Genomic DNA, 288,358 nt, shown 5'->3' on the forward strand with positions numbered 1-288,358 from the left:
ACCCTTAGAAATCGAGGCTGATGTGGCGATGACTCTAAGGACGTATATTCGTAATACTACTATCCCAACTATAACGAGGAAGGTAGCTTCACAAAGAACTATAATAATAATATATTGTTATAATGTTATCACGTACCTGTGATAGAAATCGTCTTTCCTGGTGCCATCACCCAGTTATTAGGTCGACAGTTCAATATTTGTTACTAAGAAAAAAGAAACGGAGCACATCGTTATTCTATCCTCTTGCCGTTTGCGGGAATGTACGGGACACCTTCTTCATTTAAAAATCCTAACAGCCGACAGCACATCATACTCGTCCTTTCTTGCCTGCCGATTTATTCATCTATCTATACCTTCTCATCGTTCCCATTGTTTCTTTCTTTTAAACATTGCTGAACTCTCGGTTTTTCTGTAGTTGATCTATGTGCAATTATATTACATGTTTCACACCTTTATTTTCATGGATATTTCTTTCAGCGATCATCCTCTTTTCATTCACAAATGCGCTAAGTGTAGCAATTCATCGGATGGTGCTAATAATTTTTATTCAGTTCTTAATGTATATCATTTGCAGCCCCTAATCTCATACCTACTCCCACGCATTCATCCATTCTCTGAGAGACGTAAGTAAAGCGAACGCAACATCATCACGCAAATCGAAATTGGTTAAGATAACATCTAATTCTGCATCAAAATATACATTGTGCAAGCCAACACACTCTGCATGGTGAATGGTACCCTGTACCACTACTAGTCAGTGCGCCTTCTCATGTGTGTCCTCGGAGTCTTTCGCGGCGACATGTCTGTACGAGGTGTATTCAAGTTCTAAGGCCTCCGATTTTTTTTCTCCGGACTGGAAAGAGATAGAAACATCCTCATTGTTTTAAAATGAGGCCGCGTTCATTGTGAATACGTCCAGAGATGGCAGCACCGTACGGCAAATGGAATTTTACCGCCAGCTGCGAGAATGAGAACTGTTTTAAATACTTAAAATGGCGACGTTATCCTTACTTGAACAGCGTGCAATCATTCGTTTTCTGAATTTATGTGGTGTGAAACCAATTGAAATTCAGCGACAGTTGAAGGAGACATGTGGTGGTGGAGTTATGGATGTGTTGAAAGTGCGTTCGTGGGTGCGACAGTTTAATGAAGGCAGAACATCGTGTGACAACAAACCGAAACAACCTCGGGCTCGCACAAGCCGGTCTGACGACATGATCGAGAAAGTGGAGAGAATTGTTTTGGGGGATCGCCGAATCACTGTTGAAGAGATCGCCTCCAGAGTTGGCATTTCTGTGGGTTTTGTGCACATAATCCTGCATGACGACCTGAAAATGCGAAAAGTGTCATCCAGGTGGGTGCCACGAATGCTGACGGACGACCACATGGCTGCCCGTGTAGCATGTTGCCAAGTAATGTTGACGTGCAACGACAGCATGAATGGGACTTTCTTTTCGTCGGTTGTGACAATGGATGAGGCGTGGATGCCATTTTTCAATCCAGAAACAATGCGCCAGTCAGATCAATGGAAGCACACAGATTCACCGCCACCAAAAAAATTTCGGGTAACCGCCAGTGCTGAAAAAATGATGGTGTCCATGTTCTGGGACAGCGAGGGCGTAATCCTTACCCATTGCGTTCCAAAGGGCACTACGGTAACAGGTGCATCCTACGAAAATGGTTTGAAGAACAAATTCCTTCCTGCACTGCAACAAAAACTTCCGGGAAGGGCTGCGCGTGTGCTGTTTCACCAAAACAACGCACCCGCACATCGAGCTAACGTTACGCAACAGTTTCTTCGTGATAACAACTTTGAAGTGATTCCTCATGCTCCCTACTCACCTGACCTGGCTCCTAGTGAGGTTTGGTTTTTTCCAACAATGAAAGACACTCTCCGTGACCGCACATTCACCAGCCGTGCTGCTATTGCCTCAGCGATTTTCCAGTGGTCAAAACAGACTCCTAAAGAAGCCTTCGCCGCTGCCATGGAATCATGGCGTGAGCGTTGTGAAAAATGTGTGCGCCTGCAGGGCGATTACGTCGAGAAGTAACGCCAGTTTCATCGATTTCGGGTGAGTAGTTAATTAGAAAAAAATATCGGAGGCCTTAGAACTTGAATGCACCTCGTATCTACATCTACATCTACATTTATACTCCGCAAGCCACCCAACGGTGTGTGGCGGAGGGCTCTTTACGTGCCACTGTCATTTCCTCCCTTTCCTGTTCCAGTCTCGTATGGTTCGCGGGAAGAACGACTGTCTGAGTGCCTCCGTGCGCGCTCTAATCTCTCTGATTTTACATTCGTGATCTCCTCGGGAGGTATAAGTAGGGGGAAGCAATATATTCGATACCTCATCCAGAAACGCACCCTCTCGAAACCTGGCGAGCAAGCTACACCGCGATGCAGAGCGCCTCTCTTGCAGAGTCTGCCACCTGAGTTTGCTAAACATCTCCGTAACGCTACCACACTTACCAAATAACCCTGTGACGAAACGCGCCGCACTTCTTTGGATCTTCTCTATCTCCTCCGACAACCCGATCTGGTACGGATCCCACACTGATGAGCAATACTCAAGTATAGGTCGAACGAGTGTTTTGTAAGCCACCTCCTTTGTTGATGGACTACATTTTCTAGGGACTCTCCCAATGAATCTCAACCTGGTACCCGCCTTACCAACAATTAATTTTATATGATCATTCCACTTCAAATGGTTCCGCACGCATACTCCCAGATATTTTACAGAAGTAACTGCTACCAGTGTTTGTTCCGCTATCATATAATCATACAATAAAGGATCCCTCTTTCTATGTATTCGCAATACATTACAATTGTCTATGTTGAGGGTCAGCTGCCACTCCCTGCACCAAGTGCCTATCCGCTGCAGATCCTCCTGCATTTCGCTGCAATTTTCTAATGCTGCAACTTCTCTGTATACAACGGCATCATTCTCGAAAAGCCGCATGGAACTTCCGACACTATCTACTAGGTCATTTATGTATATTGTGAAAAGCAGTGGTCCCATAACACTCCACTGTGGCACACCAGAGGTTACTTTAACGTCTGTAGACGTCTCTCCATTGAGAACAACATGCTGTGTTCTGTTTGCTAAGAACTCTTCAATCTAGCCACACAGCTGGTCTGATATTCCGTAGGCTCTTACTTCGTTTATCAGGCGACAGTGCGGAACTGTATCGAACGCCTTCCGGAAGTCAAGAAAAATAGCATCTACCTGGGAGCCTGTATCTAATATTTTCTGGGTCTCATGAACAAATAAAGAGAGTTGGGTCTCACACGATCGCTGTTTCCGGAATCCATGTTGATTCCTACAGAGTAGATTCTGGGTTTCCAAAAACGACATGATACTCGAGCAAAAAACATGTTCTAAAATTCTACAACAGATCGACGTCAGAGATATAGTCTATAGTTTTGCGCATCTGCTCGACGACCCTTCTTGAAGACTGGGACTACCTATGCTCTTTTCCAATCATTTGGAACCTTCCGTTCCTCTAGAGACTTGCGGTACACGGCTGTTAGAAGGGGGGCAAGTTCTTTCGCGTACTCTGTGTAGAATCGACTTGGTATCCCGTGAGGTCCAGTGGACTTTCCTCTGTTGAGTGATTCCAGTTGCTTTTCTATTCCTTGGACACTTATTTCGATGTCAGCCATTTTTTCGTTTGTGCGAGGATTTAGAGAAGGAACTGCAGTGCGGTCTTCCTTTGTGAAACAGCTTTGGAAAAAGTAGTATAAGGGGCGATCGGGCAGCTCATAGCAGCTCCGGCCCGCCGCTGGACCGACTGACGTCAGGTGGCGTAAGGGGCCGGCACCACACTTGAAACTGCCGCTCCCTCCTCCCTACAAGCGTAAAGCAGTCGTCGTTGCTTCCTTTCGACATCCAAAGCCCGCTCCCACGCCATGCCGAGTGTGTGCTCCTGGTTTCTGTTAAAATTGTTGCTGTCGATTCTAACGACAGCCGCTTCTTTCGTAACGGAATCGCTGTACGTTAGTGCAAGAGCCAAGATTATTGTGTGTTCAAACTGTATCCCGTTTTCCAGGCAATGCTCAGCTATGGCCGACATGTAAAGTTTCATTTCTTAATATGTCGCTTGTGCTCGGTACAGCGCTCTGCAACTTTGATTGTGGGTGGAGCAGAGAATAACTCTTGATAGGGACGGGGAATATGATGTAGGTGGTGACCTGGTGCTACACAAACTTATGCACTAATGTATATTTCGTGCAACTGTTTCAGCGTCATGATCGGTCTCATCTTAATGTGGCTGTTCGGCGCGTTAACATGGGTCTGGAGAAGGCACTGGTGGCAGAGGGCATGGGTCACATTGCAGGGGTTCCAGTTGAGACTATCAATAGACCTGGTTTCACTAGGCATGGCCTACACCTCACTAGGTGTGGGAAGAGGAGTCTGGCAAAGCTTATAGGTGACAGAGTAGTGGTGGGTCCACTCATGGGAAAATTCCTGTAGTAGTTGGTGTTAGAACTGCACCTTTTTCTTTAGACTGAACTCAGCTGAGAGGTATACCTGCTTAAGGGAAGTCCCTGTAGCTAAGGAATCACCTTCAGAGGAGGTCAGGTATCCAAGTATGGAAGGAATTAGCGTTTTTCTTTTTCAAAATATGAGAGGTATTAGAGATAAAGTTAGTGAATTACTTATAGATGTTGACTCTGACATTATTGATATGGGAGAAACACTTGAATAATTTGACAATTCAGAGGCTTCCTTTACCAAGACACAGATTATCTGGCAGTTTTCCAAGGAATTCCTTGCAGAATGGGGGAGTAGCCACGTACGTAAGAAAGGTCCATAGAAGTATCGCGGCACTGCACTGAAGAGAAATTTGAATGTTGTGCAGGGGCAGTTGAATTTAGTGAAACTTAACTTCTAATTGTTGTTGTTTAAAGGGCCCCTAACTCTTATTTCAGAGCCTTTCTGCTCAAGCTAGAGAGGGTTCTTGGTTCACTTTATAGGAACTACCAGAAATTATTTATATTTGTTGACATCAATATTAATTTTGTATATGATTGTGCAAAAGAAAAGGATTGTTGTAGATCTCTTAAAATCATATGCTCTCAAACAGACTGTGTTTTCTCCAACTAGGGTACAGAGGAACAGGAGTACAACCGTAGACAATATTTTTATTCATTCATTATTACTAGATGGGCATTCTGTTAGTGAAAGGGTGAATGGCCTTTCAGATCTTGATGTGCAAATTTTAACATTAAAAGGTTTTTTTGTAATCAAACAAATGCCACATACAATTATAAGCTATGTAGGAAAGCAAATCCATCGACTATAGGGAGTTTTTTAAAATCTCGTTAAGGAACAAGAGCGGCAGGATGTTTATAGTGCCGTTAAGATAGATGACAAGTATAATGCTTTCCTTAACACATTTATCATGCTCTTTGAGAGTTGCTTTCCATTAGAATGTTCTAAAAGGGGACCTAGCAGTAAAAGGCTGCCTCGATGCTGACTAGTGGGATAATGATCTCATGTTGTACAAAGCGGGAATTATATCAAAATGTTATAAGTAGTCGCAATCAAACTGCAGTAGCCCATTACAAACAGAATAGTAAGGTACTTAAAATGTTATTAGGAAGACAAAGCGTATGTGGTATTTAAATCGAATGCTTAATTCACAGGATAAATTTAAAACCATTTGGTCAGTGGTGAACGAAGTGTCTGGTTACCAGGTAAGGTCGACGATACAAAGTCAGTTCGTAGTAAAAATAACTCTGTTACTGGTAAGTCAGATATAAGAAGAGTATTTAACAATCATTTGCTGAGCATTGCTGGTGAGTTAAATAAAAACATAATTTCAGGAGGGAATCATATAACTCTCTTGGAAAATATCTTTCCGAGACGGATGTCTCAAATACTCCTCCGTGATACTGACAAGGGGGAGACTGAGTTAATAATTAAATCACTAAAGATTAAAAACTCTCATGGATATGACAGAGTGCCCAGCAGAATATTAAAGTATTTGCTGCACAAGTTAGCCCTGTACTTCGCCATATTTGTAATTTTCCTTTAAGAATGGTCAGATTCCTGAACGATTAAAGTATTCAGTAGTAAAGCCGCTGTATAGAAAGGAAGCAAGGGATAATGTACAAAATTTTAGACCTATTTCTATGCCATCAGTGCTTGCTACAGTTATTGAAAAGGCTGTATATGTAAGGATAATTGATCATTTTATATCATATAATTTGCTATCAAATGTACAGTTCGGCTTTCGAAGTCGTCTAAAAACTGAAAATGCTACATTATCTTTTCTCAGTGAGTTACTGTATGGATTAAACAAAAGGTTTCGAACGCTAGGCATATTTTTTGATTTAACTAAGGCGTTTGATAGTGTTGATAACAAAATACTGTCCCAGAAGTTTGACGATAACGGAATGTGGGGAGTAGCTCACAATTAGTTCTCCTCTTACTTTAACAACAGACAGAAAAAGGTCATTAGTTTCAGTGTTGAGAGTGGCTGTTATGTGGGCTCTGAGTGGGGTACGGTCAAATGGGAGGGGCTCCAGGGATCAGCGTTGGAGCCACTCGTCTTCCTTATTTATAAAAATGGTATGCTCTCTAGTATTACGGGTAATTCTAAATATTTCTGTTTGCTGATGACATTAGCTTGATAGTAAAGGATGTTGTATTGCAAAACTGGCTCTGTTTCATATAGTGCAGTTCATGACATAAGTTCATGGCTTGTAGAATATAAACTAACGCTAAATCACAGTAAGACTTAGTTTTTATAGTTTCTAACACATAATTCAGCACAACACTACGTTTTAATTTCACAGAATGAGCGTCTGATTAGTGAAACTGAACAGTTCAAAGTTCTAGGTGTTCAGATAGATAGTAAACTGTCACGGAAAGCCCTCGTTCATTATCTTGTTCAAAGATTTAACGCTGCCATTTTTACTATTAGAACGGTATGTGAAGTAAGAGATCGTTCGACACGAAAATTACTTTGCTTATTTTCATTCGTTTATGTCGTATGGTATTGTGTTTTGGAGTAACTCTTACCATTTTAAAGGACATTTTTGGCTCAGAAATGGGTAGTTCAGGTATGAAGTGGTGTAAGTTCGCGAACCTCTTGTAAACCCCTGTTTACTCGTCTGGGTATTTTGACAATGCCCTCTCGATATATACGTTCTTTTCTGTCGTTTCTTGTAAACAGTATCAGCTTATTCCAAGAATTAGCAACTTTCATTCAGTTAATACTCGGCAGAAATCCAATCTGCATTTGAATCGCACTTCTTAACTCTTGTGCCGAAAGGTGTACAGTATACCGCTGCATCCATTTTCAGTAAGCTACCACAAGAATCCTAAAATCTTCGTTAAATCGAAGCTAAAGAGTTTCCTAATGGATCACTCCTTCTATTTTTTTGAGGAGTTCATTGAAAAATTAAGCTCACTCTTATGTTATATTGTTGATTGCGTTTACCTAAACTTCTGGCGTGACTTTTTTGTGCTCACAAACATTTTATTTTATCTGTTATTACTTTAATGTTGTAATTTCACGCACTTACACGTTCCACGACCTTGGAGATTTGCTCCTGAATTTGGTCCTACGATACTAGACGTGTAAAAAAGTAAGTAAAAACTGTGCGAATTGTCTGGCTTATATAGATGCTCCCGGACTCGCAAGGGATACCATACATACCGGGCACACGGAGCTATGTCGTCTTTAACAGTGCGCGCAGCATATCTCGTATCTTGTGAGGGAGGGAGGGGGGTGGGGGGGGGCTGCAACACTTGTTTCAGTCTATGTCTCTGCAGCACACGTCCTAACTTGCTGCTCGCTGCCCCACAGTACCGGCGGGAAAGCAGCCGGTTTGGGGTCTTCAGTCAGCAATGTCTCTCTTGCTATAACCATTCTATCTGAACACGTGTCTCAAGCGCTGCAATTCAGACTGTAGGTGTTCGTCATCGGAAATAACATTTGCTCGGTGTATTAACGTGTCCAGGCCCGCTTTCTTGTGTACAAGATGGTGAAAACTATCAATGTTCAAGTATCTACGAGTGTGCATTGGTTTCCTCCACACTGAATGACCAAGCTCGCCTCCTGCCTTCTGTTCAACTAAATCATTCAAGTACGGTAGTCTGACACTTTTCTCCATCTCGATGGTAAATTTAATGTTGGGATGGACACCGTTCATGTGATCAACAAACTACTGCAGTGTATCTTCACCGTCGCCGAGCGGTTCTAGGCGCTTCAGTCTGGAACCGCACGACCGCTGCGGTCGGAGGTTCGAATACTGCTTCGGGCATTGATGTGTGTGATGTCCTTATGTTAGTTAGGTTTAAGTAGCTCTAAGTTCTAGGGGACTGATGACCTCAGAAGTTAAGTCCCATAGTGCTCAGAGCCATTTGAACCATTTGTACTTTTACCTTGAAACCATTTCAGGAAAATGTCATTTGCGTACCTTAGGAAACTGGAGAGATACAACGCTGCCGAGTTCAGAGCCTGCTCTTGAAAGTGCTGCTGGAAGAAATTGGCGACTGCCGGAGACAGATGTGAGCCTATCGCTGTGCCATCTGTCATTTCATAATGTTCGTAGCGGTACAGGTAGCATGTTGTTGTTGGAGGATGACGGACCAATTTGATGGTTCCAGGTGGAAACCATTGGGTCAAAACATCCACGGAGCGTGTCTTGTACTGGCACTCTCACAAAAAGTGACACTCGTACCGCCAGACCTCCCAAGCTGTATGGATTGCCAAAGATATGTAAGGAAATGTCGTTCTTAGGCCCACTATTAGTGTAATCACCTCGACCACCAACAAATTGGCGAAGCATCTTGCAGGACTGTTAGCGCCAAAACTAGGACATTGTGGACACGATACTGCAAACTCGCTGACATTTGTTGACACACTCAAGAAAAAAAAAAGGCTCAAATGTCTCTGAGCACTATGGGACATCTGAGGCCACCAGTCCCCTAGAACTACTTAAACCTATCTAACCTAAGTACATCACACACATCCATGCCCGAGGCAGGATTCGAACCTGCTACCGTAGCGGTCGCGCTGTTCCAGACTGAAGCGCCTAGAACCGCTCGGCCACTCTGGCCGGCTGACACATACTCAAGAAAAGTGAACGTAAGCCGAACCAGCGTAATAGTTAGCCTGGACGTTGTATTGTGCTATATGCGGCATATGATCAGCTCCGCGGACTTTCTAGTATTACGCCGTGGTGCAACGTATTATGTCAGTCAGTTTACCTGACTTCATTTAGTTCCATCTTCATAATTATGTTTGTTGCTTCCTCTTCTGCTGTACTTTATCAGCTAATTTCTGATCTATGTTGTTAAGGTTTTATTTCTTTTATTCATGTGTAAGTTCATAGGATACAACAGTAATCATCTAATTTGATGAAGCTGACAGCAACTTTAGGAGCCTGGGTTTAGTCGGTGCAATGGCAATTCTTTGAGGAGTTTAGTCTAACGTCAAAAGTATTCTCATAGGTGGGTCAAAGTTAGAGCACGATTCCATTACACTTCGTAACAAAAGGCGCTAGTGTGTGTGACGTTGTGACAAAGAGGGTGTGTGTGTTCGGGCGTACCGTCTGTATGTCTGTCTGACTGTTAAGACCCCTTTCCTTCCCACAAAGGTACGTGTATCAAGTTGAAATTTATGTCACATATTAAGTTCTACGGACTGTTGGTGGTGTGAAAAATATAAGTTTCTAAGTCAATGCAGTCAAAACATACCGCCATTTAAGTCACACGTGGCGATATTCGCAAACTTACTCATCAAAGCTATAAATGTACTACATACATATTGGTTCTGCTGATCTAGAGAACGCTGACACGATAGCTCACCGTGTTCGGACAATGAGCTACCCACTCTGCGCAATCAAAAAACTGAGTGAAGTTCTCAGTGATATAATCTGAAAAATGTCATGCGGCATACACAGAGAACCACCAGAAACGGTGAAGAAACTGAGCGCTCGTGGGATCCAATCTTGACCAGACGACGTCAAAACTTGCCTTCACCTCTCAGCAACGTGAGGAGTTTCCAGAAAAAATAAAAAACACGTGCTTATGATTCCACGTTCAACTGAAGGTCCCTTTTCCAGGTTGGATAACTGGAGCAGGTTCGGGACACCAAGTCCTAAAGTGGCGTCCAATAGACAGACTTGCACCAGGGCATTGAAATACACGACACTATTATGTAAACAATTATGTATACAGATAATCCTGTATTCATAATTAAGTTTATATAGAACCCTCAGCCTGCAAGTCCTTCTAGCACTAGCCTCTTCTTTCTACTAGGTACCAGTTTTTAAGTAGAAATTCTCCACGGACTAAAAGCTGTTCAGGAGAAATAATTTTTTATTTGATTTTAAAACGTACTTGGCTACCTGAAAGACGTTTTATGTTTCGTGTAAATGATCAAAGCATTTTGTTTCTGTATATTGAACTTCTTCCCGAGCCACGGGCAACGTTAACAATGGGTAATAAGGGTCATTTTTTTCTCTAGTGTTGTAGATATGCACAAATTGTGATAGATTATTTACGACGAATTTTATTAGCGAAGCTCGGAGAACAAGCAACGTTCCGGTGGGCTCAAGCTTCTCCCTATTCTTGTTTAATATAATTATTCTGATTAGATTTACACGACGCTTTAAATTCAAACGTACAGCTTCTTCTAAATGCTCATAAACTAGACACCTATCCCGAGGCAGAAGGGTTGGGTTTGGTTGATTTGGAGAAGGAGACCAACCTGCGAAGTCATCGGTCTCGGGAAGGAAGTCGGCTGTGCCCTTTCAAAGGAATCATCCAAGCATTTGCCTGTAGCGGTTTAGGGAAATCACGCAAAACCTAAATCGGGAAAGCCGGACGCGGGATTGAACCGTCGTCCTCCCGAATGCGAGTCCAGTGTGCTAACAACTGCGCCAAAGGGTCTCGATAAAATGGAGCGTTTTGTGGATATATTATGGTCGTACTTGGAGACAAATGGACTGAGAATACCATTGCACATAGTGAGCAGTCATATTTACGAAGTATGCAAATATTTCTCGTGTAGATAGCGGTCAGTTACTTTCTTCTTGTCACTGAACACCGGTTCCGATGCAGTTTGTAAGGGCACTAATATTCACAAAAAATATGCTATGTATGCTTGTGGGAGATAACGATATAGAGGACTGGATGATCTATATTCGATATACCGCACTTGCAACACTGCCTCATTTTCATTTTTCGTACCTTTTCCATCTGATTCAACAGAAAGACGAAGTGAGTCATTGCTTGAGGAAACGTGAGATGTCCGACGTCCATTATGTTTATGCCTATGTCCCATGTGTAAAGTTTACTTACTTGACTGGCTATAAAAGGGCCCTCCAGAACGCCTGCTGGCTAGGCGTTAGCAACTGGATACCAAAATACAAATTCAACGGTCTGGCTTAACTGATTAATTAAAAATATTTAAAAATAGAAGTCCTATCACACATACATGTTAGTTGCTAAAATAGCTTATTTTCCAACTTTTTCAAACTGAAATTATAGCTTTGAAGGTTTCGTGACGCAGTTTAATGAGGAAAAATTACCTGCTACGAGTGTATGCAGACGTGTGATCATGGAGAGTACTCTTTCACGTAATGGTTTAGGGACTGGAGTGGTGGTCTGAAACTGCCTAGTTGTTTATCGTTTCAACTAACGTATTCACAAGAAAGGAAACGACAGCGAAATTCATAAGAATGTTTACCCATACTATGTAACTATGCAACTGAGTGTGGCAGTAACGAAATAGCTGGCCTTACTGCATGTAGGCTGCGCTGTAATTGACATATTTTTCTTCTTGAGAAAGTAAGGAAAGATATGGTGCCTTATGCCAGAAAAACTGTCCAATCACTAAAATAAATTTCCGCATAGTGATCCTTAACAGAAAGATTTCTCCTCTCTCTCTCTCTCTCTCTCTCTCTCTCTCTCTCTGTGTGTGTGTGTGTGTGTGTGTGTGTGTGTGTGTGTGTGTGTGTGTGTGTGTGTATGGTGTCCCCTCCCTTTCCCTCTTATTCCGCCCACCCAAAAATGATAAAAATATCAAACTGTTTTCGTTGAAATTATACTTTTTTTAAATTTCTCTCCCTTTCTCTCTCACACACGTACATCCTTCTGTTTATTTTCCTTCTTTATTATTACAATTTCCTTAAAATACAATTTTAAATCCTCTATTTCGTTATCCATTCATCGTTCTCAAAATGAGCATGCCATATATCCTTTTCTCTTTCCGTCAACATAAATGGAATTACGATATACTTTACTACTTTGCCCATTTTTTTATCTTGTGTTTTTCACTTCAGCCTCCTCGCTAATCGTTGCTATCTCCCACCCTTTTTTCTTCCTATCCCACTATCTGTCAATCCCTCTCTCTTTTTCTCTCTATGTTTTCCTCTTTCCCTCTCTCCGTCTTGCTCTGTGTCTTACACGCACACTGACACGCACACGCAAAGTTACTCACTTACTCACTCTTATAAAAATTCGAACACACACACACACACATGCACAGTCTTAGCACGAGAAAGAATCACGGCACTTTGTCAGTTTTTCAAGATACATTTGTGATCCGTGGGGATTAGACAACTTACGTTTTGGGGAAAGTCAGACTTTAAAGACGCCAAACTATGTGCCTGTGTGCGAGCGTCGAAGTTCAACAGCAGTTTCCGACTTTTGCAGGTAAGTGTTGTCATTTAGTGTAAAGTCATGAGACTCTACAGCGGCAGATTCCAGTGGTGATGGCTGATTGATAAAATTGTGTAACTCGAAGCAGAGTGTGTGTACGTGTACAAGAAACTATTGTTATTAATAGACCACAATCTTATCGTGTTAATAACTAGGAGCTGTGTTTTGCGAGAGAACTTTGTTTTCGACTGTGAAGTTGCCAGTCTCCATATCTTTCTGTCGTTCCGTTGCGTTATATTTGTATTTATGAGACCACCACCTTTTCAGTCGAATAATAGTATCAGAAGACAGATTGATGTTCCTAGGGTCTATCTCGAAGGCACTATTTCAGCATTACAATAGTGTCCAAGCTTTTTGAAAGGTTTTGGATATGCTGAAGAATTTATGAGTAGAAACCAGACGATTTCGTTTATTTACCATTAAGCGTTTCCACCACATGTCTTCCTCATAAGATTTAGCTAAAATAGAGAACAATATTCACATTACATTACATCCAGGAACATAATTTAAACTCCATCCACACGTTGAGGAGTTCATGGGGGAATGATAGTTTGAAACTCCTTTTTATTGCCTCTACAACAAGGTTTCAGCCTACTACAAAAAATTAAATTTCCTGTCCACTTAAAAAAATTGCTCAGTGCCAATCAGTAATCAGTCAATTATGCCTGCACAAAAAATTTAAAATTTTGTTGGCTGAAGTTGGTGTTAACATATGAAGTCCAGACAGTTGGCATCACATGTGTGAAGAGCACATGTGCTCATGAAGTTCGAGTGTCTATGGAACCAGATACGAATATTGCTTCCTTGTCTTATACATACACGATTGGTCCTTGGTGTCATTGATGCGACAGGCCTGACGATGAAGTGATTGGAACGTCTAATCTCTTTATCTAATAAAACAACATCAAATAATGGCTTTTGGTATAGTGTTTCTACGTTTCATCGACCGGCCACTATCCTTCACTCCGGAGCCCACGATGGACTCGCATTTGCAGAACGGTAAGTCTATATTGATAGGCGTAGTCCACTTAGAGGTGCAGCTACGACCTTGCAGAAAACATCAGGTGGTAAATTATGTGATGTTTTTGCGGGAAGACTATTAGACACAGAGAGAAAACAACTAAGACACTGAACTGGGTACATATTATCCGCTCTTATAACCAAACACCCTGTCATGTTAAATTGAGTAAATATAATTTTTTCAGTAAATCTATTGACAAAGAATAATAATAACAGTCGTCAATTGGTCTCCTAGGTTTGACTTATACTCGTGGAGAACTGATACAATTTAAAGCGAGTTTGATCCGTAAATTTATAAAAACATTTCTGGAGAAAAGGTACTCACATTGAGATACACTTACGATCTCTGTATGCTACGTCTTGTATGTCCGATGTTATTAGTAGACATTAAAGCAGAAATTATGACCACTGTCCAGTTAGTAGTGTAAACGGACAGACGAGCGAGCAGCAGCAGGGAGTAGACGGCAACGAAATGGGGGCACCAGTCCATGGCAAGAAAGGCGAAACTGTTGGGACAGATGACCTGAATTACAATCACCATTCACAGGAGGGGTGACAAAATGCCGCAGAGCCAGACGACAACGCAGCGTCTCAGTGGGATTTGCGACCAGGGGTCACGTGTCTACACAGACCGCGCTGTGTGACACTGACGAAGTCGAACCTTTCATGCTACACCATGAAAGCGGAATCAAGCGACATGTCCTTACTTACCTGTCCTTGCAGCGCCACGTCTCGTCAGACTCTCCAGGAACCATGGTGGAATGGAAACTTCCGGTAAACGCTCTCTCCGTACCACAAATAACAGCATACTGAGTAGCAGCATTTCGATGGAACCATACGTAGCTTCAAAAGCCACCATATTTGGGAGGACCAACAGGCCAGGAATTAATGTGACTGACGATAATATGGAGTAGAACTCGAATGCAAAAAGAACAGAGAGTGTCATTCCATACGTGAACACCTCTCGGCAACAATGCATCCCGTACCAGCTTACGCCATCTAAATGAAGGGGTGGCAGTGCAACACACGCAGATAGCGATATCCCAGCCCATATACTACTGCAGCCGATGAATAACAGTGTACCTTTGCCCACATGTACTTAATCACATGCCTATTTCTCCAAACTCTGGCAAAAAACAGTGAGTATGAAATTTTGTGTGCATTTCAGCTGTAAAAATCACATTTAGTGTGTGAAGCAAACTTGAATTTGTTACCGTTAGGGAAACTTTTATTACGATAAATTCTAATTCTGATTTATTTCGGCAAGACATTCGTTCTCTCTTTATGTTTATCGTCCTGTTTGTTTAATGTGCTACGTATTTGTATGTTCCCCGACACTGCGATCGTGAACTATATAAAAGAACATGTACAGGCATCACATTTTGACTGAATCAGTCGATTTTTTATTGTCTATACGCTGAGTACATCGCAAACAGATACACTCAAATCACACATGTAAATTACTGGACACTGTGGTCTATACGGAATTTTGCTACATTTTTTTTCCTCACTTTAGATCTGATTAATAGGAAGTTATTGCTGACTGTTTATTTTTGTTTATTGTAAATGTTTTGTTTGTTTTCATGTAAAATAAATATTATGTTTTCTCTTCTGTACAGAGAATGTATTATATAATGTCACGATCATGTACTCATATGCATCCATGCATTTATAAATTCACTGGCAATTTTAAATGCTCCAAACCTCATTTCTCGATAGATACTAAGCTTTTCACATTTTTCCGCTTCTCATGAACAGAAAAATCAGAGAACTGGGAACAGCGTGTGCTCTGATAAAAATGCACATGCATGTGTTGATATATCATCGATTTTATTTTTTTGCTTTCAAGTAAACTAGTTATGAAGGGAGCCACTATGATTTCTGGGTTGAGTGGTTAGCAAATAATTGCATGTAAATATGTTCTCTTACCTTAATTAAGATATGAATGTCTCTTTCGGTTTGCCTAGGTGAACTGAATTTCGATTTTGTTCTCTTTCACTTTTGAAGGTATTTCACATTAATTAATAATTCTGTATGTTACATACAACGTCAACCACCTTCTTCAGAATGATCTGTTGTAAGTTAGAGTGGGATAGTGGTGCCCAATGATATGAATATGTTACGATGTAGTTTATTTTACGTTTCGTACTCTAAAAGTTGGCAAGTTGCACCTTTCCACCCTATTACAATTTTTCAGCTCTTTGTAAAGTGAGCGATTCCGCTAACCAAGGTAATTACCAACTAAAAACAAAAAAAAGTCTTGTCGATGACATACTAGGTTTTACAAAATGTATCATTGACCACACTTTTTTTTAAGTACAAGCGAGAGGCGATGACAAATATCAAAGCAGTACGCTTCATCTCTTTTCATTCCGTGGTACGCTCTTTGAAAATTAGAGACAGTTCATATGCAATTAAATCCAATCGAAACCAGGGTGATTGCGGAAATGTCTGTTTGTTTCCAATTGCAACACAATATTGGCGACTGCGTAGGTGATTTCTTTCATCTCTGCACTTTTAGATATATAGGTGTGGGTTAAGATGATTTCGGTGTGCTGCGTCAGCCTCAGGGAAGAGAGGGAATTCGAACTGAAGAACTGTCCTAAGCCCCCACTGTCTTAGAAGCTAGGGAAAGTGCCCTATATCAGGTGCTGGGTCTCAGGTTTGATGAACGACCGCTGGGCCACCAGAAGCCCCTGCTAAAAGTTTACTGTTGCGGTCGTCCGCAAAATGTTTCTCTGCTGGAAGGAAGATTCTTAAACAGCACGGGTAATTTTTCGAATCGTTCAAATGGTTCAAATGGCTCTGAGCACTATGGGACTTAACATCGGAGGTCATCGGTCCTCTAGAACTTAGAACTACTTAAACCAAACTAACCTAATGACATCACACACATCCATGCCCGAGGCAGGATTCGAATGTGCGACCGTAGCGGTCACGCAGTTCCAGACTGAAGCGCCTAGAACCGCTCGACCGAATCGTTCTTAAGAAGAATTTTCTAGGGGGAATAAACGCTTTTTGCGAGCCCGCTTACTGGAGAGTCATTGTCCATGACGTGCCCTTTGCCTAAAGTTTTATTGGTACGCACATACACAAAAATTTCCCTGTTGGAAGGAGGATTTTTTAAGTAGTGCAGACAGTTTTTGAGCCATTCCTACGAGGTAGTTTCAAGGGGAGATACGAATCTCGAAAGTTTTCTACAAGACACAGGAAGTCTCTGGAAATAATGGTTATTCAGTTCGAACACTAGTTATGCGCCTAGCCAAAAACGTTTACTTCTTTTTACGTCCCTACGCCAGAAAAAAGTGCACCAAAGGCACCTAAAGTAAGATAACCAAACTGTCTGAAGAGTAGTGACGTAAAACTTTTTAGACAGGGCTTTCCGCAAGTGGAACATCACTGCACTTGACTGGGATGGCCGCATATTCCCTGCATTGGTGGAGTATAGTGGCGTCAGCTTAATTTTTTCATTGGTGGGATGCTAAAAGTAACTTACTTCTCTGGCGGGCATCTGCTGCTTGAGATGTAGGAAACGTTCGCAGAACAGACGTGCTCTTCACTCTTTCAGCCTAGTCACTCAGAGATTTGCCCTTAGCAGAGTGGTAAAGAACTTGGAAGAGCAGTTGAACGGAATTGTTCATGTCTTGAAAGGAGGATATAAGATCAATATCAAAAAAGCAATACAACCATAATGGGATGTAGACGAATTAAATCAGGTAATACAGAGGTAATTAGATTAGGAGTCGCGGCACTAAAAGTAGTAGATAAATTTTGCTATTTGGGTAGCAAAACAACTGATGATGGCCGAAGCTGAGAGGATATAAAATGTAGACTTGGAACAGCAAGGACATTGTTTCTGAAGAAGAGAAATTTGTTAACATAGAATATAGATATAAGTGTTAGAAATTTTTTTCTGAAGATATTTGTTTCGAGAGTAGCCATGGATGGAGGTGAAACGTGGACGATGAACAGTCTGGACAAGTAGAGTAATAGAAGCTTTCGAAATGTGGTGCTATAGAAGAAGTTGGAGATTAAATGAGTAGATCATGTCGCTAATGAGGAGGACAAGAAATTTGTGACACAACTTGACCAAAAAAGGGACCAGTTGGTAGAACACATTCAGAGACATCAAGGCATCACTAATTTAGTACTGAGTGGAAGGGTGGGGGCTAAAATCGTAGAGGGAGACTCATAGTCGGATAAAGTAAACAGATTCAGAAGGATATAGGTTGTAACAGTTATTCGAAGATGAAGAGGGTCACACAGGATAGCATAACATGGGGAACTGCATCAAACTAGTCTTCCGACTGAAGATCAAAACAACCTCTACAGCTCCGTCTAGTCCCATCAGAATTATTTCCTAGTGTCTTAACGCCATGTGCTATCACTTCTTCTAGTCAGTGTTTTCCATGTATTCCTTTCGTCGCCTATTTTCCAGAGAACCTTCTCATTCCTTACCATATCCGTCCACGTAATTTTCAGCATTCTTCTGTAGCACCATATCTCAAATGCAATGATTCTCTCCTTTTCCGGTTTTCCCGCAGTCCGTGTTTCTCTGTCATCCAGTGCTGTGCCCCAAACGTACATTAGCAGAAATATCTTCCCCAAATTAACGCCTATGTTTGACACTAATAGTCTCCTCTTGTCCGGCAGTACCCTCTTTGCCTTTGCTTGTCTGCTTTTTATGTCCTCCCTGCTTCGGCCGTCATGGGTTATTTTGTTTCCAAGGTAGCAGAATTCCTTAATCTCATCTACTTTGATCACCAGTTCTGATGTTAAGATTCTCATTATTCTCTTTTCTGCTACGTCTCATTACTTTCCTCTTTCTTTGATTTACTCTCAGTCCTTATTCTGTACTGATTAGACTGCTCATTCCACTCAACATATCGTATAATTCTTCTTCAGGTTCACTGATGACAGCAACGTCGTCAGAGAATCTTATCACTGGTATTCTTTCACTCTGAATTTTAATCCCAATCTTGAACTTTTCTTTTAATTCAGTCATTATTTCTTCGATATGTAGATTGATTAGTACGGGTGTAATACTACACCCCAGTCTTACACCCTTTTGAATTCGAGCATTTCGTTCTTGGACTTAGAGTCTTATTATTCCCTCTTGGTTCTTATGCATACTGTATATCACCCGTCTTTCCTCACAGCATACCGCTATTTTTCTCAGTATTTTGAACATCTTTCAGTATTTTATTGTCGAACGCTTTTTGTATGGTGACAGGTATTATGAATATGTCTTGATTTTCCTTCCGTCATCAAGCCTCTCTGGTACTTTCACATTTTTCTAAATTCAAATTGATCGTCATTTACCATATCCTCAATTTCTTTTCCATTATTCTATATCATATTCTTGTCAGTAACTTGGATTCATGAGCAGTTAAGATGATTGTGCTGTAGTTGTTGCACTTACCTGCCCTTGCTATCTTCTAAATTGTGTGGATGATATTTTTCCGAAAGTCTGACGGAATGTCGCCTGTCGCATAGAGTCTTGAACATCATCATGAATATTTGTTTGGTTGCCATTTCCCCCAATGACTTTAGAAATTTTGATGGAATGCTATGTATACATTCAGCCTTGTTTGATCTTAAGACATTTAGAGCTCTTTTACAGCCTGTTCTAATACTGGATCCCCTATCTCTTCTACATCGACTCCTGTTTCTTTTTCTAAAGCATCATACAACTCTTTCCCCTGATATAGGCCTTCAATGCACTCTTTCCACCTATACGCTCTCTCCTCTGCATTTAACAGTGGAATTCCCATTGCTCTCTTAATGTTACAGTCCTTCTTTTAATTTCACTGAAGGTTGTTTTCACTTTTCTATGTGCTGAGTGAGTCCTTCCGACAATCATATTCATTTCGGTTTCTCCACATTTTTCTTGCTTTCAGTTCGCCTTATCTTCCGCGCATTTCTATTTTTTCCATTCCAGAGTGATTTGTATTTTAGTATCCCTGAATTTCCCTCAACATTTCTGTGCCTGCTTCTTTCGTCGATCAGTTGAAATATTTATTGTGTTACCCATGGTTTCTTCGCAGCTACCTTCTTTATATCTATGTTTTTCTTTCCATCTTGTGCTCTTTTTAGAGACATCCATTCCTCTTCAACTGGACTGCCTACCGAGCTATTCATTATCGCAGTATCTATAGATTTAGAGAACTTCGAGTCTCTTTATTCCTTGATACTTCCTTAACCCATTGCTTTGCGCACTGATTCCTCCTGACGAGTTTCTTACACTTCTGCCAACTCTTCGTCATTACCAAACTGTTACCCGAGTTTACATTTGTTCCTCAGTACGTTTTAGAATCCAATATCTGATTTAAGGATCTCTGTCTGACTATGATGTAATCCACCTCTAATCTTCCCGTGTTTCCAGGCCTCTTCCGAGTATACCTCCTCCTCTTCCGATTCTTGAAAAGAGTATTCGCTATTACTTTTTATATCAGAACTCAATTATTCTCCTCTCTCACTCCTACTACTAACCCCATATTCTTCTACAGCTCTTCCGTCTTCTCCTTCCCCTACAACCACATTCCAGTCCCCTAAGATTGCGTTTATCATGTCCCTTTACATATTGAGTTAGTCATTCAATTATCTTCATATACTTTCTCTGTCTCTTCATCCTCTGTATGTGATGTCGGCATGTATACCTAAACTACTGTTGTTGGTTTTGGTTTTCTGTCCATTTTAATGAGAACAACTGTTAATTAACTCACTGTCTGTCCTATCTTCCTATTCATAAATACTCTTATTCTAGTTATAACAGTTTCTGCTGCTTTTGATTTTACCCTACACTCGTCTGACCAGAAGTCTTTATCTTCTTTCCATTTCAATTCACTGACACCCATTATATGTAGACTGGAACTTTGAATTTCCTTTTTGAGATTTTCTAGTCTCCCTACAAGGTCCAAACTGCTGACATTCCACTCTCCATTTCGTAGTATGTTTCCTTTCGTTAGTTATTCGATCTTTTCCTCACGTCTCCCCTCCCGAAGATCCAAATGGGGATCTAACCCGGAATTCCACAGCGAAGGAGCCTACATTGTATGCTTAAAGCCCTCTACGGGGAGAATATGTCAGCATCGTTCGACGATTTCAGGAATACACAAGAAGAAAGCAGAACAAATGTTTAGACTCTACTTCCTGTTACGGTGCGGGGACACAACGCCGGTTTCGAAATTTTTGAAGGTGAAGGGGATGTTTCGCTCGCCGCGCCTGGCCGTATTTAAAACCGCATGTAATCATCAGTGTTACCAGAAAGGATTCACCAGACGTGGCGAAGATTGACGGAAATCAACAGTAACCTATTAAAACTCACGTATTTGTTAGTAATAATATGCTGTGTTGTGACTAGAATAAGATTGACCATTTAACGTTCAGGACTATGGAAAACAGCGCAGAGATATCAGTCAATAGACAGAAGAAGAATTTCGCTAGTTTGCGGAAGAACATGTCACTGGCTTCAATCGAGGATAATTCTCCTACTATTATTAACCTGTCTGTAACAGGTCTGACAGAAGCTGAAACTTCTGCAATAGCCAGAGGAGGCAAGTTTGCTGTGACGCCCCTAAAAGTACCCATAGAGGAAATTATAGCAAATAATGAGGTGGGGATCTGTCAGCTTGTACAACAGTCCACTTATGTAATTAGGATGGAACAGCTGGTTTTTTTACGTACATGTAAGCACCTATCAGTAATTTGTCCCAAACACAAAGGAAGGCGCTGAGGGACATCAACGCAGATAATAATATTATTCTTCGTACCGCAGACAAAGGCAATGCCACGGGCTTGATTAAGAGTCAGGTTTATTATGAAAAGATCTAATACTTTGGATCCCACCGATTATTAAAAGAAAAACTTCAGAAGGATCAGCCTACGAAGATTTTGAAAGTCACCAATCGACTGGTGAAAGAGCCTTCTTTCTCTTACTGCGATAAGACGCTGCTCTGCAAAACAGAAACGTACTCACCTGGGCTCTGTGGGTCATCCAAGGTGAAAACACTACAGCATCCTTTGAGGACCATTGTGAGTGCTAAAATGTCATCCACTTGCCATTTAGCTAGACACTTTGACTCACTGTTGCAACGTTATGTTGGTGGAACTGACAGTCCTATTGAAAACTCGTGTCATTTCACTGACACGTTAAAAGAAAAGCACATGGCTACAGGTAATATTCTTCGTAGTTTTGATGTATCTTTATTTACCATGATTCCCGGCGAATGTAGTTACCTCACGAATAACGTATATTTTTACAGCAGTTAACAGAGGAGTTATTCAGACACTGCCTCACGATAACCTGTTTTCCATACAATAGTGGTAGTTGGGAGCTCCAATGTTAGGCGCGTAATGGGGCCCCTTAGGGATATGGCGGCTAAGGAGGGGAAGAAATCCAGTGTGCACTCCGTGTGCATTCCGGGAGGAGTCATTCCTGATGTGGAAAGGGTCCTTCCGGATGCCATGAAGAGCACAGGGTGCAGCCAGCTGCAGGTGGTGGCACATGTCGGCACTAATGACGTGTGTCGCTTTGGACCTGAGGAAATTCTCTCTGGATTCCAGCGGCTATCTGATTTGGTGAAGGCTGCCGGTCTTGCTTACGAGATGAAGGCAGAGCTCACCATCTGCAGCATCGTTGACAGAACCGACTGCGGACCTTTGGTGCAGAGCCGGGTGGAGGGTCTGAATCAGAGGCTCAGACGGTTTTGCGACCGTATTGGCTGTAGATTCCTTGACTTGCGCCATAGGGTGGTGGGGTTTCGGGTTCCGCTGAATAGGTCAGGAGTTCACTACACTCAGCTGGCGGCTACACGGGTAGCGGAGGCTGTGTGGCGTGGACTGGGCGGTTTTTTAGGTTAGAAGGCCTCGGGAAAGTGCGGGATGGGCTGCAATGTCAAAGGGTGCTTGGCAATTACAGGACGTGCTTGGATCAAGGAACAGTCGGAATTATAATTGTAAACTGTTGTAGTTGCGCTGGAAAAGTCCCTGAGCTTCAAGCGCTAATAGAAAGCACAGAAGCGGATATCGTTATAGGTACAGAAAGCTGGCTAAAGCCTGAAATAAGTTCTGCAGAAATTTTTACGAAGTCTCAGACGGTGTTCAGGAAAGATAGATTAGGCAGAATTGGTGGTGGAGTGTTGGTGTCTGTCAGTAGTGGTTTATCTTGTAGTGAAGTCGAAGTAGATACTCTGTGCGAATTGGTGTGGGTGGAGGTTATACTTAACAGCCGAACTAAGTTAATAATTGGCTCCTTCTACCGACCCCCAGACTCCGATGATACAGTTGCGGAACAGTTCAGAGAAAGTTTGAGTCTCGTAACAAATAAATACCCCACTCATACGGTTATAGTTGGTGGGGACTTCAACCTACCCTCGGTATGTTGGCAAAAATACTTGTTCAAAACCGGTGGTAGGCACAAAACGTCTTCCGAGATTGTCCTAAATGCATTCTCCGAAAATTATTTAGAGCAGTTAGTCCACGAACCCACGCGAATTGTAAATGGTTGCGAAAACACACTTGACCTCTTGGCCACAAACAATCCAGAGCTGATAGAGAGCATCATGACTGATACAGGGATTAGTGATCACAAGGTCATTGTAGCTAGGCTCAATACCATTTCTTCCAAATCCATCAGAAACAAACGCAAAAAAATTTTATTTAAAAAAGCGGATAAAGTACCACTAGAAGCCTTCCTAAAAGACAATTTCCATTCCTTCCGAACTGACTATGCGAATGTAGACGAGATGTGGCTCAAATTCAAAGATATAGTAGCAACAGCAATTGAGATATTCATACCTCATAAATTGGTAAGAGATGGAACGGATCCCCCGTGGTACACAAAAAAGGTCCGAACGCTGTTGCAGAGGCAACGGAAAAAACATGCGAAGTTCAGAAGAACGCGAAATCCTGAAGATGGGCTAAAATTTACAGACGTGCGAAATTTGGCACGTACTTCGATGCGAGATGCCTTTAATAGGTTCCACAACGAAACATTGTCTCGAAATTTGGTAGAAAATCCGAAGAAATTCTGGTCGTATGTAAAATACACAAGCGGCAAGACGCAGTCAATACCTTCGCTGCGCAGTGCCGATGGTACTGTTATCGACGACTGCGCCGCTAAAGCGGAGTTATTGAACGCAGTTTTCCGAAATTCCTTCACCAGGGAAGACGAATGGAATATTCCAGAATTTGAAACACGAACATCTGCTAGCATGAGTTTCTTAGAAGTAGATACCTTAGGGGTTGCGAAGCAACTCAAATCGCTTGATATGGGCAAGTCTTCAGGTCCAGATTGTATACCGATTAGGTTCCTTTCAGATTACGCTGATACTATAGCTCCCTACTTAGCACTCATATACAACCGCTCGCTCACCGATAGATCTGTACCTACAGATTGGAAAATTGCGCAGGTCGCACCAGTGTTCAAGAAGGGTAGTAGGAGTAATCCATTTAACTACAGACCTATATCATTGACGTCGGTTTGCAGTAGGGTTTTGGAGCATATACTGTATTCAAACATTATGAATCACCTCGAAGGGAACGATCTATTGACACGTAATCAGCATGGCTTCAGAAAACATCGCTCTTGTGCAACGCAGCTAGCTCTTTATTCGCACGAAGTAATGGCCGCTATCGACAGGGGATCTCAAGTTGATTCCGTATTTCTAGATTTCCGGAAAGCTTTTGACACCGTTCCTCACAAGCGACTTCTAATCAAGCTGCGGAGCTATGGGGTATCGTCTCAGTTGTGCGACTGGATTCGTGATTTCCTGTCAGGAAGGTCGCAGTTCGTAGTAATAGACGGCAAATCATCGAGTAAAACTGAAGTGATATCAGGTGTTCCCCAGGGAAGCGTCCTGGGACCTCTACTGTTCCTGATCTATATAAATGACCTGGGTGACAATCTGAGCAGTTCTCTTAGACTGTTCGCAGATGATGCTGTAATTTACCGTCTAGTAAGGTCATCAAGACCAGTATCAGCTGCAAAGCGATTTAGAAAAGATTGCTGTATGGTGTGTCAGGTGGCAGTTGACGCTAAATAACGAAAAGTGTGAGATGATCCACATGAGTTCCAAAAGAAATCCGTTGGAATTCGATTACTCGATAAATAGTACAATTCTCAAGGCTGTCAATTCAACTAAGTACCTGGGTGTTAAAATTACAAACAACTTCAGTTGGAAGGACCACATAGATAATATTGTCGGGAAGGCGAGCCAAAGGTTGCGTTTCATTGGCAGGACACTTAGAAGATGCAACAAGTCCACTAAAGAGACAGCTTACACTACACTCGTTCGTCCTCTGTTAGAATATTGCTGCGCGGTGTGGGATCCTTACCAGGTGGGATTGACGGAGGACATCGAGAGGGTGCAAAGAAGGGCAGCTCGTTTTGTATTATCGCGTTATAGGGGAGAGAGTGTGGCAGATATGATACACGAGTTGGGATGGAAGTCATTACAGCATAGACGTTTTTCGTCGCGGCGAGACCTTTTTACGAAATTTCAGTCACCAACTTTCTCTTCCGAATGCGAAAATATTTTGTTGAGCCCAACCTACATAGGTAGGAATGATCATCAAAATAAAATAAGAGAAATCAGAGCTCGAACAGAAAGGTTTAGGTGTTCGTTTTTCCCGCTCGCTGTTCGGGAGTGGAATAGTAGAGAGATAGTATGATTGTGGTTCGATGAACCCTCTGCCAAGCACTTAAATGTGAATTGCAGAGTAGTCATGTAGATGTAGATGTAGATGTATGAACAGATTAACAGGGTGCTTGTGGGTAGTCCTCTTAGTTCGGTTGTGACCAGTTTGTTTCTGGAGACCTTTGAACAACAGGCGTTGCGGACTGCTACTATAAGTCCTGCCATGTGATACCATTTTGTCGATGACATTTTCGTAGTATGAACACACGGTGCAGAAGAGTTGGATGCTTTCCTGATACTTATCAACAACATAATTTGGAAAATCCAGTTTACTATGGAACGGAGAATAATGACCAACAGAATTTTTTTGATGAGTGTCTTTTCAAACTAGGGGACGGGACAGTGACACATAGGGAATATAAAAAGACACACATACTGGTCATTTCCTTCATAAAGATTCTAACCACCACCCCAGAAAAAAATGAGGTGTGATTAAAACATTGGTAGATGAAGGGTACAAAATTTGTGAACTGAGTTATTTACAAGACGACGTCGAACATCTACGGTCGACATTGAGGCAAACAGATCAGTAGGGCACTTTACCCTGTGGAGAGAATCAGGATTAATGAGGAACAACAGCCGACCAAAGGGAAAGTTTCCTTTCGTTCATTAGTAAGATTACAAATCTCTTTGTATGGCGTGGGAACTGAGACACACTAGTGAGATAATGTTTAAGATCGGCAAAAGATAAACATGGTTTGGCTACACAGTGAGTATATAACATTCGTTATAGTTGTGGATTGGTTTATACTGGTACCACGAAAAGACGTGTTATCACCCGTTTGGTTGAACACAGGAGCACTGCCACCTGAGACACAAGGATAAAAGGGGCAAAGCGGAACATGATTACCAAGAGGATGATCATGAAGTAACATTCTGTTAGACGTCCGTCATATCGGAAACATCGCATTATCATTCGCGCATTTATAGAGTGGCTGTTGAGATTTGTAAACACCGTAATAATTTTAACAGAAAAGAACGAAGCGTTAAATCAGATAAAATCTGGATGTCAGCGTTTCACCATAAGAATGACGATCGATTACTTTCAATTGAGAATATTAGCATTACCTGAGATAGTTCTGTAGTCACTGTCATATGATGGACTGTGGTGCCCTCTACGCTGTCTATATATTCGGAGTTCTCTCGAGTTCTGATTGCAGTACGCCGCTTTACCACTGACGGTGTCTCCAGCAGTCGGAGATGAAAAGCTAGGAGAAAGCTTTATACATTGACTACGGCGTTTTAGCCCAGAAGTTCCAAATGAAGTCAGTACTGACCGTGAAATCCTATACTGTATGAAAATATATCTGGTTTTTCCTGTTTCTTCCCACTTCGAGTCTTCGTTAAGGTTAATTCATTGTTCATCGTCTCTGTAATTAAGCAGCATTGCAACTAATTCTAAACAAGAGAATGTGTTGTTATTGGGATATGTGAAAAACTATTATTTTGTTCGTAAGGTTAAGAGCCATAATATTTAATACTGCTACTTGGAAGTTTTCATTTCTTTTTTCTGTGATAGTTATAAAAGGAAGGTGATAAGTCCATTATACTGAAAATAATTAAAACGTAAAGTATATGAAAATAGAGGGCTACATAGGTTGTGGAAAGAATAAAACGAAATTGTCACACTTTCTGAAATTTCATGGGAATATTATTCTGTTGCTACTGCTTTTTCTCACCTGGATGGAAAAAATATGAGCACGTTTTCGCAACCAGATCTTGACCTTTTTGTGGAATGTTGAAAGATAAACAAAAATAGTATCTATTCAGAAAGATGTATTTTATTTATGGTAACTGAAAGGAACTGTAATAAAATTCACTTTTTGTAACTGACTGGGTAATGTCTGGAACTCCATCATTTCCTCCATTTGTACTAATAGAATTAACGAGTTCGCTGAACCCCACGGAGAGTAGCAACCCTTTGGAATAACGCATTACTTCCACAATTCCCCACCGAGGGCACTGGCTACCGGGTGATTTGGTTTGTCTGTCAGCACGGTTTTAACGCATAGGCCGAACACACACCGCGTGCTTGTAAAATGTAGAACGCTAGAAGGTTGCATTACGCTTCGATGACTCATCTAGTACTGATAGATACCCAGTCGAAATATCGTGGAGTGTAGATAATTACGATCAACTCAAGCCCGAAATATCTTTGAACATTCAATTCACCTTGGAACATTTTAAAATTCTCACTGGTAGTATTTGTCGTGAACACATAGTGCGTGGTGGGGCGATCACAATGTTGTACAAATAATTCAAAATCCAAGATCGCTAAAAATCCGATGATGGCACCTTTATTGTGTTGAAACCGGTTATCCAGTAAACAGTATTTAAGCGATCTTGGCTTTTGAATTATTTCTACGATAGTATTTGTGTTTGTCCCCCATATAACTTACAAAAACCTTATCTAAACCGCAACGGCTAAGCTATGAAGCCTCCTACACAACCAAGCACAGAAGTGTATTTCTTATACTATGGTAAACAATATAACTGTCTTTTATCACTTCCTTTTTGCACAGTGGTCTGAATATTGAGAAATTAGAAAGTAAATCACATGCTATATTAAATTTTACGATTCTTCTTGATGTTTTCAGACTATGCCTCACATATGTTAACCGAAGTAAGGAAGAAAAATAATCAACAGGTAATATAACATTAGTGCCAGTCACAAACAAAAAGCTACCATTTTTAAAGAATTATTTATTGTTAACGCAATAAACTAACAAAGCAATAATTTTTAGACAATTCACTAAAATATTTAGAAATATAGATCATCACTGTAGTGATGACAAAATATTTACAGCCCGATAGTCTGACAATAGTAATATCACAAAACTTATTTTTAGTTGGTAGAGTCTCTGCTGTAATGTCACAGTCAGAAATTCTCTCTGTATAATAGGTGATCAGTGTACACGGTACAGATCAATTTGAAACATATACAAATAAGAAATTGTACATTCTTTACACTTACACTAATATCACAATTGAGCCTTACGAAATAGAGGTAAACTTTCGCATGTGTATTCTTAACACAGCAAGTGGATTCACATCACAGCCAGCTCGTCTACTCCTGAGTATTGGAGAACTTCCGACAGACAGAGAGATATTGAAACAGCAAACTCATCCACAATTCTGCCATTCTCAAACTGCATTAATATTGGTCCGACCATGAGCATGGTATACCCCACATACGTTTTCTGTAAAGCTTTTCAACTGGAGTGAAGTAACGTGGCATAAATTTGCTTATGAATTTCGTCATGGGCAGTTACAAAGCTCTTCCGTTTATTTTTCAGCAACGTCAGTTGTTCTTAACCACTGTTTTACTGTGACCAGTCCAAATTAAGGAACGTGCTTGGAAATACGGCATTGTTAGTCCAGCATCTACTGGATTCGACACATTTTCAGTCTTCCCTATACATGTCAGTGGAATACTTTACTATATCAAGTTGAACTTTTTTTATGTCAGAGAAAGTCAGTGCACCGCAGCACGTGGACTGTGGATGATTTGTACACACATAGATCCTCCCAGTGTCTTTTCAAGGTCTTCCGCAGCCCAAATAGCGAAATATAAGTGTTTTAAATAGTCCGTGATCTTTAAGCTGAATTTCTCTTTTCTTATTGGCTTTGAATTCCAACCATTCACCTCTTCGTTTGTCGTTTTTAGGACCCCACTTGGCCGACGGCGTGAACGACAGTCGGAATGCCTGCAACAAGATAATTTTTTTTTTACAATTAGCTCAATGAAAAATCATAATGACAGCATAGCCAACATTTCCGTACTTCATACCTCTGACAGACCACACTTTTACATATTCTAGGTGTTAGGTTAGCGTTTATTAGAGAAATGGTAATCCGAAACGTAAATAGCACGAAAATAAAATTTTATCCAACATAAGCTACAGAAAACAATATTTCATTATGGAAGTAAATCTTTTCGAGAGAGAAACAGATTTCGAACACTTTCTGTTCTAGAGTATAACAGACTGAGGAGTTGACACAGTAGACAATAATCCGCCTATTTATAATAAAGAATTGGAAGTACTAATTATAAGCTAATTAGGTACAAAAATAGTATAAAACAAAGACTACCCGAAGAAGCCTTGAAGGCCCAACGTTACCGAGCGACCGACGTGTCATTCTCAGACCTTAGGTGTCACCAGATGAGGATACAGAGTGGCCTGTGGTCAGCACACCGCTCTCCGGCCGTTGTGAGTTTTCGTGACCGGTATCACTACTGCTCAGTTATGTGTTCAAAGATCTGGAGGCCAGACCCCATGCAGTATTATGCCTCTCCAGACTGTAACACCCTGAGCATCAGTACCAACATGTTCGAAAGCGTCCGTGGGTGCACTGCGCGTTCTCATTCCTCATCACATGCAGGTACGTCCAGCATTGTTGAACAGGGTCGTTTTGGTTGTACGGGTGTCGGGAGGGCATATGTTGCATGGTTCGAGATCTTTTAACACATTACAATCACATATCAGTGTAACTGTCACAGGGATTCCATCCACGTGTGCGTTTTTCAGGAGACTTCTTTTTTAAGAATGATAACGTCGGGGGTCAGTCACAGTTCTTTGAATAATCTGATTATTCAAAGAACTGCGACTGACGCCCGAACAACAGGGAACTGGCATGCACAGAGACTAGAAAATTTTGCACTGATAATGGCTGGGCATTAGCCGAAATCTAGGTATGCGAAATAGAACGTGCAAAAATAAAGACGATTGATTGCTGCACTTTATAATTTTTAAAACGTACTTTTTTCTCCTCACCTTGCTGTTTACCAAAGGTAAAAAGAGATGTCATGTGGAAACTCGTAACAACAAATGCAGATATTAATTACTATGACAGTATAGCATTTGGTCCTACTCAAAGAGAGGGGTTACATATTTGGAGTTACAGTTAGGTGTGGGCTAAGAAATAGAGTTGAAGCGTCAAAAATACGTACCAAACATAGCAGAAAATACACAGCCCGACAAAAGAAAATGAAGAACCCAGAAAGGGAGGAGAAAACGAAATTAAATCCTCGCAGGTTGAGAGGATCCACGTTGTTATTGCATTGATTACAAAACCGAGCCACATTTGCAAAGAACTTGGCAGTATGACCCCGTTTATCAATATGAGTTGCAACCCCGTGGCCTGGGTTCATGCAAAGACTCCATTGGAAAGGTTGTCATAAAGCTCTTGTCTTCTCTTCTGAGGCAAGTTGACCCACATCTGTAGTACCTGGTCTTTGATATCCTGGATACCGGAAATGGGATGGATTTGACGTCTGGGATGGTCTCGTACCTGCTCTGTCAGCGAAAGATCTTGGAATCTTGATGGCCACGGGAGTACCTCAACATCACGCAGCAGCTTCACAGAGCAACACGATGCTTGCAGATGAGCATTGTCATGTTGAAAAATGACACCAGGATACCATTGCGTAAGAAGTAACATAAGGAGGTGCAGGTACTGTTGTGCCGTCAAGTTCCCTCAGACACTTCAAGCCGTTATCTGAAGTCACACCTGATGGCTCCCAACGCTATGACGCCAGGAGTAACAGCTTTGACCCTCCCCAAAATTTTGGACGAATGAGACCTCTTCCCAGATCACTGCCATACTCGGAAAAGATTGTCATCGATGTAGTGTAGAACCGGGATTCAACGCTGAACACAGTGCGATTGCCAGCCGCGGTGGTCTCGCGGTTCTAGGCGCGCAGTCCGGAACCGTGCGACTGCTACGGTCGCAGGTTCGAATCCTGCCTCGGGCATGGATGTGTGTGATGTCCTTAGGTTAGTTAGGTATAAGTAGTTTTAAGTTCTAGGGGACTGATGACCTCAGAAGTTAAGTCCCATAGTGCTCAGAGCCATTTGAACAGTGCGATTCTATTCATCAGCAATCCATGTTTCCCGGCCACGGCCCCATTCCAAACGCCGCCGCTTGTGTTGTAGTGTTAACGGGAGCGGACCTTAATTCGGTACTCTGGCTGCTTCTAGTCTCCGGCCAATTTTACAGGAAGTATATTACTCGTTCTTAGATGGAGGGTCAGATCTGAATGGGCTGCAGTGTGCTTGGTGCAAAATGCGGAATTTCTCTCTTATAGTGGTCAAACGTTGTCGACCGGAACAATAGGCCACTGGCACTTGTGAATGTTCCACAAATCTGGATGTAGTATGATTCGAATGGTCGACCAACGGAGACCCACAGTAATGCCCCTCCCAGAATCTGTCAGATGTTGAAAATGCTGTCTGACAGGAATACGTTGGATCTATGCTTTCTTCACAGTGATTACGTAGGTCTGACATTGTTCTCACCTGTATCTACCCTACAACAACATGAAACACGAACAGGATTAACGGCGGCCTTTCTACAGTGAAGCGCCAAAGAAACTATTACAGGAATGCGTATTCAATTACAGAGACTTGTAAACAGGGAGAATACGGCGCTGCGGTCAGCAACGCCTATATAAGGCAATAAGCGGTGAGAGGCGTGTGCAGTTGGAGTGATACGGGACCCCTAATACGTGTAGATACGACTGTGACAGGTAACACGTACGTAAGCATCCTGTCTGGCCACTTGCATCCGTTCATGTCCATTGTGCATTCCGACGGACTTGGGCTATTCCAGCACGGCAATACGATGCCCCACACATCCATAACTGCTACATAGTGGTTCCAGGAACACTCATCTGACTTTAAACACTTCCGATGGCTACCAAACTCGACAGACTTGAACATTATTGAGTACATCTGGGATGCTTTGCAACATGCTGTTCAGAAGAGATTCCACCCCTCTGCACTCTCCCGATTTATGGAGAGCCCTGCAAGATTCATGAAGTCAGTTCCCTCCAGCACTACTTCAGACATTATTCGTGTCCATGCCACGTCGTCTTGAATGCACTTCTGCATCCTCTCGGAGGCCCTACCAGTATTATGGAGGTGTAGAAGTTTCTTTGGCTTTTCAGTGTATCTGTCACAGAGAACTGAATCTCCGTTTATTTACATAACTGCCAACAGTGTGTACGTGTACGAACTAAAATGAACACCCGATCGTGTCTACTCTGGGTGCTCCACTTTTTGTGTCAGGCAATGTAGTTCAAGAAGAGCTTTTAATTGAGGATATGATCTTTTAATTGCAAATAAAGTAAAAATGAGTTACAATGGCTGTGACTAACAACTGATTGATGAAGTAAACTATTAGGCTAGTTTCCAGATTCGAAACTAGATTTTAGTAGCACCAGCTGGCAGAGTATGTAACACTTAATATGTGCGCTCCAATATAATGGCACCCGCTGATCTATAATCTTGCTACAAGCGACACCGTTTGCATAAACTTTAATGCTGGCTGGAGAAGAAAAGGGCTGTAAGAGAAGTCTAAGGAAGATAACTGGCTTTCCGGTCAATAGTGGCGGTGAAAATTTCTTCCGCCATAGTTTGGACTAGATGTGCACGTGTCGAGCGCCTTACTAAGATAACGCGCCTCGTAGCTGAGGTCGTTTTTGTGTACAGTGATGGGCGAATCAGAAGTATCCGATTCAAACTTAGATAGTATTTTGGGAAAAGCGGAAGAGAAATGCATAAAATTCGTGTTCGCCACGTTCTCGCCAACGTTCTGGGCTAGGGACATACTCAACAAAATTACCAACATGAAACAGTTACAGAAGTACACCGGCTATCTTCTCATTTTTTAAAATTATTTTATGTAGCATTTCTGCCTGTATTCAAAATACGACGAGATGTAGATAACATTTTGGTTCTGCAGAATTGTATTGAGTATTACGCTGATCCCAGCGCAAGTCAATTTACTTTATTGTTGTGGTGAAATTAGTTGATATCGTTACTGAACCAAGTCTCGTGCAATCATAAACGCATATGCAAGGGTTTCTGTACACTTCTGCTGACATAAGCAGATAATGTTCAAAGATTTAAACTATTTGTTATGAAAGGTGTAAACGTAGATAATATAACGACTTATCTATTTAGCGTATGGTGGATACTAAGATAGAAAATTTGCCCTTACTCTCGGCCTAAATCTCAACATCTGATGCCACCAAAGACAATAAATACCAGTCGAATAAACTTGCATTGTGTCATTTATATAACCCTTACAGTGCGATTACACCACTGTGAACTGAATAATTTCATTCAGTGTGGAAGTATGCAATATAAATTAAAGAAACAATGTAATGAATATAAAGATTTACCTCTTTCCAAGTGCGACCAGATCGGTTCTTCGCAAGAATATATATTATCCACAACGGACACTGCAGAACAGAAAATCCAAATACAGTCCAGGCCGCCACTGCACAAAAAAAAGAAGCAATTTAGTTTGTCTGGAAAGCGTTACAACATGAACTTAAGGTTTAACTTAAGTAGTAGAGGAAATCGTGTGCGAAGAAGTAAAACTGAAGGAATCAATCTCATATTAATTGCACATTCTAGTGTATTTAAAGATTTTAGGAAGTAGCCAGAAATCTATATAATTTCACATGGTGGCTCTGCTTAAGTTTTGCTATCTTCTAACAAGATATGCCGTGTAGATATCAGCTGCTACAATACCTAGCTCTGAGTGGGGCCAGCAGTGATTAAGACAATGGATGGACTCGCCTTTGGCAGGACAGAGGTTCAGATCCCAGTCTGACCATCTAGATTTACGCCTTCCATGGTTTCCCAAGTAATTTAAGATATGTACCTGGGTGACTGGTTTGAAAAGGAAACGGATGATTTTCTTCGCCATTCCCCATCTTTCCCTAACCCTGGCATGTGCACCGTCTCACCTGACCTTGCAGTCTGAAGGACTTTAAACCTATGTTTTACTTCTTTTTTTTTTTTTTTTTTGTACCCTGTGAGAAGAGGTTTGCGAAACATCTGAAAGAATCACTTTGTACGACCGTACATAAACCATAACACCAAAATGTTCGGTAAGTGAGCCTTACACAAACGTGTATAGGTTCGTGAGTACGCAGTACAAACTGCTCAGCATTGGTTGCTGAATTTATTAAAGAAATCAATTTCATGTATCAGTTTGCGTGCATTGTGAATATTTTGTTAACAGTATAGTCTAAACTGCCATTAAATTTTTCTTGCACTTATTGCCCCGTTTTGACTATTGGCATCATCAGATATCAAAAAGCTTAGAATCTGCAGAAATATAGTCAATGTCACTCTTGAAACCTACGCCATATCGCCTCGAGGAGGCTAGGAATTGTTTTTAATACCGACTCTGAATCTCGCTCTGTAACGTAGAAGCTGTTTGATTTCTTATGGTGGCAGTAGCCGAAACGGCTAAAGCTACACAATTCTTAGGGTGATAACAGTCATTTCAGACAAGGTGCTTTACGTCAAGCAGTGTGTTTTTATACCAGTGATGAAGGGAACATGCAAGAAACGCGTATTCAGTGTTCAGAATTCTTCAGTTGTTTGAGTATACTAAGACAGTGCACGGCCCGTTTAGTTGGAGGACGCCTGCGTCTGTCTTGACATGATTCTTCCTGGGCGATCGATCAGTTACTGTGGCCCGAGAAGTTGGTGCCACACACTCTTCACATAAGAAAATTACATATTTTTCTTCGGTGCTGGCCGTAGGAATCGTAGATCCTGTACTGGAAAAATATTTCCAATCATTGTTACAATCTATCCCGAAATGTCCAATACATATCCTTCAACTGAATATCTGCTAAATGTACTGACAACAAGGCTGTGGACTACGAGGAAGATTTATGCACCTTCTTAATCTTTGTTAAACGTACTTAAATATACAACTTTTTGAGGCTGGTTTCATCTCTCTGTCGTGATTGGGACAAATATAAACAAAGTTTATGACCAGATTAAAGATTTATGAACGATCCGTTTTATCAGAATATCTACATATTATGACAGTGAAGAGGAGAAATCATAATCATTTTGCTTATCGACATGTGCTCAATTTCGATGGAGATGGGAACGATATTTATGGGCAAGGACACAGCAAATTTGTCATGCACATACTGTTGTGCAAAACACGCCTTTATCGGAATCTTTTCTTACCAGTCACTCCACAGTTACATACTGTTACACATGCGTTTTATAGTTTCCGTGTGGCACATATGTTATTTAATAATCTCAAACACTGGGAATTTTAACTAATTTGTATCCTCATCTTTTTGGTCATCCTGTACTTACTCGCAAACTTTAACTTTGATAATCATACATACATTTTAATTCCTTTCTTTCATTTTTATCTTGTAGTTTGTGTCACTAAAAGTACTTATTTATTATTTTGTGTGTTATTAACGATCTCCTAACTGGTTTTAGAGTACGATTTTAGCTACCTGTATGTATCATTGATATTTCATTCCAAAAATCCGAGATCTAGTGCCATACGACCACATATTCAATCGTAGTTTAAACAACATATTCTTCTCCTTTTTTCCACGTAGTGTATTTTTTTACGTATTATACATAATTTCCTGAGATATTTTTACCTTCTACACAGCAATTACCATCGGTCCGCTTCGATCTTTGTGATTAAAACTGCATTAGTCCACAGTTATTTTAATAAGAACACAAATATTCATTTTAATGCTAATCACTTACCGTATGACGCGTCGTCGTAGTATTTTCCAGAATACGTCAGTGGAGCAGATGTAACGAGAGAGTATATCAAAACCAATATCAGCACGACAGGCGTAATGAAACCCCAACAGATCCTCCAGTACATTCCCACTCTGTGTCCCAGCATGAATTCTACATCCTGGCAGAAGTTATCCATTCCTGGAAAAGTACATCATATTTTAGTCTACTTAGTAAACACTGAAAAAATCAAAAGCTGGAGATAAGTTTTCATTGCAAACTGGGCACAACCAACTGACGGTTTCTAAGGAGTCGGTATCTACTATATCGGGTATCTATGCTAAGAACAGAGTAATAGACTTGGGTACTCCTTTGTGCTATTGCATCATGATGAAACAATGTACTACTGTACAATTTCTGAAGGAATCAGGTCTTAAACGGATGGAAATTGACTTGCTCGTGATGACGTAGCAAGAGCCACGAATCAGCGGTATATAGGGGTCTAAATGGTTAATACTAAGAGCGAAAGGGTGGCTCTTATGGTATTTTGATTTTAAAACGCATACAGTGTGTCTCAGCGGGAATGGTCAATATTCAGGGATGACAGGAACGCTTATTTGATGGAAAAGCTCCATATGGACATCTGCCGTATTCCGAAATGTTTCCGAGATAGAACACATTTAACGCACATTTGTTTTTGGGTTAGTGGAGTGCAAGTAAGTGTCTTGCCCACCAAGCCTGTTTGATGGTTTATTCTACCCCAACATACCCCGTTGCTTTTTCCTTCAAACTAGACCGTCGTGCCTCTGGTTAAGTGCGCAGTTGTCGATGGTGTGTTGTGAGAGAAGTAGTGGCAGGGATTGAGAGTGTATCAGAGATAAGCATCCGTTAACTGTGTTTATACACGCACTTGCTAAAATGCCACACATCAACACTAATGAATAATATGCAGATATGGCGTACGTTTCCAGCTTCTTCGGTGGCAGTACCCATACTGCTGTCGAAGAATACTGTCGGCTCTTTCCGGTAAGTAGAATTCTTAACGTGAACGTGTTAAACGTACATATTGTTCAATTGATACTTTGTAAAGTGCATGGTGTAACGTTAACTAACTGCTGCACATGATTAAACCTGACAATGTAGGAATAATATAGAAAATAAATACCTGAAAGTTGGTTTGAACACTGCAGTGATACTCAGGTCATGACATTGCTAAGGCGATACGGCTTGGCCGTCTTCCAACCTTTCAAGGGACATAACCACTCAGTTATCCGAGTACCCGGAGGGGGGGGGGGGGGGGAGGGCAAAATTCGACATGGCACAAGGTATCTTTCATACCGAAAAACAATTGACCCAGATAAAGAAAGCGCGGTACCTGTAAGAAAAGAGTCATACCATGCAATATCACTCACTCGTCGTTACTAACGGATGCAGTGATTAGAGAAGACCGTGTTTTCCTTTATTTATGACGTCATCGGTTCACGGAGGTCTAAGAACTGTGGGTTTCCGTTTTTGTTGTTGTGACTTCAGTCTCAAGACTAGTTTGATGCAATTCTATATGCTAGTCTATATTCAGAAAGCCTTTTTATCTCTGCGTAAATATCGCAACATGCGACTATTTGAGCCTTGATCTCGCTCTACAATTGTTACCCCCTCCACCCTCATAAATACGCTTCTTTCTGTTACTAGATTAACGGTTCCTTCACGTCTCAAGTTGTGTGTCATCATCCAATCCCTTCTTTTGGTATATTTATGCCGTAAAATTATCTTTTCCCAATTAGATTCACTACCTCCTCACTTGTTACTCGATTTACCCATCTACTCATCAGCAATATTTTTCAGTACAGGATCTCTTCTTGTCTGAGTTGCCTATCGTCCACGTTTCTCTTCCATACAAGCCTCCGCTCCTGACAAATACCTTCAGAAAAGACTTCCCAACGATTAAATCTAAATCAAATGTTTACAAATTCTTCATTTACAGAAATAAATCTCTTGTTATTGCCGGTTCATATTTTATATCTCCCCTACTTCGACCACTGCAATTTATTTCACTGCCCAATTAGCAACATTCATCAACTACTTTTAGTGTCTCGTTTCCTGCACTAGTTCCTTCAGCGTCGCCTGATTTACTTCGACTACTTTCCATTACTCTTCTTTTACTTTTATTGATAATCTTATAATGTCCTTTCAAAGCGCTATCCATTCCTTTCAACTGTTCTCCCGGGCCCTTACCCGATTTTCATTGTTTTCGGAGATGTTTATTGTGAAACAACCAACCACACCTAGGTTCCAGCCACAGTTACATACCCATATGAAAGTGCCTCTGCAGTACGATATAATTTATTTTCTTTTGTTCCTTTTCTCCCCCTTTGTTCTCTTCTTTCCTTTATTTGTATTTTCTTCACACATTCGAGAGATTTATTTTGGTACAGATTTAGTAAGTCTGTTTCTATATATTACGTGGTAGCTATTTGTGAAATTGTTATTTTCCACATTTCTGATGTTCTGTGTTTGCACATTTGTTAAAATAATACTTAATTCACTTTTATTTACACGAAAATGATGATATAACATTGCGGTTTCATGTGAAATAGTAAAACATCGTACTCCGTGTAGTGCCGGGGAAGATGAGTTGAGCTTGAGGATTTTATCGAGAGATCGACAGATGAAAGCCACCGAAGGAATCCACGGAGCGAGCAGGAAAGGACCGTCGTGTCGCGCTGTGTTCGTGGCCGCTGTTATGAATCTGTTATATCGGTGTTGTGCGCATGTCTTCGGTACTTACCGCAGACAGGTAAGCTAATAACTGAACGTGCTTCTCATCGTGTGCTCGCCACTGACATTTCAAACAGTAATCTTGGAAATACGATGTGCAAATCGTCACGTCGCGTGATTAGTGGACGTACGGTATCCAGTGTGAACAGCATAAACTGATTAGTGCCTACCGTGGATTGACAAATTAAAATAGAAATATATTAATTTACTTTCATATTGTAGACCGTGGTACATGAAGTGCTTCGAGTCGTAGCCGTACGATAAACTACAAAATTCGAATTGTAAGCAGAAGTGGTTAACAAACGCAGTGACGTCGGGACACACCACGTGTTAGTTGAGGCAAGTACGTCTGATATAATTTACCAGATGCAGATACACTACTCGAAAGGAATCTATAATCGCACGTTCCTGCTGCATCCACGAACAAGCGTTCCTTAGCGTGCTTACAGAGTGAGTCACTAACTATTGTCACCAATAATAACTCCGAAAGCATGACAGTAGCTGAAAAGTTTGTGAGCAAATGTTACATGAGACAACGGGGCCCAAAATGTGACGTTGGTTTTTTGTTGCTAAGTGGTGTCGTTTCAGAGATATGAAGGCCAACTTTGTTTTTTTTTAATGGGATGCTATAGTTTGGTTCTTATTTTCTGACAGCGGCTATCGAGACGAATCCAGTGAAGTGTAATAGTAAGGTCTTTGAACGTCAACGTAGGTCACAAAGGTGGCATAAACGTCCATTTACATGAGGTGTTCGAAGTGATGACCGTTGGTACCAATGTAGTGTTGCAAACTTCTTATAATGGATTGAATGGTATTCCTTACTACATCGGCACTAATCGAAGCACATGCTCCGACAATCCTCTCTCGCATATCTTCAGGTGTAGTTGGAACGACTTTATAAACAATGTCTTTTATGAATCCCAACAAGAAAAAATCCTGAGATGTCAAGACTGGCGAACGAGCCGGCCACGACACATCTCCTCCGCGTCCAAACCAACAATTTGGGAATTGTGTCTGCAACTTATTTCTAGCCGTCAGCGAAAAATGTGCCAGACACCCATCGTGTTGATACCACATTCTGTTCCTTGTTCCTAAAGGTATTTCTTCCAATAACAGACCTAATGTTTCTTGCAGGAATGTGGTGTACTTCCTACAATTACCATTTTCTTCGATGAAATAGGGGCCTACAATTCTGTCCTCCAGAAACCCACACCATACATTCACCGACCACGGTTCTTGGTGTGCAACATGCCGAATCCAATATGGATTTCAGTTGTCCAACAATGCATGGTATGCAAATTAACATTTCCATGGTTCATGAATGTAGCCTCGTCAGTAAATAAGATCAAATTAATAAATGTGTCATCCCTCTGAATCTGAAGTTGAGCCCATCGGCAGAATTCAATGAGACGCATACAATCCGAACCAGTTAATTCTTGGTGGAGACTGATGTGGTATGGAAGATATTTATGGCGATGCAGAACACGAACAACACTACTCCTTACGATTTGACGGCAACCAACACAAGCAACTCGAACCACAGTGGCAAGAGTAGCAATTTCCGTTTCCTCGTTAGTAACTTTCCTTTGCCGGATATGTTTCCGATGCGTTAAAGATACAGTTGTCCTCTATTTATCATACATATATTTAAATGTACGACGTTGATGAGTACGTTGAGGATATCTTTCAGCGTATAAGTCTCTAGCTCTTACTGAATTTCATTGGCATTCTCCGTAAATTATTATCGTATTGACTTCTTCTTCGAAGGAATACATCATTCACATTCTCTTGATTCGACGATACTGCTCTTACTAATCCTATTAGTGTTGTATTCGAAACCGTCGAAATGGCACGTTAGGTGGATACACCGTATTCGGTGAATATTTACTATTTGCGCGATATTAAAGAGCGAATTGTCTGAGCATTTGCTTCGATAAGTGCCGATGTGATAAGGAATAACACTCAGTCCATGATAAGAGGAATGCAGCACTGCATTGATATGAATGGTCAACGCTTCGAACACCTTCTGTAAATTGACGTTCATGCCACCTTTTTGACCTTTGTTGACCTTCAAAGACCTTATTGTTACACATCATTGGGTTCATATTGACAGCCGCTATCAGAAAATAAGTACCAAACTATAGTATTCCATTTTTAAAAAAAAAAAGATCTCTGAAGCGACCCCACCTAGCAACAAAAAACCATCGTCATATTTTAGTCCTTGTTGTCCCATGCAACATTTTCCCACAAACGTTTCAGCTACTATCATACTTCCGGAGTTATTCTAGCTGGCAGTAATTAGTGACGCACCTTGTATACTAGTGCATCATGTACCAGCAGCTTGGACGAAGACACGCCAACAACATCAGTCAAGTGATGATTGACTTTGTAAACGTTATGAAGCACATCTCTCGTGAACTAATGTTGCGAATACTAATGTAAGAAAATTATCACTTGTGTTGCAGCTGTTTTGCATATTATCAATATTTCTGCACTTTCTCGAAATCACAACCCAGAACTTTTTGAGTAACATTTTCAGTAGCTTTCAAGCCTAAAAATAAAAATTATTTCATTCGTTAAATAACTTTCTAATCAGTGTTTTGACTTTAAGGGCCCTCAACGGCAAGGTTATCAGCGCCCATTAACTTTCTACACCAGAGAGTGCATTTGTGGCAAATACGCATTGCCTTCATTCTTGCAACATTACCGAGTAATTGGTAGTAACGCAAAATACTTTCAGTCTGTATTTTTCTTCCGCTTTCATTGTATTCATATGACTATTGACTGTGTTTCTGTGTGTTATTCCCACACTTGCATGTTGCGCAGTTTTTGTCGTTAAATTACTTGTTATTTATTGGAGTATGTTGGAGAGATGTTCGCGTTTTGTAGTGTCCTTTATTAAGCTCGTCAGCTGCAGCCAGTTACAAAATAGTGAGCTCCCATCGGTGAAGTATTTAGATGGGGGGGAAATCTCTGATTCTGACAGATGTGCGTTGCTATGCAAATAGTTCAAATGACACAAATGACCTTAACATCTGAGGTCATCAGTCCCCTAGAACTTAGAACTACTTAAACCTAATTAACCTAAGGACATCACACACATCCATTCCCGAGGCAGGATTCGAACCTGCGACCGTAGCGATCGCGCGGTTCCAGACTGAAGCGTCTAGAACATTTCGGCCGTTCCTGTGCATCTGGTGATATACCACAAGTCTTCATGCTGTGGTATTCCAAGCCAGTGTAAGGCCTTGTTTACTTGTTTGGCAAAGATTAATAATCTGTTCAATCTGTGTGAGCGTAATATTCAATTAATCCCGGAAAAAGCCAAAATTTTCTTGGTAATAGCTACTTCAGAATTTACGTACTTTATATTATGGGGACTTTTCATGACAGACGTATCAGCGTTCCGTCACTTTTATTAAACGAACACGATCACTTCTAGTAGGGTTTATATTACAGGGCTTTTCTGCTTCGTCTCATTCGTGGCTACAGTTTCAAGACTAAAAAAGGAAATTACGTTTAATGTTACGTAAATCAACTGCAATTGTATTTGTAGAACAGTCAAGTAATTATCAAATACTTATGTTAGTAACAGTTTGGATTGCACAATTGGTTGTACTTGCGATTTTTATATATTTATGACTAGTTGAAAGCAGCATTGTGGTTACATTTCGTGATACGTAGGCTTATTAATATTACGATGTAGTCTTTCCCGAAGTCTTTGGTTCAAAATTCATGGAAGCTATGTGGACTGTGGCTAGAATATGTAACTTATATTCATGTAACTAATATAAAAAATGAAATGATGTAGTATTTACCGTATATCCACGCCACAGCTGCCATTTCAATCGAAGCCAGCACAAAGCATGTCAGAGTTACATTGTAATAGTCGACGAGATTTAATATCCACTGACCAGCCTAAAAGAGGGAAAAAATTTAGATAAGTGCAAAGGACATATGCATGTTTGCTAGACGGAAAAGGGCTAAATCATACGATACTAAATTAGTTAGAAGCAGTAGATAGAGTTAATTACCTTTTCGATTGATCGGTGCTCTTAGTTTACACTGTTGCAAATGAAATTTATTCCGATTAAGGAATATTTAAATTAAATGGCGCTACTTACAAGGGAATCTCCCCATCGCACCCCCCACAGATTTAGTTATAAGTTGGCACAGTCGATAGGCCTTGAAAAACTGAACACAGATCAATCGAGAAAACTGGAAGAAGTTGTGTGGAACTATGAAAGAAGTAAGCAAAATATACATCTACGTGACTACTCTGCAATTCACATTTAAGTGCTTGGCAGAGGGTTCATCGAACCACAATCATACTATCTCTCTACTATTCCACTCCCGAACAGCGAGCGGGAAAAACGAATACCTAAACCTTTCTGTTCGAGCTCTGATTTCTCGTATTTTATTTTGATGGTAATTCCTACCTATGTAGGTTGGGCCCAACAAAATATTTTCGCATTCGGAAGAAAAAGTTGGTGACTGAAATTTCGTAAAAAGGTCTCGCCGCGACGAAAAACGTCTATGCTGTAATGACTTCCATCCCAACTGAGTAGTCCATGGGTAAGATATGCAACGTCAAGGTTATTATTTCTTCAGGAGCACCGTGGTCTCGTGGTTAGCGTGAGCAACTGCGGAAAGAGAGGTCCTTGGTTCAAGTGTACCCTCGAGTGAAAAGTTTCATTTTTTATTTTCAGGTTATGTGACAAACTCTTATGTTTTCATAACTTTTTGGGAGTCCTTATCACATCCACAAGAGAACCTAAATCGGGTAAGGTAGAAGAATCTTTTTACCCATTCGCCAAGTGTACAAGTGAGGCGGGTCGACAACATATTCTTGTCATTTGACGCACATGCCGTCACCAGTGTCGTATAGAATATATCAGACGTGTTTTCCTGTGGAGCAATGACCTTGCGATCAAATGTTTTCGGTTCCCATTGGAGAGGCACGTCCTTTCGTCTACTAATCGCACGGTTTTGCGGTGCGGTCGCAAAACACAGACACTAAACTTATTACAGTGAACAGAGACGTCAATGTACGAACGGACAGATCATAACTTTGCGAAATTACACATTTCACTCGAGGAAAGACTTGAACCAAGGACCTCTCCTTCCACAGGTGCTCACGCTAACCACGGGACCGTGGCGCTCCTGAGGTCACACTACCCTCGATGTTGCGTATCTTGCGCCTGGACCACTCAGCTTGTATATTTTGCTTATTTTTTTCCATAGTTCCACACAACTTCTTCCAGTTTTCTCGAATGATCTGTGTTCAGATTTTCAAGGCCCATCCACTGTGCCAACTTATGACTAAATCTGAGGGGGGGGGGGGTGCGATGGGGAGGTTTCCTTGTCAGTAATTAACGACTAAAATTCATCAGTGATATTACCATGTTCTCAGCAGTACTATCGAACAGCTGATATCTTACAATTCAGTGTGAGCTATAATAGGCTCCTGCGCAAGGCTATCTGGGAAAAGTATGGCTTCTCTCACCGGTGTGATGTAGACCAGTCCTGTGAGGAACCCGCCTACGCACGTCAAGGCAGCGACCATCCACTGCTTGATGCTGGGGAAGTCATCGCGGATGATAGTATTGACGGCGCTGTCCAGCGCCACGGCGCTTCCGACGCCCAGCACGAAGAGCATGAAGAAGAAGAGCACCGCGAACAACTGAAAATAGGAGGGAAACAGGTCCTGATGCGCTGGTCACCTCATCATATGTTCCTCAACATATATCATTTTTTCCTCTCACCTGCGGTACAAATTCGAACTTCGCGATGGCATCAGGGTACGAGATAAAAGCTAGTCCAGTCCCACTATTAACTACTGCAGAAATGTCGTCTATTCCCATTTCATAGGCGAGGTTTCCAAGGATGGAGAATATGGTGCAGCCTGCTAAGATACTTGTAAATGTGTCCAACGTAGTCACAATCAGCGCGTCTCTAAAAAAAAGGAAAAAATGAGAAACTTCAGAATGGCAACAATAAGTAGCAACAATATTAGAAGTTAACCAGCTTTCGACGCGTGTCAGTGGTTTATATCCTGTGCAGTACTCCGTCAGTAATCACTCAACAGAGGAAAGTCCATTGGACTTGACGGGATACCAATTCGATTCCACACAGAGTACGCGAAAGGCTTGCCCCCCTTCTAACAGCCGTGTACCCCAAGTCTCTAGAGGAACGGAAATAATTGGAAAATAGCACAGGTTCAAATGTTCAAACGTGTGTGAAATCTTGTGGGACTCAACTGCTAAGTTCATCAGTCCCTAAGCTTACACATTACTTAACCTAAATTATCCTAAAGACAAACACACACACCCATGCCCGAGGGAGGACTCGAACCTCCGCCAGGACAAAATAGCACAGGTAGTTCCAGTTTTCAGGATGGGTCGTCGGGCAGATGCGCAAAACTATGGACCTATATCTCTGACATCGATCTGTTGTAGAATTTTACAATATGTTTTTTGCTGGCGTAAAATGTCATTTCTAGAAACCGAGAATCTACTCTGTAGGAATCAACACGGATTCCGGAAACAGCGATCGTGTGAGACCCAACTCGCTTTATTTGTTCATGAGACCCAGAAAATATTAGATACAGGCTCCCAGGTAGATGCCATTTTCCTTGACTTCCGGAAGGCGTTCGATACAGTTCCGCACTGTCGTCTGATAAACAAAGTAAGAGCCTACGGAATATTAGACCAGCCGTGTGGCTGGATTGAAGAGTTTTTAGCAAACAGAACACAGCATGTTGTTCTCAATGAAGAGACGTCTACAGACGTTAAAGTAACCTCCGGCGTGCCACAGGGAAGTGTTATGGTACCATTGCTTTTCACAATGTATATAAATGACCTAGAAGATAGTGTCGGAAGTGTCATGGAGCTTTTCGCGGATGATGCTGTAGTATACAGAGAAGTTGCAGCATTAGAAAATTTCAGCGAAATGCAGGAAGATATGCAGCGGATAGGCACTTGGAGCAGGGAGCGGCAACTGACACTTAACATAGACAAATGTAATGTATTGCGAATACATAGAAAGAAGGGTCCTTTATTGTATGATTATATGATAGCGGAACAAACACTGGTAGCAGTTACTTCTGTAAAATATCTGGGAGTATGCGTGCGGAAAGATTTGAAGTGGAATGATCATTTAAATTAATTGTTGGTAAGGCGGGTGCCAGGTTGAAATTCATTGGGAGGGTCCTCAGAAAATGTAGTCCATCAATAAATGAGGTGGCTTACAAAACATACGTTCGACCTATACTTGAGTATACCTCATCAGTGTGGGATCCGTACCAGGTCGCGTTGACAGAGGAGATAGAGAAGATCCAAAGAAGAGCGGCGCGTTTCGTCACAGGGTTATTTGGTAAGTGTGGTAGCGTTACGGAGATGTTTAGCAAACTCAGGTGACTGACTCTGCAAGAGAGGCGCTCTGCATCGCGGTGTAGCTTGCTGTCCAGGTTTCGAGAGGGTGCGTTTCTGGATGAGGTATCGAATACATTGCTTCCCTCTACTTATACCTACCGAAGAGATCACGAGTGTAAAATTAAAGAGATTCGAGAGCGCACGGAGGCTTTCCTGGCAGTCGTTCTTCCCGCGAACCATACGCGACTGGAACAGGAAAGGGAGGCAATGACAGTGGTACGTAAATTGCCCTTCGCCACACACCGTTGCGTGGCTTGCGGAGTATAAATTTAGATGTAGATGTAGATAGGCCTACATCACATTCATATACTTCGAATGTGCGAGATGTTTGCTCCACCAGAGCAAATAACGTATAATAAATATAGTTGCTAAAACTAGTGAGTGCTTTAGTATGATAGAAAAATTTTACTGTGAGGTATAGAGTCCACCTAGGATACGGTGGCCGAAGCGGCAGTGAGCAATTCTCGGCTAAGCCCGTGGCTAGTTCATTCGTTTGTTCGGAAGGGGAGGCTGACAATGTTCTCCCCATTCGGCCAGTCGGTGCTGACAAAATCCAGGCCCAAGCCCTGCGATCTTTCTCAAACGATCTTATAGAAACTATTGGGTAAAAACATTTCATTTTTGCCTTACGTATAGCTTTATATATAAGCTTCATGATGACGTACCAATCGTTTCGTTCATGGTCTTAGATATTGTGATATTTGCATGGAAGTAAGGCACTGCGCGAAATTAGAGAAAGTTTGCAATGAAAAAGAAAGGGGTCGCTATGAATTAGAGTTTGGTGCATATTACATAATATGTTGCTGGGTATCAAATTTACCCAACATATGGAATTTTTCTTTAGACTTGGGTGAAGATCCCTATATGTCACTAATCTCGAGAAACTTAATCTGATATAGTTCATTCATTTGCGACCGCACGTGCCAGCGCTAAAGCCACAGTGAAGTATCCACAACATTTCTCATATTTCATAAACGGTTTGCGATATCGACATGAGAGTTTGACAATGATAGCACACAAAGAGGAGAGTCTCGCCACTCATGACGCTCCCACAGAATTTAGAAAGTCAGGCGAAAATAAATCGCTGCTTTTTCGCATTTTCAGCGGAATTCCTTTTACATAGTAACTAAAGCAGAGGTGGCAGTAGATCCGCTTGAATGTCCACCACGCAAGTGTGGGTGTGGAGGGGCTCCACTTAATATAGCGGTCCACTTAATATTTACAACACAATATGAGCGCAGGCTGCAGTTTACAACCGCACTTCCCCTCCAACGCTTGCTGTTTCTCCTGGAGCGCTTGCCAACAACCAACACCACTACTGCCCTCTCCACGCGTGCCCTACCGATTGTGCAGCTATCCGTCAAGTTGCTCCGCGTGCACTCTACTAGAGCACCAAGTTCAGTTTGAGAAAGATTTTATAATCAGTGGCTACCTCATGTTTCGCATGGGACGTAACGTTACGATTTTCTGACATTGTCAAGCAGAATAAAAGAACCCTCAGCCAAATCCTTTTTAGTTGTGAGAATCTGCACTGTGCAGGACACCACTGACTGTTCAACATATTTTTTGCTAATTCTGAGAAATGATTCAATAGCAACAAAAATAATTCATCGTGGAAAGACTTTCTTTTTGCATCCTCCAAATCTGGAGGAACAAGTACCAGGTGATCAAAAAGTCAGTATAAATTTGAAAATTTAATAATCCACGGAATAATGTAAATAGTGAGGTAAAAATTGACATACATGCTTGGAATGACATGGGGTTTTCTTAGAACAAAAGAAGAAACACGCCATATTGCTAGACGCGTGAAAAATCTCTTGCGCGCGTCGTTTGGTGATGAACGTGTGCTCAGCTGTGACGTTCGTCATGCTTGGCCTCCCAGGATCTCAGTCCGTGCGATTATTGGCTTTGGGCTTACCTGAAGTCGCAAGTGTATCGTGATCGACCGACATCTCTAGGGATGCTGAAAGACAACATCCGACGCCAATGCCTCACCATAACTCCGGACATGCTTTACAGTGCTGTTCACAACATTATTCCTCGACTACAGCTATTGTTGAGGAATTATGGTGGAAATATTGAGCATTTCCTGTAAAGAACATCATCTTTGCTTTGTCTTACTTTGTTATGCTAATTATTGCTATTCTGTTCATATGACGCGCCATCTGTCGGACATTTTTTGAACGTTCGTATTTTTTTGGTTCTAATAAAACCCCATCTCATTCCAAGCATGTGTGTCAATTTGTACCTCTGTATCTACATTATTCCGTGATTTATTCAGCTTTCAAATTTATACTGACTTTTTGATTAGCAGGTGGATGAAAATCTTGATAAAAACAGCTATAACTCTACGTGGCAGTCATTCTCTACTCGACACTGCTTTTTGAAGCAAATACAGTGCCACTTCCCTTTTGCTCCCCAAGATGAGGCAAACAATTCCTTTTCTGATGAAGTTTTGAAGAACGTTTTTGAATATTTTTTCCTTGTAAATGAGACTAGCTGTCTATAATGAAATAGTTCTAGATCTCTGCACCGGATGTAAAACTTAAGCTGTTGGAGAAAACAGACATCAGTTTCATTAATATTATGTACGACACATCAATACGAGATTAGATTGTTCCAAACAGATAAATTATGAAATATGAGAATAACGTAGTACAGCTCTCAAAGTATGTAATTTTCTAAGATGTAGAACAGCAGATGCGTTACTAGAAACAGAAATCACTATGCGCACTTCCGATTATCTACCGCAGAACATACACAACATAAATCGTTGTTAGTTTGCTCACTGTGGGTGCCTTTAGGGCCTTTTACAACAGAGGTCGGGGCCCATTTTCTCTCCTAATGGATACGTGAACACAATGAATTTCTTTGAAGATACAGTTTCATGAAAACTCACTAATTTGCATTCATCTCAAACAGATTTTGAATTTATGCCCCCATTCTCCCACTGGTTAACAGGATGTTCCTTTCTTCTATTTACTACTCAATTGAAAATATGCTCACCTTCAGTAGTTACGTTGTTTTATTTCACCTCCTTATTTTGTCTTGACCATTGCAATAACATTTTAAATATAAACGTTGAAGTGCGACTGCTACGGTCGCAGGTTCGAATCCTGCCTCGGGCATGGATGTGCGTGATGTCCTAAGGTTAGTTAGGTTTAAGTAGTTCTAAGTTCTAGGGGACTAATGAACACAGCAGTTGAGTCCCATAGTGCTCAGAGCCATTTGAACCATGAACGTTGAATGCTGGTTATCAAAAAATCGTTCTGTCCTCCTCAGCTAGCTGCATACAGTGTTTATGGGTTTCCAGCCAAAAGATTATATTGTTTCTCGTAAATTCCCTATAAATATTTCATAATACAACAACGTTATCTCCTACCTGAATAAAAGGATTAACCTCTATATTGAGTTCTCTCAGGCCTGTATGAACTTGCATATCACATAACCCATACCCTCTCTACTTGAGAATAGATGGTGCTAAATGTCAATGGTTTTCGAAATTCCTTGGCTATGAAAGACATTCGTCCATTTTTGTGTATTATGATTTCAAAAATGATTCTAGAAGACTATCTACTGACCTTAAATGTGTTGGAGAAACGTAATATTTTTTCGCTACAAATTATAGTTATAATAGAGTCATACGATTGTAGTCTTTGTAATGAACGAATTACTAATTACCGTGGTTTTGTAGCATTTAAAAAACACAAATACTGCTAATATAAAACGTACAATGAGGTATGGTCATTATGAAAGTGAAGACCCGTTTTTCATCGTTTGGATGTGAGCACACTCTACGTCAGAGTTCATTACAACGTTAAATTGTGGCAATTTGTGTGGAATATGATATACCGTTACAAAGATTTCAGCTGTTGTGTTTGATGCAATTTAAAAATACGTTTATAGCTTCATACCTGTGAACATTGTGATTGAAGTCGTTGTATGATGAGTACATAATAAGTGGCCCGAAACAGACGGTAAGTGAGAAGAACGATTGTGTAATGGCAGCATACCAAACCTGCAAAACAAAGTACTGAAGTTTGTAAGTCAATCACAATTATTTGAAGGTAAGGTTTGGGTTGTGCGACAAAACTCAAGAGCATTTAGATAAAGTTTGTAAGCAAAGATTAATCGTAGAACTGTCTGTGAGACAAAAACAAATGAAACATCTCTTACGTATAACGATACAAATCGTCAAACTGGTGGGTGTGCAAGGGTTGTACCTGTTTACCTCACACACTGCCGAGGAAAGCTCATATTGCATGACAACCTGTACAGTGATACCGAAACAGAGAGCTACACATTCAGCACAGTAATAAAAGAACTCCTCAACCAAAGTTTACTTTTGAGGAAACCGAAAAATCAAAAAAATTGTGTTCTTTAATTTCCCTGTCAAAAACTATTTATGTTCAGTAGTTGCAAATTTTGCACCCGTTAATAATTGGAGAAAGAGAGGAGGAGACGGAAAACTTTTTTCTTGTTAAGACTTAATTCAAAACAGAAGTTCAACAAATGTTGATAGATGTCGCAAGAACTGATACCGTTCCAAATACATCTTAGGTGCAATAGTGTCTTTCGAGTTTCTTGGGGGAAGGAAATTAAATAGAAAAGCTTCCATTTTCAATATTTTGTCAATTTGAGTCCCTATCTGCTGTTCGCAAGTCCTTGAGAACTTACGAACAATGGATTAAGGATTTAGTTTCACTAAGAGGACGAGTATAGCACAAAAATTCGTTTCTTGATTTTTAAAAAGCTGTCTTAAGGAGAAAAAAAACTTTATTCAGTTTAGAGCTTTCTTTTTTATGTTTAGTGGGAAAGGTATCACCATTAACAAGCAGTATATGTCCATGCATTGCGATTCTTCTTTCTGTCCCAACTTAGTGTCAGACAAACGTAATCAGTGAGAGCAGAATTTTCTAACACTGATAGGTAGAAGATATGGAATAGAAAATCTCTTTTCAGTTTAAAGTCTGAAAATACATAACGCTAAAGGTACTCACTGATAAAATTCTCTTGGGCTTCTACCAGCTTTCGACCGAGTGAGGACTGTTGTGTGATTGCTCCTCCCGTCTTTATGCTGATGCCAAGTCCAGCGCCCGTTAAAGGTAAAAAGACTACAGCACCCACTTCAACTTTGCAATAGCTGTGTCCCAAGTTGTTCTAAACTGCACAGCGACGTCTTTATTCAACATATTTAAAAAAAAATTGTCTCTGTTGCTTCTTTTATAACGCTATTGCTGAAACCATTCATCCTTTTAAAAATAGATGTTTCGTCGAACGCAAATCGATGTCCATTTTCCAGGGCATGTTCCGCTTCCTCTGATTTCTCGGGGTACCGTAGGCGGGATCACTTTAATTTTTCTGCATAGCGCAGTCAAATAGTGCGCTGTGTGTCTGACATAAAACTGTCTACACCTACACTGCATTTTGTATATTCCTGGCGTTCTGAGGCCTACGTCATCTGTCACCGGCCTCAGAAGTTGTAGAATTTTTGCAGAAGACCTAAGGACAGAACTGATTTAACACCTCTTCAGAAGCTGGCTAATCTTTCCTGTTACTGAGCCACAGAGGGCAAAAACGGAAGCTTTTAAGTGTTCTCCTTGAGGGTTTCCTGCTTACGAGTCTTCAATTATATGGGTTGCGAGGTTTTCTCCTTCGGCAGATTTTCAGCGTCTAAAACTGTTACCGCTTGATATACCAAGGTCCTCAGAAAAGAACGTTTCTGTGTTGGTTGGTGATACTTAGTGTCGCACTGATATCCGTTCGTTTGGGTATGTTGTCGGTAAGCACTAGGGCTGAGATACTCACTTGCTTTCGGACGGACAAGAAAGTCACGTAATCGCAAGGCACAGGCCGTCTCAACTTCCACCGTGAACCAGATGTGGTCTACGAAGTTGTTGATGCGGTCCGAGAACTCTTCCAGTTTTCCACGTCCAAGAGGCCAGACATTGCAGCGCTAATAGCAACTAAGCTTTGCAGGAGCAAAGTATCCAGGGTGATGCCCTTATAGTGCACCACAAATAGACTGGCTGTAATGCAAGTTAATAGGTTTCCCAACGCGACGCCGTCCACGCACTTAAATATTTTCTAACATACAAAATATAGTGTGATGTCAGAGCGCCCTTAAAAAATTCACAACAATTACGTCAAAGCACGGTTATAGCAGATGCTTCTAACCACTTTTAGCGGGACCAAACGTCGAAGAATTGTATCAGTGTATAATGCCGTGAAACCATGCATTCATATGAAAATACTTATTGTTCGTGCAAGGACTTAGACATATAAGGTACGCTACTTATTCAGTTGCACTTCCCGAATTTAAGCGATGATAAAATTTCCTCGGTTTGAAATACATATTCAAAGTTAAAGAGGCATTACTTTCTATTTTTAGTCAAAATAACGTTTCCCTCGTCTTGCACATCCTATAAATTTTCTCGAAACCGGTAGAAATACATTCTCTATTGTATCACTGTCTTATTTATGTTCATCAGATCTAGTTATGTTCCTCGTGGAATCCATAAAAAGTAATCGCCTCTATGATTTTAGTAACGACTTTGGCAAGGGATAAAAGTAGTAAAATGACACTTACCTCAATCGTTAAGAGCCGATCCCACTGCGGCGTGATGAAGAACAGTATACCGTCCCCAGCCCCAGGGAGAGTAGCGCCCCTTATGAGGATCACGATCATGATGACGTAAGGAAACAGCGCCAAGAAGTAGGATGCCTTTCCTGAGCTCTTCACGCCTTTCCAAACCACAAAGAAGATGGTAATCCACGTCACTGCCAGACCTATAGTGAGGCGCCAGTCGGGAACTCCAATGCCTTCAGCAATATCGGCAACCTCATTCAGCACGTATTTCCTGGATGAAAAAAAGTAATATTATATATCAGAACGTAACAAGAGTATTATCCGAAGATATTCAGAACCTAGCTCTCAATTACGTACAGAAAATTTACGGATGAAATAGGGGGAAAATCTTGATACTGGGGTCGCAGGCGAGCAAGAAACTTTGTAAACCCTTTGGCAAAATAAAAGATGGATGTTACTGTCTCAGAAAAGTAAATTAATATCCGAAGGAATATAGTATAAACAATGAACAAATGCTAGGCAGTGCAAAATGAGGAGAGAAAATTATACAGTGAAGAGGGATCCAAAATAACATAAGAGACAAGGAGGAGCAGAAAAAGAAATACTGAATGAATCCTAATGTTGACTTAGCTTATTAAACTTCACCTGGGCCGTAACGGCGAGGAAGACTAAACCCAGTCACTTATAAATGTAGCAGCTACGCATTTCACAGTATGTTTCAATAATATTACCTTCAGTTCCTATTTTTCAAAGTTGAACTGACCACTTGAATTTTCATGTAATTCACTTTTCATGGAAAAACAAGTAACTTTTTACGAACTCGTTGTGAAATACATGTTATTGCTGAATTCCTAAGAGAATGGTGGGTTGCGGTCATACGGACTGTTATGTTTTTAAAATCATTTATCCACTGTGTCAGTGGCTCCCACGATAATGTACTCTCGGAAGATTCGTTCATAAACCACAGGTCTCGAACGGGTTCTTCGCAACATTCATTTTACGACATGGCGGATAGATACATTAATGCATTCACAGAATAATTTAATCTGTAGCTCGGTCTGAACAGCCCTCGGAAGACCCAAAGGTACCGACCGACTGCCGTGTCATCCGCCGATAGGCATCACTGGATGCGAAAATGGTGGGACATGCGGTTAGCACCCCCCTCTTTCCCCGACATTGTCAGTTTTAGTGATCAAAGACGCTACTTCTCCGCCCAGTAGCTCCTTAGTTGGCCTCGCAAGGACTGAGTGAATGTACCTCCCTTGCCAACAGCACTTGGCAGCCCCAGACGGTCACCTATCCAACTGCTAAACATGCCCGACATTGTTTAACTTCGGTGACCGGATGATAACCATTGTTACTGCTGAGGGAAGGCCGTTGGCCTAGTTTTACCTATAGGAACATGCTAAATGTTGGAAAGAAGTATGGCAAAACTAAGAACGATTACATTACAGTTACAATATAGCACTGGTCGCCTGCGAAGCCGAGATAGCTATTGCAGTTGAGCTGGTAGAAAGACCAAAGACGTGAATAAACATATCCGACGTTAATATTCATTGCATATCTAGTAAAGAATACGTCTAAAGATGAATGTAAACCAAAAAGAAAAACGAAGTGGCCAGAAACATTCCGAAAAGCTTGTGTGAGAGTTGCAGAGTAGGATGCGTTAAGGAATGATTGTTAAGAAAAAAAGTTCGATGCGCTGCCCTTTTTCTGATTTAATTAGAATGGAAGTTACCAAGTCAGGTCGTTGTGCGTGTATATTCTGGTATTTGCGCGCCTTAGAATGCGCTAATGCACAGACATCTGCGGGGCCGTGAGTTACCACTTGTTCAAATGTTCATCACCAGTTAAAATGTGCCTTTTTCGGAAGTGATAAATTTAAGCTAGGTAAGCAAACGCTACATTTATTTGGTTTGAGTAAACCAAACGAAGAATGCATTTGACGACACTGACTGTGGCAGGCTGCTTGAATTTGCGCGCTCGCCGACCTGACTGGGTACCTTTAGTCTTAATGAAATCGTATCAGTGCAAAGAAGCGAATTTTTTCTTAACAATTATTTTTCAGCACAACCTACCCTGCAACTATCTTACAAGCTTTTCAGCCTGTTTCTGACAACCCCTGTATATGTTTGGTAATGCCACAAAATTTATACATGACTTAACTGGTTTTCTGAAGTAGGCATTTCAGTTTAATTAGTTATCATGACTTACAGTAAGATCATAGATAAATAAAATAAAAGTAAGAAAACTAAACTCATGTTTTACATGGTACGTACAGGAAGAACAGCTCGGACGAACTCTGCAGGTTCGTGTTGTTAGCTGTAAAGTTACCTCCACTGCCAGTGGAGTCAACGCAGTACCCTTCCCATTCAGGGAGGCATTTTGCCCAGGGAAGTTCAGAACTAAATGACAATACAAAGTACAAGGATGTGATAGCCATCAACGAACAGTAGTAAGTTAGCGTAGCAATAGTTGCCAACGCTTGTCCGTACCCGATACCTGCAACAGAGAAAAAGGAAGGATGTTAGTAGCAATGTCAAGCCAGCACAAAGACCTACTCGAGTTACATTTCTCACTTGCAAAAGCAGTGTAAACAATTTTACTTCACTGGTGCATAATTGTTTAGAGTGGTGTTACAAGAGTGATAATAAGTGAACACTTAGCAAATTGTACTTATTTCTTGTTGATGTTCTGACCTTATCCAAATAATCTTCATATATTCAGTACAAGAAGCAATGATATATGTAATTATGGAGAAACGGGAACTTGTAGAGGGCCTCGACGAAAGGCCCTCACGAAAATCACAGTCAGAAGTTTTAAGAGGTCGAAGTTTGTGGGACTTTAAATGTGATAGAGAGGTGTGTGTTGTTCTGAAGAGACTCCAGACACCCTGTCCAAAACACTGCTACAAAAGTATCTTAATGTTCAAAGAGAATGAGAATTCGAAACTCGTGGATTTCTAGCAGCTCTCACTGTAGACCCAGCTTCAGAGGAGGCAGTGAAAATGAAAGATGACTGAAGTCAGAATTTGGCATGGGGCGAATAATGTTTCAAGGGTGTACCAAGAGTCTCAAATCCCGAGTTCCTCACTAAACCAGCGGTTGCGGACTCGTGCGAATTCCAGCAGAGGAATGGCAGGCAGTGTATCACGTCAAGGTGGCCTACAGTATCATTCGAAGAGAGAACATCAATCACATCCGATGGACGACACTTCGCACGCCAAGAAATGAAGATCGTGTGCAACAATGGAGGAGGTCACGTTTCCCGAGTCTGACGCCGTCCCGCAGGTGCTCCAGCGCTCCTGATGCGGGGTCATGGACTGCGGTTGGTGGATTGCCCTCCATCAAGTGCATATAAAACAATAATAACCTTACAAAAATTATGACCATTATCTTACGAACTTCATTACGGATTTCCTTACCATTACCGCTATACTCTTTTCATTATTTTTAAAGTTTGTTTGTAACTGGTTACAAACTAGTTACTCTCAGTTTCCTGATTTCCATCCCCTCTATCTTTCCATCTTTCCTTATTTCTGCATCACTTCCTTTTCATTTTTGTCTTTTTTTCTTTTTACTTAGTTTAGTAGTGTAGTGTGGTGTTAAGTTTTGGAGCTGTACAGATAACAATTTATAGAACACGTGTGCCGTGTACGGCACGGGGGCCTAGGTTCGCGGTACTTCCCTATCCACGGTTTTTGTAACTCCTGTGAGGAAGAGGTGGCTTTTCTCGTGGACGCGCGTGATTTAGAAAAGTAAGAAAATGGGTGTAGTATGTTGATAAAGAGTGTGGGTGCCGACGGATAGAGACAGGAGGAACCGTACCCTTGTGGAAAGCAGGGCGCCGCGATAGAGCGAGGCTCTTTATCTAGTCACGGCTAGGACGCTGGGAGAACGGTTAGGTCCTTGCACGGAGTACATGATGACTCGATGTAGACCTGTCAACTTTAACCTTCCCCACCTATCCAACACCACATCAGGGCTTCTCTCTCCTTTTTCTTCTCCATTCACCCCTTCCCTTTTCCTCTTGCGTAACTATCCTCCCCACACGCCATTACGTACCCTCATCCTCTGTTCTTCCCACTATCTGTTTTCCCTCTATCCGCTTCACCTCCTAACTACCATCTCCATAGTTTACCCACCCAACGGGCTCCCATCTGTTTATCCACACCCTGCAGCCTCTGTGGAACATATTCTCTCCTTCCATAATACTTCATACTTCTCACCCAGTGCAGGTCCTTCAGATGTTAAGTGAAAGTGCAATGATACAGTGCTTTCTTCGTAGATGAATATCACTTCATCACATATGTATTTTAAAATTTTGGATATTTCGTCGTTTTAGCTGTCCGTGATTAACTTTTTTAATTTAAAAGAAAATCAGTCCTCATGTGTTTTCTATGAACTCTATTCAACCTTTAAAAATGCTCTTGGCTGGAGAGAAGTGTATTGTACCGCTGACGGCCCACCCACCGCCTGTCCATATGGGGCTTGGGGGTATGAAATAACAATAAATATAAAAAAAATTAAGAAGACAATGGTGCATATAAAATGTCTCAGAAGGCCAGATATGCGAAATGTATATGCAGCCGTTGTGTTGATGGGAAGGTCTGCAACAGGTACTGTCACTCAGCAGTGTTATATTTCCATCATTTGGCTGGAATGTCACTGCATGATGCGTCGATATCATACTGCCGAACCTCGTGGTTAAGAATTGTTTCTGCTGACTGTGCAGCCTTTTACTTAGAGACTAAGATGGCTGCTTAACTACGTGTTGTCCCAAAGGAAATTGAGAAATGGGGGTTATAACTGTTTACAGAAATATGTGATGCTCACTTGTGTTAGGCTTTTATTAATAATGCTGTAATATGGCCCTTGTCGTGGCCGTTGTGTCATCTGAATGGTGTTGAATTATGGTCGAGATATTTTGCTTCTAGAAGTTATTGTGACAGCTGGTGTTGTCTGGTATTTCTTTGGACTCAGGTAGTATTCTTTGTAATCTTAAAGATTTTATCCTCTGCTTTGTTACGCATACTTATGCCTCGTGAATCAGTGTAGATAAAGGCAGTTAATTATTAGTTCACGTAAGGAAAATGCAATTGAAATATCAAAGGGGAGAGCAGTATCTAAAAGTTGGCACAAAGAGCTGAATTTTAGATGATAAACTGTGAATTTCATTATCATCATCGGTATGGCAGGAAAATAGTCTTCAGAATTTTTCTTAAGAAAGTAATTTCATTTTGAAGCGTCTTACGATTGCTCTTTTCAAATAAGAGGAATGAAGGATAAGTTAAGATGGCTCCCTGCTGGATAACTGTAACGAGACCAAATATTTGGGCAGTCCTGCTCTTCATAAATGTTAAAAGCTATTACTGTTGTTCCTACCCAATCAACTGATCTGCCTTTTGCGAATTGGGGCCAAGTGATCTGTAACACAAAGACACCATTTCATAAATGTTCTTTGGAAATACTGTCCGCAGTTGCTTCGTAAGTGCAGGTCATATGTAAAAACTGTAACTAATGAAGGAATAATCACTCATTGCGGACCTAGAATCAAAAAGGGTGTGAGACAGGGATGTAGTCCTTCGCCCTACTGTTCATTCTATGCATCAAAGAAATCAGGAGGGAAAGAGAAGAAATGTTCGAGAGTGAACTTAAAATTCAAAGTGAAAGGATGTTAATGATACGATTCGCTGATGACATTGCTATCCTCAGAGATAGTGAAGTAGAGTTACAGCATCTGCTGGATGGAATCAGTACGGAATATGGATTCAAATGAAATAGAAGAAAAACGAAAATAATGAGAAGTAGCAGAAATGAGAACAGCGAGAAGCTTAACATATGTATTGGTGATCACGAAGTAGATGAAGTTAAGAAATTAGGCTACCAAGGCAGCAACATAACCCATGACGGACAGAGCAAGGAGGACATGAAAAGCAGACTAGCGCTGCAAAGAGGGCATTCCTGGCCAAGAGAAGTCTACTAATATCAAATACAATTTTGGGAAGAAATTTATGAGAATGCACATCTAAGCACGGCGTTGTATGGTAGCGAAACATGGACTGTGGGCAAAACGTAACACAACAGAGTCAAAGCATTTGAGATGTGGTGTTGAAGAAGAATGTTGAATATTAGGTGGACTGATCAGGTACGGAACGAGGAGGGTCTTCACACAATCGATGAGGGAAGGAATATATGGAAAAAACTGACAAGAAGAAGGATGACAGGACGTCAGTTACGACATCACTAGTAACTTGCATAGTACACTCCTGGAAATGGAAAAAAGAACACATAGACACCGGTGTGTCAGACCCACCATACTTGCTCCGGACACTGCGAGAGGGCTGTACAAGCAATGATCACACGCACGGCACAGCGGACACACCAGGAACCGCGGTGTTGGCCGTCGAATGGCGCTAGCTGCGCAGCATTTGTGCACCGCCGCCGTCAGTGTCAGCCAGTTTGCCGTGGCATAAGGAGATCCATCGCAGTCTTTAACACTAGTAGCATGCCGCGACAGCGTGGACGTGAACCGTATGTGCAGTTGACCGACTTTGAGCGAGGGCGTATAGTGAGCATGCGGGAGGCTGGGTGGATGTACCGCCGAATTGCTCAACACGTGGGGCGTGAGGTCTCCACAGTACATCGATGTTGTCGCCAGTGGTCGGCGGAAGGTGCACGTGCCAGTCGACCTGGGACCGGACCGCAGCGACGCACGGATGCACGCCAAGACCGTAGGATCGTACGCAGTGCCGTAGGGGACCGCACCGCCACTTCCCAGCAAATTAGGGACACTGTTGCTCCTGAGGTATCGGCGAGGACCATTCGCAACCGTCTCCATGAAGCTGGGCTACGGTCCCGCACACCGTTAGGCCGTCTTCCACTCTCGCCCCAACATCGTGCAGCCCGCCTCCAGTGGTGTCGCGACAGGCATGAATGGAGGGACGAATGGAGATGTGTCGTCTTCAGCGATGAGAGACGCTTCTGCCTTGGTGTCAATGATGGTCGTATGCGTGTTTGGCGCCGTGCAGGTGAGCGCCACAATCAGGACTGCATACGACCGAAGCACACAGGGCCAACACCCGGCATCATGGTGTGGGGAGCGATCTCCTACACTGGCCGTACTCCTCTGGTGATCGTCGAGGGGACACTGAATAGTGCACGGTACATCCAAACCGTCATCGAACCCATCGTTCTACCATTCCTAGACCGGCAAGGGAACTTGCTGTTCCAACAGGACAACGCAAGTTCGCATGTATCCCGTGCCACCCAACGTGCTCTAGAAGGTGTAAGTCAACTACCCTGGCCAGCAAGATCTCCAGATCTGTCCCCCATTGAGCATGTTTGGGACTGGATGAAGCGTCGTCTCACGTGGTCTGCACGTCCAGCACGAACGCTGGTCCAACTGAGGCGCCAGGTGGAAATGGCATGGCAAGCCGCTCCACAGGACTACATCCAGCATCTCTACGATCATCTCCATGGGAGAATAGCAGCCTGCATTGCTGCGAAAGGTGGATATACACTGTACAAGTGCTGACATTGTGAATGCTCTGTTGCCTGTGTCTATGTGCCTGTGGTTCTGTCAGTGTGATCATGTGATGTATCTGACCCCAGGAATAAAGTTTCCCCTTCCTGGGACAATGAATTCACGGTGTTCTTATTTCAATTTCCAGGAGTGTACTAGAGGAACATCTAGAGGTTAAAAACTGTATAAAAAGACAGAGATTTGAGCTGCTGTTGTTGTTGTTGTGGTCTACAGTCCTGAGACTAGTTTGATGCAGCTCTCCATTCTACTCTATCCAGTGCAAGTTTCTTCATCTCCTAGTACCTTCTGCATCCTCCATCCTTCTGAATCTGCTTAGTGTATTCCTCTCTTGGTCTCCCTCTACAAGTTTTACCCTCTACGCTACCCTCCAGTGCTAAATTTGTGATCCCTTGATGCTTCAGAACATGTCCTACCTACCGGTCCCTTCTTCTTGTCTTGTGCCACAAACTTCTCTTCTCCGAAATCATGTTCAATACTTCCTCATTAGTTATGTGATCTACTCATCTAATCTTCAGCATTCTTCTGTAGCACCACATTTCGAAAGCTTCTATTCAGTTCTTGTCCAAACTATTCACCGTCCATCTTTCACTACCATACATGGCTACACTCCATACAAATACTTTCAGAAACGATTTCCTGACACTTAAATCTATACTCGATGTTAACAAATTTCTCTTCTTCAGAAACGCTTTCTTTGCCATTGCCACTCTACATTTTATATCGTCTCTACTTTTTGTCCCCAAATAGCAAAACTCCTTTACTACTTTAAGTGTCTCATTTCCTAATCTAGTTCCCTCAGCATCACCCTATTTAATTCGACTACATTCCATTATCGTCGTTTTGCTTTTGTTGATGTTCATCTTATATCCTCATTTCAAGACACTGTCGATTCCGTTCAACTGCTCTTCCAAATCCTTTGCTGTCTCTGACAGAATTACAATGTCATCGCCGAACTTTAAAGTTTTCATTTCTTCTCCATGGATTTTGATACCTACTCAGAATTTTTTTGTTTCCTTTACTGCTTGCTCAATATACAGAATGAATAACATCGGGGAGAGGCTACAAACCTGTCTCACTCCCTTCCCAACCATTGCTTCCCTTTCACGCCCTCGACTCTTATAACTGCCATCTGGTTTCTGTACAAATTGTAAATAGCCTTTCGCTCCCTGTATTTTACCCCTGACACCTTTAGAATTTGAAAGAGAGTTTTCCAGTTAACATTGTCAAAAGCTTTCTCTAAGTCTACAAATGCTAGAAACATAGGTTTTGTCTTTCCTTAATCTTCCTTCTAAGATAAGTCGTCAGGTCATTATTGCCTCACGGGTTTCAACATTTCTACGAAATCCAAACTGATCTTCCCCGAGGTCGGCTTCTACCAGCTGAGATTGGTACACGCCCAGAAAATTAATTGAGGACGGAAGTTGCGACGGTTCAATCCCGTCTCCGGCCATCCTGATTTATGTTTTCCGTGATTTCCCTAAATCGTTTCAGGCAAATGCCGGAATGGTACCTTTGAAAAGGGCAGGGCCGATTTCCTTCCCAATCCTTCCCTAACCCGAGATTGCGCTCCGTCTCTAATGACCTCGTTGTCGACGGGACGTTAAACACTAACCACCACCACCACCACTGAAGTTGTAAGTGCTAGGATATGAATTCGCGGTGGCCGCATCAAACCAATCAGAAGATTTGGACAGCGCCGCTTGACTCACCCTTAAGGGCGGGCACCATGTACCAGACCTTGATGGGCCCGTAGCTGGTGAACTGGCCGAGCGCCATCTCCATGTAGTAGAGCGGTTTGCCGATGACGAAGAGTACGATGATGTAGGGGATGAGGAAGGCGCCGCCGCCGTTCTCGTAGGCGGTGAACGGGAAGCGCCACACGTTGCCCAGGCCGACGGACATGGCGATGCACGACATGAGAAACTCCAGTTGGTTCCCCCACTGCGCGCGCTGCGGCGCGCCGGCCGCTTCGGCTTCAGCTGCCACCTGCAGTACAACGACATTGTAGTCCACTTCCACTTCAAAGGTTGCGTCACCACGGCGCTGATTCACAGCCTAATATCAACTAACAAAATTGCCTAGTAACTTTTGTCCAGACTCCGTTCAGCGCCTACCCTACCACAAGCTTACCAGGAGTTACCTAAAAATCAAATTAGAAAACCTTCAATTTTTTTCAAAGTTATCTCCTTTTACATTAATACGTTTTATCCAGCAATGTGCCATTCACGTTATTCCATCCCTGCAGTGTTCCTATGACAGTGTACTTTCATCTACAGCTGCAGTCACTTCCTGGTTGGACGAAAAACGCTGACCAGCAAGAAAGACTGAGTTTTAGGAAGAGGCAGAAGTCTGAGGGAGCCAACTTTGGACAATAGCGTGCATTCTTCGATTTTCCCACTGTCGAGAGACTTTTGTCAGCAGTTGGATTGTCTAGATAAAAAAATATCGTGTGACTAGGGCCCCCCGTCGGGTAAACCGTTCGCTGGTTGCAAGTCTTCCGATTTGACGTCACTTCGGCGACTTGCGCGTCGATGGGGATGAAATGATGATGATTAGGACATCACACCACCCAGTCCCTGAGCAGAGAATCGAACCCGGGCCCTTAGGATTGACATTCTGTCGCGTTGACCACTCAGCCACCGCGGGACACTATCTTGATGATAGGTGATTTTTCCTTCTGCAAACCAGCTAACTTTTCTCAAATTTTTGACGTTTGGATCCGCTAGAATATTAGAATAATATTCCTCCTCTTTTTGAAGACAATCAATTAACAGAATACCCTTCGCATCCGAAACCTCCAACGCAACAATCTTTCCCACTGATGACATCGTCTTCGCCTTCTTTGGAGCTGAAGAATCGCTTTCTGTTCACGGTTTCGATTGTTTGCTTTGTTTATGCGGGGAAATCAATGTATGGTCCGTGGTCACACGCGGACGTTTAAGCGCTTTTGGTTTTACGAAAACGCTCGGAACGCTGTTAGGAAACTGTCTAGTGAGTTCGTTTGTGATCGGTCGTGAGCAGGCTCGGCGCCCATCTTTCACAAATCTCTATCATGTGCAGCTTTTCGCGCAAAATGAAAAAGAAACACGATCTTTTGACATCCTTACAGTTTTGGGAACTTCACGCATTTTCGTATGCAGGTCTCCAGGATCATATCGTGCACTTAATGGCCGATTTCTTGTGTTGCTACACTTTTCAGCTGTCCCTCACTGCGATCATTTATGATACTTTCACGGCCTAGTTTAAATTCGGCAGCCCGTTTCCTCACTATGTAAACCGGAAAAGTCAATACACACTTTTAAAATTCTGAATGAATTTCAGTTGACGTCAAATATTCTTTTACTAAATACTTCGTCAATACACAATTTCAGCTCACCGGCATCTGGTGGCCGAGCGGTTCTAGGCGCTTCAGTCTGGAACCGCGCGACCGCTACGGTCGCAGGTTCGAATCCTGCCTCAGGCATGGATGTGTGTGATGTCTTTAGGTTATTTAGGTTTAAGTAGTTCTAAGTTCTAGGGGACTGATGACCTCTGATGTTAAGTCCCATAGTACTCAGAGCCATTTGAACTATTTTTGAACAATTTCAGCTCCTCTATTTTCGATAATTCACGCACTGTGCTTGTTTGGACATTTCCCGTCCGAATTGACTTTCAGTTTCACACGGAGTCTCTTGAAAGTACCAACTTCTGGAAACAAAAATCCTGCACGTAGTTTTGTGGTTGATGGCGAGGTCGAGAACGTATATCACTCTCGTAGGCACTTCTAACAACACATTAACCAGTCTCTTTCCACTTTGCTGTGATCTGTCTTGGTCATATGTCCATCCTACTTCCACTGTCAAGAACTGCGTCTAGGTGCCTCTTACTTTGTTTTTCTTTGTACGCATACGATGAAGATAAAATTTAATATTAACGCATAACACAACTGATGAAGCCAGTCGAGAAAAATCTGTCAACAACCCGAGACCTGACTCCATAAAACGGCAACTAATGAACGACGAGTGCACGGAAGCGTGCGATGTATTTACCTTTTCTCTTTTCCTCTCTCACTGTCTTCTCTTTAATTAAAGCTTTTTTCTTCACCCCGTTGTGTTACACAAGTTATGTATAAGAGAAATAGGGCTGATAACTATGTTTAGAGCCCAAATCCCACATCAGCAACTATCAGTGGCTCGTCTCCACTCTTCTTTTATTTTCAGCTTGTAAACAAAGTATAAATATTTTCAAGTTTGCAAGCCAGTAATATGCCATATTGTTATTGTAATATTGCGTTCATTTTCGACTACGATACTCAAAAACTAAATTGCTGCAATTATTGTAATTGTGAATGGCCGGTTATCACGAGTGTCCAAGGGAATTTAGAACCATAATTATTGGTCCTGCTGATCCACTCCATGACGCGAAACTTCTTGTAGCAAAGTGCCTCCGGAGAGAAACTTCTGCTCTACACATTCCTCCCTACGAATCACATTTCGGCCTTTCCTTAACCAAGAATAAGGTTATGATTTCGAACTTTTCAAATTTTATATCGTGCTGGATTGTCTCATCGAGGAATTGAAAGCATGTTACTGATTTACTGCTGACGTTATGCTGAAACAGTAGAGAGGAATTTAGTCTGCAGTATCTTTAGAGAATTCTTTTACCCGGCGCTCGAAGCACTAACCATCGGAAATGTTTACTGAGTAATGCAGCATTTCTCGCATTAAATATTTACTAGAGAATTGACAATATCTTAGGCAGTTGCTTATGCTATCTACTAAATTATTTGCAAACAAAAGCGATCGTTCTATACTATGGTTAGGGAAGATTGTTTATGATTATATAGGTGTAACATGTACAAAAACTACCAATTAATAAAACAAAGATATCCTCCTTCCTTTTCACTCTTGTACAAATCCGTACACTCCCGAACACTATACTGCGTAAAGACTTTGTTACTGAAGATGAAACACCAAGCTTGAAAATCATCGCTTGATTTAGAAGTAAATTTCAGAATTGTCTCTGACCAGCAGCGTTTTAATAACATGTCATAGTTATATTATCATACGATCCTCTTATGAAATAAGAAGTAGTTGACTTCATCATAATCAGTTTCAATAAACCTGATAACTTTTCTAAAATTACGGTGATAAAGAAGTGAAAACTGGGGAAGTAATGGGATGGCAAAATATCGTCTCACATGCTTTCATTTACGGAGGACTGAAATATCAGTGACCTTTTTGTACAGTGATACTGATTATTCGATGTAGCAAGTGACAAACAATACTTTCGGTGCTCATCAGCCGTCTGAATATTGAAAATAAAATTATTAATTAACTCCTGACAACATTAATCCAAAAGGGATTCGTGCAAATAATGGCAGGATTATACGTGTATCTATGTGGCCCTTCGGAGAATTAGTTTATCTCAACGGAATTCCTCCTTTTCATTGGGAAGGATTGATTAATGTTAGAACTGAAGGCAAAAAATGGGAAATTTTGTTTATATGGTTCTATTCATAAATTATATCTCACTATAAATTCTATATGTAACTCTCACCTCAGAAAAAGTGTCATGTCTCTATTGTTTTTCTTGTAGGTTAAAGTAATCCTATGACGAACTCTTATTTTCATGACCATTATCGAGCATCAAGTTAAACAATATAGTTGTGTGAGTTGCTCTATTGCTCATGTTTGAACTGTCTCCAAAGAGCCCCCTGTATCACTTCCACAAAACAATATACGTAAGCAATATGTACAACATACCTCATTATGATTTCAATATGTTACGAATTTGCTTCTCTTACTCACCCGGTTGCTGACACTCACGTCAGGAAAGATAATCACGTTCTCTGCAAATTTTCATCGAAATCAAAGTGCCGTACTGAGAAACTCTTATCTTCGTAGCACCAGCATTGGTCATCAAGATAAACTACACAGCTATAGTACTTTATCCATCCTCAGCAATGCAATCGTATGTAATGAAATAGTAAGCAACCTGTTGCATTAGCTGATTACCTCCTATTCTGGCATGATGTCTGCATTTGCTGTTCCGCTTCTTTATACTAATTTTGTACAGACACTATGCACCACATGACCAGAAAATTTTGCTGTATGCATCTTATTGTTGACACTTGCAAACTATGCCATAGGTAAAACCTTCTGAAGAAGGGTACTAAGTGCCCGAACCGATAAAGAAATTAAATTTATTGTATGGAACTGGTTGCTTATTATTTCGTTACACAATATAGTTATGAAATTTGTTGTATTGCTCCTATTAACACCATATTCATAGAGAAATCGGTATCACTCCCCGAAAATAATAAATGTAAGCATTTTGTTACCATAAATCTACTGGGAAAAACCAAGAAGATACAGTGGTACAATATGGCCCTCACACGTAACCACATAGTGATTTGAGTTCCTCTTACCTTTGCATCTTTTCCATTTGATAAGCTTGCGGACAATTTGGGACTCTCGTTAACGGGATCTGTGGCGTCGATGACGTACGCCTTGTTTAATGTTCCAAGTTCCTGTAAAATTAAAAATAAACATTTAGTAAAAAAATGTAGCGTGAATGCATGGACGGCACTAATAGTATGGACAGGATGAAGTTCTATTTAGAATAAATTCGTATCCAGAGAGCACTGCACACCGAAAGGTGTAAAATCACAACAATTCGAAAAGCTGCGACAGTTACCAGGTAATGCATTACACTAAAATTGTACTCTTGTAAAGGAAATCTTGATACAAAGTAAAGTATACTTACGTCATAGAATCAGAGGATTTTTATAGCATTCGAAAACAACAGCCAACCACTTGCAGAATTAAAAGTTTACCAACCGTTTACCATGGTTTCGACAAGCATATAGTTATCTCCAGAAGGGAAGGGACCATTGAATAAATTATTAAAACATAGGTGCAAATGTCAACCTGAAAAGGAACCATAGTCGGTAAACAACAAATTACAGTTTTTTTTCTTTTTGGAAGAGCATGCTTATTAGTAGAATCACAATGACAAAAACCGATGTTAGAGGCAAAATGGTCTTGTCTAGTACAGCATGCATATCAACCACAAATATCAAGAGCTAAAACGCTTAACTGAAGGTAGTAGCTCAATGGTGTTGAGCTCTGTCGTAAAACTTTTAAAATAAAACACAAGTGCCATTGGATCCAACTGACATTTACTATGGCTTCGTGCGACAAAGCCCTACAGCATCGAGCTACTACCATCACTTAAGCATTTTAATTGTTGATATTTGTGACTGACATGCACACTGTAGTAGACAAAAGCCTTTTGGTTCCAACATCAGTTTTTGTCGATAAGTGGTGTTGCGAGTGAGTATACTCTTCTAAAAAAGAAAATTATAATTTATTGTTTACCGATTACGTTTCCTTTCCTGGTTAACATTTGAAACTATGTTGTAATAATTTGTTCAATAGGTCCATTCACTTCCGAGGAATACAAATTAATACTTATCCAAACCATGATAAAGAATTAACTCTGCAACAGTCGTATGTGAACAAGCAAGTAAAGCAGAAATATTAGAAACGTTAAAAAGAAACTAGACGTTCGTTTTGACTTGTTATAACAGCATAATCGAACATGCAATAAAACAAAATCGTGCTGTTTCATTGGCAAATGCTATGGAATATGATGTGTCATTCTTTTCATGTGGGGAATACATTTTCACAATAACTTGAATTTACAACATGAATTCCTAATTTATTAATGTGGGTCAAGTGGACTGGAAATAAAAAGAAAATTCATATTTCAAAAACGTTGACTAGGGAGTAGAAAGGGAACGAGCGAGCGCCAAGGATCTTGACTTTGTATTTCATTTCATAGCGGTATATGTAACGCCATACACCGTCAGTTGGCTTGCGGAGTATGGATGTAGATGTAGATTTAGAACCAGAGACATACGAGGGCAGGTTGGCAAAGCTTATAGGTAACAGCATAGGTAGGGGTGGTGAGATCACTCATGGGAAAATTCCTGTACAAGTGGGTGTTAGAGCTGCACCTTTTTTAGGTTGAAGTCAGCTGATAGGTATTCTTGCTTAAGGGAATTCTCTCTAACAAAGAAAGCACTTTCGACAAAGCTTAAGTATCCGAGTAATGAGGGAATTAGTATATTTCATCAAAATATACAAGGTATTAGAGATAAAGTTAGTGAACTGCTTATAGATGTTGAGTCTGAAATTATTGGTATATCTGAACACTTCTTAAATAAGGGGATAATTCAGAGGCTTCCTTTACCAGGATACAGGTTGGCTGACAGCTTTTCTAGGAGCTCTTTGCGGTGTGGGGGAGTAGTCATGTATGTGAAAAACGGTATCCCATTCGAGTCAACTGATGTTTCAAAGCACTGCACTGAAAAGTTATTTGAATGTTGCGCAGGTGTGGTTAAATTTAGTGGAGTTAAACTTCTAACTACTGTTATTTATAGATCCCCAGACTCAGATTTCACAACATTTTTGCTAAAGTTAGAGGAGGTACTTGGTTCACTTTATAGAAAATACAAAAAGTTAGTTATATATGGTGACTTCAATAATAATTGTATAAGTGATTGTGCAAGGAAAAGGATGCTGGTAGACCTCCTTAATTCATTTAATCTTATACAAACCGTACTGTTTCCAACGACAGTGCAAGGGAATAGTAGAACAACCATAAACAACATTACTAGAAGGGCATTCTGTTAGCAAAAAAGTGAATGGCCTTTCAGATCATGATGCACAAGTGTTAACTCTAAAAGATTTTTGTGCTGCAATACATGTTAAATATAGTTATCAACTTTTTTTTAGGAAAGCTGATCCAGTTGCTGTAGAGACCTTTGTAAACCTTAACAGGGAATAAGAGTGGCAAAATGTTTATAGTGCTGAAGCAGTAGACGATAAATATAATGCTTTTCTCAAGACTTTTCTCGTGCTCTTTGAAAGTTGCTTTCCATTATAACGTTCAAAACAGGGTACTAGCACAAACAGGCAGCCTGGGTGCCTGACTAGAGGGATAAGAATATCCTGTACAACAAAGTGGCAAATATATCAAAATGTTAGAAACAGTCAAAATCTAAATGCAGCAGCCCATTACAAACAGTATTGTAAGGTGCTTAAAAAAGTTAGTAGGAAGGCAAAACGTATGTAGTATGAAGATAGAATAGCTAAGTCTCAGGATAAAATTAAAACCATATGGTCAGTCGTAAAGGAAGTGGCTGGTCTGCAGAGACAGGTCGAGGATATAGAATCATTGTGTGGTGGGAATATCCGTGTTACGGGTAAGTCGCAGATATGTACGTATTTAATAATCACTTTCTGAATGTAGCAGGTGAACTAAATAGAAACCTAGTCTCAACAGGGAATCATATAGCTCTCGTAGAAAAAAGTGTTCCGAGACTGTTACCTGAAATGCTCCTGCATGATACTGACAAGAGGGAGATTGAGTTAATAATTAAATCACTAAAGACCAAGAACTCTCATGGATATGGCGGGGTATCTAGCAGAATACTAAAGTATTGTTCTATGTATGTAAGCCCAGTATTTAGCCATATCTGTAACTTTTCCTTTAGGAATGGTCGATTTCCTGGCCTATTAAAGTACTCGGTAGTGAAGCCACTTTATAAAAAGGGAGACAGGGATAATATTTGTAAGTAGGCTGTTTAGGTTTTTTTATTGGTAACGCCACGTAGCGCTCTGTAGGAAAATCACTGGCTGTGCTGTGTGCAGTCTGTGGATGCTTTGCATTGTTGTCTGCCATTGTAGTGTCGGCGCAGCGGCAGCTGGATGCTAACAGCGCGTAGCGTTGCGCAGTTGGAGGTGAGCCGCCAGCAGTGGTGGACGTGGGGAGAGAGATGGCGGAGTTTTGAAATTTGTAAGAATTGGTGTCATGAACTGATATATATATTATGACTATAAAGGTAAATACATTGTTTGTTCTCTATGAAAATCTTTCATTTGCTAACTGTGCCTATCAGTAGTTAGTGACTTCCGTAGTTTGAATCTTTTAGTTAGCTGGCAGTAGTGGCGCTCGCTGTATTGCAGTAGTTCGAGTAACGAAGATTTTTGTGAGGTAAGTGATTTGTGAAACATATAGGTTAATGTTAGTCAGGGCCATACTCTTGTAGGGATTATTGAAAGTCAGATTGCGTTGAGCTAAAAACTATTGTGTGTCAGTTTAAGCACAGTCGTGTATAAATTTTACGAAGGGGACGTTTCATATGGCGACCCTGCCCCTATATAAGGGAATGAGTTGCGATGGATTTGAAGAAATGCACTGAGAGGTTATATGAGAAAAGTATAGAAAGCAGGTATAGGTAGGATTTTCTTGGAAATAAATGATGAGGTAAGATACTGGAAAATAAATGATGAAGTAAGAAATATGTGAACATAGATACAGAAAGCATGCTTGGATAGGATTTTTTTGGTGGAAACAAATGTTGAAATAAGACGAAAGATCTAAGGAATGAAGTTTTGGGTTGGACTGCAGTACCAAATGTTACACTGCAAACAAATCCTGCCCTTTCCTCTTGTGTTAACCCACTATGTGTTTGTGTACTCTTGGGTATTTGTGTTCTTCCTGTGTTTATGTGTTTATCTGATGAGAGTTACATAGTAGAATTTTTATGATAGTGTGTTATTTACTTTGTAAAGATGTTTAGACATTATTTATCTGTTCTGTTTTATTGCTCATGTGTGAATTTGATGTTTCAAAAGTTATTCTGATCTTTTATGTATGTACTTATGTCATAATTTTTGTAACACTGATGTATTTGCTATTTCGATTCTTTTGTAAGGCCTGTACTACTACAAATGTTATCTGTATTGTTTTGTTCTTTAATGATATATTTTGTACCTTTGTTATTGTATTCTTATGTTCTAAAATTGTAATTGACACCAGTTCATCAAATTAAGTAACTTCTAAATTACATTTCACTGCACACGTTTCTGTTGGTCATAGTATATGGACAATATGTGAGAAGTAGGGACTGATAGTGTTTGCACGTGTGTTAATAATTCAGCAAGGGACTGGATAACAGCATTGCTGGTTCTAAGGACATTTCAAACAAATTCTTTGTGATTGGACAGTGGTGGTTTATGGACTTGCTATATTCTTCGCAAGGCTCTTTGAGGGTGATTGTGCAGCTGCACATTCGCAACAGATGGCTGCTGGCCACCTCTACAAGGACTACAGTGGGTCTACACCTTTGATGACCCACCAATACCATTATTTCTACAAGGACTACAGTGGGTCTACACCTTTGATGACCCACCAATACCATTATTTCTACAAGGACTACAGTGGGTCTACACCTTTGATGACCCTCCAATACCATTATTTCTACAAGGACTGCAGTGGGTCTGCACCTCTGGTGTCCCACCAATAATAATCTCTACCAGGACTACAGTGGGTCTGCTCTGTGATGACCTACCTACCGATAGTCTTCAACGTCGACTGACTCTGCTGTGGTCCATTACCTGTCTGCATGTCAAGAGTCAGCACTGTCTTTCCGTTGGAAGGACAACACTACTTCTTTAAGACTGCTTAGAAATCCACTACTTTCAAGTGCATTTTCTTTTACTACTCAGACTTTGAGAAAAACACTGCAATTTTACTTTCATGAATGATCAGGACTGTCTTTATGGACTGTGAGAAAATTTTAGCTTTTGACCAACATCCTATCGATAACTGTGTGCATTTCATTTCTTTGTTATTGTAATTATGAAAAAAAAATTTCAAGTCTGTATTGGCCACTGCTCAAAACAATTTGTAAATTTTTTTGTGGGGAGCATGGGGGTTATGTAAGTAGGCTGTTTAGGTTTTTTTATTGGTAACGCCACGTAGCGCTCTGTAGGAAAATCTCTGGCTGTGCTGTGTGCAGTCTGTGGCTGGTTTGCATTGTTGTCTGCCATTGTAGTGTCGGCGCAGCGGCAGCTGGATGCTAACAGCGCGTAGCGTTGCGCAGTTGGAGGTGAGCCGCCAGCAGTGGTGGACGTGGGGAGAGAGATGGCGGAGTTTTGAAATTTGTAAGAATTGGTGTCATGAACTGATATATATATTATGACTATAAAGGTAAATACATTGTTTGTTCTCTATGAAAATCTTTCATTTGCTAACTGTGCCTATCAGTAGTTAGTGACTTCCGTAGTTTGAATCTTTTAGTTAGCTGGCAGTAGTGGCGCTCGCTGTATTGCAGTAGTTCGAGTAACGAAGATTTTTGTGAGGTAAGTGATTTGTGAAACATATAGGTTAATGTTAGTCAGGGCCATACTCTTGTAGGGATTATTGAAAGTCAGATTGCGTTGAGCTAAAAACTATTGTGTGTCAGTTTAAGCACAGTCGTGTATAAATTTTACAAAAGGGACGTTTCATATTGACAATTATAGACCTATTTCTATGCCATCGGTGTTTGCTAAAGTTATCGAGAAGGTTGTATACACAAGGTTACTGGAGCATTGAAATTCACATAATTTGCTGTCAAATGTACAGTTTGGATTTAGAAATGATTTAACAACTGAAAATGCTATATTCTCTTTCTCTGTGAGGTTTTGGACGGATTAGATAAAAGGTTGCGAACGCTAGGTGTTTTCTTTGATTTAACGAAGGTTTTTGACTGTGTTGACCACAAAATATTACTGCAGAATTTGGACCATTATGGAGTGAGGGGAGTGGCTTACAATTGGTTCGCCTCTTACTTTAAGAACAGAAAGCAGAAGGTAATTCTCCGCAATATTAAGAGTGGTAACGATGTTCAGTCCCAATGGGGCACTGTTAAGTGAAGGATCTTGTGTGTAATATTCAAACATTATCAAATAATGTAGTTCATGAAATAAGTTGCTTGTGGAAAATAATTTGATGCTAAATCACAGTAAGACTCAGTTTTGAGAGTTTCTAACTCACAATTCAACAAGAACTGATATTTTGATCAGACAGAATAGGCATATTATAAGCAAGACGGAACAGTTCAAGTTCCGTGGTGTTTGAATAGATAGTAAGCTGTTGTGGAAAGCTTATGTTAGGATGTTGTTCAGGAACTAAATGCTGCTTTATTTACCATTAGAACAGTATCTGAAATAAGTGACAGTTCAACACGAAAAGTAGTCCACTTCGCACATTTTCATACGCTTATGTCATATGGTATTATTTCTTGGCGTAATTCTTCTGATTGAAAAAGGGCATTTTGGCTCAAAAACGGGCTGTTCGAGTTATATGTGGTGTAAGTTCGAGAACCTCTTGTCGACCCCTATTCAATAGTCTGGGAATTCTGACATTGCCCTCACAGTATATATTTTCTTTAATGTCGTTTGTTGTTAGCAATATTAGCTTATTCCCAAATGTTAGCAGCTTTCTCTCAGTTAATACTAGGCAGAAATCAAATCTGCATGTGGAATACACTTCCTGACTCTTGTGCAGAAAGGAGTGCACTATTCTGCTGCATTCATTTTCTATAAGCTACCACAAGAACTCAAAAATCTTATCAGTAGCCCAAACGCTTTTAAGTCTAAACTGAAGAGTTTCCTCATCACTCACTCCTATTCTGTCGAGGAGGTCCTGGAAGAGCTGAAAAATTAAGCAAATTGCAGTGTTACATTGTTCATTTTCTTTATTTAAACTTACGAATTGTCGCCTGAATACGTTTCTTGTATTTCATTTTATCTGTTTCTACTATCGTGTTATAATTTCATGTATTGACTAGTTCCATGACGATGGAGACTTCTCCTTAATTTGGTCCCACAGAACAATAAAGAAAAGAAATTAAAAATAAGGGTCAAGAATAAACAACAGTAGCGAATTAAATCTTTTAAGTACAATAATTACTCTGTTTCCTCTGCTGTTACCAGGTGTTTGTCAAAGCGAAAATTGTTGAAACGCAACAACATGTACTGCTATGGTCGTCTATCACTTCGTAGCAATACCACTTTACTTTGCGTGACACTTGTAAATGTTCCTGAGCTCTGTGCGTTATTCTTACCATTGTCAGTGCCCCACAGAAAGTGCAAATGCAGGTTCTACTACATTATTTTCTAACTTTTCGTGTAGCAGGGAGAGAAAAGAACACTGTTCCGCGCTCTTGAGAAGCACGAAGAGAAGTGATTGGGCTGTAACCAGTGCACGTTAGCCTAAACATGTTCAACCTACACAGATCACTCGATTCTGGGCAGCTCTTGTGAGGTGAAACATGTTTTTTCGTGTTATAAGAAATACAATGTAACAAATAAGAATATTTACATTCCCCGTTATAACATATGACTAGATATCCTGGCATATTTTCCCCACATTTAATACTGCTAAACTGAAAAAATGTCCATCAATCGTCCCCTTTTTTGGTAGATCACTGTCGCATTGCCCCATGTACGAGATTCAAGAAACCTATCATCCACGATTGTGCTGGACCAACAAAGAAGTGTCACGAAGTATTAAAACAGTAAGAATCTATATTTATGTGTTTGTAACAATTTACGAGGGGTGATTCATCTTCAGATATATACTTCACTAACACTGAACAGATGTACCTTTTACAGAAATAAAGATTACAATGTGAATGCGGAATGACCTGCATCCATATTATTATAAACATGGATGCATTTATGTTTGTGTCTGTATGTTACACATCTTGTGCTAAGCCACTGGAGCGATTTCAACCAAATTTGGTAAACATTTTCCTTACTGTCAGCAACAACTGCAGTGGCGGTAAGAACCACCAACCTATCACAATTCAGGAGATGGTGCCATAAAAGTGAGGAGTGAGAAACAGATACATTGTACATGACGTTTAAATTTATTACTTCTTTTCTACTAATTGTTTCCGCAACACATTTAGCAGGCAATGTCCACATACGTCGCTGAATGTATCCACTTTAATTATCATTGTATGACATATATGAGGAGGTACGCGTCAAGAATAATGAGATGCGTGAAAAACTTTCGTGTCATGCATGACATTTCAATTTGTTGCTTCTTTGCTACTAACTCCATTAGCAACATATATCGCTGCCAGTATCCACAATGCTGCTGAATGTACCTAGACAAATATATCATTGTGCGACACATAGTTCAAGAGGTATCGCGTCATAAACATTGAGCTACGTCAACAACGTTGCATTATACATGAAGTTTCAATACATTTATCCTTTACTACTAAGACAGTCCTACAGTCGACTCTGCTTAAGTAAATCCATAATTTTTGGCAGTGCTATTGACAGCTTTCAACTGCGAAGCACAAACGGCAGTACGCTAAAGCGATAGCCGTATATAAAGCTATGAAGATGCGTTGCCATACAGACGTTTACAAAATCGTCTCGTAGACACGTGAAACAACTGCTGCCACCGTACAGAAACAGTACGGTATCATGTTTCTTAGATTGCATACTGTACTTCCACATCTGTGCATTATGCATATTTATTTGTACAATTACTTCAATATTTCAGTGGACATGAATTTTTTTTCGATAATCCGCTACATAGTTCATTTTTTGTTTTAGTTTCTAATAGAAAACTGGAAAAAATCAATACCCAGGCGATTCATGGCGTGTCAAGGCAACGACGTTTCTGTTCACGTTGGTCAGGATCCCATAACCGACATCCAAATATGGAATCGGCGGCTTCAGGAGAGCCATACTCGATACATGCAGCACCTCAGCAGCCGCACGCAACTAGCGCCATAGTGGAGAAACACATTGTTTACTCGGCGTGTAGGTCCTTACAGCCACTTCCTTGAGAAAATACCCTTGTAAACGATCAAACATTTTTGACAAAATTGCTCTTATTTAGCTGCGGATTTGCCAAGCAAACGCGTACACATTCAAACAACGTTTGTCAGCTTAACCTCCCCTTGAAGCAGACGCTGTTAGTGTTCGTGTGCATTTTGACAGTAGTTAGAACGGCCACAAATGCAGACAAAGCAATCCTAGCATTAACTTTGTTACTGTGCTTGAAGAAGAAGAAGAAGAAGAAGAAGAAGAAAACACGACAGTGGTCGAGGAAATAGCTTAAAATGACAGATTTACCCAAGTAAATTTGCTGAAGGAAATATTACTCTCAGAACCTGGAGATTACAACTTTCTGCGAATGGGCAATAAAACGTTTTAAAACTTGTTAAGGCCCTCGTAAAAGAGCAAATCTGCCCGTCATGTTCGCTCTTATCTAGCCACGGATGTGTCAAACAAGCCCGTACACGTACCAAGAAAGCTCGTCAATTTAACCTTTCTTTTGAAGCAGGTGCTATTCGTGTATGCTGTATTTAGGCAATAGTGGGAATAGCTAAAAATGCAGATAAAGCGTTTCTAACGTTGCCATTGGCGTTGTGTTGAAAGAAAAAGAAGACAAGATATTGATCCAGAAAACGGCTTAAAATGAGCAATATACAACTGAAAACCCGTTAATGGAAATGTTACACACAGAACCTGATGATAGCGTGACTTTCTTCGGATGGACAGTGAAACGTTTAATAACTTGTTCAGCTTACTTCGCTCTCACATAGAAAAAGGAGACAAAAGTACACCAAAACTTATACTCGTCCACTTGGTCCTCTAATGACAGCGCGTTAAAATACCACTACATGGCAACACATAGTCGTATCATCCGTGGATAAACCGGAGAACTTCGATCGTTTTTTATTTCATTCCAGTCTCCTTGTATCTTACTGTATACGTAAAATATTGATTTTGTTCATAACCTCTCTATGCGTAATATATGGCTGGGAAAGATGTTATACCTGTATCATTTCAGTAACTGTCAACGCTATTTTTGTATACTTGATAGTAGTTTTCGTAGTAGTAGAAAATCCCGATACAGTGAGATAAATTGTCGTAAAATACTTTTTCGCTAAACATACGTGGCGACAGTCCGATAAAAGCAATGTCCGCCATCTTGTCTAACTTTCCGTCGTTCAAAATTGCTCGCAGACACGTCAGAGATGATCTAAGCTTGGCAAATACGTCAAACAGCTCCGTACACGGTCAAATATTTGCCAAGCATAGTTCCGTTTGATAAAATGTTTGAACTTTATGGGGGCCTTAAGGAAACCTGCTTGTTGCGACGACATCTGGACAACTATGGACAGTCAGCTTGGTGAGCATTGCTGCGGCTTCGCTTGACACAGCAGCAGAGAGAGACTTGCCGAAAGTTTTGGGCCCAACAACAACTGTTTTCGACACTGTAATGGCTCCACGCCACCCTTCCAGACGAGATCCGTTCCTGCGTACAACACTACGTGTGCGTAGGCTCTCAGGAGAACGAACGTTGCAAGATTGCACTCACCATCGCCATACAGGCCCAGCATCTGGCAACACGATCATCTCTGGTTCGCATAGCCGATAATTTGGACAGTAGTCGTTACATTTCTCAACTGTTAATGCAGGTAGCCATCTTCGAAACCTCCATGACGTTATCTTTCATTAACGTATCGCGAGCCCGAAGATTTCACCTCTAGTCCTGGCCTACACTGAGCAGCCAGAACATTTTGACCACTGGCTACCGGAGGCTGTTTGCTGTCTGATACTGTTGCGGGAACCTGACGCGCAAGGGATGTGCACTGTCCGACAAAAAAACGTGAAGCCCCTACAAAGGAAGGAGGGAATGAAGAGAGGCTATGCGACGTTAATTCACTGACAACAAAATCGAAACAAATTTACAAAGAACTGGGCAATATGAGACCAAATATCTGTGTGACGTTGCACCCCGTCCTCTCTGGATACGTGCACTGATTTGGTTCAGCACGATCACAAAGTCGTTGTAGCCTCCCCTGAGGCAAGCTGGCCCACAACTCTTGTCTTGATATGGTGGATACTGCCTTTGGGATGGAGTTAACGTCCAAGCTGGTCCACGTGTGCTCTATCGGAGAAAGATCTGAGGATCTTACGGCAATGGAAATACCTCAGCATAACGCAGACAGCCCATAACTACCATATCTGGACGAGCATTCTCCTGTAGAAAAAAGGCACCACCGTACTGTCGCGTAATAGGTAACAGATGAAGGCGCAGAATGTCCGTCACGTGACGTTTGTCGTCAGAGTTCCCTCCGTCACCACCAGCCGTGACCTGAAGTTATGACACATACCACGACACCAGAAGCAGCACCACTGTGCCTCTCCACACTTTGAAAGAATATGACCTGTCCCCAAGTCACCGCCGTACTAGGCGACGATGGTCGTCCAGGGTAGTGCTGCATCACGATTCATCGCTGAAGACATTGTGAATCCATTCGTCAGCATTTGATGCTTCCCGCTCAAGCACCACTCCAAATGCAGCGGTTTTTGTTATGGTGTCAACGGCAGCGTGGTCATGGGAAGATAATTCACTAGTTGGCTACTGATAGTCTCCGACCAGTGGTGCGAGATGACACAGAACGTTGCTGGGAGCCCTTTACTTGTTCTCAGATGGTAGACGCAGATGTGAAGGTGTTACGATATGCATGGTGCACTATATGGTACCTTGTGGTGGTCACACGTAGTTCACCGAAAGCTTGACGACGAGTAACCCTGCCCTCATGTTCTCATGCAGTCCAATGTTGCGCTACTGTCACATCCGAGTGCCCCACAAACCTGGATATTGTACGATTAAAGCAGCCAGCCAAGTGGAGACAAACAAAGAGGCACCTTTAAACTATCAGTTTCTGATCACACTGTCTTACACCCCCTAAAAGTGATCACTCAGTATTAAGTTTTGTGTACGCCCGCTATACACCTTACTAGTTCTGGCAACAACACTAATTCACTCTGCTGGCCGTTCTGCTTGTAACAGAGAATTCCAACTCTAATCACTTACATACCCGCCGGCGGTGTGTACATGTACGAAATTGCAATGGCATCGGATCATGTCTGTGTGCTTCAACTTGTTCATCAGGCAGAGTATATGAGCGTAACAGAGACGAATGGAGAATCATTCTGTCAATTACAATGCCACTAATAGGGAAATACACCGACATAAACGGCTTTGGCAAAGAGCATATTGTTATGGTGCATCGCCTGGGGACATGCATAATGGAAATAGCGAAGCATGCACGGGTGTTAGCGTGACATTGTAGAGAGCATCTATGGAATGCGGTTGAGTGACTGTGAAACTATGAGAATGTGATATAATGTTAGACCTGCTGCTGATCTGACGACAGAACACAATGCTGATGGAGGCAGAAGGGCTTGCAGGCACACCGTTCAATGCACATTGTTAAACGTGGGGCTAGGCTGCAGGGGACCTGTTCCTATGCTGACCGCAGCAAGAGTGTCAGTGACGACTGCGGTTAGTAGGGGATCATAGAGACTGGACAGTGGATCAGTTGGGTTGCCTATGTGGATAATCATGTTTCTACTTACATTAAGCCGATGGTCGTGGGTGTCTCATCCCGTCATCCAGGCCAACGGCTTCTCGAAACATGCACGGCGCCACTAACGTAACCTGGCGGGGACGGAGGTATGATATGGAGGACGTTCATCAGAGCTTCCGTCTGATTCATGGCAGACCTGAAGGCACCGTGTCAGCCATGGACTACGTAAACTTTGTTGACGATCACCTGCAACACTTTATGCTTGATGTCTACCTCGATGGCGATGCCATCTTTCAGCAAGACAACTGTCTGCGACACAAGACTAGGACCATGCTACAACTATTTGAGGAGCTTGGCAGTTAACTGATGTTGATGTCTTGGCTACCAAACTTGACTGATGTGAACCCAACGTGCAAGTAACACATCTGGGACGCTGCCAGAAGCCAGTCGCGTGACCAAATCCGCCAGCCAGTAAGTCACGGAAACTACGCGATCTACGCGGAGGTATCTGGTGCCACATACCCCGAAAACCTATCGAGGACTTTTAGAATCCATGCCATGTACAGCGGGTGCTGTATTGGGTTCCAGAGGTGTCCCACACGTTACTAACTAGTTGGTACTACTATTTTTGATATAGTCAGTGTAAATGGATACACACGCCCGTTTGATTGTTGATCATGCCACCACGTCCTCCAGATCTCTCACCCACCGAAGATATCTGGCCGTCCACTGCGGGGTTAACCTCCGTCGTGGAGATGAAACGGCATGGAGCGACGCACTCGTATCTGTCATTCAAGGTCAACTCGACTTGACGCCCAGCCGGGGTAGAACCGTTGCTGCTACCGGAAGTGACAGGTCTGCGTAATAATTTTCCGTCCTGTATACTTCGAAATCATCTATAAATTCAGTTATGGATTCTGCCTAGTATATTTCAGGCACGAATTAAGTATTTTCGCTGCTTGTGTGCCTCCTGATACTGAAATTGAGTGGCCAGTATCATCATCATCATTTAAGACTGATTATGCCTTTCAGCGTTAGTATATAAAAATAGCTGTGAATAATATTTTTCTTGCTCACACCAAGCAGATACGCAGGCAGAGAAAAATTCTTCATTATGTTTGATAATAAAGATATAAATAAGGAGTTTGGTTCAAAGAATTGGAAATACTGCACAGCCAACATTTCGTATTCATATTCTTTACCTGCCCGGGTGGCCCAGCGGTTCTAGTCGCTACAGTCTGGAACCACGCTACCGCTACGGTCGCAGGTTCGAATCTTGCCTCGGGCATGGATGTGTGTGATATCCTTAGGTTAGTTAGGTTTAAGTAGTTCTAAGTTCTAGGGGACTGATAACCTCAGAAGTTAAGTCCCATAGTGCTCAGAACCATTTGAATCATATTCTTTGTTTTCACCAACACTCGACCCAAACGGTCACCTTTCAATCCAACTTATAGCTCGAGCTACGCTTCACCACCACCTACAATCCAAAAAGTAATATACACCGTGTCCCAAAATAATGTATACACTCTTTGAAACAGAATATCTCTTTAATTAAAGGAGACAGAAAGACAATTTTTATGGGTACTAATTTAGAAGGCGGTGAAAAACATAACAATATTTTGTTTCATGATTGTCAGCAAACATGGCGTTATCGTTTGAGCAACGGAAATGGGTGCTAAAGTGTTACTGAAAAACATAGAATGTGAGTGTGGTACGCCGACGTAGGAGAGTTGAATTTGGAACACCACCACCGACAAGAGTAACAATTACAAGAATCAGAGATAAATTTGAAGTTGAAGGAAAGGTGCGCGATATGATGAAGGGAGATAGCGGAAGAAAGAGAAGTTCAACAGACAATGAGAGTGTTGACGCAGTAATCCAGGCATACATACGATCCCGTAAGAAATCTGTTAGGCAACGCTCTCGTGAGAGTGGGATCTGCAGAAGCAGTGTTCGTAGGATTTTGCGGTCTCAGAATTTTAAGCCTTACATTCCAAGACTTCTGCATTCTCTTAATGAGGATAATCTTTATAGGCTAAGCGAGTATTGTGAGTGGTTCATTAACAGAATGAAGAAGAGCAACATTTCCAAGATCGAATTCTTTGGTCAGATGAAGCGACGTTTAAACTTGATGGAACAATTAACCGCCATAATTGCGTGTACTAGGCCAGGGAGAATCCATACGTAACTGAACCAAGGCCTGTCAATCTAACAGGAGTAACAGTCTGGTGCGGTCTGTCTTCTAGAGAGTTAATCGGGCCGTAGTTCTTTGACAACACTGTCACGGGTGACTCGTCCTTGGAAATGTTGGAAATGATAACTCTTGGTCTTAGCGTTGTGTTTGGAAATGAAGATTATTAGTTTCAACAGGATGGGGCGCCACCTCACTTTCACCTGGATGTGAGGGCTTTTCTCAATTGTACGTTCTCTGCCAGATGGATAATACGAGGAGGGAGTGTGGAGTTTCCCGCTCGATCTCCGTATTTAACTCCTCTAGACTCTAGTTCTGCGGGGTCCTCACTAGAACACAATTTTCGCTGCAAGACCACACACACTGGATGATCTTAGAGAGCAAATTGAGCAAGCCTGTGATGCTATTCCGTTGGAAACAATAAAGTTGATACGTCTCTCAGTCATAAGTCGTTGTCGACTGTGTATTGCGATGGACGGACACCAGTTTGAACATTCACCACCTTAAGTCGGACCATGAGGCACCTAGCACCACTAAAATTGTATTTCTAGCCCCTTTCATTAAAAAGATGTTCAAAGAGTATAAGCATTACTTTGGGACACCCTGTACATAGAAAATAAATTTTGCCAGTGTTCTGTTCTATCTCTGTTGACGGAGTATGACGTCACATAACACAATATTACGTCACGGGTCAAAGCTGTCTTCTGGTAACGGTAGTATTCAATCCCAAAAAAAGAGGTGAATGGATGAACTTGTGTGTCATACGGCTCTATCCTTCTGGTGCAAAAAAAGACGATGAGGAATATTTTTATTTATTGCATCAAAAGTTTTATTCTTTGTATCACTCTCCTGAGTCTTCACTAAAGAAGGCTCGGAAGATTGATACAAAAAATAAGACTTCTGCAAAAAATAATTATTCCCCATCGTAATGCCTGTATCTGTTGATGGCGGTATGTGTGTAATTAAGTTGCAAAAACGTGTTGATCTCATATTAGCCTGTGCTCAGTAATCGTCTAATTGATAAGAGATTTGCAATATCTTTAAAGACTCAAAAGTTATATTAGACGATAAAGTTGCGCACCTCAACCTGTATAACAAGAGCTCGAAAGTTCTATTGCGGCTGATTCCTGCTAGCACATTTCGTAGTAGGTTCTATCACCACAATGATTTCTGCACCAGTTAGCACTTTAGTTTCATGTTACAAATAAATCTGTAGCAGCTATTGGCCAGATCTGTTTGTTTCGTTTCTGCTTAGTATTGGCCATTCTGAAGACCGAATCGATGTAGTACTCTCTGCTTTTTTAAATCGTATCTCTGCAAAATAATTGTATGCATGTTATACATTGTGCTGCCGCAGATGTTAATATTTTATGATACATGTAAATCACTACCTGAGTTGCTTTCACAATATGCTTTAATTTCCACCACTGGTGACCGTCGTTGAACCTATTCAGGTTAGATGTGACAGGAGATGAAATACTTATTATCGGCAACCATCAGTGTCATCATCTGATGGAGAGAACTGCAATAATTATAATGGAGTCTTCTGAGCCAAGAGTTACTATAACTGGGTTTTCGGTGCTAATTATGACCAGTGAACAACTCAACAATTACCTTTTGCAGACTGCAGTAACACAGTAACGTCACGATGAGGTGACGTTTTCTACAAATTTCGTAATTCCCGTCTTTTGCCCACATAGCACAGAAAAGGAATGACGCATGTAATTCACCACTTTTTGAAATCTCTACCCGAATAGGTGTGAGTAGCGTTTTTGAATTACGTTCGCCGGCAGTACAACATTTCGAGCAATAGATGCTGTTTTCAGTATATATAAAGAATCTTTAACCTTCGAGGGTCTGAATGGAACATTATTAACGCCTTTCAAAATTTTGTGGTGCACGATAAATTCAAGCAATGTCTAAACAGTTGAAACGGGCCGCAGACAATAATAATGGTAGAAAAGCTTACGGATACTGAACCTGGAACACATTACTGAGAAAACTGATTACAGTGTTGAATAAAGTGACAAGGAAGACTTCAGATTGAATGGTTCCAGGGATGTATGACCTCAGCCTTACGTTGACGGTGACAATTGCCGTTGAAAGAGAAGAGCCGACTCCAACAAACAAGGCAATAAGGCTGACTAGCCGAATGCGTTAAGAGTGTCATTGAGCGTGACAAGTAACGAGAAAAAGGAACTTGGTGTATATTAAGAAGGCACAAACAAATACAAAGATGAAGTAACTAAAACCTTTGGGAAAGCGTGAACTGTGGCGAATCACTAGAAAATTTTGAGTAGTAAATACAGTACAAGGGAAATCAGAACTTGCCGAAGAGGGTACTTCGTCGGCTTCCTGATGAATGGTGAATCCATTCGATTAGTCAAATATATAACTGAAGGATTGAATTAGCTCACTCCATGAATATTAACTTCATTGATTCTACAAAAAGAGTATTAATGCTTACAAATGTGAAGGAAGTGGAAGATAAAAAGCACCAAACAGCCTTTGTGAAAACTAAAGCTAAGATCGTGTAAATATTTCTTTATTTACACACAACCGGTTTCGACAGAATTTGCTGCCATTCTTTTCTGTTGGACGTCACACGAAGATATCATTTTGATAATATGTGGCACATAAAATAAATATTTATCATAAATGCTTTATTTCCGACGAACCTTTATATTATGAGCCGCATTTATCTACATGACAGCTTGACGTGAGGTCCAACTCAAAATGAACACATTTTACAACATAAATTTTTGAAGACCTGAGGATGACAGCAAAGTTTGTGGGAACCGATTGTTTGTAAATAAAGAAATATTTATCCGAATGTGGCTTTAGAAAGTTTTCACCAAGTAAAAGAGATCACTCCTCCTAATTTCTCAGCACTAGAAACTTCAACAACAAAAAATCGCTTTCAGGATTTCTTCAGAGACCTGGTAGAATCAACAGTAGTAATCTTCCTTACGTTTTATTGACAGATTTATCTGCAACATTTAAAAACCTAACTAGCTGTGGAGTAAACAAACTACCCTCAAATACGCCCAAGTGTACGGTGACCACAGACGGAAAGGTTTTGTGCGAAGTGTGGCTAGAGCAGAGTTGGCCACCTTACCTGGTCTTTGGCTTGAGACATGGTGGAAGGCAGGCAACTTACGAAGCCTAATCCGCGGATGAAAGCCTTTTATGCGGCGCCTTATCGTGGCGTCCATGCGGCAGGTGACTGCGTCTCAAAGTACGAGCCGACTGACGCCCGCGGCGGTAGGTGCAAAGCTGGCTGGGGGACGGCTGCCTTGTGCTATCAGTCCTGACAGCTATAAGCCCAATGCAGCATGTCACTTGGTGCGGGGCCTGATGGGAGCGACTGTAAGGAGTTCTACCTGTTCCTTCACTCCAAGCGGTCCCGCGCAACAATTGATACATCAGATCAAGAATCAGACACCTCCGGAGACATGACGATAATACCGCGTAATGCTCTTGGTTCGGCGTTTTTGTTCGCTCAGGAACTGGTGGGATACTCTTGTATTCACCGACAACAGCGATTACTGTCGGGTTTCTTGACAAGCTCGTATTATTTGTCTCTGCTTACTGTTGGTTAGGATACTTTAGACCACTATTCTTACGGCGTGTTACGTAACTGCGAGTGGTACACCATTCCTTGTAGACACATTGGGCAGCCTGCGTTCATACGTAAACAAATGGGGCAACTTCATTCACTGTATGATCATGGGAATGTCCAATCCCATCTGCCACTCCGTTGCATCCCCACGTCAATCTACCTTCCTGTGTTGATTCCGTACAGTACATACACTGGTACTTACACACCACTTCATACACGAACGTCTGGTACCTGTTCTTCACCAAACACAGAGCTTCCGATGGTCAGTGTGTGCATGTTTTTTTAGTGCGAGAATCAAATTTTGTCCGATGAGCTTAAGTGAGCGTACGACTGGTGTCAGCTTCCTATCTGTTTGACGAAATCGTTATTTACTTTCATACTGAGTTGTTCTCACTGGTGTTTGGTATGTGATCAAGTGAGGAAGAATAGTCACAGTGGACACTTCTCCGCGACAAGTGGACTTCACATCCCCGTTCGGATATTTGGATTAGAGTTTTTCCATACTGTACTGGATTTCATTTCTGTTGTGTAAATAATTGTTGTTCAGAACTGCCTGAATATTTCCACTATCTTTGTAACATCAACAGTGGCTACTTCTATTTAGATCTTTAAAACACAAACACTTTTAAGTAATAATTATTCTAAAGAACCTAGGCCTAAAACAGTTTTTTTTACTTTGTTGTCATTCCTTTAAAAATTTTCTTTCTGCAGACCCTTCCTTTCATTACTGTATTGCGGTAGCTTGTCAAGCGCAAGTAAATAATGTTACTGTGAGTTTGGTTGACGAGGTAGCAGCTCATTATATCTATAAAACGTAATTTTGTTCCGTGAAATGTTTCGTGAGTATATTTTGCTATCCCTTACATTTTTGAAGTAACCGTTCTCGTCTGTTATGGAAATCGCACACAAACACGATACGTGCTACTGCGGAAACCCATTCGCAAGCTACACTTCTTCACTTTGCATAGTGTAGTCGTTTGTAGTTTTCCGTCTGTTGATGCTTTCTCTGTATACAAGTCTTCTTCTAGTTTAAGTATATAGTTTACCGTTGCTGGATTATAGAATTATCAGATCTTTTCCTATTTTAGTTGAGTTACGGTTGTGGACTGTAGACAGCAAATATGTTACTGAGATACAACTTTTTAGAGCTTTGAGACGTTCTGAACATCTTGTTTTAAACTTCCTGCTTATTTTTCCGTCGTATACTGACTGATAAGAGTAGCAAGAACGCCGATGAGCCAAAACGCCGCCCCATAACGACCCAGATGGGTTCCATAGGATTTACGTCAGGCGAATTTGGTCGCCGAGACATCAACGTGAGTTCACTATAATGCTCCTCAAACCACTGTAAAACGGTTCTGGCTCCGAGATGTTTACAGCTATACTGGTAAGGGATGACATCACCTTCGGGGAAGACATCATGCATGAGGGGATGGAGGTGGTTCGCAGCTGTCAGTGTGTCTTCGATTACTACCACTAATGGTAGTTTCACTACCGTGCCTCTTTCCGTAGATGCTTTAGACATTAGCACGTGAACAGTCGAGCAGATTCTCCGTTTTCGAGATACTCTTTTACAGGCTCTGTGTGATAATAATCTGCCCTTTGTCAAAGTGTCTTATCTCACTGCGCACTGAATTTCCCCATTTTAAGCCCGTATCTTCGCAAGGGTGATCCCCAGTCCGTGTCTTCTACGCTTATACACTTATGTTACCGCGTCACGTGCCCGTAACGTCACCGGGCGGCATCCAGTGTCGCTGTGGGTGGCTGACATAATGTTTAGCCAAATCAGCCTAAGTTCGTATGGTCTTGCTCTGTTGAATTTCTCTGTGGACGTTTACTGTTTCTTTATACTGTTCCCCATTCTGTGAGCTACTTTACTACAGTAGGTAAGCATGTGTCATTTTATTTCTCGTGCCGATTCTTGTTCTGCTGTGTCTTGTATGTAGTGTTGCCGGTGCTGCCGGGCAGAGTCTTTAATGCATTTGGCTTGTTCATCCCCTGTACGTTCACATACTTTTTTATCGACTTTCTCTGTCATATAGGTATCATAACCATTATCCCTTGTTACTTGTTTTATTGTGTTCAACTTCTGTGTGTAATTATGTTCGTTTATTGGTGTTCTGTGTAATATGTGGAGCTTGATACGGAAGCTTGCTTCTTTGTCTGTCGATGGATGATTTGACTGATCGTGAATGGTGGTGGTTCTGCTCGTGGTTATGGCTTGCATCGTGAGACCTACAAAATTTGATGCTGTCTCTTTCTTTTTCAAATGTGAAATGAATTTTTGGGTTTAAAATCCTTCATTTTCTGATGCTATTTTATGGATGTATATGGTTCATCAGTCAGGTAAATCATGCCTTCGCTATAATGGTAACAATAAATAACTTGATTTTTAGGGTTCTCTACCTTAGTCGATAAAAACGACACCCTTATGAGATCACTTCGTTGTCCGTCTCTGTCTGTCTGACCGTTAAGACTCCTGTCTCTCAGGAATTTATGTCATATAATTAGGTCAGTGATCCCTAGGCGGAGTAAAATATTTAAAATTCTAAGCTATTGTTATCAAACGATACGGCCAAATATGTCTGCTGTTTAGACACACGCAAACTCGTTTATCAAAACATGAAGAGCCTATATGCATTTAGGCCGTGGTGGTGTAGCGGTGCCGGCACGGCAGCTGAGCGTGTTCGGTCAATGGGCTGACCGACCTCTGTAATAAAAAAGCTTAGTAAAATATTCGACGATGTACTTGAAAGGGTGTTATGTGACGCACGCCCAGAGAAAATGATGAGAGCAGTTACGAACAAAATAAAGAAAAAAATAAAAACGTGACGGTAAAACGCGTGCCTGGAAACCGAGAGCTCGCGGGATCGATTGTCGATCGTACAACCGTTTCGTCAGTTTTTATCTTAATATAGTCTGTTCGTTTTAACCCAGCTTATACATCTCAACGATGTGAGGAGTCGCCAGAAACAGCATGTGTTTCAGATGCCTCGTAAGGCTGTAGGTCCTCTTTCCTCGGTTGTGTAACTGTGGTAGGTTCAAATAGCCGAAGTGGCGTCCAACAGAAAGACTTGCACCAGCCTCTTGACCACGCCAAATTAACATTATCCATACGCGTAATTAAGTTTCTACAGAATCCTCAGAGCGTGAGCCCCACTCCTACCTGTCCGGTTTTTTTTTAAATTTATTTATTACGTGTTTGAAGATCTTGTTTTCTAGATTTTTCATGAATACAGTGGCTAAGAGACCAACAATTGTGAACACATTGTCAGTCCGTCGTGTTGGGGATAAAATCCATTGTTGAACACAATTTTGGTTATAGGCTTGAGTGCGATTGCGTCAATGCAGGTGTCTAGGATGTTGCCTTGTTGTTTGAGTCCTTGTTTGATGAACTGCAGGACCAAGAACGAAGTGCTCAGATCGAAATGGGTATAAGACAAGGATTCAGTCCATCGTCCCTATTGCTCAATCTGCACATCGAAGAAGCAATGGTCTCCACCATTGGAAAAGGTTCAAGAGAAGGATTAAAATGCGGGGTGAAATGAAACGATCGTATGCCACTGACGGCTGGGAATCCCCTCGTGGGAAAGTTCGGCTGCGGAGTTGCAATTCTTTCCAGTTGATGCCTCTTTGGGCGACTTGCTTGTCGATGATGATGAAATGATAATGAGAACAACATAACATCCAGTCTCCAAGCAGAGAAAGACTCCGACCCAACCGGGAATCGAACCTGGGCCCCCTGCAAGGCAGTAACATGTGCTTACCACTCAGCTGAGGGAACGGACTCAGGGTGAAATGATATGAATGATATGATTCGTGGATGACATTGCTATCTTCAGTGAATGTAAAGAAGAATTACAGGACCGATGGAACGGAATGAACTGTCTAATGTGTGTAGAATTTGAAATGGGACTAAACCGGGAAAAGGAAAATGTAATAGAAGTAGAAGAAATGAGATTAGCGAGAAACTTGACATCAAAATTGGTCATCACGAAGTAGATGAAGTTACGGAATTCTGTTGCCTCGTGACATACGAAGGAAGGAGGACATAAAAGCAGACTAGAAGAGGCACAGAGGGCATTCCTGGCGAAGAGAAGTATTCTGATATCAAACTTAGGCTCTAATTTGTGGAAGAAACTGCTAAGAATATACGTCCGGAGCACTGCATTGCATCGTAGAGAATCTCGGACCGTAGGAAAACCAGATCAGAAGGAAGAGATTCAGACGTGGTGCTACCGGAGAGTGTTGAAAAACAGGTGGACTGATAAGACAAGAAATGAGCAACTTCTCTGTAGAATCGACGAAGAAAGGTCTGTAAAGAAAGCAGTGAGGAGAAGAAGGGACAGGAGGGTAGGATACACCAGAACATAACCCCATGACACTAGAGGGAACTGTAGTGATTGGCTGGCTGATTCTGGGGAGGGTACCAAACAGCGAGGTCATCGGTCCCATCGGATTAGTGAATGATGTGGAAGAAAGTCGGCCGTACTGTTTCAAAGGAACCATCCTGGCATTTTCATGAAGCGATTTAAGGAAACCACGGATACCTACAGTAAATCAGAATCGCCGGACGCGGGTTTGAACCGTTCTCCTCCTGAATGCGGAACTGTAGTGGATAAAAACTAGAAGACAGAGACTGGAATACATACAAAAATAACTCAGGACCTTGGGTGCCAGAGCTCCTCTGAGATGAAGAGGTTGACAGAGGTGAGGAATCCGTGCTGGGCAACATCTATCTAGTCAAGACTGATGACAAAAAAATATTAATTCTCCTGATGCATGGTGGTATTTCTTTCATGTACGGAATGCAAGTACACCTTGATGTATCATCAAATGATACAAGGCTTACTATGTCTAGAACGTCTGCGTGTTTGATCATGTTTGTTAATTCGTTGGAGTTTTCTAGGTACCTGCTGTTGTTCAAAAGTGTGTTTGTGTGTGTGTGTGTGTGTGTGTGTGTGTGTGTGTGTGTGTGTGTTAATGTGTGTCCTTGTTATGATATGTGATAGGGTGGAGCATTTCTAACGTTAATGAATAGTGTTACCGGAATATTTAGTCTGTGCGCACTCTGTAAGGGATTTATAGAAAGTGCCTTTGGATTTTTCAGTCTTATTCTTTTTATGTTGCCTTTTGTGAATGCATTTTTAATGTTTTTCCTTGTTTGTTGAGCGTTTCTTTCATATCTTGCAGTTGGGTCACTGGTCATATTGGTGATACTGTTATCCTTCAAAAAATCTCCTTATCATTCAAATGGTTCAAATGGCTCTGAGCACTATGGGACTTCTGAGGTCATCAGTCCCCTAGAACTTATAACTACTTAAACCTAACTAACCTAAGGACATCACACATATCCATGCCCGAGGCAGGATTCGAACCTGCGCCTAGAACCGCTAGACCACAGCGGCCGGCCCTTATCATTCATCACCGCCATTATGCTGCCTTGGTATGATGGAATTGTATTGTTTTGGCTTCTGTTGCAGCTGTTAGACGTGATTTCCTCAGATGGTCTGCTATTGTAGCTTATTGTGGATTTTCTGTTATTTCTGCACTTGCTAATTCTCTTGTAAATTTTCGTTAAAATTTGATGTGCTAAGTATTTCTTGTTTCTTTTTGAGGTCTTCTATTGTTTTCTGTTATATGTGTGTTAATGTTTTGCTTTAGATAGTTAGTTAGGTTAATGATTCTGTCATGGAAATTATACGGTTGACTCTTATAACTGTTTGCAATGTGTATTGTTATGCTGTTTATGATTCTGTCGAGTTTCTTGTTTCTATCTTCTGTATGCTTGCATTACTTCCTTTATGTCATGTTTCATCTTTCTGCTATTCCCTCAATTTCGTTTTATTGGCCATTTCTAAATCTGTTATATTAAGTATTGTTGAGCAACCAATTCACGTTCCACAGTAACGCATGAGCCATTGATTAATAAGAATATTGTTCTCTCCCCTTTTTTTGTAAAAGTAAGAGAATCCAAATCGATGGAACTGCAAGGAAAGTCATTTTAGCAGGCATCAACAGACATGATCGTGTCTTTAATAGCTTTCTTCTAACTTGCATGTTTTGATTTCTTGATGTCTCATCGCAGTTTAAATCTAGTTTTCTACCTCTGACTGGATGGAAGCAATATGTTGTGTCGCTTTTGAGCCTTTTCCTGAATGCGATTACAAAAGATGCAATTATAGAAGACTGGAGAGATGTGTTGATAATTTTCGCCTTGGCGTGCGATATACGCGTAGTCACCTTAAGCTGTTGGATTTTCAGTTTTTCCTGGAAGACGCGCAGTTTCCTGCTCCGTAGTGAGTGTTTACAAGAGCAATTATCACAGGCTTAACGTACTGTGCGTGTAGTTCCTCTGGCATGTGGAGCCAATACGCAATTTCTGCATGTTGCCTGTCCTTTACATCCAGCTGCAAGATGTTACGAGTGATGTCTCTAGATAGACCTCGTGAGGTTTCCAGACTACGTCCTATTCGTCATCATCATCATCATCATCGTCGACGTCGTCGTCACATTCTACTTCTTCTTCTTCTTCACGGCAGGTTCAGTTAAAATAGGAAGCTGAAGGTCATCCATCTTTTCTGGTTTCCAGCCTCTCAGTCGTTTTATAGAACAAAGCTTTTATAAATCCGGAGCATCAAAACCAGATAAGCATGCCACCGACTCTTTTTAGTATTTACATAGAATACCTCATAAGAAATTGGAAGAAGTAAGTTCATGGAGGCATACATCTGAAAAGTAATTACCATCTAAATGTTATGCTGCATGCAGATGATGTATTACAAAAGGTAGATGTAGACTTATACCACTGTGTATAAAAGGGTTGGGAAGAAAAAATTATCATCTAAAAATGTCTGAAACTAAAAAAAAAGTTGTGGCCACTCAGGAAAATTCCCAGATGATTAAAATTGTTATCGAATGCAAGGTATTTGAGCAACTCTTTAGTTTCAGTTATTTAAGTAGTGACGTAGGTCTGATCGCAGAGAAATACATAGACAAGAAAACCAACAAATTTCAACGTATATGTGAAACTACAAACAAATATAATTTTTGTACAGGCACTGTGAACCACATAACCACAGCAATATGCTACATGCGTCTTATTTTCGAAATTCACAGTTATAATCTTCTTAGGAAGGCAACTAGGTGCTGGAAACCTGATAAGGAAATTTTTTTCTGCAGCTGGTTGCCGATTGTTTCAATAAATACGAATACAATTGCTGAAGATGGATTAAAGACACAACTTCCTTCCTATTCGTTCTTACTTAGTTAAGGCATTTTACGGGCAGCTTGTTGCAACTTGGCATTTAGTCGAGCTCTCTGATACTTATGCTAAGATTCCTTTTAAAATGGCTGGGTGTTGTGTGATGTCCTTAGGTTAGTTAGGTTTAAGTAGTTCTAAGTCCTAGGGGACTGATTACCAGCGCTGTTAAGTCCCATAGTGCTCAGAGCAATTTTTTGAACCTTTTAAAACATGAGGGAGATTTACTTTTCTGTGCTTGTATGTTGTATTCATAACACTGTTCTTTCACGCCGTAAGTCAGCTTCTGTCACTAACTGAAGTTGCCTCTTAGAGTACTGGTATTTTTCTTATATATTATTTATTGGATATTGGAATTCCAGTGCCTTCTTCTTCATTTGCAAGCCTTCACTGATATTTTTAAAATTTTCATCAGTGTTTTAAATTTTTTAACTATTAATATTTTTGGATTAACTTCTTTGAAAGTTTTTGCTCTAATTTCTGCCACCCACCCATGCCCCCTTTGATATAGAGGGTGTGAAATTTGGAACATAGGTCTACAATCTGTTTCAGAAACAACGGCTCAAACGTGGCTGGAAATCGAGACGAACTGAACTTTAATGCAGATACGGGTACGTCATTCCATGCTGCTTCAACTCTGGGACAGTATTCATAGTGTCTGGCCAGTGAGAGAGCAGAGTGGCTCCGCCTGGCACCGTTTTCTCTACCGTCGTATTAAAATATCTGACCTGAGAAGCTTCTGCTCCCTGGACTGTAAGAGACACCAGACAACCTCTAGTTCAGTAGGGAATTCGATTGTTGAGATAAATAACTTGATTAATGAAGGGAACAGGGAGAGATTACAGACCAGTAACAGACAGACAGCTGTACGTTAATCAGTTGATAAAATTCAGATATACAGTGTGGTCCATTGATAGTGAGCGGGCCAAATATCTCACGAAATAAGGATCAAACGAAAAAACTACAAAGAACGAAACTCGTCTAGCTTGAAGGGGGAAACCAGATGGCGCTATGCTTGTCCCGCTAGATGGCGCTGCCATAGGTCAAACGGTTATAAAATGCGTTTTTTAAAATAGGAACCCCCATTTTTATTACATATTCGTGTATAACGTAAAGAAATATGAATGTTTTAGTTGGACCGCTTTTTTCGTTTTGTGATAGATGGCGCTGTAATAGTCAAAAACGTATAAGTACGTGGTGTCATGTAACATCCCGCCAGTGCGGACGGTATTTGCTTCGTGATACATTAACCGTGTTAAAATGGACCGTTTACCCATTGCGGAAAACGTCGATATCGTGTTGGTGTATGGCTATTGTGATCAAAATGCCCAACTCGCTTGTGCTATGTATGCTGCTCGGTATCCTGGACGACATCATCCAAGTGCCCGGACCGTTCGCCGGATAGTTACGTTATTTAAGGAAACAGGAAGTGTTCAGTTACATGAGAAACGTCAACCACGATATGCAACAAATGGTTATGCCCAAGTAGGTGTTTTTGCTGTTGTCTCAAAAACGTCGTTGTTGAGAATGCTACATCAACATCGATTGCACGCGTACCTTATTTCTATGCACCAGGAATTGCATGGCGAAGACTTTGAACGTCGTGTACAGTTCTGCCGCTGGGCTCAAGAGAAATTACGGGACGATGACAGATTTTTTTGCACGCGTTCTATTTAGCGACGAAGCGTCATTCGCCAACGTCGGTAACGTAAACCGGCATAATATGCACTACTGGGCAACGGAAAATCCACGATGGCTGCGACAAGTGGAACATCAGCGACCTCAGCTGGTTAATGTATGGTCCGGCATTATGGGAGGAAGGATAATTGTCCCTCATTTTATCGATGGAAATCAAAATGGTGCAATGTATGCTGATTTCCTACGTAATGTTCTACCGATGCTACTACAAGATGTTTCACTGAATGACAGAATGTACTTCCAACATGAGGATGTCCGGCACATAGCTCGCGTGCTTTTGCAGCGCTATTGAATAGCTTATTTCATGACAGGTGGCTTGGCTGTCGAAGCACCATACCATGGCCCGCACGTTCACCGGATCTGACGTCCCCGGATTTCTTTCTATTTGCTATCGTGATCCACTGACAACGGCTGACAACATGCGTCAGTGCATTGTCAATGCATGTGCGAACATTACGGAAGGCGAAGTACTCGCAATTGAGAGGAATGTCGTTACATGTATTGCCATATGCATTGAGGTTGACGGATATCATTTTGAGCATTCATTGCATTAATGTGGTAATTACAGGTAATCATGGGTTCTCAGAAATGACAAGTTCACAAAGGTACATGTATTACATTGGAATAACCGAAATAAAATGTTCAAACGTACCTACGTTCTGTATTTTAATTTAAAAAAACCTACCTGTTACCAACTGCTCGTCTAAAATTGTGAGGCATATGTTTGTGACTATTACAGCGCCATCTATCACAAGGCGAAAATGCGGTCCAACTAAAACATTCATATTTCTTTACGTACAACACGAATATGTAATAAAATGGGGGTTCCTATTTTTTTTTAAACAGAGTTTATATCCCTTTGACTTATGGCAGCGCCATCTAGAGGGCCAACCATAGCACCATCTGGTTTCCCCTTTCAAACTAGACAAGTTTCGTTCTTTGTAGTTTTTTCGTTTGACGCTTATTTTGTGAGATATTTGGCCCGGTCACGATCAATGGACCACCCTGTATATGAGACCATTCTCGTTTCAAAAAGTGGGAAGCTTCCAGCCCAAAAATTTGGACTGTAAGGTGACACACAGTCCTGCTACGAGTAAAGCCAAGCGTACATGTAAAGACATAGAAAAAAATGAGAAATAATGATAACTTTTCCAGTCACTAGATACAGTATGATCGCAAAACCGAAGATGAATCTCAGAAATTGAGATCATGATCGAAAGTAATGAGCGAGGAGTAATTTATCATGCAGACGGGCGCAGCGCGAAAAGGTTACCTCTACGACATAGATGGTGCTGTAATGCTGATTTTTCGCCATGCAATTTGCCTATTTGCACCTTAAGTAAAGATGGTTTTGTTACGAGTATCCTGTCGCGAACCTCTTGAAAAAGCTGTATGTCGCAGTGCACGGTTACATCCAGTGTGGTGGAAACCAACACATGTATCGTAGAAAAGGCGACAACTGCCGCATTTCTGCTAGACAGGGAGTGTTCCATGCAAGAATGCAACGAACTGGTGCGAGAGAGTTTCTCTCACTAGTTTTGCTTTCTCGGATGCCGCCCTTCTGTGTGTTTCCTAAGTTACAGAAAGGTTCCTGTAGCTAACTTGATTGGGGGTGGCATTGCAGAGGGTTACTATGGCAGTTCGCCCTGCGCAGCAAGCATGTTAGTGGCCCTGTGGTCGCTCCAGAAGTCAGCGTTTCTGCGCAACTCAGTTGCTTTAGATAGAATTTGAAAGTAACAGCCCCTGGAACTTCGGCAGATTTTCGCCATCTTGTGTATATTATGAATTAAATGATAGGTGATCATGAAAATTCCGCCGGCCGCGGTGGCCGTGCGGTTCTGGCGCAGCAGTCCGGAACCGCGAGGCTGCTACGGTCGCAGGTTCGAATCCTGCCTCGGGCATGGGTGTATGTGTGATGTCCTTAGGTTAGTTAGGTTTAAGTAGTTCTAAGTTCTAGGGGACTTATGACCTAAGATGTTGAGTCCCATCGTGCTCAGAGCCATTTGAACCAACCATGAAAATTCCTCTGCCCCCATCGTTCGATAGTCCACTGCTTAGGTAAGCTATCGGCGATTTCAATTGCCAGGGAAAAGTTAGTTTTATTGTATAAATAATCAGATTAAGTTGATTGGCTTTTTAATTAATTGATTTGGTAGCCCCCTACTATTGAAGTCGTAGTTGCATAAGCAGTCGAAACTGTGATTGAAAACGTGATAATAATTTTATGTAACTCTCTCTCCTTGTAAAGGGACTGGGCTGCTATAAACGTCTCCGAAAAGTGTCGGAGCTACAACATGCTCGACAGAGTAACAGTCGCAAACCATCTGCATCGAGGTAGGTCAGAACAGCAGGGGCAAAATACGGTCGTCTGTTATCTGGATGAAAGATAACGTCAAAGCGACTGTCATCACTGGCCTAAGCACTTGAGGAATGTAACATCTGCTCTCCAAATTACCGGCTATGGGAATCATAGCTGGAGGTGTTTCGTACCCAGTGGCACCCCATGCAATCAAGATGGGTGAGGGACCTGTAAAACGATTACAAACACGTTCTCGCAACGTTCATTCTCTTCGTTGCCTCCACACAGGGGTACGGCCATCGCCACACTGTACACAGAATCAGGATTCATCTGAAAGATAACGAGGAGCTACTCGTGGGCCCAAAGTTTTTGTGTAAATAGCAAAGCCTACATCACAATTTTATAAATTTTTTATTCACTTAATATAACTAGTTATTGGTAGCAGCGAGATACTTGCTGAAGAGATGTGTCTTTACCTAAAGAGTGCCTGGTTTGGTGCGGTGTTCATGTGTGCTACGGCTCGTGGTGCGTACGTGGACGGGACAGAGGTCGCGCTGGGTAGCCGCGTGGTCTCAGACGCCTTGCCACTGTCTGAGCGGCTCCCTCCGTCGGAGGTTCGAGTCCTCCCTCGCGCATGTGTGTGTGAGTGAGTGTGTGTGTGTGTGTGTGTGTGTGTGTGTGTGCTGTCCTAGCATAAGTTAGTTTAAGTTAGAGTGAATAGTGTGTAAGCTTAGGGACAGATGACAGCAGCTTGGTCCCATAAGATATTACCACACATTTCGAGTTACAGAACAGACGCCGCTAGATGCGTAAACGCTTTCGACGTAACCAACGCAGCACCAATCTCCTCTGGCATCCGCCATCAAGTAAAAACTCCGAGAAGCACTACTCTCTACGAAGTCAGTAAATCTACAACAACGCAACTAAACGACTATTAAAACGATAATCAGTCATTATATTCTGACATGATGCTTTATTGATTTATTTGTTGCACTGTTTTCTTCATTATGAGAGTTTGGAATCTTTTCTGGGAGTAAGTGTTTACTAATCTGAAAAACATTGACGACACAACACCTCATCCCAAGCACAAGACTTTTTTTAACATTTTGAAATAAGTTTATCTTATTTTCTATACTACAATATATGTGCCTGGGACAAAAAGTTCGTTTCAGTATGCACGTGGTTTTGCATTTAACGTTTTCAGCGACGCAGGCGCCTCTTTGCGACATTTTCACGTCAGATAACCATTCACTACTGCAGTGCTGGTGATGAAATATTTGTCAGCGTACAGTACACGTCACTTCGTGCCCGCCCGGTTAGCCGAGCGGTCTACGCACGGCTATTCGGAGCGGGAAGGAGCGCCTGGTCCCAGGCACGAATCCGCCCGGCGGATTTGTGTCGAGGTCCGGTGAGCCGGCCAGTCTGTGGATGGTTTTTAAGCGATTTTCCATGTGCCTCGGCGAATGCGGCCTGGTTCCCCTTATTCCGCCTCAGCTACACTATGTCGGCGATTCTGCGCAAACAAGTTCTCCACGTACGCGGACACCACCATTACTCTACCACGCAAATATAGTGATTACACTCGTCTGGTGTGAGACGTTCCCTGGGGAGAGGGGTGAAGGGAGGGGGGGGGGGGGGGTCCACCGAGGGCCGAACAGTAACCCTGGGTTCGGTGTGGGGCGGAGGAGGGGTGAAATGGACTGCGGTAGTCGTCTTGGGGTTGTGGACCACTGTGGCTCCGGCGGGGACGGAGCCTCTCCATCGTTTCTAGGTCCCCGGTTAACGTAACACGTCACGTTTGTTTTCGGACACTTTCACGATTGTTGCAATTTTAATGACCAGTGATGTAGTCTATGTACACCTACGTAGCTGAGTGGGCAGTGCGGCGGTCTGCCATTTGGTGGAGCTGGTTTCGATTCCCGGTAATGACAGTTTTTTTACCTTGGTGGAAGGATTAGCACTCAGCCCCTTCTCGACCGAATAGCAGCGGCTGGAAATCACGGAAATTGCGGGCGTGATAGCGGAGTGCTGACCCTACGCTGCTCCTGAACCCATCCAATGACGCTACTGGTGGAGGATGACACGGCGATCCACCGGACCGTTGGCCCCGCCATGGTCTGTGGATGAAGTTGACCTTTACGATATAATATATAATATTGGACGGAGGACCACCTCTTCTGAAATAGCTTGCGATATCCTACGTGAACGCACAACTCAATACTGAACCACCTGTATCTCCAACTAATGTGGAGCAGTTTATTGATACCTGTGTGAAGGTAGTCAACGAGACCGAAGCTGATATCTCGCTATAATGAAGTGCACATTTTTGCAAGCGACTGAGATATCGAAAAGGCATAGGTGAGGAATCTGCTCTGGCCGAATGGGGCAATGTTAACTGCGAACAGATCCTCCAAGGACTCAATGTCAGCCAAAATGAATGCATAAATAAAATAATTAACTACTTGAAAGAGACTGTAATTGTGCGCCTTTATAGAATTTTATACTTAACCCGTTAGCGCCCATTGTCCTCGATTGAGGTCGGTTAGTTGTTCGTTTCTTATTACTATGTACGCTACTTCAAACAGCAAATTCTATGTTTTTCGGTCTTTCCAGATTTCTGAAAGTTATGCATGGGAGTGTAAAAATGAAATATCTTTTCAGTTGTACCCGACAAAATTCGTGCATTTGTTGGGTTGTTGATCTTTACTACTTATCATAAATTGTCCAGTGAAAGAGATTATTGGTCAATGTATGACGATCTCGGTGCCCAAATAGTGAGAGATGCAATGAGTCATGACAGTTATTTGGAAACAAATTCTGTATTAGCCTGCATTTCAATGATAACAGAAAGCTCAATCTAAAAAAATTAACAAACCTTTCAAAATAAATCCATTAACACAGTTATGATACAAAATTATCAAAGATGGGGAGTCTTTCAGGGAAATCTAGCAGTCGATGAAATGATTGTGCGATACTAATGACATCATTCTATAAAGTAGTTTATGAGCTCAATCCCATCAGCTTTGGACATAATCTACAACCTTATGTGGTAGTGACGACTACTGATAAAAATTCCTACCATATTGTGCGAAGGACCAGAAGGGTCACAATGAGAATCTGTTACTAGGTTCCAAAGTAATATTGAAAATGTTGTCCATTATTGATTAGCCAAACAGTTACAAAGCACTTAAAAGCACTAATTTACTACTCATGAACTGCTCGCCCGACTGTAAGAGCTAGGTTTCCGTGCAAGTGGAACCATAAGAGAAAAGAGAACAAGAAAGCGTCCCGTAACACCAGATAATGTAATGAAAAAGAAAAGAAGTTGATAGTTTAAGTTCAAATTTGATAGAGACAAAAAAAAATTTTGGCACGAAATGGAAAGATACCAAGTGTGTTGCACTAGCAACTAATTTTGACACAGTGCTGCCTACCATCAAAGTCCAACGTTGGAATTCCAGAAAGGAAAGCTCCCCAACTACATGCGCTGGACACATTCAAGAATTTCATTGGAGGCGGCGATCTTCACCATTGTCTAATAGAGAAATGTACAATTGCTGTAGGTGGTAAAAAGCGGTACTTGTGCCATTTTACAATTATGGTAGATACGACTGCTGCAAATGCATATCTGGCTTTCAAGAGATGCGACGAAGCAACTCCAGTTTCAGTGGAAGAATTCACATGACGGATTGCCAGAACATACGTGAAGAAAGGTCTTGAAATGAAGTCAACTAAAGAAAGACAACCAAAACTCGACTCATCTCCCATGACTAATGTACCATACATAAGGTATGACTAGAAACTGCACGTCATTTAGAAATGTGAGAAACAAGGAGGTGCCAGTTTGAGAAAGTGTAGAAATATTGTGAGAAGTGTAACTCTACGCTCTGTATGGCACGCTTTCCCAAATATCACATTAAGCCTGAAGCAAAATTAGATTTTGGGAAGTTTTTGGTTTAAAACATTTTTAAAAGTGAGTTATTGAAAAATAAATAACAATTATTAAATAACAATTGTTATGAGTTTTTATTATCAATTTCCTTATCATTGACATTTCCCTAGTAAGCACTGTGAGGATAAAGCGACTGCCAAGCGTTCAGTGTAGTCAAATGAAGATAGCCCGAATTTTTGTTTGATTTTTTTTTTTGTGTTACAACAGTGCGTATCAGCAGAGTTACGAGATTAATCTGACTTTCCCAAAAATTACAGGTACCACAGTTGACGTCCAACTGCCAAAGGGCTAATTGGCCATGTTCAGACTGTAGTATAGTAACAAAGATAAAATATTTATTCCGTAGCGCAGTCGTGTTCCCAGCAGATAACTATACATCAGAAAATGAAAATACTGAACCACATCACTGCATAGGAAACGTACAAGATGACGTGACTTATATTTCCTGACCCCTAACTAAACGAGCGATAGATATTAATACAATCAAAAGTAAGCAAGCCTTTGTTCCTTGTATAGTACTGACAGAAAAAAATTAACTGGGCCTCCTGCGTCTTCTCTCAAAACATTGAAAGAGTTTCTTTCCGACGAATGCAATGAACTTTGATCGGACGTCATTATGAATTTGTAGGATTTATACGCTTCTGTCTTCAAAAGAATACAGGCTGCTTAAAACGCTAAAGCTGGTCACTAAGTTCATTATATGAGCGCTCGTAGTATGTTATTCAGACAAGATTAATTGCCGTCCCTAGACGTAGGCAGATACTACTGAGCAAGACTTTTATGTTTTGGATTTTCATGTGGATGCATGCCATGGTATTAGTAGACAACTTTCTCTTTCGTGCATTTCCCAGAAGCTGGCCCCGCTGTTACGATAGATCCGCACGAAGCGCTCTGTGATAAACGTTATCTCACGTTACAGAGACTAATAATGCAATATTATGGTCCATAAATTTTATATGAGCACTAAAGCAGCAATAAAACACCGGAATATTCTCGATTAGTGTACTGTTCCAGCCCTATCATCGCTCGTCATAAGACAAAAACTAGATATCGGATGAAAACATAAAAGAAACATACAGAAATATGTTGAATTTCCTCTTGTAACTTTTAAGATTGGTGACTAGTAGCAGGTAGCAGCGCAGTTTATCATTTTTATCAACCATAATGAAAAAACAGATGTAGTCGCTTATAGGCGAATGATGATCTTTAATGCAAATCAGAAATTAAGATCTGATGGTTGACTCTGAAAGAAAAGTCGTTTCTAGATGACCGAATAAAGTGAAAGAAGAAACAATTAGCTGATGCTAATTGAAAAGGAACAGTCAAGCCAGTATTGCTAATTTACAAGCCTGTTAATACTGTGTCAATTGGTATAGTAGATTCAATTTGAGCAAAAAATTTACGTTTGTTTCAGCCTTCCTAGTGCAGAGCAACACTTCAGAAACAATAGAGGGCAGATTTTTAGGGTATTCGTAGGATCAGACAACAGTTTGGAAATTTTGATGTAAACTGCACAGTGTTATGAGAAAGAGTATACGGAACGGTACATGGGGCGTGGGAACAGAAGAAAACATTACAGATCTTTTAGGGCCGCTGACTCAATACAGAAACACGAAACCGAGGTCAACGACCTTCTCAACCTCTGCTGCCGCAGTGCTGCGTGCTCTGATGAAGTGAGATATTAAAAGGGAACAGCGCTGCTGTAACTGTGACCTGTGGCGCAGGAAAGCGATACTTTGCAGACTTTACTGTTCGTACTGCTGACAGCGTGCAATTTATTTAGATTAAACACTAAGCTGCTGCATTTTCATTTGTAAATGCGTTAGTATCTGTAGTTCATAAACAAACACTCCCAGAATTCATGAGATTTATTATTGATGTTAAAGACTTAAAAGAATTCTCATTGTCACTAGATTTCCCACGGGACTTTAGCTAAGCCTTTAAAGTAAAAAGAACCACTATAAACTGCCCCCGTTCCCCATTCATAAGCTAAATTTCTGTATTCTGGGGTAAGTTAGTTGGAGGCGTTGTTGTCCAGCCTCCTTCCTATCTGGGAATGGTTCAGCGAATGATATAACAGGAGAAAATACAGGTTAACGCAGAACATAGAGATACCATAGGTTTGCACATTTCTATATAGAGATATATGCATCTGTTACGACAGTTTCTTTTATTTGTATTAACTTTTTGGCGGAAAGCGAACGTAAAAGAAAGAATTATAGAAATCAGCCGTATGGTGGATGAGAGCAGCAGTACCGATTGTTTTTAAACGAGACTAAATGGAAGCGTGCAGTGCAAGAGAAGAGTGCCTTGGGAGAAAATTGCAACTGGCTGAGGCAAGAGGCAAATGTCATCATATTCCACGGCGATACAATGAACAAAACAGAAGAAGTTGTATGGCGTTGTTGGCTGGGACACACCGAGCAGTAGATGCAGCTGTCTAATCCGGTAGTTTCCTTCATCGCAGAGTTTGCAATTGCATCTCAAGTGTGCCTGTTGTGTGAGGATGACAAGAATGGATGAGGGTATGACATGGTGTCTGTTGATTTGTTGTGTAAGGATGAAATGTGACCATCAACAGTCTTACAGGCTCTCACACCATGCGGAGAGGTTTGAAACTCGATCCAGGACATTAATGCAAAATCTGGTTATTAGAAACTTTACGTCTTGACCCCTCCTCGTAACAACGGACAAATACAGGGTGTTTCAAGTACGTACGATACAAGCGCATGCCCGCAGTTAGCATTGGACGTGCACAGGCTGGTTCTTTCGGCACTGCCGCAATACACAATACGGTGTAAACAAAACGCATTGCGACTGGGTTAATTTTATCTTCATACACAGCACGCGTTCTCTACATGATGCCTCACTGTCGCAAAGCGTTCAGGAATACTGTTAAACCCTCGTCGAATTTCAGCTGCCGAAATGCTTGGTGTCACAATCCGAATCCTACCTCCTAACTGGTAAAGTTGTTTTACATTGCTGTATTGTAGGAATCAAATGGACTTAGATTTGGGGAAGGAGGAAGCCAGTGCACTGTCGGTTCATCAATAGCTCCTCGGAATACTGATCTATGTACGTAGGTGGCGTGTGTGCTTGCAGCGTCCTGCATAAAACAACCGTGGGTCCCCTCGCTGTTGGTAAAAGGCTGCAACAAATGGTACATATAAATACGAGAAATTATAGTTTCGAAGATTGGTCGAATAAGTAGAGTTGCGCTAATTGAAACCGCACTCCATAGTTTTCCACATCATGCAGACTCTCTTGATGTAACTGATATGGACTGGACCGTTGTGCAGGCTGACGTACTACGATAAATCTATATCTACATCTATAATCCGCAATCCAACTTATGGTGTGAGGCGGAGAGTACTTTGTGTACCATTGCCGAACCCCGTTTCCTGTTCCAGTCGCGAATAGTTTGTCGGGAAGCCTCCGTGTGAGCTCGAATCTCTGCAATCTTATTTTCGTGGCCCCTTCACGAAATACACGTAGGATCGTACGCTCTCGGAACTTGAATAATAACTTACATCATGATGCACAACGCCTCTACTGCAGCGTCTACCACTGAAATTGATAGATCATCTCTGTGACGTTGTCGTGCCTACTAAACGTGAACCTGTAACGAAACGCGCCGCTCTTCTTTGGATTTTCTCTCATCCCTCTGTCAGTGATATCTGGTACGGATCCCAGGCTGACGAGCAATATTCAAGCATTGGTGGCACAAGTGATAGGTAAGCCACTTTCTTTGTTGATGGACTACATTTCCTCAGGATTCTTCACGTGAATCTCTGTCTGGCATGTGCCTTACTCGTAATTAATTTTATGTGGTCGTTCCATTTCAAATCGCTTCTCACGCATAATCATAGGTATTTTATGGAAGGTCTATAATATATATCCTGAAAAGTAATAGTCCTATGACACTCCCCTATGGCAGACCCGAAGTTATTTTTACGTCTGCAGAAGAATGACGTGTTCTGTTTATTAGAAACTCTTCAATCCAATCACATAGTTGTATTTTGTTCGCTAGGAGAGACTGCTGAACTATATCGAATGCCTTCCGAATGTCAAAGAACACGCGTCTACTTGAGCGTGTATATCTACTGCTTTATGGGTCTCGTGAGAGCTGGGTTTCACAAAATCGTTGTTTTCGGAACGCTTGTTGGTTCCTACAGAGGATACTTTCGGCCTCCAGAAATATCATAATACGGGAGCATAAAATATGTTCCAAAATTCAGCAACTGACCGACGTCAGAGTTAAAGGTCTTCTGCGTCTGTTCGGAGACCTGTCTTGAAAACGGGATCGACCTTTGCTTTCTTTCCGATCATCAAGATCATTACGCTCCACCACAGACCTACAGTACCCTGGTACTAGAAAAGGGGCAAGTTCTTTGGCTCTGAGCACTATGGGACTTAACAGCTATGGTCATCAGTCCCCTAGAACTTAGAACTACTTAAACCTAACTAACCTAAGGACAACACACAACACCCAGTCATCACGAGGCAGAGAAAATCCCTGACCCAGCCGGGCAAGTTCTTTCGCATACTCTATGTAGAATCTTATTGGTATCCCGTCGGGTCCAGTGGCCTTCCCTTTGTTGTGCGGTTTCAATTGCTTTTCTATTCCGTGGTCACTTATTTCGATATCAGCCATTTTGTTGTTTGTGTGTTTTAAAAGAAGCACTACAGTGCCCTCTTTCTCTGTGAAACAGTTCGAAAAAAGACGGTTAGTATTTTGGCCTTTTCTGAGTCATTCTTCGATTCACTGTCCTTATGGTCCCAGAGGGTGTGCATAGTTGGCTTCGATCCTTTTACTGATTTAACATAAACCAAAACTTCTTACGATTTTCTGTCAAGTCGGTTGACAGTGTTTTACTTTCGAATTCGCTGAACGCTTCAGCATAGCTGTCCTTACGCTAATTTTGGCTAGGCATGTACCTATCTAAATCATATCGTCCAGTGCACTTGAACTTTCTCTATTCATATGCAACGTTGTTAGTGCTGAAGATGAAATTTTCGTGTTGACCTCTCAGGTAATCTGACATTTGTTTTTTGTCACTCTTACTTAGCAGAAAGACCTTCCTGCCTTTCTTTGCATTAATCTTCAAAGCCATATTCATTGATGCTGTAACGGCCTGCTGAGCACTGATTTAATGTTCTACACGAACTGAGTCGAAAAGTTAGGGTCTGTTTGTCACTAGCAGGTATAAGATGTTATCTACAAGATTCGGTTCTCTGATTAACTGCTCAACAGTTTCACATGATTCGTTGTCCCTGCCACCCGTCTTAAACACTTTAGTCTTCCAGCCTATAGATAAGTTAAAATCTCTGCTTAAAGTTGTAAGATGCCAGGAAATTTACGCGTAATACTCTTCACGTTTGCCCTCAACTGATGCGCCACTGCTGCTGCTGCTGCTGCTGCTGCTGAGGCAGGGGATCCATCAAAGCATCTGGTGATCACGTTTAATCCACTTTTAACTCTCCTGCTCACCAAAATTGTTTCGTATTCAGAATCTTTAATTATCTCATTAGACGCCTCTAGCTTCAGCGTTCACCCTTTCTTTTTTATACACATTGTATTCGAAATTTAGGATCGGATTTCTGTCTAGAACTCTGTTGTTATTGGAACCGTTTATAAGGAAGATTAGTTCCGGGACCTTTCTATAGATTCTCTTGCAGTTAACTAATATTGTATTAATAATTTCTTTCTCCGATCTTCTGTGATGAACGTCACTCTGTCTGGACTCAGAAGGGATCTTATCGGACCTGTGGAGAGATTTCTCTATCCTGAAAAACCTACATGTGCACGCCTCGCGGGGCCAGGAAGCTGTCATGCAGTCATGAGGAAAAAGAAGCATTTTAAGATCAGACTCTCCATCAAGCATGGACTACAATAGAGAGTTGCAGTACTGATGTCGACCAACTACATTTCAACTCATCAGTACTTTCAAAAGTTTCAGTTTATCTTTGTGTGCTCTGTGAGATTTTACTCAACTATTTTCTCGGAGTTCCTTCTAAGGCAGCGCCTAATTTGTCCAGCTTATTCTCAGTTGAAACACTTGATTTTCTAAACTTCTTTTTGTCCCTGTCTTGCGAAATATCTTTTCTAACATATGTATCATCGAGTCATTGGGAACACGTGCACTGAAATTTGTGTATTAGAGCAAGGTGTTGGGGAATAGAGGTTGGTATTGTATAGAAAATTGCAGACTCTGCTACCCTCTGTAGAGCGTGTATGTAATTGTAACCGAAACTATGATGGCGCTGTGAACAAATACGTTTGCTGAACGTTACTGTGATGAATTCCTTTAAATACTAGTGAGTAGCAACACAAGCCACCATATATGACTATTTTACATTTCAACCCAAGAAACACTCATTGATCTTCGTGTATACTACAGGGAGCAGAAACTACACCACAACACAAAGTAAAAAACGATGTATGTCCGGTCGCACATAGTAAATTAATACGCCATCTATCGCTTGTAATCGGACTCATATACACTCCTGGAAATGGAAAAAAGAACACATTGACACCGGTGTGTCAGACCCACCATACTTGCTCCGGACACTGCGAGAGGGCTGTACAAGCAATGATCACACGCACGGCACAGCGGACACAGCAGGAACCGCGGTGTTGGCCAGCATGCCGCGACAGCGTGGACGTGAACCGTATGTGCAGTTGACGGATTTTGAGCGAGGGCGTATAGTGGGCATGCGGGATGCCGGGTGGACGTAACGCCGAATTGGTCAACACGTGCGGCGTGAGGTCTCCACAGTACATCGATGTTGTCGCCAGTGGTCGGCGGAAGGTGCACGTGCCCGTCGACCTGGGACCGGACCGCAGCGACGCACGGACGCACGCCAAGACCGTAGGATCCTACGCAGTGCCGTAGGGGACCGCACCGCCACTTCCCAGCAAATTAGGGACACTGTTGCTCCTGGGGTATCGGCGAGGACCATTCGCAACCGTCTCCATGAAGCTGGGCTACGGTCCCGCACACCGTTAGGCCGTCTTCCGCTCATGCCCCAACATCGTGCAGCCCGCCTCCAGTGGTGTCGCGACAGGCGTGAATGGAGGGACGAATGGAGACGTGTCGTCTTCAACGATGAGAGTCGCTTCTGCCTTGGTGCCAATGATGGTCGTACGCGTGTTTGGCGCCGTGCAGGTGAGCGCCACAATCAGGACTGCATACGACCGAGGCACACAGGGCCAACACCCGGCTTCATGGTGTGGGGAGCGATCTCCTACACTGGCCGAACACCTCTGGTGATCGTCGAGGGGACACTGCAGAGTCATCGAACCCATCGTTCTACCATTCCTAGGACGGCAAGGGAACTTGCTGTACCAACAGGACAATGCACTTCCGCATGTATCCCGTGCCACCCAACGTGCTCTAGAAGGTGTAAGTCAACTACCCTGGCCAGCAAGATCTCCGGATCTGTCCCCCATTGAGCATGTTTAGGACTGGACGAAGCGTCGTCTCACGCGGTCTGCACGTCCAGCACGAACGCTGGTCCAACTGAGGCGCCAGGTGGAAATGGCATGGCAAGCCGTTCCATAGGACTACATCCAGCATCTCTACGATCGTCTCCATGGGAGATTAGCAGCCTGCATTGCTGCGAAAGGTGGATATACACTGTACTAGTGCCGACATTGTGCATGCTCTGTTACCTGTGTCTATGTGCCTGTGGTTCTGTCAGTGTGATCATGTGATGTATCTGACTCCAGGAATGTTTCAATAAAGTTTCCCCTTCCTGGGACAATGAATTCACGGTGTTCTTATTTCAATTTCCAGGAGTGTAGTAAGCCATTTAGTTCAGTACGGAACGTTGTACAGCGCAGCTGCGTACTGAGGCAGCGGAGGAGTTTTCTCGTGTGGACAGCGTTGCGGCTGTCCACAATACTCCATGGAAGAGACCGGCATTTCCGTTTCTACGCAGAAAGGCAATATCCGGGTGAGTGAAACAATGTGTGAGACATGTCCTGTAACCAGTGTCAAATATAAGGGACCTGAAATGAGAGTCTGAACAGCAGAAAATATTCGACGAGTTGATGCAGCTATCCAAGGAAACCAACAGCGATGTGTCTGTCGCAATTTCACAACACTATAAATCCCTTACACTTCTTTGCAGAGGGATTTAAAGTTTGTTTACAAGTTGCAAATCACGCAGCTGCTGAAATTCCCTCCAGCTATTTGGGATGATTAAAATATCAGAGGTCAACGATGAGTTCTAGATGAACGCTGAGACGCCTCTTATACACTGAAGCACCAAAAAATTAGTCTAGACATGCGTATTCAAATACAGAGATATGTAAACAGGAGAAAGACGGCACTGCGGTCGGCAACGCTTACGTAATACAAGTATCTGGCGCTGTTGTTAGATCAGTTACTGTTGCTAGAATGGCAGGTTAAATGAGTTTGAACGTGGTGTTATAGTCGGCGCACGAGCGATGGGACACAGCATCTCCGAGGTAGCAATGAAGTGGGGATTTCACCGAACGACCACATCACGAGTGTACAGTGAATATCGGGAATCCGGTAAGGCATTAAATCTCTCTGACGTCGCTACGGCCGGAGAACGTTCCTGCAAGAACGGGACCAACTGCGACTGGAGAAAATCGTTGAACGTGACAGAACTGCAACCCTTCCGCAAATTACTGCAGATTTCAGTGCTAGGCCATCAACAAGTGTCAGTGTGCGAAGCATTCAACGGAACCTCATCGATATGGGCTTTCGGAGCCGTAGGCCCACTTGTGTACCCTTGATGATGGCACGACACAAAGTTTTACGCCTAGGCCTTGGCCCGTCAACACCGACGTTGTACTGTTGATTACTGGAAACATGTTACCTCGTCGGACGAGTCGCGTTTCAAATTGTATCGAGCGGATGGACGTGTACAGGTATAGGGACAACCTCATGAATCCATGGACCCTGCATGTCGGCAGGGGACTGTTCAAGCTCGTGGAGATTCTGTAACAATGAGGGTCGTGTGCAGTTGGAGTGATATGGGACCCCTGATACGTCTAGATACAACTGTGACAGGTGACACGTACGTAACATCTTGTCTGATCACCTGCACCGTCCATGTCTATTGTGCATTTCGGCGGACTTGTGCCATTCCATCAGGACAATGTAACACCCCACAAGTCCAGAATTGCCCAGAGTGACTCCAGGAACACTCTTCTGTGTTTAAACACTTCCGCTGGCCACCAAACTCCACAGCCACGAACATTTTTGAGCATATTTTGGATGCCTGGCAACGTTATGTTGAGAAGAGATCTCCGTCCCCTTATACTCTTACGGCTTTATGGACAGCCCTGCATGATTCGTGGTGTCACTTCCCTCCAGCACTACTTCAACCTGTAGTCGAGTCTATGCCACGTCATGTTGCGGAACTTCTGCGTGTTCGTAGTGGTCCCACACGATATTACGCATGTGTACCAATGTTTTTGGTTCGTCACTGTACATCTTCTTGCACTTACCTGTAGCAAATGAGCATTGACTAATTTCAGATACAGCTGGTGATGTAGATGACGTAATATTAGGAAGGAGCACCAATGTCGGGGAAAAAAGACGCTCCACAGCTGCAGCTTCAGGTTGATATTTTTCTCACTAGTATTAAAGACAGGTTGCTGCCATATTATTAACCTGATAATAAAATTACCGCTATGTGCTGCTGTGTGTATGCATAGTTTAACCATAGTTCCTGTATTTATACGTACACCGATTAATTTCTGATGCGCTGTGTGTGTGTGTGTGTGTGTGTGTGTGTGTGTGTGTGTGTGTGTGTGTTTGTGGATATGAGTGTGTGTGTGTTTGTTGCAATGACAATAGACTTCTTCCCATTTCTGCACTTAGCGTTCTTCTGACCATCTGAGGAGAAGTAAACCAGACCTGTTAAGTACTATTACGAACAAATCATTCAGCCGATAAAGAGCAGTCTTTCAACGTCTGACCATATTATACCCGTTTTATCAGCGATGGTATTTGTGTAGGAAATATAGTTTATATACCTCTTATCATCCTTAATTCGATTTGTGTAATCTAACTGACTCCTTGTGTCCTCGTTAACGTATTAGCTGGTCACATACGTTAGTGTGCTTAGAAGATACACAACACCTTTCTCATTTATCTACGTTTAAATCCATTTTCCAGAAACTGCACCTCAAAATCTTATACTGAGTGTTCAAAAAGTCTCTCCGCAGTGCCGTATGATTGTTAGCCGCGCTTGCCGTACGATTGTTCGCCTGCCTGGATTTTTCAACGAAACAATAAACGCACAACGACACTGCAGTGATATTCTGTACCCATTCATAGGATAACTTGAGTTAAATGAAATACCGAAGGGTTATTTTCAACAAGACGGTGCAACCGCGCATACAACTCGCGTTTCAATGTTTTTGGTGTTCGCATAATTTCACAGGGACTTTGGCATCCACAATCGCCTGACCTAACCACCTGACTTTTTTCTTATGGGGTGCAGCGAAAGCAACTGTCCCACTTGTCGCCTTAGACACTCGGGCTAACTGGCACGATCCCTGGACCGATCCACACTGCCACACTCTCCAAATCCCCTAATGCTCACACGGTATGTTATTCCCGCAATAGGAAGAGTCGATGTTGTTATCGTCGTTTTCAGCCGTCGAAGCATGTAATATACATTTTAGTTTGTTATGCCTAGGCTTACAATGACTGATTGGTTGTATACCCAATGACCTTGAGACGTACATGCATATCAGAAGGACACTGTATAATAACAAACAGACGTTGTAAAACACAGATATTGTATACTAAAATATGTAATATTATACAAGTCATTAACATATCGCCATGGTAGCTGAAGGTGTATCTTTGTCTGTTTATGTCTGCACATAATTCCAGTCACAAGAAGGGTTACACATTTCATCTGAATGAAAGCTATTTAAATTAGTAAACAATGATGACGACTGCCTCGACATTCAAAATACGCGAATTATTCTTGCTGGATGCAGCCTTGGTTTTAGAATATTGTGTACGGCTAAAATGGATTCTTGCTCGGTGTCAGTAAGAAGACTATTTAGTTCAAGGTAGGAAAACACAAGCGAACGTCCAGTACGTTTTAGAAACCTGATACACATACATGTCTCTGATATATTGTGGTTTTCTTGTGGTGCATCACTGGAAATAATTTCGAGACGTGCTATAAATTAAGCTTACCATGGCGCCAAATTCATGTAAAGAAATTACACAGCTGGACAGACATGTTTCTGAGCTCGTGGGCTTTCTGCTGTCAATGAGTTCACGTAATTTTTTGAAAAGCTCATACTAATATCAATGTTCACAATCTCACAATAGATAAATTTGTTGAGAAAATGAGATTTCATATTATTTTTATCGTTTAGTACTTTCATTCCAGTTTCAACAGGCATTTGATTACAAATTGTTACAGCACTGAAAAACGCATTACATTTCCTAGTGAACATACGGTTTTAAAACTCAATATTTAAATGGTAATTTTCTTGTTGTGTTCCATGTAAATATTTACAACTGTTGTGATTGTTCATGCAATGAAGAATTTAAACTGTCTATATCTTTAACAATACTTTCTGGAGATTACAAAGTGTGGCATCAATAATTTACAAAGGAAAGAACACTGATAGCGTATCTTATGCTATCTACCTGCAACGAATACCTGCAAGATATGAGTTGTACGTGACCTTGCGGGAAGGATTTCAGCAGTTCACTAGAACGTCAAAGACAAAGACCGACACGTGTGGACTTTGTGTAATGTGTCAGAAACGTGAGTGGAGAGCTTAAGATTCAATGAGCCGAACATTATCTCTTCATTTGTCAAAATCTTCTTCCCAAGGTTAGCAGGATAAACATACAATCCGACTCGGAAATTTTTGGTGTTAATTGTTACTGGCAATGAAAGAGCACAATGCTACACCCTATATGAGGCCTCTGTTTTGACATAACGTGTGTGTACTAATGCGTAAGCTTGTAGTTTTTATCAGTGTGAAAGGGCGTTCTGTAAACTATGTACAGATATAATACATTCATACTTGTCTTGTGTGAACGATGATTTTGTTAAAGGGGACGACCGACTGAGAGAAACGATCAATTAGAAGATAAAGAGTAGAAAAGGTCATACGGGAATATGGCCAGAAATGTTATCTCAGGTAGATATTCGTGCTTGGTGGTGGAGAAAAAAGATGACAGTTAAGATTTCAGCGAGTGAAAGCACAGATAAGGACACACTAGGCAAGTGATAACGATCTGTGTCTACTAGCGTTTCAGCTGCACAAGCAAGATGGCGGTGAGCTGGAGCACCATGAGGTAGTAGCCACATCACCCTTTATACCGCCAATTTGGTCCACAGCTCATAGTCTAGTGATTAACGCCACTACCTCAGATCAAAGGGTCCAGGGTTCGATTCCATTTTCTTCGTGCAGTGACTGGATGTTTGTGTGGTTCTAATCATTCTCCTGCCATCTTCATCTCAAAGATCCACACGTTCCGAAAGTAGCATCAAATACAAGGATACAGCGAGTCAACACCAGACAGCTTCACCTGGCCAATAATACCATATGAGCATTTCCATATCTTATCATCAAAGGATAGTCTTCCAGCAGAGTAGGAAGGGTGGCCGGAAGGCAATATGCATTCTGGAACAAATATGCACATTGGTCGTTCTTTGGGTTGTGACAGGTGGAGGCAAGAATCCCCATAGCAATAGTCCTCATGATGTCAAATGAACCTCCCCCCCCCCCCCCACCTTTATCGATCATGTGACAAGCTACACCCCGCTTTCGAATAACGTCTTAAACCAAGATGGCAGTAACCCATGTTCCTCCACTCCAGACATATAGTAGTAATTTAACAAAACAATCACTTCCACTGCAGTAATTTACTGCCAACTAAAATAAAACGGTTCAAGAAGAATATAGCCACCAACTTCAAAGATATGCATCATGTCCTTATTGAAAAAATGTGGGGCCATGTTATAAAAATTACGTAAGATTCACTCGAATTGTGCATTAAATTATGTAAAGAGTTCACCTAGCAGCACTTGTGCATTTACCAGAGTCAGAAAGGCTAATCATGACGTCCAGTAAGGAAGCTGATACTTGTTCCAGCAAGCTACAACTTGCCCAAGAAACAAAAATAGTCAGCAAGTGAGACTTTGTATTCTACTGGTCATGAAGACTAAACAATCAACCACAGTGCAGTATCTTAATGACCTTTAAGAGAAAAACCACCACAATACCATGGATTCTACCGTCTTGGGTTGTGACGTTGTGTGGTAAATGTCAATAACCTGTATGTGATATAATGAGGATGCCATACTGAGGAATCGTGGGTATGACTCATAGGCTCCTAGCCTATGCACATGGTCTCATGAATAAAAGTATTTTAGTTGTTGGAAAAATCTATTCACTTGTTGGCGTCAGGTATTCTAAATTTGCAGACTATTCCCTTTTTCTTCTTGGTAGTGGTGGCAGCTTGCCGGAACAAATCTCAACTAGCTCAATTGACCTCTGCGTATGATCGTTGACATAACCTGCAGCGATATCATATTTCGACATGTCAAGATAAATGCACATGCTATGTGATGGCAGTCCACATGTCAACTGACAATCATTGCTACACCCAGTAGTATCTGTGATTACACTGAAAAAGTAATGCACTGGGGAAAAGCTACACCAGAAGACAGCTACACTGTAAAACTGTTACTTTGGAAAACGGTTACGCTAGAAAATATTTACACGGGAGGGCAATTTCGTACAGTTTAACTGTAACGTAAATCAGTTTGATAAAATTTTGGTGGTACTGAACGATGTGACTTGTTGGGACTAGTTAGAACTATTCAGAACTTTCTGTCAGGCTATAGTGCATGCACAGTCAGTTCCTGGTGTTCGAAGACTAGTGGAGATGCAAGAGCTGACACCCGCTGTCAGGTGATCACATACACTGCCATCATGTTTTATGGAAATGTTAGTCTACATGACTGAGGTAATGGCAGTCACCGTGTCAGTTGACCCTTATTAAACCCAGCAGTATGCTACGTGCATTAGGGGTAATGGTAGTCAACATGATTGGGGTAATGGTAGACACACATGTGGTCAGTATGCTTTTTTGTGAAAATGTCATGTAGTTACCCCTGTATAACAGCATAGTTTAGTATTATCAGCAGAAGATGACAAACGTATTATATTGTAATACAAAGTTAATACCCCAACATGAGGTAACTGTCATGATGAGTACAGCAGTCCTCGATTTTTATCTAGCTGTTGTGAGTGCCAACGCATGGTAATAACATTGTTTACTTTCGTACGCCTGGTCGACAAATGCAATTTATCATTTAAGTTAGATCATCAGTACATCACAAATGAATTTCGCAATTTATTGAATGAAGTTTTATATATTTTAATGAATTTCTGCAAAGAGCAGATTATGCTCGTCATTTAGTCTAAAATTTATTCCAGTAGTCCTAATAAGCGAAACAAAAGTCTTTTTAGAAGCAATACCAACTATTTAGATGTGGAAATATTTAATGTAAAGGTCTGTTGTACTTGCAAAATATTGTACAACAATCAAACTGTAAGCGTTCATAAGCACTGCTCTTCCTAGTAGTTTTATTAGGTCTGCCAATATATAAGGCACATCAATTTTTATTTTTTTTATTTTACAACACAGTTGAGTTATTGTGGCAGTGGTTTATGCGTTTTGTATCTAATATATATTCATTTAGAAGATAATTTCTATTTGGTGCAGAATTATTGTTATTGTTCATGTTGAGAGATCCATAGCTGTACTTGTGTACTACAGTAAACAATCTGTCTGCCTGTGTGTGTGTGTGTGTGTGTGTGTGTGTGTGTGTGTGTGTGTGTGTTAGTGTGTGTGTGTGTGTGATTGCAGACACATGCATTACTGATGTATTGTACTTGTAGAAAACTGCTACCTATTCCTTTTGTTTAATTCATTACGAAATTCATGTGAAACTTTCGTAGCTTTTGACATTATTCACAACTTAGGTAAAGGTAGTGTCTTTTTTATGTAGAATTACCACATGAATCTGAACATGGTGACTACATACTGCTTGACCTGTTTCATTTCAATGACTGGAAAATTACTGCACTGTGAGTGGTTGTTTCAAGGTGAAATACAACATTGTGATTGGAGGAGAGAGGGCATGTTTCACCACCATCTTGATTTATGGTGTTATAGACTAGGTGAACGTAGCTTCATACGTAGTAGGTAACTGATAGGCAAGGCTTCTGAGTCACAGGTAGGTACGCATGGTGTTTCTAGGTTCCTCCTGAGGCAGTCTGGGGAATGGTCAGAATGCCAGTTACCTTCCCACACAGTCACCTGCAGGAAATGCAGATATGCCTCATCTGTGAAATGACTGGTCCCACGGGGTGATCGCCAATTATCGCCACCCACACAGAGAATATAAACTGATGCTGATTGTTTTCTGCCATCATATGATGGAGATTCTCGACAGGCCACAGCTGAGTGCTGTGAAGGTTGTTGATACCGCTCCTCATAGAGCTTGCCTCGTCTATGAATACAATGGATGACAGACATTCCAGCACCGTGGTGGCCTGTGCGACACACCATAGAAAAAACTGCTAGCACAGAGGCCACTCCGTAGGTAATAAGGTGTGCACCCAAATAGTGGCAATTCTTGTGGAGAATGTTCCATTATTGTTCACACAGTTGTCTAGCTTATCCCAAATTGGCGGTCCATCTGTCTGGTGCTGATATGGAGGTCGTTGTGAAAGATCTTTTATCCGCACCATCAAGTGGGTGTGTCTCCCTTGGAATGAGTTTCTGGCCACACGTCCACTCGACTTTTTTCTCTTTGCCCTGTCAGGCTAGTTTCCTGCAATTTATCCCCATTTAGCAAACTCCTCCTCTATACATTTCACTTGAACCATTTCAAATTCACATCCGCTACAAGCCAACAAATCAGCGGGGTGGCTCTCCAGTCAATAGTGTACGAAGTGGATTGTATGCAGAGGACCTGTACTCTGGATGGTTCGTTGCCCGGATTTGGCGCCTGTAGATTTTTTTTCTGTGGGAGAAGTTGAAAGGCGCTGTCTACAAGGACACAACAACTACAGCTGATGACATCCAATGACGTATTACCGCAACCTGCTCGGAAATCTCCACTGAAATGCTAGCACGTGTGCGGCAGTCTTTCTATTAGCAGACTGGAAGCCTGTATTACCACTGACGTTGAAAAAAAAAGGAGCCAAACTGCATTAGTCCCTAGACTTAAGGTAACTTATGCTAAGAAGAACACACACACATACACACCCATGCCCGAGGGAGGACTCGAACCTCCGTCGGGAGGGATCGCGCAATCCGAGACATGGAGCCTCTAACCGCGCGGCGCCGGTGGTCATTTTGAACACAACCTATGATCTTATGATGATCATCTGTTTCGTTACTGGTCAGAATTCACGTAACTAATGTATGCACTTTCTTTATTCATTATTTTGTGCTACCACAGGCATTGCACAAGAACTAAATACATTCTTCCTACATCCTCCACACTCCACGAGGTTGTCGGCTTTTTCTGCATTGATAAATCGCATCGTCCACTTACGACCTAGTGCTTGGATTGTTACACACTAACTGACTACCAAGTTGCAATGCACTCAAGAAACACACAAGCTACTACCCAGAGTGAATGGCACAAACAAGAGTCTGTGGAAACTTTTCAAAATGCGGTATCTCGTACACGATTCACACTAGAATACTGCAATAAACACCACTGACATTCTAATATACCCTATGTTTAGTTTTATATAATAACATGAAAATTATTGCTGTAACAGGACATGATCCAGCCATATCGAAAATCGTACTAGGTTACAACGTTTTTGAGCAAATATAGAATTTTGAGTATCTTGATGGTGACGTAAGTCTTTTTATAGCCACAAGGAAATTGAGCAAGAAGCTACAAAATGTGAAGCTTTATGTAGATCCATTCAAAGAGCTTTAAAATAGTAAAGAGAGGAAAATGAAACTATATAAAATAATGGCATTACCCCTCATTGCTTTATGGCAGCAAAGCATGAGTTGATTCCTCAAAAGTAGCTGAGTAAAATATAATCGGCAGATATGAGATTTTTTAAGGGGTGTTAAACGATGAATTAGGATGAACACGATAGGAAATGAAGATACTAGGAAAGAATTAAATACAGAATCCACACACAATAAAATATAAACAAAGAATTGGAAAATACCTGATTTGTGAAGGCAGCATTGGATTGATTACGTGCCAAGGAAAAGAAGATGATCCAAGACAAGCTGGAGACAACTGCAAAGCCGAACAGGCAAGAATGCCTAATCCATGAAGTGAAGAAAAAGAAGAAGAATAGAGTAAAAATTATAGAACTCCCTGCAATTTGTGTGGCAAATGTGAATGTGATTTAGTCAGACAGGGCTATAACTAATTGAACTTGAAAGGAGTTGTTGTTGTTGTTGTTGTTGTTGTGGTCTTCAGTCCTGAGACTGGTTTGATGCAGCTCTCCATGCTACTCTATCCTGTGCAAGCTTCTTCATCTCCCAGTACCTACTACAACCTACATCCTTCTGAATCTGCTTAGTGTATTAATCTCTTGGTCTCCCTCTACGATTGTTACCCTCCAATACTAAATTGGTGATCCCTTGATGCCTCAGAACATGTCCTACCAACTGGTCCCTTCTTATTGTCAAGTTGTGCCACAAACTCCTCTTCTCCCCATTTCTACTCAATACCACCTCATTAGTTATGTGATCTACCCATCTAATCTTCAGCATTCTTCTGTAGCACCACATTTCGAAAGCCTCTATTCTCTTCCTGTCCAAACTATTTATCGTCCATGTTTCACTTCCATACATGGCTACACTCCATACAATTACTTTCAGAAATGACTTCCTGACACTTAAATCAATACTCGATGTTAACAAATTTCTCTTCTTCACAAACGCTTTACTTGCCATTGTCAGTCTACATTTTATATCCTCTCTACTTCGACCATCATCAGTTATTTTGCTCCCCAAATAGTAAAAGTCCTTTACTACTTTAAGTGTCTCATTTCCTAATCTAATTCCCTCAGCATCACCCGACTTAATTCGACTACATTCCATTATCCTCGTTTTGCTTTTGTTGATGTTCATCTTATATCCTCCTTTCAAGACACTATCCATTCCGTTCAACTGCTCTTCCAAGTCCTTTGCTGTCTCTGACAGAATTACAATGTCATCGGCGAACCTCAAAGTTTTTATTTCTTCTCCATGGATTTTAATACCTACTTCAAATTTTTCTTTTGTTTCCTTCACTGCTTGCTCAATATACAGATTGAATAACATCGGGGAGAGGCTACAACGCTGTCTCACACCCTTCCCAACCACTCCTTCCCTTTCATTTCCCTCGACTCTTACAACTGCCATCTGGTTTCTGTACAAATTGTAAATAGCCTTTCGCTCCCTGTATTTTACCCCTGCCACCTTTAGAATTTGAAAAAGAGTATTCCAGTCAACATTGTCAAAAGCTTTCTCTAAGTCTACAGATGCTAGAAACGTAGGTTTGCCTTTCCTTAATCTAACTTCTAAGATAAGTCGTAGGGTCAGTATTGCCTCACGTGTTTCAGTATTTCTACGGAATCCAAATTGATCTTCCCCGAGGTCGGCTTCTACCAGTTTTTCCATTGGTCTGTAAAGAATTCGCGATAGTATTTTGGAGCCGTGACTTATCAAATTGATAGTTCGGTAGTTTTCACATCTGTCAACACCTGCTTTCTTTAGGATTGGAATTATTATATTCTCCTTGAAGTCTGAGGGTATTTCGCCTGTTTCATAAATCTTGCTCACCACATGGTAGAGTTTTGTTAAGACTGGCTCTCCCAAGGCCGTCAGTAGTTCCAATGGAATTTTGTCTACTCCGGGGGCCTTGTCTCGACTCAGGTCTTTCAGTGCTCTCTCAAACTCTTCACGCAATATCATATCTCCCATTTCATCTTCATCTACATCCTCTTCCATTTCCATAATATTGTCCTCAAGTACATCGCCCTTGTATAGACCCTCTATATACTCCTTCCACCTTTCTGCTTTCCCTTCTTTGCTTAGAACTCGGTTTCCACCTGAGCTCTTTATGTTCATACAAGTGGTTCTCTTATCTTCAAGGGTTTCTTTAATTTTCCTGCAGGCAGTATCTATCTTACCCCTAGTGAGATAAGCCTCTACATCCTTACATTTGTTCTCTAGCCATCCCTGCTTATCCATTTTGCACTTCCTGTCGACCTCATTTTTGAGACTATTGTATTCCTTTTTGCCTGCTTTATTTACTGCATTTTTATATTTTCTCCTTTCATCAATTAAATTCAATATTTCTTCTGTTACCCAAGGATTTCTACTAGCCCTCGTCTTTTTACCTACTTGATCCTCTGCTGCTTTCACTACTTCATCCCTCAAAGCTACCCATTCTTCTCCTACTGTATTTCTTTCCCCCATTCCTGTCAATTGTTCCCTTATGCTCTCCCTGAAACTCTGTACAACCTCTGGTTCTTTCAGTTTATCCAGGTCCCATCTCCTTAATTTCCTACTTTTTTGCAGTTTCTTCAGTTTTAATCTACAGGTCATGGCCAATAGATTGTGATCAGAGTCCACATCTGCCCCTGGAAATGTCTTAGAATTTAAAACCTGGTTCCCAAATCTCTGTCTTACCATTATATTATGTATCTGATACCTTTTTGTATCTCCAGGGTTCTTCCATGTATACAATCTTCCTTCATGATTCTTAAACCAAGTGTTAGCTATGATTAAGTTGTGCTCTGTGCAAAATTCTACTATGCGGCTTCCTCTTTCATATCTTAGCTCCAATCCATATTCACCTACTATGTTTCCTTCTCTCCCTTTTCCTACACTCGAATTCCAGTTACCCATGACTATTAAATTTTCGTCTCCCTTCACTATCTGAATAATTTCTTTTATTTAATTATACATTTCTTCAATTTCTTCGTCATCTGTAGACCTATTTGGCATATAAACTTGTACTACTGTAGTAGGCGTGGGCTTCGTATCTATCTTGGCCACAATAATGCGTTCACTATGCTGTTTGTAGTAGCTTATCCGCATTCCTATTTTCCTATTCATTATTAAACCTACTCCTGCATTACCCCTATTTGATTTTGTGTTTATAACCCTGTAGTCACCTGACCAGAAGTCTTGTTCCTCCTGCCACCGAACTTCTCTAATTCCCACTATATCTAACTTTAACCTATCCATTTCCCTTTTTAAATTTTCTAACCTACTTTCCCGATTAAGGGATCTGACATTCCACATCCGATCCATAGAACGCCAGTTTTCTTTCTCCTGATAACGACATCCTTTTGAGTAGTCCCTGCCCGGAGATTCGAATGGGGACTATTTTACCTCCGGAATATTTTACCCAAGAGGACGCCATCATCATTTAATTATACAGTAAAGCTGCATGCCCTCGGGGAAAATTACGGCCGTAGTTTCCCCTTGCTTTCAGCCGTTCGCAGTACCAGCACAGCCGTGTTGGTTGTTGTTACAAGGCCAGATCAGTCAATCATCCAGACTGTTGCCCCTGCAACTACTGAAAAGGCTGCTGCCCCTCTTCAGGTACCACACGTTTGTCTGGCCTCTCAACAGATACCCCTCCGTTGTGGTTGCACCTACGGTACGGCTGTCTGTATCGCTGAGGCACGCAAGCCTCCCCACCAACGGCAAGGTCCATGGTTCATGGAGGGGGGTGAAAGGAGTTAGCAAATCAAAAAGAAATGTTCCGTCTTTACTGAACACGCTTCGATGAATGCCATTCTTATGATATTACATGTGATGTCTTCCATAGAGCAAATAAAGGCAGAAACTAATGGTACTTGAAATTCTGGATATCAATAAAAACTGTTCACAGAATCCTGACCTAATCCTTAATGATCAAATACAGCTCCATTGTGCACTCTTATTAAAGTAGCATCAGTCAGTTAAAACATTTCTCGCCATAAGATAATATGCTTCGTGCAAATAGTACAGCTGTTCCACATTCCCACAGTCTTCCTTTGCTCCCTTCTGTCCCTCCCCCCCTTCCCCGCCTGTACCTTTTCTTGTATATGTAGCCTCTTTTGACCATTGAACATAGTAGCCGGTGTCAGTACGCACTTGTTTACTGTTTTGGCCTGTTTACTCTCATGTTTTTAATCATGTAATGTAATATAAGGCTTATTTGTTCACAACTTCTTTGGGTATTTCGTCATTTTTGTCTTTGCTGTGTAGAAATATAGTCTTCAAAGGTCACATATCTTTGGAAAAACAATCTTTGTAGAGCAATAAATTCTTGCTGACGTGTGGACTATCTGTTTAGTATTAAGGATGGCCTAGTAAGCCGAAAGTCGGTTCACAACGAACTATAAAACAAATACTGTGTATTTCGGTTTGTAATATGCCTATGGACTGCCAAGTCTAACGAAATATTCCGTGAAAAAATTAATTACTATGCAGTATTATATTTATTGTGTCTCACTGTTTGGAGGTACAAAACGCGTGGGTGTTTTCAGCTCGTTACTAAATGCAAATAAGTAGGACGCCGAGTTGATAGGAGGCAAAGTGTTAGTGAGGAGGATTATTATTCAAGAAACACATAGTACAATGAAATTACTTATCTTCAGTAGCCTGAAGAACTGCAGCTGCTGCTATGGACTGACAATCTCGTAACAGGGAATACCATGAAGTAATACAACATATTCTCAGGAACTAAGCCTGATTTGTCCTCCTCAGAGAAACAATGCAAATATTACAGAAACTGGCTGAGGGCCGATTATGAAAGTGCGTCTGCTTAGGTTGAAATCTAGCTAAGAAGTGAACGAGGCACACTCCAGCAACGTCGAGCGGCACATCCCGCTAGAGTGCGCTGTGTTCGGCAGACGACGGGTTGCCAATCTTGTGTTGGCGCGGCGCTGTAGTAGTATCTGTGGCAATGATACTACAATATTCATAATTATGTTATCAGTTGCCTCGGTGTAATACTTGATCCTCACCGGTTGTGATGCGTGGTAGATAGTTATTAAACTGCTAATTCTCAATAATCGTTAATTAATTTTACTCACCATTACATCGAATGCCGTGATAAACAAACTCTTCATTTAATTGTGTTTGTTTCACAGCTCTATTAATTTTTTCTGGTCTTTTCCTGTTAGAGATACAAAATAACTGTCATTGCTAGCAAATTACGATATGAGTTTACAGTCGGTCTCCTTAAGAAACGAACTTGAATGATTGAAGGTTGAGAGTTTGGTATCAAAATCTGTTTTATGATCCTTCATCATTTTAATGGCAATGTGCTGTGTCATACTTCCAAATCTCCTTTGCTGACGTTTGTTATCTCCACAGAATGCTGTAGCTTGCTCCAAATGATTCGACGCTACTAGCTGATTTAAAATAGAATTTGCCTTCACTATTGATAATGGCAGTCACACAGAGGTGGAGAACTTTCATATGTCATTTGGATTATTTGATACGTATTACAGTTATTCATTACCAGGTGAAGTGGCACAATTGTGGGCACTGCATTCATGTTTGGGAGGAAACGCATTTATACGTCCATTTGTAAATCTCATGCGAATGCTGGTATGGATAATTTATTCTACTCCTCTCTAAATTCTTGGCCAGTTTGAGCTAGTGCTCTCACTCTACCTAGTTACCTCCTCGTCAACGAAATGCTAAACACTGACCCACTGACCTTCCTTCCATGTAGTTCGTAGTTTTAGAAATAGTGCGTTGTTAATAAGTCCAACCTAGATTGCTGTCCATTTGGCGACTCTGACGTGAAAATCCTTAGTATGCGATTTCTGTTAAGTCTTCTGGTTGGTTATCAGTATCTAGAGAACCTGAGTTCAGTTAATTAATGAACCTCCTTTCACTTTAGTTTTGCAGTCTGGATGTGAGTGCAAATAACGACGTATAACACTCCTTTTGAGTTTTATTTTTGATTTTCGCTTACGAATGTGTGGCACGTTTGCGTGTGCTGAATAATAAACCTATCCATGCCACGAATCACACTCCAGTGAATATTTTGTGGAATTTGGAGAAATGAAACATATTAAGAGATTTGTGATTAAATATGTCTGTTATAGTGAAAATGAATTTTCTCAGAACTTAAAAATTAAATATAAATAGCGTTATCATTTTATTACCCTGTGTCATTTACAAAAAGGGGAAGATTTAATATTACCAGAATCAGAAAGAATAGGTTGATATATATAGTGTTTCCTGTGAGCATAAACAGCAGTTTGTTTGGAGCTGAAACACGAAGAACATCTTGACTCACCAAGTCAGCGGAACGGTGTCCAAGATCTGAGCCCTTCGTTGGGACCCTCATTCTGGTCTTAGTCTTCTTTCGAGATGTGTGTGCTTCACCAACCTGGAATAGTGAATCTATCAGCGGCATGTCATGGTGCTAAATAATGTACGAGAATTACGAGTTACATTAAACAGCTATTTCCTCTAAAGACAGCGCGGTTATAAAACGGACATTCTATTGCATTTATGTAAACCGTATTTTTCAGGCTCTGATGTAATCCTTAATTTCCTACGTAAGTCAATTTCCCACCTTTTTACACATTCCTCATCCACTATATTTACTGATGAGCATCGCGGTCTGCTATTGTTTCCTAATGGGTTGCTGTAGTACTTCCCGTGTAATTACCCAATTAAAGTGCTCAGCATCTGTCAGCTTCAGTTTCCAAATATCCTCAAGGCAGCAGAACAAAAAAGGACGATCGTGGAACACTGCTGGATGTCTTACGAAGGACAGAAACCGATGTTGCCCTACTCTAGTCCAGTGCACGAGCATGACGACAGCGCAACGCACAAGCAGGGCACCTTGGTTCCACCCACTTACAAAAATATCTCAGTTTAGCGGGGCTCTTAGAGAGGAAAGAATAAGGGTCCATGTTTACGTAACATAGTTTCGTATATTAAGTTACAAAATTACTGAAGTATTTCATCTTTCATTTCAGGGTAAGAGATCTGCGAGGGGCGTTTAATAACTAAGACAAGAAAAGTCACGACCCGTCCTCACACCTTTACTTCTACCAGTGTCTCGTCTCCTACTTTTCAAACTTTACAGAAGCTCTCCTGCGAAACTTGCAGAACTAGCACTCCTGAAAGACAGGATATTGCGGAGACGTGGCTTAGCCACAGCATGGAGGATGTTTCCAGAATGAGATTTTCACTCTGCAGTGGAATGTGCGGTGATATGAAACTTCCTGCCAGATTAAAACTGTGTGCCGGACCGAGACTCGAACTCGGGACCTTTGCCGTTTGCGGGCAAGTGCTGCAGAGTGAAAGTCACATTCTGGAAACATTCCCCAGGCTGTGGCTAAGCCATGTCTCCGCAATATCCTTTTTTTCAAGAGTGCTAGTTTTGCAAGGTTCGCAGGAGAGCTTCTGTAAAGTTTATAAAGTAGGATACGAGGTACTGGCAGAAGTAAAGCTGTGAGGACGGAGCGTGAGTCGTGTTTGGGCAGCCCAGATGGTAGAGCACATGCCTGCGAAAGGCAAAGGTCCCGAGTTCGAGTATCGGTCCGGCACACAGCTTTAATCTGCCAGGAAGTTTCATATCAGTGCACACTCCGCTGCAGAGTGAAAATCTCATTCAAGTGACACAACACTTTTTTTTTCTAATAGGAGGTTGGTTTTATTTACGATACACAATATTATTCCACAGTCCTCTGGCTAAAAACCATATTTTTCTACATAATCCCCGTGCAATGTGACGGCCTTAAACAATCTTAGTGGGAGGGCCTTTACGCCCATATGGTATCACTCTACTGGCCGACGTCGGAGCCACCGTCTTGCTGCATAAGTAACCTCCCCATTATTCACGTACTGCTCCCGCGTAGTGTATTCTTCATTGAGCCAAACTGATGGAAGTCGGAAGATGCTCCGGCTGGGCTGTAGAGTGGGTAAGGAAGAACAGTCTAGTGAAATTTTGTGAGCTCCTCTCGGATGCGTCAACTTGTGTAAGGCCTTACGTTGCCTTGCAGGAGGAGAAGTTCGTTTGCTTTTACGCGACGTCGAACACGCTGAAGTCGTTTCTTTACTTTCATGAGGTTAGCACAACACACTTAAGAGTTGATCGTAGCACAACGATGGAGAACGTCCAACCGGATAGCTCCAACAGAGTCCTAGGAGACCGTCAGCGCGATTTTACCGGCTGAGGGTGCAGCTTTAGACTTTTTCTTCGTACAAGAGGTGTTGTGGCACCAATCCATGGATTGCCGTTTTGTTTCCGGTTCGAAGAGATGAACCCATGTGTCATCCCCTACGACAATGTACGACAAAAGACTGTCACGATCGGCCTCGTAACTTTCAACCAAACCTGCACAGATGCTCCTCTGTTGCTCTTTATGGGCTTCTGTTATGCGGTGAGGATGCCAGCAGGCACACCCGTTTGATTACTGCAACTGATGGACAAGTGTGCCGGCACCACCAGCAGAGACGTCCAGTTGTGCTGCGAGGTTTTTGATGGTGATCCGTCAATTACCTGGAGTGAGAGTGGCCGCACGTTCCAGGAGTCACACGCGTGCGTGGCCGGACAGATTTGCGTGACTTCGTTATGTGGAGGCGACAGAGACCTCGCCCAGCGGCTCTGAGTGCTTTTGGTTACTGCCAGGCCTCCATCGACATTCTTAAAGCGCCTGTGAGTATCTGCGGTTCTCCGGTTTTCCGCCAAAAGAAACTCTACGCTTGGAACAAACCTCACTTACAGAGGCTTCTTTGAAAACTACTTAATAACGCAACCAGTTACCGGAACTTCGTGATCTATAGGGTCTGATGCGGGAATACACTATGACGACCAACAAAAAATCTCATACGTTTCCAACTGAAATTGGTTCAAATGGCTCTAAGTACTATGGGACTTAACATCTGAGGTCATCAGTCCGCTAGACTTAGAACTACTTAAACCTAAGGACATCACACACATCCATGCCCGAGACAGGATTCGAACCTGCGACCGTAGCAGCAGTGCGGTTCCGGACTGAAACGCCTAGAACCACTCGGTCACAGCGGCCGGTCAACTGAAATTGGCCGAGAGAAAAAATGTGTTGTGTTACTTAGTGAACGCTCCTCGTACTTCAAATGTTAGTGACATATGGCTGAGTGGTGGACGAATTCTTTATAGAAGACAGGACTTCGAATGGTATCTGGAAACATCTAAGTTCATAAGACATATTTGAAAAGCTGCATCCCTCACAGCGGGCACAGGAGTTGAAAGTTTAGTTGGTTAAAAGCTCACAGGTCTCTCAACCCCTTTCAGCAGACTGCTGCTGAACCCACTGGCGGATATGTTTATGCGCAAAACACGCAGAGGCGCTGCACTGGCAGGCTGGCATTTGTCACGCTGTGTGCGCCGGCCATCCGGCGTAGATGGCTGTCATTGTCGGTGATGACCAGTCCTCAAGGGCTTATTTTTCACTGTCATCCGTTATGACCGTGGTCAGTGTTCCGTGCACTACTCTGTAGCTGCCTCCGCAAATCAAATCACGATGACAGAATGTTCCAGATTTCGCATTCCATCCGTCCTGAACATCTGGCCATCATCAATGGTCTGTTCCAGGATCGTTAGTTGTTCACAGCTCAACTGTTTTGAGCTACCCTCCTAATGTCTTTATTGGGTCGAAGAAGAGAACCATTGGGCCACTGTACATACACAGGGTGATTCCGTGATGATACTACAAACTTTCAGGGATGATGGAGAAGAGTGAACGTATCGATTTTAAGTAAGGGACCCTTGTCGAAAGTTATACGCGAAAATCGGTCTGATAACTCTGACAATTAAATGCATGTATCGGTACTGTTACTGCTAAGATTGTAGGGTAGGCAATACCGACAAGGGCCTAGGTGAAGAGGTTGCGGTACTAACTCTAGCAATCCATTGCTGGTGGCTTACTGTGTACTGACGTGATTAATCCTCGCGTACAATATCTGAACTGTAGTAGATGTCCTTACAACTTGCACAGTTAACGTCCATCAGTCCTAAATAAATGGAACAGTACCCAGCTATGGAACTTGCAAACATGATTTTCGTGTGTTGGCAAGCAGATGGAAGCATCGGAGAAGCGGAAAGTTTCTACGAGTACAGGCGCAAATATCCGCGTGGAAGGCGTTCGGCTCACACCACTTTCGGAAGATTGTTCCAACAATTAAGCGGAGCGGGCAATTGGTACCACAGTACAACGACAGAGGAAGACGACCAACTACAGTGACTGCCTACTAGTGCTTGACCGTGCGAATGAGGCGCCTGCAATCAGAATTCGATCAGTGGTACTTGAAATGAATGTTTAGGAGAGTAGGAGAGTACTGTATGGAAGGTTACTGGAAATGCAGCTACACTCCTGTTGTCCTCAGAAAGGGAGGGGCTGACTCCTGTTGACTATGGAGCTCATGCTGTTTTCGGCAACTGGTTCTTGCTCCGTCTTAAAGTCGCTCCTCAGTTTCGGGCGCACATATGATGGATGAAGCGTGTTTCATCGGAGACTGAATGCTAAGCAGTGGCAATTGTCACGTTTGGGCCAATGAGAACCCCACGCTACTGTTGTGAAAAGCCATCAACAAGTGCTATCATTCTACGTGTGGACAGGTATAGACAGTAATTGTGTACTAGTCCCATTTGTGCTCCCTCCCAGCTTAAAGACACCAGTGCAGAAAGCGTTAATGTGAGACGTACTACTGAGGTTCCTGGAACGTACCTCACTTGTTATTCGTCAGCGGATGCGTTTCCAACACGATCGAGCCCCACCTCACTTTGAACTATGGGTTCGAGAACAGCTGGCTGCGAAATCTCCTGAAAAGTGGATAGGCAGAGAAGGTTCTATTTCGTGGCCAGCGCGTTCACCTAATTCCACCCCTCTTGACTTCTTCATGTGGAGCCATGTGAAAACTCTTGTGTACAAGACGCCAGTCGAGACTGAGGAGGATCTCCTGGGAAGAGTTCTCGCTGCCTGCCACACTGTTTAAATGATTCTTGGGATATTAAAATGGGCAAGACAGAACTTCGTGCGACGGTACAATGCCTATAGTGACGCTGGGTGATACCTTTTTGTAAAATTGTGAAGCTTGTGCATGTGAATGGATTTCATTATTAATGTACCATAGACTTGAAATTCTTCACTCACTAACATCAAACTGCGTGCGCCTTTACTCTTCCGTCGATAGGGGAAATGATCTGAGTGTATTGGGGAATATTCAGTGGGAATTCTGTACGTCATGATCAGGGTTCGGAAGATGGAACCTTTAATTCGATCAGTGCAAGAGGCTAAGGCGGAACTTTATAGATTTTCGCTTATACCTTTCTATTCGGAGTAGGGTTCCTTAGTTCAGATTGATACATTTACCCTTCTCCATCACCCCTGAAATTTTGTAACATCCTCACGGAATCATCCTGTAGAGATGTATGAGGGCTTGCTTATTACCTTGTGGGAATAATTGCTTGGAACTCTGGATAAACGAGATTCGATCGAGTGAGAGATCAGCTGATTTCGTGGTCAGTCTGATGGTAAAACTGAAGACAATAACTAGAAAAAAGAAATATTTAATTCGGTCGCAAAAACTGCCAAATGGGAGATATCGATATTAGCACGCGTGTTATTAAGAACAACCATAACAAATAAAAGCGAACAAGGTAACAGGTGTTGACGGAATTCCAATTACGTTTTACACTGAATACGCTGCCAAATTATCCTACTTCCTACGTCATATTTATCGAGAACCTCTTGACCAGCGAATAGTACTATCTGTCAGGAGAAGCATGCGAATCACTCCTGTTCACAATACGGTAAAAGAACGGATGCACAGGATCACAGGGCAATAATACTAACGTACGTATGTTGCTGGATCTTGGAGCATTTGCTAAACTTAAAAATTATAACGTTCCTGAAGAAAGTAAGTTTCTTTCCAAGTTCCAGCACATATTCAGGGAAACCCAGTTGTATAAAATACAGCTCCCTTTATCAATTCACGATATCTTGCAAAGGGAGATTCCACTTTACTGCATTTCCGGAAGGCTTTCAAGGCCGTACCACATAATCTACAAGAAAGCTAGATATGATCACAAAGGATACATCTGCAGATACCCGATTAATGTTTAACTAATGCAAACTCCGCAGCCGAAGGCGAGTGTTCAAGAGAAACGAATGCATTATGGGATGTGGTCCTAGAAAACGTAAATGAGCCTCAGATGTTCTCAAAAAAGTTCTCACAAAAGATTTAAGAGCTTCAACAGCACTGTCAGACTGTTCGCTGAAGATTTTCTAGTTCACATCCTTAGATGGTTCCACATCCAGAATAATATCGAAAAGTTCTTGTGAAAACCCTTTGAGTATTTTAGGGAACTGTTATTCGATGAAGAATGAGCGACCATTCTCCTACTACCATCGCTTATCTCGCATACGGATCAATAGAACAAGATAAGAGAGATAAGGGTGCGTACAGAGGCAAACAGGCAGTCATGTTTCCATCCCTCGTTATGAGCATGAAACAGAACGAACAGAACAGAAAATAGCTGATATGGTACCTTGAAATGTACAGCGGCTTGCGTCTCGTCTACAGGGGTTGAACAAAAATACGGAAACACTGCGAAAAATGTGTACTTCTACATAAAAGCAGAAGCGCTGTTGTATTTCACCAAGAACGACACTTGTATGATGTCCTCAATAAATAGCAAGTATCAGTCGTGGTTGGAACAGTGTCCTCCGACGTTGTGAGTGCATTACGTCGAAGCTAAGTGAATCGGAACGTAGTAGAATTCTTGGTTCTCATATGGTACATACTTCCACAACGAATGCAACCGAAGTGTTTTGAGTTTCAAGAGACACCTTGTAGGACGTGGTCCTAGAAAGTGTAAAGGAACCTATGATGTTCTCAATTTACGTAAAAAGTTTAACAGCACCAACAGCAGTATCAGACTGTTCGCTGATTTATATCGCATACTGGGAAAACATCCACTAAGTCAGAACGTGGACAATGTTGTGCACTGATGCATCGTGACAGACTGTCACTAAAGAGGACTGAAGAGGACGACACCTTCAGAGCACGCTGAAGAACTGGATGTTGCACTCACGAACACTGTCAGCACTAAAACAACAGGAAGGCAACTCCATAAGCAGGGAGTTGCAGGGTAATGGAATTGCAAAGCCACTGATCAGTGATGCCGAAGCTATAAAGCCTGGACTACGGAGCAATGAAAGAACGAGTGTTGTTTCACACTGTTTTCAACTTCTGGACGAGTTTAAGTGCCAAGAGAAAAATATGGAGGGATTTATGTGATCATTTGGACAGCCAAACCGTGTATTCCATTACCCCCATGGTTACTCTGCGAGATCGTATTACTGCCAAGTAATATGTAACCATTTTGACTGGTTAGGCCCATCCCATGATACAACATTTGTTCCCCAATTTAGACGCTATGTTCCAAGACGACAGGGACCTGATAAACAGCTTACGTAATCCAGGACTCGTTTTGTGATCATGAAGTTGAGTTGTCGCATCTCTCCTGGACACCAGTCAGCAGATCTCATAATTATTGAGCCGTTGTGGTCTGCTTTGGAGAGAAGGGTGTGTGATAATTGCCCACCTTCTTTATCGTTACCTGATTGCCACTGTTTTACAGGAGGAGTGGTATAAGATTTCCTTGCAAACCATACAGGACCCATATTTGTAAACTCTTTGACGACTAGAAGCTGTTTTGAATTTCACGGTTTTTGTGCAACCGTATTTGGTACAGTAAGGTATTGTATTTCTCGTGTTTCTATATTTTTGTTCACCCACTGTGAATAGATATAGATAGAAATTGAAACGTGACTGTAGTGGATTAATGGATAGTGGAGTAATGGATATTGGCTGGGGTATGGGTGGTGCGAGGTACTGTTGTGTGTGAAGTGGATGTGACTGGTCATGTGTGTCTTCATGCACTCATGTGCATTAGTCTGCGGTAATCGAGACTGTTTCTTTTTTTATAGCATTCACACATTTTTGCTGTCAGAGAATCAACAGCCTTGCCACGGTAGCTACACCGGCTCCTATCAAATCACCGAAGTTAAACAACGTCAGGCGTGGTTAGCCCTTCGATAGGTTACCTTCCGGGCCACCATGGATTATGACCTGCCGCGGTACACTCATCCTCATGATAACAACTGAGTAGGTATTTGGCCGAGTAACAGCGGCTCCAAGTCACGAAAACTGGCAACATCCAGGTGAGGAGTTAGATGATTCTATATCCCTCCGTATCCGCGTCCTATCACGTAAGTCCCTAAGGATGACACGGCGGTCGGTCGGTCCGTTTGGTTTTCTTAGGGCTGTTCGAATGGAACAAAAAGTCATTAGTCCTTTCCCAGTCTTCTATCAGTAAGTGTTGACATAGTGGACAACATACTGTTTTTGCTTTGTGTATAACTAAAGTCCAATTTTTCCTTTGCTACTAATACTGTATTTCGTAGATAAAGAACATATCTTTATAGTAATTCTTGGCCGTTTCATCCCCTGTTGATAACTATAGGTTCTTGAATTCTTTTACTCTCCTCTAGCAAGTATAAATTTCCTCGAACGTCACCTAACAGTGATTTGCTCAGTTTACAGTCCTTCTTGTCTCCCCGTCGGTTACAAGATTATTCACACATTTTATTCTTGGAATTTTGGTAGACAACATTTACGAAGTGTGTGATAAAACTAATGTGGCGTACACCAGCGGAGTCGTTACTCCTGGTCTTGGTATCAGTGCTGAATGGCTTCAACTGGTAGAGCCTTTAACATGTAACTTGTCAGTCACATTCTTTTGAATGTTCCCCAGAGTCCCAAAATGACGTGCTGTTAAGATATTTTCCAATTTCAGGAAATGCGAAAAGTCGCAAGGACTCAGATTAGGTGAACAGATGGGCTGTGGAACAGCAGGAAAGCCTTTTGAGAGCAAAAATTCCGTGACGGAAGTGGCCGAGTGATATGGTTCCCTGTCATGATGTAGCATCCATTTGTTTGCAATATCATGTCCCACTCTGTTAAGCCTTCCAGAGTCTTTCTAGGTCATATTTGTTAAACTCTTGGTTGACAGTTTGTCCTGGAGAAACCATTTCTCTGCGCACGACCCTTCTACTGTCAAAAAGCAATCAGCATTGTTTTCATCTATGGTTTGCTCATTCGAACTTTCTCCGGTCAAAGGGATGTCGCCGAGTGCCACTCTTGTCTCAGAATGGTATTCAAAAATTCAGAATTCGCTACCTGTGATCACACGGCTGACCAATACGTGGTCATTGGCAAATTCTCTCAATAAGATCAACGCATACGTTCCCTCGATTGTCCTTCTGGTCAGTTGAGAAGTGTTTCGGCCCCATTTTGGAACAATCTTTTCGCAGGTGCAAATCCTTGGTCAAAATCTGATGTATGGTGAAAGAGTTTAACAGATCACTGCTCATCCTTATTATTAAACGTCGATCCGATCCCACAAAAACGAGCACGTTCGACGTTTTGCAAACACACGCCTTATCCATGTGGCGTTCACGCGGCTGCGGTGTGCGGGACAGTTTGCATACCTAAGCGGAAGTTGCCGAAGATTACCGATGTTACTTCCGTTAATGACAGGCGAGCGAGCACTTGTACACTGCCACGAGGATGGCACAACCACGTGAGCGCTTGTTCACGGCCACGTATGTCACACGCTTGGATTCACTTGCACATACGCTGCGAATTGCAATGTGTGCATGCGCGATGCACTTCATTTGCCACCAGAATTGGATGAAAGATAAATACAGATAAAAATTATAATTCGTTATTTGTGAATAATGTATATTACTCGAAACAGTATTCACATACATGAATAAAACATTTTTTCATCTCTGAATAAAAAATGTTACGAATACCTTAGGGGTTGCGAAGCAACTCAAATCGCTTGATACGGGCAAGTCATCAGGTCCAGATTGTATACCGATTAGGTTCCTTTCAGATTACGCTGATACTATAGCTCCCTACTTAGCACTCATATACAACCGCTCGCTCACCGATAGATCTGTACCTACAGATTGGAAAATTGCGCAGGTCACACCAGTGTTTAAGAAGGGTAGTAGGAATAATCAATTTAACTACAGACCTATATCATTGACGTCGGTTTGCAGTAGGGTTTTGGAGCATATACTGTATTCAAACATTATGAATCACCTCGAAGGGAACGATCTATTGACACGTAATCAGCATGGCTTCAGAAAACATCGCTCTTGTGCAACGCAGCTAGCTCTTTATTCGCACGAAGTAATGGCCGCTATCGACAGGGGATCTCAAGTTGATTCCGTATTTCTAGATTTCCGGAAAGCTTTTGACACCGTTCCTCACAAGCGACTTCTAATCAAGCTGCCGAGCTATGGGGTATCGTCTCAGTTGTGCGACTGGATTCGTGATTTCCTGTCAGGAAGGTCGCAGTTCGTAGTAATAGACGGCAAATCATCGAGTAAAACTGAAGTGATATCAGGTGTTCCCCAGGAAAGCGTCCTGGGACCTCTACTGTTCCTGATCTATATAAATGACCTGGGTGACAATCTGAGCAGTTCTCTTAGACTGTTCGCAGATGATGCTGTAATTTACCGTCTAGTAAGGTCATCCGAAGACCAGTATAGTTGCAAAGCGATTTAGAAAAGATTGCTGTATGGTGTGTCAGGTGGCAGTTGACGCTAAATAACGAAAAGTGTGAGATGATCCACATGAGTTCCAAAAGAAATCCGTTGGAATTCGATTACTCGATAAATAGTACAGTTCTCAAGGCTGTCAATTCAACTAAGTACCTGGGTGTTAAAATTACGAACAACTTTAGTTGGAAGGACCACATAGATAATATTGTGGGGAAGGCGAGCCAAAGGTTGCGTTTCATTGGCAGGACACTCAGAAGATGCAACAAGTCCACTAAAGAGACAGCTTACACTACACTCGTTCGTCCTCTGTTAGAATATTGCTGCGCGGTGTGGGATCCTTACCAGGTGGGATTGACGGAGGACATCGAAAGGGTGCAAAAAAGGGCAGCTCGTTTTGTATTATCACGTAATAGGGGAGAGAGTGTGGCAGATATGATACACGAGTTGGGATGGAAGTCATTACAGCATAGACGTTTTTCGTCTCGGCGAGACCTTTTTACGAAATTTCAGTCACCAACTTTCTCTTCCGAATGCGAAAATATTTTGTTGTGCCCAACCTACATAGGTAGGAATGATCATCAAAATAAAATAAGAAAAATCAGAGCTCGAACAGAAAGGTTTAGGTGTTCGTTTTCCCCGCGCGCTGTTCGGGAGTGGAATAGTAGAGAGATAGTATGATTGTGGTTCGATGAACCCTCTGCAAACACTTAAATGTGAATTGCAGAGTAGTCATGTAGATGTAGATGTAGATAATAGATATATGAGGAATAGAATGACACTTATTGTTCCAAATTTTTGTCATTTTTTAAACGTATCCATGTTTTTTTTTGCTGTTAAATTAGTCATCAGAACAATTCTTCTTGCAATGGCAGCTGATGGCTTCAAGAAATCATTCAAAAAATGTCATTTGACATTATTTCACTTTCGAAGGAAGTTAGGGTTTTGAATATCTGCATATTACTACACAGAGTTTGTGCGTTTTCGTCAGGTTCTACAGCAGAGTTGCGCAGCACGTGCCGATATTCCGTTTATCTGCACAGTTTAGTTTTCCACGGTCTTCAGTATGGACAGGGACTGCGATTGTTGTGTGCGGATGCGAGCCGAGTTGGTGACACTTTTCAACGGACGCCCAGCACGTCAGAGTCCTTCGATCGGTCCTCACCGGTGGCCAACCCAGTTACTGCTTGCACTGAGGCTGACCCTTCACCTGAGGTTGAGTGGGAGGTCGCCCAGGGGCGAAGCAGGCGGCGAAAGACTTCCCAGGGGGCAGCACGTAAGGCCTCCCCGGTTTGCCTGACAAACAGGTTCCAGGTGCTGTCTATGGCTGACACTGTCGCTGAGCCAGATGCTGTCGCCTGTCCTGTTTCAGAGGAAACCACTCAGCCTACAAGATCTGGGAAGTCACAGAGGGTGGGATTATTGGTAATTGGAAGCTCCAACGTTAGGCGCGTTATGGGGGCCCTTAGGGACAAGAAGGGTAAGAAATCCAATGTGCACACAGTATGCATACCGGGTGGAGACATTACAGATGTGGAAAGGGTCCTCCCAGATGCCATGAAGAGCACAGCGTGCAGCCAACTACAGGTGGTGGCTCACGTCGGTATCAATTATGTGTGTCACTTTCGATCAGAAGAGATTCTCTCTGGTTTCGAGCGGCTAAGTCGCAAAGGTTACCAGTCTTGCTTTCAAGATGAAAGCAGAGCTGACCATTTGCAGCATAGTCGACAGGACCCATTGTGGACCTCTGGTACAGAGCCGAGTGGAAGGTCTGAATCAGAGGCTCAGACGGTTGAGCGATCGTGTAGGCAGCAGATTCCTCGACTTGCGCAAAGGGTGGTTGGGTTTCGGGCTCCGCTGAATAGTCAGGTATCCACTATACGCAGGAGGAGGCTACGCGGGTAGCAGGGGCTATGTGGCGTGGACTGGGCTTTTTTTAGGTTAGAGGGTTTCGGGAAAACACAAGAAAGGATGCACGCTGAACACAGGAAAAACATAGATACAGGAACCATTGGTATAACAGTTGTAAATTGTGGTAGCTGTGTTGGGGAACTACCAGAGTTCCAAGCGCTAATAGAAAGCACTGATGCTCAAATCGTTGTAGGCACTGAAAGCTGGCTAAAGTTGGAAATAAGCTCAGCTGAAATTTTTGTGAAGAACCTAATGGTGTTCCGAAAGGATAGGCTAAACACGGTTGGCGGTGGCATGTTTGTTGCTGTCAGAAGTAGTTTAACTTATCGCGAAATTGATGTAGATACTTCCTGTGAGTTAGGATGGATGAGGTCATTGTTGGCAACCGGAAAAAAATAATAATTGGATTCTTTTACCGACCTCCCATTTCAGATGATACAGTTTCTGAAAGGTTCAAAGAAAACTTGAGTTTGTTTTCAAACACGTACCCGACTCATACGACAATAGTTTGTGGTGACTTTAATTTACCCTCAATATGCTGGCAAAAATACATGTTTAATTCCGGAGGTACGCATAAAATATCATCTGAAATTGTGCTAAACGCATTCTCTGAAAATTATTTCCAGCAGTTAGTTCATGAGCCCACCCGAATAGTAAACGGTTGTGAAAACACACTTGATCTGTTAGCAACAAATAATCCTGAGTTAATAACGAGCATCAAAACCAATTCATGGATTAGTTAACACAGGGCTGTCGTACCAAGATTGAATATTTTAATCCCCAAATCCTCGAAAAATAAGCCAAAAATATACACATTAAAAATTGTTCAAATGGCTCTGAGCACTTTGGGACTTAACATTTGAGGTCATCAGTTCCCTATAACTTAGAACTACTTAAACCTAACTAACCTAAGGACATCACATACATCCATGCCCCAGACAGGATTCGAACCTGCGATCGTAGCGGTCGCGCGGTTCCAGAGTGAAGCGTCTAGAACCGCTTGGCCACGCCGGCCGGCTATTCCAAAAAGCACATAAAAATTCACTTGACGCCTTCCTGAGAGACAATCTCCATGCATTCCAAATTAATAAGTGTAGACCAGATGTGGCTTAAATTCAAAGAAATAGTATCGGCAGATACTGAGAGATTTATACCAAATAAATTAACAAACGACGGAGCTGATCTTCCTTGGTACACAAAACGAGTTAGAACGCTGTTGCAGAAGCAACGAAACAAACATGCTAAATTTGAACAGACGCAAAATCCTGACGATGTTTTACAGAAGCTCGAAATTTAGCACGGAATTCTATGCGAGATGCCTATAACAGTTTCCACAACTGGCAGAAAATCCAAAGAGATTCTGGTCGTATGTGAAGTATGTTAGCGGCAAGAAACAATCAATGCCTGCCCGATAGCAATGTAGATACTATTGAAGACAGTGCTGCCAAAGAAAAGTTACTAAACACAGCCTTCCGAAATACGTTCACAAAAGAAGACGAAGTAAATATTCCAGAATGCGAATCGAGAACAGCTGCGTAGCGTAGAAGTAAATATCCTCGGAGTACTGAAGCAACTTAAATTACTTAATGAAAGCAAGTCTTCTGGTCCAGATTGTATACCAGTTAGGTTCCATTCGGAGTATGCTGATGCATTAGCTCCATACTTAACAATCATATACAACCGTTCGCTCGACGAAAGATCCGTACCCAAAGACTGAAAAGTTGCACAGGTCACACCAATATTCAAGAAAGGTAGTAGGAGCAATCCACTAAATTACAGGCCCATATCGTTAACGTCGATATGCAGCACGATTTTAGAACATATACTGTGTTCGTGCATAAAGAATTACCTCGAAGAAAACGGTCTATTGGCACACAGTCAACATGGGTTTAGAAAACATCGTTCTTGTGAAACACAACTAGCTCTTTATTCACATGAACTGCTGAGTGTTATTGACAAGGAATTTCAGATCGATTCCGCATTTCTGGATTTCCGGGAGGCTTTTGACACTGTACCATACAAGCGGCTCATATTGAAATTGCGTGCTTATGGAATATCGTCTCAGTTATATGACTGGATCTGCGATTTCTTGTCAGAGAGGTCACAGTTCGTGGTAATTGACGGAAAGTCATCGAGTAAAACAGAAGTGATTTCTGGCGCTCCCCAAGATAATGTTATAGGCCATTTGCTGTTCCTTATCTATATAAACGATTTGGGAGACAATCTGAGCAGCCGTCTTCAGTTGTTTGCAGATGACGCTGACGTTTATCGGCTAATAAAGTCATCAGAAGATCAAAACAAACGGCAAAACGTTTTAGAAAAGATATCTGATTGGTGCGAAAATTGGCAGTTAACCTAAAATAATGAAAAGTGTGAGGTCATCCATATGAGTTCTAAAAGGAACTCGTTAAACTTCAGTTACACGAAAAATCAGTCTAATCTAAAAGCCGTAAAGTGAACTAAATACCTACGAACAACTTAAATTGGAAGAAATATACAGAAAATGTTATTGGGAAGGCTAGCCAAAGACTGCGTTTTATTGGCAGGACAGTTAGAAAATGTAATAACCTACTAAGGAGACTACCTACACTACGCTTGCCCGTCCTCTTTTAGAATACTGCTGCGCGGTGTGGGATCCTTACCAGATAGGGTTGACGAAGCACATCTAAAAATTTCAAAGAAAGGCAGCACGTTTTGTATTACCGCGAAATATGGGAGAGAGTGTCACAGAAATGATACAGGATTTGGGATGGACATCATTAAACGAAAGGCGTTTTTCGTTGCGACGGAATCTTCTCACAAAATTCCAATCACCAACTTTCTCCTCCGAATGCGAAAATATGTTGTTGACACCGACTACATAGGGAGGAACGATCACCAAGATAAAATAAGGGAAATCAGAGCTCGCACGGAAAGATATAGGTGTTCATTCTTTCAGCGCGCTATACGAGATTGGAATAATAGAGAATTGTGATGGTGGTTCGATGAACCCTCTGCCAGGCACTTAAATGTGATTTGCAGAGTATCCATGTAGATGTAGATAGTAAAGACAGTATGTTCTACATTTGAAAAGAGGTTGTTGATGCATTATATCGGCTGAAGTACTCTTTATTTCATGTTAATGATATATGACAATCAAATTACAATTTCTTCAGCAGACACTGATAAAGCATCAATTCCACCGTAGTTTTTGGAAAGCAATTTTTTGTTATTCCATGTTAGCTTCACTTCTCACATGACATTCAAAATGAAATTTTCTTTTCTCATCCTAATATCATTTTAAAATCTTGACACGATTTGTACGACATTTCTTTGGCAATTATATGTCTGTAGTTTGTTGTTAGGCCATGGAAAGCAGTACAGGCATTGTTTTTAAGTCGTCAGACAGTGCTGAAATGATTGCAGTAGGTGTATAGAGGTAAAAACATGTTCCAACCGTCTCGATAAAAAAAGCTGCTAGTGTGCTGCAATATCATTAACTCTTTTATGCTCCCAAATGCCGTATCTCTTCAGAAGCTTTTTGAATGTCAGTGCTCTATGTAACTGCATAGACACTTATCGGATCGAATAACTATTCCTCACATTTAGGGAAATCTTACTGTTAGATAATCCCAAAACAGGTTGGAATGACTCTGGGCGTCCAGCAGCACACCACAAATGTTTTAGGAGTTCTTTGGATTTAAAGTCTGTTAATGTTAGTCGTAGCAGCTGACTTCTGATCATTTTGTAACATTACGAACACGAGCGAGATGAGTAATTACATCAACAACATATCGATATCTGACAAAGTTGGTGACCTAGATGCAATGGAGGAAAGTGCTGCAGACAAAGAATTTATGTTGGCTGCATTATCATCTTTGGGTACTTACATAGAGTACTTCCACATGTTAGCAGGAGAGGGGAGAAGTAATGGCAAGCATAGAGTTAGTTGAACTGGGCCACGCCGGTAGCGTAACTGCTAAGTATTTTTGTGTTACTTTTTACATTGTAAAGCAAGTAAAGCTACGCTCAAACCAATGTTTGGTTTGAACACTGTTACAAAAAGTTCAAATGTTTGCAAATTCCTAAGGGACCAAACTGCTGTGGTCATCGGTCCCTAGACTTACGAACTACTTCAACTTATGCTAAGAACAATACATACACCAATGCCCAAGGAATGCCTCCGGTGGGAGGGGCCGCGCAATCCGTGACATGGCGCCTCAAACCGCGAGGCCACTCCGCGCGGCAACACTGTTACATTTTTTTACGTTGCGCAATATCCTTGAACAGCCGGCGGCGGTGGTCTAGCGGTTCAGGCGCTCAGTCCGGAACCGCGGGACTGCTACGGTCGTAGGTTCGAATCCTGCCTCGGGCATAGATGTGTGTGATGTCCTTAGGTTAGTTAGGTTTAAGTAGTTCTAAGTTCTAGGGGTCTGATGACCACAGATGTTAAGTCCCATAGTGCTCAGAGCCATTTGAACCAATATCCTTGAACACTGTAGCGCTTTACCAGGCATAGTGGAGTGCCCTTGACTTTCTCCTACCTACAAAGCAAATTTGACAGCTAGTTTTAAGGGGACATGCAGTTAGACATGTATCTCAAAGCCCAATGCAGGTTGACTTGGCATTTTTCTCATTCATAGAAATGAAAGAAGCTATAAGCAACAGAAAAAATAGAAGGACCAAAGGGGATTCAACCCAAAACCTTGAGCTTTGTAATGTGGGCCTTAACTCATTGCGGCATCCAGAAATATTCATGTACGGTACATCAATGAGTTATTTATCAAACAGAAACTGCTCTGAGCAAACGGAAGGAACGCTAATCATAGAATTCGGTAGAATAAGTAAACAAAGAAAATACAGTGGCGTTCTCCGTTATTCGTTAGTTAAATATAAGTTATTTATAAACACATTTTTTAATCACATGCTTATTTCAATAATCATGCAGACAGAAACTTAATGGAATAATTATCCAATTAAAAATTTATTCGAATTATTGTGCAGATATAAATTTATTCGAATAACGTCCATCTCTAGTTACTACCATGCCTTCCACTTGCTCCCTCTTTTTTTTTTCATTGAAGTTAATGTTATCAACTGCGACGAGTATTATTAGTTCATCTGGACGATTTACACACAAGAACAAACAGTGTAGCTGGATTGTAGCTTTTTGTCAATTATAAACAGGCCCCTCACCATAAATAATGGTTCTTTTATTCTGTCCCAAATATGTCTAAATGTCAGCAGTCTAAATACGAGCATTATTTCATCAGTTATTCTTTAAAGCAAAATTTATATTTCGACGAAGAAGTGACGATCTTCAATAATTTCAGTATTCGATTATCACTTAAATTTTCTTTGTACATGATCCTACACGATCGCTGTGGTAATACTTGGTGAATCTCGGATATAAAACACAGATTTTCTCCAGAGAAATCGTGGAAAACGCAGCTAAAAGGATTTCTAATTCTAAATACATCCCAATACTTGCTGAGCCCAATAGTGATGATAGGTTGTGACGAAGTTGTATGGAGTTCACGTTTCCTTAGAAGCACGGGAGGGCCATGCAGGTAGTACACCCCACTCAGTGGATGCACGTTGCTGGTGCAGAGTGCAGAAAGTAGTCTTCCTGTTTACACAATGCGTGGAAAGCGACTGCTGCTCACGAGGTTCCACCTTGCGGATACAGTGCTCTAAAATGACCCATTTACCTGTTACCCCTTACCTATTATCCGTCAACCATTTACTATTTTCTATTACCTGTTGCTGTTTACCATTTTCTATTTACAACCACATTTCACCTGTTGCCTGGCTACATTGGAAACTGGCCTCCAGCAGCTGGCAGTTCCAGTAGCTCACAACACTCCGCCCCCTCCTCCCCCACCCCTCCATCCACAGTGGCTAACACCCCACAATAGGTGCTAGGAAAATGTACAAAGTTCCTAGAACATAAGTGATGGAGAAAATTTCCGGAAAATAAGCTGTTCAAAGTTTCCACTGTGTGACAGCATCATTTATGGCTCTGTGCACTATGGGGCTAAACATCTGAGGTCATCAGTCCCCTAGAACTTAGAACTACTTAAACCTAACTAACCTAAGGATATCACATACATCCATGCCCGAGGCAGGGTTCGAACCTGCGACCGTAGCGGTCGCGCGGTTCCAGACTGAGGCGCCTAGAACCGCTTGGCCACACCGGCCGGCAGCATAATTTATCATAGTACCGCAAAATGAAGTTAATACTGCCGTAGGAATCACTATAGCATATGACTGATTTTGCACGAGGACAGCTGATAGCATAGCCACACTTGTTTCTTAGCTACAGCAATGTGTACTACTACTTACTATAATGTTTGTTATTATCAGGACAAGATAGGAAACGCTCTGTGCTCAAAGATAAAGTTAATGTCCTACTACTTAAGGAGCTATAACGCACCGATATCATCTTTGCAAGTGCAGAATAGCTTTCTTTACAATCATAAAGCCAAACCTTCGAAACTAATATAAAGTCTGTACCGACATGTTTGACAAAAAGATTTGTTCTGAAAACTAATTTAAAAGCAACAACATGCACATACATTTAATAAATGAGAAAAAAAATTGGAGCAATAAATGCCACTGCATTTCAAATTTATCTGTTATTCGCGATACTTTAGATTCACATATGACTAAAAATGTTTTTGTTCACGTGTGTGAATTATGCTTCGAATAATATACGATATTCACGAATAAAGAGTAACTATTTTTATTTGACTCTTCATTAGAATGAATTTCGTCCAATTCTGGTGGCAAACTAATGGCATCGTGTATGAACACGCTACAGATTCACAGCCTATGAGCAAGTGAACGCAGGCATGTGACGTCCGAGCGGCCGTGACCAAGAGCTCACGTGACTCCGCCACCCTCGTGACTGTTTACGAGTGCTCACTCGGCTGTCATCAGCAGAAGCTGCTTCGGTAACCTTCGGCAACTTACGCCAAAGCATGCAAAGTGTAATCACGCTCTTTCTCTCTCTCTCTCTCTCTCTCTCTCTCACGCCGTAGCCTCGAGAACACCACACAAACAGGCACGTGCTTGGAATGTTCTAGTCTATTGGTAAACAGGTAATGTGTAACCGGGTAACCTGTTTATCAGTTTATCCGTTTACCTGTTTACCTTTTTAACTACTACATTGAAGAATGGTCCATCAGTAACTGACACCCTCAGTTGTAACCTCTCCCCCAAGTAGCTGACACACCTAGTAGCTGACACCCCATAGCAAGTGCTAGTAAATTGTACAAAGTTCTCAGTATAACTGTGATGGATAAAATTCTGGAAAATAGTTTCCACAGTGTGTGGCAGTAAGATTTATCATTACGATTGGAAGATGATAAAGCTTTTGTACAGCAAGATAAAATTAATATCGCCACATGGAGTAACAATAACTTAGAAAGTCTAGTGATCTTCATTTGTTACTTACGCGAATGTGTGTTACTTTTGTGCAGTATCCTTTTCGATCGAATGTGACGTGGCTTCGACTGTGTGACAGCAAGAGATAAACTTTTCGAACTGCGAGATGAAGCCTATACACTAGCATGGGGCACTGTAATGTTTGATTGATCCTGATATCGGATTTAGAGACAAGTTTTTGACGAATTAAGACATCGGAACAACATTGTCTACTTTGATAATTCCCTCTGAAAAGGCTATGAGTTAGATCAGCAGGGGTCTATAGGGTGTGTTTTGTATTTGTGATATTTTATATCAAGCCGAAAGTCAGATGCACTGGATATGAAAAAAGAAGACTTGTTGGAACAAGCAAAACGCTCTGGCAGCGATTTTAGTCTTGCCATTGCCTACTAGTCTGCCGTGGGAAACTTCGCAAGCGTTATAGAACAATTAATATGTGGAAATAATTAATTTTAGGTTCCATCATGCCTTACTCCATCTATGCTACATAAAACGAACCATGCCCATACACGTAATTTTTTGGATAAGTTCTTTTAATATACTGCAAAAAAAATTCTTTCAGGTACTTTTCAACATGGTCAACATGTTTTCAGTGTGACTGGCTGTTCATTTAGTGGACTATAAAGTAATTTTTCCAACACTCTTGCTGCTGTGGTAACATCTGTTCCCGCGAAATCACCGAAGTTAAGCACTGTTGGACATCACTAGCACTTGGATGGGCCTGCCAAGCTCTGTTAGCAAACGGAGTGCATTCTGCGCTTGTGATGCCAATAGAGGAACTACTTGATTAAGAAGTAAACAAACACAAGCTAGCACGCTCCACAGCCGGAAGTACGTCACGTCCTCTCCGGGCGGCCGCCGAAGCCAAACTGTACAACTGAGCTACCCAAGCACGACGCACGACACGTCCTGACAACTTTTAGTCTCTGGGGACGGCAGTGGCAGCACAATGCCTTATACTCAGGGCTAGGAGAGCAGGAGAGGTACCGGCTCTGCCGACAAAAGTACTTCTATGAAAACTATCCAGCTCCCAGGGGACCTTCACCCTGCCTAATGAGATTTACTGACTGCCTCCTGCCTATAAAGAGGGCCCACAGAAGACACCGGAAGAACCCCTACTCAGTGTGAAAAAACGCAAACGTTTCCTCCTAGAAAATCTGACCAGTACGCTCTAAAAAAATTAATCACGAAATGGTGACAAATTCTACTAATATCGCGTAGTGATATGTGTCAGTACTTTCACTCGATATACTACTGACTTATTTCAAGGAAGCGTAGCGCCTAATCAAAATCACCACATACTCAGGAATCCTACTTATATGAATCGCAACTTGCATTTTTCACACATGATATCTCTAAAATCGTGGACGCAGGCCTACACCTGTATATTACACCTAAATTTCCGAAAATACCACCCACAGCTAAGAAGGAGGAGTCTACATACAGCAAACATGTGTACATAAATGAATGCAATACTACAATTAAGCTATCATCTTTTTAGAACGAGGGTAGCATAATGACTCAAAGAACGTTATTTCTGTAGGACGAGGACACAATGACTCAAAGAACATTAACCACTAATTATGGCACTGTTTCATCAGATATCCTATTCCCTATAGTATATATCACGATGTGAGAGTAATAAACTAAACGTAATGTTGTATGAGGGAATCTGGTGGTACAAAAATGGAAGAAAAACCTGGACACATTTCTCTGCCTAAGGAAAAAAAGAAGAAGAAACGTCATTTAAAGCTAAAATACAAATGTAGCATTCAAAGTTTACATGAATCACAAAATATGTGACGTTCTCGACTCTCATGAAGCCACAGAAAGAGCGTCTGGTAGATGTGAAATAAAACTATTGTCAAGTAATGGATAGACTACTCTTCTTTATTAACGAACTTGCCGCAGCAAGACATAGGCAGAAGCTAAAAGGTTACAATATTTTATTGTTGTCTATAAATGTTCTATAACGAGATAAGCATCTTTATGTTATCTTGACTGTTTTCAAGTTGTGGTTCAAATGGCTCTGAGCACTATGGGACTTAATATCTATGGTCATGAGTCCCCTAGAACTTAGAACTACTTAAACCTAACTAACCTAAGGACATCACACAACACCCAGTCATCACGAGGCAGAGAAAATCCCTAACCCCGCCGGGAATCGAACCCGGGAACGCGGGCGTGGGAAGCGAAAACGCTACCGCACGACCACGAGCTGCGGACTTTCAAGTTGTGACTTGATGGTAAAAATGTAGATAAGATACATACGGGACGATATAAATCGTAAGTAATGTGGCTTTACGTCTTCATTTTTTAACAGTAATCTTCGGAATGAGGGCTGACAGCAATCTGAAGGTCTGCTTGCTGTCATTGATAACAAACGATAAAGCACTTCTGGAGCACAGTATTGTATGGTAGTGAAACATAACTGTTTGAAAACCGGAACAGAAGAAAATCGAAGCATTTGAGATGTGGTACTACAAAAGAATGGTGAAAATTAGGTGCCTGAGATGGTAAGGAGTCAGGAGGTTCACCACAGAATCGGCGAAGAAAGCAGTATGCCGAAAACATCGACAACAAAAATGGATACGCTAGTAGGACATCTTTTAGGACATCGCGGTAGAACTTCAGAGGTACTAGACAGAGCCGTACAAGTTAAAAAACTAGAAAAAGACAGATAACGGAATACAACTAGCATGTAATTACGGATGTAGGTTGCAAAATCCTACTATGGTTGGTACAGGAAGGAATTCGTAGCGGGCCGTTTCAAACCAGGCAGAGGACTGATGACTCAAAAAAGAGATGACAAAAAAGAGAAAGAAAAAGTGCCGGACTAGAGAATAGAAGAGTTACTTATTTCAGGCATGATTTGGTCCCAGTATTAATCATCACATTATCATCAAATTATGTGTCCAGGTCTTGCTTCCTTTTTTTTTCACTATAAGTGATCGCATTGTGTCTTACGATTTCCTCGTAAAAATATTTTGTCTAGTTGACCAAGATACAGTTAAGCGAGTCAACAATTTTCAACGTATAAACTGTCTGATTGTGGAAAAGTTCCAGCCTAATTTACTATGAACATATTACAAAACAAATGGCTTCTTAGGTTACTTGCATCACGAATGTATCACACAGCCATCCGTTAAATGTTACTGAAAAGACAAACAGAAAACTCCGTGGCAAATTAAAACTATCTGACCGACTCGAACGTGATTGAGCGGTCCTGTAGTCTGATAGAAATATCTCATATAACTGGAGGCCTGTTTACTCACAATGTTAAATAAACGTGGGCATTTATAAAATTAGCCCATATTCCTTACTCTGAAAAAAAATTAATGCAAGGTAAATTCTCAAATGCGTACAGTGTAGGGCCAATGTCTCAAAATTTAGCCGTGAAGAAACATGACACGTCACAAACAACACAAGAAAACTTTTTTATTGTTATATCCGATTATATTTTAGTAACAAGTGTGATTCTTCGGTACATTACTTAAAGAAACACAACGTGATGCCCTCCACAACAATGAATATTTTTGTTGGATTGTTCACCTCAGCGTGGCAATGAAAAAGACACGACGACTGTAAAACGCTTCGGAAAGCATTAAAAATACCCTCTGGAGTAGAGAACTTGTTTCAAGCGTTGAACTGAATACTGTTGAAGGTATTAGTCCACAACTCGAACCTTGTGATGTCGAGCGTACTATGGAATCCTTATTGCACTTGCCGTAATGAAGTACTGAGCATAAAGTTTATATTCTCTATAGACCAATGCCGTCACATACCCATGTGGGGAGATATGGAAAGCATTGCGGTCGTCTAAGGCATCACAGCGAACTTCCAGAGAAATTCCTTTCCTGTCTGTCTGGTAGGCGATAAAGGGTTCCTGCTTTTCACCAAATGGAAACAGGTAAGCGAGTCCTTTTCAAGCCTCAACTGCATATTTGATATCTGCGGAGTGCTGGTGTTGTTCTTCCGATAATTTGAGTCACATAGAATGTAACCAATAGACCTGCGTATATAATTCTAGGTCAAAACTCGCATGACGACAGTTACATTAGTAGATTGCTTCGCTTTCTTTATTAGAAGAGTAGTGCAGTCTTTTGAGCGTAGTCCCAGTCTGTAAATACGGCTTACACGCAACGTTCGTACAGTCAATTCAGTTTTAGAGATTTCGTACTATGGACCGGCAGGAAGATGCCCTTCCGAAGAACTTCCCAGCAAACTGGACACGAAGTGTTTGCATCGGTTCAAGAAGTTGCTCGTCATCCTGGTTAAGAAGTAAAGAGACAAGCAAACTGAAGACGGATTCCCGCTTCAGACAAGCTGCTTTCGAAATTCGTACTTAGGCCACTACACAAATGAAAACCGCAGTCATTTAATATGGACAGATATATAGACGTCTCAGGATGGAATTATACAGGGTTGTCCATTAATAGTGACCGGGCCAAATATCTCACGAAATAAGCATCAAACAAAAAAACTATAAAGAACGAAACTCGTCTAGCTTGAAGGAGGAAACCAGATGGCGCTATGGTTGGCCCGCTAGATGGCGCTGCTATAGGTCAAACGGATATCAACTGCGTTTTTTTTTAAAATTAGGAACCCCCATTTTTATTACATATTCGTGTAGTACGTAAAAAAATATGAATGTTTTAGTTGAACCACTTTTTTCGCTTTGTGATAGATGGCGCTGTAATAGTCACAAACGTATAATTACGTGGTATTACGTAACATTCCGCCAGTGCGGAAGGTATTTGCTTCGTCATACATTACCCCTATTAAAATGGACCGTTTACCAATTGCGGAAAACGTCGATATCGTCTTGATGTATGGCTATTATGATCAAAATGCCCAACGGGCGTGTGCTATGTATGCTGCTCGGTATCCTGGACGACATCATCCAAGTGTCCGGACCGTTCGCCGGATAGTTAACGTTATTTAAGGAAACAGGAAGTGTTCAGCCACATGTGAAACGTCAACCACGACCTGCAAAAAAATGAAGATGCTCAAGTAGGCGTTTTAGCTGGTGTTGCGGCTAATCCGCACATCAGTAGCAGACAAATTGCGCGAGAATCGGGAATCTCAAAAATGTCGATGTTGAGAATGCTACATCAACATGAATTGCACCCGTACCATATTTCTATGCACCGGGAATTGCATGGCGACGACTTTGAACATCGTCTACAGTTCTGCCACTGGGCAAAGGAGAAATCAGCGACCTCGACGGGTTAATGTATGGTGCGGCATTATGGGAGGAAGGGTGATTGGCCCTATTTTATCGATGGCAATCTAAATGGTGGAATGTGTGCTGATTTCCTACGTAATGTTCTACCGATGTTACTACAAGATGTTTCACTGCATAACAGAATACTGATGTACTTCCAACATGAAATATGATGGATGTCCGGCACATAGCTCGCGTGCTGTTGAAGCGGTATTGAATAGCATATTTCATAACAGATGGATTGGTCGTCGAAGCACCATACCATGGCCCGCACGTTCACCGGATCTGACGTTCCCGGATTTCTTTCTGTGGAGAAAGTTGAAGGATATTTGCTATCGTGATCCACCGACAACGGCTGACAACATGCGTCAGTGCATTGTCAATGCATGTGTGAACATTACGGAAGGCGAAGTACTCGCTGTTGAGAGGAATGTCGTTACATGTATTGCCATATGCATTGAGGTTGACGGATATCTTTGAGCATTTATTGCATTAATGTGGTATTTACAGGGAATCACGCTGTAACAGCATGCGTTCTCAGAAATGATAAGTTCACAGAGGTACATGCATCACATTGGAACAACCGAAATAAGATGTTCAAACGTACCTACGTTCTGTATTTTAATTTTAAAAACCTACCTGTTACCAACTTTTCGTCTAAAATTGTGAGCCATTTGTTTGGAACCATTACAGCGCCATCTATCACCAAAGCGAAAAAAGGGGTTCAACTTAAACATTCACATTTCTTTACGTAGTACACGAATATGTAATAAAAATGGGTGTTCCCATTTTAAAAAAACGCAGTTGATATCCGTTTGACTTATGGCAGCGGCATCTATCGGGCCAACCATAGCGCCATCTGGTTTCCCGCTTCAAGTTATACAAGCTTCGTTCTTTGCAGTTGTTTCGTTTGACGCTTATTTCGTGAGTTATTTGGCCCGGTCACGATCAATGGAGCACCCTGTATAGGTATCTCCTTAATCGATAACGTAATAAAATATGAACATCGCAATGAAGACAGCTGATTGGAATACAGCTTATTTCTTTTATTATTGTTGCGAAAGTGGGGGTACTAGTGTTAACGTACCGTCGACAATGAGGTCATTAGATGCCGAGCACAAGCTCAGATTAAGGAAGGATGGAGAAGGGAAGCCGCCGTGCCCTTTCGGGGGAACCTCCCTGATATTTGTTAAGCGATTTAGGGAAACACTGTGAAATTGTCTTGATTTCTCTTGAGTCTTCCTTCGGTTACAACGCGTAATTTCAAAATTGCCTCTCTGACGCGAGGCTTTTCCTAAATCCTGCCCCTCCAAACATCGTCTAGCAAATCCTCAGCTTTCATCTCCATTCTCTACTGTATTATTGGATGGTGTCCCAGGAGGAATGGTCAGTATTCAGGGATATGACAGTAACGATCATTAAAATCCACGTCTTAATAGCTATTAGCATTTCTTCATCTTCGATAGTGTGAAACGAAATTTCTTCTATGGCAGGCACTTTGCTTTCCATATTTTGAGACGAAGTAGTATGAACCACAACAAGAAAAAAATGTCCACAAACCATGAGCTCGAAAGTGCATCCCCTAAGAGCTATGGGCACTTGTTCATCTTTTCTACTGTAAATCACACGTGTTCTACTGATCCTCATATTGTCGCAACTTCAAAAAACTTTGATGTTAAATCTGCATACCCTACGTCCTCCACAACTGCATCCTTTATTTTCCTACCATTTCAGCAGACACTTCTTCGCCTTGTAGCGGCTAGAGGCTGTCCTTGTTCTCTACCCATTCATCTGGCCTCTCTTCTGCCTTCAACACTTGAATTTGTTCCGAAATTTTAATGCTGACGTATTTAATTTTAAATTCTCCGAAATTTATTATAGCTTATTAGTACTCTAAATCTATCCAAAGACCTTTTCTTTTTAGACTACTTCACACTATTACTGCAGTCATTTCACATTGGTTTACTTGCATTTCCTTCTTAAGTGATATATTGTTGTACACTTTTCCTGTCCTAAACTTTTTTGTTTTAATTTTCCTCTTTCGTCGGTCAACTGTTGTATTTTGTGTTACACACGCTTTAATCACAGTTACTTTTTTTATACCTTGATTTGTTCAATGTCGGTGGTTACCATTTTTAAAAATCCCTTTACCCTACTGTGCTACTTATTATTTTGTATCTTATGGTGGTGGTGGTGGTGGTGGTGGTGGTTAGTGTTTAACATCCCGTTGACAACGAGGTCATGAGAGACGGAGCGCAAGCTCGGGTTAGAGAAGGATTGGGAAGGAAATCGGCCGTGCCCTTTCAAAGGAACCATCCCAGCATTTGCCTGAAGTGATTTAGGGAAATCACGAAAAACCTAAATCAGGATGGCCGGAGACGGGATTGAACCGTCGTCCTCCCGAATGCGAGTCCAGTGTGCTAACCACTGCGCCATCTCGCTCGGTTTGTATCTTATGGCCGAGACACAGTAGAACCCATATCACTCAAAAATACTTTGCTATTCCACTTCTCTGTTTGTTGCTTCTTAGTGGATATTCTCTTAAATTTCAGCCTACTCATTATTAAATTGTGATTTGCATCTAATCCGCGCTGGTAAACGCTTCAATATCAAATTTGATTTCTGTGTCTCTGTCTCATCATTACGTAATCCAGCAGTCTCCTGTGTATTCTGGGTCTTTACAAGAATAGCCCCTCCTCTTGTGGTTTTTGAACAGTGTATTTGCTGAAACTTCCTGACAGATTAAAACTGTGTGCCGTATCGAGACTCGAACTCGGGATCTTTGCCTTTCGCTCGCAAGTGCTCTACCATCTGAGCTACCCAAGCACGACTGACGACCCGTCCTCACAGCTTCAGTTCTGCCAGTACCTCGTCTTATACCTTCCAAACTTCACAGTGCATTTACTATTAATTGATGCGCCCAGCCACGAATTATTGTTCTGCGCCAGCCTCTTCAGCACAGTGTAGCACTTACATCCAACGTCCTCATTTCTTTGCTGGATGTATTCTATTGTAGCGTAGACCAGTTTAGCTGAAACAGTAATAAATGTTATACTTAAATGTCACGTGACATTGTCGGCAGGGATGAACCTTAACGGCTCAGCAGCTAATATGCGAAAGTTTCATTTGTTGCTACATGTACCAGCTACTCCGTTGTCAATACGCCTGTCAATACGAAATGTTTTACACAGAAAATTTGTTGTCAAATTTCAGGAATCTAAACTCCAGCAATACGTCTACGTACCTAGAGAGTTATGTAGCAGAGAGTGATCGGGAAGGTAGGGTATTTCACAATTTAATAACTGCGCTCCCCCCCTCCCCTGTAATTATAATTGCTCGAATGTGCCATCAGTAAACATCTCTCTCTCAAGAAATGTTTATGCATATACATCACAAGCTATCCAAGAAGAGACAAAGTTTTCACATTTAGTCGGAATGTGAACAACGTTTGAACTCCTCATATGCAAAACCACTGCCCATGAAAGAAAGAAATCTCATAACTAGAAGAAAGGACGGTGTTAGTGCAAGCTTTAGTGCAAGGACTTCCAGGAATAATTTATCTGCCATGTGAGGACGAGCATGTAGAGAGGGAAAGCGAGTATATGTAGATAACAAGATTGACGACGTAGGAGTACGCAGCGTTCGAAACGCAAGATTATGGAAAAAGACAAAGTAGAGGAAATCTCAGATGAATTTATTCTACTGAAAAATTAATAATAGTAAATGAAAGTAAAACGCGGTACACAGTTTAACAGGTCAGGAAAATGATTTTTGACAAGAGATGCTACTGAAACAGTTGTAACGGTTCAGCTAAATCCGTTTTCTTTGTAATTATGTAATAGGCGTATTTAAACTGTTTTAGCATGTAATTATCTGAACTGTTTCTTATTTAAATTGTTTTGTTAATTAAATTGCATTGTGTATTATTGAGAAAGAGCGGGAAACCGCGCATAGATACATTTTGAGAAAGAGCGGGAAACAGCGCGCAGTAATACATCTGTAATGGTAGCAGGGATTGTCTGCACCAAAAACCATTGTTGGCGGCGAGACCGCACTTTTGTAGCATTGAGCGTTGGAAGCGAGCAGTTGCGAGTAAGATGTGAGACGAGGCAGTCGTAGCTAGCGAGACATGAGAGGAGGTCGCTGTAAGCGAGGTATGAATTAACACTTTGAAAGAAGCGGTGTGCTCGCCAGCCACTCGCTATATGTAGCGCAATGCTAGTTTTTAAGAATTTTTGTAAAGAACTATGCCCCTTGTAATTGTTTGTCAAGATCGTTCTCAGAATATAGTTATGTAATTTTGATGGAAAATTAGGTATGTAGCGCAACGCTACTTTTTAAGAATTTTTGTAAAGAACTATACCCCTTGTAATTGTTTGTCAAGATCGTTCTCAGAATATAGTTAACTTCTACCAGATTAAATGCATTAAGAATTTTCTATCCCAAAATCATTCACGTAAATGCTTTACGGAATTTATTGTTATCTTAAAAGAAAAGTCTAAACTGAGCTTCAGCTTTTATCAAATCTAAATTAACTTCAACTTAAAGAATTCCAGTCACAAAGTATTATGAAATTCCACCAGCAGCTTATAATTATGTTAAAGAGAAGTAAGTATATTCATTCCACAGTTTGCTGTAGCAGTCAGATGGCGATCCAGTATAAATAATTAAAGGTAAGAATCAGTTTTAATAATTTCAGGTAACGACTGAGGGCCACGGCGACAACACATTTTATGTTTCGTCGTAATAATCAGCAGGTAGTCTTGACAGAGCAGCAGTTAAAAGATTTTAAGAGACGCAGCGTTCAGTCAGCAAGCAAACGTACATCCAATATTAGACGGGAAGGTTTCATCTTTATTCCACAATTCAATATTAATTTTAAATGTATGGCGGCATAACGGGTTACAAATGTTTGGTAAATGATGGGAAAAGAGCAGTAAGTGGGAAGAAAATCTTTACTAATCACTAACAGAGAAACCCGGGGTTCCCCAGGTATTTATTTATGGCCACACACCGTCTGGCCTTGTGCTTAATATTTATGAACCATGTGTTATACAATGATATAGTTTTGTAGATACATTCGGTGATATATGTGTATAGCGTCTGCAAAAAGTTTTGCGAATCGAGCTATAGCAACGAAGTAATAAGTTTAGGCAGACATATCTACTGAACTGTGTGTCGTACAATGACGTAAATTGTAGGTACATTCAGCGAAATATGTGGATACGGTCTGCAAAAGTTGTTGCAAACATAGAGAGCAGCAGCGAACTAATAAATTTAAATATCATGCATACTACGACAGTTTTAGACACATCTCATTGTTTATGACGTCATATCTCCTGAACTATGTGTTGTACAATGACATAATTTTGCAGTTACGTCGGTGTTATATGTGCAACTGTCTGCAAAATTTGTTACGAATACTGTTAGTAGTAAAGAAGTAGTAAATTATAACGTCATGCCTCATGAGATACTTTTTCTGTTCTGTTTTATAAGTGTACCAAGTTTGAATGAAATCGGTCCATTGGTTTAGGAGAAGATGTGAAGTATTCATACACACATGATCCTTTTGCTGTACTCTCCTACATTTGCACCAGATTTGACTGAAATCGGTCCGCTGGTTTAGGAAAAGATCTGAAATATTCATACACACATACAGACATAGGCATACATCAAATCTTTATGGATTTTATGAAAATCTTTTTATATTCTCATCATTTAAGAGTCTCCAAGCCGCCATCCAGCTTCTAGCTCAGGGAAAAGAAGTTCCCGGATGAGGTATGCGAAAGCGGTGGAGACGCGAAACATTGGGTCCATCAGCATGGAGACTACGACTCACTGTTATACGGTCAAAACATGAAGACTGGTAAAAAAATTCTTCCGTCAGTGGTTTTTTTTTCTTTTTGTCTTTCTGGAGTGATCGGATTATCACTGCAACAGATTTCGTCTGTTTGTCTAATCTACCAATAGTCAGTCAGGAATTTACTCATACAAGATCTGCTGCCCATAAGTTTTGGCAAAAGAATGTAGTTGACTTTTCTTTCAGATATTTCTTTCTTTTACCAAGTTACTGTATCGCAAATTTGCTTGTCTTAATTCGAATCAGTTTATCCCATACAGTTTTTTAATTCCAGTCAGTGAAGCTGCGATACTCGTTTATGAGTGAAGCCCGGAGCGGCTGAACTTGATTGTCGCAGTGAATTGAACCTTCCATTATTAAGTCAAATCCATATTTTAGGGCTCCAGTGAAGATTTTCGTACTCAAATACTACTATTTTTCAGGGAATTTTTATATCAGCCCATTAGTACTACCAGTTCACCTAGGATAAGCTTTTAATTTTTACGATACGTTCGGGAACTGAAGATTTAAGTATTTTCGCATAAACTGTTTCATTATAATAAACGAACCATAGCAACATCCCAAAGTACTTTTCTGCGTAGATAATAATTATGTTTCTGTTGACTGTGATACTAAAACGTCATAGTTTCTTTGCGAAGCGATGTATTTTTTCCAACAGTATTTGAAAGTTCCAAAAAACAGTTGTGAAATGCGGTAAAGCTTAATTAGACTTACTATGTAAGTATTCGAAAAATTTGTATGGAAATGCGTGAAATGGTGGTACGGAAGTGTAATGGAGCGCCATTCCCGCGGCCAGATAAGTACCACATTACTGGCCTCTGACAGACGTAACTAACAATGTAAGCCATTTTGTTACCTTTGGTGTTTCACACATTTGTAGCCGTCCTTCGCGCTCCAGTTGTCTGACGTTTGAGTGATAACGAAAACTGCAAGACGTCAACAAAAGATAAAAGCGCACATTCCGCAGTTTACACGTGAACAGTCCCCGGAATACTAGACAGAGGCAACCAGCGAACAGCCGCGAAAGGACGGGAATCAGCCGCGCTAGAGCCACAAAGGCGACCCTTCCCTTCGCAGTACGCGATTCACTCAATGTGGGTGTTCCTGGTGGTGGGAGGATGCAAATGTAAGAGTTCATGCCCCAATAAGGGGGTTTAGTACGTAAAAGCCACGCGAGGGAACACATCTCAGCGGCCTTTGTAACTCTTCAGTGTCCCTCACGTCTTCGGGTGTGCTTTCTACAAGGTGGCATGTAGCACTGTGGTGTCTGTGTCGTCTAGGTTGCTGATTTTTTTAAATTTCCTATTTACGTCGCTAAGTGTTATTTGACAAATTTTATTCTAATTAAGGTTATAAGCACAAATACGATGGAAAGGCAAGTAAAAATATACACCTCATGAACTTCAATAATATGGTTCGTTTAGTAAACCTGACTGCTTGAAACAAACACGAACATAAATCTTTAAAGTACATAAGAGCAATGTTAAGAATTACTTATACTAAAGTACCTGTAGAAAACCAACCTGCATATTTCGACTGAAGTTTGGGTTTGCTAATACTGAATCGTCATGTGTGAGGAAGGAACAGACGACGCAACTTTCAATTTGCAGCGAATAATGCACGGATTAGAAGCTTCTCGACAAATCAAAAGATTGAATTGTGAGTTAATGAGCATTTAAGTATATGGCCGAAAGATACAGCCTTCCAGGAAATATCCTGTCGCCTAGGGCCGTGTGCCACAAAGAGCGCAGATTCGCCACGAGATGGGGAAATTCACAGGCGTCTGTTGTGCTGAATGAGGCCAGGCTGATCAGGCCTAGGGGCTGTAGGGTGCAAGTGAGACAGACGAGAACCTAGGAGCTGTTTGTGCCTAGGGAGGCGTAGCAGTGTCAAATATGGCGGACCTAAGATCAGCCTTAAAGCGAAACATTTATGAAAACTATTTAATTCCGTAGTAATTCAGGGAACGAAGCCACAGTAATTTTAATCTACCATCTTTCTTAAATTTTCATGGTGATCGCAATAAAACTTGAATACTGATCATCATTATAATAGTTTAGCAATTACTGGTAAAGTGAAGTTAACAAGTTTTGTAACAAAGACCTGAATGTTAAAATCTGAACGCTTTGGTCGCTCTTAATGATCGACATTACATATAAAAGCGCATCATTAAAATGACAAATGTGGCAAATATCAACTCTGTAACTTTATTTGCTTAAAGGATATAGTAAATTTAAATTATCTGTATTTTCAGTTAAGCACCAGATCATCATTTCCTCCGGACAAAACACATTACATGATGACAACATGACACCTTATTTAATAATTAAGTAATAGAATATTTGCTGTAAAGTTTAGTGCATAGTAGTTATTTTTGTTCTTTATTTATTTATCAGAAAGCACATTCACAGTTAAGAAGGAAATTGTATTGGTTTTATACAAAAGAACTTAGCGTTTATTATGTAATGGATATTATCGTTACTTTTTTTAGAACGTGTAAGTGGTCACGCTTTGACTATTTAAATATGATAAAATGTAAAATGATGTAGAATAAGTTGTAGCCAATCAGATGGACCGCTTCAGGGAAGGTAACTGCACTAGTTAGTCGAGCGAGGATGTTCGGCGCGCGGGAAACGCGGTCGGGGACGGGTAGAGTGACAGTTCTGGCCTACACACCATAGGGACAGTTCTGGCCTACACACCATAGGGACAGTTCTGGCTTACACACCATAGGGACAGTTCTGGCCTACACACCATAGGGACAGTTCTGGCCTACACACCATAGGGACAGTTCTGGCCTACACACCATAGGGACAGTTCTGGCCTACACACCATAGGGACAGTTCTGGCCTACACACCACAGGGACAGTTCTGGCCTACACACCATAGGAACAGTTCTGGCCTACGCACCATAGGGACAGTTCTGGATTACACACCATAGGGACAGTTCTGGCCTACACACCATAGGGACAGTTCTGGCCTACACACCACAGGGACAGTTCTGGCCTACACACCATAGGGACAGTTCTGGCCTACACACCATAGGGACAGTTCGAATTGAGACACGAATGTGGACAGTCGGTCTTTAGGTAGCGTGGAAGTGTGAACTCTAACTTTCCACGTAGATAACGAGGTGGAGTATTGGACACGTATTTTGCAATGAGATTGTGAATGACCGAACTGCATTAAATTGATATGCGCTCGAGTGTAAGAGTGATTCTAAATACGACCACTTTCCCTATTAGTTTGCTTTCTGAATAAACATATTCTAAACAAATCGCAAGTGTGTGGCTTACGTCCTCTATGGGTTGTTTATTTAGCTCCCGATATTATTATTACTGTTATTATATATTATATTAACTTTTTATGTTTCACACAATTTCTAATACTTGCCATCAGCCAGACAATTTACCCAAAGACATTTCGACGAAGAGGAACCGTATGTGACCCCGAACATCTTTGGGACGTTAGCTCGGAATATTTATTACTATAAGTTCAGATGTGACTCTAGCAGGTATTTTTCTTATTTTATTGGCTTTCAGTACGAATCCATAAAGCCAGAAAAAATAATTTTATGCACCTGTGTAGTGTAAACATCATTGCTGAACATTATTGCTGACAGTTATTGCCCACTAGTGGGACATATTGCACACGCAATCTGACAGGAAGACTGAGTGAAGTAATGCTACTGCACGATAACACCCGTCCGTATTCTGTTAGATTGACCGAAAATACTGTACAGTAGTTGGGTGGCATGTCATCACGCACCCGCCTTACTCACCCGCTCTTGCGCCCTCAGATATTCACTTTTTCCACTCTCTATTCAACAACACTAAAGGAATTTTCTTTCCGGATGAAAATGCTCTCCCAAAAATGGCTCGATAAGTTTTTCTTAAAACTACGTGAATTCTGCAGTCGCAAAAATCGAAAATTTACCCCAGCAATAGCAGGCTATTGCAAATAGTGAAGCGGAACACATTATCGATGACTAAAGTCTCTGTTACGTGTGTGTGTCCTGTTTATTAAACTTATGGAAAAACGCTACGTCCACAGGATTTAAGATTCAGTGCATAATTTCCATATGGTCATCATAACTGATTTTATAAGTTAGTAGCTCTGGTCATCCGAAAAATAACAAATATTAGCATTCATTACACAACCAGTATAACAGCTATCGTACGTATCTTGACCTGTGTGTGCTATATTACGTCAGATCACACCAAGCCATTGGAACTCAAAGTTACTCTCCAAATTAATGCAAGAAATATTATTATTATTATTATTGTATATGGTATGATGTGTACCAACTTACACTCGGCAAATTAAATTTTAAATAAACCGGAGAACAAAACAGTTTACATTTATGCCCCATGAAATTATACCCCACGAAATTACTCCACTTATCTTCAATAAGATCTAGGCATCCGATAAAAAGATATAACAATATTCAAACAGTAACAGTTACAAAATATTTATGAACATCCAGCGTGAGGCAAGAAAAATGGCTGAGCAGCTTATTTTTATTTAAAACTTATTCCTAATTCTGTCGACGTTACAGTGCGAAATATTCTTTATTTGTGGTGACTAGTTCCGGACATCACGTCCATTAACAAACCACCCCCTGTCGTAAGTACTGAAACGTAATACAACCAGTACCTTTGCAAACGCCACAATCGGCAATCATGGGTAACATTTACAAAACCATGTACAGTGTATTATCAGTGCTTCTTGCCGAACTGTAAGTTGTCGTGTTACTGTCATGCCTGAAACTGGTCTCCGAAAATAAAGGGTACTTCTCACTGCAGTTTCTAGAGTTTTATAAATAACCGTTTTATATTACTAAACAGTTCTTAAAATACAACCATTAGTAAATACACTAAGGATCAAAGCTAAAGTTATGTAGATTAATGATTTATTAGCCTTGACGTCTAGTTCATTAATATCAGCTACACATGGTGACAAGATGTTGGTATACCAAGCCCTAATGTCCTAATGTCTAGTAACTACAAGAAAAACTGGCAATGTCAAACCAAAGGCGCCGACTGTAAGGTGTGTATCATTAACTTGCTTCTGACCGAATTGCAAAATTCGCTGAGTACGTTCATATGGAGTTTCTGAAGTCACGAACTGGGGAAGACAGCGCTCGAGCACAAATTATCTAAATCAGGCACTGTAAGTCTCAAAAAATACGTACCGATAAATTTAATGTTCCTTGCAATGCCGTGACTCCATAGCGAAACAACTACGCTCCTGGAAGTTTAGCTGTGTCGATACAATCCATCTCGGTGTTGTAGTTAATTCCACTTCAGTCAACACTGGAAAGCAGTGCCAAGTCTGATAGGAATGGTCTCATTTCCTGTGTGGTGGCCGGCAGCTGAATACAGAAGAGGCAACTTGGACTGTACGGGGCACGTCTTGCTAGATGCACTGACATTACGCGATCTAGGAATAGTTAACGGATCCTCCACCCAGGATATGATGTCGGAACGTGAACCTGCTCTGTTTCTCTTGTCTATATGCAATTTTTGGCTTGCTGTAAAGTACTACAGTGGCCAACTGCACTGGGTTACTGGCGCTGGCATGTAATAAGGCGAGAGGAAAGTGTGCTTTGTAGACTATGGCCATTGTCGTAAGCTGACGTTAAGAGGATCGTGTAATTTTGGGATGCCTGTCGGATGGCCCTCACTGCTGATTAATTCAAGGAAGGTCAGTTGCTGCAAAGATTCATTTTCGTTGGGCCCTTTTATTTAAACTGAGGCTCTGTCACACCTTACGTGGGGTCGTTTTACAGTGACTGGTTTATTCGTTAACTTGATATGTAAACTATATGAGAGCGCTATGTACTGTTATTATTCTTTGATTTGATTCTTATTAAATAATTATTCAAAGGCTTGCGGAATCAGGAATTTATAAACTAATTCTCCAACCTCATGGTTAAATTCTACTATTTTAGTTTCGATTTATTTGTTACACATTAATTTTGTCTTACAGTAAGTTATTTTACCGTCTAGCTAATTGCTCTATAAAGTTCTTCTTTTAGCTGTTGGCGCGAAGAAATTTTAACCAATAAGAGTTGTTATAGGTTCTACCTATATGTTGTCTAGTTGGCATGAAAGATAACATCGAACTCTAAATGTAGACAATTGTAGCAAAGTTGTGGACTTTGGCTTCACAAATGTACAAGGTGTGTCAAAAAATGTATACACACTTTGAACTGTCATAGACAATTTATTTCCCGTTCTACAAGGTTAAATATCTGTGAGAAAGTAATGTTATGTTTCTTCAACAGGTGGGAGCAATGGCAAGGAAGTAACTGCAACATGGCGGACGTGCGTTTGAGATTTGAAGCTCGGAAGCAGATAATTAAGTGGTACTGGAAGTTTGAGAATGTAGCTGCGGTTCGAAGACAGTGGAGAAGTGAGTATGGTACATAATCACCTTCAAGGTTAACAATTACATGTCTACGAGACAAATTCGAAATTCATGGAACAGTGTGTGATATAAAGGTCGATCAGGGCGCCCTCGTACAGCTACAAGTGATGATTTCACGACTACGGTCTTGGAACTGTTTCAGCGTTCGCCTCGAAAATCTTCAAGGCAAACGGCACGTGAGAGTAATGTAAGTGCTAGTAATGTGCTACGCATTCTGAACAAAGGCAAGTTTCGTGTTTACATTCCAAGGCTGGTGCAACGGCTAAGTGATGACGATCCAGATCGAAGGTTAGAATTTTGTGAATGGGTTCAGGAGATGGTGAGGCGTGAACCGAGATTTATGGGTAGCATAATTTGGTCGGATGGAGCCCAATTCAAACTCAATGGAACTATCAATAGGCACAATTGTGTGTACTGGGCTGATGATAATCCTCACATTACAGTTGAAAAGGCTGTGAATTTGCCTGGTGTAAATGTGTGGTGTGGTTTGTATGCAAGGGGACTCATTGGGCCTTTCCGCTTTGAAGGTACTGTTACTGGAGAAACGTACCTAACAGTGCTTGCTGACTCCATATTCCCTGCTATTCGTGCATTATACGGTAATGATGAGTTTTATTTCCAACAAGATGGCCCCCCGCCGTACTATCATAGGGATGTACGAGCATACCTGGATCACAATGTTCCAGGCCAGTGGATAGGACGCAGGGGACCAATCGAGTTTCCTGCACGCTCTCCAGACCTCCCGCCGCTGGATTTCTTCTTATAGGGCACAGCAAAAGATGAGGTGTACAAACGTAAACCACGTAACCTGGACACACTTTGGAATGAGATTCAGGCGGTGTGCGCAGAAATCTCATTGGACTCTTTGGTACGATGTACGGAATCAGTGGTGACTCGTACTCAGAAATGTATTGATGCTGAAGGCCACCAGTTTGAACATTAATCACATTTGCTAAGTACATTTATTTTTCCAATTGGACTTTAAGCTTTCCATTTTCAGAAATTTAACATTGCAGAACGGGAAATATATTTTCTATGACGCTTCAAAGGGTGTATACGTGTTTTTGACGCACCCTGTATATATGAACTCTGGTTTATCATCCGAGCCGTGGCGTCCTCCTGTCGCAACGTTTCGACAAGTTTCCACCCGTCACCTCCCGGCAAAGTGTCGGTTTCCTGTCCAGTTCGTTCCTTTATAGCCGATGGACCGCTGCCAAGTCCTGTGGCGAGAGCCCAACGGGTGGGCTATCGCGTGCTTCCGGAGAATATGCCGAGGCGTCTGCGCGCGTGAACCGCTCCGGCGGAACTGGGGGAGGGGGGTCTAGACGTATAGTCATGCTTTTACCTATCTATCCCGGCAGCTGCCTCCGCCGCTTTCACATTAAGACTGTTCACGGCTCAGTTTTGCTAACGTCACTGTCCCTTGTGGAGCTCAGTTGCAAATCGCTCTCCCGGTCGACAGGGTCATCACACACTCATTTTCATATATTCACTTCCATTGTCTCTTCGATGAGAGCATCCTAGAATGCGTTGAAGCGACGCAGCACCGTTGTCTGTTCAAAGGGAACACACGTCCTTCTTTAATGCTGTTCTCTGCCGCTTCCGATTTGTCGGTTAGTCTGAGACGAACGCTCTTCAGATCTTCTGAACATCGCTGCCAGTTGCATCCCTGCGTTTGACCGACGTACTGTTAGCCACACTCGCAAGAGCCTGATAATCTGAGAAGGTTTCATCAATACACGAGCAGTGGTTCACAACTGGACTCAAACGTGTCATTCAAGTACCTGGGAATAACAGTGTGTTGACACATGAAGATGAATGATCATTCATGTTCAGTTATAAGTCCAGTAAGTGTTAGACTTCGATTCCTTGATAACATGTTTAAAAGAGAGCCTCCAGTGGTCATAGGCTCTTCCCATTCGCAGAAAGAATTCAAAAATGTGAACAGAGAAGCAATGGAACCGATATGTAATATTTCGTTGAAATCTCCGTGGGAAATTCTGTGAACTACATTTAACAACAGAAGCAGTATCCTATAATCCGCTAAATAATGTTGGCAGCAGAGAAAAATGCATCCAAAAGGAATATGGTCGTTAGTAGTGTGACGTGCTGTAAATATAATAGTGTGTGCTATTCTAAAAAAAACACTTTCGTAATTGACATTACATCAACATTGTAACCAAGACTGGATTGAATAGTTTCAACCGACTCAAAAGTAGATTTCATCACACTTCTTCAAAGCACGGTTATTTCACTGTCTGTCCGTAGTTGTAAAAATGATTTATTAATACTGCTACTATGTAAGCAACATCTTATACAGGATACAATTGTCATTTTATTCTGTTAAAAACAACGCCAATGGTAGGATTGTCTCGTTCGTTCCTTGCTTACTATGTGGCTGTGGTCTCCGTATGCAAGTGTCACTAAAACCTTTTCACTTTGTCACTGACGCCGTACATTAAAGATAAAAGCAACTGGGACACCTTACACAATGAATCATATCAAGGCTGAAATTGAAGTTTACTGGTAAAGGTGACAATACTTGGACGACCAAGAACACAGATCATGAGCAGTCGCAGGGAGGAAGGGAGAGACGAGAAGGGCTTTTTCCACTCCATCTGTCTTTATAAAAGGAAACTATAAATTTAAGAAAGTTAACTTGTCTTTCATAACGTATACTGCATATTATGCAGGGTGACCAAGCAGGAATAGGCAATATTCAGCGATATGAAAGGATTGGTTGTTCGACGCAAAAGATTCTAGTAAACATGGGCTAGGTGCTACAGTCTGAAGCCGCGCGACCGCTACGGTCGCAGGTTCGAATCCTGCCTCGGGCATGGATATGTGTGATGTCCTTAGGTTAGTTAGGTTTACGTAGTTCTAAGTTCTAGGGGACTGATGACCTGAGAAGTCCCTTAGTGCTCAGAGCCATTTGAACCATTTGAAACCTGGACTATAAAAGATGTACCTTGCTAAGACGAGCACTTCATCTTTAATGCTGTATAGCGAATCTCTTCTACTGCAAGCTCTTTGCTATCCGTATTTCGAGATGAGATATTATGGATTAAAAAAAGAAAATATTGCCATGTTAACGTGGGCTCCAAAACGCATATCTTAAGGTAGATGTGATGGATTTTGGTCCAAAAAATCGATTTTTCAAAAATATTATTTCCTTCATCTACACAGTTTAATCAATGTTGTGTGTGAATTTCATCATGAAAACAGCTTTATAAATGCCTTAAAATTGTTAAACTGATTAACTCTGCATTGGCTGCCACTCCCACCTTTTCCGACTTTTTGGAAAATGCTTACTTCAGCGGAATTTTTGTCAGTGTGATATCTTTGGCTGACATCAATATCTCTGGCTGACATCTCTGCCGCAAAACTTTCTTGGGTGTGGTTTGTTTACATTTTCACAATGGTAACACATGTCAGTAGGTGGAATGCTGAATTCGCAAACCTTTACGTGGAACTCGAGATTTATGCATAATGGGTGGTGAAAAACTGTTTAGGAAAGGAGGTTTTCATGTAAATCGGTTTACCAATAAAAAGCAGGAATTAGCTCGAAATGAAGAACATAAGCTCTCAGCTTCAGTACTGAAACTTGGGACAGGAGAATTGTGCAGGTGCGTGAATGGTGTTGATATGGATTGCACTGGATTCAGACTAATTGATTTAGATCTTCTCTGCCAGGTTATAAAGTTTTCATGTTGATGTGTTAGCTGTAAAAATTCGGAATACATGATTGTTGTTGAAGAAAGAAGAGTGGGGATAGCTTGTGACATTAAATTAATTTTCAATTCGTGTGGTTATGAATTTTCATTTTCCTCCTAAAAAAAAAAAAAAAAAAAAAAAAAAACTGACACTGGTACCTATGAAAGCAGTTTTGGGTTAGCATATGCTCTGAGATGCTTTGGACGGGGCAGGAAAGGAGGTAATTTATTGTGTGGTTTTCTGAACATTCCTCCACTTTGTGCAAGGTTTGAAAAAATAAATAACAAAATGTCTGATGCTGTATGCGATAGTGCCAAAGTTTCTATGAAGAAAGCAGTGGAGGAATTGGTGGAAATAAACCAAAAAGAAATAGACCCTGGGGTGGATATTCATCACAATGAATGTCATGCAAATGTTACTGAACTGTGAGAGTCTGTAGATGGGACCTGAATGAAAAGGCATTACGCATCTCTGTACGGGGTTGCATATGTTATTGGTATTGATTCAGGTAAAGTTCTAGAAGTAGAAATTATATCTAAATACTGCCTCCAGTTTGCAACAAGGAAAATGTCCAACAATGAAGACAGTGAGAACTTGTGGCAAGAAAAGCATTCAGTAACATGCTCTAAAAATTATAGTGGCTCAAGTGGGGGCATGGAGGCTGATGCAGTTGTGAGGATGTTCTCCAGATCTGAGGACCAGTATGGTGTTAGATATACTAAATACCATGGTGATGGGGATTCCTCTTCCTTAAAAGCTGTAACAGATAAAAATCCACACACTACAACAATAGAAAAGTGGGAATGTGTTGGCCACATCTACAAGAGGCTTGGTGGTAGGCATCGTCACTTGCTGAAAGACAAGAAAGGTGAAGTACTTGAGGATGGAAAACGGCTAGGAGGAAAACGCAGCCTTACTCTGAAACAAATTGATTTTCTTCAGCTATTTTATGAGAGAGCTATCAGGAAAAACACACATAATTTAAAGGCAATGGAGCGTGCTGTGTGGGCAATTTTTTTCTACAAACTATCGACTGACCAAACAACAATGCACAATCTGCGTCCGAAAAACGAGTAGTGTAAGTTTAATAACAGAAATAAGACGTATTCACATAAACACTCATTACCAGAAACTGTTATGAATGCCATTAAGCCCACATTCAGGTTTCTTGCAAACCCTGATTTACTGAGGAAGTGTCTTCACGGAAAGACACAAAATTCAAATGAAAGCCTCAATAATTCAAATTGGATTATATGCTTATAAAGGACATTATGTGGACCTTCAGTACTCGAAATAGGTGTGTATGATGCCGTTTTAAGCTACAATAACGGAAAAAATAGCAGAATTGAAATGCTGAAGAGAGTTGGTGTAGATCCTGGTGGGTTTACAAAAAATGGTTCAAATGGCTCTGAGCAATATGGGACCTAACATCTGAGGTCATCAGACGCCTAGAACGTAGAACTACTTAAACCTAACTAACCTAAGGACATCACACACATCCATCCAAGAGGCAGGATTCGAACCTGCGATCGTAATGGTCGCGCGGTTCCAGACTGAAGCGCCTAGAACCACTCGGCCACACCGGCAGGCGGCTTGTTTACAAAAAACGCATTATACATCATCGACGAGAGCAAGGTCAAGAGAGCTAACAGATCAGTGTCTTACCTGCAAATACAGGCCAGGCAGATTCGAAGAGGAGAGAAGAGAAACCTGGAGGATGAGGAGTATCACTATGGGGTATTTTAAACTTGAGGTAAGCTTATAACATGTAGAAGTATGAGACGAAAATCTTTGAACCTCATTTGCTCTGTTTTGTATTTCTTACTTTATTAAATCCTTTTCTCAAAAAATATATGCGCTTATGCTATAAAATTTTCAGGAACTGTTCACAACTTGTTGCTCTCTCCCTGGAACTAAAGAAAGTACGATATCCTGCACTTACATTCTGATTTTTGGATAACTATGTGTAGAAAAAAATTAGAATGTCTTTTAATGGTACAATTTGTACCATAAATTAATCACTGTAGTCAATGGTCTTATAACCGTCTAAGGACACTACAATAAAATTTTGAGACTAATTGCATGATTAGAATTTGAGTTATGGATTTTTATAAAAAGACAATAAAAAATTAAAATTTCTGGCAAGATACTAATCCTGGGTATTTTGTTACATTTTTCCGTCGACACACAGCTCTTTTGCTTCAAACGTGCAAAATTTTACATTTGTACTTCAATTAATATGGCTGTAATGATTTTCTAAATAAATGTTTACATTTTCCGTTACATCTCCCCTTAAGAGCAATGAGCAATTGTTCATCAGAAGAAGTGTTTGAAAGTGGCGAAGATGAAAAAATGCTTATAGGTCTTAAGATGTGCATTGCAGAGCCGCATGCTTACTATAGTTTTTTGCTTCGAATAATCATTGCTGTCATATTTCTGAATAGTGGTTATTCCTCCTGAGACATTCTATATGCATATAAAATTAGAGTTTATATAAATAATTTAGCCTAATCATGACTAGTGATCTTGCACAGTTATTCGCTTACATTTATACAATTTGGTTATGTAATACATTTCTGTTTTATTTTTGTAATGAAGTAAGACATATGTTCTGTTTCTTTCACGATGTGACGTAATTGCTTCCGGCGAGATGGGCCATGCCTGAAACCAAGAAATCAAACAAACATAAAAAGAAAGTTTTTCCCCCGCTCCCCGCCTCCTTTCGTGAGCATCCTTGATAGCTACCTATTTAACGCAAACGTAGATCATCGCAGTGAAAATGAGGCTGATAAAAGCTTACACACGGGCATTATCCGTGAGTGAAGTAGGAAGAAAGCATATTACACGGTAACATAAGAATTCTTTCCCAGTTAGTTTACAGTTATTTGGAAATTACCGACGAAAATGTTGAAGGCACTTCTGAAGACCTAGCACAGTTTTTGTGTTTGGACATTAAACCAGTGAAGAAAATAATCCTATTTATCCCGACTTAATTGTGGTATAAAAGAAATCAATAATCACTGATTTTTTCCACTTATTAGGACTGACCTAAGCCTTTCTCTTCTAACGAGAAACACATACACGCAGACTGCCTGAAGCTTAAGCTTGTTTAAATAGCATATTCACAGCTCCGCACCTCTGGAAAAGCGTGTTAAGTAGTCAGGCACGTACATACAGTGACAGCTTTCTACAGAGTCAAGTTTCTGATGAGAAAGCTACGAATAAAATTTACGGTTGTGCACTTTACAGCGAGATGCGTTCGGTATGTACTGCAACAGATTAGACGCACACAACGAAGGACACGCCGAACTTCACAGCTTGGCTTGACTCGTGGAAGATTGTCACCAAAACTCTGAGTAATTAAAGACGAAAGGCAAAGACGTCAATATTCTGGGTAAATTTAGTCATAAAATTTACATTTATGCTCCCCAGTGACACATTATGTACACAAACCAAAACCCAAACATATCGCCTATTAACGCTTAACATTTGAAGAGACAATAATTTAGCACTTTAACAATATTAGTTCTTGATTATAATTGCTTAGTTACATGTTGTTTTGATCGTTTTGTTTCTTTTCTCCTTTTTTAAGATAGGAACCGAAATCTTTGTGTAATATATGTACTAGAAAACCACTGTACATATGACTGCGATTTTGTACGCACTTCCTGTTCCATACCATTCATGAATGGTGTGGGGGAGGAAAAACCATGGCCCGTATTCTTCTGAACGAGTGTAAATAACCGTAGTTTTCAAATGTTTTCCTGCTCAGATCTATTATTAACCAATCTGACGGTAGTGTAGTGAGGATAGATCTGGTGATCCTGGTGTCGATGAAGGAACATACGGTGATCGATCCATCGATTACGGCAGTCTCATTGCTGTGCTTCAACACAGATGGCCCAGAAAGTATAGCGATTGCGTCCTATTGCACATACATATGAAGCGCCCTTGTGGCCAAAGAAACATTCCACAGGTTTTCTCACAACGGTAACTCGTACTGTGTTGCATTAAAAATATTTTCATCAATGACTGGATCTGTGAATCGGTTATCGCTAATTTGTTCCACATATTAACTAAAAAATTTAAAGCGAAGTTACTGCCCACAATAATGGTGAGATTTCCCCCAAACCTTCTGAAAATATTGCCACTGTTGTTGATTTTGCCACAAATAAATTCCGAATGGCAGACAATCTATCTTTTGTGGATGCATTACAAAGTTAGCATTCGCTGTGACGAGGAAGCACACGTATTAGCGAAACAAGCTGCATCCACAGGAATAATTCTTGATTTTAAATTTCCGAATACAGATTACTTACGCGATGTCGAAATCCAAGAAAACATTAGTGGCAAGAGATGTGGAACGTGTCCCAGCAAAAGAAACATGGATACCACGCGGCATTACAACCTACATCTACATCTACATCTACATCTACATGGTTACTCTACAACTCACACTTAAGTGTCTGGCACAGGGTTCATGGAACCATTTTCATACTACTTCTCTACCGTTCCACTCCCGAATGGCGCACGGAAAGAATGAACACCGAAATCTTTCCGTACGAGCACTGATTTCTCTTATTTTATTATGATGATCATTTCTCCCTACGTAGGTGGGTGTCAACAAAATATTTTCGCATTCGGAAGGGAAAGTTGGTGATCGAAATTTCGTAAATAGATCTCGGCGCTAAGAAAACCGTCTATGTTTCAGTGACCGCCACCCCAACTCGCGTATTATATCAGTAACACTCTCACCCCTATTACGCAATAACACGAAACGAGCTGCCCTTCTTTGCACTTTTTCGATGTTCAAATGTTTCAGATGGCTCTGAGCACTATGGGACTTAACATCTGAGGTCATCAGTTCCCTAGACCTAGAACAACTTAAACCTAACTGACCTAAGGCTTGATTCGAAACTGCAACCGTAACAGCAGCGCGGTTCCGGACTGAAGCGCTTAGAACCGCACGGCCACAACGGCCGGCTTTTCGATGTCCTCCATCAATCCTACCTGGTAAGGCTCCCACACCCAGCAGCAACATTCCAGCAGAGGACTGACAGATGTAATGTAGGCTGTCTCTTTAATGGGTTTGTCGCACCTTCTAAGTGTTATGCCAACAAAGCGCAGTCTTTGTTTCGCCTTTCCCACAATATTATCTATGTGGTCTTTCCAATTTAAGTTGCTCGTAATAGTAATTTCTAGGTATTTAGTCGAATTGGCAGCCCTTAGATTTGTGCAATTTATCGTATGCCCAAAATTTATCGGATATCTTTTAGTACCCATGTGGACCTCGCACTTTTCTTTGTTTAGCGCCAATTGCCACTTCTGTCGTTTACTCTGAGTCATTTGGACCTATCAACCATTTCCACTATCATTAGATTCCACTTCAGCTATACCTCTTTCCCTAAAAGTATATGCAGAATTAACATTTACGGTTCTCTTGTGTGTCTGTGTTGTTATGTGTCAGAAGCTTCTGCAAACCACATCTAGTTTTCGTATCCCAAACTTAAGAGTGAAAGGTGTGAATACTTGAAGTCGTTGATGAATATCTACAACTACGTCTACTTTTACATCTACATACATCTTACGCAAACCACCTTATGGAACACGGCGGAGGGTACCTTCTACCACTACTGGTCAGTTCCTTTCCGGAAAAGGAGAAAATCTTGTCTATATGCTCTCGTATCTCGAAAACGGTTGACAATACAGTATATGGTTGCACATCTTCTCTTTAGGAAGGTCCGTACTATTTAAGCCCTTAAGTTTGTACATTTTCTCCTCAAATCCGTGAGCTTTGTCTGCTGAATATTGTGGTAGAGAGATATAACAAAATAATAGTTCTGTTGTTATTCTTAAGCTTTAAGACAGTATAAGAAAATCGCATACCCTTCTTGCAAGATTACTATGCAGGTGATCTATCGTTTCTATCCAGTCACAGGTACATCTGAGTAGCCGGCCGCGGTGGTCTAGCGGTTCAGGCGCTCAGTCCGGAACCGCGGGACTGCTACGGTCGCAGGTTCGAATCCTGCCTCGGGCATGGATGTGTGTGATGTCCTTAGGTTAGTTAGGTTTAAGTAGTTCTAAGTTCTAGGGGACTGATGACCACAGATGTTAAGTCCCATAGTGCTCAGAGCCATTTGAACCATCTGAGTAATGTAAATGACTCTGGTGAGAGCTTGCCTGTAATGAATAGATGTGGACGGAAAGAAATGAAAAACGTATAATCTGGTGCTGGTGGTTTGCTCATGTCTGCAGTACGAAACATTAAATTATGTGGCTACTACAACACTTACAAAGTCTGGTGCATATGGGATATAACTCGGATGAAGTGCGAAACGCTGTAGTTGTCATTTGCTGTTAACATTTCTCAGAGACCCTTTTTCGGGTCATCCAGATTTCGGCTTTACGTGGGTTCCATAATCGCTTAAACGATGTGTTCTTACAGAACGACCATCTTGCGCCTTGTTTAGTCTTTGGCTTTGCTAAGCGGTCAAGAAGATTCTTCTTTTCAGTATTGCACTAATCTCACCTAATGAAGAGCCATGATCACTGAAATATGATGGCAATTAACATCATACTTAGTCGTCATTCAGTGGTGTAATATCAGTATGAGTTGGGTTCAAAGACGATATAATTATCAGTTCGCGGGAAATGTCTTTGCGATATCGTGACATTTTGGCTCATACATAACATGCTGCTCGCCATTGGTGCACTTGCGGATCCAGTGTACAGCAGAGGGACATACACAGCGGCGATAGAGCATTAGTCGACTATTGTATTGTTGCAACTGGGACTGTGGGCGCTTCGGTCGACTTATCGTGAGTTTTTATCGTGATATTGCATAACGTTACGCTGAACCACTTGATATTATATGCACGTGTGTCTTGAAGTCATTCACAATGCGATGCGTTTTCCTTAGTTACCACTGTAGTTGTGTATTGTAATGCCACGGAGTGTTTCCGACTACGGCCACGGCAAGGTAAATGCAATAATATCGTGGCTCGGTAGTAGTGGTGGGCTACGTAGTGCAACCACAACGCGACATCACAGCCCTCTTACCCAAATGGCCGTAACGGATCGTACAGTTTCGTCCAAAGCGTCGCCTCGATGATGGAGTGCGACAACTGGTGTGACCCTCTAAGCGTCAATATTTTTACGCCGACACCTGATAGTTTCTCTGATAATGTGCACACCACTGCGTCGGATTAAACTGTATAGATGTTCCAAATGGTGTAAATAGGTATTAGCACAAGAATGCCGTCGTTGTATGGGAGAGCTGAAACCAGAAGGTCAATGATAGTCTGATACTTGTTGCACGCTACCGTAGGCGCTGCAATCAGACAGCTTTCTTCGAAGATGAGCATACTGGACAAAGGACAGTCTTGATTTGAGGTGCCATTGAAAACAACAAGCGATCTGAGCTCTTACTGAGAACGCTCTGAACAGAAAACGCTGCAATACGAATGCTTTCAAACCGAAGATGCTGTCCTCCTTTCAGGCGACTCAGCAAGCTATATCTACATAGTCTGTCTATATATGACGAGAAAAGTACAAAACTGGTAGATGGGGGTAGGGCAGGGGAAGCACTAGAACTGGAAATTAGCCTTCCACGTCGCCCTACACACATGGCTTTAATGCGGCTCGTCGGCAACATGTATGTCATCATCCACGACTATCATTCTTGATCAAACTAAACTCCGTCCGAACAGGCCTTCAAGGCCCCTATGGTACCTAATTAATGATATTTGGCAGCCAAGATCGCGTGCTGTAATTTCCTCAATGTCCAGTTTCGACAGAGTCTAGCTGTCATCTTCGGATCCACGAAAAACGTTACAACGACGATCCACACAATCGTACAACCAGTATACACGTGGGAAATAATAAAAAAACTAGATATCGTAATATCGTTTATACAGATGATGGAAATAATGTTACTGTGCATGAATTGCACAAACATAACGAGACCCACAATGGCTTGCAAATACATAAAACAAAGTAAATAAAAAATCTATAGCGTCAACACTGTGCCCCGGAGTGGAGGCGAGTTCGTCAGTTGAAACGTTAGAGCTAAGGGAAGACAGCGGGAGCGCAGCGGAAGTGTCGATGGGCGGCTACGTGCTCTGTCAACATGAGCCAGTACATCGATTATTAATGTTCTTTGAAATCCAACGTTTTAATCGCTACATCCAGTGACATAGGAGCGGTTATTATATACAGAAAACTCATCTATCGGTCTGTGAGAAAACAGCCGCAAACATTTAAATAATGTCTCAACACAGGGCAAAAACTGTCGGTTCAAACCTGAAACACCAAAACAAATCAAATCGTTCTGAGCACTATGGGACTTAACAACTATGGTCATCAGTCCCCTAGAACTTATAATTACTTAAACCTAGCTAACCTAAGGACGGCACACAACACCCAGCCATCACGAGGCAGAGAAAATCCCTAACCCCGCCGGGAATCGAACCCGGGAACCCGGGCATGGGAAGCGAGAACGCTACCGCACGACCACGAGATGCGGGCTAAACCCCAACACACTTAGATCGTAGAGTACTGCATTTATAATTTGTTTATGAATGCAGAAAAATTATCTCGTTAATCATGATAATACATACAGACGTAGTCCCTACATTTACATTCATATAAATATACCGACGCCTAGTCATGCATACGTTCTAAGTGTAATGTCAGCAACAGTTGGCTAAGAAGACACCTACAACGTACTGAAGTACGCTTTGCATAAAGGTATGTACATTTTTTATATTCAAATATTCTTGGAAAAATAACATGAAGAATACATTAAAACATTATAATATGGTCCAGAAGTGACAGCTGCTAGTGTGAATCACATATGGATACGATATACAGATATGAAACGGCTGTTACAGGCTATGACGTAATTATAGTCTGTTTCTAGTAGGTGCTTACTTCTTATCACACAGAATTCTCATACTCATGGACCGTGTATCAGCTTCGCACTCCGAGTGACCGCCGTGTCATCCTCTTCTAATGGCGTTATTCGGATGGTGTCGGCTAAGCACAAGGCTCTCCCGAACGTTTTCAACTTCAGACGCCTTGCGGCCTCTACCAATCTCTCAAGCTGCTCCTCAGCTGGCATCACAAGGCTGGGTGCACTCAGTTCCAGCATTCCTCCCAAGGAAAAGTCCCTGACAGTAGCCAGAACTGACCCGGGTGCCCTTCATTTAAGTCAGACACTGCTACTGCTCAGCTACGGAGGCTGACCTCAGAGACGATATGAACTTGTATAATTCCAATTATTTTGTGTAGGCGGTCTTGAACAGCTTTTATAAAAGTTAGGAACTTCATCATGCATTATACAGCTGTACTTAATTTTATTATGACAATCGATTTTGTTCACTGTCTGACCATCATCGAATCATAACACATTTTACATCGAGCATGGATGCGTTATGTGTCACTTGATTATACAAAGGATATACCTACTGAAGGTTTATTTAACTGTGCACATCACAATTCCAATAACTGATAGAATTCTTCAAGTGCTCTGTTTTAGTGTATCTCGTGGTATTACAGCCATGTATTTTTGTCCCAACATAAGCTATCAACACAATGGATAATGCTGCAACTGCCCAAAGACCTTATATTACAGACTCCTCATATTTCAAGGGTTTTTGCTATCGATACATTCTGAGCAACAACAAGTGCAGGACTTCATATTGCTCTGTAATTTCCATAAAGCATCTTAGGAGATCGACTGGAATTATTATTTTGCTAGATTTTGAGAATTATCCAACTGAGTTGTTATAACACCTTTGTAAGTACATTTAAAACACACAAGGGTGAATGCATTTAAATAACAGAAATAACTCGTACAAATACTATGTAGTTATAAATAGCCTTTGAGCTTGTAGACAGATAACAATGTACTTATATAAGTTGAACAACCACCCCAAGTGGAGAAATAGTCTATTATTTACATTACTAGAGTGGCCTATGTAATCATAGTTTCTCGTACCACTCATTATATTTAGCTATTGAAACCAATGCAATGAAATTGTGGGTTGCTAAAAATCGCACACACACACACACACACACACACACACACACACACACACACACACACACACACACAACATGTCAAACAATTAAAATCCAATAACAGCATAACTATAACATGAGACCATCTGCAGCTATATCAGCCTAGATCTTAATCTTCTTGGATGGATGTTTACCTGACTAAAACTTAACCTTCTTGAATGGTTGGAAAATATGATAACCCTCATATACCTAAGGCTTTGACTATAATCTATAGATTTTATAAATTAAAGTCTTCTACAGCGTTTTTCTGCCTATATGTGAAGGCTAACCCAAGGAACTAATGCACGAATTTTGAATCAGATAGACTGATCAGGATGGATATTTTTGTTTATAACGTATAAATATTTCATGTTCGTTTACTGATGACGAAATGAAGTCACACCCAGCGTTTTCTCTCTGAAAGTGAAGGCTAATTTCAGGAACTGCTCTAGATATTTTACTACCCATACGCCGGACAAGTCGTCTCGCCGTACATACTTAGAACTTCTCGTGCAAAGCTGTTCTGGCCACTAGTGTTAAATGTTCAGTAGTTATTTCTGTACAGGAATACCTTTGCGTTTACGGTGAATGCTACCCATGTCTCGTTTACTATTACCGTTCCGGAAACCGCCATTTCTTGTTGCCTAATATTCTTTTGAAGCGGATCGTTGACAGAAATAGATTAAGCTTAAGAAATCAGGAAGACTCATTAGAAAATGACACATATACCTAGCAGTGTATGGCGCCACTGCGATGAGGGCAAACATCGTGTTGTGAATACGTTTCAAGATTTCTGAATCACCACCCACGGCTTCCGGGGATTAGCGGTATCTGCGTCCAAGTTATGCGAATCTTACTTGATGGCTTTTTAATTATCCTCAGTAGCAATGAGATCAGACACTCTGGGGGTTGCGGAGAGGGTGGGAGGACGTTCCTCTAGCCATTCTGGCAGCGTTCGACATCGAGCTCCGTCTTGCTGAACATAAATAACGTCTACGGGATTCTGTAGGGCAACAAACATGTACACATGTACAGACAGTAGACTCTTAAGCCGTTGCCAGTGAGAGATGGTAACAGTCGTTTCAGGAGCCCATTACATTCCATGTAAACATTCCTTACACTAAAATACGAATCCTTGTACAACGAAAATTTTGAAAGCGAAATGCATCGCCACACGGGGTTTTCGATTTCCTTATATCCTAATACAGAAACAGGGGAACAAACTTTCAGCAACACAGGTAGGACATTGGCACTGCAGTTCTTTCAGTCGTACGGTGACAGAGACGGCGTAATAGTAAATTATTGCTTCCACGACAAGCTCATTGTTTTCTGGTTATTAGGTAGTGTAGATAGTGTAGACGACAAAACATTTGTTCATACACAGGTCGAGCCTGAAAAACACGATTTACTACTCTTTGAGGGTTCATAGAATGAAGTTTGCATTAATATTATAGTTCAATAATCAATCGTGTTAGTTCCAAGTCATCAAACTTTCGTTGCGCTTTGCGTTAGCTTTGCCATCTTCGAGGTAAATTTTCGAAGTCAGATAACATTTTTAATAGGATATATTCAGTCTCAAGAGATATATTTAAAGGCGCAAACCGGTTCATAATCTTAAATGAAAACAAAAGGTATAGTTTTTAAAGAAGTGGTAGGCTTAGCAGATGACGCGTCAAATATGCTTATCTATAATATTGCACCCATGTTGAGACAGTCAAATAATTTTAAATTTTTGTTAATATTATTTCTACTATGATTTCCTTATATATGCAATTTTCTATTTGTACCAAGCTTTTGGCAATGTGGTTAATAAATCTAACCCAAATCAGTTCATCTACATCAGTATGGCTACTCCGCAAGTCACACTTAAGTGCCTGGTGGAAGGCTCATCGAACCACCTTCACACTAATTCTCTATCATTGCAGTATCTAACAGCACCTGGTAAAACTTCTCCACATTGAGATGAGTAAATGTCCTTTAAATTAATGATTGAAGCTCGAATTCCATTTGCATTCATCCAAAAAGATAACACTTGTAGTTGTTCTTTCTTCTCCAGCTCAGTTGTGAACTTGGCATCATGTGTCGTACTAATACTGTGACTAAATGCTGCAGAGCCTCGCTTCCATGTGCCATGTAGTTATGAACATGACATCAATGTAAGTTAAGCATTGCCAATATCACATCATCTTGTACTCCGTAAACTAACTTTTATACCATCAGATCCTGAGAGATGTGTCACCATGTCAAATGAAACGATCTTTATTGGACCGATTAACTAAGTATGACATGGCGAGATTTCAGTGAATGGAATACTGACTTCAGTAGCATTTTACCACAAAGACTGGACAGGCCACAGTGGGACTGCCGCGTCGCACTCCTTGAGGTGAAAGTATGAGCCAGGTGGCACCGCAGTAAAATCTGCAGAGGCCACGGAACAAGGCCGACCTTCACGGGTTTTCACACAGTGGCAGACGGTGAATGGAGACATTCTAGAGCTCGGCATTTATACAGCCTGAAACGGCGGTACTCGTGGGGAGATGTGAGTCTAGATTGTCCTTCCATGCAGCATTACTCTTATACATATGCCTGTTTTGATCTTTCTTTCACTGAGAGTGATGCGCAATGCGTACACGATATGTCGTTTGTTAGTGATTTATTCGAATACATGGCTGTTTATAAGTAGAACTATTACATTTCTTTTTTCTTACCGGACGTGAACCCACTATAAGGGGGAGTAAAATGAAAACGAAGCAGATTGGAAAAAAGTACAATAAATTGTTTATTATTTCAAAAGTAATCACCGTAGCTCGTAATACATTTATCCCACTCCGAGAGGAGGTGGTCAATGCCTTCATGGAAAATTGTTAGCGATTGCCTCGGAACCACGATTGTACCCAGATGGGCATCTTTTCTTCCGCGAATCGATGGCCAGGAGCGTCTTTTTTCAGGCTCCAAAAATACCAAGTAACATGGGGAAATATCGGAACTGAATGGAAGATGTATAAGGGCTTCCCAGCGAAACGTCTGCAGCTTCTTTGAAACAACCTTGGGAACATAGGTGGGAGGGAGGGGGGGGGGGGGGCAGGTATTATCCTGTGACAGAGTCATGCTTGATGTTTTCAAGTCCACTAACCATAGAACATAAATCAGGAGCGTGGCTGCATCATTTGACAAAAAATGTTGAGAACAAATCATCTATCGCTGCATAGTTTGTCTCAACAAAATCTGTCAAACGGCGGTGGCATGTTGTTACTCTATGCTGCTACGAAACAGTAGATGGAAATAAATAAAGTACTGAAGTTTTCGGTCGCTCACTGGGGAGTAAAGAAGCAAATACTGATTACTTCCTATATGGCTGTTATTCTTCAGCAGGCCGATATCGTACAGTAAATTCCGTTCTTGTTTCCCTGAAGAGCTCAGAAGCAGCTGCGGAATGGATGAATGAAACTGTAATTCTACCTTACTCAGAAGAAAAAAGGCACTGGTACGATCGGCGGCACAAATAACCGGCAAATGTGGATTTACATCACACGGTGTTACGCATTCTACTCGCCACAGTGACGCAAAAGTTGCCCGCCGGTTGACCTTGAACTTGCACTCAGAACTTTCCAACCGGTGACTGCAGTAGGTAAACTTCGCAAGACGCAGTCACATTCCGAAAGACATACGTATGTTATGTAGGAGGATGTTCTGAGAAGCAGAAGTAAACTCCGTGCTTCTATGCCAGTTTTATAATGTGTAGGAACAGCAACATTTTCAGTTAATAACCGCATTAAGTACCAGGCAAGATGTCATGCTTACAGCCTCCTGATAATGCGGTGTCGTCCGATTCAGGGGTACCTGATTGATATTCTGGTATTGTGTCATTACAGAGTTTGGACAGCAAGGAAAGCAGAAATGATTATCGTATTGTACGCAAATGTTATGGGATAATTCCAAATCTCGGATGGTGATGTTAAGCAAATGATATCTTTGGCCTCTGAGAGTATAGTAAACGACGCTCCAGCAGGTGGATTCACCCTCTGCCATCTCATCGTCACGAACAACGCGAACTTGACTTTACATTTTATAGGCACTCACCGCCGTACGCATTTACAATGCAACATTACATTTTAAATCCAATACAAATACTTCGCGAAGAAAAAGTTATAATATGAGTGAGCGTCTTCCTTTCCAGCGTTAGTTCTTTATGTGATACGTTCCGCTAATGACGGAAAGTCGTCAGTCTATGAACTGACAACTATTTTTTATTCAATTCTGTGAGCCTACAAATGTCAGTTAACCTGAGGAAAGCCATCTGAACCACACATTTGTAAATGCTGCAGACTCTGTTTTCGTGTCTTAATTTACTGTGTGTTGTATATCTTAGAAAAGTACGGGGAACCAGTCCGGTATTTGCCTAGTAATATAACTTACCTAGTGAGATAATGTCGCGCTTGGATAGGATCGGGATTCGGCTCAGCGCTCTGTCTCGGTGAGCTACGTGCTCACACGTGTGGGAGACCAGTTTATTAACATCCACATCGGAGTGCCCTTATTCGTGATTGTATCTAGATAATCATATTGTCATGAACGTTCAGTGTCAGTCAGTAACAGTCAATTCAGTATTACACTGCTAGTTTCAGGATACGTTCATTATTAAGTACAGCAACGCTCTAGTCGTAATTTGAAATCTTACCTGTTACTTTAATATGTAACAGAAGCATCAAAATGTGTTGACTGATCTCCGTACTGTTTTGATCCGTCATTCCTATCACGAATGGAAAATAACAAAATTTTAAAGGAAGTAATGGTTTATCTGTACTAGCGTTATTCAGTTGTGATATTCGCTTCACTCTACCCCAGTGATTATGGCGTTTAAATATTTTGTCCGTCTACGTACGGATCTTCCGCTATTATTAGTAAACAGATAAAATAGCGCGACATGGTAAAAGAATTCTGTGTAAATACATTGTATAACAAATACACGTTACTATTCAATAACACACGGCTTCTCTTACTATTGTTCTAACGAGACTGTGCCTAGGCAATTATACCACGGGCTGAAAAGACTCGAGCGTTTGTAACAGACATAGCAGCAGCCGCCCTGGTTTCATTTCCAGGAATCAGAATCAATATCTTCAACATTAAAATTAGGTGGACGAGTGCAGTGACTGGATTCAACAGCGTTTACTGAAGATTAAGTTTCTCTCCCTTGTGCTGGCCGTCACCGTGGCATTGTATACAGAAACTATCTGAGTCAGGAAATCACGCGCGTCCTGTTTATCCTGAAGGGCATCAGAAACACATAATTTGTCCGTCAGGTAAAGGTTTAATGGTCGGTTGTCACACAACGACCATAACTTCCTGTTAAGCAGTTTCCGCCTACATTTACTTTTTTTCCCTCGTGGTCTTTGTTTTGCTGTAACCAGCCGTCAGAATGGGAAACATTTTGCGTAATGCTACAAACCACAGCTCGGTTCAAGAGCGTGTTGATAGGAACAGCTGACGGTTATCCCTATTATTATTATTCGTTTACAGCTTCATTCTTGTTTTTCAGTTTGGAAAATTAGTGTCGTATTGATGTGCGTGTATCGTGTATTAAACCGGGGACCTAGAAACGAAGGAGAGGCTTCGTCCCGCCGTAGCCCTCAGTGGTTCAGTGGCTCACAACAGGTCACAACAGTCCACCCACCCCACCGCCGCCCCACACCGAACCCAGGGCTATTGCGGTTCAGGTCCCCTCTAGAACTCCCCCCCCCCCCCCGGGAACGTCTCATACCAGACGAGAGTAACCCCAAATGAAATGTTTGCGTGGTAGAGTAATTATGGAGTAAGCGTACGTGGAGACAGTGTTTACGCAGCAATCGCCGACATAGTGTAACTAAGGCGGAACAAGGGCAATCAGCCCGCATTTGCCGAGGTAGGTGGATAACCACCTTAAAAATCATCTAAAAGCTGGTCGCACCTCGACACTAATCCTCTTGGGGGGGGGGGGGGGGGGCGGGATTCGTGCTGGGGACGCGCAATGCAGCGCGTTAGACCGAGCGGCTGCCCGGACGGGCTAATATTGACGTACTTCTATCGCTAGGATTTTGTCCGAGCAGAGATTCCACATTTCATTCTTAAATAACGTCCTTTATGCTCTATGTATTCATTAATTTCTGCCAATAAGGCGACTACTTTCTTCGCATATCTCTGTCTTCGAAAGACATCGTGGTGAGGTAGCAGACACTGCACAGGCTACGATTAGGAAAGTGTCACATTAGCTAACAATCGAAACACACACACACACACACACACATCTCAAAACAAAGAACTCATCGTCAAAATCTTGATTCCCCTATCGTCATATTATTTGTTTTCGTCAATACTTTATTAGTGATGCGCTGCATTCATGAATTCCTACTTCAGATGGAACGCCACTTCTTGCGAATGAACAGAAAACAAAACCAAGGCAACACACAAAACTACCACTGTCCGAAGATTCACCTCATTGCAAAGTTATAAATAAAATGGAACCGTGCATTAATGCAAGACTGACGATGAGATGCATTAAATTCAAATGAAAAATAGTAATAACCTAAATGTCCGATCTTTCTAAATGAAGATCAAAACATGCAAAACATGATTACGACAATTATTCGATTTCTCGATAGAGTGAGGTCCCAAGCTGAAACTGCCGAAACATTCTCATAAATTCAAGAACATTAAATACTCGAGACAAATTATCTTTTTTATTTCATGGTGAAATACTAAGTAATTCATTAGAAAGTACTGTTGAGTAATGCCAACTGTCACCAGATGGAAGACATTAAGACAGCCCAGAATTTCCACAACGTAAAATTTCGCTAGAAAAAGATTAATTTTTACACACTAGAAACATTATCAATACCCAGGAACCGGAAAATTTATTGCCACACAGTACGTCTGGGAGTACACACGAGAAAAGGCCGTAAATAAGTTTCCTGATTCCGACTGAAAGCCTACCAAAAGCGAACACAATTTGCTTTTTCCCTTCTGTTATAGATATACTTTCATTTAAATTTTTTTTTGAGTCTGCGATGTAAGTAAAGGTAATTTAATTAACGGAACACGTAAGCAGTCGATAGTTATCTTTTTTACACTTTTTGTATCAGTTTCTAGATGTGACAACTGGTAGAAACAAAAGTACCGGACAGACAACCCGGACTTTTCGCAGTAACTGATAAAATCTGAATCCTGAAACATAGACGTAAATTTTACAGTAAAGGGACCCATGAAATTTCCAGATGCGCATTGCACCCGTGATGGATTATTGCACGTTCTCGGTAAGATGGACAGGATTACAGCAGACTAATGGTCAATTTTTTATTAAAATAACCAAGGCATTAATGAACCAAAATATAAGATTATTTTCATACACAGTCTGTTAAATAACAGATTTTATCTTAATAATTCAAAGTGCTTTTAAGAGTATTTTTATATAATATGCAAGGAACGCTTCACAGTGGGAATAAGACTTATCACAGCAGGAAAAGCGTTTAACAACGTAAAAATATTAGAAAGTGTTTAAAGTGCTTGGAGAAAAAAGAATAAGTTATAGAGAAAAATGGGTAATATGCAATAGATCACTGGACCAAGAAAAAACAATGAGAAAGGAAGACCAAACGTAAAATTCTCGGATTAAAAACGGTGTAACGCAACGAGACAGGATTCCTCTGTCTGTGTTGAAGAAGTACAGTGGAGAAGCAGTGACGGAAATAAGAGAAAGGTTCAAGCGTGGGATCATAATTCAGAGTAAGAGGACATCAGTGAAAAGATTTATGAATGACATTATCATCCCAAATGGAAGTGAGAAAGGACTACAGGAATCACGACTGGAATGAACAGTCTAATGAGCACAGAATATGGTTTCCGAGTAAACCGAACTTGGCAGTAAGAAGGAGTAGCAGAAACGAGATTAGCGATAACCTTAACATTAAAACTGGAGACCAGGACATTGGCATAGTGAAGGAATTCTGCTCCCTTGGAGCAAAATTACTAGCACGTAGAAAGACAGCGTTCTTCGGCAAAACAAGTCTACCAGTATTATAAAGGCCATAGATTAAAGAAGAGATTTCTGAGAATGTGTCAGTTGCCCTCGTCGGAGGCTCGAGTCCTCCCTTGGACATGTGTGTGTGTTGTCCTTAATGTAAGTTAGTTTAAGTTAGATTAAGTAGTGTTTAAACCTAGGGACCGATAACCTCAGCAGTTTGGTCCCACAGAACTCACCACAAATTTCCAATTGAGAATGTGTGTTTACAGCACAGCATTGTACAAAGTGAATCATGGACTATGGGAACACTAGAAAAGAGGTTGGCAGAAGAGAAGTCAGAAGAAAACCATGAAAGGAGAAAGTACTTTAATGGGCAATTGTATCTAGAAGTACCAAGGATAACGTACATATACTGTCAACAAGACCATTTTAAAATCTAGAATTTGACTCCATAGAGAAACATAAAAATTTATAGCGTCAGAAAAAAGGCTGTATAAATAACTGACTAGCTGGTGGAAGGGAAAGGATGGTAAGGCAGATACCGAGGTCACTTTATTTGCCGGTTAGTTCCAGATCCACTGAAGCATCGATCCAAGGAGGAAAGAAATGAGCACAGTGTTTTTAAAATGTTCTCCTTTGACAAAGGTATCGTTAGCGTAACACCATCTCTCTGAGGACAAGGACATCGCGGCACGAGCGGTCCGCGCCGGTTGCAGTACGAGGCCGCAATGCGGAAACAGCAGCTCCGTGTCGCAAATGAAGCAGGGAGGTGTGTCTCTGATTTCACTAAGATTGCTAAGAAAGCACGTGTAGACTCACCACAACCTAGAGCTCATATGAGTTGACCGTCAAGGTCGGACTGGACAAGGATGCGATAAAAAATCGACCGTGGTGTTGTTTAAGCTATCGTCATGACAATTGTGTTCTGTAGGGAAACTACGGAAACCCTTGAATACGATGGCCGGTCAGAGATTTGAACATCGCTCTTCGGTGCACTGTACATCCTCTTCTGTTCATGGATATGTAATTAGATCTTTGCATGTTTATTTCCAATACATCGGGTCTGCATTAATGTAGTTTTATCAGCCGAAATTGAACCACCATTAATCATTCTGATACTTCCTAGTTAGGACTGCCCACACGATATTATTGTACCTCTGAATGAAACTGTTTTGTGTGACAGTGGCCACACTGTTCTGCTTTTGTGCAGCATCTTAGTGTCAGACTCTTGATGAAAGTGTTTCCTTGTGGGGTGGCCCGGTGGTTCGATAATAGATTCGTGTCCCGGAGAGTAAGGTTCAAATGCCGACCTGGTCGTTCTGATTTACATTTATCTGGGTTTCCCCCAAATGATTCCAAACATTTTCAGGAGGTGGCGCTTCACGGTTATTATATATTTAAAAAATCTCATATTACTGACTTGAGCTGCTGGTAAATTCCTTTGTTTACATAACAAGTTTCAGTCGTCTGACCATCATCAGGTTCATAATAGTATTCACAGCTTCAGGTTAAGTGAAGTATAAAACAACTAACGCCAAGTGAAGAAACAATTCGTTATCGACCGTTATCATCTCTTAATTTAAATTACATCGCCAATCTACAAAAACTGTGCTTGGTAATACATACAGTCAGTCGCCTCTGTTTTATATGAATCTGTTCACAGTGTTTAACGCCGATGATGATTTTAACATAAATAAGTACACTACCTAACATAGTTTTTATAGATTGAGAATGTGGTTTATATTACGAAATGATGTGTGTAATTCATGTTTTATCACCTGGCGTTAATGATTGTATACTTCATCTGACATGGTGCAGTGACCACTTTTATGAACTTGATGATTGTCAGACGACTGAAACTAGGTTGTAAATAAAGGAATTTACCAACAGCTCAGGCAGGTAATATGACGCTTTTTTCAAATTCCAAACAGGTTCGGAACGATCGTTAAACACAATCATTCTCTTCCCAAGTCGTTTATCGTAAGCCACTGGATCAACGAAGGTTACTTAACGATTAGGAAGTAAAGTAGGTCATTCTTGTTTTTAGAAGTGTCATCGCGCAGACGCGTACAGTTACAGCATCTCTGTAGAATCTTTTATAGAATTATAGGACATATCTTGTGCTCACACATTATGACGTTTTTGGAAAACAAAAATGTTAGATAATAAAAATCAACATAGAGTCAGCAAAAGAGATATGTAGCAAAACTCAGCTGGCTGTGTTGGTCCGTAAGATCTAGAACGCCGTAGACACAGATGCTCAGGTTGATGCCGTGTTCCTTGACTTTAGGAAGTCTCTTATACCGTCCCGCGCTTACCGAGTGTCTGACAAGATTTGTCATTGGTTACGGGACTTCCTTGCAGATGGAACTCAATACATCCGTTTTAGCTGATCAAAATCGACAGATGTAAAGGTAATTTCGGGAATATTCCAAGGGAGTGTTACAGTGCCGCTAGTATTTATAATTTATATTAATGATCTAATGCAGTGCTCGTCAAACGTTTTTGCGCAAGTGTCAATGCTGACATCTTGGAATGGTACCTTAGGCTGCATATGTATTGATTTTACTGTTGATTGGGAACCTACATACATTAGTATGTTATGAGTCCCCAACAGACTAACTAATATTAAATGGGCCGCCAGTCCCCACGTACTGATCGTTAAAAGCTGGCTCCATTCGGAACACTTCGTGTCGATCTCAGTTTCAGATTGCTGCTACCCTCGGCGATGTGATGTTTGCATTGTCTTTGTGACCGGATGATGGCCACATAAACCTTTCCGTTTCTTAGAATGCCTGCCGTTTTTATGGGTTTTTACTATTTCTTTTTATTAAGAACACTGGCCAACATTCAACTGCAATACTAACCTTTTATGAAGACCTCACATTTGGTCTTCTAGATTACATTTATGTATTGTTACATTTGTTTTCACACAGCGTAATTTTTTGTGTGATACCCTTTGAAAGAAAGCTTTTCGGACATTGCTACTTTGCACTGGCTACCGGGGTGTGTAGTGTCTTCTCTTACAGCCATTCCTTTTTGTCTATAATAAATAAAAAAAAGTTGAAGAAACCACGTACTGAAGTAGGCTGGCGGAGTGGAAAAGGTGTGGTTGGCGTGTATGGACCTCGGATGTTGTATTTGGTGTTAATATTATCATTGCATGATTTTTGGCCCTATCAAAATATAATTCCGACGCCAAGAAGATCAGAAATAGGGCGAGGCCAACAGTACTGACATGACTGAATCGCCGCCAAGCTTCAAATTACGCACCCAGTGACAGCAGACTTCCACTAAATTGTTTATATTTGGCGCTCTGGAAATGGATCAGGTATTTGTGACATTTGGTTGATTTTAATAATAATCGTGGTGTTGCTGAAAACTCTATCTTACACCTGTCACTATCCCATATCACAAAAAGCACTCTGTCTTCAGGCCACGAGTGGCCTACCGGGACCATCCGACCGCCGTGTCATCCCCAGGGGAGGATGCGGATAGGAGGGGCGTGGGGTCAGCACACCTCTCTCCCGGCCGATATGATGGTATTATTGACTGAAGCCGCTACTATTCGGTCGAGTAACTCCTCAATTGGCATCAGGAGGCTGAGTGCACTCCGAAAAATGGCAACAGCGCACGGCGGCCGGGATGGTTACCCATCCAAGTGCCGACCACGCCCGACAGCGCTTAATTTCGATGATCTCACGGGAACTGATGTATCCACAGCGGCAAGGCGGTTCCCCATATCATAAGGACAGGAATCCTATCCTAGTAAATTTAATACCGAGTATCCTAATTTATTATGGAAAGATTTATTCGGCAGCTGTGAAAATAGTTATGACTGCTTTCTAATGTGTGGAGTATAGTGTTTAAAGTTTAGTTTTATAGTTTAAGAAATACTCCACATCCAGTGCATAGACCAACCTGCATTCATTTCCTTAAATAATTAGCTTTACTTGAAAAACTGCCTCAATTTGCTAAAGTTAATCTGAAATGAAAAAGATTATTTACTGTTTCATTTATGCATTTTGACCAAAATTACGAAGTTGTATCAGTGTTCATTTCATAAGAAAGTGGTTGAACTTGAATTTAATGTTGTGTTGGTATTTGCACAGCCAAATATACTTTTCCGAGGGTTAAGAGATTGCTTATCAAGGCACATTTGTTATTTAAAGAGTTATAGTTTGTTGTGCTTTACTTAATTAAGTATTAATGATAAGAATACTTACCATTTCTCTTACGTACTGTTGTACAGGGTGCATTCAAGTTCTAAGGCCTCCGATTTTTATTCTAATTAAGTACTCACCCGAAATCGATGAAACTGGCGTTACTTCTCGACGTAATCGCCCTGCAGACGTACACATATTTCACAACGCCGACGCCATGATTCCATGGCAGCGCCGAAGGCTTCTTTAGGAGTCTGATGAATGTGCGGCCACAGAGAGTGTCTTTCGTTGTTGGAAAAAGCCAAAAGTCGCTAGGAGCCAGGTCAGGTGAGTAGGGAGCATGAGGAATCACTTCAAAGTTGTTCTCACGAAGAAACTGTTGCGTAACATTATCTCGATGTGCGGGTGCATTGTCTTGGTGAAACAGCACACGCGCAGCCCTTCCCGGACGTTTTTGCTGCAGTGCATGAAGGAATTTGTTCTTCAAAACATTTTCTTAGGATGCACCTGTTATCGTAGTGCCCTTTGGAACGCTATGGGTAAGGATTACGCCCTCGCTGTCCCAGAACATGGACACCATCATTTTTTCAGCACTGGCGGTTACCCGAAATTTTTTGGTGGCGGTGAATCTGGGTGCTTCCATTGAGCTGACTGGCGCATTGTTTCTGGATTGAAAAATGGCATCCACGTCTCATCCATTGTCACAACCGACGAAAAGAAAGTCCCATTCATGCTGTCGTTGCACGTCAACATTGCTTGGCAACATGCCACGCGGGCAGCCATGTGGTCGTCCGTCAGCATTCGTGGCACCCACCTGGCAGACACTTTTTGCATTTTCAGGTCGTCATGCAGAAATGTGTGCACAGAACCCACAGAAATGCCAAGTCTGGAGGCGATCTGTTCAACAGTCATTCGGCGATCCCCCAAAACAATTCTCCCCAGTTTCTCGATCATGTCGTCAGACCGGCTTGTGCAAGCCCGAGGTTGTTTCGGTTTGTTGTCACATGATGTTCTGCCTTCATTAAAATGTCGCACCCACGAACGCACTTTCGACACATCCATAACTCCATCACCACATGTCTCCTTCAACTGTCAATGAATTTCAATTGGTTTCACACCACGCAAATTCAGAAAACGATGTTCAAGTAAGGAAAACGTCGCCATTTTAAGTATTTAAAACAGTTCTCATTCTCGCCGCTGGCGGTAAAATTCCATCTGCCGTACGGTGCTGCCATCTCTGGGACGTATTGACAATGAACGCGGCCTCATTTTAAAACAATGCTCATGTTTCTATCTCTTTCCAGTCCGGAGAAAAAAAATCGGAGGCCTTAGAACTTAAATGCACCTCGTAGTATTGTTGATGACCATGGTTCTTCAAACCATGAAATTTTAAGGGTCCTCATACACTAGGGAAGTTAGTTAATGAAGCAATGCAAAGACTCCTTCAAAGCCACTGTGTAGTTAGATTTTCATTCTGTTTAATTGCTTTAAACCGAGTTTAAGAAATAAATATACTTTGTTAGCTATTGTAATGCGAGTTGGTTAACGCACAGGCTGGGAGACCCTGCACTAAGCAACGGAGTTATAGAGGATGATCATTAACAGGCTCCCTGATTTTAATCAGAATCATTTCATGCTCGGGACCGATGACCATAGTAGTCTGGTCCCTTTAATCCCACAAACCAACCAACCATTTCATGCTCTTTCCTGTTTAGTATTGCTTCTAGTTTCAAGTGTGTTGGTTCTGTAAACTGCTACATCTAGTTAATTTGAGGTATGTATTGTTGAGAGCCATATGTTTGTCTGACTTCCAATTTGGCAGTACATTTATCTGCAAGGTTAGGTCACTGTGTCGTAGTGTGAACAGATATAAAGAAAGAGTTTAGGGAGTGTGTCAGGGAAGGTTAGGTTAGCCTCAGCACTGCCTTCTGCTTTATTATAATGCTTGACAATGCCTTAATTAGCCTGACGACGGATACTAATATGTAATGTTACAACTTGATTTTGTGCTTGGAGAACGTCTGTTCCCTGACCCACTTGTTTACTGTTAGTTATACTCTGCTGGAGTGTTTCGGAAACGAATACCAGATTGATTGCTCTGTTTCCATTAGGTTATACCAAGGTCAGAACTTCTCAAAAACTCCTCGCAGACGTATAACGTTAGCATCGATTGTCATTTAAAGTGGTCGGTGTTACCGTTACACTGCATGTCCCTCACAACACAACGAAAACCGATCGACCCTGTCCAAATACGTGGCTTCGTATCCAAACACTGGAGAAAATGTACATACGTCGGAATCGGCAGTCTACCGAATTTTCGACGTCCTTGCAAGTGATGGTTTTCGCAGCCAGTTTGCGCATTACAGTAATTGCACATATATATTTAAGTGCATTATGTGAGACACTTCAAAAATTTTTATTAAATATTTTGAATGTCATTGTGTTGCGTTGTGTTACAACAGTCTTAATTTTATTTCATATTCCTTGCTACAATTATGTGCCGTATTTGAAGACGGTCGTCTCTACAATGCGCATGCAGGAATCCATGTTACTTCCGTCCGAAGCAGCTGCTTGGTACGAGACTCATATACCAATTAGTTGTCAGCCCCGGAACACAAGCAAGAAAACATTCCCCTTTCACACCCTCTAACCCTGCACTAGCGACGCTACTTGAACTTCTGCCCATGAGGTAAGCGTCCATCTTCGCTTAGCTCATGTCGGAATGGAGCAAGGTCAATTAATATTAGGCACATCTTAAAATGTTGATTTCTTTATTTTTGTTTGTTACTGATCAGGAAAACTTCACCCTTAAGAATCTCTTACAGTTAGTTGACGTTTTAGGAGTCGGCTGTCAGTGCCCAGATGCATATGATTATAGCACACGGTTAAGAACCACGAGCCGCAGTTTGACGACCACTGATCCAGTGGATAACGTTGGAGACTCCGTGACGCTGCTCGCGGACGTTGCTGTTGTCTTTAGGGTTGTCGCAACGTCAGGAGACCTAAGCGAATTGCAAGAGGAGCCGCAGAGAATCGATGATTGGTGCACTGACTAACAGATGACCCTGAACGTAACAACATGTAAACTATTGCGGAAAGCAGGCGAAGAGATCCATTATTGCTCGACTACACTACTAGGCATAACCTGTTCCTTCATCCGTAAATCCGTAAATGGAACAGGTAAGGGGGAAAAAGGCAGTGGTAGCAGAAATGCCCTCCGCCACACACCGTAAGGTGACTTATGGAGGACAGATGTAGTAGATGTAGTTGCAGAAATATTTTCCGACTAAACTAAATCGTCAGCGGTGTAATTAATCATCTAACGTTTTTAGGGTACACATCAAGTATGCTATCAAGTGTCAAGAGACTTTCTGCAATGGCCAACTTTATGCAAATATGAAAAATTCCAAAATATTTCGCTATGTTCTCAACATCGAACTCCATTCAAAATTAACAGTACTTGATCACTTGAACATCCGCAACTGAGAAACGTATTTACAGAATAAAAAGTCCGCACCAGTTGCTAGTATTTTTTTAATTTATTGCATGACCGGTTTCGAAGCATAAAGCTTCATCTTCAGGTGCCACCAAGTAATTATCAGAACAGAAATGTCTGACTGTTGAGTAAATCAGTCATTGGGGGTCGCATCCACATCAAACAAAGGACTGACAGCCACAGTGCCCGCTTGGAGACCATAACTGTGACGTGGCTCTGAGCACTATGGAATTTAACAGCTGAAAGGTCATCAGTCCCCTAGAATATAGAACCACTTCAACCTCTCTAAGGACATCACACACATCCATGCCCGAGGCAGGATTCGAACCTGCGACCGTAGCGGTCGCACGGTTCCGGACTGAAACGCCTAGAACCGTTCGGTCACAAAGGCCGGCGATTGACGTGGGTGTGACCCCCATGAGTGTGACCTCCCATGACTGACTAGTCCGACAGTCACAGGTTTACACTCCTATAATTATATGGCGGCACCTGAAGATGAATCTTTATACCTCGAGACCGGTCGTGTAATAAATTAAGAATTTACTGGCAACTGCAGTATACTTTATATTCCATAAAAATAAAAGTGTTCGGAAAGTGTCCATCAGCATTCTGATTTACAGTATTTCACGAAACCTTTGCCAACTTTTGGATAAGAATTCTGTTCATGGCTCTAACAGGAAAAGGGGACTGCCTAACAGCTCATACTCAAGAAAACGGTATTCTGCCTTGCCAAGCAGCATTTGACTAATGATGTACTGGAATTCTAAAGGCAAGGAACACGTGTAGGGAATTGACATTCACGGCTATAAATACCTCCAGAAATTATCGGCGCCGTTTAACGCTTGCTGTGAAACTGTAGACGAAAAAACAAGTCGTATCCGCTGCATTGAATCACTCCTTTTCAAAAGCAGTAAGAGCTAGTTGCACGTGTTGTAAGTCGCTGTTAGGGCATATTAAACGAAGAATTATCATCAGTCTTCGTAAGCGTTCATGGAACGAATTTACTCTATTAACTGACGTAAATGTGCTCTTAACACCAAAGCAGTTGTATTTTGTGATATTTATTTATAATTACTCGAAAATTTAAATCTAGAATCATATTACTACATTCGCACCTTAGATGGGAAAATTTCACTCCTTAGTATCCTGATACAGTACTAGTGACATGATCCATGCACTTATTAGGTGGCAACCTTTAGCATCTTAGAAATTTGAACTGTCTGACAAAAACCGTTGTACAGCCTACAGTTAACAATGACTCCGTGCCACGGTCAAATATGACGTTTTTTCACATTGTAAAAGATTGTCAAAAGTTAAGGAAATTCTGGAATGAATCTGGGACTAAAACCTGCCTGGTTATCAACCCAGCGAGTCAACAGCCTCGATTATTTTTCTCTGTAGGCATTATTGTTACAGAAATTTAAAATCGGCCCACTTCCCCAATGCTGACACCGGTTCTTCAGGAGACTGCCTTAGTTGTAATATAAGTACTTAAAAGGGTAATTCCTTGGTAAATGTACCGAGCGAGGTGGCGCAGTGGTTAGCACGATGGAATCGCATTCGGGAGGACGACGGTTCAATCCCGCGTCCGGCCATCCTGATTTAGGTTTTCCGTGATTTCCCTAAATCGCTCCAGGTAAATGCTGGGATGGTTCCCTTCAAAGGGCTTGGCCGACTTCCTACCCCGTCCTTCCCCCAAATCTAATGAGACCGATGACCTAGACGTTTGGTCTCTTTCCCCTAACAACCTAACCAATCCCCCTTCGTAAATAAGAACATCTGAAAGTTCCATAGACCCACTCCACGTTCGCTGGGATTGGGAAGAATCTTTCTACAACAGTGTACCATATGGGATGTGAATAATCCCTCAAACATTTTCCATTCGTCGAGGAAGGATTCACCTATTCAATCCAAGCAAAGTGAACGCACCCTGAACATCGCTGACATCTGGCGCAGAGATCTAAGTGCATCACACCATTGCACGTGATATGCCTGTGACGTCAAGAACGCATACTATCATCACATGATAAAGAATGCGATCCGAAATGTTCTCAGCTACGACCTTCGACGAACAAATAAAATAAATTAAAATCGAGGTAAGGAGGCAAAAAAAAAACATTCAGTTAGTGCTTATACAAATAAAGATATCATTCTCGTAATTAAACATTCTTTCATTCTCCAAAAATAAATATTCTTCATTAGTAATAAACATATATAACATGTAGACTATTTGTGTCGTACGTGGTATTGTCTGACTGCATTATAGTGTGCACGTTTCATGGATTTAAAAATTATTACACTGCCAGAAATTTATACAGAGGTCTGAGAGAACTAAACCGATGCAGTTATTTAGATTTAATAACTGAAGTTGTCATTAGAAATCATGAGCAATAGTTCCAAAGTGAAATGATTGGTTGATTTCCTTTTTTCAATTGGCTCTTGGTTTTCGTCATCACACAGTCACCTATAGCTTATACTTACTTTAACGACCATCAGTTTTGATGACTAGTTGCGTGCATTTATATACACTCTCTAATAAAAATATTGCTACTACATTAAAAAGTAGAAGAAAATACTATACACTCACTAAATGAAGAATATAATTATTCATGAAGTATTAATAAAACTACGTCATATATATCCATATCGTCTTGTATGGTGTTAAGCCTCCTTCGAGGTTGTAGCTACTCTAGTAATGTGCGTTTGGTCTTTCCTAATTCGGTTACTCCCTGCCGATTCTGACACCTCGACGTGGTCACAGTCCCATTTGGTATCACATCACATGTCTTTTCCGGCTCGTCAGCTACTGCTTGCAGCAGAAAATATATGGCATCATTGTCTAGTTGCTGACGCATCTAACTCCTTGAGAACTGTGTGGAGGCGCTTACAGCGTTTACACACTTGAACATCTGCTGTTTGCGTTTCCTTGTTCAGCAGTGCTTCCAAAAACATCAATTGATCTAGGAGAAACACGAAAGAAATGGCTGTCTTCTTCCTTTTAGAAATCCCCTGTTATTTGCCCATCGCGGGCAACGTCGAAAGAATAAAAATGATCTCATTCCCTGGTTCCTTCCATATGGGTAGGCAACACAGAATAACCAAATTTCTGTAACTTAAACTGAAATGTAAGTCAGCACTCCACAGTCTGTTTCACTACAAGCTGTCGGGTTTCTACCATTCAGTACCACGGGATTTCCGCAACCTACTTTGACAACACTGCGATTAAAGTAAACATTTGGCTTTCGCTTATTCGACGGTAACTTCCACCGAGCACTCTGCGGTTTACCAAGACGCTTTCGTAGGGGCAGGTGGAGAGAAACTTGCGTAATTGCACGACAATGCCGCTTCGGACGGCCTCCGGACTGAGAAAAACGACACTGCCATGCTTTCGATTTCTCTTTTTTTACACCTGAATGGAGCGGGTATCTGGTACACCGTCTAAATTCAGCAGATTTCTTCCCGTTTTAAGCTTTTTGCCGCTGATCTACCATCTTCTTCCGCATGTGAAACTCCCCATAAGCTACGGCAAGCTTTCGAATGCCCAATATGAATCTCGTACGAAACTGTCGAGGACACTACACAACCACGTCTTGTACTTTGTAAATATCTACTGGGAGGACGTTTTCCTCTCGCTATTTAAATCGTTTACGAGTTGGTAAAATCCACCAATAAGTATTATAACGTATGGAACACAAAAATTAATTAAAGACATCTCTTAAAATTAATAGCAAACTGTAATTAGTCTTAGAGGTTTTATGTTTTAGTTTGTGATACACGGTGACGTCAGAAATATATCAATATCCTGGCACTCTTTATACAGATCTGCAGACCAATAATAAAGACGAGAATGTGCCATGTAGATCCAATGCTGATCTCATGGCAAAATTAACTTTTCGCATGTCCACCATGGACGAAAAATAGTCATTAGCGAAATCGATGTTTTTATTTAGTAAGCGGGACAGTTGCGCCGAGACTATGGGCTCCTAGTAAAAGTGTATTTTAGAGTGTACGTGGGAGTACCATATTTCTACTGGAACCACGCACTGGAGGGAAAGTGCCGGAATGCCGCTAAGAATAACCACCGTAACTGCTACGGTCACGCTACAACGATAGAGCGTTCAGTGAAATCCGCAAACATTCAGTAATTCCTGCGAAATGGGGAGTGCAGTTACTGTGAATAAGCCGTATAAATGAATGCTATAATCTTCTGCTTCTTATCTTTGAAGGCTTCTCTAGACGATGAAGTCTACACTCGTGAGAAATTTAATTAGAGCGTTGTATTTATGTACCGTAACTAAGACACGGGCCGCGTGAAACATGTGCGAACTGGAGAGAACATCGTGATCTTTGACCACTCAACTGCCAACTACTGACGGATGGTTTTCGAAGCTAGGACTAAGCTGCCGTAGCCGGCTAGAGTGACCGAGCGGTTCTAGGCGCTTCAGTTTGGAACCGCGCTACCGCTACGGTCGCAGGTTCGAATCCTGCCTCGGGCATGGATGTGTGTGATGTCCTTAGGTTAGTCAGGTTTAAGTAGTTCTAAGTTGTAGGGGACATAACCTGAGCTGTTAAGTCCCATAGTGCTCAGAGCCAAAAGCTGCCCTAAATTCACTATTGGTGTCCCGGGCGGCGACAATAGAACTGGGGTCAGAGGTCCCAATACAAGGGCCCTTGTATTCGTGTTATGTTTCCCGATTCTGATACATTTCAGTGCTGATAGGTTGGTGCATTGTATAAATGAATGGACAGGTGGCCTGCGAAATGTTTAGGTGTCATAGGTTGGATAATAGATACATGTACCGTTCACGAATGAAATGTAGTGGTTATTATATCAGGGGTCCTATTTCACTGCATGTGACCTTGCCCTAAATAGAGAATACCTTCACCATCAGCGTGAACGATGCCATGATATAAAGCGAGGATTATTGGCTCAAGTGTTTCTCGACATTCTCGCGCCTTGCTTCGGAGTGTTCGAAATTTTACCGTGACTATGAGGCGACGTGACCTTGAGTGTGTCTGACGTAGGTGTTTATACACCCAAGCTAACCTCTGTGCCACGTGACATGCGGCGAGAGGAGGTAGCCCAGTTTGTGTTGAAGTGGTGTTTTGTGTTGGCAGCTATCAATCTTCATTATTGAACTGAAATTTGACATCTGCTATTACAGTCCGGGACAGTCGTTGCCAACCACTGCCATTAACACGTTATTGCCAATGGCTGTTTCTTGAATCGAAGTACTTGGAAACCTATGAATACCAATGTGATTTTTTTTTATCATCGCGTGTTGAGTGAAGGACCACAAGTCCGTGGCTATTGCCTGCATTGGAAGGCTGCAAAGGCGGAACGTAAGTTTTCAAATATTATAGTGTGAACGACGCACAGAATAATGTGATCAGTTCGGCCAAATTCAAGCCGCATTGTCGTGTTCAACGAGAGCCTAACTTCCCAATTTGATATTAGGTCGGAGAAAATGGGAACAATTGCATCAAGTACGTTATACTAGACAGCAAAATTCAACAGAAACGAAAATACCCAAGGTAACTGATGTTCTCAGTATATGTAAACGAGTTATCAGACAGGGTCAACAGCTTTATTACACTGTTCACAGAACGCTGTCGAAGCAATATGATCCTAAAGAAATGCAGAGCGACTTAGAAAATATTTTCATTTGGTGTAATGAATGGCTGGTTTCTTTTAATGTGGGTAAATTCAATGTCAAAGAGAAAGAACCAATAACGCCCTATTACAAGATTAGCGATATGTATTGAAAAATGAAGTATGCAGGCTTAATCAGCTACAGCTATAGGTATAAACAGCTACAGTAGTACAAATTAGTATAAAGGCATGGATGTTTGTATGAAAATTAGCATTGTCAGTTGGAATATTGCGCACAATGTATATGAAATAATGTAAGATCCACTATATTGACAAATGCAATCAAATGGTATCGCATCTGAGTCAGTTGTACAGTATATGACAAGACATCAACTGTTCAAGTGGTAGAGGGTGGAACTCGGTATGCCGGACGGAGTGGCCGAGCGGTTCTGGCGCTACAGTCTGGAGCTGAGCGACCGCTACGGTCGCAGGTTCGAATCCTGCCTCGGGCATGGATGTGTGGGGCTAGTTAGGTTTAAGTAGTTCTAAATTATAGGAGACTGATGACCTCAAAAGTTAAGTCCTATAGTGCTCAGAGCCATCTGAACCATTTTTTTGGAACTCGGTATAAATAATCTGTGCGGTGTGCGAGTACGAGTCTTTCCCGCAGGTAGGATAGTGCGTATTGTGTACATAACCCGTGATTGTGACGTAACTTCGCGGAAAATATTTACCATGTGCTGAAGAAGCAAAAATCGTCAAAACACCTAGAACTTCAAGTACAGTGATTTATAATTTCGTCTGATTCAGCGAACGATTTAGACAGACGGAAAGTATGGATAAATCAGAAAATTAACTGAGGCATCGAAATAGTTATTTTTGCGCGAAGTAAGGGCTACAAAACGTTATCCTTCTCAATCTGTTGCTGATTTGCAGCCGCCAGTAACTGCCAGACGTGTACGAGAAATTTTGTCAAATAAAATCATTTTGCATTCAAGAAACGACTACAGGAACCTGCTCTAGCATCCAAACATAACAGGCTAGATTGAGAGTAAGTGACAAGAAGAAGTTTAATTTGGATGGTCTGGATTATTTTCAGTATGATTGGCATGATTTGAGAATAGAGCGGCAGTCAAGAATAAGCAGATATTTTGGTGGTAGAAGTGTTACGATTTGGTCAACATTCTGCACCAAATGTAAATTACGCGTTGCTTGGATGAATACTAGAATGAACTTTAATATGTACGCTGAGATGCTAGAGACAGAATGGGTTACAGTGTATGAAGACCTAGGGCACGAGAGTGTAATTTTTCAACAAGATAATACATCCGTGCAAGTTTCTGCACAACAACAAAAAAGTGCTTTCAAAAGATATCGATGTCTTGCGCTGGTGGCCGGCCGCGGTGGTCTAGCGGTTCTAGGCGCTCAGTCCAGAACCGCGCGATTGCTACGGTCGCAGGTTCGAATCCTGCCTCGGGCATGGATGTGTGTGAAGTTCTTAGGTTAGTTAGGTTTACGTAGTTCTAGGGGACTGATGACCACAGCAGTTGATTCCCATAGTGCTCAGAGCCATTTCAACCGTTTTTTTCTTGCGCTGGTCTGCACTTAGCCTGGATTTTAAACCCGCGGAAAACTTTGGGGAATACTTCCAAGGCACCGCAATACAAGGCAATTTGAGACCTATGTGAACTGAACAAGAGTGATAAGGAAAGAATGGGAGACAATTACACTGTGACAAGTACAAACGATAAGAAAATCAGTGCCGTAGAGAATTTCTGACATAATTGGGAAGAACTGAGGTTGGACAGAGAACTAACACAACATGACCGTGAGTGCCTTTATACTAACTTCCACGCAGGAAATGCAAACGCCTTATTTTGTTACTCGTGTTATGTTGATGTCTACTACTTTCATAACAAATACGATGGACGAATGCTTCGGACATTGTATATTACTTTCGCAGGGACCATGCATTTATACTGATTTCCACTACTGGATAAAATCTCCCTGATTTTGTGTGAACTATCTGTTTAGTACTAAGTTGTCTGAGGGTGCCTTAAAAAGCCGAACTATAAAATAAATATTTTTGTAGGACATGGTTCAGATGGCTCTAAGTACTATGAGACTACAACTGAGGCCATATACAGTCCACTAGACGTAGAACTACTTATACTTAGCTAACCTAAGGACATCACACACCTCCATGCCCGAAGCAGGATTCGAACCTGCGACCCCAGCAGAGGCGCGGTTTCGGACTGAAGCGCCTAGAACCCCTCGGTCACAGCAAGCCAGCGTGTGAAACTTGAATACTGTCTATTTCAGTACTTAATATGTATATGTACCTCCAAGTACCGAAGAAATAGTCTATAAATATGATTAATGGTAAATATGTACACTGACACAAATGACGTAAACATGCCAAATAAGTCGTATGTAGTATTAATGGAACACTTAGACACAGTGCATCTGTACAGAAAACGGCATACAAGGAGCTACTGTGGCCAGTTCTAGACGATTGTTCCAGTGTTTAGAGATCTTATCAAGGATGCACGACAGCAAACATCAAATGAATTCATACTCTCATAGTATATTTATAGTTCGAAATGGCTAATAAAAAAGTGACAGAACAATCGGTATTCGAAGAGTACTGTGCCACATTGCTTCCATCGTGGAACAGAGATTATGGAGTGCGTCGAGAGATAGTCAGTTATCCATTGTTCCAAATGCGAATGAAACAGGGCAGAAGATCGGTAATATTCGTGCGACAAAACTCCATCACCTACTCTACAATGGCTTGTGAAGTAGATGCAGACGTAGAGACGCCTGTAATATCGATTAGCTAACCGCCACTTGGGCAATTCTGGCTACGTAATATGAGTACGCTTCAACATGCAAGCTTTACAACGTCTAATATCCACAGGTTATGTTCTGTTGGCGGGTGTTGCTGCCCTTAGAAGACGAAGTCCTGAATTCGATTCGCTGGCGCGTCGGAGAATTTCTTCGCTTGGGGCTTGGGTATTTCATCTTATCTTCATCACAGACTCGCAGGTCACCGCAGTGGCGCGAAACGCACTGAGCTGCACCAGGTGGCCCAACAACCCCAGGCCAGGATCGTCATAATGCCTAGTTTCTGTAAAAACTCAAGGAACAAGTCATCAGTGGCGCTAAAGCACATCCTTCGTCCAGATTATCGTACGGTAGCAGAAACGTGATATGTCAGTCATTTACTACCACGACACCTTGCAAAAAGGAACAATTCTCACAGAGTAGCTTACATTACCTCCCATAAGCCAACTGCATTTGGTTCTTTTATGTCCGAGCGACGTACTAGTTAGCGAAATGATCTTGAATTCGGATGGAATTAAGTTCAGATAACCCTAACTCTTCTAAGAGCAATAGTTTCTCCTCGAGAGTCAATCTCCGATTGCCTTTTCTATCCTGTTTCCCGACTTTATGAACTCATCGAGATGGAACAATTAACACCATACTGCCTTCCTTCGTTCCTTTCGGCGGTTCTTGGTGGTTCTGTTATGAAAGTTTAACGCGTTCACATTGAGCATGTCCTCGAGCAGTTTTCCGGTAGGCACTAGGTTTTCCCGCGCCGAAGATCATTTTCAGAACCCTGAAGCATGCAAAACAGGTTTTCCTCGTGCATTCAACAGACGGAAGTAGGTAATATTGTGAACTGCTTTAAAAATGGAGATACTGTATGTATCAGTACGCCAAAAACGTTCGACGGGTACAACTAGAAGAGATGGAAAACCGTACGTAAGGCAGTTCACAATAATTTTTGACAACATTTCTCGAAGAGAACAGCGGTTTGGATAAAAGTATTTTAAAAATGGACACACAAACAGCCTCGACCGCAAAAATATTTGTTTTGATGGTAACCGGTTTCGGTCGTTTTTTGGGCATTCTCACCCGCTCCATTCATCGCCATCATCGTGGTGTGAGGGTCTGAGAATGGTCAAAGACTGACCGAAACTGGTTACCATCAAAATAAACGTCTCTGCAATCGAGTCTTTGTGTGTGTCCATTTTTAAAGTATTTTTAGCCAAATTGCTGTTGTCCTCGAGAAATGTTGTGAAAAATGATTATGAACTGCCTTACACTTAGTGTCCCATCCCTTTTAGTTGTAGGCCTATCCATGGAACTTTTTTGGCATACCGATACATACAGCATCTCCAATAACGATAAACGATTTTTTGTCACAGACTGCTGAAGAGCAACATGTTCGAATACAATACTGCTAGAACTATCACAATGTAAGCGTTCACAAACGTTCTTAAGAAGCCACCTTCTACTGCAGTACTGTCAAACATTCAACTGTTTCCGGAAGGAAACAACCCATAATTCTGCCGTCGTATTCCCCTTATCGCTTTGTGCTTGGTCATAAAGTAACGTATAAACAGCCCGCCCGGTTAGCCGTGCGGTCTAACACACTGTTTGCGGGCGGGAAGGGGCGCCGGTCCCCAGCACGAATCCGCCCAGCGGATTAGTGTCGAGGTCCGGTGTGCCGGTCCGTCTGTGGGTGGTGTAAGGCGCTTTTCCATCTGCCTTGGCGAATGCGGGCTGGTTCCCCTTACTCCGCCTCAGTTACACTATGTCGGCGATTGCTGCGCGAACACTTTCTCCACGTAGGCCTACGCGTACACCGTAACTACTCTACCTCGCAAACGTTGGCGATACACTGGTCTGGTGTGATACGTCCACTGGAGACCGAACCGCAAAATAACCTTGGGTTCGATGTGGGGCGGGGATGGGGTGAGTGGAGTGCTGTAGCCTGTTGTGGGGTTTGTACCAGTGAGGGCTACGGCGGGGACGAAGCCTCTCCGTCGTTTCTCGGTCCCCAGTTCCGTACAATACAATACAACGTATCATACATTAAACCAAACATCACTAAGCTGTTCTCCACCCCTATCATTTTATATTTGTTTATGCTACTGCAGTAAGTCCTTGTACCGACGTTCTCGTCATTCCACCATACACTTTCCTACGAACGATTCTTTATGCAAATGAATCAATGAGTTATGTTGATGACATGTCCATCTACAACGAATTGAATTGCTCGTATAACGGAACGCACAGCACAGTAGCTTACGAGAGAGAGAGAGAGAGAGAGAGGTAAGCCAGACTGCGGTACTAAAGATAAGTAAAACAAGAAGAAGAATATCTATTTACAGCGCATAGGGACGTTTAACACATGGCTGTTAACACAAGTTAGCAGTAAATTCGTTACAGACTCTGATGGAAAGTCGGTAACGTTACTGCGAAGGTCTTCAGAATCTGGCGGTGCTGTTTACACAGTGAAAGTACCATGACACTCATTCTCCCAGCCAGTCATAAATTAAAGGAATGTTAAGGGAACTCTCACAAAAGAGATTATCTCCGTATCAGCTGATTTACCACTAGAACGACCTGAAGTTTCACTTACTTCGCGTTAGCTATTCGAAACGACGAAAAGCAGAACCAGAACCTGAGTTCCATATCAGCGCACACTCCGCTGCAGAGTGGAAATGCTGGCCGGTGTGGCCGTGCGGTTCTAGGCGCTTCAGTCTGGAACCGCTTGACCGCTACGGTCGCAGGTTCGAATCCTGCCTCGGGCATGGATGTGTGCGATGCCCTTAGGTTAGTTAGGTTTAAGTAGTTCTAAGTTCTAGGGGACTGATGACCACAGATGTTAAGTTCCATAGTGCTCAGGGCCATAGAGTGGAAATCTCATTCTGGAAACATCCCCCAGGCTGTGGCTAAGCCATATCTCCGCAGTATACTTTCTTTCAGAAGTGCTAGCTCTGCATGGGTCGCAGGAGAGCTTCTGTTAAGTTTGGAAGGTAGGAGACGAGGTACTGGCTGAAGTAACGCTGTGAGTACGGGGTGTGACTCGTGCTTAGATGGTAGAGCACTTTCCCGCGAAAGGCAAATGTCCCGAGTTCGAATCTCGGTCCGGCACGCAGTTTTAATTTGTCAGGAAGTTTTAGAACCTGAGGAAACCAAGTACTGGAAGTAACAGTGAATTAAAGCAGTCTATGAAAGGACGTGAACGAGAAGATAAAATAATTCAAGAGTGGACAAAGATTACAATATGCATAACAGATTATCGATGGCATTACCTGCAGTTGATGTGTAGAGATTAGGAAAGGGTAGAAAGAGATGAACGAAACGAAAATACTGAGGATGCCAGGTTTTACAAATACTCGAAGGAGTCATGGTTTCAAACGACTTTTAAAAGAAGAGTTCCCTAGGATATGAATTTTATTTAAAAGCAGTTTCTCCCATTTTAAGGTTGTGTACATGTGCTAAAAATGTTGGGACTTATTTTAATATTACCGCAAGCTGTTTTAGAGTGCCAATACGCTTTGTCGAAAGGCAAATGTCGCGAGTTCGAGTCTCGGTCCGGCACACAGTTTTAATCTGCCAGGAAGTTTCAGAACCTGAGGAAAACAAGTACTGGAAGTGACAGTGATTTAAAGCAGGCTATGAAAGGACGTGAAGGAGGAGATAAAATAATTCAAGAGTGAACGAAGATTACATTATGCAAAATAGATTATCGATGGCATTACCTGCAGTTGTTGTGTAGAGATTAGGAAAGGGCAGAAAAAGATGAAAGAAACGAAAATACTGAGGATGCCAGGTTTTACAAATACTCGAAGGAGTGATGGTTTCAAACGTTTGTTAAAAGGAGCGTTCTCTAGTATGTAAAGTTTATTTAAAAGCAAAATGGCTCTGAACACTATGGGACTTAACTTCTGAGATCATCAGTCCCCTGAACATAGAACTACTTAAACCTAACTAACCTAAGGACATCACACACATCCATGCCCGAGGCAGGATTCGAACCTGCGACCGCAGGGGTTGCAGGGCTACAGTCCATCTCTCTTGGAACAATCGTTGGTCGTGGGTGCACCAAACGCTCATCACAAAACCGGTAAAAATATTTCAGTATTTCATATCAAATTTTTGTTAAGAGAAAATCGGAAAGTCGTAGAATGATAATGATGAAGTATTCAAAGCTGCAAATGGAATAGATATAAAGTACTTTGTGGGCGAAGCGAAGAACGTAATAGCCGGCCAGAGTGGCCGAGCGGTTCTAGGCGCTTCAGTTTCGTACCGCGTAACCGCTACGGTCGCAGGATTCGAACCTGCAGGCAGGATTCGAACCTGCGACCGTAGCGATCGCGCGGATCCAGACTGTAGCGCCTAAAACCGCTCGACCACTGAGGCCGGCTATTTAAAAGCAGTTTCTCCCATTTTAAGGTGTTGTACATTCGCTAAGAATGTTGGGACTTATTTTCATTGTACCACTATGTGTTTTAGGGTGCCAGTGCGCTGTGTCGTTACCGCCTCCAGCAGCGACTGTGAGGAGCCCCGCGAGGGGCGAGCACTCACCGTGGCCGGGTAGCGGCGTGGCGTCGCGCGCCGGTCCCTGCGTGGCTACTGTGCCGCGGCGGTGCGGCTGCGGTGGTCAGAGCGGCTGGCGGCTGGCGGCGGGCGACTGCGACACTCTACTGAGTCCACCCGGCGGCGCAGTGCGGCGTCGGACGCCGCCGGCCACCGAGGGCGGCGCGAAAGTCTGCGCTGCGCCGGGGTGGGGCGAGCCGTTCACCGGAACTGCAAGCACGCGCACTCGCCGCAAGCACGCCGAGGCCGTGGCGCAACAGACGGCCGCTCCACTCCGTGTGGCTCCTGCACTTGATTCAGAACCAGTAACGCTTGGGGTAACGTAGATGCTGCCTGCAGGAAAATTCAAGAGACCTTTGGAGAAAAGAGAGCCACTTGTATGCACATCAAGAGCTCAGATGGAAACCCAGTTCTAACCAAAGAAGGGAAAGCAGAAAGGTAGAAGGAGTATATAGAGGGTCTATACAAGGGAGATTTACTTGAGGACAAATGGAAGAGGATATAGATGAAGATGAAATGGGAGATACGATACTGCGTGAAGAGTTTGACAGGGCACTGAAAGACCTGAGTCGAAACAAGACCCCGGGAGTAGACAACATTCCATTGGAACTACTGACGGCCTTGGGAGAGCCAGTTCTAACAAAACTCTACCATCTGGTGGGCGAGATGTATGAGACAGGCGAAATACCCTCAGACTTCAAGAAAAATATAACAATTCCAATCCCAAAAAAAGCAGGTGTTGACGGATGTGAAAATTACCGAGCTATCAGTTTAATAAGTCACAGCGTCAAAATACTAACGCGACTTCTTTACAGACGAATGGAAAAACTGCTACAGGCCGACCTCGGGGAAGATCAGTTTGGACTCCGCAGAAATTTTGGAACACGTGAGGCAATACTGACCCTACGACTTACCTTAGAAAATAGATTAAGGAAAGGCAAACCTACGTTTCTACCATTTGTAGACTTACATAAAGCTGTTGACAATGTTGACTGGAATACTCTCTTCTAAAGGTGGCAGGGGTAAAATACAGGGAGCGAAAGGCTAATTTACAATTTGTACAGAAACCAGATGGCAGTTATAAGACTCGAGGGTCATGAAAGGGAAGCAGTGGTTGGGAAGTGAGTGACACAGGATTGTAGCCTGTGCCCGATGTTATTCAATCTGTATATTGAGCAAGCAGTAAAGGAAACTATACAAAAATTTGGAGTAGGGATTAAAGTCCATGGAGAAGAAATAAAAACGTTGAGGTTCGCCGATAACATTGTAATTCTGTCAGAGACAGCAAAGGACTTGGAAGAGCAGTTGAATGGAATGGATAGCGTCTTGAAAGGAGGATATAAGATGAACATCAACAAAAGCAAAACGAGGATAATGGAAAGTAGTCGAATTAAGTCGGGTAATGCTGAGGGAATTAGATTAGGAAATAAGACACTTACAGTAGTAAAGGAGTTTTGCTATTTGGGAAGCAAAATAACTAATGACGGTCGAAGTAGAGAGGGTATAAAATGTAGTCTGGCAATGGGAAGGAAAGCGTTTCTGAAGAATGCAAATTTGTTAACATCGAGTATAGATTTACTTGTCAGGAAGTCGTTTCTGAAAGTATTTGTATGGAGTGTAGACATGTATGGAAGTGAAACATGGACGATTAATAGTTTGGACAAGAAGACAATAGAAGCTTTCGAAATGTGGTGTTACAGAAGAATGCTGAAGATTAGATGGGTAGATCACATAACTAATGAGGTGGTATTGAGTAGAAATGGGGAGAAGAGGCGTTTGTGGCACAACTTGATAGTAAGAAGGGACCAGTTGGTAGGACATATTCTGAGGCATCAAGGGGTCACAAATTTAGCATTGGAGGGCAACGTGGAGGGTCAATATTGTAGAGGGAGACCGAGAGATGAATACTCTAAGCAGATTCGGAAGGATGTAAGTTGCAGTAAGTACTGGGAGATGAAGAAGCTTGCACAGGATAGAGTAGCATGGAGAGCTGCATCAAATCAGTCTCAGGACTGAAGACAACAACAACAACAACAACAACAACAACGCTATGAGGGGTAGTTGCGCAGGAGTGGATCCAGTGTCATAGGCCTGCTTTGGGGTTGGTGATTGGGAGGCATGGGGCTGATGCGGCTTCCATACTCCTACACTACTGGCCATTAAAATTGCTACATCATGAAGATGATGAGCTACAGACGCGAAATTTAACCGACAGGAAGAAGATGCTGTGATATTCAAATGATTAGCTTTTCAGAGCATTCACACAAGGTTGGCGCCGGTGGCGACACCTACAAAGTGCTGACATGAGGAAACTTTCCAACCGATTTCTCATACACAAACAGCAGTTGACCGGCGTTGCCTGGTGAAACGTTGTTGTGACGCCTCGTGCAAGGAGAAGAAATGCGTACCATCACGTTTCCGACTTTGATAAAGGTAGCCAATAGCGATTGCGCTTTATCGTATCGCGACATTGCTGCTCGCGTTGGTCGAGATCCAATGACTGTTAGCAGAATATGGAATCGGTGGGTTCAGGAGGGTAGTACGGAACGCCGTGCTGTATCCCAACGGCCTCGTATCACTAGCAGTCGAGATGACAGCCATCTTATCCGGATGGCTGTAACGGATCGTGCAGCCACGTCTCGATCCCTGAGTCAACAGATGGAGACGTTTGCAAGACAACAACCATCTGCACGAACAGTCCGACGACGTTTGCAGCAGCATAGACTATCAGCTCGGAGACCATGGCTACGGTTACCCTTGACGCTGCAGCACAGAGAGGAGCGCCTGCGATGGTGTACACAACGACGAACCTGGGTGTACGAATGGCAAAACGTAATTTTTTCGGATGAATCCACGTTCTGATTACAACATCAAGCTGGTCGCATCGGTGTTTGGCGACATCATGGTGAACGCACGTTGAAAGCGTGTATTCGTCATCGCAATACTGGCGTATCAGCCGGCCTGATGGTATGGGGTGCCATTGGTTAGATGTCTCGGTCACCTCTTGTTCGCATTGATGGCATTTTGAAGAGTGGACGTTAATTTCAGATGTGTTATGATCTGTGGCTCTACCCTTCAGTTGACCCCTGCGAAACCCTACATTTCAGCAGGATAATGCACGACCGCATGTTGCAGGTCCAGTACGGGCCTTTCTGGATACATAAAATGTTCGACTGCTGCCCTGGCCAGCACCTTCTCCAGATCTCTCACCAATTAAAAACGTCTGGTCAGTGGTGGCCGAACAACTGGCTTGTCACAATACGCCACTCACTACTCTTGATGAACTGTGGTATCGCGTTGAAGTTTCATGGGCAGCTGTACCTGTACACGCTATCCAAGCTCTGACTCAATGCCCAGGTGTACCAAGGCCGTTATTACGGCGAGAGGTGGCTGTTCTGGGTACTGATTTCTCAGGATCTATGCACCCAAATTGCGTGAAAATGTAATCACATGCCGGTTCTTGTATAATATATCTGTCCAATGAATACCCGTTTATCATCTGTATTTCTTCTTGGTGTAACAATTTTAATGGCCAGTAGTGTAGATTTCCGGAAAGTATTTGACGTGGTGCCGCACTGCCGACTGTTAACGAAGGTACGAGCATATGGAATAAGTCCATAGATTTGTGAGTCCCTGGAAGACTTACTAAGTGACAGAATCCAGTTTGTTGACCTAGACGGGGAGGGAGACAAGAGTATGCGCAGGAGAGCTCTAGGGAAGTGTGACAGGGCCTCTATTATTCGCCACAAACATAAATGATGTGGCGGACAGAGCGGGAAGCAATCTGCGGTTGTTTACTGTACCGTGGTTTACGGTACTGCATCGAAATTGAGTGACCGTAGGAAGATACAGGACGATTTAGACAAAATTTCCACTTCATCTGATGAATGTCAGCTAGCCCTAAATGTAGAAAAAAGTAAGTTAATGCGGATGAGTAGGTAGCTCAAACCCGTAATGTTCGGATACAATACTATTTGTGTCCTGCTTCTCACAGTCAATTCGTTTAAATATCTGGGCGTAACGCTGCAAAGCGATATAAGATCGAACGAGCATGTGACAACTGTGTTAGGGAAGGCGAATGGTCGAATTAGGTTTACTGGAGAAATTTTAGGAAACAATGGTTCGCTTGTAAATGATACCGCATATAGAACCTAATCTTGACTACTGCTTGAGAGTTTGGGATCCGTACCAGGTCGGATTGAAGGAAGACATCGAAGCAGTTCAGAACCAGGCAGCTGGATTTGCTGCAGGTAGGTCTCAACAACACGTAAGTGTTACAGAGACGCTTCGGGAACTCAAGTAGAAATCCTTGAGGAAAGGCGACGTTCTTTTCGAGAAATACTATGAGAAAATTTAGAGAAGCGGCAGTTGAAGCTGACTGGCGAGCGATTCTACTGCTATCAACATACATTGCGCGTAAGGATCACGAAGGTAAGTTGGGCTCGTACGGCGGTTCAGACGGTTCAAATGGCTCTGAGCACTATGGGACTTAACAGCTGAGATTATAAGTCCCCTAAAACTTAGAACTATTTAAACCTCACTGACGTAAGAACATTACACACATCCATGCCCGTGGCAGTATACGAACCTGCGGCCGTAGCGGTTGCTCCATTCCAGACTGAAGCGCCTAGAACCGCTCGGCCACAACGACCGGCCTCGTACGGAAGCATATGAACATTAGTTTTTCCCTCGCTCTATTTGCGAGTGGAAGAAATGGTTCAAATGGCTCTGAGCACTATGGGACATAAAATCTGAGGTCATCAGTCGCCTAGAACTTAGAACTTCTTAAACCTAACTAACCTAAGGACATCACACACACCCATGCCCGAGGCAGGATTGGAACCTGCGACCGGAGCGGTGGCGCAGTTCCAGACTGAAGCGCCTAGAAACTCTCGGCCGCACCGGCCGGCCGAGTGTAACAGGAAAGGAAATTACTAGTACAGGGTACCTCCGCCATACACCGTACTGGGGCTTGCGTTGTGTCTACGTAGATGTAGGCGTGCGAATCGTGTATCCTCCTCCTTCCCCCTCCCCTCAACCTTTCGCAAAAAAATATTTTGGGGTACGTGTTTATACTTTTACGTATACCAATTTCTAAATTTCGCAGCTAACTTTCGGAAAATAAAACATTAGGTAGGTGCGTAAGTTCATAGCATTTTTTATTGTATGTTGCTGTTGCAGTTAGTATGGGTTTAGCTATCGATTCTCACTTTTTATTGGAGGTTCACTGTTGCTGTTTGAGTTTAGATATGTCATTTTGTCATTTGTAGATAGTGGGTGGAGCTGTGGACGCTAGAAAATGGAGTGCCAAATGGAGAAATTGGAACATTTCCGACGTATTCTTCTGTTGAAGTTCAATAGAGAAGGTGACAGCAGCAGGGGCAGCCAGAAACATTTGCGTCGTGTTTGGGGATAACGCTATTAGACAGTGCTCGGCAAGAAAATGATTTTCTCGTTTTAAGGAGGATCGTTTTGACATTTGTGACTCTCCACGTTCACGAAGACCTTCAGGGTTTGAGGACGATCGTTTAAACGCATCAACCCACAGTCATCCACGTCAGTGTACTCAAGAACTGGTAAGTGTGATGAACAGTGATCATTCCACAATCGTGCGACATTTGTATGCAGTGGGGAATGTTCAAAAATCATGATTATGGATACTGCATACTCTTACCCAAAATCAGCTGGTGGCCGTATGTTCGTAACATCTTGCTCGTCATCAGTTGGCTGGTGAACAACATCGACCATTGCTATCCTGTGTCGTTACTGGTGACGAGAAATGATGTCTTTACGACAACTTAAGGAAAAGAAAGGAATGGTTGATCCCAAATTATAGCAGTTCCCAAACACAGAAGTAACTGCCCGTACAAAGACTTGAACGAATGCTTAAAAGGTAACGCTATGCATCTGGTGGAACGCCGACGAAGTGGTGTACTACGAATTGCTTCCCCGAGCTGTAACCATCACCGCTGACATTTATTGTCAACAACTGAGACGTCTTGCAGACGTAATCCAAGAACAACGACAAGGAAGGCTGCGTGAATTGATGCCACTCCACGATAACGAACGCCCGCATTCTGCTACAATGACAAAAAAATACTGTACAGGAGTTGGATTGGGAAGTCATTTCGCTCCCCCCTTATTTACCCAATCTTGAGTGCTCGGATTTTCAAATTGTTAGCTCCCTATAGAAGAACCTCCAAGGACCATCTATTTCCGGATCAAAATGGACGCACATGACTCGACGGATTCTTGGCCTCAAAACCACTTGTTTATACAGATGCGGAATCGAAAAGTTACCCCAGTGTTGGCAGGCTGTTCTAAATAGTGACGGAGAATTTATTATTGATGACTAAAGTCTCTGTTATGTGCACTTGTTATGTTAATTAAAGTTAAGAAAAAACGCTACGAAATTATGCACCAAAGTAATAGCTTGAAAATTAAATCTCGAAAAGTCATATGTTCAGGAAACTTTCCACCAAGAAAGTCAGGATATCGTCTTTCTCAAAACGCCAGCCACACAATGGTTTCTTCATCTGAGGAAAGAAGAAGAAATCACTGGGTACAGAGGTAAAATTTGATAGCCAAAAGAAAGAGCTTGCTTTTATCCTGTGCAGAATGGGCTGAGACGTTGTCGCGGAACAAGAACACCCTCTTGGATAGCTTCCCCTCGATACTTCCCGTAATTCCCCAGAAGTTTACATTATGATGTTCCTTTGACGGCTTACTCCTTACAAAGCGTAATCTGTTAGTTCATCACGCCAGTCCCAAAAACCGCCTGCATGGTGATGAATGGGTCTTCACTTTCCTCATCGATGGCGAAGCCGCGTGATTCAGTTGATCGCTTTGTTCTTTTATGCCGGGATCACAAGGATGCACCAAGGGTGATAATGCGACTAAAAGAGCATTTAGATTAGCCTGGTACAGCTGAAAAATTTCTGCTGCTAACTTCAAAAATGTTCAAATGTGTGTGAAATCTTATGGGACTTAACTGCTAAGGTCATCAGTCCCTAAGCTTACACACAACTTAACCTAAGTTATCCTAAGGACAAACACACACACCCATGCCAGAGGGAGGACTCGAACCTCCGCCGGGACCGGCCGCACAGTCCATGACTGCAGCGCCCTAGACCTCTCGGCTAATCCCGCGCGGCCTGCTAACTTCGTGGGCTTTTTGGGTGGATGTGTGTAATTGCGGAACATAGCGGTCAGCGACCTTCCTGATTAACAAAATATTGTGGAAGATGCTGGACACTGCTCCATTACTGATTTTCACCACAGACTAACACAAGAATGCCTAAATGCATGTCATACCTTCCCACCGTGAGACAGACGCAGTTCCAAGGGGAGAAACGAGAACAGAAGCCGAGAGCAGAACCGTGTTAAGTTAGAAGGCCCTACGATAAGGGACGGACACCCACCCTCCAGCTAACCACTAGGACCACCCCCAGCCCATGTTAAAAGCTAGAGCCTTAGCGTGGGACATTTTCGCGTCTCTGTTACGTTAGGACCACATCCCAGCCCATGTTAAAAGATAGAGCCCTCCAGAAGAACAGTATAGATCTTACGATAACGCTAAAAGGACCACACCAGCTGCAAGTTTTAGCTTGAGACTTTTTCGCGTCTCTGTTACGTTGCAAACTTTAAAAACATTGCCCCACCACGAAAAGTATAACGTTTCTCATTGGATGGACAGAATTTTTGTAGGCGGAGCTTAAGGTTAACATTGAGACCATGACTGGTCAGATGAAAACACAGCCAGATAGTTTTTTTTTGAACCAACTTCGGTAAATTGTAGTAAGGAGAAGTTAGGACATAGTTGCTTCCGAGACGGCGAGGTGAGCGGAGCTGCGCTGTCCGCCGCCCCCTGACGACCACCGACAAGGTAATGAACGCACGCGATGCCGCATAACAGCGCATAAAGCTTCACTCAGAACTGCAGAAGTCTCATCTATCACACCCCCTTTTTGCGTAATACTAGTGTCGATCGTCAATTAAAGCTCATGGTGTTCAAATTTGCCACTTGAAGTAAAAATCTGAAACGCGATGATTTTTCTGTTACATAGTTATTGAGAAGCCACATCAGCCACTGTAATTTACGACAGGTTAGATAATTAATTACAGATAATTGAGGATTACTGTAGACCATTTTGATAGTCTTCTCTCTTGTGAAACTTAATTTAAACCTAGATTATAGATGTGATATGGCATAGGTCATCCTTCGATCCATTGTAGAACTTGGAAACCCATTCAGGGAATATTCGTTCACATTTTTGTTGAACGCACTTGGTTTTTACCATCCTGTATTAAAACATTTCCTTTTATCAATAGTGCAACTTATAAACAATGTTTTGTGAATAGAATAAAAATAATGGTTCAAATGGCTCTGAGCACTATGGGACTCAACATCTTAGGTCATAAGTCCCCTAGAACTTAGAACTACTTAAACCTAACTAACCTAAGGACATCACACACACCCATGCCCGAGGCAGGATTCGAACCTGTGACCGTAGCAGCCCCGCGGTTCCGGACTGCAGCGCCAGAACCGCACGGCCACTGCGAACGGCAATAGAATAAAATTTCCAATGGTAAACTTAAGTGCTTTCTCGACGTTATTTAACCACCTCACTAAAAATAGGAAAGCCTTGAACCCCTTGCACTACATTTAGTTAGTATTAAGATTCTTTTACAGGGAGTGCAGTGGAGCTGACGCTGAAATCATAAAGTATTTGGTTATATCATTGCTAGTCTCATTGAACTCTTCTGTATTCTACATGTCATGTGTGGTCTGACTTCTCCTTACCAGCTACAGGTCCCAGGTTCAAACTAGTCAATTCCCTAAAAAACACGCTCAGAGCGTCGTTGAGCGAAAGTGTTAGGGAGACACGATATAGAACAAACAGACACTACGCAGAATATTAGAATGTTACGATACAGAGGCGCAGAAATTTCTTTGTATACCAGCATACATGTTTGCATATGTACCTGCAAACAAACAAGAAATTAATTGTATACCATTTCGAGGCGGTAATTAAAACTGTGTGACTACTTCTGTTATTTCTCACAGATAAACGACTCCTGATGGACCATCATTACTTCGTTAAGGTAGACCTCTTCTCAATCGGAAGGTTGGTTCGAACGTCACTGTAGCTGAGTTGGCATTAAGTTAATCCCTGACAGTTGTACTGGGCTGCGCACGTCAGCTTCACAGGACCACCTCAACCAGCAACGTACCGCGATTTGTAAACGTCTCTATGGCAACGCCTCATTTTACTCACTGCTCTGTGGACGGCTACTGTTTTCTCCTGCAGCCGTTAACGCTTCGCAGTTGAAAGCTGACAACAGCGGTACGAGCTGTGAGCGATCTTCTCACACCGCCTCGACTATAGGCATCGTCTTGTTGGAGGTGCTGGTCCTCACCTTGCTCCAACATTCCAAGTGAATAACCGAGTTGCAGTAGGATATTAAGATGCGTATACATTGGCGATACGAATAGCTCATGAGAATTTGTATGTGCGTTGGTTGCAATCTGGTCCTGTGCTGCTCGGCGCGAGCCATATGCCACTGGTTTTTCGGCAATCATACTGGGGTGCTCAAGCTAAGCAGAGGTGGCACTGTTGGGTGCTTATGTGTACGCGTTTACGAGAAATATTGCTCACTGAAAAGCCTGTCTTTTCCCCTGGCAGTTCATTAGCCGCTCGTTAGCAGGTTGCTCGGAATTGTGCATTCCCTATCGTGCATTTGCCCAGTAAGCTACAGAGCTTTCCTAAGAGCAGAGAAGCGTTGGGATCGTTACTTAGGTACGGATGAATGCAAGACGATTATTACACGCTGGGTGTAGAAAGAAGTCGAGGGGGGCCGTAACCGGAAAATTCGGATCGTTACTTAGGTACGGATGAATGAAAGACGATTATTACACGCTGGGAGTAGAAAGAAGTCGAGGGAGGCCGTAACCGGAAAATTCGGAGACGAGAGAGTTGGTTTTGTGGATGAATACATGAACAAATAGTGAAGTATGACAGCTACAATTGCCACGTTTTTATTCACCAATATCCGCGTGTTTTCATTGAATTTCTTGTAGAGTTGGAATTTTTGCTAAGATTACACTTAGTAATAATAAAATAACTGTATATAAGTGTAGCATTTGCAGATTAATAATAAATAAAGCAATTACATTCTCCAATTACAGGAATTTGAATGTACTATGTATTTTACTACAACCTTTTGTTTTCAAGATGTATGTAAAAGATGACTATTAACTTTAGTTGTTGTTGTTCAGAAGACTGGTTTATAGCAGCAGTTATACAAGGCTCTTTGTATCTACATTATTACTGTAACCTATATCCGGTTTGCTGTGTCCTCGAGTTTCGAGAGTTGTGCAAGAAACATCGACAACTGCAGAGATACTGCCCAGCAAAGTTGTATCACGAGGTGCCAATGAGATCGTAGGAAGAAGCCGACCCTCCTGTAGTTCCGAGGCGCCCCCTGCCGCGCCTCTGCCCTGAAAGAGTGTCGCTAGAGGCCAGTAGGGTAGTTCTGATCGGGGTAGGATCCTGCCCACTTCCTGGAAGTTCCTGCCGGAGTGACGTCGTTCTGCTGCCTAATTGCCATGAACACAGCCAGTGTCAGCCGTCGGGGAGTGAAGAGACTTCCGTCGCCTGTGAATTGTCCCTACGCGCTAGCGCTATCAGAACTGTGTCAACGAAATTTTTTTTCTACTGATTGTAGTAAAGCCACATTACAGCCATTCTGAACTTGTATCAATTCGCCATCAGTAATCGTGATTCATTTCGTGTGTTCTGTACCGCAACTCCCCGTGTGCAGTTTCATAGTTACAGCCGAACTTGGTGAGCAAAGGTAAATTTTGTTGTCAATGATAAAGTATTACTTATTCAGAGTGTTACAATTAACTGTAATATTACTAGCCACCTCAGTGTCCAAGACGTTGGACACAACACGACTGACTTTTACCCCTCCTCCATCACTGATGCATCGCAATGTGTCCTTTCAATGAATTTCTTCCTTTAGTCAAGTCATGCCCTGACGTTCTTCCCTCGCCGATTCGATTCAGGACTTCATCAAATACAGTTATCGGAGTGGTCATCGATCCAAACCCATATTGTCAAACTGGGCCGAAAACCGTTGTCTTCTCATCTCGGAGTAGCACGTCCTCAGTTATTTGCTGGCTATATTCCAATCACTGTCTCCCTCTACAGTTTCTACCACCTACAACTCCCCCTAGTACGATGGAAATTATTCATTGATGTCTTAACAGACGCTTCTTAGTGAAATTTGCCCTCCTCAACGGAGTATGCGCTAACGAAACTTCTTGGCATATTACAAATGATTCAAATGGCTCTAAGCACTATGGGACTTAAGATCTGAGGTCATCAGTCCACTAGACTTAAAACTACTTAAACCTAACTAACCTAAGGACATCACACACATACATGCCGGAGGCAGGATTCGAACCTGCGACCGTAGCAGCAGCGCGGTTCCGGACTGAAGGGCCTACAACCGCTCGGCCGGCATATTAGAACTGTTTGCCGGACCGAGCTTCTAACCTGGGAGCTTTGCCTTTCACGGGCAAATGCTCTACCAACTGTGCTCCCCAAGAGCGACTCACAGCCTTACTTTCACAAGTACCTTATCGCCTACCTTCTAAACTTCACAGAAGCTATCCTGCGAAACTGGTAAGACTAGCAAAGGAAGGATACTGTGGAAACATGGCATAGCAACAGCCTGGGGCATCTTCCCAGGAGGAAATTATTACTATGCAGCGCAGCTAAGTTGTTAGGGCTCTTGTCCACGAAAGGTGAAGGTCCCGAGTTCGAGTCTCTGGAGCACAGTTTTAATCCGTCAGGAAGTTTCATCCCATCCCTTCTTATTGTTAGTGTTTTCCATATACTTCTTTCTTTGCCAAGTGTTCGTAGAACCTTCTCATTCCTTTCTATATAGTCTACTTGTTCTTGTTGTTGTTGTTGTGGTCTTCAGTCCTGAGACTGATTTGATGCAGCTCTCCATACTACTCCATCCTGTGCAAGCTTATTCATCTCCCAGTACCTACTGCAACCTACATCCTTCTGAATCTGCCTGGTGTATTCATCTCTTGGTCTCCTTCTATGATCTTTACCCTCGACGCTGCCCTCCAGTACTAAATTGGTGATACCTTGATGCCTCAGAACATGTCCTACCAACCGATCCCTTCTTCTGGTCAAGTTGTGCCACAAACATCTATTCTCACCAATCCTATTCAATACTTCCTCATTAGTTATGTGATCTACCCATCTAATCTTCAGCATTCTTCTGCCACCTTTAGAATTTGAAAGAGAGTATTCCAGTCAACATTGCCAAAAGCTTTCTCTAAGTCTACAAATGCTAGAAATGTAGGTTTGCCTTTCATAATCTTTCTTCTAAGATAAATCGTAAAGTCAGTGTCAAGTATTTCTACGGAATCCAAACTGATCTTCCATGAGGTCGGCTTCTACCAGTATAGACCCTCTACATACTCCTTCCACCTTTCTGCTTTCTCTTCTATGCTTAGAACTGGGTTTCCATCTGAGCTCTTGATATTCATACAAGTGGTTCTCTTATCTCCAAAGGTCTCTTTAATTTTCCTGTAGGCAGTATCTATCTTACCCCTAGTGAGATAAGCCTCTACATCCTTACATTTGTCCTCTAGCCTTGCCTGCTTAGACATTTTGCACTTCCTGTCGATCTCATTTTTGAGAGCAGAGAGGCCAGCCGCACGTGGGGAAGACCGACACGTACGTAAAGGACTCAGGACATTTCATCGAGAAGCTGAAGAAACTAAAACTTGCACCAAACGACATCCTGGTCAGCTTTGATATTGTTTCTTTGTTTACGAAAGTGCCACTCAGTGACGCTCTAGAGCACATCGGTTCCATTTTCCCGCAAGACATCATGAAGCTCTTCCATGCCTGTCTCACCACGAGCTATTTCACGTGGAATGGCAATTTCTACGAACAGCTGGAAGGCGTTGCCATGGGTAGTCCTCTTAGTCCAGTGGTGGCCAACTTCTTCATGGAACATTTCGAAGCACAGGCACTGGACTCGGCGACTTGTAAACCTAAGGTGTGGTACAGGTACGTCGATGATACTTTCGTCGTGTGGAGCCATGGTGAAGAACAGCTCGGTGACTTCCTAAGACACTTGAACAACCTCCACGCCAACATAAAATTTACCATGGAAGTGGAAAAGGACAAAAAACTACCATTTCTAGATGTGCTGGTCACAAGGGATGGCCAAAACCTGGGACATAGCGTGTACCGAAAACCGACGCACACGGACCGATATCTGCACAAACTGTCAAACCACCACCCGAGCCAGAAAAGAGGCATGATTCAGACGCTCGTAACGCGAGCAGCACGAATATGTGAGCCGCAGCACCTTAAACGCGAAATGCAACACCTGGAAAGTGTTCTGAGGAGCAATGGGTACTCCACAAATGATATTAGAAGTGTAACAGAGCCAAACCACCGGCGAAGTAAGAAACCTGAAAAAGAAATGTCGGGTACGGCCTTTCTGCCATACATTCCCAGAGTGACGGACAGAATCGGCCGTATATTACACAAGCACTGCAATGTCAGGAATATACCGCTTACTATGCACATGCGGGAAAGTTTATGTCGGAATGACCGGAAGATCAATCAACACCAGGATCAAAGAACATAAGCGACATTGCAGGTTGGGACAGGTGGAAAAATCGGCCGTGGCAGAACACGCACTGAGTGAGACCGACCAGGTACATGTAATAAAATTCACCGACACGGAAGTTCTGGCTGTAGAGAAGCACTATCACACCCGCTTGTACAGAGAAGCTGTAGAAATACACAAACACGGGAACAGCTTCAACAAGAAAGAAGAAAGCCTTAAGGTAAACGGCTCCTGGCTTCCCGTACTGCAGAGAACGACCGTAGCAGGTAGCAAGAGGAGAAACGCACCGGAAATGACCGCGGAAATGACCGCGGAGAAGCCCTCGGACGTTGGCGCGCAAGGTACATATAGTCTGCGGCCGCGAGCCCGGCTCCAGTTCACCTCCGGCAATGGAGGGTGAAGCTTTGACAATGCCAGCCACTCGTGCTGGCGAAACGTCAGCAAAATCATCACACGAACGTCGGCCGAAGAACCCGAGACAGAAGCAAATAAGCAGTTTGTCAATGGAGAATGAATTTGGCCGTGTCCTTTCGAAGGAACCACCGCAGCATTTCTCTTAAGCGATTTAGGGAAATCATGGAAAACTTGAATCGGGATGGTCGGACGGGGGTTTGAACCGTCATCCTCCCGAATTCGTGTCCAGTGTGCTAATCGCTGCGCTACCCTGGTTCAAATTAAAGTATATGTTTGATACTAGTAGCTTTATCTTCAGTGTCAGTGCCCTTTTTGCCAGAGTTTGTCAGTTTTTCATGCCCCCCTTGCACGGTCAGTGAATTAGTAGCTCTTATTAGTTAACGAAGATACCAGAAGATAATTTTATTCGTCAGAAGAAAGGCAGCTGGTCTCTAGGGTGCACGGCTCCACGCAGGGAGATACATCTGCAGAACGCGAGGAGAGAGATCGTTGCGGGCTCACGGACGGACATCAAGACCGCGAAGAGGCTTTTGACATGCTGGTGAGACTCGGTATTAGAGACCTCAACTGGGAATACTAGATATTGATGATGTCCTTCATTGGACTTAGCTTCTGACTACCATATCTCTGGCCACAACCGAAGGACATACATCGCCGGCCGCCTCCACGCTGCCCCCAAGGGATGCTGCCACTCGACTCCAGAGCCCAATCTGTCGCGCCGCAAGCAGCCCCAATATCACTGAGTAAATGACTCACTCCGATCAAAGTCCACCCGCCAGTGCCGTTTGTGTCTTATCAAATACGATATAAAACGTGGTAATGACTCTGAAAATATTTTTATTTACCATTCAAATACTGCATTCAAGTGCAAATTAAAACATTATTAGTAAATGTCAAACTGACAATTACAAGTTTTAATCTGTTCTTGTCTACAGCGTTTATCATCCACATTTCACTTTTTTACATGGGTACATTCCAGACAAATACTTCCGGAAAAGACTGCCTGAAACTAAATATTAGATGTTACAAATATCTCTTTTGTGGAAACTCTTTTCTTGCCATTGTCAGTCTGCCTAAGAAATTATACTTTAGCCATCGCAAGTGACGTTGCTGACCAAATATTTAAACTCTTCTCCAAGTTTAGGTGTCTCCTTTCCTGCTCCGATTCTCATTGCACTACCTATCACAATTCTAATGCACTCCGTTAACCTCATTTTACACTGCGTAAAGCTATCCGTTCCCCTTGTTAAAAACCACAAACACTTAAGGATTTCCTCTGTAGGAGTTTCTTAGTTATGGAGATTAAGTTATCTGTTATTCCTGCAAGCGTCTTGTAGATGTGCCCTTTAGTCAGCTTTGTCTTCGGGAGGCTTTTGTTATTGTGCGGGTGTCTGCATGGCTGTAGCCAGTCTAAACAAGGACGGAGCACGTCTGCTTCCAGTATGGTCCGACAGTGACACTAGGTGGTCTAAATGTAGCGGCTTTTATGGTCTCGTTCCAGACACAGTCCTGTGTGGCGGCCGTCCACTGTAACGGCTATTCCTTGGGTCTGTGTGGCAGGTGTGCCTGCCTGCCCGTCTCTCTCATTGTCTGGGGCGACTGGGCGTCCCCGTATGGTCAGTGTGTTCCGTGCTTCGTGCGAACAGCGTAGAACTTCCCGGAATCGAGCGTACGGTGTGCTAAAAGGCACTCTCGGTGCATTACGCTGTTGAATAAGGCGTTCCGCGTAACATGGCGATCTTTTTCATTTAAGCATCTTCAGAAGGCTCTGGGATGTCTAAGAACGCACCCGTGTTTCACCAACAGTTACGAACCATTGCAGTAGCAGTTCACCGCGATCTTCGTTCAGAAACTCCTGAGCAACTTTCAAAACGCAGTGATTTTGATCGAAAGTCAGCAACTGTGCCATACGTTTCGCGCACAAAACATCCGAAAATGCGCTTTCCACGATCCTTGCGCTGCGCCACTATTATCAGCAACGTATTTCGAAACAATTTCAGGATTGTCAGTACTCATGTAGTTCACTTTTCCGCATTGTCATCGGTTGTCAATGTGCTCCGGCGGCGGCCGGAGTGGCCGAGCGGTTCTAGGCGCTACAGTCTGGAAACCACGCGACCGCTACGGTCGCAGGTTCGAATCCTGCCTCGGGCATGGGTGTGTGTGACGTCCTTAGGTTGGTTAGGATTAAGTAGTTCTAAGTTCTAGGGGACTGATGACCTCAGAAGTTAAGTCCCATAGTGCTCAGAGCCATTTGAACCATTTATGCTCCGGCATCCTGCGCACTCATTATATTCACCGTTTTCGCTGTCCTCTAGGAAAAGCTTGTGCTAACTGTAAGCACCTGTTTCCTAGTTGATAAAATTGAAATTAAACACTTCCATTGTGTTTTTTTTTGATAAAATTTCATTGTTCCATTTTTTCAAAAATTAAAAATCCTCAGGCATACCATACCCCCCAAACCCTTCGTCTGCTAACAATAAACGTGTCAAAATGTGAAACATATTTACCAATGCGCCAAGAAAGTTCTCGTTTACGGCCTGGCAAACAAGATGCAGACAAAATAAAAACCACTTCCCCTTTGTGCCCACAATAATAATAAACAATTATTTGCAGGAAGTGGGACTAGATTCTGGCACTGCTGACGCAACTTCACCCTTCAGACTAGTTCACCTGTAGCAAGAGAGTGCATTCAGTGATGAGAGTCGTTTCTGTTATAGACGAAGTCTTTCGATATATGGGTGTTTCGTAAAACACACTCGCTGTTCACAACCCACATGCGTTTGTATGTTGTAGCAAGCTATGAGTTATGAGTATCATCAGCTTCTGGTATTCTTCCAGCCGACAGACAAGATCAGTTCACAGATACTTGGCGTAATAACTCGTGCCTTCCCACCATGTTAAAATACGGCGAAATGCGTCGATCTAACAAAATAACACACCCCTCCTTGCTTTGAGAGCAACACAACATACTCTGCATGCTGTAAAAACAGGATTTAGTATCTTACAGTTACGCTGACTTTATAAGTCTCTAATAATTACGTTTTCACATCCTGTCGACGACTAAGTCATAAAAGACGGAGCACAAGCTCCTACAGGGTTGGGGTGGAAATGGAAATATTCCATTCGTTGTAACCATCCCACCGTTCGTTCCTTTTTTATTGCAGAGCTAGATTTTAGCTGTTGACTCGCTTTAAACGCTCTGAAGTGCGCACCGTCGAAGATCGTTGCCGTCAGCACCAGAGTCACACTCCACTGATGTATCCCAACAAACCAGCGGTCGCACAGCACTGTTTGTCCGAGGATCACGCTATGGAGTGACAAAGCACCAGGATCTTGCACAGACTTCCAAACACCGGGACAACATAGCTAGAGAGGCCATAGAAGTTCTCACTGGGGACGACCTCATACCCGAGATTGCGGCTATAATCTTAGCAAGGCTTGGGAACCAGCACTGAGTGTGATTAAGAAGACTCTCAGCGACCAATGAGGAACTTACATCAATGCCATCACAGACGCCGACGCTAGCGTCTCCGTGATAGCCGACGCCGAAGTGCGACGACGGCAGCGGATAGCGGACGGAGCAGCTCGCAGGGCCAGTGGATATTAGTCTTCCAGGCGCCCTCAGGAGACCTGACGAGACGACATGTTTGATAATTGAAATATTGCGCCCTTTGGAAACTATGAGCCGGAAGTACACCCGTAGACTGTTCGATCAACATATATGCAGGGAGAAACTGAAGAATCACATAATTCTAGATACTTTATAATTACATTACTTGAAAAGTCGTAAGTTGTGTTTTCTGTTATTAGAGAGAAGCCAATAATATTAAGAGTGGCACACGGTGAGAGCAGCACATAACAATTCAATTTTGGCCTTCTTCGTAAGTCAATAAAGAATTCGTGCTTGTAATCACCACTCCAATTGAGCTAAGTTCTAGGTATAGCTAATACCATTAAATTGTTTTTCATCTAACCCCAGCCGGCCGCGGTGGTCTCGCGGTTCTAGGCGCGCAGTCCGGAACCGTGCGACTGCTACGGTCACAGGTTCGAATCCTGCCTCGGACATGGATGTGTGTGATGTCCTTAGGTTAGTTAGGTTTAAGTAGTTCTACGTTCTAGGGGACTAATGACCACAGCAGTTGAGTCCCATAGTGCTCAGAGCCATTTGAACCATTTGAACCATCTAACCCCAAAGTCGATGTTGTTACTTCATGAGGTCTGTTCAATAATGAATAATCATAACTGTTTTTGACATCATACCTTTACTCATCCTCATAATTTTGATGATCCTTCTCAAAATAGTCTCCTATGGATGCGACGCACTTGTCACAGCGTTTCTGCCAGTCTGCCAAGACACGGTTAAAACAAGTTTTTAAAGGGACCTTCAGAACCGCCTTCGCATCCTTTGCTATTGCTTCTGATAATCAAAAATGCCTTCCAAAGGTGTTTCATGAGTTTAAAGAATAGAAAAAGTCAAACTGAACTAAATCCGGAGCGCAAAGAGGGTAAGGTACATCGGCGTACCAATTCATGTAGCCAGAAGGGGGAAGATTAAAAAATTGCCATTTTTGAGGTAACTGATTGTTATGTTCGAGAATGTATCGTGTCCTAAGAACTAAACTTCTCAGGAAGTACAAAACACACATTGTATCTCAAAAACCTGGGCAGATATCCACTGAATGTGTTTAATCTAGATTACTTCGAAAACTAAATTGCAATTAGTTTCCTTCGTCGGTACGAAGTACATCATTCTCTGCCGTTAATACGAGTATGAAAGCTCCTTTTTTCGTTCAGTGTTCTGAAATTACGTCCTTCCTTTCATTAAATCCAGAGAACCCAACAAGTTACTCACAATAAAATATTGATATTCGTTTACCAATAAGAGATACATTGATACTAAAAAAGAAATATCTGACGCAGAGAAATGTCAGAAAAATTGCAAAGATTTTGTTATGCACCATCATTCAACATTATGTCATCTATTACAGTGTGTTTGCTTATAAGGCTTCATATAGGAACTTCTTAGGGGCTTTATTGCACCATTTCATACCTTATATTGTTTAATGTTTACTGGCATTATGAAATCTGAACAAAATTTGTTCTAAAATCCACATTTTTTGAGGTTTTCAGGGAAAATTGTGACCTAGAGCCAGCATTCGACTAGATCATTCTGAAATCAACTTTTAGCAGCTTGGGACTGAACCAAGGACGTCCTCCTATTCCCAGTGTGACATATTGATATGCAGGGATGTCAACTCTTTTGCAGCTGATATGGACTAGCCGAGTTTTCAGTATATCTCTGTAGTTTTGTCCAGTATTTGATATGTGTTCAGATAGGATAGGGTAATGAACCAATCCATGGAAGTAAAAAAAAAGAATCCCAGCAGATATCACCACTTCGCTTTCTTGGGGGGTTCGTGATGAAGGTTTCCACATTGAGATTTGCTATTTGCTCTCCGGATGAAAATGATCAAGCAACTTTTCTTCAGCAGTGATTAGCTTTGAAACAAACTCGGAACTTTCCTCTAACATTGACTTTAAACGAATGCAGATCTGCACACGGATGTCCTTACACTAGCGACACCTGTCGGTCCAGCTGTAAACGTCTATCTTTTACTGCCAGTCTAGCAGCGCCCTGGCTACAATGATGTGCTCTGTTGTGAGTGACATAAGACAGATGTATGTGTCGAATCACTTTGCATTAATAGTTTCAGTTCTGACGTTCCGGTTCATCAGTCTTATAGTCTGTTACATACCCGCCAATTCAAGTAAAGAACACTCTTACTGCTGTTTTAAGAAGTGTGGAATAACCTGCCTGTCGAATTGTGTTGTGTTTCTGGTTTTTCCTTTATATTGTACCTGAGACTATATATTACAATTGATTTTTAAATAGTTACACTGTATAAATACTCCCAGAGCTGATTATGGAAATACTGATTACAGAAACCGGTTATCGAGAACAAAGGTGTTTGTTAGCAATCTTGGCAAAGACGTTTATTGTATCTATCTAGGTATCCATGCATGAAGTACACTAGAAATGCATATTTGTATGCAACACTATGAGCAGTAACATAGCTGCAAAGGATAATGAAAACTTGCTGTTCTAAAATACCGCAACTCCAGCGATATAGAGACTGACACATGGAATGTTATTTGTGTAGATATATTTCTGCTTTGAGTGGCTGCGTGTCAAGGGCTCATGGCAATCACATCGTAAGGGGATAGCCATTGGCTCGCTATAGGAAATACATTAAATATTTGGCCCAGCAGCTGGATTGGCTGTTTGAACCTTGTTGTTGAAACACCTGCTTGCTAATCCTCACACACTACAGGCAAATCACCTTCTGAACTTGGACACTTCATTGAAACTGGGATTCTGTATGTTTTCGATTTTCGCTTTGTTCACTGGTACTTGCAGTCGTAACATTCACTATCTACTACATTTGCTGTTATAGACTTAGCGTCAACAATGATTCCCACATGCTTTGAGGTTTGGTGCACTTATCCCCCAAACTTGCGTCATACTGCGACACAAAAACAATAATATATGAAATCCTTCAAAATAGGTTTGCTGTTTTGCTACGCCTTCTTCAGATTCTGTATTTGTTAGATATTTGCTCCGATTATGTGTACTCTACGAACAAGCTCATAGAAACAGAAACTGTATTCAGGGAACTAGTTATCGTTTACTCAAAGAGAGTTAATCTTCGGTCACTTTCACATTATCCACTGTAAACTATGGACACATCCACCTGCCAATGACTGTATAATTAATTATAGTTCATTTTAATGCCCATTGTTAATAACCTTACGAGTGATACTACGAAATCAACGTGGTCATCGTGGTATTAACTGCATCTCCATTTTTAAAACATGTCCATTAGTAATAAATTTACTATTGATACTATGAAATCGGCACCGTTATTTTGAAGTTAAAACATTTTGTAACCCAGCAGGGCTGACAGCTAAGTGTCATAATTTTGAAGCTTTAAAATGGAAGACTAATTTGTTTCAAGATTCAGGTATGTTTGAGTTTTACAAATAATTAAGAGCAACCGAAAAGCATTAACTAATTGAAACCAGTAAATGTATCGTAACTCGGAGTACAACACGATAAATCTGCTGGAAAATCGCTCTAAATACATGTGAAACAATAAGAATTCTGTTAATTCATAGAATGAAATTGGTCACATCTTAGGCTAGGACCTGCAGTGATTCGTAATATTATAAATCAGGAACGTATCAGAGAAAGCACTTGTAACGATTTATGTGTATTTGAAACTTATCCACTTGTATTTACATTATCAATGAACGACATGTGACAATAGTGTACTGGATGCTGGATGCGAGTATGGAACACGTTACAAACCGTGAAATCGCGAAGGACGGCCGAGTACCGAAGTGTCACTCACGTCAGGAGCCCACCTTATTGCTATCAGTTGATGAACTGAGGACCAGTACAACGAGCAGGCTGTGAAAGGTCGTCCCGCTGGTACACCCAACAACATCAACCCCACCAGACCGCCGGCAGGATTGGCCGAGAAGTTCTAGGTTCTACAGTCTGGAACCGCGCGACAGCTACGGTCGAATCCTGCCTCGGGCATGGATGTGTGTGCTGTCCTTAGGTTAGTTAGGTTTAAGTAGCTCTAAGTTCTAGGGGATTGATGACCTCAGCAGTTAAGTCCCATAGTGCTCAGAGCCATTTGAACCATTTTTGAACCCACCAGACCTTGGAATCTTTCTGTACAAGACGTTGCTGTGTGTAGGCCTGCAGTAAGCGGCAACAGTATTTGAAAAAGTGAACAACACACCTGTCCTACAAAAGGGAGCCAAATCTAGATCTTAAATTCGCTATCCACTTACCCCGGAATTTCGCAATAGCAGAAATCTTCATCAGGTAGCTGGAATAACTTATCTGACAGTTCGGCAGGCTACTACAAGAACTGTAGAAAGTCACAGAATCGACGTATTCACAATATAGGATCCCGTTGGTAAACCACAATGTCACTAGGGGTGGCGGTTATTGTGGTGTCACCGCCAGACACCACACTTGCTAGGTGGTAGCCTTTAAATCGGCCGCGGTCCGTTAGTATACGTCGGACCCGGGTGTCGCCACAATCAGTGATTGCAGACCGAGCGCCACCACACGGCAGGTCTAGAGAGACTTCCTAGCACTCGCCCAGTTGTACAGCCGACTTTGCTAGCGATGGTTCACTGACAAATTACGCTCTCATTTGCCGAGACGATAGTTAGCATAGCCTTCAGCTACGTTATTTGCTACGACCTAGCAAGGCGCCATGATCAGTTTCTATTCATATTGTAAATCATGTAATGTCCAGAGCGACGTTCGTCATTAATGGATTAAAGTTAAGTATTCCACCAGCTACGTCCGTTTTTCTCAATTCTAATTCCCTTGTCATGTTCCAGACCTCACGCCAGTCTGCGTGAGCTAAAACGCGTGCATTTCGGCCTCCTTTAGGAACCCGGTTGGCTCTCCTGCCAACCACAACATTGGCGACGAGAGTAAAAATGTTCTTATCGATATTGCCCTGATTTACTTGTGTAATGGCTTCGCCACAATCTCCAGATGTACTGTCCGAATTTTATCGCTTACAGAATCAGCACACACAGGCCTTACTGGATGCCCTTGGACAGCTAGTCCAGGGTCAAAGTGCGATGCAAAACGACGCGGCAGCAGCCGCTTCACCGCTAACGCAGCCACAACACGCTGTTGCACCCACTTTTAAACCTTTTGATGCTGCACTGGAAAGCTGGACGGAGTGGTCACGCCAATTTGGATTCCATCTCGCCGCCTACACAATTCAAGGTAACGAGCTGCAGCCTTTTTTGTTATCGTCAGTAGGGGTGACCACGTACAGTGTGATAGTCAAATTATTTCCCCGACGCGACGTAGCAACTCTGTCCTACGAAGAAATTTTGTCTGCATTAGAGGCATATTTCAAAGAATCAGTTAATACAGTTGCCAAACGGTATACCTCCTTTCGTACAAAACGTACGGCAGGTCAGACTAATCGGGAGTGGCTTGCAACCTTGCAAGGCCTTACTAGGGATTGTGCTTTTGAGTGTCAGTGTGGACTCCCTTATTCAGATACTATGGTACGTGATGCAATTGCACAGAACGTTTCTGATGTTCGTATAAGGGAACAGATTTTGAAGCTAGTAAATCCCTCCCTTCAACAAGTGATGGACATATTGGATCGGCAGGACACGCTTGACTTTGCTCAGGTATCATTTGAACCTTCGCCAGCAGTGTGTCAGGTTAACCGGCCCGCCGGGTTAGCTGTACGGAGCAGTAAACAGCCCTCGCGCCCGGCCGCGCCGCGCCGCTGCCGCCAGGCTCTCAGCCACGTGTACAGCGCCGGCAAGCAAATGCAGTGATCAAATCATGCCCGCGGTGTGCTACTAAACATTCGCGTGAGAATTGCCCGTCACGCCAAGCTATTTGCTTTTATTGTAATAAAAAAGGACATGTTCAGAGTGTTTGCCAGAAAAAGCTCAGATCGGAAGCTCAAAACCGTTCCAGGTCCTTTGCTTCGCGCCGGAATCGAAATCGAACCAAGGATACTCAGGCTCGCGAAACCGCCCATGGAAATTCATGTAGTTCATTCCACTCCGCCCAGTGCCACTATCTCTAAAAGTGACTGTGTTTGTCCCAAAAATAGTGTGCGTCGACATCGCCGGAACTCTCGTCAAGTCGCAAGTGATTATGTATCAGTGTCAGTTCACGTTGCACGAGACAGTCGCTCTTGTCGTCAGCAGGACAATAAACTTTTTGTAGACTTGACATTAACGGAAAATTGATACCATTCCAGCTCGATACCGGAGCTGCAGTTTCACTGCTCAATCAAGACACAAACTGCTGGGCACACCTCCGTTGCGTGCCGCAAATGTTAAATTATCTAGCTATTCCGGTCAAGATATCCCCGTGTTAGGACAGTGCAGCCTTCTTGCAACATACAAAGGACAAACAAAACTTGTGTCATTTTACGTCCTTCGTTCTTCTTCTACAGTGAACTTGTTTGGTTTCGATTTATTTCAGTCGTTTAACTTGTCTATAGTAAATCAGGTCCTCTCAGTGAACCAGACTGTGCCTTCAGACAGTGTTTCTCGTCTGTGTGAAGAATTTGCAGACATTTTTGCACCTGGCCTCGGTTGCGCTAAGAACTACACTCCTGGAAATGGAAAAAAGAACACATTGACACCGGTGTGTCAGACCCACCATGCTTGCTCCGGACACTGCGAGAGGGCTGTACAAGCAATGATCACACGCACGGCACAGCGGACACACCAGGAACCGCGGTGTTGGCCGTCGAATGGCGCTAGCTGCGCAGCATTTGTGCACCGCCGCCGTCAGTGTCAGCCAGTTTGCCGTGGCATACGGAGCTCCATCGCAGTCTTTAACACTGGTAGCATGCCACGACAGCGTGGACGTGAACCGTATGTGCAGTTGACGGACTTTGAGCGAGGGCGTATAGTGGGCATGCGGGAGGACGGGTGGACGTACCGCCGAATTGCTCAACACGTGGGGCGTGAGGTCTCCACAGTACATCGATGTTGTCGCCAGTGGTCGGCGGAAGGTGCACGTGCCCGTCGACCTGAGACCGGACCGCAGCGACGCACGGATGCACGCCAAGACCGTAGGATCCTACGCAGTGCCGTAGGGGAACGCACCGCCACTTCCCAGCGAATTAGGGACACTGTTGCTCCTGGGGTATCGGCGAGGACCATTCGCAACCGTCTCCATGAAGCTGGGCTACGGTCCCGCACACCGTTAGGCCGTCTTCTGCTCACGCCCCAACATCGTGCATCCCGCCTCCAGTGGTGTCGCGACAGGCGTGAATGGAGGGACGAATGGAGACGTGTCGTCTTCAGCGATGAAAGTCACTTCTGCCTTGGTGCCAATGATGGTCGTATGCGTGTTTGGCGCCGTGCAGGTGAGCGCCACATTCAGGACTGCATACGACCGAGGCACACAGGGCCAACACCCGGCATCATGGTGTGGGGAGCGATCTCCTACACTGGCCGTACACCTCTGGTGAGCGTCGAGGGGACACTGAATAGTGCACGGTACATCCAAACCGTCATCGAACCCATCGTTCTACCATTCCTAGACCGGCAAGGGAACTTGCTGTTCCAACAGGACAATGCACGTCCGCATGTATCCCGTGCCACCCAACGTGCTCTGGAAGGTGTAAGTCAACTACCCTGGCCAGCAAGATCTCCGGATCTGTCCCCCATTGAGCTTGTTTGGGACTGGATGAAGCGTCTGCACGTCCAGCACGAACGCTGGTCCAACTGAGGCGCCAGGTGGAAATGGCATGGCAAGCCGTTCCACAGGACTACATCCAGCATCTCTACGATTGTCTCCATGGGAGAATAGCAGCCTGCTTTGCTGCGAAAGGTGGATATACACTGTACTAGTGCCGACATTGTGCATGCTCTGTTGCCTGTGTCTATGTGCCTGTGGTTCTGTCAGTGTGATCATGTGATGCATCTGACCCCAGGAATGTGTCAATAAAGTTTCCCCTTCCTGGGACAATGAATTCACGGTGTTCTTGTTTCAGTTTCCAGGAGTGTATAAAGCACATTTGGAACTGAAAGTAAACGCGCAACCGAAATTTTTCAGAGCGCGCAATGTTCCCCACGCATTGCGTGATGAGGCCCAAAAAACATTACACGATTTGGAATCACAAGGTGTAATTGAACGTGTGCAGGCTTCTCTCTGGGCATCACCCTTAGTAATTTTGCCAAAACTTTCCGGCAACTTGAGACTTTGTGTGGACTGAAAGGCAACAGTGAATCCACAGCCAGTGATTGCAACTTTTCCTTTACCCCGCCCGGAAGATCTTTTTGACAAACTGTGCCCGGGTAAATATTTTTCAAAGTTGGACCTCGCAGATGCGTACTTGCAAATACCGGTGGACGAAGAATCCCAGCGCGTTTTGGTGGTTAACACGCATCTTGGGTTGTATCAATTCAAACGACTACCATTCGGGCGTGCATCCGCCCCTGCATTGTTTCAGCAATATCTGCAAACTGTTTGTGCGTCGGTACCTACTGCAGCAAATTATCTGAACGACATTGTGATCTCCGGAAATACGGAAGAAGAACATTTGGCCAATCTCAGAACATTATTTCAGGTCTTGCGACAAAATGGTCTTCGCTTGCGGAAGGACAAATGTGTGTTTTTTGCTCGGGACTTGCCATACTTGGGACATGTACTCAATGCCTAAGGCATACATCCCAGTCCCACGCACCTTCGTGCCATAAAAGACTTGCCTTCGCCGCAGAATTTTAAGCAGCTACAGAGTGTGCTGGGAAAAATAAATTACTATAACAAATATATTCCGCATGCCTCTTCGATTTCAGCTCCGCTTCATCGCTTACGCCGTGAAGGTGTTCCGTTCGTCTGGACGACGGAATGCGAGCGCGCCTTTCGCCAGTTGAAATCGGCGTTGCTTTCCAATACTTGCCTTACGCGATTCGATCCCCAGAAGCCCCTCTTGTAGATGGTGGATGCATCAGATTTCGGGATCGATGCTGCACTTGCGCACAAAGATGGATCGCACGATCGCCCTATTGCCTTTGCGTCCAAATTGGTCTCGTCTGCACAAAGAAATTATTCACAGGTCGAGAAAGAAGCATTGGCTCTCGTATTTGGTGTTACAAAGTTCCATGATTTCTTGTATGGTCGTCACTTTACCATAATCACAGACCACAAACCTTTGACATCGCTTTTTCATCCGACCAAGCCTGTACCTCCACGTACAGCGCAGAAATTCATTCGCTGGTCTATTTTCCGCTCTCAGTACTGCTACGATATCTTGTATCGGTCCACTGCTAAGCACGGAAACGCCGATGCGTTGTCCCGCTTCCCTATTGCTGAGGATAGGGCATTCGATTCCTTCGAACTTGCTTGCATGTTCATTGATGCGAAAACCGATGACGTGGTCGAATCATTTCCGATTGATTTTCGTCGTATAGCTACAGCCACAGCTGCCGACCCTGTCCTTGCTCCCGTTCCGCGTTTTGTTGCTACGCAATGGCCCTTGTCAAAGTCACGGATCGGGGTCCCGTTGGTTCGCCGATTTTTTGCTCACAAGGAGAGACTTTTTGTACGACGTGGTGTTTTGCTTTTGCGATCTGATAATGATCAGTCCAGGGTCGTGGTACCACGTTCGTTACAGTCCTCTGTCTTACAGCTTCTCCACCAAGGACATTAGGGTATAGTGAGAACGAAACAACTTGCTCGTCAGCACTGTAGTTGGTTCGGAATCGATGCCGCGATTACGAATATGTGTTCTTCTTGCATGGTGTGTGCCGAACAGCAGTCACCACCACCGCGGAAATTCTTTGTATGGCCAAAAGCCACTTCCCCTTGGCAACGCTTACACATCGATTTTGCTTGTCCATTCTGGAATGCTCGATGGTTGGTTGTGGTAGATTCATTCAGTAATTTTCCTTTTGTTGTCCGGATGTCTTCCACGACGTCATCTGCCACCATCCAAGCGTTATCTGCTATCTTTTGCATTGAAGGTCTTCCACATACTATTGTTTCCGACAATGGCCCACAATTCATGTCAGCAGAATTTCAGTCATTCTGCAGGGCCAATGGTATTCAACATCTGAAGTCCGAGCCGTTTTCAGCACAGTCAAACGGTGCCGCTGCACGATTGGTCAGGACTTTCAAGTCACAGATGTTGAAGTTGAAAGAGTCGCATTCTCGGGAGAACGCGTTATTGCTCTTTTTGTCCTCGTATCGCTCTCAACCCCGAGATGGTCGTTCGCCGGCTGAGTTGCTCCACGGTCGCCCTCATCGAACCTTGATGTCTTTGCTACATCCGCCGCATCAGGTTCCTGTACAGCGGCAGACACCTGCTTTTGCTCCAGGCGACGTTGTCTACTATCGCCTATATCTAGGTTCACGGCTTTGGCTCGAAGGGCGCATTCTTCGCTGCCTCGGACGCGCTATGTATCTGGTTTTGGGGGCCTCTGGTGAGGTGCGTCGGCATCTCAATCAGCTGCGTCTCTGTCGTTGCACGGTATCTGCCGCTCGCCGTCTGCTTTCAGCGACGGTGCCGTCCGGTCAGCGCCCCGGGGACCCATCTACTGGCTCGCCTCAGCCCCAGGTGTTACCGACGCTGCCTTCCATTTTGCTCGATGGCGACGCGCCGCCGCCACCGCCGCCGCCTCCTGTTCTCCCGCCGGCGACGCCCGCAGTGGACGCGTCGCTGCAACCGCCGGGCGCTTCCCTGGGTCACGCGCCGCCGATCGCTTCCCGTGACCAGTTGTCCTCCGACATGGAACTCTTGCCCGCTCTGGACCATCTGTCGTCTTCGCCCGTCGGGTGGCACGGCCCGATGGAGGTCGATCCTTCAGCCCCTCCTGTCTCTCTACGGGCGCATACACTGCATGTTGGCGTGCACCCTGGAGCACGTTTTCAGGCGTTTCCTAGCTCCCCGCGGTCCGAATGGCAGTGTGCGAGTGGCACAGCCTCGCCTGTTGTTAGGCTCCCCACCTCGTCGCATATGTCAACATGCGGTCCTCCCCACGGGCGGAAGCCTTATGCCACAACCGTACGCCGATTTGCGGGGGAGGAATGTGGTGTCACCGCCAGACACCACACTTGCTAGGTGGTAGCCTTTAAATCGGCCGCGGTCCGTTAGTATACGTCGGACCCGGGTGTCGCCACTATCGGTGATTGCAGACCGAGCGCCGCCACACGGCAGATCTAAGAGAGACTTCCTAGCACTCGCCCAGTTGTACAGCCGACTTTGCTAGCGATGGTTCGCTGACAAATTACGCTCTCATTTGCCGAGACGATAGCATAGCCTTCAGCTACGTTATTTGCTGCGACCTAGCAAGGTGCCATGATCAGTTTCTATTCATATTGTAAATCATGTAATGTCCAGAGTGACGTTCGTCATTAATGGATTAAAGTTAAGTATTCCACCAGCTACGTCCGTTTTTCTCAATTCTAATTCCCTTGTCATGTCCCAGACCTCACGCCAGCCTGCGTGAGCTAAAACGCGTGCATTTCGGCCTCCTTTAGGAACACGGTTGGCTCTCCTGCCAACCACAACAGTTATCGCTGACACAACCAGTTTTCGATTATGCCGTTTTCTTTCAACGCCAGTTTAACCTGAGTGTTAAAACCACTCAAAATACCCGGTTTTCGAAATAATCGATTTGCGGTTTTTTAATCCTATTATTTCCTTTAATAAACGTAGAAGTCTGAAAAATTTTGACTCCCTCACTGTCAAGATACATAAAATCAAAGTAGTAAATGAAACTTAATTTGAGTCCATGGATGTGTCAAAGTACTGTACTCAACAGGTATTTGAATGCTGTGCAGAGACACTCGAAGAACTTCTGAATTCATATGATCTGATGCAGACTTTATTTTTTTCGACCAGGTTGCAGGGGAACAATAGCACAACCACAGATAGTATTTTTATTCGTTCTTCATTACTACATGCGCATTCTGTTCGTAAAAGAGTGAATGGCCTCTCAGGCCATGATGTACAAATTTTGACACTAAAAGGTTTTTGTACTCCAACAGATGTTATGAATAATTACAAAATACGTAGAAAAGCTAATCCAACAGCAATAGCATCTTTTTTTTAAACCTCATTGTGGAACAAAAGAGGCATGGTGTTAATAGTGCCGATAACATAGATGACAAATATAATGCTTCCCTTACATATTTGTCATGCTCTTTGAAAGTTGCTTGCCGTTAGAAGGTTCTTAAAAGGGTGCTAGTAGTAAAGGGCAAGTTGGGTTGCTGACTAGTGGGATACTGATATTATGTACAACGTGGGAAATATATCAAAATGTTAGTAGTAGATACCGTGGAGCTACAGTAGCCAATTACAAACAGTACTGTAAGATGCTTAGAAATATTATTAGGAATGCAACGAGTATGTGTTACGCAAACAGACTAGCTAATTCTCTGCACAAAATTAAAACCATATGGTCAGTCGTGAAGGAAGTGTCTGGTCAGCTGCACAAGGTCAAGGATATAGAGTCAATACATAGTTTCTGTTAGTGGTAACTCATATACATGTGCAGTATTTAACAACCACCTTCTGAACGTAGCTGGTGAATTAAATAAAAACTTAGTTTCTATAGGGAATCACGCCTCCGCGATACTGACAAGGGGCAGATTGAGTCAATAATTAAATCACTGAATATTAAGAACACTCACTGATATGATTGAGTATCTAGCAGCATACTAAAGCTGCACATGTTAACCCTGTACTTAGTCACATTTGTAAGTTTTCCTTGAGGAATGGTCATTTCCTGGATGATTAAACTACTCAGCAGTCAAGCCACTTTATAAAAAGTGAGAAATGGATAATGTAGCCAGTGTATTCTCTTTTCTATGTGAGGTACTGGATGGAGCAAACAAAAGGTTTCGAACGACAGACATCATGTTTGTTTTAACTAAGTTGGGTTGATTTTGTTGATCACAAAATATTTTTGCAGAAGTTGCACCATTATGGAATACAGGGAGTAGCTCAAGACATCATTTTTGCCTTCACTAAGGAGGGCTGATTTTGTTGATCACAAAATATTTCTCCAGAAGTTGCACCATTATGGAATACAGGGAGTAGCTCGCAATTGGTACACCTCTTACCTTAAGAACAGGCAGTCCGAGTGAGGCACGGTTAAATGGGGGATGCCCCTGGGATCAGTGCTGTGACCACTCGTGTTCCTTATTTGTGTGCGAGTAAATGATAGGCCCTCTAGTATTACGGGTAACTCTAAAACATTTCTGTTTGCTGAAACGATGTTCTGTGCGACACTAGCACTGTTTCAATTAGTGCAGTTCAAGACGTAAGTTCACGGCTTGTAGAAAATAAACTAACCCTAAATCACAGCAAGACTCAGTTTTTACGTTTACTAGCACACATTTCAACGAAAGCGGACATTTTAATTGCACAGAACGGGCATATGATTAGTAAGACTGAACACTTCAGGTTTCTGTGTGTTCAAATAGATATTAAACTGTCGTGGAAAGCCCATGCTTAAGATCTTGTCCAGAGAGTTAATGCTGCCATTTTACTGGTAGGGCAGTATCTGAAGCAAATGGTAGTTCGACACGAAAAGTAGTCTAATTTGCTTGTTTTCATTGCTTTTGACGTGTGATATTATGTTTTGGGGCAACTCTACACATTCTCAAAGGGTATTTTTGGCTCAGAAATTGGCGGTTTTGGCAATAAGTGGTGTAAGTTCGCGAACCTCTGGTCGATCCCTATTCATTAGTCTGGGTATTCTAAATTTGGCCTCTCAATATACATACTCTTTAGTGTTCTTTCTTGATAAAAATATCATCTCTGAAACTGGAGGAAAACACACCAGAGGCTCACGCATTCAGTAAACCCTGGGAACAAAGTTTGTGACAAATCTTGGAGGAAAGGAATATAAGGTTTTAAAGTAACTGACACGTCTGAAATGGCCTTATTGACTTGCTTACTTTTATCTTCGGTTATGCAGTGTCATTCTGTGATAATTTTACTAACTTTCGGGGGTGATGAACAAAAGGTAGATAAATGTATCAGTTAAAGGCAAGGAACCTTGGGCCGGAAACGACGAAATCTAAAGTTACGAGGTTCGAACTTTAATAGTGGAAACTATTTATTTACAGCTCGTACTAAATAGATACGTATTTCAAATTTTTACTGACCTTCAGAGTAGTCACAAGCTTTGTGTATAACCTGTTGCCAGCGATGTGAAAGTTGTAGGATTCTCTTAGCAGTGCAAGTTGTGTTGACAATTCGAGCGGCGCGGTCTATTGCCTGACGAATTTTTCAGCAGTTCTGAAGCGAATGTCGTGAAGTGTTTCCTTTAGTTTAGAAATAGAGTTGAACTTACGAGGGCTTAAGTCAGGGGAGTGTAGTAGGTGGTATAGCACTTAGCAACCCCATTAGTCAAACAAATCAATAACAGCTTGCACTGTACGTGCTTGAGTATCGTCCTGCAAAATGATGGTCAGGTCCTGCAGAAAGTGTCATTATTTCTAAGCTGGTCGTAGGTTGTGTTTCAAAAATGAACAGCATAGAGACAGAAGTGATGACACTTTCTGCAGGACCTCAGCATCATTTTGCAGATCAATGCTCAAGCACGTACAGTGTAAGTTGTTACTGATTTGTTTGACTAATGGGGCTGCTAAGTGCTATACCACCTACTGCAATCCCCTGACTCATGGACTAGGAAGTTCAACTCGATTTCTAAACTGAAGGAAACACTTCACAGCATTCGCTTCAGAACTGCTCAAATTCGTCGGGCAATAGACCGCGCCGCTCGAACTGTCAACACAACTGGCACTGCTAAGAGTATCCTACAACTTCCCATCGCTGGCAACGGGTTATTCACAATGCTGGTGACTATTTTGAAGGTCAGTAAAACCTTGAAACACGTATCTATTTTGTACGAGCTGTAAATAAATGGTTGCCACCATTAAAGTTCCAACCCTCGTATAAGCGAAAATCCCTCTGATACCTCTGACAGTGCAATACATGTATCGGTACTGTTGATGCTAAGGTTATAGTACGGAAACTTACAGGATGGTAGTGTGGACTAACACAAGAAACAATTTCAAGTAAACATGAGCTCCAAAATGCATACCTTGAGAGCTATGTGCTCTTATTCATCTTCGATACAGTGAAACAAATTTCTTCTACTGTAAGCTCTTTGGCTTCCATATATTTGGAGGAGATAGTATGGACCAAAATACGGAAAAAATGAGCGTTGAACATGGGATCTAAAACCCATATCTTTAGAGATGAGCACTTGTTCAGTGTCCAGAAGAGATGTGTTTCAGAGTAGCGAAGATGTACAAATGCTCGTAGCTGTTAACGTATATATTGTAGAGGATTTTCTTGTATTGGTCCGTACTACCACCGCTAAATGGTGCCTGGCCTACGGCCTTAGCAAGAACAGTACCGGTACAAGTATTCTGCTGTCAGAGATAGACTCGGTCTTTCCCGAAACAGGGTCTCTTACCTCAAACTGATACGTTTTCCCTCCTCTATTACCTCTGAAATTTAGTGACATCATCACGGAATCATGTTGTATAGCGCCTAGCAGTTAGCTGATGAAGTGTTTGCCTGAACTATTTGTCTGCTGATGAAACTATTACTTTCGGTATCGAGCCATCAGTCACTAATTCTGCAGTCACTGAGCAGGCGAAGCTGCTAGCAAATGGTTTTCAGCTTACTCACAGCCGTCACCCATATATGCACAGAGATTGCCAGCTGGCCATTATCGTCACACTACAGTCCAACGTATTCATAATTTTACATATCCTAAGCAGGTCTTTCAACTCTATGCTTAAGAGGCCGCTGTTTTTATCTCTGCAGCGGGCTGTTTTGCAAACAAGTAGATGCATAAATAACATGGTAAAGTGCAAGCTGTTTGTGATAAGCTGATCAAATCACGTCATTACATGCTCAACAACATTAAGTAGTATCTCGACCATACGGCTCTGTGGTATAAGTCTTGTGTACCAGTGTGGACAAACATCTTGTTTTTCAATAAAGTTCACATGTGGGTCGAGATGTTCAACGTTTTCGTACAACAAATATGGGCATGGTAGTAATAACCATTTCGACCAAGTTTATAAGCAATGAATTTCGTTAATTAACTAATGCTCAAGCCGCTGATTCAAATTTGATTGTTTCATATTTACATATGACAGCTGGCACACAAAATCAACCAAAATATTACCAGGGTAATCATGTTTTTATTATATTTATAACCAATACAGACTTTTATTTGTATTAGATATACATTTAAAAATTTATAGATTACCATAAAAATGGAAATTTCATTTGGCAAATGATTCCTTAGGGGACCAACTTTGAAAATAATATAGAAAACAAACACCAGTTCATTTTGCGCCATATGATTACTTTGGGTTTATATTTCTATTCTCAAGTATGTTGTCACGATTATGTACAATCATTTAAACCGCAGTTAACATTTCTTCTGTATATAGTAGAGTATTTATCTCGTATCTCTTGTGCGCTCACATTTCTTCTGTTATAACAGATCTTTTACCACGTACGCTTTGTGTGGTTCTGCTTTGGATTCAGTGAATATCTCTGTAACTAGTGTAAGCGGTATGGGATATTTCTATGACCTGTTGACTTCAGTTAGCGTTTCAGATTCGAGCAAAGCTCTGTAAGCTTACTACACTACAATTTTTTTCTTGTTTCTTTTGTGTTTCAGATCTAGTGCCACTCATATTTCTATAGACATGCTGAAGAACATAACGACTGAACGTTTCTTCGACTACCTATTTACTTCAAGCAGAGCTTTAGATTATGGCATTTTTTGTGGACTAAACCTGTTCTCGTTTTGAAAGATATGCCTGAAATAACACTAACGATGAACAAGCTAACAATTACGGAGCTTAGAAATATGTTAACAGTGTCATTTGTTTCTCAATGAGTGTCTAATTAGTTATGCCTATTAATGGCAAAAAGCTATAATCTCTAGAATTCCTTTATGGATACTTGATTAAACTATATTAATTACATTTAAGCGCTTACATTGGCATATTAGAATCTCGCTCCTCATGTTCTAGAGTGTGATCCAACAAGGGCCGAAAATATTACCTAAGACAAGTCTACGACATGTGTCTCGTAAACTACTATTTTTTTAGTGCAGATAAGTATTGCACCCGTAACAATTACGATTATTCTAAGAACAATCAATAAATATGATCAGAAATGATTCATACAAAAGTGAAAGGCTATGTCTTTTACATGAATCGAGTTGGAAACTTATTATGAATTTTAAGTTTTACGCATCAAAACTAAAAAGTAGATTGGTGGCAGCTACTATGTGCTAATTCATCTCCTTTCCGTCAGTTCTCTATGACGCACCTGGATCCCTCGTTCGGTTACAGGAAGGAATCATTGTAGCTGAATATGTTTGAAATCTGTCTATTTCCGTAATATGCGACTATTTTATTTTAACAGGATTTAGCATCACCGCGATTGAACCTATATGTATGATGGGCAAACATGCAAGAAAAAGCATGGGGCAAGTTATGACTATCGTCTGGATGTTTGTCGAACATCCCATCAGATGGAGGGAACGGTGAACGTGTGTGGAAGACAAATGAAAATTTCATCCTTAGTGTAATTGTGAAAGTATGAGTGATCTTTAAATACATGCAGGAAAAAGATACATCCTTCTAAAAGGGAATGGTTCCTTGAAAACAAAAACTTTTTAGTGCTGTACGGAAAATCTATATTCAATAATGTAGAAGATATAGTTTTGCAAAATTTGGTGATTCTTTTGGAAGCACTCTGAAACAAGACACGTCTGATTACGAAATTTTACATTAATGTCTACTTTACATCTTGGATAACGTCCGACATTATGTGCCAATGGCTTACTTACTGGTGAAGTAATTCATGGTACTGGAATACCATATGTCTGCTTCCGTTTGAAATAACAAATATTCTATCAATGAGCGATGGAATTCATTAACAAAAAATTATTTTTATTGTAGATAGTGACAGTTGTATAGATTCATTTATAAATTCATAGAGAAACGTACTTTGTTGTTAGCGTTATGCCATTACCAAAAGTAGAATATAGTAGTAAAATATCACTTGCGTTGTGTTCAAAATAAATAAAGTGCGCAGTATAAAATGGCGTTAATCTTCTGTAAATCTTGACGTCATTTCCTGTGCAACTAACGACAGACTTTCAGTGTCCGCACGAGCACAGCGGTTATGCCGGTCTCGTGCGTAAAGACTATTTGCTGGGAGGGCCTTACTAGCTACTCTAAGAAATTGAGTAAAGGCATGAATTATTCATACATCTGTTCCACAGCTTTTTTTAGAAATAGGTTTTGTAGGCGCTAGTATTCTCTCGGGGAGTTATTTGCATCTTTATCGCAGTACTGCATTTGCCCATTTCGCACCTCTTCACCTACACCGACTACGTAATCTACTTCCGAAGCTGATCCTTTCACCCTACTTTAGAAAGTCTCCACAGCCACGAAAATCATTCACGTAGGCCTATTTGTGATGATACAACGGTGCTTGATCTTCCCGACACTTTTTCCTAACAAATGTTACCCCCAAAGAAGTGGATCGGATCATAAAAAGTTCACAGGCCTACTTGAGCGAACGATGAATGCGTGGACATACTTCAGCTGAACGTATTAGAAACTCCGATGTACCTTTTAAAGTAAGCTATCCTTCCATGAATGAAGCCACGCATAAATAACACTCTGCAAGTTAAATTAGTGTAAGACTTAATTCTTTCAGAGCGAAAATATAATCAGTATGATGGCTGCTTAAAACATTCCATGAACAGCTCCTTGTCTCCATTCATAAGTATCTGTCACAACTAGGAAAGTGCCTCATTATAAAGCAAACAGTGTTAAAGCACTCGTAGCTGCAGTAGGAAATCTACATCTGTGTCCCCACCATCAGTGTTTCAGACTCAATGCCTCCAATTGTTTCCAAGTTTCAACGGTGGTAGCTCTGTGTTTTTAATTTTGCATCCTGTGCACCTCCAATCACGTACAAATTTAATTATCTATTCCTCCTACTGTAGTCTACAGTGCCACAAATTTTCAAATTTTGTGCTATTTCATCAGTAAACAGTACGCACAATAAGCGACATTTCTTTAATTACTATCCTTCTTAGCCGACCGTTGTGGCCGAGTTGTTCTAGGCGCTTCAGTCTGGAACCTCGCGACCGCTACGGTCCCAGGTTCGAATCCTGCCTCGGGCATGGATGAGTGTGATGTCCTTAGGTTAGTTCGGTTTAAGTAGTTCTAAGTTCGAGGGGACTGATGACCTCAGATATAAAGTCCCCTAGTGGTCAGATCCATTTGAACCATATCCTTCTTTATTGTTACAATCTTAGAGGCCAACTGTGTATTATGCTTCATTACCTTTTTCGCTTTGTTTGTAGTAGTACATTATGATAAGTGTTATATATATTGAGTTGAATATGTTTTCAGCTGTAGCATCTCGTCTCTAATCCCCCTTTTCCCCTAGTTCCATAACTCTTAGGGAATTTTCTTTTCTTCCTTTGCCTCTGTGACATCGTAGCTAAACAAGAGTGGCAAAGGTTATCACATATCATGCATGCTTCTTAACACGCCTTTCTTCAACTTTTATCTTTATTGAAACACCTGTTTTTTTTTTCAATTACTCGTCTACCAATGCTCTTTACGACCATTTGTCTCAGAATTTCTGAGAACTTGTCCTATCCATTGTCGAACCCTTTTCTATTTCCGCAGTTGGTAGCATCTCGCCGCAGATGTAGATATCTTATCAGAAGTTTCTATATATTGTGTAAGAGCAATTAACATTTTTGATGTATTTTCGTAAAGAAACATGCAAATATTTTGTGTGTAGTGTGTTAATATATTGACGTCAGATACATTTCAGAGCTACACAATACATAGCACACTCAGTACGTATTCTTCAGACACGCTTTAGAACACGAACAATTCGCCATGTGCGGTTTGCTACGTCACGCTCTCTTCGTTGTGGAAAAAGTGACGCTACGTAGTCCCCAACGAGCCAGCTGCTATTATGACATACAAATCTGAAGATTCTTAAAACCCATACGAGCAATGATCACCATTACAGGATCCCAATGTATCAGTGTAGTTTTTGTTCGATACCGCTGAATCATCATTTACATATTGTAAGAATCGTTGTTTAACAGCCATTAAAAAGTGTATGACTTTCCCAAAGGTCTAGTTAAGATATTTTTGTGCTTTTACAAATAATGTTAATTTAATTGCAGTGTGTAAATTTTGTTACTGACATAATTCATTATTACAAGGATTAGTGTAGTCTACCTTTTCCAAACGTAGTTGACTTATTGATTAGAAAGCCGACAATAAATTAACCTTAGAATGTGTTCGGTTACTTTTGAAGCATGACTGCACGAGGTAGCTAAATGAAGAGGGGCATTTAGAAGCAGCTTGGGGCAGGTGGAGAAAGACATAATAGAGAGCTATACTAGTGACAAATAACTTGAAACTACGAGTGTGGAGCATATAGTATATTATGGAAATAGAATTTATATTATTGTCAAAAAAAGAAGAAATTTTAGGAATTAAAATACAGTACTTAAAAAGAAATAAATAAACTCACAGGAAATGTTGTAAATTACGGCAATCTAGAAAAAATAAGATGGAAAATATTTCAACACAAAATAGTTTATGAAAGGCAGGAGGGGACAGTGGGACACATTAAGACAGCAAGAAAAATTGGAAAGCAAAGTAGAGTGCAAAAGTCGTACGCACAAATAAAAATTGCTACAGAGCATATTACGTATTAATACATATGAAAGAGAGAAAAAGATTTGTACTGAATAACAAAGCAGTTTTTAATGGATTTTGGGCATCATTCCAACAGCCAGTCTCAGATCGTAAAAGCCAACAATTATCTCTTACATTCACTTAAACTGAACTTAAGTGAACGATAAAGTAAATTAACGTTTTAAAACTGAATATTATAATATAAAAAGAAACTTCTCTCTCCTATATTCTTATATAGGGGCTTATACACCTTTGTGTCCTCTGTTGCTAAAATGGTTTTAATGTTTGTAGCCAAGGAATTCCAGGCGCAGTAATAATTTCGCAGTTTGTTGAAATTTTCTGTGCCAGCCGAAGGAAATGTGTGATTAACGTCTTCCTCACTGCCGCATTCACATGAAGACGGTGTGACCATGATGAAGCGCTAGAGACGTTGCCGAAATGAACCGTGACTGAAGCAAAGTGTACTATTGTCACTGTAAAGTTCCTGCTGTATATGCAGTTCTGGTACAAAGGCGTAATGGGAGATAAGGCACCACTGCGGCATGGCGTAAGATCTCCGCAGGTTTCCATTCCATAGTCTTTACGGTATGAACTGTCGCGTGGTACTTTATCGTATTTCGGTAAACCAGTTTCCTTGCCAAAGTATCTAGCTTCTCAGTTCCTTTTTTCAGCTGTCTGCTCTCACCCGTAACGTGATGGTCGTCTTATGTAAGCGGGAAAGCTTTTGGACTGCTCCTATAACGCGATATACCAGATAAGATTTGGTACTTTTGACACTGTAGCATATTAACAGCATCAGTCTGAGCGTGTGTCTGATAAAGTTATGATTGTTTCTTCTTGCTTATTTAAGATCTTCTACAGTCGCTATGAGTTTTGCCGTGAGTATGATCGCAACTTCCTGGAGCTTGAATTTGTCTCGTCGATTAGTCTCGCCATCTGTGGATGCACTTTCTGCCTTGTCTTTTTGTTTGGACCCATCTGCGAAGATCTGTCTTAACGATGGACTTGCTGCTAGGTTGTCAGTTAAAAGTTTCTCATTCGTCAACCTTAATGCATTTGGCAGTACGTGTAACGACATTCCTCTTAACAGCAAGTAGTTCGCCTTCTGTAATTGACAATGCGCTGACGCATGTTGTCAGGCGTTGTCGGTGGATCACGATAGCAAATATTCTTCAACTTTCCCTACAGCAATAAACCCGGGGCCGTCAGATCCGGTGAACGTGCGGGCCATGGTATAGTGCTTCGACCACCAATCCACCTGTCTTGAAATATGCTATTCAATACCGCTTTAACCGCATGCGAGCTTTGTGCCGGACAGCCATCATGTTGGAAGTAAATCGCCATTCTGTCATTCAGTGAAACATCTTGTAGTAACATCGGTAGAACATTAGGTAGGAAATCACCATACATTGCACCATTTAGATTGCCATCGATAAAATGGGGGCCAATTATCCTTCCTCCCATAATGCCGCTCCGTACAGTAATCCTCCAAGGCCTCTGATGTTCCACTTGTCGCAGCCATCGTGCATTTTCCGTTGTCCGATAGTGCATATTATGCCGGTTTACGTTACCGCTGTTGGTGATTGACGCTTCGTCGTTCAATAGAACGCGCGCAAAACATCTGGCATCGTCCCTAATTTCTCTTGTACCCAGTGGCAGAACGGCACACGACGTTCAAAGTCGTCGCCATGCAATTCCTGGTGCATAGAAATATGGTACGGGTGCAATCGATGTTGATGTAGCATTCTCAACACTGACGTTTTTGAGATTACCGATTCTCGCGCAATTTGTCTGCTACTGATGTGCGGCTTAGCCGTGACAGCAGCTAAAACACCTACTTGGGCATCATCATTTGTTGCAGGTCGTGGTTGACGTTTCACATGTGGCTGAACACTTTCTGTTTCCTTAAATAACGTAACTATCCGGCGAACGGTCCGACCACTTGGATGATGTCGTCCAGGATACGAAGCAGCATACATAGCACACGACCGTTGGGCGTTTTAATAACAATAGCCATACATCAACACGATACCGACCTTTTCCGCAATTGGTAAACGGTCCATTTTAACACGGGTAGTGTATCACGAAGCAAATACCGTCCGCACTGGCGGAATATTACATGATACCGCGTACTTATACGTTTGTGACTATTACAGCGCCATCTGTCACAAAGCGAAAAAAGTGGTCCAACTAAAACATTCATATTTCTTTACGTAATACACTGATATGTAATAAAAATTGGGGTTCGTATTTAAAAAAAAACGCAGTTGATATCCGTTTATAGCACCACAAATGCATCATGTTCATATCTACTACATGCCAGTAAGGAGTGCTAACCTCTTCAGCATTCATCCAGCTAGAGAAAACATGTGTAATTGGATGGATGACATGAGTAATATTAGTAGAGCTGCAGTAGAGCTGTTACACTAAGGGATTAAGAATACTGGTGTGTTGTGGGAGCAATTTGCCTTACACCGTCTGATGTCCAACGTTCTGTGGGAACCAGTGCATCGAAACGAGTTAATGTCGATTTAGCACCTGACACAGACCTTAATGTAATGGTAGAAAATATGTGTGATGATATACAAAGCTGTAGTCACACACTGATTGGATATGATACGGAAAAACACTATGTATCGAACTGCTGATGCACCAGCAACACAAGAAGCTTCTATCGTGATTGATAGTCTGGGGGATAATGTCTTCCTCCCGCACATGTGACAAACCTCGAACAGGTCTGTGGAAGTAACTTCGATCACTGACAACCTGCTCCAGTTCACCAATACATATATATTTAATGGGATCGTCAATATGATGGAGGACAACACGTAAACGGAATTTGTCTTCTCTATACTGAAAGGGAGAGAGGCGATAAAATCTTAACAAGTTCTCTACCGAGTGACATTAGCAAAGATTTTATAGCTAGCAGATTTACTCCATTGGAACTACACTGAAGAGCTAAAGGCACTAGTACAGCTGCTTAATATCATGTACGGCCCCACAAGGTAGGAGAAGTGCCACAGTGCCACAACACGACGTGGCATGGACTTGACTAATGTCTGAAGTAGTGCTGGAGGGAATTGACACCATTAATCCTGAAGGGCTGTCCATAAATTCGCAAGGATATGTGGGGATGGAGATCTCTTCTGAACAGCACATTGCAAGGCATCCCAATTATGCTCAATAATGTTTATGTCTGGGGAGTTTGGTTGCCAGCAGAAGTGTTTAAACTCTGAAGTGTGTTCCTGGAGCCACTGTGTAGCAATTCTGGACATGTGGGGTGTCACATTACCATGCCACAATGCCGAAGTCCGTCGGAATGCACAATGGACATAAACGCATGGAGGTGATCAGACAAGATACTTACGCACATGTCACATGTCAGAGTCTTATGTCGACATATCAGGGGTCCGATATCACTCCAACTGCACATGCCACACATTATTACAGAGCCTCCACCAACCTGAACATCCCCTGCCGACATGCATGGTCCATGAATTCATACCCATACACGTCTATCCACTTGAAACTATTTGAAATGAGATTAGTCTGACCAGGAAACATGTTTTCAGTTATCAACAGTCCAATATCAGTGTTGAAAGGCCCAGACGAGGCATAAAGCTTTGTGTCATGCAGTCATTAAGGGTACATAGGTGGGCCTATGGCTCCAAAAGTCCATATCGATGATGTTTCGTTGAATGGTTGGCACAGTGACACATGTTGATGGCCCAGCATTAAAATCTGCAGCAATTTGCAGAACGGTTGCACTTCTATCAGGTTGAACGCTTCTCTTCAGTCGTTATTGATCCTGTTCTTGTAGGATCTTTTCCCGGCCACAGCAGTGTCGGAGATACGATGTTTTACTCTATTCCTGATATTCACACAACACTCGTGAGATGTTCATTTGGGAAAATCCCCATTTCATCGCTACCTCGGAGAAGCTGTGTCCCATTGCTGGTGCGCTGACTATAACATTATGTTCAGCCTCACTTAAATCTTAATAACCTGCCATTGTAGCAGTAGTAACCGATCTAACAACTGTGCCAGGCACTTGTTGTGTCATATAGGTGTTGCCGACTGCAGCGCCGTATTCTGCCTGTTTACATATCTCTGTATTTGAATGCGCATGCATGTACCAGTTTCTTTGGCACGCCAGTGTATACAAATACCGAGCAGAGACTGAGAGAGATATATCCTGCAGTGAGAAAATTAGGGGCTAACACAAAAGTTTCAGCAGAAAGACAATCGGCAGCGGAGGTTCAGTCTTTTGTTTCCTCCATAAACAAAAGATAACATTCTTCTCTGAGTTTTGTGTGTCTACAAATGGATGGATTGACAACTTAATAGGTAGACTAAATTTACATCTACATTTGTATGTACACAAGACATCTTACAGTGCATAGTGGAGTGTACCCTGTACGACCATTAGTCATTTCCTTTCCTATTCCACTCACATATACACTCCTGGAAATTGAAATAAGAACACCGTGAATTCATTGTCCCAGGAAGGGGAAACTTTATTGACACATTCCTGGGGTCAGATACATCACTTGATCACACTGACAGAACCACAGGCACATAGACACAGGCAGCAGAGCATGCACAATGTCGGCACTAGTACAGTGTATATCCACCTTTCGCAGCAATGCTGGCTGCTATTCTCCCATGGAGACGATCGTAGAGATGCTGGATGTAGTCCTGTGGAACGGATTGCCATGCCATTTCCACCTGGCGCCTCAGTTGGACCAGCGTTCGTGCTGGACGTGCAGACCGCGTGAGACGACGCTTCATCCAGTCCCAAACATGCTCAATGCGGGACAGATCCGGAGATCTTGCTTGCCAGGGTAGTTGACTTACACCTTCTAGAGCACGTTGGGTGTCACGGGATACATGCGGACGTGCATTGTCCTGTTCCCTTGCCGGTCTGGGAATGGTAGAACGATGGGTTCGATGACGGTTTGGATGTACCGTGCACTATTCAGTGCCCCTCGACGATCACCAGAGGTGTACGGCCAGTGTAGGAGATCGCTCCCCACACCATGATGCCGGGTGTTGGCCCTGTGTGCCTTGGTCGTATGCAGTCCTGATTGTGGCGCTCACCTGCACGGCGCCAAACACGCATACGACCATCATTGGCACCAAGGCAGAAGCGACTCTCATCGCCGAAGACGACACGTCTCCATTCGTCCCTCCATTCACGCCTGTCGCGACACCACTGGAGGCGGGCTGCACGATGTTGGGGCGTGAGCGGAAGACGGCCTAACGGTGTGCGGGACCGTAGCCCAGCTTCATGTAGACGGTTGCGAATGGTCCTCGCCGATACCCCAGGAACAACAGTATCCCTAATTTGCTGGGAAGTGGCGGTGAGGTCCCCTACGGCAATGCGTAGGATCCTACAGTCTTGGCGTGCATCCGTGCGTCGCTGCGGTCCGGTCCCAGATCGACGGGCACGTGCACCTTCCGCCGACCACTGGCGACCACATCGATGTACTGTGGAGACCTCACGCCCCACGTGTTGAGCAATTCCGTGGTACGTCCACCCGTCCTCCCGCATGCCCACTATACGCCCTTGCTCAAAGTCCTTCAACTGCACATACGGTTCACGTCCACGCCGTCGCGGCATGCTACCAGTGTTAAGGACTGCGATGGAGCTCCGTATGCCACGGCAAACTGGCTGACACTGACGGCGGCAGTACACAAATGCTGCGCAGCTAGCGCCATTCGACGGCCAACACCGCGGTTCCTGGTGTGTCCGCTGTGCCGTGCGTGTGATCATTGCTTGTACAGCCCTCTCGCAGTGTTCGGAGCAAGTATGGTGGGTCTGACACACCGGTGTCAATGTGTTCTTTTTCCATTTCCGGGAGTGTAGAATGAGGGAGAGGAAGACTGTCTATATGTCTCCATATGGGCGCTAATTTCTCCTATCTTATCTTCATGGTCCATACACAAAATGTATATTGGTGGCAGTAGAGTACTTCTGCAGACTGCTTCAAATGTCAGTTCTGGTTCAAATGGCTCTGAGCACTATGGGACTTAACATCTTAGGTCATCAGTCCCCTAGAACTTAGAACTACTTAAACCTAACTAACATAAGGACATCACACACATCCACTCTCGAGGCAGGATTCGAATCTGCTACCGTAGCAGCCCCGCGGTCCCGGACCGCACGGCCACCGCAGCCGGCAATGTCAGTTCTCAATAGCGTTCCTCGAAAAGAACACCACATTCTCTCCAGGGATTCCCATTTGAGTTTTCGAAGCATCTGTTTACTAATTTGGCAGGAGCCGGTAGGAACGCTTCTACAGGTCTATATTCTGAGGGAACCCTACAATAGCTCTGCAGGCGCATACACGTTTCGGATGGGGAGGCAGCAGACAGGTATTTTGCAGTTGCTCGCTGTCTCAGCCTTTCTGCGATATTTCGAAAACACATCTCAGAAAACTTCAATTTGCAGGGTGCATGAGGGGAAGCGTGTTGTTCAACATCCTGGTATTGACTTCAGCGACATTTAAGCTCCCAGTCCGTCTGAGAAGGGTAGGACAACTTTTGCAAGTCTGGAATCATTAATAGCAGTCAGGCACGATGAGCGGTGGCTTGTCAGCTCGGAACGGTACAGCCCTGATGAGAGGGCGGAGGTTTGCGATGCAGTGGTAGCTGTTCACATGCGACTCAGCAGCGGCAGTGGGGATGGGGGCGGAGGTGTCACAAGGGTGGAGAAGAGAGTAAAGATACTACTGCCTACCTAGTCCGACAGGTCTCAGCAGGTTTAGTCTAGGAGCAGTATACCAGAATTCCAAGTTCCTTACATCCACCAGGATGACAAGACAACTGAGACAGAACGCAATTAGCTCTGGATGTCTTCAGGTATTCGACGACGGGTGTCATCCATTTTGGTATCGGAGGAAGTGAATACTAGCATGTGGGAAGTCTCCAGACACGTCACGCAGGCATCTGTAACGGTTACCTGACGAGTGCAATCCAACTGCAAAAAAAAGTTACTGGCCATGCAAAGGGTCTCTCATGATCAATTTAATTAACCAGTCAATTCATTTGATATAAATGAAATGCCGTTAGGGGGAAGGATGCGAAGTCGAGAGTACCACTGACGTGTTTCGCGAGTTGGAGCGGTAAGAAGACTTTTTCGCCGTGGCGAGATCTCTTAATGGAATTACAGTCTCCCACCAACACAGGGAGAGACGACCATCGTAATAAAATCAGCTATATCACCGAACTTATAAAGTGATATGCCACATGAATCTGGTATTTACAATGATACGTTGTATAGACTTGGTATTTACAATTCCTCTATGCTGCTACTTCGTAGGTGACAAGGCATTTGATTACTTTAAGAGAATTTTGAAAGTGAGGAGGCATCCTGTGAAAGGGGTAGACATTGCTCTTACCACTCCATCATGAGTCAAGAATAAGACATTTCTAGTCTTGTGGTACAGGATGTGACGGATAAGAACAGATTTTTCTACCTGACGAGATGATTGGGTAGGATGCGACTTGTGACTCGTTAGTAGGTATAAGTAAGTTTCATCACCCAATGATGTTGCTATAGGATTCTTGTACATAGGGACAGAAACTTTTAGCTGCACTGGCCAGTTTACTCAGTTTGGTGCCCTCACATTTCTTGTTTGCGAGCACATGCTCGTTGTTTGTAACTGTCATGCGTTCTGCTCAGCACTGTTAGTTGTAGTCTCTAAGTGGTTTGTTCTTTTCCAGCTAAGACGGAAGTTAGGATATTTGACAGCCAGCGCCCTGGCTATGTTACTCAGGCTGAGGCAAACATGAATAGGGCCAAGGACCAGAATCCATGGCTAAGCCAATCTTCCACTGACCTTTCGCATAACAATGTGACACCTGTCGATTGGCAGGCTGCTGAAGACGCCAGTCTGACACCACCCAATGGGCTTAATCCCGAGTGCACCGCATCTCCTGCCACAAGTCATCAGCAACTTCTGACAATGGTACCGATTCGCAAGAGCTGTGTGAGTGACCTATGTTCCACCTCATCATCGGACGACTCGCATGGCCAGCTGGTCATAGAATTCTCATCCACTAACAGTCATTCTGTATGGCACCAAACACTGATACAACTGACCACCATGTAGATGCACCATCTGCTGCTGTTTTGTCTACACCATCTCGTCGGCCCAGAGGTCCTTCTAGGGTTCTGCCCCTGTTGGTACCCCCTGTGGCCAAAAATCTAAATGATCATCCACTCGTACCCATCGCAGCAATCATGATCCGGATATGGATGACTCCCTGCTGGGGACAACTGCACCTGTTGGTGCCATGGACCAGGACATGTGTCCCTTCCAGACCTCACTTCCCAGAATACACCACTGCCACCACCAAAGAAGGAGCAGGTCCCTCCTATTGTGGTTTACAATCCCACAAATGACATTAAAATGATCACTGAACTGCAACACCTTATTGTAGGCAAAATGTAGGCAGTTTACCTGGAAGACCATGTCAAATCCCCATTTGCCACAAAGGACGGCTATCTGCTACTCCTCAACTTTGTGAAGTCGAGGACAATGAATTACTACACACATCAGGTTTCTGGCAACAGAAAAACAAAGACTTTCCCTCCGAAGTTACAGAAACGCACGTCAGTGATAAATTACTCTGTCTCAAATTTCTGCACCCTTTGGTCAACCAATAGAACAAGAGGGAACCTGAGACCCAGAAGTTAATTCCTCTGCTAATCCATGTTGTCTCCCATGTTAGGAGAGAAGATGTCTAATGTAATTACCAAACCAAGTTACTCCTGTGCATCAAGATGCTTATTGAACCATGTGAGGACTGCAATGGCCCATTCATCTTCCATAGGTGTTAAAACTTGTGAAATTTCAGTATTTAATGCTCACTGCGTTTCCACCGTGTCAAGTGTGCCAGACTGCATGCATCAGAGGAGTGCAAACTTCTGGCCTCAAAAAACCCAGATGCACCTACTGTTTGGGAACCTCCCATGATCCCCATCATTTGGCGTCCTGGAAGGGTTGTCCCATATACCAGAAGGCGATGAGGCCTTCCCACCCTCCAAGAAGAAACCCAGTAAGGAATTGGCCACCCCCACCACTGCCTGCCTCTACATTTTCCCCATCTTAAAGGGTAACTCCAACGACCAACAAATTGCAGACGCTCAGGCACCGCACACATCAGCAACAATGGGAAGCCCTCTGGCTCCATACCCTAGGACCACCTTTGGTGCTGCAGCTCAGGCCTCTCCTGCTCATCCATCTCCTGTGACTAAGACCAACATCCACCAAACTCCTCACACACTACCCGTGGTTGTGGCACTGTCTAAACCTGTCCCAACACACACTACTGCCCACTGCAGGATCAAGCAGCCGACCCAAGATATCCTGGTGGAAACAGATGACTCATTTTGGGATAACATGTAAGAGATCCTCCAGCTCACCTCTCTGTTCAGCCCCACATTAGAGCCATCAATTTATGACCGTCATGTGGACATTTAACCCATCTCAAATCCATTTAATCCACCTCAAACCACCGAATGATTTTCGTCTATGCAACATGGTTTGGTACCATACGGACCAGCTTTATCACTGAGGTGTGGGATGCCACACCATTATAGGAGGAGGAGGCATTCGCATCTAACAGTGTATAAAGCTGTTGCTAATATTGCTATTAGTATGCAGAACAGTGTAGGTGTGCAAGTGATTCTACATGACAATTCTCCGTTTTATGGATGTGTACTGAACTTTATGCTCACCAATGCAGACGCTAGTGGAAATGGTAATGGTTGGATTACTGTAGCTGTTGTATGTGGTGGTAAAGTAGAGACTGTCGCAGGCCTGGAGACTTTTAACAGTCGAGAAATTATTGCTTATCTGACATTTCAGATTTGTAAGGCTTATAACAGAGATAAGGGTACATCTTATTATATGTCAACAATGTCTTCGATTCTTAGGACGAGGTATCATTGCAGTCAGACTCTGTGTCTGTGTGGGTTAAAGGACCTCTTAATTGCAGCAAGATTAAAGTTGTTGCTGATCTCACACATTTAAAAACTGAAATGAAGTTGAATTATAGAAACTGAAATACAGTTCTCATCCTTTTATCTGTCATTTATCCTTATCTATATTACATAAAAAAGCCTACACATTGCCCGCATCTCGTGGTCGTGCGGTAGCGTTCTCGCTACCCACGCCCACATTCCCAGGTTCGATTCCCGGCGGGGTCAGGGATTTTCTCTGCCTCTGATGGCTGAGTGTTGTGTGATGTCCTTAGGTTAGTTAGGTTTAAGTAGTTCTAAGTTCTAGGGGACTGATGACCTAAGATGTTAAGTCCCATAGCGCTCAGAGCCATTTTTGAGCCTACACATTGATCTTGTCAAAAGCCAGGAAGCGATTCTTTTTGATGTTGTAGCTCTCAATGGTACCCTGGGATTCTTTCTGTGTGAGGCACCTCTGGGCAGAGACACAGCTCATGATTTGTTCCTCCATATGACATTCATCCACAGTCACGAGGCTCTCCAGTCACTGGAACATTTAGAGGCTGTGGCAGTCACTCTCTTTACCCCATTTTGGAACTACCACATTTGCTGCAGCGTATTTGAAGTGGAACTCTGCACATTGACTTCGTTTGACAGACTCATTGCTGCATTCAGGTTGGCATTCTCGCGCTGCTAATCTCAAATGCAGACTCCTCCTCAAAATGGAAGGTACTCTGACACTATCTGTCTACATCCCCACAATACCACATATACCAGTGCACCCCAACTGTGAACCAGTTGCTCTGGATGTGGCTATTTTCAAGAAAATTGCAGTGCAGTTTTTGTTGGAAACACTCCATGAACTGGCCTCTGACCGCGACCCAACGCTCCTGTACCTTAACCACGTAGCTCTGTTCTTAGACGTCCATTCTACCTTGGCCATCATGGATTGGGACAAATTTATCAGGGTCCTCAACAACAACACCCAACAAAACCTTGACCTGACAGTGCCTGCCAATCTGGTTAGCATTGTCGATTAACAAACCATGAAAATTCAGAAGGCAATGAAGTCCTCTACTTCCATTGTAACTAGGGCTTTAATCCTACTGGGTGGCCTGTCTCTACTATTGCACACAATAAAAATTCTGGAGAATCACTGCTGTTGACGGTGGAAGCAGTTTGTGAGCCTCAGGACGAGCATTGCATCAGGCATCTTGACCCTTGGGATAAGGATTGCATGAGGCATCTCCTACGAGAATTCTTCCACCGCCTCACCAATTGGGAAACAGAACAATGGGAGGACAAGATGTCCACCTTTCTCCTCCAACATAAGTTGCAAATGGCTGTTGTTCACTCCCTGAGGTGCACTGCAGTGAGGACCATCCATCCCATCCACACAGCAGCTGGCTTAGGCTATGATGCTTTCGTTTGGTGGAAATTCTGCCTGATGCATTTGAGGCTCAGAATCAATTCCTCGTCGAGGACCTGATAAACAACACCAGGATGATCACGATATTCTGGCAGCTGTTGCTACTTTCCATAACAGGTGCTATTGTCTGTCAGTGTATGTTCTTGACAGAAGTTCAGCAAATCGTCCAGTGAACGCATTTTCAGTCATCTCCCAGTTTGGATGCCAGGATGCCATCTTAAACGAACACCTTAGTTGTCTCCCATGCAAGTTAGTGGTCTTATTCACCAATATTCTTCCACTGTTCACAGCTCCCCCCCCCCCCCCCCCCCCCCAATGGAAGCAGGCCAAACATATTGCCATCCCCAAGACCTCAAAGGATCCCATGTTCCTTATCAACAACAGGCCCATTAGCCTTCTGAATGCCATAGTGAAGGTCCTAGAATCTTTAATCCTGCAGAGTATACCCCAGCTCTAGCAGTGACTGGGACAATATGTCCAGAACAATTCGGTTTCGCTTTCCACTTGTCAGCTGAACTGCAGGTTCTTAGGATCACAGAACATGTGAGAGAGGGCTTTAACTCCATCATGTCGATCCCAGCTGTTACCTTGGACCTTGGACCTTACAACAAGAGCTGGCAGGACAATCTCGTCAGCTGATTCAGACGACCATCCCAGACATCTATATTAAGATTGTGGATAATTTCCTCCGTGATACAACCTTCTTGGTTGGCAAGGAAAATACTTGGGCATATGTCACATCTCGATTGATATCCCCCAGGGCTCTGTGTTGTCTCCCATCCTCCTTAACATTTATGTTAATTATATGCAAGGCATTATACACTGCCACTTGGTGCAATACACTGATGATACGGGCCTCTACATGACTGCCCACAGCACTGACCAGCTCATTGCTTATCTCCGGAGTTAGGTGGACACAGCAGTCACCTTGCCACGCAAACAAGATTATCAACAAAGCTGCCAAAACTGCAGCAATCTATTTCACTAATGGACGTCCCATCCTCCACCACAACATTACTATTGCAGGAATCTATATCCCATGGTCCCCTTATACCTAATACATAGGAGTCTGGATGGATAAAAAACTGCTCTTCCATCGACGTGCAGGGGCAAAAACTGCAACAGCAGTGAACTGAAATTAGACACCGAGCTCTGACTGTACTAGATGGTTCTCCTTCACTCGCCTGCGGCTCCTCTGCATGCACCATGATAAGTGTCTCCCAGATACAGACCTCCCAGCACCTGCTGAACAAGGTGCTTCGGTGAGGCCTTTATGTCCCTCCCATCGTGAGGATTGTTGCCCTACACGAAAAGACCATTACGACCCCCTGAAAACGTCCATTCAAGAGAAGGCAACGTGTCTCTACAACAAAGTGGGCACCCTAAGCGACATGACCAATAGATTGCAACACAGTGGCTCCACAGTTCCCTGGCTCTGGCACCAACACCTTGTTCCTCTTACCATCCATGAGGACTCTGATTTAGACCATGGCTAATGACAGACCTAGTACAACCACTAATAATACTTTTGTACAAGTTGGGCGGATGGTACGGCGCTCGGCGTTTTGGAAAGAGCAAGGCAAAGTTTCTCTTGTAAGGCCATTTATTGGCAAAAGCTACGTTATAGGGAATACATTGTTGGACAAAGGGAGGTGAGGGAGAGCCAGAAGGTAAAGTATGGTGAAGGTTGGTGTCTGCAAAAGCTAAGTCCACAGTGCTGCAGCACCAGAAGTGGAAGATGTTCACTGCTACAGGCCAGGCGTCCGACTCGCAGAAGAGAAAGAAAACAAGAGTGCAGGCCTGGTGATGGGTGGCCAGGTATATTCGACACACCACATGGCTTCCTCTGCCCTGATTGGTCAGAACTGAGAAACCCACAGGGGCGCCAATGGAATTTTTTGGTCAGTGCCATCTGGGACGGTGTCACTTTGTCAGCTCACGAGGGAGGCATGTGATCGAGGTGCCTTCCTTGGTGCTTACTTCCTGTTACTAGACCATGGGATGAAAGAATTTACAGGCAGCCAACACTGCCAGCCGTGGCTTGGTGGCATGGTGTTACCCCTGGGAGCTGGTAAAATAAAATTTTCCTACTGACTGGCCACCCTTTACACATGTTTCAATACAGCCACTCATTCTGTGCAATCCTTCATGCGATCTCCACTAACTCTCTAGTTTTATCACATCTTATCAGCAACCTTAAACTTACACTGTTGTGGGATGATACAGGACTTCAAATCCTCTGAAGCACATTCAGTGTTCAGTACAATGATGTTATTGTGATGCCAGCATTGTAATACCGAAAAACATTGCTATGACATCAAGACAGTTAGACCGTTCTAAACCCGTGATGCTGTATAGCAACCTACCAAAAAACAAGCCACACTGGGACTGTGGGTAGCTGTTCTAGTTCCCAGCAGCTATTCATTTGTAAATTGGCAGGAGGCTACTCCCCTGCATGAACCATCCTTTTCAAATAGGGCTATTGGCTAGACTGAATGGCACAGCTTTCTAGTGCTAGACTAATATCGAAAATATTTCCTCCACATCCAGCAGCTACTGAGAAAACAGGATTGAGCTACGGTCAACAGCAACTAGACCTCCACAGCTCCTGTGCTTCAAAGTCAGAGGAAAAAAATAGTTGACTTTCCCATCAATTTTTGAATTCCTCGCCAGTAGGAGTAGTTTTTTGAAACTGTTATTTATTCTGCTCAAAAGTAACTGATATATGACCTGGTAAAACAAGATGCATCACAACGTCGTCCACCAACTAATAATGCCCAAAAAGGAAAAAAGTATTACTAATACATTTTATTTTACTGTTGGTGGCGATAATGAAGTAGTGTGTAGAAAATACTTCTTAGAAACTTACAATATATGTGACACTAGAATGAGCTGAGCCCCTAAGTAAGTCCCTAGGTGACGAGATACGAGGCAAGGAAATTCCTGCAAGTAAAACCTGTGAAGGAACAATGGTACCAGTAAGGGAACGATAGTCATTGTTCCCCTCTTACCAATCACATTGCACAAAATCCATAATACAAACACAAAGTACTTATCGGAAGATTTAAACATGCGACTGCTATACAGTTGTAAAGCAAGGAAATCGACCCATGCAAGAGGAAATTTGTCGTAGAGCTTTCAACACCAGTTGAATTTGCACTTCCATGCTCTGCACAAAGACGTGTTAAGTGTGATATTTTTGCAAATGCACTCAAATACACAACAGATGAAGAAGAAAAGAGAATGCTTAAAGAGGACCTCTCCCAAAACTGGTATGTCAGCTAGCTTACTACAAACGTAATTTCTACGTATACAGTTTAGCTTGTCATGAGCTATCACCAAATGCAGAATCAATGTATTGTTGAGACAAAGACCGAATCTAAAGGTTCACAAGAATTGCTGCCAATTTGATGAAACGCGCGGAAACAAGAGCTTCAGCTTTCACGGGTACTGGAAAGCTGCCATGACATTAATGAGACCTGTTCAAAGTGAAGACAACAACACTGAAGTCACTGACCAAACGTTCATGATAAGTGACCATTCCTACCTTCCAAATGTCTGTGACTTTGCTTGAATAAAAAATTTCAGCTGGATGCAATAGATTTTCACTCCTAATGTCTGGTAGGTCATTTCTAGCTCAAGAGGAAAAAAATCATTTCATGTCACTGTTATGTCCAACGATGAGTTCTTGTCTGTTGAAAAGCTGCCAGTAAGTCACCTATAGGAAGGATATCCTGTGTCATGGTTAAACATACACTGGATTCGGTAGTAGAAGAGTGAACCGGCCACAGTTCTTTTTAAGGATACTCTTACAGAAGAAACTCCCTTTTGTGTGTTAAACTTTATGCCAGGGTCTAGAAAAGGGCGACCTGTCAACGTTCGTAACATCGATCAAGAGAAACTGTTACAAAGGACAAGGAAAATGACATGACAGACATTTTGCTCTACATCCGATTCAGTTCATCGCCACTAAAAAGGAGAACGTTGTTTCTAGTGAGAATTCCGTTGACTTTGGCCCACTACCTCCCTTAAATGAAGGCAGTGATTATGAGTAGAAAGTAATGTCATCAATAGAGTATGTTCTACTGCCATGGATGTTTTTGTTATCAATAATAACTTCTGATAATCTCTCTTGTATCCTCTAACGGTGAACCTAATTCGATGTTGTGCGTCATCGGCTGCGTATAATGTATTGTGTTAGTATTGCGCCAGACAACCTTATTTGTCGACGCTTCAGATTTAAAACTGAATTTGAAAACTCAACTCAACGAAGCGTATGAGAACTTAGTTCTATGTCGTTAATATATTTCACTCGAACATTATAAATTTTCATATAAATATCCTCATTGTGATGGCACACCGCGCAAAAATTTAGTCGCTCAGGTAGACAATGTCCGTACAACAAAGTATCTAGCCTTCATAATGATATTACTTAGGTGAGGGAGAGGAGCTACAAGTTTGTTCACGTCTGCCACACCCAGCTGAAGACCATCATTGATACTTAGAGCAGCAAATTGTGTGTATGTTAATTGCTGCGTTTCGCACGCTGTTCAAATAGCCCTAGATCTTTTCTAGGAGCCTGAGATAGTGATTTATGGAGCTACTCGATGTGCGAATGGATCCTGGTTTACGTCCATTATAAAACTGAATGAATGGGCCCAAGTCATCGTAGCACAATCTCCACCAAAAATTACAAAACTCTTTCCGTTCTGAGCTCTGCGTCGTCCATACAGAGCATATTAAACACGTCATTGGTCCGTCGGTACAATCGGAGTTCTGCATCATTTGAAAGGCTAGAACCGCTGTTCATCGGACCACACTACGCTCTTTCAGTCAATTACCGTCCAGTTTCCGTGTTGTATGGAAGTTAAAAGTGCAGACCTATGTGATGCTGTGATCAGTGTCCTTTTCTGAGACAAAAACCCAAACATTGTGGGCAGTCCCCTCATAATATTCGCTCTGAAAGTGGTTGAGACGCGTCACAACTTCTTGTCGAACTCTAAATCGAAATCATTTAGAAGTTGTGATACTCGTCTCCAGTCCGTATGACAAATATTATTTTAAAGTTGTTGCTGGAAATGTCGTCTCGTTATATTAAAGCATAACTGGAACCTGCTTGCTAATGATAGACTAACACACTCAATACAATCAGATGTTTCACGTATAAGGGCTACAGCTTCAAGCAAACGGACGACTATCCCTTCGGAAGTGTGTGTGTATCGGTGTCTCGAATATCAAACGCTTCAGCACCGCCCCCCCCCCCCCCCCTCTTCCCGCCAACACACACACATACACACACACACACATAAATAAATACACACACACAAAGAAGTCCGTAGAAAACAAGCAACTTATTTAAAACATTAGACAGTAGTTTGAACACCGTCTCTAGCGTCAAACCATTCAATCTCAGCCTCTTACAACTTCCATGTGAAGACTGTACATGTATGAAGTTGCACGAAGTTGTAATTAAACTGTAGAATGCTAAATCGACGCTGACGCATGCTTTTGTCTTCAAAAGACTTCCAAGAAAACACCTTCAGATTAGATTAGCGCAAGGAAAGCCAGGTATGCGTGACAATGCACGAGGCGTCAGGATTATCCGGTACTTCGGCGTCTTTCCTCCAGAACGCGCAAGAGTTTTCTGCAACACGTGAAGTATCTTACGTTACTTATCGTCCACTAAATCCTTGAAAAGCCCGTCATAAAAATTTATCCGCTGTTTAACGCAATGAAAGTGGCCTCGTGAGAGCTGTTTGACAACCACGTCGCTCAGGTTATGAATCCCGAAGGCGATACGTTAATCTTTCACATTCACGCTGTCTGCTATGGTGGTGATGCACAGTCACCATTACACTTCGCCTATCGTCGCTGGGGTTCCTGGTGGGGAAAAGAACGTGGTACGGTTTTTTTGGCTGTGAGACTCTAAGAGGTTTTTCAGGTGGCTAACTAGAAAGGGTGTATTCCACGACATCGAGTGCACCATTCCATTGCAGGTAGTGGACGTTGTGTGTTCAGTATACGTCATATACCTCTTAACGTAGGAGCTGCATGTAGACTATTGTGAGTGTTTTGAAGATGGATCTGGAGACAGAAAGTCTATCCCAATGGCTTTCAGTTGGCTTCTCCACACCTGAGAGAAGGATCATTTAAACAGTGGCACATGGCTTCACTTTACGAGGCACTGAGGAAAGGTTTTCTGATTTAATCCATGACGCTAGCATGGAATCTTTACGAGAGGTGCTCATAAAGTTTTAACTAATAAATAAAGCTAAGCTAAAAAAATTAGGTAGTAAACATACAAAGCTACATAGCCCAAATCCGATTGGTAAAAAACGCGGAATTTTGCTTTGGGTACTTCTTGGCGGCTTGCTACGTTACTGTGGCGCGATTATTTCAGTATGTACCTGGATTAGAAAGTACCTGTATACAAACAAATATTTAATCACATAACTTTATAACTTCATCCAGTTCTCAACCAATCCGGAAAAATTAAGAGAATGATTTCTTCGCGCATAAGCGTCTGTTAGTAGTTGCTGCGCTGTAGGTAAATGTTTTTCTTTTTTTTATCGAAATGTTCCGAAGGGTTCTAGGTGTTCTCGGCCCTGCTGGTGGCAAGGCGAAAGCGATAGCTATGATCTTGGAGAATAGATTAGAAGTAATGGTGAAACCTTCCCGTCTAATATTGGATGAACGTTTGCTTGCTGACTGAACGCTGCGTCTCTTAAAATCTTTTAACTGCTGCTCTGTCAAGACTACCTGCTGATTATTACGACGAAACATAAAATGTGTTGTCGCCGTGACCCTCAGTCGTTACCTGAAATTATTAAGACTGATTCTTACCTTTAATTATTTATACTGGATCGCCATCTGACTGCTACAGCAAACTGTGGAATGAATATACTTACTTCTCTTTAACATAATTATAAGCTGCTGGTGGAGTTTCATAATACTTTGTGACTGGAATTCTTTAAGTTGAAGTTAATTTAGATTTGATAAAAGCTGAAGCTCAGTTTAGACTTTTCTTTTAAGATAACAATAAATTCCGTAAAGCATTTACGTGAATGATTTTGGGATAGAAAATTCTTAATGCATTTAATCTGGTAGAAGTTAACTATATTCTGAGAACGATCTTGACAAACAATTACAAGGGGTATAGTTCTTTACAAAAATTCTTAAAAACTAGCATTGCGCTACATATAGCGAGTGGCTGGCGAGCACAAGTGAAACCTTCCCGTCTAATATTGGATGAACGTTTGCTTGCTGACTGAACGCTGCGTCTCTTAAAATCTTTTAACTGCTGCTCTGTCAAGACTACCTGCTGATTATTACGACGAAACATAAAATGTGTTGTCGCCGTGGCCCTCAGTCGTTACCTGAAATTATTAAGACTGATTCTTACCTTTAATTATTTATACTGGATCGCCATCTGACTGCTACAGCAAACTGTGGAATGAATATACTTACTTCTCTTTAACATAATTATAAGCTGCTGGTGGAGTTTCATAATACTTTGTGACTGGAATTCTTTAAGTTGAAGTTAATCTAGATTTGATAAAAGCTGAAGCTCAGTTTAGACTTTTCTTTTAAGATAACAATAAATTCCGTAAAGCATTTACGTGAATGATTTTGGGATAGAAAATTCTTAATGCATTTAATCTGGTAGAAGTTAACTATATTCTGAGAACGATCTTGACAAACAATTACAAGGGGTATAGTTCTTTACAAAAATTCTTAAAAACTAGCATTGCGCTTGAAGCAAAGCAAGCGCTGTATCATGTATAAGATACAGAGGCGAGCGAGTGCACGGGACTTACCCTAGTTCACTGCTAGTAGCGTCACGTCATCGTAACGCGCCTGCATATAGTATTGCACCACATTTAACATAAAAGTAAAAATTAAGATTTGTGTGTAAAACTTTGTTAAAGTATAGTTCTATGTAATAATGTTTCAGGTAACAAATCTTAATGTTATAAAATTAGTAGTTTACGTAAAATTCACGTTTTGAAAGAAAAATAGGAGGCGCTAAATAATGACGCTAGGAAGCCAAAATTTGGTGAGAAGGTGCAGTAAGAAGTCATTAATGAGTGGTGCTGGTTTCCAAAACCATAAAACTAAAATTGACTCCAGAATCCGCGTTTTTCGGAAAAATCAGAGGCGCGAAATAATAGAGCTACAATATTGAAAATTGGTAGGATGCTTCAGTTCACCCTAATAATAATAATGGAAATACCACAATCAGTTACCTCTTCTAGTTTTTTAGTAATTTAGTAAAAACTACTTTTGTGAGTAAAATGTACATAAGCATTATAGATTAAGTACTTTAAATTTTAATGATAAAACAAATTCTTTAAGACCAATGATCAGATAGGACAATTAACAAAGCTACACCAAGTTTTAGTCTTGTAGCATAATTAACAGCTGATACAAGTCTTGATAAAGCTATAGTTCAGAGGTAACAATCTACCGTTAGTTCCATTGTAAAAATTCTAGAGAGTAAAGTTTTAATTTTAGCGGGCTGAGATTTTCTACGTGCTTTTGTACTGCTCAGATGTATGTATACAAAAATTGAGAAGTTTGTAAAGCTATTATTAAATGTGATATTTAAGATTATGTGCCTGAGATAGCGATCATTTGGAGGCTGCAGGCATCTGCATTGGAACGGAAAGAACAGATGCTCTCTTGGCGGTACGCGCCGGAGCTATATAAAAAGAGCGGCAGAGGCAGTAGTAAGCTCACTCCGCATTAGACCAACGCCTAGTCCACGCGAACTTAACGACCGATCGCGCCTCGCCTCGGGTGACGTCATAGTGGGCTGTGACATGCGCGTACTTAGCAATGTAAACGGACTTTGAAAATCGCGAGGACTGTACACCGTCCTGGATCGTTTAGACTTCGGTAACAAACTGTTATTGTGCCGTCCGTGTGAAGTATAATTCCGCGTGGCAAGTGGTGACTAACTCCACTTTTAAGGCGAGCATTAATTTTTTTTTTTAACATTATTGCGAACTATTAATAGAGCACCGTTAGTTAGAGTAATGAACTATTCGGGAGGAACTTGCTGTAGAAGTCGCCTCTGAACTATTAAACGATTGGCTGAATTAACAATATTTAATGTCTTTAGCATTTTCAGAAGTTTCGAGTAATTTGTGTGAGCCTTTAAGATAATAAAATCTTGTTTGGAACTTTAAATTTTATTGAAGCAGCCCTAATCTCGTGAAGAACTATGGATAATTTTCGTTTAGCTGGGCTGTACAGGAATGTGGCCGTGCAGACTGGGAACTAAGGTCAGTAAGTTTCCCTTCGCTTTCTGACTGGCCACCAAATTAGTTGCCAGGCTCGCGTGATTTAAGGTGGCAATGTTCAACTTTCATTCAACATTAAACAACGACTTCTTCGCCGTCCCACATATGTTGCATCGGCAATAGTCTGTTACGTGAAATGAACATTCAAACAACTCATTCGACGACTTCTTCGCCGCCCCACACGCTACATATACCGAGTGGCTGGCGAGCACACCGCTTCTTTCAAAGTGTTAATTCATACCTCGCTTACAGCGACCTCCTCTCATGTCTCGCTAGCTACGACTGCCTCGTCTCACATCTCACTCGCAACTGCTCGCTTCCAACGCTCAATGCTACAAAAGTGCGGTCTCGCCGCCAACAATGGTTTTTGGTGCAGACAATCCCTGCTACCATTACAGATGTATTACTGCACGCTGTTTCCCGCTCTTTCTCAAAATGTATCTATGCGCTGTTTCCCGCTCTTTCTCAATAATACACAATGCAATTTAATTAAGAAAACAATTTAAATAAGAAACAGTTCAGATAATTACATGCTAAAACAGTTTAAATACGCCTATTACATAATTACATATGCCGCTACTCGGCTTTCTTAAAATTTTACTACGTTGTTGAGTCATATGGACTCAACATAAGTATAAAATTTGATTATAGAAAATAGTTTGAACAAAGTGTATACACAAATGCTGTCATACGAAATGATTTGTCTATCTCTAATAAAGAGAATATGTAAATAGAAAGGGTTTTAGTAGGAATTGTACATCAAGTAAAATTTGGTTCCCTTAAATTTAACAACAAGAATAAGAGTAAATGTGAAAATCAATATACAGATCATATGAAGCAATTGAAAGTTTACATTATGAAACATTTAATTCAAATTGGCATCTCTTAGTACCACAATTAAGGAAGGTACAAAAGGAATTGGATAGCATGGTCAAAGCACTGGCAACTGTCTGTGATTGCACTCAAAAGTCTGTTCCTTTCCCTCACATAGCACAACACCAGGTTTCGCCATGTGGTTCCATCATCGCCTTGCTCCATAGTTTTAGTGTACCCAAACACTAAGTACGTCGTCGAATAGCCTGAGTTGCCACAGCCACATCAGGATTAAGTTCCATCTCCAATGGTCCATTAAGGTTGGTGGTGTGCATCTTGGTATGCAAACACCTATTGTCGTACATCATACTGTGGTGTGTATCTAGGTATGCAGGCACCAATTGACATACATCGGGCTGTTGTGTGCATCTAGGTATGCAAACACCTCGTCGAGAACATCATTGGTTGAAGTCACGTGTTTCACAATTCACTGATTCTGTGCTCAATAACCATGGGGATGCACAGGAATTAAGGTACGGGTAAAATTGTTTTGGCAATGGGTTCACGGACATTGTTGGTACCATAATTTGACTAACAAATAATTTTCCCTATGACAAAATATGTTCTGTCGTAATTTGTAACAATATGTAGTTTTAATTTAAGAATTCTTCCAGAAAATTATTCCCATATATAAAAGACATAAAAGTTCCTACTTATTCAGTATTTGATAGTATACAGATTTGTTATAGACAAGTACATTATTACTTATTCTGTATTTACATATCTTAGTTTCTTACATCATTAATTATAAATTTTGTTGACAATGCATTTCTTGACTTACTGTCCTAAAATTTTATCTTCCATTCAGGGGTGTAGTCGTCAGTTATGAGTCGTCAAATGTCAGGTCATAAAATACAATAAAATTACTGTCATAAAATTATTTAAAGTATTCTTTTGCAGCTGAAAATTAAGGTAAACATTATTCTGGTTAGACATTGTAATGTGTGGTCCCCATCCATAGTGTTGCAATGTGTCACATGCTAGCAAAATTATTTCTTAACATTATACATTTCTTATATACTAACATAACATACACATTCTTCTTCTGCATCTGTGTCAACTCTCTGCATAACCTGTTATAAACATTCAGCATTAATTAACGTCAGCGCACGGCATGACTTATTATAAAACATTCAGTATTAATTATCGTCAGTGCACGGCATGACTTCAATAAACATCTTCTGGTACTTCTCGTCCGCTCCTGGCATGACCTATAAAACACTTTATCATAATATTAACTGCTGCAAAATCACGTCAGCTCCCGGCATGACCTATAAAATTTCTGTAATGACAATTAGCGTCAGCTATCTGCGTGACCTAAAGATTCACATCCTTATTCTAACTAAAACTACGTTTCATTTTGATGACGTGTGACAACAATGCTGCATTCTGGAATAAAGAGTACATGTTAATGTTACCACTAAAATAATTGATTAATGAACGATCTATATTATCAGTTTAGCTATTGCAAAAATAGACATTTTCTTAAGTAATTATGACACGTTATAAAAAAAAATTTCTTTCATTCATGAGCTCTCAGTGCACAAATTCATACGTCGTGTCGTTGTCTGCATGTTCTCTTTAAGTTAGGAAATGTTTCTCGTGTTTTTATTTGTCTTGGCTGGCGTAGCATCATTAAGTACTGCTGTGTTCTTTAAGGTACGGTGAAATATTAGCGGCCCGCTGCGTGTCGCGGCTTTGTTTGTTACTGAAGCGCGCTGAAACTACCATTGTTGCATACTTACGTGTCACGCCGTCCTTTCGTCAGCTGAAATGCAAAAATTTAAGTCAAGAAATGTTTCACGTTGGATACATGATGATTCCCTAATGATTTCTTCTTACGTAGCGTTTCCATATGCACTACATTAGCGTGTGGAATATTACGAACTCTGTAAGGGCCTGCATACAGAAGTTCGAATTTACGGCATCTGTGCTTACCTTTGTTGGAAAGAAAATGAGTGCGAATCAGTACTTTGTCGCCAATCTCGTACTTCTGTAGTCGACTTACCTGCTTCTGTTGTTTCTTCCGCCGATCTGCAGCTCTTTTAGTGTTTGCTAATGCTATGTCTATTATTTCACAATGTCGAAGCCTACGCGTCTTAGGAAAAGTAATTAGTTCGGTAATTTTGTTCGGTGGGTCTTTATTTGTCAGTATTACGGTTGGTGATAGCATCGTAGATTCATTGGGTATTGCATTTATCACTTCTTGAAACTGTAAAATATATTTATCCCATGTTGTATGTCTTTTATGACAATAAATTCTGCATAACTTCCCGATCTCTTTCATTATTCTTTCTGATGGGTTGGAAGAACTGTGATATCTTGATATGTAAATAGGTGTTACGTTCTTACTTTCTAACATTTTCTTCCATACGTCTGACCTAAACTGCGGACCGTTATCCGAAATAACCTTCTGTACACGTCCTACTACTGATAGAAAATCTCTTACAAACGCTCTTGATACTGTTCTTGCTGTTGCTTTCCTTAGTGGAGAAAATGTTACAAATTTGGATGTTAGTTCTACAGCTACAAAAATATAACTATAACCATTATTTGTTCTGGGGATTGGACCGAAAAGATCCACTGCTGCCATGTGTCTTAACTTAACCGGTATGATGGGATACAATGGTGGAATGTGTGACACTGTTGATGATTTAGCTTTTTGACATATCTTGCATGATGCTATTACTTTTCTTATGTGTTTTTCCATGTTATTAAAGTGGCAATTTTGTCGCAGAATCAGAAAGCATTTCCTCGCTCCGTAGTGTCCATAACTTAGATGTGTATACCATATCAGTTTATTTACGATCCCTTCCGGAATGCATAAAAGCCAATTATTACCGTCTCGGTATGATCGAATAAAGAGTATATTTTGATGTACAGTGTAATGAAGTCTGACTTTAGCGTTACTTCTGTCTTTCAAAAGCGTTACAATCTCTTTCAGTGTTTCATCTTTCTGCTGTTCTCTCTCTATATCCTGTAATGCTGCTGATATAAAGTTTTCGAAAGCTACTTGTTTAATATACATAATACTATGGTTGTTGTAGCAAAAGGTATTTTCTTTCTCCATGCGTTTATTGTGAATGGACCTCGACAATGCGTCGGCAACAGTATTCTGCGTGCCTGGAATGTGTATAATGGTAAAATCAAACTCTTGTAAGTATAATTTCCAGCGGCTTAATCTATCGTGCGTAAGTTTTGCTGACAATAAAAACTGGATTGCTCGGTGATCGGTATATATTGTTGTATGTCGGCCATATAGAAAATGACGGAATCGCTTAAAAGCGTAAATTACACATAGTGTCTCTAATTCTGTTACAGAATAATTGCGCTCTGCTGGAGAAAGTATCCTGCTTGCAAAAGCAATGTGTTTCACGACTGTCTTATCTTCTTCCTTTATTTCTTGGAAAATATGTACTCCTAGTGCTGTGGTTGAACTATCTGTTGCAACGGAAAAGTTTTGTGTTGGGTCAGGGTGTGATAACAAAGGTGCTTTTAATAATGCTTCTTTCAAGTTCTCGAATTCAGCTTCAACGTCTTCATTCCATGACCAAAGTGTGTTTTTACTTGTAAGCTGGTATAGCAAGGGCGTGTCTAATGCTTTGTAGTGGATAAATTTTCTAAAATAATTGATAAGACCTAAAAAGCTCCGAAGTTCCTTTTTGTTTGTTGGCACGTCGATGTCTTTCAGTGCTTGCAATTTGTCAGGGTCTGGTGCGATACCTGTTTGTGAGATAATGTGCCCTAGAAATTTTATTGACGCTTTACCAAATTCAGATTTACGCAAGTTTATAGTTATACCATTCTGCTCGAATGTATTCAGTAATTGTTGAAGAGTATGATTGTGTTGTTCCCAGTTTTCTGCTGCAATTAAAATGTCATCGACATATGTAGTAATTTTGTTTTTCAGATCTTGTGGTAGAATAGTATTCATGCCTCGTATAAAGGCGGCAGACGAAATCGTTAGTCCAAACGGAAGTTTACAAAATTGATAGCATTCCCCAAAGCAAAGGAATGCCGTATATTTTCGGCAATTTGGGTGTAGTTGGATTTGCCAAAACCCTGATTTGAGGTCGAGTGTAGTATAAATGGAGGTGCCATGAAATTTTTGCAGTAACTCTTCTACGTCTGTGGTCGGTCGGTTTCTGTAATGATTATTTTATTAACTTGACGTGAATCTAAAACTAAACGTAGTGATCCATCCTTCTTTTCAACAATGTGTAGTGGATTTATATATTGGCTGGCTGCTGGTTCTATTATTCCTTGATCGATCATTGCTCGTAATTCTTTCTTAATTGCTTCTGTGTGTATGTGTGGGATTGGATAATGCTTTGCTTTGAAAGTCTCGTGTGGTTTCACCTGAAATTCGTACATAAATCCTGTCATTGTTCCTGGAACATTGGCAAAAACTGCATTGTGTTGTACCAGAATATTTTCAAGTTCTGTGCGTTCTGCGTCGCATTTTGCTACACTTTTGTCTACCTTGCGTGTAATTGTCTCGAACATATTGTACTCCTGTTCCTCTACCAAGTCATTATTAAGTGTGTTCGTGTGTAGTGCGATATAACAATCGTTATCTTGAGAATCAGTAATAATCTCGATCCTGTGCATATTTTGTTCTTCGGAGGATACTGTGTTTTGAAATCTTACGATCACTTCCCTGTTTTCCTTTTGTAGTGTGAGGTATGACGATTTGAAGTCAATCTTCGCATCGTACTGAACAAGAAAATTTATTCCTAATATCATGTCTGTTGTTAAATTCGGAACTATCCAACAATCACTGTGGAACGTTTCCCCTGCAAAAACAAATGTTAATTGTGTCTGTCTTTTAACTTCAATGCCTTTTCCTGCAAAAGCTCCCTTGACCTTCGTTCTGTTTAAAGGAAATACTGGGTAATCATTATTGCTATTGCATCTGTTAAATGTGTCTTCGTTAATTACGCACATAGGTGAACCTGAATCAATTATCGCTAAAATATTGTGCGACTGTAAATTTATCTCTATTATTGGGTGATATATTGTTTTCTGTAGGATTGGTTTTTCCTGTAACAATGTGTCTCTCACGTCGTCAAATGTAATGGCATTTTCGGTCGTTATGTTTTCTCTGTGTGATTTCATAGTATCGACATTAAGAGATTCATTGCAGGTTTTCTCTAGTCATAATTCTTCCGATATGTGATTTTCAGCTTGGGAGTTTGGTATGTGTTCTATCAACTGTACAGTTCTGCCGTTTTGATTATTAGCAGTGTCTGGTGGATGAAATCTGGTGTCTGGTACATTCATACGGTAACGCAGCTGTTGGGCCCTGTTGTAGTTTCCGTTAAAATTGTCATTGTGGAACGTCCTCCGCGGTCTGTGTTTGTTTTCTTTTCTCCTGTCGTTATAACTGTGACTGTACGGCAGCCCACCTGCACCCCGTAGAAACGTTTGTTTTTGTTCATTTTGCGGTCGACCCGCGTAATGGCCTTCCCCGGTCGCATTATCTGAGCGATGATTCATATGGAAATTTGACCTATTCGGTTGCGTGTTAAGTCTCGGATTCTGTTGCTGTCCTGAATATAAATTTACCGTGTCAGTATAATGTTTTTCATTACTCCTGTTTTCGTTGTCATTTTCGCTGCGAAAGCGTTTACTCGGATTGTTATTACCAAATCGTGTTTGTTCAAAAGTAGCTGAGTTTGTTTGTTTTCCGTTCTGTCGTGAAAAATTTTTGTTAACAAATGCGTAGTCTGCCTGGTGTGCTTCTAATAGTTGTAAGATGTCTCTAAAAGCGGATACATTGTCCTTTTGTTGCCCTGTCAGTAATGACACTTTCAAAGCTCTGGGCAGTTTTGAAATGCAAAGCTGTATTAATGCCGATTGACTGTATGGCTCGTTGAGGTACTGGTTCTGTTCCACCATGTACTCGAAAAATTGTGTGATTGTTGGAAAGGTAGAATTTTCAAAGTTTGGCAAACTAAGTAGCCGATCTTTGATGCTGTTTTGTGTAGTGTCAGACCAATATGCTGATAAAAATGCTTCCTCAAATGCTTCTACGGAAAAACATTGTCTAGCAATTGGTCGCATTCGTCGTGCTGGTTCTCCTTCAAGAAAACTGACAATAAATTCTAACTTATGTTGTACTGGCCATGATGGTGGAAGTGCTCCCCTGAACTGTTGGATAAAATCCAACGGATGTATTTGCGCCCTGTCGTTTTTAAATGTTTTAAACTTTCTAACTGAAAGAAAATGTTTGTGATCAAAACTGTCATGTCTGTGTGTGTAAGTGTTGTCGTATTGTCTTGAATATGGATTCGGGTGTCTTTCTTCCTGGGTAAAATCTCTTACTCTCTGAAGTCTACCAACATTATATGTATTATGGATCTGAGGCATTTCGTAACGGTGTGTGTTCTGTTGAAAATGATTATGTGCGGCGGTTTCTTGTGCGTCCGCTATCTCTTGCTGTAGAGAATTTATTTGCTGATGCAATGAATCATTACGCGATTTTAGATCTGTGATAGTTTGTTGTATATTTGTCAATGGCGTGTTATTACTATTAGAGTTCTGTTGCACTGGGACTGGTGCAGTGTCGTCTGATCTCTCGTCATTGTTAGTATCTAAAAGATCTATTCTTGTAGTGAGTTCATTGATCTTTTCTGTCAGTTCGTTTCGTAATTTACGGTTGCTTTTGGTGACTTTCTTAAAATCTGCCTTTAAATTTTCTGTGTCATGGTTAATTTCTATGTGTTCTATTTTGTCAGTTAGTGTCTGAACGTCCTCTGTTAATTTATCTTTAACATTCTGGATTTCAGTGTCTGTAGAAGTTTTCACATCGATTGTCTGTGTTTGGATTTCTGTAAGCCTGTCTTGTATTTGATTATTTGTTTCTTTGACCGTTTCGATTTCTTCCGAGATCGACTGTATGTGATTGTCTACATATGTTTTGCCCTGGGCAAACACTTTCTTTTTGTCGTCCTGACGCTGTTTAGTGATTGTTTGTAGTAATTCTTTTCGTTCTTTATCCTGCGATCGCACCAGTTTACGGTGACGTATCAAACAGTTTTCTGTGTGATTGTTAAAACGTTCATCAATCTGAGCGTTTTGTTTAGCAAAGTTTTCTGTCATTGTTTCCCGTATACTAACTGCAAATGTTGCTTGGTTATCGGATATTTCTTGAATTTTGTCGCGTAATTCTTGTGTTGATTGTGAACATTTTTCAGCGACTGTTTGAATTTCTACTTTGATTTCGTGTTTTAGATTTTGGTACATGTTGTCTAATTTCTGATCTGTGTGTGCGTGTTCTGCCTTAATTTCGTTTTTTAGATCTTGTGACCTTTTTTCTAATTCTTGTGACCCTCTGTTAAAGTTTTGATTCATGTCTTGTCTCATTTGTAGCAAAAATGCCATTATTGGATCCGTTTCGGATTGACTTCTGTGTGTATTTGTATTCGTTGTTAAAGGCTGTAGATCTGTGTTCATTTGAACATCCTCAGATGATTGTGACTGCGTCACGTTTTCCGTAATTTCGGAATTTTGGTCATGAGAACTGGTAGCTGTGTACCGTTTGAATCTAAATCAGTGCTTAATGGAGTCTCTCTGTCTGACTGCATTGTAGTGGTTTCGTTACTGAAACTGTTATGTCTACTATGCGGAATTTGTGACTGTGTACCGTCTGTTGCATTTAATGCCAAATTATTTTGCACTACCGTTTCATTGTCTGTGGGCATTTCTGAAGTTACTTGTTCGTTAAACGCTTCCATATTGTTACAGTTATTAAATGTCTGTTCACCTAACGTTTCAGAATCAGGGTTTTCACACGTATTATTACTGCCTATTCCAGAAAAGAATCTCTCGTCAGTATTTTGTACAGTTTTATCAGTTTGAGAACGAGTAATTATCCTGCGGGACATTGTCTATAATCATCACACGCAACAAAAAGTTTTATCAGTTTGAGAACGAGTAATTATTCTGCGGGACATTGTCTATAATCATCACACGCAACAAAATATATCACTGTTCAAAGCGGATTCAACACTGAACAAACACTTTTCAACGCCGAATCAATAAAGCAAACAGAATTGCCGATGACCTGTGAATAAAAGTTATACACTTTAGTATATGCGTTGCGCCACTTAACAGTAACTTATTCACACTATTATCAAAGTCACTATATTCATATCCACAGTAGATTCACTAAAATGTCGTACTGAATGGATATCGCCAAGTGAAACCTTCCCGTCTAATATTGGATGAACGTTTGCTTGCTCACTGAACGCTGCGTCTCTTAAAATCTTTTAACTGCTGCTCTGTCAAGACTACCTGCTGATTATTACGACGAAACATAAAATGTGTTGTCGCCGTGACCCTCAGTCGTTACCTGAAATTATTAAGACTGATTCTTACCTTTAATTATTTATACTGGATCGCCATCTGACTGCTACAGCAAACTGTGGAATGAATATACTTACTTCTCTTTAACATAATTATAAGCTGCTGGTGGAGTTTCATAATACTTTGTGACTGGAATTCTTTAAGTTGAAGTTAATTTAGATTTGATAAAAGCTGAAGCTTAGTTTAGACTTTTCTTTTAAGATAACAATAAATTCCGTAAAGCATTTACGTGAATGATTTTGGGATAGAAAATTCTTAATGCATTTAATCTGGTAGAAGTTAACTATATTCTGAGATCGATCTTGACAAACAATTACAAGGGGTATAGTTCTTTACAAAAATTCTTAAAAACTAGCATTGCGCTACATATACCGAGTGGCTGGCGAGCACACCGCTTCTTTCAAAGTGTTAATTCATACCTCGCTTACAGCGACCTCCTCTCATGTCTCGCTAGCTACGACTGCCTCGTCTCACATCTTACTCGCAACTGCTCGCTTCCAACGCTCAATGCTACAAAAGTGCGGTCTCGCCGCCAACAATGGTTTTTGGTGCAGACAATCCCTGCTACCATTACAGATGTATTACTGCGCGCTGTTTCCCGCTCTTTCTCAAAATGTATCTATGCGCGGTTTCCCGCTCTTTCTCAATAATACACAATGCAATTTAATTAACAAAACAAATTAAATAAGAAACAGTTCAGATAATTACATGCTAAAACAGTTTAAATACGCCTATTACATAATTACAATGGCGCAATTCATCGACGCGCAGCTCTGAAAGGACTGGAGTGATGAATACATGATCTTCTCAGAGATGTTGCCGGTGTATAACTTACATAGAAGAGACTGTCTGTATACAGAATTTCAGTAGAAAAACAAATTCGAGGATCATTTCAAAAGTTCTGCATATATTGTATGTATTTCGGATAGGGAACTTTCAATGTTGAGCTGTCTTGTTACGCGGCTTGTCTCAATGGAAACTTCATCAGTTGTATCGTAATGTTTCCCACGAAGTTGTTCTTTGAATGTGGAAAACAAACTGAACTTTGCTGGGCTCATTCAGGACTGTATGGAGGGTGGGAAAGTATTTTCTATTCATATTTGTCGAGCGTGTCTCTCACTGTTAAGGCAATATGTGGTCTTTTATCATCATTCAAAATGATAACACCAGCTAAGAGCATGTCAGCCTCCTTTGACGAATTTTCGGATGCAAAACATTTTTCGAAAGCATCTTGTAGTATGCGCCTGTTATAGACGTACCCTAGAGCACTATTTGTAGCTAAGACTCCATTATGTCATACGCAAAGATCATCATCAGTTTCACCTATGATTCTCAGCGGCGGAATTTTTTCGGGCAAGGCGAGTCGGAACTTAAAACTGTGAAGACTGAGACTTCAGTTCTGGCTAGAAATCTCGTATCCAAGTTTCGTCAAGTGCAACAACCCTATTCAGAAACTGTTTTCCTTCTGTTTGAAGTGCTGAAACAATTCTTCTGAGATTCTTTTTCGACCTGATTTTTGCTCTTCACCCTCATCCTGCGAAACCCATTTCGCAGCAACTTTTTTCATCTTTAACTTTCCAATTTTGGTCCTGTAAATTGAAGTGTTCGACACTCTGGAACCATATACAGCTCCCTGACATGTTTTTCGTCGATCCTCTCTGCAAATGTCATTAACAGTAACCTGAAACATGTAGTCTGTTGCTGGTGATGACTTTCCGCTACTTGGGTCGTCCTCAGTACTTACCTGACCTTCATGAAAACGAGAAGACCACCGCGATACTGTCCTACGAACCATTATACTACTCACACACATCTCTCTCAAAGCGTTGTGAATTTCCGTTGGCTTCTTTCCCCGAAGGAACTCGATTTTGGTGTGGGAACGCTGGTCACTACTTGTAATCGCATGTGACTCGGTTTCAGCTCCCATTTTAAAACGGAATTAATCACGACACAGGCACACGAACCAGCGAACACACATAGGATTCACGCCTGAAGTCCTGCTCACAACTGACACGACTTTCATCTTGATGACGCCACTGTAACGGCCGAACATGCGCAGTGTGGAAGACTTTTGAAATGATCCTCGTATCACTTATGAGGATTGTTGGAGGAGCAATTAGTCGATCTGAATTTGACCCATGGAGTAGGTTTCCATTCAAACTTCTTTATTTAAATGTGTGTGTCTGTACCTAAATTGCTGAATGACTGAGAAGATGAAACTTCTACGTTATTTGATTCTGAAACAGCTGAGTCAAACTGAACGTACTAAGCCTACTTTCTCTTTCCTTTTTATTATCATCTCAACACTGATATAATCATGAATAATTTTCAATCTGCAAGTCGGATACTTCCAGATCGTTAGCCTACGCTAACACTTCAGACCTCTACCCTCCATCAATGCTAACTTCTCACATTTAACATCCACCCATCATTGCTGGCTGTTCACCTCCAACTGCCCAACAGTACTTCCATCACTGCTGGCGGCTAATTTCCAACTGGCCGACACTACCGGCAATTAACTCCCAACAACGAGTCTAAACAGCCACGGAGTCACTTACAAACAAAGCGCAGACAGAGATCCAATGCAAAGCGCTACACAGGGTTGCCAACACAGAAGCAGCCCACTTACTTAGCACTCCTGCTCAACAGAAAAAAATTTACTAATTATTTTGGTCAGTGCCCAGGATCAATTTGTTAAATTTTTTTATATTAACGATATGAAATAGATGAAATGCACACAATTATTAATGCTCTGTTCGTCAAAAGCAACAGTCCCTAAATACAGTCCTAATCATTTATCAGAGTGATGCACAAAGTCTGTGCAGTAAAAGAAAATGCACACACAAGTAGTGGATCACCATGCAGTCTTGAAGAAGTGTTGTCCTCCAAATTAAAATGCAGTGCTGAATCTTGAGATGAATATTGGTAATGGGCCAAAAAAGAACAAACCCACAGCAGAGTCAGTCGAAATCTTGAAGAATATTTGTAGAATTAGTAGGTCACCACAGAGTAGACCACAGTATTTCTTGTAGAGATTATGGTAGTAGTGGGCCACCAACGGTGCAGAACCACTGTAGTCCTTATAGACATTATGGCAGTGGTGGGCCATCAAGGGTTTAGACCCACTGTAGTCCTTGTGAAGATGGCCAGCAGCCATCCATTGTGACTGTGAGGGTGCACAGTCACAATTTAAGTGTCTTGCAGATAATAAAGCAAGTCCATAAACTTTTTTTTTTGTTTTTGCAATGTGATTAGAACCAGCAATGCTGTTAACCAGTACCTTGTTGAATTATCAACACATGTACAAACACTAACACAGTCATTTAGCCTCTGAGGTTTCACACATACAGTATGACCAACAGAAATGTGTGCAGTAAGATGAATCCCTACTATTTACTTAATATGAAGAACTGGTGTCTATACAATTTACAATTTTACTGTATAAGAGTACAGTTACAAAGGTACTGAAAAAATCATTAAAGAACATGATAACACAGATAACATTTATAGTAATACAGGCTTTACAAAGGAACAGAAATAAGCGTAGACATGAGTATTCCAGGAATTGTGAGACAAGTAAATAAATGAAAAATGAGAATTTCCATTGAAATATTAAGTTGACACATGGGAATTAAAAGAAAACAGAACATCTTTCCAAAGTAAAGAATATTTTAGATTTGATGATAACAGTATTCATCATCATAGTAAATGCAGCTTAGTACTAGAAAAGAAAAATTCAATTAATCTTACAGGTAAATACACAGAGACAGGAAGAACACAGATACACAAGGGTACACAAAACACAAAAAGAAAGAACAGGGTTTGTTTTCAATGTAACAGTTGGTACTACAGTACTTGTGATACTTCATTTCCAATCAAAACTTCGTTTTCCCACAGATCTTTTCTTCTTATTTCAACATTTGTTCCCACAAAGAAAAATCCTACCTAACCATGCTTTCTGTATTTACTTTCACGTATTTATTACCTCATCATTCATTTTCCATCATCTTACCTCATCATTTGTTCCCAAGAAAATCCTACCTAAACCTGTTGTACCTAAAGACTACTTATCAGTTCATTTCCTCTTTCAAAATAACTATTCCTCAATATACAATACTCATTCGGCCAACTTTTTTATTCTTATAACTTCTCAATACATTTTTTTCGCAGCTCATCACAATTCATTTTCTTATATAGCATACCCTCTCTCAAACTGACTTAAATCTAGTGAGCTCAGATACATAAAGTAGAAAATGCTTAAACTAACTTAAATCTACTGAGCTCAGATATATAAAGTAGAAAACAAGACAATGCATCACCACAATGCAATTAACACAAACAGCAATGACAAAATAATGCAAACTGGCAAAGCAAGCAGCAGTATATCTAAATTAGCAAAGCAAATGCAACATTACAACTAATAGAAGGCAATATGCAGCAAACAAGAAAAATAAATCAGTGGTAAAACTAGTTTGTAAGAGTAGTACAAAGTAAAATTCAGTAGGACAGTGCCTGGAAAATAGCTGCAGCAAATGCAATAAACTTATACCTAAACATGACAAAGCACAAGGAGAAAAAATATTGCAGTATAGATAGCACTGCAGATAAGGGAATGTCTATTTACATCTTAATGGCTATGTCACATCTTAATACTAAACTGATGCACCATAACAACCTATTCTACCAAAAATTACCAAGTCTTTGAAAAGGAAATTATGTATACAGTTCCTGTTATCAATCACTCCTCCTCCTTATGCTTCTTTAATTTCCTAGTGCTCTTTTTTTAACAATGTAGAGCATAAAATTATTATTTAATAGATCTGTAGACAGAAAGTGTGTACATTAGTATATGTATTAAATTTGATTCTATAAGACCAATGCTACAGCGCAACTAGAAACTAGATATCAAATTAAATAAACAAATATGTACAAGGCAAAGCATGAAAATGTCTTTAAATAGCCATACAGCATTTCATAAGTCACGAAAAGTTCTCTCAACTCGCGTAGAAAGACACTTGTCATAATCAGGTGTGTCGACGTAAAAATATTTCAGTAAATAGAACAAAGCACGAGCTCCACAGTGTAATCACATGTTTCCAAGTAATAGCGTGTCGTCAGTCAACAGTGAGGTCAACAGCCTCTCTTTTCTGCAGTCATGCAAGCGCTTGCGAAAGTGAGGGTAGCTTCAAAGCAGTACAAGGAAGTTAAAAGTCCATACAACAATAAGTATATTTCAATGCAGGAAGCGCACAGCTGCGCCCAGCAAAGTATTATGTCAAGGTTACATACATACTTTACCTAACTATCTACGACAGCAGTTTGAACTACAATGACAGTTTGATACAAATAAAAAATTGCACAGGTTGAAAATTTACCTTGGAAGTGTATAGAAATGAAATCTCAAAATACTTCAAAAATCATGATCCCATGCGAGATCCATCACTCAAATCTCTTGTAGTATCACAGTGTTTCCTAAAGTAAATGTGAAAAGTTCCCAAAATGCAGACAAAGTACAATTTTATAAGTGTGAAGTAATTTAACTGTGTAATTACTTAAATATGTGTCACTGACATGTTGTTGTTGTGGTCTTCAGTCCTGAGACTGGTTTGATGCAGCTCTCCACGCTACTCTATCCTGTGCAAGCTTCTTCATCTCCCAGTACCTACTGCAACCTACATCCTTCTGAATCTGCTTGGTGTATTCATCTCTTGGTCTCCCTCTACGATTTTTACCCTCCACACTGCCCTCCAATACTAAATTGGTGATCCCTTGATGCCTCAGAACATGTCCTACCAACCGATCCCATCTTCTGGTCAAGTTGTGCCACAAACTCTCTTCTCCCCAATCCTATTCAATACTTCCTCATTAGTTATGCGATCTACCCATCTAATCTTCAGCATTCGTCTGTAACACCACATTTCGAATGCTTCTATTCTCTTCTTGTCCAAACTATTTATCGTCCATGTTTCACTTCCATACATGGCTACACTCCATACAAATACTTTCAGAAAAGACTTCCTGACACTTAAATCTATACTCGACGTTAACAAATTTCTCTTCTTCAGAAACGCCTTCCTTGCCATTGCCTATCTACATTTTATATTCTCTCTACTTCGACCATCATCAGTTATTTTGCTCCCCAAATAGCAAAACTCCTTTACTACTTTAAGTGTATCATTTCCTAATCTAATTTCCTCAGCATCACCCGACTAAATTCGACTACATTCCATTATCCTCGTTTTGCTTTTGTTGATGTTCATCTTATATACACCTCTCAAGACACTGTCCATTCCATTCAACTGCTCTTCCAAGTCCTTTGCTGTCTCTGACAGAATTACAATGTCAACAGCGAACCTCAAAGTTTTTATTTCTTCTCCATGGATTTTAATACCTACTCCGAATTTATCTTTTGTTTCCTTTACTGCTTGCTCAATATACAGATTGAATAACATCGGTGAGAGGCTACAACCCTGTCTCACTCCCTTCCCAACCACTGCTTCCCTTTCATGTCCCTCGACTCTTATAACTGCCATCTGGTTTCTGTACAAATTGCAAATAGCCTTTCGCTCCCTGTATTTTACCCCTGCCACCTTTAGAATTTGAAAGAGAGTATTCCAATCAACCTTGTCAAAAGCTTTCTCTAAGTCTACAAATACTAGAAACGTAGGTTTGTCTTTCCTTAATCTTTCTTCTAAGATAAATCGTAAGGTCAGTATTGCCTCACGTGTTCCAGTATTTCTACGGAATCCAAACTGATCTTCCCCGAGGTCACCTTCTACTAGTTTTTCGATTCGTCTGTAAAGAATTCGTGTTAGTATTTTGCAGCTGTGGCTTATTAAACTGATTGTTCGGTAATTTTCACATCTGTCAACAGCTGCTTTCTTTGGGATTGGAATTATTATATTCTTCTTGAAGTCTGACGGTATTTCGCCTGTTTCATACATCTTGCTCACCAGATGGTAGAGTTTTGTCATGACTGGCTCTCCCAAGGCCGTCAGTAGTTCCAATGGAATGTTGTCTACTCCGGGGGCCTTGTTTCGACTCAGGTCTTTCAGTGCCCTGTCAAACTCTTCACGCAGTATCATATCTCCCATTTCATCTTCATCTACATCCTCTTCCATTTCCATAATATTGTCCTCGAGTACATCGCCCTTGTGTAGACCCTCTATATACTCCTTCCACCTTTCTGCTTTCCCTTCTTTGCTTAGAATTGGATTTCCATCTGAGCTCTTGATGTTCATACAAGTGGTTCTCTTATCTCCAAAGGTCTCTTTAATTGTCCTGTAGGCAGTATCTATCTTACCCCTAGTGAGATAAGCCTCTACATCCTTACATTTGTCCTCTAGCCATCCCTGCTTAGCCATTTTGTACTTCCTGTCGATGTCATTTTTGAGACGTTTGTCACTGACATAGTAAAAAAAAGTTTGTGTCTCTCAGTTAAATGGTCAGATATCTATGTAATTATGTGTTAGAGAAATATCGTAAAGATGTGAAAATAAGCAAATGCCTTATTAGCTAGGTCTCCTTGCGCTTGCCGCATGCATCGTACACAAAGTAAGCATGTATCCCCCTGAGAGTTTTATTTATACCATCAGATGTTACAGATAACTATGGAATGGTTTTTATCGCTGAAAACCATCTCTGTATCATAGTAGTTCTAAAATATTTCTAAAAATATTCCAAGCACGAAAGATAATCACTAGAATGCGTGCATGTGGCGCTAAACTGTGCATCTTGCTGTAAGATAATTTTTGTCATTGGCTAACAGTAAAAATTTGTCAAGTGTCGTAGTTATCGTCGTTCATAAGCAAATTTCTCCAGAGGTCAATGAACTTACCTTGTCACATACAAAAGTAAAAATGCTATGTGTATAGATGTCGTAGTTATTACGTAAATTACCGTAACCAAGAAAGTACTGTACTGTAACATATTGTTGTATTACGAAAAATACTTATCTCAATGTAGCTCTCACAAAGATCATTACCAAAATATGTTTTACCTTCCAGAAGGATTCAGAAAACTGTGCAGTCATAAAACAAATGCAGCGCAGAAATAATAATAACAACTGTGTCACTCATTAGTAGCGTCGTAGTATAATCGTGTAGCTGTCAAACAAACCGAGTACTCTGTCATCCGTAATGTCTCAGAAATTACTTTAAAGAAAATATGACTTTCAAGTAAACCAATATATTGCAGTAAAATCTCATTAGCAGTGTATGCTCCACGTGTGTAAACCTTATAGTCGTTACATAATAGTACAGCCAACAGGCAAAAAATGTACACACAATAAGACTGTGTCGTCTGTTCCCTATAAAAGTCAACTCCTAAAATTACTGTATTAATATGTTTCATAGGTTCTTAATTAGATAGATGACTTCAAAACAATGCTGCATGTGAAATGTGACAAAGTGTAATAGTAATGTGAAGTGAAAACGTGTAATGGAAAAGACTAAGTCAGAAAGGAAATTGTTTCTCAATAATCGGTTTTACATGAGAAATGTGGTGTAATCTCTGTTTCTTTTGTTTGTACTTTAATGACAAATTATGAGGAAAGCAGTAAGAAAATTGACAAAGCTAAGCCTGTGGGTGTACATCATTACTAGAATTCTTGAATGTTCTGAATTTACGCGTAGTGATGAAGAGCTTATAGTGAAAGTTATTGTGTTGGCGAGTTGCAAATCGGTCATTGTTACGTCGTGTCGGCTGTTCCGTCTCAAGATTCGGCGCAAGTTCCAAATCCTTTCAAAAACTCCAAAATACCCTGTGTTGTTACTTTGTGACTTTTCTTTATTTCTGAATCCCTCTTCCCGCGTCGGAGCGCGAGTACCCTCTGAAATGTGTAATTCTTGTATTACGTGAACCAACTGATCTTGTACTTACCGCATTTCTCTTTTGTACTGTTTATTGATTTGTTTCTTTTTTTTAATTTCCTATTTTGCTCGTACTCTTCTGTGTCAGTAAAGGCTACCGGTCTTGTGTCATTCAGATCATCATCGTAGATAAATTATTTAGCTGATCTGAAAGTTCGGCTATATTTTCCGATAACGTACTGATTTCCTGCATATGTTTTTCTGAAACAAGTTTCAAAGTGTCCATTTGTGTCTAAATCGTAACTAATGTGTCCTTTAGGTTTTCCTGATTTTGTACAAGTTGTTTGACCGTATCGGTAGACGCAACTGAGTCAATTTTAGCTTGCGATGTGTCGTGATTTTCGTGAACAATAGTCTGCAGCTATTTTCTGGCTGATTCATTATTCTGCAATGTGTTTTCATGTCGAAAAAGATTAGGATGAAAATGCTCATAAATTTGTGTTTTCACACCTTCAGAAATTTTTTCTCATTTTGATACGATTTTAAGTAACTCAACGGTTAAACCTTTACGTGTTCGTTCACATGTTTCTGATTTTGTTCCATTTGTTGATGTGATTGTTTCTGATTTTGTTCTATTTGTTGCATTAATTATAATAACAATATATTAGTCTCTGGAACATGTTCCTTTGTGCTTTTCGGCAGTGCATTTGCACCGGCAACATCCGCATTTTGAAAAGCAGAGGGTGAGTCTTGACATAATTCAGAAAAGGGCAAGGACGCAAAACTTGCATCTACATAATTCGCAAGGTTTTGTTCTGTCATTTCGCATTCCTGAGGCGAGCTATTGCTGACCGATCGATTGACAATACTTCCCTGTTCGTTAATTGTTTCACTGTCTGCACCATTATTTACTGCGTGGTCCACTTCCCTATGCACAGTTACCAAATTATTTTGGACATTTGTTACTTCCTTACAAGGTAGTGCTGACACGCTATGCTCATCGTCACTTTCATTTCTCAATTTACTTTGTAGCCTAGTGTTGCGCTTTTCACACGCCATGATTATCACAGAATTTCACACGATAACACAGAAAAACACTATTGGAAGAGCAAAAATAGCATTGAAAATTATAAATATCTAATTAATTGCAAAAGTGACTGCAATATACTTAGTATAAACCAACATGCATGCCACAGCTGCTTGGCTCATTACAGTATTGTTCAACACTGAAAAACTACAATTACAAAGGAAATTCTCTATACAATTTCGCACCAGCAGTAACAATAATTTCTGATCGTGTACTAATTATTCAAAATACCAGAAAAATCTGATGATTCCAGTGAGGTATCCTCGGCTAAGAGTCGTCAGATGAAACATCCTCGGCTAGGGGTCGACAGATGAAACTTCTTTATTTAAATGTGTGTGTCTGAACTTAAATTGCTGAATGATTGAGAAGATCAAACTTCTACGTTACTTCATTCTTAAACAGCTGAGTCAAACTGAACGTACTAAGCCTACTTTCTCTTTAATTTTTCTTATCGTCAGCACTTACCCAGAATATTCTAGCGCAACGCAATCTGACCGCTAAAAACAAATTACAACCTGACTTCAAATAATTAATACAAAAGGATGATCCTGAATAAGATGCAATCCTGACAATAACCTGTATATTTCATTAAGCACTTACCTCACAAAAATCTTCATTACGCGAATTACTGCAACACAGCGAGTGTCAATACTGCCAGCTAAATAAAAGATTCTAACTACTAAAGCCACTAGCTACTAATAGGCATGTGGTTATCAAAGGAAAGATTTTCTTGCAAACCAAATAATGTATTTTTTACCTTAATAATGTGACATCCAGTTCAAACACGAATATAAATCGTCATTGACATCCAGTACAAAGATATATAATCATGAATAATTTTCAGTCTGCAAGTCGGATACTTCCAAATCGTTAGCCTACGCTATCACCTTAGACCTCTACCCTCCATCAATGCTAACTTCTCACATTTAACATCCATCCATCACTGCTGGCTGTTCACCTCCAACTGCCCAACAGTATTTCCATCACTGCTGGTGGCTAATTTCCAACTGCCCAACTGGCGATTAACTTCTAACAAAGAGTCCAACCAGCTATAGAATCTCTTACAAAGAAAGCGCAGTCAGAGATCCAATGCAAAGCGGTACACAGTGTTGCCAACACAGAAGCATTCCACTTACAACATGTTTTAATAGCGACGCGGCTGGTCAGCGTAATAGAGATGAGGCGAGACTCCGCTGGATTTACAAAAGCTCTTCTTGACTGCGCATGAGCAAGATTATTACTATCTTCGTTGGCAATAGTAGGATTTATTATTAATAATAATAATACTGCTAATACGACTACTGTTTTGAAAGGGGAAAGAAACTGTCACTGCACAGGCTTCATTGGTTTCGCCATACAGAGTATTCAGATGACTACACGGGAAACTTTTCAGTCGTTCATATACGAAATTCCGTTACGTGTGTGTTTCTGCTACATTCGGCACCGGCTTGTCTTTAGCTTTAGAGAAGGATGAATCAGTGAGAATTCCCGTGCCGAGAAACAATCTTTTCATTCTGCGGTCTCAGTCTTTATTAAGTAAGAAGTGTAAATGTTTAGTAAATGTGGGAAGTAGTGCGGACATCATGAAATCTAGGAGTCGGTCGTGAGCAACGATGGAGGGTTGCAGACAGGTGTAGGAGAGGCCAGGAGGCAGAATGTTAGCGTTAGTTAAGAGTTACATAGCCTGAATTAACCATTGTAGGACAGGCAAGAGTGATTTTAAGACAGCAACTTTTCTACAGTAGTATCAGGATTATGCTTGTAATGATTTTCAGTGTACCCTGTGCTGTGATTTAGGTGAAGCTGTTGTTATTCAACGGCAGTTTTTATTAGGCAAATCAGGTAACAGATTGATGTAGCACTGGTAGAAGAAAGAGACTTGGTAGTATTTGTTAAGTGGAACTCAACCGCAATGAAACCTAGTGTTTTATTTTTACTTTACGCCTTTCAAATGGTACCTAGACGTTTAATCCCACTGAGGTGGCTATAGATGTCGCCGAATCGCTGAGAATGTCCGTAGTTTTGTGGCCGCAGGGCAGATAGCCCAAAGAGCGTTACTGAGGTTTCACCGAGATAGCATTGCATGTTTCCAGTTCAGTAACTGGGCTTTTGTATTTATCTTGAGTACAATCCAACTGCAATAGGGCTGTGCTCAGCTGAGTAAGTCATTTTTTTAGCTTATCACGTGGGGTAAAAAGACTGACGATCCTAATCAAAAACTATTTCACTAATTTAGCGTTGCAGAGAGTTTATTCGGGTCCACCGATTAACAGTTCTTTCGCAAACAGCGGTGTAATTACGTGGCATGGTGCGATTGTGTGGGCAGCAAAACCGTGAAGTGCAGGGACTGCGGCACGAACACTCTTTCCCGGCTGTGCGCAGCTACCGAGTAAGAGAAGAGCGCTATTCCAAGGTGTATTACCTTCTGTAACATTGAAATTATTGAAAGTCAATCGAAATATCCTTCTAAAACGAGTGTTATATTTATTCTTCTAATATCTTCCTAGCAAAGGCAAAAGCACACCAATAGAAAGTACGCCCCAACTTCGTCATTTTGCTCTGTAAATGAAGTGTAACTCTGCTTCGGAATTCCACAGCACTTGGAACAGAAATTTTTTGTCTGTTTTCTTAATTTTGATTTTATTATCAGAACTTAATGGACACGATACTACAGCGTTCAAAAGTGATGCTCTTAAAAGAAACGTCTGGGAGCAGTTTTCAAATTTCATAATGTAAAATGCAACCTTATATTTATGACATTCGAATTGCTTATAGCTGCAGTACAGGTTAGTTTTCGGAAACTTGAAGATCTTTTGATTATGTGCATAGTTAAGGATACATTACAGTAATTAACTAGTTAATTTACACACATCAAAAAAAAAATTTTTGCATCACCTCGGTTCCAAGAATTCCGGAACCTGTACAGAAAATTGGAATCGAGATAAACATAAACATCATTGCCGCCCTTTTTTTATTGCTCTTTGAAACGATACATTGCATGTTGTACCAGAACACAGCGAGACCTTCAGAGGTTGTGGTCCAGACTGCAGTACACACTGGTACCCAGTAGCACGTAGTAGCATACCATCCACAAGTTCATCAAGGCATTGTTAGTCCAGATTGTCCCACTCTTCAACGGCGATTCGGCGTGGATCCCTCACAGTAGTTGATGGGTCACGTCGTCCATAAACAGCCATCTATCCTAGGCATGTTCGATAGGGTTCAGGTCTGGAGAACATGCTGGCCACTTTAGTCGAGCAATGTCGTTATCCTGAAGGAACTCATTCACAAGATGGGCACGATGGGGGCGCGACTTGTCTTCTATGAAGACGAATGCCTCGCCAGTATGCTGCCGATATGGTTGCACTATCGGTCGGAGGATGGCATCGTGATGACTGGGTGTTATGTGATGTCCTTAGGTTAGTTAGGTTTAAGTAGTTCAAAGTTCTAGGGGACTGCTGACCATAAATGTTAAGTCCCTTAGTGCTCAGAGCCATTTAAACAATTTGGAGGATGGCATTCACGTATCGTACAGCCGTTACAGCGCTTTCCATGACCACCAGCGGCGTACGTCGGCGGACAGTCTATCTAAGGCGTTCAGCCTTACCAGTTTGCCTCCAAACATGCCTCCGACGATTGTCTGGTTGGCCAGCCGCTGTGGCAGACAGGTTCTAGGCACTTCTGTCCGGAACCGCGTTGCTGCTACGGCCGCAGGTTCGAATCCTGACTCGGGCATGGATGTGTGTGATGTCCTTAGGTTAGTTAGGTTTAAGTAGTTCTAAGTCAGGAGACTGATGACCACAGATCTTGGGTCTGATGACCTCAGATCTTAAGTCCCACAGTGCTTATAGCCATTTGAACCATTTTTTTATTGTCTGGTTGAAGGCATATTCAACACTTATTGGATGAAGAGAATGTGAAGCCAATCCTGAGTGGTCTATTAGGAATGATATTGGGCCTATCTGTATCGCGCTGCAAGGTGTCGTGGTTGCAACGATGGATCTCCGCATGGACGTCGAGAGTGAAGTAGTGCATCATACAGCCTGTTGCGCACAGTTTGAGTCGTAGCACAACGTCCTATGGCTGCACGAAAAGCATTATTCAACATGGTGGCGTTGCTGGCATGGTTCCACCGAGCCGTAAATCGCAGATAGCGGTCAGCCACTGCAGTAGTAGCCCTTGGGCGGCCTGAGCGAGGCATGCCATCGACAGTTCCTGTCTATCAGTATCTCCTGCATGTCCGAACAACATCGCTTTGGTTCACTCCGAGACGCCTGGACACATCCCTTGATGAGAGCCCTTCCTGGCACAAAGTAACAATGCCGCCGCGATCGAACCGCGGTACTGACCGCCTAGGCATGGTTGAACTACAGACAACTCTAGCGGTGTACCTCCTTCCTGGTTGAATGACTGGAACTGATCGACTGTAGGAGTCCCTCCTTCTAATAGGCGGTGCTGATACATGGTTGCTTACGTCTTTGGGAAGGTTCAGAAGTTTTGGGAACCGTGGTGACGCAATTTTTTTATGTAGATATTTCAATTTTGGCGTGTGCAAGAGCAATAAATCGACAGCCTGAGTTGTTTTGCCATTATTCAAGATTTCGAAGAACATTTTCCGATGTTGGGACCCCTCTATATATCTCACGAGACAGCTAATGGAGGGAAAACGCTGTCAAATTATCGTACTGCAGCAGCACTGACGCCACACTCAGGGGCATTGGGTCGGCTGCGAAACATAGCAGCAAACCTAGATACCACTCAGTCTGAGCTTTAAATTACGCTGCAATGTGCCGCTGATAAATCATAAGACAGTGTTCCAAATAATATTAGTGACACACATTCGGGACCATATTCAGGGACCAATTGATCACCTACGAGGTGTATGAAAAAGTAATGAGACTGATTTTTTTTATGTACTAAAGTTTTTATTGTTTCAAAAAACGTTATTGTCCTCTTAAAAGAGGTTCCCCTCGGCAGGTGTGCCCTGGCGGAGTCGTTGTTCCAAGTCTTGGTATCAAGTCTGATAGGCGTCAACTGGTAGGGCCTTTAACATTTCGGTCCCATTATTTTGAATGTTCTCCAGAGTCTCAAAACGATGTCATTTTAAGATATTTTTCACAGGGACTTAGATTAGGTGAAAAGGGGGGCTATGGAACATCAAAAATGTCTTTTAAGGTCAAAAATTCCGTGATGTCTGTAATGTCCGGTTTCACTCGATTCATTCTTTTCCTGTGCGTCTCAAGGAAATCTTTGTAAAACATTTCATTGACAGCTTGTCCTGGAGGAACTAATTTTTTATGCCTAGTACTTATACTGTCGGAAAAAACCACCATTGCTTCAATCTTTGATTTGCTCATTCGAGTTTTTTTCGGTCGGGGAGATGTCTCAGTGTACCATTCTTCACTCTGCCTCTTTGTCTCAAGACCGTACTCAGAAATCCAGCGTTCATCACCTTCGCTCACAAGGCTAAACCATTCTTCGTCACTGGCAAGTCTCTCAAGAAAATCAACGCACACGTTTCTTCGACTGTCCTTTTGCAATGCTGTGAGTTTTTTCGGCACATTTTGTGACAAACCTTTCAAACGTGCAAAATTCGCCAAAATTTGATGCACAGTGAAAGCGTTTAAGTTTAATTCATCCTTATTGTTAAACATCGGTCTGATCTCGTAAGAATAAGCACGCGTTCAACATTTCCGTCGGTTTTTGAAGTTGAAGATCTCCCTAAGCGAGGTTCATATTCAATGTGTTCTCGGCCTTTCAAAAATTATATGTGCCAGCAGTAAACTTGTGCTCTGGACAAGGAATGTTTCCCATAGGCCTGTTTCAACTTTTCAAAGGTCGCACCCGCGGTTTCCCCAAGTGTAACACAAAACTTGATGGCATAACATTGCTCTAAATTCTACTGTTCCGTTTTCACAACCCCGTGGCGCTCTCAGAAATCACATCATGCCTGCACGGAGCTGAAACTCGGACTGAGTATATGGAAGGGATGAACATTCCGGCCTGTGCGAGTAAAACAGTGTTGTCAGTGTTATTACTTTCCTCACACACTTCGTATTTCACGATAATGTTATCTCCATACATTACAAAGAAAAATATGACAAAGAATATCGAACTGTTTTATAGGCCCCATTCCGTGCAAACATTTTTCCAAAAGCCATTGTTAAGAGGACCTTTTTAGTTCTTTACTGGTGTGCTGTTAGTGGGTTACATGTTTGTACATCCATAAAGTATTTTATGGTGCTTAAATTAAATAATCTATCTCATGGGATATAGTTATTTTTTATATTTGTTCTTTAACCACTTTACTGCCACACCCTACAGAAAAATAATGAAACAATAATGTAACGACACCTGAAGACGGCAGAGAGCTATCAAAATGAGTCGTGCCTAATATTATTAGATATAACATGTGAAGTTAATTAAAATTCGTAGTAATTCTTAAAACTGATCATTAAAATGTAGATCACGTCTAGGCCAATAAGTTATATGTGCACTTGTTGCTTTTAGTTGTATGTACATGCGGAACTGGTTCACATCGCAGCCCCAGGAATTTTATGGGACAGCGATTCACCGCCTTGTGACACAGTCGGA

General features: G+C 41.9%; 1 protein-coding gene across 2 annotated transcripts; it reads right to left on the reverse strand.

The window, feature by feature from the left end:
- Positions 1-28,096: 28,096 nt before the first annotated feature.
- LOC126334708 (sodium-dependent nutrient amino acid transporter 1-like) lies at positions 28,097-203,825 on the reverse strand. 2 transcript variants are annotated; one of them, XM_049997217.1, is made up of 13 exons: positions 203,481-203,825; positions 123,874-123,966; positions 66,695-66,796; positions 61,995-62,271; positions 55,020-55,242; positions 52,741-53,011; positions 50,066-50,169; positions 44,484-44,673; positions 44,225-44,401; positions 42,537-42,636; positions 35,968-36,144; positions 33,597-33,694; positions 28,097-29,115 (listed from the first exon to the last, which is right to left on the reverse strand). In XM_049997217.1, exons 2-13 carry the CDS (start codon positions 123,922-123,924, stop codon positions 28,948-28,950), a joined length of 1,938 nt encoding a protein of 645 aa, XP_049853174.1. In that variant the 5' UTR covers positions 123,925-123,966; positions 203,481-203,825; the 3' UTR covers positions 28,097-28,947. The 2 variants fall into 2 exon arrangements, with proteins under 2 accessions (XP_049853174.1, XP_049853175.1); XM_049997218.1 differs by lacking the exons at positions 123,874-123,966; positions 203,481-203,825 and adding an exon at positions 84,829-84,961.
- Positions 203,826-288,358: the final 84,533 nt, after the last annotated feature.

This window comes from Schistocerca gregaria, chromosome 2 (assembly GCF_023897955.1).
Source record: "Schistocerca gregaria isolate iqSchGreg1 chromosome 2, iqSchGreg1.2, whole genome shotgun sequence".
Classification (NCBI taxonomy): Eukaryota; Metazoa; Arthropoda; class Insecta; order Orthoptera; family Acrididae; genus Schistocerca; species Schistocerca gregaria.

Bases quoted from the DNA above. Each gene is read 5' to 3' on its own strand.
- LOC126334708 (XM_049997217.1), bottom strand. From the start codon at position 123,924: ATGAGGGTCCCAACGAAGGGCTCAGATCTTGGACACCGTTCCGCTGAC. The intron at 55,243-61,994 runs GTGAGTCAAGCG...TCTCTGTTGCAG, and splicing joins CATGGTGCCCGCCCTTAAGG to GTATCGGGTACGGACAAGCG. The intron at 33,695-35,967 runs GTAAGTGATTAG...TTTTTTGTGCAG, and splicing joins CTACGACGACGCGTCATACG to TGGCGGCCTGGACTGTATTT.